Source organism: Panthera onca, chromosome B1 (assembly GCF_046562875.1).
Source record: "Panthera onca isolate mPanOnc1 chromosome B1, mPanOnc1 haplotype 2, whole genome shotgun sequence".
Taxonomy (NCBI): domain Eukaryota; kingdom Metazoa; phylum Chordata; class Mammalia; order Carnivora; family Felidae; genus Panthera; species Panthera onca.
The window spans coordinates 32228848-32517205 of NC_138342.1; the positions used below are offsets into that span (position 1 = coordinate 32228848).

Below are 288358 nucleotides of genomic sequence, written 5' to 3' on the forward strand. Positions count from 1 at the left end.
TCAGCATCCCAGGAACAACAAATAGTTTCTGATGGGGATTTAGAGTTCTCGTTTAAAGGAAAATGGAATAACCTCTTTACTCTCCCCCTCCCCTTAAATGTAATTGAAACTAAGATACTGGCTTATTGATCTCTCAGCAGCTACCTTGAGCCTGGACTTTATCTTAGCATAACATGAGATGATGTCTGGCTGGCATTTACTACACGACACCACAGCTTGGAGAGGGGAAGGCTGAACCCAAACTTTGGGGCACTCTATCAGGTTTCTCCAGGAAACTTCAGTGCTTTTACACTGAGATAGTTGACTGCAAACTCAAAAAGTGTAACATATGACCATTACATCCCAATGGAACACTGGCTTGTATTAGTCCAGGTGATTGACTATAATCCTCCCACCATATTTCATGTATGAATGACATGGCATTTGTTGAGTTCAAAAGCAGACCCGTCCTTCTAAGGAGATACCATGTGAAAGTTGGATTCTGCCTGGGTGAGTGATCAGAATGGTGACAAATGCAAAGAAACCAAATTCTTTGAGGAATGCGTGAGCAAAGCATGTTCACACACACAAACACACACAAATGCATACTTATTGCCCAATATTTTAAATGCTGTCAGGTTGAAGAGATTAGGAGACTTATTGGGGGCAGGTATCAATTCTAGGGTTCCTACGAGGAAAGAAGTGACTGTTCAGGGAAGGACAAATTGAGGTGATAGTAAAAACACCTACATAGAGATGTAAAAGTTAAACTGTTAGAGACAAGAGTGACCTGTGTGTATGCACAAAACAATGGATTGTCCTTCAAGGGTCCATTCATTTTAGGATGTATAAACAGCCTGTTACCTGGTCCTATACATGACCCAATCATAATCATAGTCATTGGTAATGGTTCTGTATACATAGTAACTCCTAAATTAGAGTGGTGGATGCTATAAATTAGAATTCTTTTTAAATTTACTACTTTGGCAAGTGGCAGTTCTCATTAAATCTAGACAGGTTTATTGCTGTGAGTGCTGGTTTTGCATTCCCTATTGGTATCCTGAGTGGTCCGGGTTAAAGATAGAAGACAGAAGCTGGATCTTCAGGTTCCTAGACCATATCTCTCACACTTCTTAAGACTCAGTGACTCAATCAGGGTTCCCCAGAGAAAGAGAACATGAAGAGATGTATTGAGGAAATAGCTCACATGATTATGAAGGCTAGGAAGTCCCAAGCCAGAGACATGGAAAAACCAATAGTGTGATTAATTCTAATCCAAAGTTTCCAAAACCAGGGGAGCCAATGGTGTAAATCCCAGTCCAAGGGCAGAAGAAGACCAATGTCCCAGCTTGAGCACACAGGGAAGAAGCAAAAGGGCAAATTCCTTCTTTCTCCACCTTTTTGTTCCATTCAGGCCCTCAGTGGATTGAATGATACCTATCCACATGGGGAAGACAGTCTACTTGACTGAGTCCATAGGTTCAAAAATGTTAATCTGGGTGGCTAGTCAAGCATCCAACTCTCGATTTCAGCTCAGGTCATGATCTCATGGTTCTTGGGATCAAGACCCACGTTGGGATCTATGCTGACAGCGCAGAGCATGCCTGGGATTCTCTCTCTCTCTCTCTCTCTCTCAAAATAAATAAACATTTTTTTTTAATGTTAATCTCATCCAGAAACACCCTCACTGACACACCCAGAAATTATATTTAATCTGGGCACTCTGTAGCCCAGTCAAGTTGACATAAAATTAACCATTATGCTCAGGAACTCCAGCAGGCTAAGAACTCAGCCTCTAGAGAATTTAGAGGGAGGCCTTTGAGTACCTTCAAGGCTTGCCAATCTGCTCCATATCTCCTCCTGCAAAGTCCAACTGCTTCCCTACCAGCTACATGCCTCTATGGCTTTGCTCATGTAATCCCTCCAAACAGCCAAACCAGCTTCTTCCACATCATCCTCAAGCCTCTCCTTCATGCTATACAACTTGACCCTGCCTTCCCTGAAATCACTCATTACACTCTGATTATTTGTCTAAGACTCCCTTCCCCACCAGAATGAAAACCCCATGAGCTGGGGTGGGATTTGTTCACCTCATGCCCTCCACAGCACACACAGAGACAACATCAGAAGTGCTTGACAGATTAGGTGAATCTGAGTTCTGGTCCAAGCTCTGGCACTAACATCTTTTCTCACCCCTTCACATCCAGTTAGCCACCTCTGAAACCTCTCCTGAATGTCCATTGCTGGTCCCTTGCCCTAGCCCAGGCCTCTGGGACTATCAGTGGAGTCCCTCACTCACCATCTCACTCCGACCATCCTCTCCACACCAGCCACCAGGACTATCCTTACAAAACAAAAATCTGATCATGTGATTCTGGTTTCTTAATTCAGCCCTACTCCCCTTAAAGCCTCACCTATAATTATTAAACTTTTCTTTTCCTTGTTCTTTTTTCCCAAAGCACCCTCAAACACTCTCCGGATTCTGACTTGATAGGTGCACAAGCTATTTAGGAAGATACTCACCAAACTCTTACTTACCTTTCCAAATGACACTCAAAAGTTACCTTCCCTTTGGGCTTTCCTTGGGTGAATCCTCCCCACCTCTGAAGATATTCTCTCCCTAGTTCCTTTTGTGTCCCCATAATCTTTGTGTTTTCCTCAATTATTAGCATTCAATACTCTGCATTGTCAGTTTGCCTGTCTGCCACCTTCCCTCACTAGATCTCAGATCATCCAAAGATGAGTCTAGTTAAGGTGTGCAATGTTTAGTCTCAGGGCAGGACACAAAATGGTACTTAGGGAAGGTGTTTTGAAGGAGGAAGTGGGTAATAGTAACTAACATTAACTGAGCATTTATTGTATGCTCAGCACTGTTCTGAGCACTTTGTGAGTATTAATTATTTATCTGCCTCTTAACACTGTAAGGCATGTAACTATCATCATTCTCTGTAAAGATGGAGTTTGAGGCACAGACAGATCAAGTAACTTGCCCAAGGTCACAAAGATAGGCAATGGAAGGCAATGGAAGAGATAGGCAATGGAAGAGCCTGGGTGACCTCCAGGCCATTTTGGCACCTTCTCTTAAACTGTCACCCACACATGCTTGTGTTTGCTTATATGGAGCCGTCTTCTTGGATTCTCCCCTACCATCCCAGGCCCCTGAACTGGAAAAACACTACTAATTCCGTAATTGCACAGCCAGAACTATCCAAGTTGTAAAGGTGGAGGACATTCTTCTGATTTCCAAAAATGGGGCTTGATAATATTTTTTTTAAGTGGCCAAGTATATTTGAGGTATAATTTACAGAAAGTAAAATTATTATTTTTAGTGTACATTCCGATGAGTTTTGACAAACACATACAGTCATGCAGTCACCACAATTGAGACGTTGAACATAAATACAGAGAACAAACTGGTAGTTGCCAGAGGGGAAGAGGAAGAGGGGGATGGACAAAATGGGTGAAGGGGAGTGGGAGATACAGGCTTCCAGTTATGGAATGAATCAATCACGGGGATGAAAGGTGCAGCATAGGGAATATAGTCAATGGTATCATAATAGTGTTGTATGGCGATAGAGGGTAGTTACACTTGCAGTGAGCATGGCATAACACATAGAGTTATCAAATCGCTATGTTGTCCACCTGAAACTAGTGTAACTCTGCATGCCGACTATACTTAAATTGTTATTATTTTTTTTAACATAGAACAATTCCACCCTCCCTAATAGTCTCTCATGCCCCTTTGCTGTCAGTCCTCACCTCCAGGTCTATTTTGTATCCCTGTGCTTTTGCCTTCAGAATGGATTGTAGCCTCTTGGGTTTGGCTTCTATAGCTTGGCAGTATGTGAGATTCATCCATGTGGTTACATGCGTCAGTAGTTGGTTCCTTTTAATTATTTAATATGGAGGTATCACAATATGCTTATACATTCTCCAGTTGAAGGATGTTTGGATTATTTCCAGTTTGAGGCAATTATAAATAAAGTTGCTACAAATGTTTACATAAAGATTTTTGAGTTAATGTAAATCGTCACCTCTCTTGGACAAATGATTAAGAGTAGGACTGCTAAGTTGTGTGGTAGGTAATGTTGAGCTCTACAACCAGCCAGTCAGCTCTTTTCCAGAGTCACTGTACCATGTTGCATTTCAACCAGCAAGGCATACTCTACAATCTCACCAGCACTTGGTAAGGTCAAGGGTTTTGTTTTGTTTTATCCATCCTAATGGGTAGAACGGTATCTCATTGTGCTTTTAAGTTTTATTTCCCTCATGGCTTATGATAAACATATTTTCATGTGCTTATTTGACATCGATATATCTTCATTGATGGAGAGTCTAAGTTGTTTGCTCATTTGGGGGTTGGCGGTTGTTTGTTTTCTTATAATTGAATTGCAGGAAGTCTCTACGTCAGTGCTATTTTGCTAATATTTTCTTCCAGTCTGTGATTTGTCTTTTCATTCTCTCCACAGTACCTTTGAAAAGCAGATGTTTTTAATTTTGATGAAGTTCAATTTATCAGGTTTTTTTTTCCCTTATGGATCACACTTTTTGCATTCTAAGAAAATTTTGCCTAACCCAAGGTCTCAAAAATGTTCTCCTATTTTTTCTTGTAGAGGTTTTGTAGTTTGGGGTTTTACATTTGACTCATTGGGGGTTAATTTTTGTATATAATGTATGAGTCAAGGTCCATTTGTAAAAATATGAATGTCCAATTGTTCTGGCACCACTTTTGAAAAGACCAGTCTTTCTCTCTTAAATCGTCTTTGCACCTTTGTCAAAAAAATCATCTAACCATATACATATGGATCAATTTCTGGACTTTGGGTTTCCCTATTCTGTGTGTCCATCCTTTCACGAACACCACATGATTTTAATTACAGTAGCTGAAACTGAGACTTCCTGTATAAATCCCTGGATATGAGCAAACACAAAATACTTTTGGAAGGACATACCCGTAACCCATGACCCAGAGAAAGCCCTACGTTGATTTACAAAGCCAAACTAACAAAACACACGAGGAAATATGCACTAGATGCACGAGTCAGTTGTCCCTGCAAAATGGCACAACACAAGAAATTCATGTGGTGAAACTGTCCAAAACAAACTCTAAAATAAGTACCTTGAAAGATGTAATAGAATTAATTGAAGCTGTAAGAAAAGGGTCTCTGGTTCTAGTCAAGGTATGAATACATGCATTCCACTCTATTTCTCCAGCTAATTACAACAGAAAACTCTAAAATAAGGCATAGAAAGCAACTCTCAGTAGACTCTGAAGGGTGAAGAGAAGATGGTGGACTAGCTACAGAATTTAGGACTCGAGGGAAAGCACCGCAGCAAATTCCTTGGGGTTGTTTTCTGTTTGTTTTCCTGCCATAGAGCCTGGTCTGGAAACTAGAACAGCCCACAACCTGGAACCACTACCAGGTAGAGACAGAAAGAGAGAGAAAAAAAAAAAGAAGACCCAAGGAAAACCCACTCCCTTTCAACAAAGAACCAAGAAGAGGACAGATCTACAGGATGGAGCCTTTATGACCATAACTGTCCAAGTGCAGGCAAGTACCATAAGAGACGCAATGCTCCTCCATTGCCCACCATGCTGCAGAGTCTATAGGATGGAGTCCAATCCCCATCTTTTACTTTGCACGAAGTGGATGTCAGCATAGAAGTGGCTCCCTTTGCAGTGGTGCAGTGGCAGTGGAGACCATGTGGATGAGCCCTGTTGACAATGCCCACCCCACCCTATGCAGCAAAGAGGCAGCATCCTCTCCCTTTTCCAACTAGAGAGTTGGGAGAGGATTATGGAGAGAAGGGAGCAGGAAAAAGAGAGCTTTGAATCTAAGTATGAAGTCCCAGGCTCATCACTGAGTGAGCCCAGCATTACATTGACCATAATCAACAAAGCAGAAGCTTTGAGAATTGACTATCATGTGGAATACCACCCAGGCTACCGACTGGCCCCTCAGCAGCGTGCGGTGGGGCAGAACAGAGTGGCACCGCAAAGGTTCAAAAGTTAAGTGAACATATAAACCACAGCCCACAAAAGTGGGCCAGGATGTGTGTCCTAAATCTACATGTGTTGACTGCCTGCTAAAATAAAAGATTTAAAGAGGAACCAGAGTGTCATAACATAATACACAGAATTTCTAAGATACAATCCAAAATTACTTGGTATAGCAAGAATCAGGAAGATCTCATCTTGCATGAGAACTTAAAAAAAAAAAATCAACAGATACTTATGCCCAAAAAATGTTGGAATTATCTGACAAAGATTCTAAAGGAACGATCATAAAAAATCTCCAAAAACAAATATGAATACTCTTGAAACAAATGAAAACTAGAAATTCTCAGCCAAGAAATAGAGGATATCTTTTTTTAAAAAAGCATCAAATACAAATTTAAAAATGAAAAATACAATATCCAAAATAAAAATACTCACTGGATGAGCTCAATAGCAGAGATCACGGAAGGGTCAGTTGACTTCAAGATAGATCGATAATAGATTATCTGAACAACATAGAGAAAATAGATTGAAAAAAATGAACACAACCTTGGAGGACCTGAAGGAGAATAACAAAAGATCTAACATTCATATCACTGGAGTGCCAAAGGAGAGAAGAAAATGCAGGGCTGAAGAAATATTTGAAAAAAATAATGTCTGAACCCCACCCCCCGCCGCCCCAGTTTGTTGAAAGACAAAAAACACAAACAGTAACCACCACAGCAAAACCCCATCAGATTCAAGTGGCTGACTCAATTCCCAAAAAATGTCTTGAGATAAACCCAAAGAAATGTGCGTCCTCCACCCCCCACTCCTGGACCCATCATCATTAAACCACCGAAAAATGAAAGACAAAGAAAAACAGTGTAAGGTTTAACATGCATGAAGCGTGATATTAAATTTTTACATTGGCAACTAGGTGGATATTAAATACTAGAATTGTAATGGTTTTGTTTTATTAAAAATTTAATAAAATTTCATGAGCTTTTCCAAAAATGAAATAAAATAAAATTTCTCGGCTCCTCCCTCTGCCCAAATCCTGTTTCCCTCACTCTCATGCAAGTCTCATTCTATATCATAGGCATCATTCCCCATTAAGTCATCTGCATGCAGATCTCTGGGAGTATATTTCCACGGATCCTGACCTGGCCATGTGCCATTTAGCCTAGTGACAGAAAGAAATGTTGGCCTTCTGATAGTGCTGTAGTGAGACAAGCAAATAGTGATAGACAGATTGCTGATAGATATTGTTAAATGTACTCCCATTTTATTTTTATTTTTTAATGTTTCTTTTTATTTTGAGAGAGAGAGAGAGAGAGAGAGCCAGGGAGGGGTCAGGGAGAGAGGGAGACACAGATTCCGAAGCAGGCTCCAGGCTCTGAGCTGTCAGCACAGAGACCAACGCGGGGCTTGAACCCATGAAACATGAGATCATGACCTGAGCTGAAATTGGATGTTCAACCGACTGAGTCACCCAGGCGCCCCAAATATACTCCCATTTTATAGCTTAATTTAAATAGCTTTGATTTTAAAATTTTTGATATTTAAATCTGTGATGTGGTTTTCATTTGTATTCTCAAATGTTTGGAGTGGACCTGCTCATCTCTCTTTATTTCTGTTATACTAGAAAGGAGCACTATTGGTTTTATGAGGTGATCTTGTATCTGGCAAACAGGCTGAACTATCTTATTAGTTCTATTACTTTGCTTGCTGATGCTATCAAGTTTTCTTTAATGGGGATAACTATAATGCCTGCAATAATAACTATTTACTCTCCCCCTTCAATCCTCATACCTCGCATGCTTTCCTCCTGTTTTATGGTGTTGGCCGAATTCCGCAATATTGTGTTAAGCATTAGTGGCTTCCTTGTCTTATTGTGATCTTTATGGAAATGTGTCCAAAATGTCTCCACTAAGCATGATTTCTGTTACAGGATTTTTTATCTGGGCAAAAAGTTTAACAAATGTTCTTCACCTGTTTACACTCTTGTGGTTTTTTTCCTTTAGATCATTAATATGGGACGTTACAGTGATAGATTTTTTTCACGTGAAACTGGTCTTGTATTTCTCTTATAAAGCCTGCCTGTAAATGGGATATATAAATATGCATGTTTTAATAAAATGTAAAATTTGTGTAGCTTATGTTTTATTTAGGATTTTACATCTACCGCAATACAAAACGAACTTACAGTTGCCTGATCAGTTTCACTAGCTTCCTAAACCACGTGGGAATAAATGAAGACCAACCAGATGAGAACAAGCAAGGGCTATTATTCAGAGCTTAGTACAGCAAGAGAGTTAGCCACCATCACTTAGGTTTTGGCAGAGACTCAAAAGCAGGTAGAAAAGAGGGAAAGCTTTATGGTGGCTTAAAAAAATGGCCTCAGCTATGCCTTGATTAGAGGCTATTGACATGGGGAAGGCATAGGACGGCTAAGTACAAGCAGGGTATTCTGATTGGTTAGGGTGATATATTTGGTTTTTTCCAGTTGGTCCTAAGTTGGAAGTAGGGACAAAAATCAGGGACAATAATCAGGAATTATTAATCAACTCTTGGCTATTTGGGAATAATCATTATAGGAGCTATTGTTTGACTTCCTGGACTATTTACTAGAGATAGTACTTCCTACATGTAGTACTTCACTAGAAATGGAGACTTTCTACGAATCTGACTTGCAGATAGTACATTGGCTTCCTGGGCTCGTTACTGTAATAATGGATTCGTTTCCTGGGCTGATTATTGCATATTGTGGGCCAGACTTCCATTTTTACCAATGATCTGGACATTATCTGTTTGTATATTCAGACTTTCGGTGGAGTTGGACAGTTTTCCTTCCTTTTCAATTTTCTGGAATATCTTATAAGAGATAGAAATTCTTGAAAGTTTGGTAAAATTCCTATGAATAACTGCCTGAGCCAAATCCTGGACAGTGGAGGTCTTTGTTTTTAATAACTATTAAATAATCAGGTATTTAAATAATCATTACTCTATTTAACTGTTCTCTTTCTTTCTTCCACCAATTTTTCACTTTCACATTTTTCAGAAATGTATCTGGTTCTTGAAAGTCAATATTGTTTGAAAACAGTTAGTCATAATAGTATATTCTAATTCTTTTAATTTCCATGTCTATAGCTATTTTCCTTTTTATTATATATTTTATGTATTTCTGTTTTCTTTTTCCTTTTCTTGATCAGTCTTGAGAGAAGTCTATCATCCCAATTTTTTCAAACAGCTAAATATGTTTTGTTAATTAATCTTCTGGAGTGCTTTGTGTTAGTTTTGTTAGTATCTGAATTCCATTAATTTCTTTATCTTTATTATTTCCTTCCTTCTGGTTGGGTTTGCATTGTTGCTATTTTTTAACTGCTTGAGAAAATTGTCTAACTCATTTGTTTTCAATCTCCCTGTTTCCTTGTTTTTAGAATGTATTCAAAGTTATAAATTTCTTTCCAAGTTCTGCTTTAATTTGGTTCCATAAATTTTGGCACACAGGCAGAGTAGCCCCATAGTGTAATACATTCTGCTCAGCGACCATCAGGCCTGGAAGGGGTGACTGGAGGTTCTTAGGAAAGGAAGGAATGTTGTTTCTTTGCATAAAGGAACCTTTAACTGACTTCTCATAGCCCCTCACAGTTGAGATCACCCAAAACAGGTGCCTCTTTCTGATTCAAACAGAGATGCCATATAGAGGGGGGGGGCATCTGAGATGGGGCTATTGCTTGCTCAGCTCCAAGTATTTTGTTATTTGTCTTCTTTATTTTTTTTCCAAATGTCACATTTTTATTCACTAATAAATTATTTATGGGGAAGAGTTGAAAAAGGCAAGAATTTTAAATTACTTATGGGAAAAGTGCAGGATCTCAAAAATGCTTCCGAAAGAATTAATTTAAATTCACTAGAGATCAGGGGTGCCTGGGTGGCTCAGCCAGTTAAGCGTCCAACTTTGGCTCAGGTCATGATCTCATGGTTCATGGGTTCGAGCCCCACATCAGGCTCTGTGCTGACAGCTCAGAGCCTGGAGCCTGCTTCGGATTCTGTGTCTCCCTCTCTCTCTGCTCCTCCTTTGCTCACACCGTGTCTCTCTGTCTCTCAAATGAATGAACATTTTAACAAAATTTTTAAATAAATTCACTAGTGATCTTTCTGGGAAGGGCTCAATGGATAATATCATATGAATGAACTAAGCAAGAACTAAATATATGGGAATATAAATAAGTCCCTAAAAACTTAAATCCTGGTTTTTCTCTTTCTTTCTTCCCACACATTCCAAAGTCCGACTTTTTTTCTACATTCTGCCACTTAGTGTTTTTAATTTTTAAAAGTGGGAGAAGTGTTACTGATGATTATACCTTCTTTTGAAAACTGTAGAAAATATGGAAGTACACCTGGGGACTAGTGGGTATAAACACAAAGAACCGGGAGATCTGTGCTTAACTAGTGCAGGCTTACGTTTTCCCTGGTGGAAAGTCTCCTTTAAAGAGAAGAAAACCAAATGCTGCTGAAGGATTCCTGGAGTCATCTTGTAATGAAGGCTGCTTTTGGTTCCCATGAGAGTTGGGCCCATGCACCTGCATGCCCTGGGAGTTCATATAATTTTTATTTTTTTTAACCCAAGAGTTACTTAGTGGTGTTTTTTTCAGTTTCCAGATATCTGTGATTCAATTTAGTAATACACTAGAGAAGGAAGGGGAAAACAGACCAATGAAACTGAACAGATAAGTCAGAAATACATCCTTGCACATATGGATACTTGCTATGTAAGAACAGCAGTACCACGCATGAATGGATGAAAAACCACTTAGGAAATGACTTGAAAAGAACTGAATAACTATTTGGAGAAAAAATAAGCTGGATATTCTACCTTATATCATATACAAAGACAGATATCTGGTATAAAGAAAAAAACTAAAAGCTAACTAAAGGAAGAAATGTAGGAGACCATCACTGTGAACTCCAGGTAGGGAGAGATTTCTTCAAGACTGAACATATATAAACCTCATGGCAAGGTTTTGATGGATTTGATTGCACCAGAAAAATTTTTTTCAATGAAGTTAACAGTAGTTAACAGAATGGAAGAAGATATTTCCAACATCTTTACAAGAACAATACAGAGAACACACGTAAATCAATATTGATAGATCTCAAAAACAGGATGGTGTGAGACAAGTAGTAAACAACATTAATATCACACACCATTCATATAAATTAGGTACACATATATACACAAAACAAAACTACATGTTTTATAAGAATACATGCAGGGACTCCTAGGTAGCTCAGTTGGTTGAGCGTCCGACTTCGGCTCAGGTCATGATCTTGGAGTTCACAAGTTCAAGCCCGGCGTCGGGCTCTGTGCTGACAGCTCAGAGCCTAGGCTTGCTTTGAATTCTGTGTCTCCCTCTCTCTCTGCCCTTCCCCCACTCATGCTCTCTCTCTCTCTCTCTCAAAAATAAATAAACTTTAAAAAAAAGAGATTACATGCATATTGGGGTACCTGGGTGGCTCAGTTGGTTGAGCATCCGACTTCGGCTCGGGTCATGATCTCACAGTTCATGTGTTCCAGCCCCACATTGGGGTCTCTGCTGTCAATGCAGAGCCTACTTCAGATCTTCTGTCCACTTCTGTCTCTGTGCCTCCCCTGTGCTCTCTCTCTCAAAAATAAACATATATATATATATATATATATATATATATATATATATATACATATTTAAGGCCACAAGTTAAATTGTGTTTCAGTGGAGTTAGGAAAGGAAGGAAGGAAGGAAGGAAGGAAGGAAGGAAGGAAGGAAGGGAAAGGGAAGGAAGACTTCAGCTCAGAGCCTAAGGTCATCTTTAGTGTATGCGTGAGTAACTCAACCGTACACAGAAAAACGTAGACTAGTCTAGTACCTTGTATACTAGCTGTATAGTTGTTAGCTGCCTTCCTCCACCACTACCTTAAAAAATCATGTAAGACTGCAACCCAGCCTAGGTTTGTTGTACATATATTTTCTTTAAATAAACAGAAGCTTTCAACCTTACTAATCGGAATTTTCTTTTTACTAAAACTAAAATGTGAGAAAACGGCTGAACTGAATGTTTGAAATGAAAAGAAGCATCTGGCTAATTTCCTTTAAAGGCCTCTCTTCCCCCATAAAGGACGGAGTGAAACAATTGGTTTCATTTGAGCTTTTAATTAGACTAAATGTAATATGCCTACAAGTATTTTGCCTGCCAGGCATTGCAAAAATCTCTGCTGCTGATTTTACAAGAATTTAATACATGGGCAGACAAGTTGGCTGGGATTAAATAGAAGATTATCTTGGTAAGTGAGAATGACAAAAAATCAAGGGGAAATCCAACCTTCTTGGAAGGAGTGGCAGGACAAAGAGGGATGGGCTGGCAGAGATGGGCAGGCAGCCATGCGGGAAGTGAGTCTCAGAAATGCAGTGTAATTTAGTCGGGGGTAGATCTAGGTTTTGTGAGACCTGAAGTTTCCCTATTCAGGAAGGGAAGGGATTCTTAAAAAAAGAATATGAAAATACAAACACAGGCTGCCTGGGTGGCCCAGTCAGTTAAGCACCTGACTTTTGATATGGGCTCAGGTTATGATCTCACAGTTAGTGGGATCAAGCCCGTGTTGGGCTCTGTGTTGACAATGTGGAAAACTGCTTGGGATTCTCTCTCTCTCCCTCTGCTCCTCCGCCCCCCCCCCTTCTCAAAATAAATAAACTTTTAAAAAACACACAAACACAAAATCAGCTATGATTGTGAATATTTATTTCAAATGAGAAAAGAAATCTGAATCCAAATAAACTATAAAATTTAAAATCCAATAGATACATTAAACATTATAAAATCTATGAAAATATCATAGTAACTCTTAGCAAACTTCCTGACCATCTCTACAATTCTTACATTCTGCATTTTTTAGATGCATAGTCTTTCTTTTTTTTGAATCACTTTTTTTTATTTTATTTTTTATTTTTTAAAATTTACATCCAAATTAGTTAGCATATAGTGCAACAATGATTTCAGGAGTAGATTCCTTAGTGCCCCTTACCCATTTAGACCATCCCCCCTCCCACAACACCTCCAGTAACCCTCAGTTTGTTCTCCATATCTATGAGTCTCTTCTGTTTTGTCCCCTTCCCTGTTTTTATATTATTTTTGTTTCCCTTCCCTTATGTTCATCTGTTTTGTCTCTTAAAGTCCTCATATGAATGAAGTCATATGATTTTTGTCTTTCTCTGACTGACTAATTTCACTTAGCCTAATACCCTCCAGTTCCATCCACGTAGTTGCAAATGGCAAGATTTCATTCTTTTTGATTGCTGAGTAATACTCCATTGTGTATATATACCACATTTTCTTTATCCATTCATCCATCGAGGAACATTTTCCATACTTTGGCTCTTTCCATACTTTGGCTATTGTGGATAGTGTTGCTATAAACATGGGGTGCACGTGTCCCTTGGAAACAGCACACCTGTTAGATGCATAGTCTTTAACAGCCTCTTTCTATGACAACAATTTCATATTTTTTTTTTTTTAGAGAGAGAATAGAAAGACAAGCAAGTCTTTAGTGTGGTTGATTACAATTGGTATTTACTTTTAATAACTGGATGCATAAAACATGTGACTTTGCACACCAGTGTATTCACTTTCATAAAACTGCTACAGCTTGGTGCCTTATAAATACAGAAATTCTGAAAAAAAATCTATTTCATGTGATTCCTTCAAAAAGGGAAGAGATATAGATATAGATATAGATATACACGCACAGACACACACACATATGCTTCATTTATAATTTGTTGCATTATTGAGTAGATTCCTTTAAAAAATTTTTTTTAACATTTATTTATTTTTGAGAGACAGCGCATGAGCAGGGGAGAGGCAGAGAGAGATGGAGACACAGAATCTGAAGCAGCCTCCAGGCTCTGAGCCGAACAAGCAGCTTGAACCCGTGAACAGCGAGATCATGACCTGAGCCAAAGTCAGATGCTTAACTGACTGAGCCGCCCAGACGCCCCTAGATTCGTTTTTTTTATTGAAATCTAATTAACATACAGTACTATATCAGTTTCAGGTGTACAATATAATGACCCAACAATTCTATACATTACTCGTTGCTCATCATGGTAAGTGTACTCTTAATCCCTTTTCACTATTTCACCCACTGCCCCACCTGCCTCCTCTCCGGCAACCACCAGTTCTCTGTATTCAACAGTGTGGTTTTGTGTAGACCATATGAGTTCACTTATATGTGGAATTTAAGTAACAAAACAAGTGAACAAACAAAGAAAAAAAGAGTAGATTCTTGATAGGAAAGAACGGTTTGGATCAGGTATTGATGAGAACTGAGTCCCCTGCTTATGATTTTACGTGCCCTGATGACTGGAAGAATTTTCTATGGATTGGCTTCTGACCCTGTCCATTTCAAACCTCATTCTTCCACTGGCGTATCTGGGCCAGATGCCACAGGACACAATCTTATTGCGATACGACCTCTGACCCTGCAGCAAGTTTCCATGCAGGCTGAGTTAGCCCACTGGGTGATAAAAGTATTCCTGGATATTATTCCCATACCAGGATGAGCTGACAATAACTCAGCCTAGAAGTGGTGTGAAAACATGAATGCATCCTACTAACCCCAAACAAAATGAAATTCCTTAGATAACATCCCTTTAGGTGAATCCCTAAAGAGCCTGCCTGCAGCAATTTCAGTCCCATTGACATGAGCAGAAGTCAGCGAGCAACTTGGACCGATCGCAGTTAAAATATTGCACTATTGCACATTTCGCAAAAACAAATGGCAAGGGCGCATGCCACTGGTGCCTTCCCATAACTTAGAAGGACTCATGCAAGTGAATCCCTTGAAGCTTCATCGTAAATCCACGTCGGACCCTATCGGGCTGCAAACCTGGCTGATGAGAACTCATCTGCAGACCCTGTTAGAGAACGCACATTCTAAGCTCTCACCTCTGGAGACTCCGACTCAGTAGTGGAAGTGGTGCTTTGAAGCCCAGTGGGGTGGGGCAAGGTGCACGTGGAGGTGGGGGGGAGGAGAGGACAGAGGGAACCTACCGAGTCCTCATTAGCTAATCTTCAATAAATGAAGAAACCATGATCCCCAAGGCTCATCCTGGCAACCTACGACCTGCTTGTCAGCTTTTAAAGTCTCCTGGTATTCCAAGAAACGACGGCCAGGGTCAGCTTCTCCATATGGCTAGCACTGCCCTTTCGCCACAAACATACACATTCTACTTCTCGCTGGGCACTCGGATTCGGAGCTTTTGTAAATGAGGCAAGGGCACGCAGGCATGTGCGCATGCGCCCTCTACATCTTCCTCCAAGCTACCCCCACAGACAAACGTGAAGTCAACGGCCCAGTCTATCCATTGGAATCTTGGACTGGCTACTTGCAAACTGGAAGGTCTGTTTTCCGTGTTCTAACAATGGAGGCAATAGTACTTCCATTCCTCTCCCATACAGACAGTTCAGGTGAGCAATTAAATCAACAGGATCCCCTTAGAATTCATAGAAAGCTGCTTAAATCCTAAGGATGATTTTCCTTCTAACAAATAAGCCTTCATTTCTGCACCGCTGGAGGTAGTCACAACTCTGACCTTGAGAGACTATTTGAAATAATCAAATACTATTATTAAAACAGTAAGAACCCTTGCCATTAAGTCTCTTCCTTTTTGACACTTCTGCACACTGGCTTCATTCAAGAGGGGATTGCCCTGGGGTGCCTGGCTGGCTCAGTGGGTTAAGCTTCCGGCTTCGGCTCAGGTCACGATTTCATGGCTCTGGGTTCGAGTCCCACGTCAGGCTCTGTGCTGACAGCTCACAGCCTGGACCCTGCTTTGTATTCAAAACCATTAAAAAATAAAAGAAAGAGGGGATTGCTCTTGTTCACATTCCTGCAGTATCCCTTGCCATTCTGAACTCCCGGCAAGCATTTTAACCTCCCAAACCTCACTTGCCTCCTCTGTAAAATAGGGGCAGTTCATATTATGTGACAGGGTTGAATGGAAAGGAATGAAATCGGGTTTGTAAAGCGTTTAGTGCAATGTAGAGTTTTGTTCCATAAAACCATAGTTACTGCACTCATTCCATTACTATTTGTGCTTTCAGAATGAATAGGAAGCCATGCCAATGAAAAGAGGAAAGAGACCCCAGAGCTGTTAAGGTGAGAGGAAAAAGACATTCTTGACCCCTGTTAATGAGAGGATTGATAAAGATTTTTTTTTTTTTTGGAAGTAATTTGAAAGTGTTCATCAACATTTAGTAATTTCTAGGAATGTGTTGCAAACTGATCTAAACTAATTGGATTAAGTCACATCTGTCAGGTGCTCTTGGTAAAAATCAGTTGACTCCAGTGAGTACAGGTAGATAATAGAACGTTAACATAGAACCACATACCTGAACTGTGGGCATCTGATTAGGGTGCTTCCAAGACTAAGGAGCTTCCCCAGTGTAGACACAAGATACACTATCACAAACACTTCTCTCACTCATGAAGAATAGGGTGAACTAGCCCTCCACATTCATGCTACCTTTTCCTAACATGCCTTCTTGGACTAGAGTCTGGAAAACTAAAAATTACATTTCCTGCACTGTCTTGCAGCTAAGATTTGGGATGGAAATTCGATCCCACCAAAGGCATATCACATGTGGTTCAAAATACTCCCTTTTTTACGGAAAAAGGCTAAGGTGGAGGGCATGCTTTGTGTGAGGTCCAGATGGCCTATCAATTGAAGACCAGGACTGGGCTAACATACCTGCCTTGTATATGACTGATGGTGGCTTTCCCGCTGCGGAGAAGGGGTGGTGGGATTGGGTAACACTCCGGGCAGAGAAGTTGCCTTTCTTACAGACAGCTCACTCCCAGGAGGAAGAAAGGCAAAACTCGAGCTGAGCACATTCAGTACTCGTCCCAAACTCACCAGCTAAGTGCAGCCACCTCCTTCCTCCCCTGAACACACCAGAAAGTGAGAGAAAGAGAAGACACGAGTGTCACAGCTTCCCATGGAAGAGAGACATCAAAGAGGGTAAGAAGAGTTCATCCTTATTTGTTACCTATTGGCAGAAAGTCTTGGAAAGGTGCAAAGAGAACTGTCACAATTTACTCTATTGCTGTACTGCTAATTATTTCAAATTAATTTGTAGAAGGATATTGTATTTGTGTACAACTTGTGTAGTTAGAAAAAGAAAGAACTGTGTGAAAGTAAGGGCTGTGAATTCCTCCTCTATGTGGGCTAAAGTAGCCCAAAGCTACTGCCAGGAAAAAAAAAAAAAAAAAAAAAAAAAACAACTGGAAAATCTAGATACAGCAGGAAACAAAATCTTTCAAAAGCATCAGTCTAGATGAAGCAAGAAGGATTAGGCAGTGCTGATTCTGGAGAAGGTGAGAACTGCAGGGAGGAGAGAAGCCCTGCAAACTGAAGAGGAAAAGTCACTTCCTTAGAGAACCCTTTCTCTGTAAAGCAGCTCATCTCCACTATTCTCTGTCCCCTCTGTCTCCTGGCAAGCACTGCAACTTATAATTCAATACTGATTTCATTGTGTTTTTATCTGTGTCTACCTTTAGACTATACACTTTGTGCAAGCAGGAGAAGAGTGTGTCTATCTTGTGCATTGTTGTATTCCCAGCTTCTGGAGCACAGTACATATTTAGCTGAATTCATTGAATTCAGTTGAGTTGAGTTGAGTTGAGTTGAGTTGAATGGAAACAGTAAATGCTTTATGGTTTTTCAGATTTCCTGGCCTCCAGAGGCACCCTCTTCCCCAGGAAGCCCTATTCCCATGAAACTTTGTCAGTAAGATCTAACCCAAGCCCTTTCTGAATAACTGCATCCTTGGGTCCTGCTCCAAAACCTCTAGGGCTTGGAAGTGGATGGGGTCAGAAGCCTTACCATCCACTCACCTCCTGAACTGGCACACTCCCGACAGCACCCAGGCCACACCCCTGGGGCCCTGGGCCCTTCTTTTCCTAACCACAGAAAGTCCTGAGGCGCTAACAGAAAAACTCTAAGAACTTCCACTCTCAGAGGCTATCAAGTATCCAGTTTCGGTTTAACTCAACCCATTTCGCAACCTCTCCCAAACTCTGGGGGTTCTGCAAGTCTACCTGCTCTCAAACGCTTACCTCTAGATTCTGAAACCGGACTTGCCCAACTTCAGCCCCATTGCCAGGCCCGTGGCCCGACTTTACCCACTCTCGTTAGCCCCTGGCATCCACCCGATCCACCCCAGGGCTGTCCCAAAGTTCCCACGCTGAAGGAGCCCCTGCCCCATGGGTGGAGACGTTTGATAGAAAACCAGATCCACAGTACCCATTTAACTCCTCAATTGTGAGATACTTCTTTTTTTTTTTAAGTTTACTTATTTATATTGAGAGAGAGAGAAGCAGGGAAGAACGAGTGGGGGAGGAGCAGATGGGGGCGGGCGGTGGAGGATCCGTAGTGGGCTCTGTGCTGACAGCGTGGAGCCCGATGTGGCGGTGCAACTAATGAACCACAAGATCATGAGCTGAGCTGAAACCAAGAGTCAGTTGCTCAACCAACTGAGCCACCCAGATGCCCCAGAGGTACTTCTCATAAGTGTTGTTTGTAAGTGTGGCTTGATGTCCTCAGAACCTCATTCCTGTATTAAGTCTTCCTTTCTTTTACTTTCCAAGTATAAAGTTTCATGACAGAAGCCAAAAACCCTGGGTTCTAGTCCTGATTCTCGCACCGTAAGATCTTGTATGTCTCCTGTCGGAACTCTGATTCATTTGCTCTTGGGTTTGATCCTTTCCTGTTCCCAGCAGGGAATTAGATTTTCTTCTGTGCACCCTGAGGCTACCAGGGTAAGGGAAACTGATTCTTGAGGCCCACATTTATTTGAGACTAGAGCACAAGCCCAATCCATATAATCAGATTGCAGTGAGAGGCATGCCTGCAGTGCATCCTCCCCACCCACGATCAAGTGACCAAGGAACCCAAACCTCCCATGAGAAGACTTTTTGTTGCTGTGGAAGAATTGCTCATGCCGTTCATTCTAGCCCCGGTGCCAGATTGTCATTCTCTGCCATCTATCTGGCTGTATGATACAGTCACCTTGAATAAATCATTCCATCTCTCAAGGCCTCAAGTTTTGGAGTTTTGAGGGGCACCGAACATGTACTCCATAGGTTAATTGTGAGGATTAAATGAACCATCAGGTATCAAGTGCCTAGAATAGCCCTGGGCACAGAGGAAGCCTCTGTAAGTACCAACGTGACCCCGTATGGAGAGCCCAGGAAAGCTTTCTCTGGCCGAGGCAACTAGCTCACATCTTTCCTGATTGGAACTTGGGCCCTCCCAGGGGCTGGATAAACACTAAGGGAGTGGCCTCAAATGCTCTCTTTCTGGGACTCTATGCTGGCCACACACTTTTATTGCCACATCAAGGCTTTAAACACTCAGATTAATTCAATTGGTTGGGTTACACCTTTCTTTTTACATTTAGTCCCAGATTATACTGGCACCTGGGGTCAGGGACTGGGGTTGGTTTTATCTGAAATCTCCACGGTTTTGCATAGTGCTTGTTGAGTATTCTGTCAAGGTCTGTTTCATAAATGCACGGGTTTGGTTTTGGTGTTTCAAGTCTCGCTGGGCAGCTACCTACAGCACATCTTGGGGGTGGGTTATACCTGAGGGTAGCACGTCTCATCTACTACTTTCTCCCTAGCTTCTCAATGAGTAACGCTTGCCCAACCTCTCTTCCAGAATCTGGATGCAACTTTCCAAATCCACTACTTAGAGAAGGCCTGAGCCCAGAGGGATGTGTACCCCACAGGGGTCTTTCCTTTTCTCAAACCCTTACCAAATCTTTCTAGTCTTTCAAGGATTAACTGATAACTGACAAAGGATGGTCAGTTTCCCCCAGTTTACTCCTTTTTTCATCTTATTAAACAGTCTAAACCTCAATCTAGATGTGGGAATTTCAAGCAAAACGGGGTAGATGTTTTTAGCTAAGGCCCTCAAAAGAGGTAAGGAAGTTCAAGAAACTGTCCAAATGGAATTGCAAGCACAGAGAATCCTTAGACTTCTAAAGGTGTTCGATCACCACACAGGGGCTTTTCTGTTTGCAGATTGGCCGGGGAGCTCCTCGTGGGCAAGACTGACATCTCAGTCATGGAGGTAGATCCAGGACCCAGCTCAGTGCCCACTCAGAAGAGCTCTGTAAGTGCTTATGAACTCAGCAAATTGGAATCTTTCAACCGATTAAATAAGGTCACAACAGCTTGGCTCATAGTAAGATGCTCAGGCAAGATTTCTTTGGCTGAAGTTGGCAAATGAAAGGCAATAAGACACATCGATTTTGGATCCGGATTTGAGATTCAGAATCAGATAATCCTGGGAGCAGATCCCAGTTTGCTTGCTTCTTTCAGTGTGCCCTAAGCCTTTCCTCAGTAGAGGACTTATTTCAGGTTTGTTATGAGTACGGCATGAAGTCATGCATGTGAAATTTACATTAGCAACTGCTAATACTTACTCAACATTACCTTGGGCCAGAAACTATTCTAGGACTTTCTCACTTAATCCTCCAACAACCCAAGGAAGAAGGTAATTTTTCTGCTCATCCCCCTCCCCTCCCTCCTCCTCCCCTTCCTCCTGCTTCTTCTTATAATTTACACATAATTTATTTGTTTGATTGAAAGCCTTCCTATAGGACATAACATGTTTTCCATAGTTGACCTCAGCCTTGTTCCTGCTGACTTCAGTGAGTTCTATTTTGGTTTTCAATGCTCAAGACTCTGCTCAATTACTACTGGTGTCAGGTGGTTTATTGTCTCTCAGGATCAAGGTGGATATTTTCATATAAAATCTTATTTTTAATTCCTTCTCTGGAGATTCTTTCCTGGATTTTAACTTCGCATACTTATACCTACATGGACCCAGCATCCTAAAGTCACGAAGATAAATTCCCCTACCCCAACATCGCATGGTCTAATTCTACCTTCCGCTTCCTGGACTCCAGCATGGTGGCTGTGGGGTCAAGCCCTGCCCTCGAGAAAGGTGCTTTTAACCACCTCACTTCCTACAGATGAGGATGTGGAGGAATAGAGAAGCTAAGTAAAGTCCCCAAAGTCACACAGCTAGTGAGTGGTGGTTCCAGGACTCACACATAGCCCATGATCCTAACGATTAGGGAGCACTTGGAGTGCCATATATGGTTAACAAGAACCCAGGAAAGGCATGCTGTTAGTGTTGCTGTTGTTGTGTTTGAGGAGCAGAGAATCCGAGTCCCCACAGCTGTTCCACAACAGAGCAGGACCCACAGGTGGCCTCAGCATTTCAACCCGGGCCACCGTGACTGGTGGCTCAGCTCCTTTCTCCAAGGCCTGTCCTGGACAGCCACACCCAGTGTTCTCACCACACCCTGGTGCTCTTGCCACCCCAGAAGTTCTGGCCACACCCTGCCCGCTCCCGGAAGGTAAACAGGGCCACCAGAGAAGGGACGCATTGTTGTGCCTGCAGTCTTGGCCCTGGAGGCCGTGCACTTTGGCTTAAAAATGCCACAAATCAATAACAGTAAAAGTCAGAATTGAGGCCCTCTTGAACTTCAACTGACCTCAATCCCAAGCCAGTTAGTCACGAGGATAAATGCCCAGGGACCGAATTCCAGGAGAGAAAACTTCCGCCTGGCATCTAGTCAACGACCTTGAAGGAGGGAGTTTGCAGTTTGGAGGACGTGAAGGGGGCGTTATGTTCTGGGGGGAAGACAGGAAGCTTGCCCAGAACAGAAAACACTGCCCTGGTAGCAACAAGGGTCACAGTGGTGACAGAGTGCAAGATTCCTTTTCCAAGGAGTGCTGGTTTGCACGAATAGGTTTGACCACAACAGCTAAGGTTTATTGAGTGCTTCCTACATGTCAAACGCTGCGTTTAATCTTTACATGCCTTAATTCACTAGACTCAACGACCCTATGAGATGGATTTTATTCTCTTCCTTTTGCGCGTGAGAAAGCCAGGTACAGAAAGGGTAAATAAACTTCCTGGGGGCTGCCCAGCCCCTATGAAGCATAACTAGAATCTGAGCCCAGGAGATCTCTAGCCCCTCCCTGGAGGGAGGCTGGCACTGGGTTATTTCTCTTCCTGTTTTACCTCTCATTTAATTTGAATCAGATTTCGGGGCGCCTGGGTGGCTCAGTTGGTTAAGCGACCGACTTTGGCTCAGGTCATGATCTCATGGCTTGTGAGTTCGAGCCCCGCTTTGGGCTGTGTGCTGACACCTCAGAGCCTGGAGCCTGCTTCGGATTCTGTGTCCCTCTCTTACTCTGCCCCTGCCCCTCCCCCGCTCATGTTATGTCTTTTTCTCTCTCTCTCAAGAATAAACATTAAAAAATTTAAAAAAATTTTTTGAATCAGATTTCTTGTACCAAAGTATATTCAGAAAAGGGATCACTTGGCTGGGGAGCGTCCCCGGCTGCTAGAAAATATGTAGGGTGGGAGAAGCTGGCATTCTCAGAGCAATCAAGTCTGTTCCTGCTCCTAGTCTGAGAGCCACCTTGAAAGTGAGGCCCCTCTCGCAGTCTTTATCGCAGAGTATTACAAGAGTGGAGGCAGAGCCTGAGAGAGGGTATGGACCCCTGGCAGAACCATTCTCCTCTCACCACTACGAAAGGTACAAATCCTGTCAAACCCGGTCTCCTATCTATCATGACCAGGTTGAAGTTTGGCCTTCTCGGTTGCTCCTCTGAGCTAGCTCCTACGAGGCCTGTAACAAAGGTCGTTAGAGAGAAAACACCTCAACCTAAGTTCCAAAGGGCAGTATAGTGCGTACATCACAAGCTCCATGACCTTACAAACCAGGTGGGAGGACGGGGCGTGCTCGAGGCCACTCCAAGAGCTGCGGCTTGTTCGAATCACATGCTTTCTGAGTGTGGTGAGAAAAATCCCTACCTCTAATGTCTCTGTGGTTTATCTAGAGCCAGGAAGTGCTGCATAAGCTTGGGTCCTATGCAGGTTTATTGGGCTTGTGGTTATCAATGGCCACTGAAGGTCCTCCAAGAAATGCCCTGTATTCATTCCTTGAGTATTTCCACACTTTGGATCATTCCTTTGATTAGTACACTATAAATACTTCAAGAATGATAGACCAAGTTTTAAGATAAGGGCTTTTTCTGATAAGGGTCAGGAGTTCTGGTTCTCAACAGCTGAGGAGGCTGTCACTAAGAGGGCACACAGAAAACGTGGACTATAGGCGCCCCCTGCTGGAGGGGGTGGACCCAGACGTTGGGGGTCGAGTTCAGAGCCAGCGATCTTCTCAGGGTTTTCCTGAGTACCTCCTGCTTCCCTCTGATACCTGGCTCTCCTTCTCCCCCTTGTAGGACTGAAGTGCACATGAGGAGTGAAAAAGCAACATGGCTTAGGGATGAGGAAGGTGGACCCAGAACTAGACTGCCTGAGTTCCAATCCTATCTCTGCCGTTGCTGTGTGACTTTGGGCAGATCATTAAGCCTCTCTATGCCTTACCTTCCTCATCTGTAAATCAGGAGGATAATACTAGAATCTACCTCAAAGAGCAGTTATGAGACATAAATGAAGTAATATGCGAAACACTGAGAGATAAATGAGGTAATATGTGTAAAAGAGCATAGCTCTTAATTATATATGTATTGATAATTGCTATTATAATTGCTATCATCATTATTCTCACTATTATTATTAATAAAACCTACGAGGAAGCTTCCTTCCTCTCTCTCAACCCTAAATGTCACTCTCATAGCCATCAGAACTTCTAACAATCTAACAACTAGAACTTCTAACAACTCCTAACAATCTAGAACATCTAGAGCTTCTAACAACTTCTAACAATCTCCCTAACGGAGACAGCTCAGAGAGGGAATATGGTAGAGATAATGATACATATAAAATACATCTCCCCCTCCACCCCTCAATAAATATGCAATTACTGGCAGCCGTTAGTCACCCAAACCTTGGCGTGCATGATAGCACACATTATTCTAGACACCAAAGGAAGGGAAGAAATCATTAACACTATTCCAACAATAAAGCTTTCTCGAAGGAGAAAGGTAAAATAACATGTATCAGCCGGGCACTTCCAGCCGGCCAGCCAAGTCTGTTGGGTTTGTTGGCTGTTTTCTGATAGCAAAATAACTTGTGAGCCGCCTTTTACTATTGCTGTTGGAGAAATTTAATAAAGTTTGGTGTCTGAGGTAGCAACAGGAACCCCAACTGAACAATTAGTGTTCTTGGAAATTTGGTGAATATACATAGGTATATTGGTGCACACACACACACACGCATTGTGCGTATATGTATGAAAACATGTATACTTATAGTTTACATCTTAAGGCATTTGCATATGTATGATGAACACTTTAAAGACTATACATGTGTACATACACATCCATACAGAATGCCTTACTGATAGCCATGCCTCTTTGAGTGGAATGTTGGCAGTTGTGGGGAAGAAGTGAGGCATAGAAGAATTTTTTGCTAGCTACAGGACTACACCGGCCACTGTATTCTTAAAAAGTTTGGAAGTTGGGCAGGGCAGGGCTTGGAAAGGGAGGTGGCGGTGATTGGTGGTGACGGTATATCTAAGTGATGCTGCTGGCAAGCAGAAGACCCAGTAGCTTGATTTCGGGGGTAGCTGGCTAGCAGTCATGGTAGAAAGAGCTTTGCCATCCTTTTGCTTGGAAAAGCTTTGTGCTAAGCATTGCTACTTGTGGGACACCTTTGCTGACCCCAATGCCGGGACCACGTGCCTCCTCTGAGCCTCCGAAGCATCCTGTACCAGCCACGGCACTCACCACTCTCTTCTCGGACTTTTCATTAGAATGAGAGCTTCATGGGGAGGAAGCCATGTCTTTCTTTTCCACTCCTGAATCTCCAGCACAGAGCTGGCATGCACTAAATATTTGTTCCAGGTCTGAATGAATAAGCAGACGGATGGACACAGACGGGAATGGACAAATGAATGAATGAGTAAATGAATCAGAGAAGCAAAGGGCGTGAGCCTAGAACAGAGAAGTATTCCTACCTGAGGCATTCCAGAGAGGCAGCACAAGGGCCTGGGACTTACTATCTGCTGGAGTTTGCCTCCTGGTAGAAAGAGGATTAGTGGCGACAGCAGTTTACCACAGCCCAAGGACATAATTTAGTGTTCTAAGTCATGAAGGCTTTTTTTCTGAGACTGAGGAATCTTCTTACTGACAAGATAGTTCCCAGTGCATCCAGAGCCTGGTGGGAAGTCATTTGGGATGAAGTCACCCTGTGGCAGTTAAAAAAAAAAAAAAAAAAAAAAAAAAAAAAAAAAAATATATATATATATATATATATATATATATATATATAGGCGCCTGGGTGGCTCAGTTAGTTGAGCGTCCGACTCTTGATCTTGGCTCAGGTCATGATCCTAGAGTCATGGGATCAAGCCCCATGTCAGACTCTGCACTGAGCCTGGAGCCTGCTTAAGATTCTGTCTCTCTGTCTCTCTGTCTCTCTCTGTCTCTCTCTCTCCCTCTCTCCCTCTGCCCCTCCCCTGCTTATGCACTGGCATGCACACCCCCTCTCTGTCTCTCACATTAAAAAAATTTTTTTAATATACTAGCAACACCTAGAATCAACAACTATTTTCATATATTCTGTGTAGCTCAATCTGCACTCCAGCCTTGTGAAGTTGGCACAGTTATTCTACGGATCAGAAAACCACACCTCAGAGAAGATGGGTGACCTGCCTGAAGTCACAGCACTGGAAAGCAGCAGAGTCTGGATCCCAACGTAGCTCTGTTGGTTCCAGGATTCCTCTACCGCTGTTTGGGGAGCCAGGGATAATGACACCAATGGTGAAGAGAGGGAAGAATGTCTTGGTAGGGCAGCATTCGCGGCTGTGAAAAGCTCTGAAATGTGTAATTGTTCCAATAATGGAAGTTCGCTTCTCCCTCAGATAGGTCTGAAATCGGGTTCCCAGTGAGCTGGCGGCTCTCCTCCAAGCAGGGATTCAGGAGCCTATGCTCCTTCCATGTTGTGGTTCCACCGTCTTCAACGTGTGACTTCAACGTGAGATCCCAAGACAGAGCAAAAGCATAGGTCAGACCTTCACTGGAGACATGAGTCCCCAGGGAAGCTTGTAGGAAGCCAAACTTCTAGCTGCACCTCAAGCTGAAAACGTGCCCAGAGCCCTTCTGTGATGAGGACCTTGACTGTTTTGTCCTCTTCTCTGGGCAACTACACCTTCGAATTTCAACTTGCCAGTCCTAGTAGCCCAGACCCATGACTGGAGATGGGCACATATTTCAGGTGGACCCAATCATATTTCCTCATCCCCTCAGAGTCAGGGGTTGGTTTAAAGAAGAGCATGTGATTCAAGGAGAGCCTGTTGGCACCCTTCTTTTACCAACTAAGAAACTTTTTTTTTTTAATTTTTTTTTTTTAACATTTATTTATTTTTGAGACAGAGAGAGACAGAGCATGAACAGGGGAGGGGCAGAGAGAGAGGGAGACACAGAATCGGAAGCAGGCTCCAGGCTCTGAGCCATTGGCCCAGAGCCCAACGCGGGGCTTGAACTCACGGACTGTGAGATCGTGACCTGAGCTGAAGTCGGACACTTAACCGACTGAGCCACCCCGGCGCCCCACTAAGAAACTTTTTAATTCTCTGGTTACAAGGCAGTATGGATGGAAGTGTGGAGTGGTCTAGCATCATGCCCACAGCCTCATGGAAACAGCCAGAAGAATGAAAGCAGCATGTAGGAAAAAGAGCAGAGGATGAGAAAGAGATTTGATGGCCTTCAAGTCCTTTAATTCTTAAGGCCATTCATCTTCTGCCATTTCTGTAGTTTGATTACATAAGCCAACACTTTCTCCCTTTGCTTATCTACTTCAAGTTGAGTCTCTGTCACTTGTAACCCAAAGAGTCACGACCTGACATATCCAACGTAACAGAGGCCAGGAGACATGTAGCCAGTAAGTCTACAGTCCCCAACAACAATCCTTCCCTCTTCCAATTTTCTTTCATCCAGTGCTAGCCTTGCTTACATGGTTTCTCTTACACACACACACACACACGCACACACACACGCATGCACACACACATGCACACTTGTACACACTGTTATTGGTTGAAGTGTAACCCTCCCCCAAAAGATACATTGGAGTCCTAACTTCTAGTACCTCAGAATGTGACCTGATTTGGAAATTGGGTCTTTAACAGAGGTAACCAAGTTAAAATGAAGTCATTATGGTGGGCCCTAATTCCAATATGACCAGTGTCCTTATAAAAGGGGGAAGTTTAGACACGAAGATGTACGTGCGCAGAGAGAAGACAGTGTGAAAAGACAGAGACACAGGGAGAGCACCATGTGAAGAAGAAGGCAGAGATCAGGGTGATATTTCTGAGGCCAAAGAATACCAAAGATTGACAGCAAACCACCAGAAGCTGGGAGAGAGACGCAGAATAGATTCTCTCAGAATAGACGAGAATAGATTCTCACAGCCAATGGAAGGAAGCTTGTAGACTATGAAACGATAAATGTCTGTTGTTTGAGTTACCTGGTCTGTGTTCCTTTGTTACAGAAGCCATAGGAAACTAATACAGACTCAGTTTATTGGCAGATAACTTGGTGACTTTGCCTGAGTCATCTATTTCCAGGAAGAAAAGCAGTAGGTATTTTTCTTGGTTGTTGTAAGCTCTCTAAAAAGGCCTTAAAGACTCCATTTCTCCTTTCATATTATATGTTTATATGCTATGAGTGATCAAATGAATAAGGAAGAAGGTTAAGGCAATTTGTAGTATACAGATTCTTTGTGTGTGTGAGTGTGTGAGTGTGTATTTTGGACATGAGGGAGGAGGTGCCCATAATAATGGTAACAATAGGGGTGCTTGGGTGTCTCAGTTGGTTGAACAAGACTCTTCATTTCAGCTCAGGTCATGATCTTGCAGTTCATGAGATCAAGCCCCATTGCGCTGACAGCACAGAGCCTGCTTGGGATTCTCTGTCTTTCTCTCACTATGCATCTCCCTCCCCTCCCCTCCTCTGAAATAAATAAACATTTGAAAACAATGGTAACAATAATTGCCATTTATTAATCATCTACTTTGTGTAAGATATTGTTCTTGGTCATTTTAAAAATATCATCTCATTTAGTTCTAGGAAAAAAGAGTAGTGTCTCTTGATGTGAAGTCAGTTCAAACCTGAGTTTGAATCCAGTTCTGCTGCTTTTTGGTTATTTGGTTTTGGTCATGTGTACTTAACTTTCACAAGCCCTTTTCCTCAGTGGAATAGCAATTTGTACTTCATGGAATTTCTGTAAGGTTAATCCAATAATATATATGAATTGATTGGTCTATGGTAAGCCCTCTCACAAGTGGTAACTATTTTTTTAAGAGTATTTATTTATTTTTGAGAGAGAGAGAGAGAGAGAGTGAGCAGGAGAGGGTCAGAGAGAGAGACAGAGAGAGAGAAAATTCCAAGCAGGCCCCTCACTGTCAGCATGGAGCCCAAAGTGTGGCTCGAACTCAAGAACTGTGAGATCATAACCTGAGCCGAGACCAAGAGTCAGATGCTTAACTGACTGAGCCACTAAGAATGCTTAATAGGTAGTAAATATTAATATTCAAATCCAGAATCACCCTATATAACACGCATTTATAATTCCCATTTTATACATAAGGAAACTGAGTCCCACACAGCTAATATATGAAAGAAAACTACATTAGACCTCAATCTGTCTGGTGGTTTCAAAGCCAAGGTTTTTCTGCTAAACCCTCCTTGAAAAGAAAAAGACCTTCCCAAACAACAACTTGTCAGTACCATAATTACATTTTAAGCGAATTGGAGTTACATGTAATTGTGTCATACAAAACACTCACAAGGTTTTATTTGGTGCTCAAAATGAGAAACCATGCAAATTTCCCAAATTAAAAAAGAAACGAAGAATTGCTCAATTTTGAACCTGCTCAGACAAGTGAATCTCAAACTGTAACACTTTGGTTCTAACACAGAACTCCTCTCTTCCTGTTATTAGTATCTCATAAACTATGCTGCTATTCACATGGCTTAGAACTTCATCAAGTGATTTTGGTGACGATTGTGCGGTTATTATAATTTGAAATGTTTTTTTCGTATCCTACAACCATGTCATCAGAGCATTTATGATGTGGTGGTGCAGAAAAGCACCAAGAGCAATGCATTTATTACAGACTTTAGATATCATAAAAAGGCTCTGAAGAAGACCTAACAGCCATGATGATATGATATGCTTAGAACCTAGCAGATTCGCTTCTACAAAATATGAGAGGTCATGCTGAAGAAATGAAAGACATCATTAAAATGAAGTTATACACCAATGGGTGTAGATTTATGTGCTCTGGGACATAAAGTACTCTTTAAATTTATTAATACGGGAATGTTTGCTTTGAATTACGTGAGTTTTGAACAATGCAAAGTCTTCAGGAATTCATCCATTTCATAAAAATGGACTCATACAAAAGATATCATCACTGACTCTCAGGAACTCAAATAACCAATGTACTCGGTAGCTATGTTTCCCATTATGATTTATAAATTGAAAGTTGGATTTATACATCAGTCTCTAATGAGCTTCATTATCATGAGTCATCTCTGGAAATACTAAGGAAGAACAATTTCCTGGTTGGTAAGCTGAGGGCCACTTCACTGTGACGATCCAGTCCCCGACGCGTGGTCACATCCAACATACCTAGGTGGACCCCGATTCTTACCACAACGTGGACTGAGAGCCAGGGCTTTCTGAAAGGCAGAAAGATATGTAGTGGCATATAGTATACCGCTTATAATACTAACTTACATTTATTAGTTGCTTTTTCTATGTCAGGTACAATATTAAGTACTTTACATGCGTTATTTCCTTTGGTTGACCCAACAATTCATGTGTGCAGACAAAGAAGAAAAATGAGGCATGGAGATATTGAATGCCTTGCCCAGGAGGTGGCAGAGATGGCTGTTTCAATGTCTATAACTTACTTTTTTTAATGTTTATTTATTTATTCATTATTTTTGAGAGAGACAGAGACAGAGACAGTGTACGAGCAGGGAGGGGGCAGAGAGAGAGGGAGACACAGAATCCGAAGCAGGCTCCAGGCTTCGAGCTGTCAGCACAGAGCCCGATGAGGGGCTTGAACTCATGAACTATGAGATCATGACCTGAGCCGGAGTCCAACGCTTAACCCACTGAGCCACCCAGACACCCTTATAACTTGCTTTTAAATACTTCCATATATGCAATGTGATATATGTATTACTTGGGTTAAGCAACAACTCACGTGGTCTGTAATGCATAGCAACCAGCGCACATTCTAATCAGGAAGGCTGTGCTCCGGAGGCAGCTACGACACGTGCCTCAGTCCACATCTACTGCTTTGCCAACTGCCATAGAGAATGTCAGAAATGGGTTTTCATTTGTGATCATAGTGGCTGGCGAAATAGCCCGATGGGTTTTAGAAACGAGTTTTGTGTGGAGAAATTAAAGGTATTGAAAACATGTGGCCTAACTAAACTCTTCTAGAGGCACGGCCCACAACTACACAAATAAAATACACGGACCCTTGACTCCTGTGGCTTTCACCCTTCAGTGTAAAGCTCCAGGCCAAGTCCCTAACAGTCATGGATTCCGAGGATATTGGCTCGCTCTCAAGCCAAACACCAGCTCTCAAGCGAAGAGAACCCTGTCTCTGGGGGTTTGGTGAGTCTGTTTTGAAAGACCTTATCACACCAGGCGGTAGATGAGGCACAGAAAGCTGAGCCTTCCTTCAGACTAAAGAACAGTTTACACAAACGGTTCAGTACCTGCTTGTTAATAGATGTTCGCTTAATAAATATCTATGTGGCAGAATTATAACCTGATAGTGAGGTGGTGAAGAAGGGAGTCACTCATCCTTGCTTTTCTACTTGAACCCTGCTGTCACAACAGAAGACACCAAGGGTTGTGTCTGATTACATTGATTCAGTTTCATCCTTAATACTGAACCCAGAGCTGTCTCCAGAAGCAGTGCTCTTAACCACTGGGATAGAGTAAGACCTCTTTTTAAAAAAAAAAGAAAAAGAAAAACAATGAGTAGGTAAAACAATCAAACAAAAAAAGAATAACCCAAGATTCTAAGAAGTAGCAATGGAGAGCTGACTTCAAATAGAGTCATACTGCAAAGAGGTCGATCCCTCACGACTGACCCGTGTGACCGAGCGGAGAAAAGACTGGCATTTCTGAATGCTTTTCTGCAAGCCCCAACCTCACTCTCCTCTGGGTCAGTGTGTCAGAGATGACCATCACCTTCAACCCTGGGAAAAATGGAACCTGGAACATCCGACTGTGATGTTATCAAAAGGAAGTTGGACCGGGTACTTATTATTAAACACTGAATACTTCTTGGGTTGTACTGATATATTTTGAAAATCAGAAGGTAGATTCTCTTCCAGAAAGCTTTGTATGTATCAGAAGGGAGGGGAATTTGTTACCTACTGAGGACCTTACTTTCCAGATGCTGTGGTCTCTCCCCCTGCCCTCCTCGGCTTCCTCATTGTCCAGATCTAGACCCAGAACTTCATACTTTCTGGCTTGCCTTGCTCTTTGCTCCCATCCCAATGAACAGGCCCTAGCTAGATTTTGGACAGATTTTCTTACCTTCTGCCTTGATGAGTGCATTGTAGAGAAAAATAGCAAGGTATTCAAAGTTCTGCTTGCAAGGAGAGCATATGGAACAGTCACCTCAACACAAATGTGGCTTTTCTTCTGCTGGGTGATAAACTGTATTGATATTTGGGAGGAAATCAACCTTGGGTTTCTGGTATAAGCCCCTTAATAAATAAATGTGTTCATGATGTTTTACATTTTTCATACATGGCTACATCCAGCTTTTTAATATTTTATTCTGGATGTTTTTCATGTATGTGTAGAATTGGCCTGTAATTTTCTTTTCTTATAATGTCCTTGTCAGATTTGGGTGCCAAGGGTATGCTGGCCTCTTAAAACAGCTTGCAAATTGTTCCACTTTTTCTGTTCTCTGGCAGAGATTGTAAAAAATTGGTCTAATTTCTTAAAGCTTTAGTCAAATTCTCTGGTGAAGCCATTTTAGCCTGGAGGAGTTTTGTTTTGTTTTGTTTTGTTTTGTTTTGTGGTTTGTTTGTTTTTTTTTCTTTTTTTTTTGGTGGGAAGGATTACATTACAGATTCAGTTTTTAAAAATATTTAAAGGGCTATTCAGATTCCTAATGTCTATTTTGGCAGGTTATTTTTTCTAAGAATTTGTCCAGCTTATATAAAATTTTTGAAAACATAATTGTTCATAATATGATATATTGGACTTTAAGGTGAAGACTCCCCGCCCCCCCCATTTCTGATATTGGTAATTTAGGTCTTCTCTTTTTTGCTCATGATCAGTCTCACTAGGGTTTACTTTACTTTGCTGAATTTCTGTGTTGTACATTGTTTCCCAGTTCATTTTGACTTTATCTTTGCAATTGCCTTCCATCTGCTTCCTTGGGTATAATTTGCTATTCTTTTTCTAATGCTTGAGATGATTTATTGATTTCCAGTGCTTCTTTTTTTTTTCCTGATCTAAACATGCAACATAAATAGGACACCTATGGAAATATAAAACCCTATGAAAACAGCCAGATTTACCAACCCCTTTTAAAAGTCAACACTGAATCCAATAGGAATTAAATTAATGCAGCTCCATTTAGATTTTACCATTACATTGTTTGAATTCTATCACTCAAAACTCCTGCTAAAGATGGCAAGTTGAGGGGCGCCTGGGTTGCTCAGTTGGTAAGCGTCCGACTTTGACCCAGGTCATGATCTCTCAGTTCGTGAGTTCAAGCCCCCCATCAGGATCTGTGCTGACAGCTCAGAGCCTGGAGCCTGCTTCAGATTCTGTGTCTCCTTCTCTCTGCCCCTCCCCCGCTCACACTCTGTCTCTCTCTCTCACAAATAAACATTAAAAAAACTTAAAAAATGGCAAGTTGAAAATATTATTTACAGTTTTATGTCTCCCCTACCCCACCCACCACCAGTCCCACCAAAATGACAGTGAATGGTTATATGTGTGTGTGTGTGTGTGTGTGTGTGTGTGTGTGTGTATACATATATGCCCACAGGAAATAAAGTGGGCATATGACCACATATGCCCACATAAAGAGAAAATAAAGCGAAAAAGGAAAGAAATATTTTGGAGGCTGGAAGGCTTATGAACAAGTACTTCCTGACTTAGCCAACTAAAGGAAGCTGAACCAATGCCAACAATGGGCAGCCTGGAGCAGGCTGATTGGAGTCACTGGACCTTGGAAAAGGCTCTGGAGGTGGTGGCTCTGTGGTGAAAGTGAGGCTGAGAACAGAAGGTTACGAGTTGGTACAAGAAGCACACAGACACTCACACTGAGATCTGCCAACTGTTTACCCCCACCCCAGAAATCCGGAGGCTGGCTCTCTAAAGAAGGTACGCCAGAGCATCATACAGAAAATTGAGGATGAAGTAGAATTTTACTTCCTAAACTGTGGACTCTTATCCCCTTTCCTCCACTCCAGTCTCAGATTGCTGACAGCCCGGCAAGATCACCCTCCAGAAAATTCCTGCCACTGGCAAGTTCCCTATAGCCTGCAACACCACATGTGTACACACACACACACACAAACATACACACACACACACACACATCCCACACAGCTTCCCATGATTTTTTTAGTGTCTCATTCTTAAGTGTTTTTTAATGTTTATTTATTTTTAAGAGAGAGAGAGAGAGAGAGAGAGACAGAGACAGAGCATGAATAGGGGATGGGCAGAGAGGGAGACACAGAATCTAAAGCAGGCTCCAGGCTCCAAGCTGTCAGCACAGAGCCTGACTTGGGGCTCGAACCCATGAACTGTGAGATCATGACCTGAGCCAATGTCGGATGCTTAACCAACTGAGCCACACAGGTCCCCCATTTAGTGTCTCATTCTTATATGTGAGATGGGAGCTAAGGATGATCAAACATCTGAGAAAACTTTCTAATTGGAAAACAGATCAAAACAAATAATAAGTTTTTAAAGAGCTCAGTATAGATAGAAACAATGCAAGGAGCAGAAGAAAACTTCAGAAATCTATCATTAATATGCTCAGAGGAAAAGAAGAGAAGGAAATTAGGACATTATGTAAAAGTTCATTGTAAGACCAACTGTTGAGCTCTTAGAAATTAAAACTATGACAACCGACATGCAAAATATAACAGAAAGATTGAAAGATAAATTTTGAGAAATGTGCCAGAAAGCAGAAAAATATCAGACATGGAAATATAGCACAAAAAATTTTTGGAGACAGACCAAAAATTACAATGTTTGAAGAAAATAGAAGTTCCAGAAAGAGAAAACAGAGAAAATAGAGGTATTGAAATATTCAAAAACTAATTTTTAAAAAATCCTCAGAACTAAAGGACATGAGTTTTCATATTGAGAGGACTCATTGAGTTTCCTGCATAATAGATTTTAAAAGTCCCACACCAAAACACGTAATTATACATTTTTGGAATTCCAAGGACAAAGAGAAGATTCTAAACACATGCAGAGATGAAGTAACAAGCCTCATTCAAAAGAAAAAATATCAGACTTCTCAAGAACTGCACTGAGAGCTAAAAAAAACAAACAAACAATACTTTCACACTTCTAAGGGAAAAATATTTTCAACTTAGAATTCTATACCCAACCCAGCTGTCAATCATGTGTGAACGTGAGGTAATTTTTTAAGCATTTGTAACCAAGAAGGTACTGAAGGATGTGCTCACTCAAAACGAAACGGTAAAGCAAGAAAGATTTCATGGAAAGGAAAAAAAAAAGAGGATCTAATATACAGGAGAACAGAAAGGGATTTTGAATTGATAGTTAAAGACAACCCCAGGGTGACAGCTGTGCAGCAGACTTAGAGACAGCCAGTCACTGTAGGGAAGGAGGAAAGTGAGCACTGGGAAGTATATCTTCCCCTCAACATACTGAGAAGAGATTTACATTTCTGGTGGACAGTTTGGGAATGACTTAAGTAGGGTACACAGAAAGTGAAGTCTGACATTATGATTTATAATAAATCTATATTTGGTCTTTGTCCCTGTTCCTGGCACAGAGCTCCTAAAACCCCTGGAATCTCCTAAGTGGTACGAGTGATAGTGTCTTTTGTGATGCTGATGAGATGACTTTTAGACAGTCCTTATGTAATATGTAATATGGATGGGGGCTGGTTGCCAGAGAACCAACCACATGATTGCAGGGTTAAAACTTTCTGTCCCACCCCCCTGACCTCCAGGGAGGGGAGAGGGGCTGGAAGTTGAATCAGTCACCAAAGGCCAATGATCTAATCAATCATGTCTAGGTAATAAAGCCTCCATCATTACCCAAAAGGAGTGGGTTTGAAAAGCTTCTTGGTTGATGAACACATGGATATTCAGGAAGAATGGTAGGCTTGGAGAGGGCATGGAAGTTCTACACCCTTTCTCCACACCTTGCCCTATGCAGCTGTCCCACCTGGCTGTTCCTGAGTTATATCCTTTTCTGAAGAAAAGATAATCTAATAAGTAAAATGTTTCTCTGAGTTCTGTGAGCTACTCTAGCAAATTAATCTAATCCAAGGAAGGGGTAGTGGGAACCTCTGATTTATACCCAGGGGTCAGAAGCACAGGTGACAACCTGGACTTGGAATTGGCATCTGAAGTGCGGAAGGGGGCAGTATTGTGGGACTGAGCCCTTAACTGGTGGGATCTGGCACTATCTCCAGGTACCTAGTATCAGAATTGAATTGAATTGTAGGACATTCAACTGGTATCAGAGAATTTTTTGCTGGTGTGAAAAAAACACAGACATTGGAATTGGTGTCAGTTCCAATTGTACAATTAATTGTACTAAGCAAACAAACAAGTAAAGAAAAAAAGATAATTATTAACTCCAGTAAGAAAGAAAATGTAGTCATAATATTCTATGTGGTTCAACCATATATATTCAAGATTATAATTATGCAAACACTAAATATAGAGCTTAAAAACGTATGATAAAAAAATACTGGCCAGGAGAGGAAACTGTGTGTGTAAAGGGGGTGTTGTAACACAGCTAAACATAATGTTTTTATAGTAAGAAGATAATAGGGAATAACTAAAACCAAAAAGTTAATATAACAACAGTTCCAGGCACTGTTAAAAGTGATTTTATAAATTGATTCCTTTTTTTATTATTTTATTTTTTTAAGTAAGCTGTACACCCAACATGGGGCTTGAACCCACAACCACAAGATTAAGAGTCACATTCTCTACAGACTGTGCCAGTCCCTGAATTAATTCCTTTTAAAGCCCACACCAAACTTCTGAGGTTTTTAAACCCATTTTACAGGTAAGGGTATGAAAAATAGTAGTATGAGCACATAATTTAGAAATCTGAAGACAGTTTCCAGAAGAAACAGCTTTAAGACACAGAAGTGATCAGGTAGCTCAGTCAGTTAAGTGACTGACTCTTGGTTTCTCCACAGGTCTTGATCTCACATTTCGTGAGATCAAGCTGCATGATGGGTGCTGTACTGATGGTGCAGAACCTGCTTGGGGTTCTCTCTCTCCCTCTCTTTCTCTCCCTCCCCTGCTCATACGTGCTCACTCTCTCTCTGTCCCTCTCTCAAAATATATAAACTTAAAAAAAACCTAGAAGTGATCATCTCTATGGAGAGGAAAGCAGGAAGGGAAAGGGATAGTAGAGAATGGCTGGTTTTCAAGCGAAGCCTTATAAAACCATTTGATGTGTTAACTTTTATATGTGTTGAACATTGGCAAAACTAAAAAACCATTTAACAAATGCACATTCTTAAAATATTTTTAACTAATAAAAAGACTACCTGTTGTAATCATCTGTACATGAAAAACTCAGAGAAAGAAGCTCTCAGACCTCCCTCTTGTCAGCCCTGTCCTGTGGAGTCCTAGGGCGCTGAAACTGCCATCAAATCTCTGCTCCGTGGAGGGGGAGGGGCCAAGATGGTGGAACAGCATGGAAGGTTTTTTTGCGTCTCTTGTCCCTGAAATACAGCCAGATCAACATTAAACCATCCTGCACACCTAGAAAACTGATTTGAGGGTTAACACAGCCATCTGCACAACCTGAACCAGAGAACTCAGCAGGTGCATGGTGTGGAGAGGTGAACTGGGAGAAAGCCACGGAGGGCAGGGAGCTGTTTTTGCTTGCAGAGAGAAGATGGAGATGGTGAGGGCAGGGAGAGTACAGAAAGCATCCCCCCCACCCAAAAGCAGCTGGATAGAAAAGAAAGAGTATGCAAGGGACTGAACAACAAAGGGAGAAAGGAGAGAGGGTTTAAATTCCATTAAGACTCTATAAACGTGGGGAGCACAAGAGTCTGAAACTCTGCAGCTCGATTCCTGGCAGTACTGTGGTGGGAAGGGAAAATCCCCAGGAGCAGAGAGTGAGGTCCTTGGGGTCCTTCTACCACATGGAGAGAGGTGGTTCCCCTGCTGGGAGGACATTTGGTAGAAGCGGTGCGGCCTCCCCACAGGCAAAGATCCCAGCAGACCCTGAAAAATAACCACATTCGCTGGTGCTGGAACAAGGACGTTAAGGGTTAAGCCTGGTGCCAGATATGTGTTGTGATTTTTCATAATCCCTGAAATGCGGCGGCTATAAGACTGCATTAACTTTTTCTGGGCCAGGCTGGCACCTAGTCACAGTCTCTGGGCATTGGCATCAGCATGGTCTCCCAAACGTTCCCGGGGGCAGGCCGGCACCTGGCCATTGCTCAATGAGACCTTCCCCCAGAAGGTCTGAGTGAGTCAACCTGCAGTCCCTCAGAAGTGAGGGTTGGGAAACACAGCCGCATCTGAGATAAAACTCAGGATGGAGGTGCTACCTGGCAACCTGACGGCTGGGTCACGGACAGTGTAAAAGCAGGGAGTGGATGGAAGCTGGAGACAAAGGAGGGGTGCGCCACTGCTGGTCGGGGAGAGTGCAGAGTTCTGATACTAGAGACTGGGCAGCTGGGTGATGCCATTTTCACTCCTCCTGCACATGTGCATACACACCTATGAGTGCCACAACAATCCACCCCAGTAAGCTAAGCAGTGCCATTTAGTGGAGAATGAAGCCATTACACTGAGCTCTGCCCAATTGGGCCAACCTCGCTCTTCAGGAACGACACAAGTCTCTCCACTTGTTTAGTTTACAGATTATAAAGTGCTTCATAGTTCGACTTCCAGGGGAAACCGATGTAATTTCAATTGTACTACAGTCTTTTTGCTTGTCCATCTACCCAATTTTTCTTTTCTTTTCCTTTCTTTTCTTTTCTTCTCTTTTCTTATTCTTGAATACAAAAAGAGAAAAAATTTATTTTTATTTTCCAACAAAGACTAGAAAGGACCAGAGAACAACACTAGAAACTCCAACTCTACAGGGAACATAATGTCAATAAATTCATATCTTTCAGCACTCACTCTAAACGTCAATGGACCGAATGCTCCAATCAAAAGACACAGGGTAACAGAATGGATAAGAAAACAATATCCATCTATATGCTGTTTACAAGAGACCCATTTTAGACCTAAAGACACCTTCAGATTGAAAGTAAGGGGATAGAGAACCATCTATCATGCTAACAGTCACCAAAAGAAAGCCAGAGTAGCCATACTTATATAAGACAATCTAGACTTTAAAATAAAGACTGTAACAAGAGATGAAGAAGGCCTTATATCATAATTAAGGAGTCTATCAACTAAGAAGATCGAACAATTGTAAACATTTATGCTCCAAATGTGAAAGCACCCAAATATACAAATCAATTAATCATAAACATAAAGAAACTCATAGATAACAATACCATAATAGTAGGGTATGTAAACGCCCCACTTACAACAATGGACAGATCATCTAAACAGAAAATCAACAAGGAAACAATGGCCTTGAATGACACACTGGATTGGATGGACTTAACAGATATATTCAGAACGTTTCATCCTAAAGCAGTGGCATACACATTCTTCTCCAGTGCTCATGGAATGTTCTCAAGGATAGATCACATACTGGGACACAAATCAGTCCTCAACAAGTACAAAACGATCGAGATAATGTGCATATTTTCAGACCACAATGCTATGAAACTCGAAATCAACCACAAGAAAACATGTGGAAAGACAATAAATACTTGGAGACTAAAGATCATCCTACTAAAGACTGAATGGGCTAACCAAGAAGCTAAAGAGGAAATCAGAAAGTACATAGAAGCCAATGAAAATGATAACACCACAACCCAAAACCTCTGGGACACAGCAAAGGCGGTCAGAAGAGGGAAGTATGTAGCAATCCAAGCCTTCCTAAAGAAGGAAGAACGGTCAGAGATATACATCCTAACCTTACACCTTAAAGAGCAGGAAAAAGAACAGCAAATAAAACCCCAAAACAGCAGAAGACAGGAAATAATAAAGATTAGAGCAGAAATAAATGCTATCAAAACAACAACAACAAAAAAACAGTAGAACAGATCAATGAAACCAGAAGCTTGTTCTTTGAAAGAATTAACAAAATTGATAAACCACTAGCCACTTTGATTAAAAAGAGAAAGGAAAGGACCCAAATAAATAAAATCAAGATTGAAAGAGGAGAGATCACAACCAACACAGCAGAAATACAAACTATAATAAGAGAATATTAGGAACAATTGTACTCCAATAAAATGGGCAATCTGGAAGAAATGGAAAAATTCCTAGAAACAGGTAAACTACCAAAACTGAAACAGGAAGAGATAGAAATCTGAACAGACCCATAACCAGTAAATAAATTGAATTAGTAATCAAAAATCTCCCCAAAAACAAGAGATGAGGGCCAGGTGGCTTTCCAGGGGAATTTTACCAAACATTTAAAGAAGAGTTAACACCTATTCTCTTGAAGCTGTTCCAAAAAATAGAAATGGAAGGAAAACTTGCAAACTCTTTTTATGAAGCTAGCATTACCTTGATTCCCAAACCAGACAAAGACCCCACCAAAAAGGAGAACTATAGACCAATTTCCCTGATGAACATGGATGCAAAAATTTTCAACAAAATACTAGCCAATAAGATCCAACAATACATTAAAAAAATTATTCACCACGACCAAGTGGGATTTATACCTGGGATGCAGAACTGGTTCAATATCTGCAAAAACAATCAATGTGATACATCGCATCAATAAAAGAAAGGACAAGCAAGAACCACATGATCCTCTCAGTAGATGCAGAGAAAGCATTTGACAAAATACAGCATTCTTTCTTGATAAAAACCCTCAAGAAAGTAGGAATAGAAGGATCATACCTCAAGATCATAAAAGCCATATACGAAAGACCCACCGCTAATATCATCTTCAATGGGTAAAAACTGAGAGTTTTTCCTCTAAGGTCAGGAACCAGACAGGCATGTCCACCCTTGCCACTGTTATTAAACATAGTATTGGAAGTCTTAGCCTCAACAATCAGACAACACAAACAAATAAAAGGCATCCAAATCAGCCAGGAGGAGGTAAAACTTTCACTCTTCGCAGATGACATGATACTCTATATGGAGAACCCAAAAGATTCCACCAAAAAACTGCTAGAACTGATCCACGAATTCAGCAAAGTTGCAGGATATAAAATCAATGCACAGAAATTGGTTGCATTCCTATACACCAACAATGAAGCAACAGAAAGAGAAATCAAGGAATCGATCCCATTCACAATTGCACCAAAAAGCATAGAATACCTAGGAATAAGTCTAACCAAAGAGGTGAAAAACCTATACACTGAAAACTATAGAAAGCTTATGAAAGATATTGAAGAAGGCACAAAAAATGGAAAAATATTCCATGCTCCTGGATAGGAAGAAAAAATATTGTTAAACTGTCAATACTACCCAAAGCAATCTACATATTCAATGCAATATATATCAAAATAACACCAGCATTCTTCAAAGAGCTAGAACAAACAACCCTAGAATTTGTATGGAACCAGAAAAGACTACGAATAGCCAAAGCAACCTTGAAAAAGAAAACCAAAGCTGGAGGCATCACCATGTTTTACAAAGCTGTAATCATCAAGGCAGTATGGTACTGGCACAAGAACAGACACTCAGATCAATGGAACAGAATAGAGAACCCAGAAATGAGCCCGGAAACGTACGGCCAACTAACTTTTGACAACGCGGGAAAGAATATCCAATGGAATAAAGACAGTCTCTTCCGCAAATGGTGCTGGGAAAACTGGACAGCAACATGCAGAAAAATGAACCTGGACCACTTTCTTACACAATACACAAAAATAAACTCAAAATGGATGGAAGACCTAAACATAAGACAGGAAACCACCAAAATCCTAGAGGAGAAAGCAGGCAAAAACCTCTTTGACCTCGGCCACAGCAACTTCTTACTCAACACATCTCTGGAGGCAAGGGAAGCAAAAGCAAAAACAAACTGTTGGGACCTCATCAAAATAAAAAGTTCTGCACAGTGAAGGAAACAATCAGCAAAACTAAAAGGCAACTGACAGAATGGGAGAAGATATTTGAAAGCGACATATCAGATAAAGGGTTAGTATCCAATATCTACAAAGAACTTATCAAACTCAACACCCAAAAAACAAATAATCCAATGAAGAAATGGGCAAAAGACATGAGTAGGCATTCTCCAAAGAAGACATCCAGATGGCCAACTGACACATGAAAAAATGCTAAACATCACTCATCATCAGGGAAATACAAATCAAAACCACAATGAGATACCACCTCACACCTGTCAGAATGGCTAACATTAACAACTCAGGCAAGATGTTGGTGAGTATGTGGAGAAAGAGGATCTCTTTTGCACTGCTGGTGGGAATGCAAACTGGTGCAGCCACTCTGGAAAACAGTATGGAGTTTCCTCAAAAAATTAAAAATAGGGGCGCCTGGGTGGCGCAGTCGGTTAAGCGTCCGACTTCAGCCAGGTCACGATCTTGCGGTCTGTGAGTTCGAGCCCCGCGTCAGGCTCTGGGCTGATGGCTCGGAGCCTGGAGCCTGTTTCCGATTCTGTGTCTCCCTCTCTCTCTGCCCCTCCCCTGTTCATGCTCTGTCTCTCTCTGTCCCAAAAATAAATAAAAAACGTTGAAAAAAAATTAAAAAAAAAAAAAAATAGAACTCTGCTACAACCCAGCAATTGCACTACTAGGTATTTATCCAGGGGATACAAGTATGCTGTTTCAAAGGGACACATGCACCCCAATGTTTATAGCAGCACTATCAACAATAGCCAAAGTATGGAAAGAGTCCAAATGTCCATCGATGGATGAATGGATAAAGAAGATGTGGTATACACACACACACACACACACACACACACACACACACACACACATACACACACACAAAATGGAGTATTACTCGGCAATCAAAAAGAATGAAATGTTGCTATTGACAACTATGTGGATGGAACTGGAGGGTATTATGCTAAGCGAAATTAGTCAGTCAGAGAAAGACAAATATCATATGACTTCACTCATATGAGGACTTTAAGATACAAAACAGATGAACATAAGGGAAGGGAAGCAAAAATAATATAAAAACAAGGAGGGGAACAAAACGTAAGAGACTCTTAAATATATAGAACAAATAAGGGTTGCTGGAGGGGTTGTGGGAGGGGGGATGGTCTAAATGGGTAAGGGGTATTAAGGAATCTACTCCTGAAATCATTGTTGCACCATCTGCTAACTTGTATGTAAATTATAAAAAATAAATAATAGAAAAAATAACCTCTGCTCCTTGGAGGGTGGAAGGTTCTGTGGCACAGAGAGAAAACCACTCTTCTTCTAAGACGTGTAGCAAGTGTGTGCACATACACAGGTACACATACATTAACCTTCCATGCAGATAATCTGGAAACTACATGGTCGCCTGCTGTATTTTCTGAGGAGATGTCTATTAAACAAATAGACATAACAGTAAGAGCCAATTATGCCATCTAATGAATTACAACACAAAATTAAACATCATGTTTATGTTGGTCAGTTTTAAGAATGATGATTCTGCTGATACTTTTATGGAAAACAGTTACTAATTAATAAATGTTGGAGAAACAAGAATAATGAAGACTTTATTTGTTACTCAAACTGCCCTAGGATCCTTGTTTAATCTCTTCCTAAGCCATTTATGTAGTTCTGTGCCTTTTAGGGCTCACGTTTTTTTCCCTGTCACTCAAGGTAGAAACAGAGGACTCCTTAAATTATGTTAGAAACACACTTAGATAACACAAAGTCCACCAAAGAGAGGAAGGAAGGGAAAGACTAAGTCCCGAGGTACCCCTGATGTACATGGTTGGACTTTACCCTCAAGCTCCAATGCAGTGAAGCAAACATTAAAAATCCACAGCTTGTTTATTTGTGAGAAGGTTGGGGAGAGGGAAGAAGGAATCCCTAGGCTCTTAAATAAGACCATATTTAAATGACCCCTTTAAAAAAATAGCCTTTTTTTCATTTTTATTTATTTTTTTAAAGTAATCTCTACACCCAACATGGGGCTCAAACTCACAAACCTGAGATCAAGAGTTGCATGCTCTACTCACTGAGCCAGCCGGGTGTCCTTCGCCTTTATTTTTTAGAGCAGTTTTAAGTTTACAGAAAAATTGAGTGGAAAGAAAACATAACTGAATAGAAACCACAGAGATTTCCTATATACCTCCTGTCCCCACACCAACACAGTTGACCCCACCATCAGCATCAGAGTAGTACATGTGTTAGAATCTAGAAACCAACACTGACATATCACTCAAGGCCTCTCATTTGCATCAACGTTCATGCTCCACACTGTGCATTCTATGGGACAGATGTACAATAACACATATCCACCATGATAGTATCATAGAGAATACTCTCAGTACCCTAAAAATCCTGTGTCCCTTGCCTATTCATCCCCTCCCCCCAACCTTCTGCAACCACTGATATTTTTTACTGCTTCCATAGTTACACCTTTTTCAGAATGTCACATTAGTTGGAATCATACAATCTATAGGCTCTTCAGATTGGCCTCTTTAACTTAGTAAAATGCATGTAAGTTTCCTCCATCTCATGGATTGATAGGACCCCTATATCCTGATTTTTAAAAGAATTTTTTCTATTATAGTATAGTAGGTATTTACGGATATTTATGCCTTAAAACTTTAGAGAAACACAATGCATTCCCACTTATTTCCTGGAATAGCTGTATCTCTTTTCTACCTCCTGGGAGGGTCCAGGGATCTCATGGAACACTGTCTGGCCATTCACTAATGTGTTTAGTGTCTATCACTGACCACTGTTCCAAATACTAGGGCTGAGTAGCAAATAACCCCAACACTTAGTGGTGCACTTCAAACATTTATTATGCTCACAGATTTTGGGGGTCAAGAATTTGGACGTGACAAACCAGAGACACCTTGTCTTGCCCTACAATGTCTGATGCCTCAACTGCAACACTTGAAGGCTACAGGATGCTATCATCTGAAGGCCCCTTCATTCATCCGCCTGGCAGTTGAAGCTGGCTATCAGCTGGGGGCATCATTTGCTCCCCACAACCTGGTGGCTGGTTTCAAGGGTGAACACCCCAAGGGAGACAGCATCAGGCAGAAGCCTTATTTCTTTTTACAATCTAGCCTTGGAAGTCAAGCATTCTGCAGGATTCTATTTATTGAGGCAGTCATGGAGCCCGCCCTCTCTCTACCCTGGGTCTCAGCAGAGGAGAAATAGATTCTGCCTTGTGATGGGGAGTGGAAAGTTTGTAGAAGAACACGTGAAACCGGAAATATTGCTGTTGCTATTTGCAGAAAATACAATCGCCTTTGTAGGGCAAAGACTTTGCTAGGCCCTGGGGATTCCTAGTGAAAAGCTATGGTTTCTAACCAGAGAAAGGGTACAGGAAGAGTGGGTAAACAGGCAATACCCCTAACAACTTTAAGTTCTAGGGTAGCAAGTAGCCAGGGTGCGTTGGAAAACATAGGACAACATCATAACCTGACTTTGGAGTTCAAGAAAGGTTTCACAGGGAAATTGTTGCAGAATCTCATGCAAAGTCTCACCTGCATTTGTGAAAACACCGATGTAGATCTGTGGGAGTCCACTTCAACACAGGCCACAGGGCTACGTCCGCTAGCACAGAACCTGCAAGTACTTACCACCCCCCAGGCCTATGAAAAGGTTTCCCTGAGAAAGGCCTGATGCTGGCTGGAACCTTCCACACCTTCCACAGGGTGGCAATATGGGCCAAACCAGTATGAGAGGCAGTGCCTCTGACCTTCGCGGTCACCCAGAATTGTTGACACAACATTACCATGTCACAGAAACAGGCTTGTTAGAATTAACTGCTCAACTAGGTGGTGTTGAAAATGGTCTGAGGTCAAAAATGACAGAAGCGCAATGGGCTGAATTGCTTAATGAATATTTCCATTTCCCTTCCCTCTACCTGTTCCAGGTTTCGGAGAGGGCTCAGGAGAGCACTATTTGGACAAAATAGATTAGTTTGCACCTATATTTTACAGAGAGGGAACTGAGAGTCAGAGAGATTCAAGTGACTCACTCAAGATGACCAAACCTAAGGTTGGTCTGGTGGGGTTTTTTTCACACTATGCAAAGGCCTAGAAAGCATTCCTTTGAAATGTGTGAACAAATGTCCAATTTGTAGTGGGGTTTTGGAAGATTATCCATCAATTCCCTAATTCATGAATTAGCATTTGGGATGCCACAGAGAGAAACAGGTGGGTGTCCTGGCTGCTTGTGGATTGCCACCCCACATGGGAGGACAAGCAGTCCTCCCTGCTCCCCCTCCTCTCCGTTCCTTTCCTCCCCACTCCCTCTTCTTCTCCTCCGCCCTGCTCTCCCTCCTCCCCAACTCCCCCTCCTTCTCCTCCTTGCTCTCCCTCCTCCCCACTCTGCCTCCACTGCCCTGAGGTAGATTCAGTTCCCTTAGCGCTGAGAGAAGCCATTGAGGCTGCATGAATGATATAGCCTTTTAATTTGCTTTTAATTACTGTGGCCTGGTAACCCTTCCAAATACCCTTCACAGAGAGTAGTTTTATTTTTCCACTTATTAACCTCATTCACTAGACTGGAAAAAGAATTCCTCCTCCCTCAAGACCTCCCCTTTCATTCTTCTAGTTCCTTTTTTTTTTTTTTTTTTTTTTTTTTTTTTTTTTTTTTTTTTCCAGCACCAGAAACTAATGCGTGTAAAAACCGGAGCCAAGTATATTGTGGTTTCAAACACAAGCCTGTTTGGAGCAGAAGCCCATGGGATTGTTGCATTTCAGCCTCGAGGGACAGCCCCCTTGGCCTTGGTCTGTGAAAGGGAGGGGCCTGAATGGCCCTTTGATTCAGCCCAAATCTGGGGTTGGAGGTGGGGGGAGGAGAAGGCCTGTCATTTGACACTGTCTGTTGCACTTGGCCCTGGGCCTCTTTCCCCATTCAGGCCTCCCTGAGGATGCCCTGACTTGGCTGGTGCCTCAGTACCCGAGATGCCTGGCTCCTCCGTGAAGTCCACCAGCAATCCCAAAGGTGTGGGGAATTCGATTCTCTCTGAGAACGCTGCTTTTAATAAAGTTCTTCCTCCCAACACACACACACACGCACACACACACACACACACACACGTGCACCCCTTGCACAACTTCAGTAGGGTGTTAACCATATATCTGCTAGTTGATTTCTAAAGTATTTATTGCTCTAGGGGGGCTCAGTCAGCTAAGCATCTGACTCTTGACATGGGCTGAGGTCATGATCGCACGGTTTGTGAGTTCGAGCCCTGAGTTGGGCTGCAAGCTAACAGCACAGGACTCTGCGTGGGGTTCTCTCTCTCCCCCTCTCTCTCTCTCTGCCCCTCCTCTGCTAGTGCTCTCTCTCTCTCAAAATAAATAAACGTTTTTTTCCAAAAAGTGCTTATTGTTTTTGTTGTTTGCATGTCAAGCCTAAGAGCATAGACAAGCAAATCATTCAAATTAATGCAAGAGCTTAACAAGGTTAAGAGGCAAATACAGTGTTGTGGTTATAGCCCTGGATGTTGAACAATGAGTTTGAATCCTGGCTTTACCATTTATGATCTTGGAAAATTTATTTAATATCTCTGCACTTCTCTGGACATCAATTCCCTCATATATAGTTATAATAAAAATACCTCTTTCATAGTGTCATTGTGAGATTGATGAATTCCACACATATAAAATGCTTAGGACAGTGCTTGTCACATGGTAAGGGTTACATAAATGTTGCTATTATGATAAAATTTTCTGGCTTGCATAGATAGGCAGCAAATAGTTAAAAGATGTAACTTTTAAAAGATCACATTTAAATCCCAACATAAAAATAAAATTTCTAGGAATAAATCTAACAAATGGTGTGCATGTTATAAGAAGAAAATTATAAAATTTTGTGGAATGTAATTAGAGACCCAAATAAATGAAGAAATATTCCATGTTCGTGCGGAGGAGGATTTACTATCTTGAAAATCCTCTTTCTCCTCATATTAATCTTTACTTCAAAGAAATTCCAAACAAAATTTTGATCAGTATTTTTAGTGTGTATAGTGGAACTTGACAAGCTGATTCTAAATGAAGATTAAAGATGGGATAATTGAGAAGTGCAATATCAGCACAAGGGTTGATGAACAGAACAATGAAATAAGAGAGAATCCAGGAAGACACTTCTGCATTTAGGGAAATTTGGCATTTGGCAAAGGAGGCATTATGGATCAGTGGGAATAGGATGAAATAAGTAATGCTGGGACAATCCATCAGCCATTAGCAAAGATGTAAAGTTGGGTTCCTGCCTCAGCTGTCCTGTGGACTAAAGACTTATGTGTGAAAAACAAAATAAAGAGGACTATCCTTATGACCTGCCTGGGTCTAAGAACCAGACATTTCTTTTTTTTCTTTTTTAAAAATTTTTGTTAATGTTTATTTATTTTGAGGGAGAGAGAGACAGAGTGGGAGCAGGGGAGGGGCAGAGACAGAGAGGGAGACACAGATTCTGAAGCAGGCTCCAGGCTCTGAGCTGTCAGCACAGAGCCCTATGCGGGGCTTGAACTCATGAACCACAAGATCAAGTCCTGAGCTGAAGTCAGACGCTTAACCAACTGAGCCACCCAGGCGCCCAGAGAACCAGAAATTTCTTTTTTTTTTTTAATTTTTAAAAAAATGTTTGTTTATTTTTGAGAGAGAGACAGAGTGCGAGCAGGAGAGGGGCAGAGAGAGAGGGAAACACAGAACCTGAAGCAGACTCCAGGCTCTGAGCTGTCAGCACAGAGCCCGATGTGGGACTTGAACTCACAAACTGAGAGATCATGACCTGAGCCAAAGTCAGACACTCAACTGACTGAGCCACCCAGGTGCCCCGAGAACCAGAAATTTCTTAAACAAGAGTCAGAAAGCACAAGCCATTAAGGCAAAGATTGATAAGATTAACTATGTTAAAATTAATCTGTCAACATTTTATTATTTTATGGCTAACCAAGGTAGGTTAATGGTCCTAACCTTGCACCCTCTCCTTGTAACAGAACACAATTACATCGATCCCCTTTCAATGGTGACCTTGCAGTACCCACCTGTAGAGTAAGCAGAATACACGTCTCCACACAATTGCGTTTAAGTCTGACCGTGTGACTTGCTTTGGACAACAAAGTGTAGCATAACATATATGATGCTTAACAGAGCATGTAAATGTGCTTGTGTGGGCTACCTTGTCCTCCTCCATCTACCATGAGAAGACCATGCCCTGAGTCACTGCTTCAAATGAGAGGTACCTGGAACAGACCTAACCAGAACTGAAGCCCGACACAACCACCCTGGCCGACCAACAGAACTGTGAGTTTAGAAAATAAATTCTGGTTGGTACAAACAACTGAGATTTTGAGGGTTGTTTTCAATACAACACGTGCTAGCAATAGTTGACTAGCATATTGACTTAATCAAAAGATTGTTTTCTTTTTTGAAGGATGTTGGACGCTTACAGAATCAATGAGGTGGAAGCTGGGAAACAGGCAGGAACTAGGATATTCCTGGAGGATAGGATTGAAAACCACCAGGGGGTCTAAACAAAGGCTCCGGAAGACCAGGGCACCACTGTGGGCATGGAATCGAATTCTTTTCTATTTCTTTGATCCTCTGGTCAAGATTGAAATACCAGGAAGAGAGCACGCAATTGTCTACTGTTCTAAGAGTCTGGGCCACCTCTCTACCAACTAACCAGCAAGTGCCCGAATCTTGGTCACTGTCTCCCAGACTATATCTGGGAAAAAGGATGCCTCAAAAGGAAATAATGTGGGGCGCCTGGGTGGCTCAGTCGGTTGAGTGTCCGACTTCAGCTCAGGTCATGATCTCATAGTCTGTGAGTTCGAGCCCCGCGTCGGGCTCTGTGCTGACAGCTCAGAGCCTGGAGCCCATTTCAGATTCTGTGTCTCCCTCTCTCTCTGCCCCTCCCCTGTTCGTGCTCTGTCTCTCTCTGTCTCAAAAATAACTAAACATTAAAAAAAAAAAAAAAAAGGAAATAATGTACTTTTAGGAAGGGGGAGTTGATACTGGGCAACCAGAAACAAGAGATGGCTAAGACTCATGCTGACCAAGTTTCCTTCTGATTATGCTATTTATTCCAATAAGGGCCGGTAGAACAGAATACCCACCAGTATATGCACTTACCTGGTCAAATCAGTAATTGTATTTTTTACAGTAAACTTGTGTTTACTCTCGAGAGAAGGCCATATAACTTTTCCTGTGTCTATGAAGGATCTATCTGCATTCCAAGTGACTTAACCAAAGCAGTGCTTCCCATGGAGAGTCACCTTAGCCAACGCTGGCCTCCTAGGGATCTCTTCTGAGACCCTCATTCTCCACTGACAACACAGAGGACAAGAGGAATAGTCTAGACAGAGCATGGGAGACATGAAAGGAATAGCAACAAACAGGTTAGTTGGTACACGATTTTGCTTTGAGAACCAAGGCAATCAGAATGGGCTTTATCTCACATAACCAGCTGGGCATAATTGGGGGTTATTTTGAGTTGGAGAATAACTCAAACATAACGGTGTTTCAGGAAAATTATTCTTCCTAGGGTATACAGGTTGGAGAACAGAAGAAAGAGATTGGCCACGACTCTGTCCCTATGCTGTAGCTTTTCAAGCTAGAAGTGTAGCCATAGGCAACTTCCCTGAAGTCAGTTTCATCATCTGCTACTCCCCAAAATCTGCCATCCAAGGCCAAGGCAGGTATGTTCCTGCTAGGCATCAGAGACCAGGTAAAATCAGGTGTGTTCAGGATCGTACGGCATGGCATCGACAAAGCATTTGGGGCATGCTTCTGCATTGGGGATTCCCAGCCTGTGAGCTATGAATCCTTCGGAGAGCCTTGGAGCTGTTACAAGGGGACCCAAGTCCGTGTCCAACCCCAGTCCGAGGCTGGGTAAATAACATATCTTATACATCTGCACTACTCTTCCCAAAATATATATAGAAGCCATTGGGTTTAATTCAATGCAAATGCATTTTCTAGAGTTACTGGATTCATCCTAACAGTTTCTTATTAGGATAGATTTTTCTCAATCGACAACTACTCCTGACAAAATTATCAGACAAGGATCTACAAGAGAGAGGTGATATGTATCACCTGCTTCACTGACCTGTGAAGTTTAAATGACTGAATGCATGCAGGTGCTTAGACCAGTGCTTGAAGCAAAGTAAAAGTGCAGTAAAGCAACTATTATTACATGGTGATCGTCATCCATGAAGGGTAAGGACCACTCATCTGGATGATCTCTAAAACCATCTCGTGTCGCTGAGTTTTTATGGCTTTGTGAATTCTGTGACAAATCTGGTGGGTAAAGAAAGGCTTTGAGATCTGTTGTCCCGCTGTTTCAAACGCAGAAAATGGCCATCGTAAGCTTCAGTAGAAAGCATCCTCGGAAGAGGGCCCATATCTCTTCATCTGACAGAGTGGTGGAGAGAGGCGCAACACAGAGGCCTCTGGGCACTGACTGGTACCACACAGTCACCTGTTGCTCCGGTGATGCGTGAACTAACTGCTGTCAGACACAGCTTACCCACCAGAAAGCGCAACAGCAACTACCAAAGCAACCACAAGGTGTCGCTGTGACCCCAAAATTTCACACGAGGGCACGCCCCTGGGGGCAAGACTCCAGTTCATTTTTAAAGTTTTCTTTCCCAGCCTTCTCAAACTTTATTGTACACAGGTATCAGCGGGGGGCCTTGCTAAAATGCAGATTCTAATTCAGTAGGTCTGGGATGGATCCTGAAAGACTGCATTTCTAACAAGCTTTCAGGTGAGGCCGCTAACAAGCTCTCAGGTGATGCTGATGGTGCAGCGAAGTTCTGGCTTTCAGCGATTTCCCCTGGTTCCCAACCGTTTTCCCCTGATTTGGGACAGGAATAAGAATGAAGTAGAGCCGAAAAGTGGCTTCATTCTATGGCTTTCCGAGGCGGTGGAGGAGGGAAAAAAAAAAAAAATGAGAAACAACAAAAGAAAAATCAGGGCAGCTTTCTTGTGACATCCCATGTCCTGAGTCCCTCGCAGCTACGCCCCCGGCGTCTGAAGAATGACTGATGTGACAGGTGCCCCGGTTCGAGGTGAGCTCCGGAGAAGGTCAGAATGGTTTTTCCCTTCTTTCTCTGGCACAAGGGCTCGTTTAGGAATGTATTGCAGAATTTACAGAACACCAAGTGGTCCAATGCTGCAGCGAACACTGGGAAGCTTCCCACCCAAGCCAAGGCAGGGTTTCCACGGCGCCAGCTGAGAGTTGAAGTGCACTGACAGGAAGAGAGGCTTTGCTGATGGCATTACTCTTGCGTGCACAATGGGATCTATTTTAATGTCGTGAACTTCTGCTTTCCACACCCGCAGGGGAGGGGGAAAAGAGCCACTGATGAAGTGAAACTCTTAGTAAACCCGGTTGGGGGGGGGGGGGGGCGGAGGGGCGTTTGACTTCCTGGCCTGAAGCTTAGCCGCACACTGCTAAAGGAGAAGTTGCATTATTGCTGGCGCCTGCCGTGTTTGTTTCTTCTTCTCTTGAACCTTTCCTCTTTTTGCTTTTTTTGTTCGGTTTGGGTTTTCCTTTTTAATGACCGTCGTATATCCTTTTTGTCCTTTTTCGTTTGGCACCTGAGGCCAAGTTTTAAAAATTAAAAACGAAATTCTCTCTATTCGGGTTTTAGCTATTATATCAAATCAGTTTCAAGCTTATTGAGCTTCCCGCTTGTGAAGACTGAGGAAGATGTCGGGTCGAAGTTTTTTCTAAGGTTCTGACAGTGGAAAATATATTCCTTTCCCCCCTCCATCCTCTCCTGGGCCTCCTTATGGGGCAAACCTCCCCATCCAATTTGATTTATAAAATATGTAGCAGTGTGTTGTAACTGAATCTAAACTAAGACTGAAAATTGGGCTATTTGGATGATGTTCATTCCTCCCAGTTAATATGCATATATTGATAGGCATAGGTAGGAGGAGGAAAGAGTACGTGGTTGAGGGGGGGTTGCAAATGAGAGGTGGGAAGGAATAATGAAAATGGGAGGAATGTGGTGCTCATCATACTCCTTGCCCCCGGACGGGTTTGGGGCTCCTACAAAGGTTAACAGCAAGGGCGGAACAAACAGACTTCATGTAAGACTATGGATCCCAGCACTGAGGCTTTGGGTGCTGACATGTGCATTGTTAATTTTTTTAAGTTTTGTTTATTTTATTTTTGAGAGAGAGAGAACCCCAAGCAGGCTCCACACTGTCAGCACAAAGCCCCTCCAGGGGCTGGAACTCACAAAACCTTGAGATGATGCCCTGAGCTGAAACAGAGTCCACCCCTTAACCGACTGAGCCACCCAGGCGCCCCCTTGCACACCTGGTTTTGAAGATATACATATATACATGTGTGTGTGTATATATATATATATATATTCTTTTTTTAATCTTGCATAACACATGTAATTTAACTAATTTGTTTTGATTATATAAGCCACATTCTTGGCTTGGGGGAGCTGATTTTCTGAACTTTCTAAAGAATAAAATGGTTTTAAATTTTAATTCAACTTTGCCATATAAATTGTAAAGGCCAAGAGATATGACATGATTTTGTGGTCTTTGCACAATTGTGCACCCTGGAACAGTACTGTACAAAAGCTGAAAGGGAAGCAGCAAAGGACCAAATTTATTTTTGCCCAACTGGCTGATTATTCACAATTTCACACTCATAAATTTATTATTAAGCATCAAAAGACTTAGTGATTTTTTCAATTCTATTTTTCAGAAAAATATTATAGAAAAGAGCCCAAATAAATAGTTGGCAATGCTTTAAAAATGAATAGAAATGTAAATTTTCATGTTATAATAGTTACAGAAATTTTTCACCAGTTCATTAGGTTGATTACACATACACGTGGTACTATTTTCTTAAGAGAGGTGGAGGGGCAGAGAGAGAGGAAGAGAATCTTAAGTAGATCCCACACCCAGCATAGAGTCGGATGGGGAGCTTGATCCCACAACTGACTGTGAGATCATGACCCAAGCCGAAATCAAGAGTGGGATGCTTAACCGACTGAGCCACCCAGGTGCCCAGGTACTATTTTTATTGTAATGAATATGCAGTGTTTTTCCTCTTTCTTTAGTTCCTCTTTAATGATGGAGGTTTCTGAGATTGTGTATATAAGCCATTTTTTACTTTTTAAGCAGTTATGTTATCTTATAGATTTGGTGGTTTATAGTGAATATTTGTGTGCGATTATTTACCTATTTTCTAACAGGGTCATTTAATATGACATTAGATTTCAAATTATTAGTTATTTTTAAATGAACTCTATGCACTAGTATGATTGTCTTATTTTTCTCTCCAGTTTTTTAAAGACATAATTGAAATATATTACATTGGTTTCAAGCATAAAACATGATTTGAAATTTGTATATATTATGAAATGGTTGCCACAACATCCATCATCATACCTAGTAACAAAACCTTTTTTTCTTGTGATGAGAACTTTTAACATCTACCCTCTTAGCAACTTTCAAATATGCAATAAATTATTAGTAACTATAGTCATCATGCTGTACATTATATCCCCAGAACTTATTTATTTTGTAACTGGCAGTTTGTAACTTTTTACCCCTTTCATCCATTTCACTCACCCCCCACCAGCCTTTGGCTACCACCCACCTGTTCTCTGTATCCACGAGTTTGGTATTTGTTTGGTTTTTGTTTTGTGTTTTAGATTCCATACATAAGTGAGATCATTTAGCATTTGTCTCTCTCTGTGTGACTTATTTCACTTAGCTTAATGTCTTCAAGGTCTATTCATATTGTCAAAAATGACAGGATTTCCTTCTTTTTAATAGCTGAATAATATTCCAGTGTGTGTGTGTGTGTGTGTGTGTGTGTGTGTGTGTGTGTGTGTGTCTGTGTGTGTACATATACATATATACCACATTTTCTTTATCCACTCATCCATTACTGGACACTTCAGTTGTTTCCATGTCTTGGCTATTGTGAATAATGCTGCAGTGAACATGGGGGTGCACATATCTTTTCTAGTTAATGTTTTCACTTTCTTTGGAATTGCGGGATCATAGGGTAGTTCTATTTTTAATTTTTTGAGGAACCTCCATATTGTTTTCCAGAGTGGCTGCACCAATCTACATTCCCACCAACAAGGAATTCCCTTTTCAAGGGAACAAAGGTTCCCTGTTCTTCACATCCTCGCCAACACTTGTTATTTATTGTTTTTTTTTTTGATAATGGACATTCTAACAGGTGTGAGTGATATCTCATTGTGGTTTTGATTTGCATTTCCCTGATGATTAGTGATGCTGAGCATATTGACTTGGTGAGATTCTGGATTCCAGCATCGCAGCTTTGGAATGCTGGGATGTTGATACCTACCCTGTTTTAGGAAGAGAGATTTTGAACCTCCTACTACTGCATGGAACTCAGCATGGCTCCTCACCTCAAGGATAAATGAATTTGGGTTTATTGAGAGAAAACACCTCAGCACAGACATTAGCATCATCTAGGAGGCACCTTCATTCAGCAATGTCAATAGTGCAAGGCTCTCTCAAGGGCTTTGAAGGGCCCCAGGTCTAGCCACCTGAGTTAGCTACAGTGGGCAGGCCATGGTGGTGGCAAATGGGGAGTGTAGCTGTCAGTGTGGTGTGCGAGCAGAACTGAGGCTCCTTGAGATCTCCTAGAATTACTCATGGGACCTTTGCAGGAGGCCAGAAGCCCTGCATAAGCCGGTGGGCCAAGAACAAAAACTAGGGGTCACTGATGTTGATGTGCCTTATTTTAGCCATAGGCCAGTAAGGACTGGCAGCATTTGAGTTATATACTAAATGATGAGACTTACTTTAAAGCAACAAGACCCCTCCATTCAAAAATATGGTCTAGCATGAACAAGTATTTTCATGGTGAATGTAAATATGAGTGAAACCAATAGTTAACAGGCTCTTTGGAGTCGGCATAGCATAGTACACAGGAAAGCAGACACTATAATTAGACTACCTTGGATTTCTGTCATTTATTAGCCATGAAACCTTAACTTTTGGGTACCTTCTGTACTTAATCTGTTACATAAGAATAATGATAAAATTTAATTCATAGATCTATAACAATTAGCAAGTATAACTCACAACATCCTTAGAACAGTGGCTGGCACATATAAACCTCAAGAAGGGTTAGAATTTGTATTGTTACACACAGGGCCACGATACTAAAAAACAGTATCATGGAGACTGACTCAACTCTTTTCCAGAAATCAAAGAACCAGGAGAAGGTTGAGAGGTAATGAGTCTCTGGATCTCCCCAGGACTAATGAGACCAGGAATCAAAAGAAGACATTGGGCCTAATGGACAATTAGAGCTAACTGGTATATATAGCTTCTTCTTCTGCCCTATTTTTTCCCCCAGGGCAAAAGGTGCTGCTGCCAGGAAGTTAAATACTTCAGGTCACTAGGTTTAGAAAGTTCCCAGACACAACTAAAAATCTAACTTCCTCCACAGAGAAAACAGAACCTAATAATGTAGAGCTTTCACCCATCCTGATATAAAATAAGAAATGCATCCCTTCCTTCAATTTTTTTGTCAAAACTGTAGGAGAAACTTCCAATAACCTTAATATTGTGTTACTAGAATTTGCCTTTGCCAATCTGTCAGATCCATTAGTCTTACCACTGAATTTCACCACATGAGCCATAGCACTTGAGACAAAACTCTCCTGTGCTCAATGACTTCTGCTAAAACCAAAACAAGTTTGAGTAGCCAAGAAATAAGAAGCAATATAAGTTCTGGCCACATGAGCCAGGATATTTTCCTTCTCAGAGCTGCCTCCAGGGTGTGCAGGGCTATATATATATATATATTCGTGTCTATATATATATAGACTCGTGTCTGTGTAAATAATTTGATTTAAAAATGTTTCAAAATGTACGGACCCATGGGAGGCTTGGTGTCTTATTAATGAAGATGGATAGAGAAGAGTTACTTATGTATCATTTATTTTCTAAGTGGTTCATTGAAAGAGTCTTTGTGAGATCCAAGCACCATGTCTTCTTGTTTCAAATCCAAGAACCATCTCTTCAGGCATTTTATTATCCAATGCACCCTCCATGGTTAATTTTATATGTACCACCAGGAGAAAATGGTAGTAGTGCTATAATTAATCACAAGGACATGGGTCTTCAGAGCCTACTTACATTAAACAGTATAGCTCTTTGTGCCTCTTCAGTTCCCTAATAGTATGTCTATAACACTGGTCACATTAATAGCTGTGACACTGCATCATCTGTCCACACTGCCTTCCAATGACTCTTTCTCAATGGTTGGTACTGTGCTTCATTGATGCAAGCCTCCCCCAAAATATGCAGGTCAATGTGAACCAATATTCCTTTTCTGATCTTATTAAGTTTACCATTCAGAATTTTATGGTATAAACATAGAACAAGGCATTTTCCAGTCTTGTCTTCCCATGGACTATTGAGGTAGTAATCATTGCATTCCCAGAATGGGAGCTCTTTTGATGCTGAATGGACCCTTGCCTTCCATACACTAACACCAGTGGGGGAGGGTCGGTGAGGGGTTCATGTGTGAAGAGAGAAGCACAGTCCCACTCTTCCAGGATAAGTACTTCCCTCTTCAACATGGCTTAGGACAGGGAGAGCACAATGTCACTACATCAGTGGAAGGTAAAAGAGGACATTGATTATAAGGCCCATTTTTGTTCAATATTGAAAGCCATCCTTGAAAGACTGCCTAACACATGACATAGAACCTACAGCAATGGCAGTTATCACCCTGGATGCCAGATGCTGGGGGAAGAGGAGGAGTGCAGGGTGAAAGACACCTGCTGCCATGCTTGCTGTCCTATGGTGCTATAGACAAGAGGCGGCACTATAGTCAAAACACAGATAGACACAAGCCCACACTGGTGGCTCAAGTCTAAGGGCTGGTGGTAGACTATTGATAGCCCTGACCCCTGAAGTCATCTTGTGTTCAGTGTGAGAATCATCTCCAATCAGCATGTTAGCACCATTCTGTTGGCCCAATCTTGGGTAGTCCCACACTGCTTCAGCCAGCAGCAGTGATCTGCTTGCCAGATTGTCCAACTCAAATTGGGGTCCAACAACCAAACTCTGAGAGGGCCCCCTAGGCATGAGTTCTAGAGCTCCTCAGGATATCTGATTGACTTCATGTGTAAGGCAGTGGGTCAGACAGCATCTTGAGGGGGACAAATGAAGACCAGGATCCATATGGGTCTGGATCTGGGCCAGGGATATCTCACTTGAAGAACACTGCCAGTCTCGGTAGTACCAGACCCTAAGAAGGACTTAGAAATTCAACAAAGGCCCTTCAAAAGAGTTGGTAGCCAGGATGGAGGAAGGGGTCCAAGGCAGTGGGGAGACACTGCAGAGTCCAGCCACAAATAATTATGGACAGTCTAAGCGGGATATGCAAGGGGCCCAATCCAAGGCTCTGTTGTTGAGAATGGAAATGAAAGGATCAAAATGATGAAATCAAATACAAAAAGTAAGAGGCATCTTGTCCTGGATTGGAAAGAAAAGTCTCATCAGTGTAGGAGTTAAAAGATCAATGTTTGACCTCGGGCTTAGGTGAGTCATTTAAAATTCCAAAGATGCAATTTCCCACTTGAAAGTGAGAGTTATATCTGATAGGTTCTAAACTCTCACTCATAGACTTACATTCCTAATCTATGCTTTTCTTGAATGGTTCATCATAATACACGAAGGAGTTGCACCTCAGAGAAAATTTGCCATAAATTAGATTTAAAACTCATCTCCCTCCAAACCATTTGGAATTTGAGGATTATAATCCCATTTTATCATAGACCTCTTTGCCACTTTTATAGAATATAGAACATTATCCACACTGGACTGTTGACACCCAGAAAATAGTGTCATTTATCTGCAGAGATGCACAGTGGTTGGGAAGGCATCCTGAAGAATCCGCAGAAGACTTGAACAATATTGATACAGAGCTCAATCTCCTTGAGAAAAAATGGAAGAAGCTCCAGGTTGGCAAATGGCAAGGGAATGGGAAGGAAATTGCAACTTCATAAGACCTGGAATCATTTTCAAAACATGATCAGACTCATTACACTGGGTTCTGTTACAGCATGCAGTCTGTGTATGCTTACTTCCTCATCAATGTCATGCTTGAGGAGAGTGGGACCCTCAATGAAATCTAAAACTTCTTGGGTAAAAGTATATCCTCAGTTCTGCATGAGGCTAGGTGCTACTTCAATCTCATGTCCCAATATTAAACCTATGTATGATTCATTTTCTATTATATACCACAAGAGTCAATATTATATACCTAATAAGACTCAAAACCAAGCAAATTAGGAAGTTCTAATTTTCTGGAAAATCTTAAGTTTCTGGAACAGTACAATGGTCTGATAGGTAAGATTTCATGGTAGTCTAGCTGCTGAAACAAGAAGTTGCCTAGAGGTATACCTAATGTATTATTTTTTAATTGTGACAACATACATCTATTTTTAAAACCACATTATTAAATTGAGGATTCTACCATGGAATAACTCAACCCTATTGACTTCAGGACTAATGTTACCTACTTTACATGTTCTCAATTAACTGATCTTTAAAGATAAATGTCTCACACTGAGTAATTTACTCAAGATTTAAAAATACTCATACAGTGTCTGTCTGACTCCTCAAGAAGCCATGAATCACACTAATAGCAATGGCCCAGATGCAAAAAGCCTGGTTGGAAAAGCATTCTCCCCATTCTCTGATCTTGCTGCACTGTGGTTTCTTTGGGTTTCCCCTTTTACCAAACAGACCATGAGCTCATAAGGGAGGAAGAAGAGACACTCAGCCTCAAGGCTGCTGAGCTCTAGCTCCTCCAAGTAGACTGGTCATTGGCCAAATGGTAGCACAACCTGGCTTGGAGATTGACACCCAACCTTGTCTCTATACTCTCAAGTTGACCATCTTGAATACAATTTCTCAAATGACTGCTAGCATGAGAAATTCATAAGACCACAACTATAAGGAAATAAGGTAGATGCAGAGCCTAATTTTACCCTACTTAGGATATTAGTTTTATTAGATTGAATGAGATGAAGTAGGCGTTGTAGGTCAAGAGCAACCACATATTGGCAATTTCACATAATTCAAGCTATACTCAGAAATACTTCAATTCTGGATTCTCTGCCTTTTCCCCCTGACTTTCTATCCTGAAGCTGGTTGAGTCCCTGCTAAGTTCCTCTAGCTTACCTGGCATCCATTCCATAAACACTTATTGACACCTTCTCTGAACCAGGGACTGAGTAAACACCTGTTGATATAAGGGCAGAGGGAAGTCTGTCTTTGCCTTTGAGGAGCTCATACTCTAATGAGAATGGAAAACTTTAAAAATATATATGATCAGTTTGTGATATAAATATATTTGAAGTGTTATGGAGAATCAAGGGGCATCATACTTAGAAGTGAGGAAGTTTTCAAAAAAAGAGTTGACATTTGGATTGTACAGTCAGTCGTGCAATATTTTAGGGTCTGGGGGCAGAGAAAGAGACTGAATGTTCTGGAAAAGGGCCAATAACTTGATACGGCTCAATGATAGGAGGCAGGAAGGTAACAGGAGATTGGTGTCAGATCTTAAACAAGCATGGCCATTTTCTTTATCAGGTGGGTAAGTCACAGAAATTTTTCTAATGAAGGAGGTAACATTTTTTGAAATATAATTTTGCAAAATTTAGAAAAGCTTGTTTTCTTTCTATGACTGGGGAGACTAGAAAGGAAGAATCAAGCAAAATGAGTAGGATGCATAGGCTTTAAACATTATCTTTTTTGTTTTTTCTACCTAATAAATATAGATTCACTTAAGTAACTCCAACATTATGGAAATATACAACATAGAAACCAAAAGTTTTCTGTAATATAACCTCCCAGGCCTAAAACACTGTTACTATACCAAAGTGAAATCGCCAAAGTATACCAAAGTATGCCAAAGTACTGAATATAGATTCATTTAGACTTTTATTTCAATATATAAACCACCATATTAATATAATTTTCTCCATACCAGTAAATATAGAACTACCTCATTCTTTTTAATGGCTGTGTAACATTTTATCGCATTAATGAACTATAATTTATTGAATTCGTTTTTATTCTGTGGAAACATGAGCTGTTTTCAATTTTTCAGTATTACAAATAATTCTGGGATGAACACCGTTTTATAGAAGCCTTTGCAAACTTGTATTTCTGTAGGATACATTCTTAGAAATCCTTCGAGGAAGTGACATAAAAGTAGTCATTTTTCATTTAAATGATATTGCCAAATAACCATCATAAAGGCTGTATCAATTTCTATCCCCACGGTGTATGCAAGGCCCATTTCCCTACGGGAAGGGAGGATTTTTATAGGCAGTCTGTTCTTATCAGAGAGATTACAGAACCTTGAGACTCTTCATTCAACTCCACAAATGTCTGTAGTTCACACATCTCTCTGGTTTCTAATAAATTAACATTAATAGAAGCTCTAAGTTTTGCCCAAAAAAGTCCACATTTACGCCTATCTTTGGGCCATTCCAAGTATGCTTTCTTTTCCATAAGAGCTTTCAGCCTAGGATATCTGGTAGGAATACAGTAGAGTGGAATGGGTTCTAGCAAGATAAAAATTATGTAATCGGAATTTTCATGGAAGAGATTTTGGTGGGCAAAGTAAAGTTCATAATGGCACCACTCACTCTGGACAAAGTTGGGAGACAAAACAAAGATGGACTTACAGCTTTTCTCAATGCAGTTCATGATATTTTCAGTAATGCTCTTACCAGGATCAAAGTTTCCTTCATGAAGGCAAATCAAGTTCTCTTCTTTCTCTAGATTGGGAATTAATTCATGCTTCACCCAGGTAGAATCATGTTTATTATATGAAATAAACACACAGAACTGGACATTTCTCTTGAGTTGTTCTTGGGTTGTCTTCCTAATCCTCTGCAATGTCTGTGTCCACTGACCCAGCATCCTGAGATACCAGGGCAGATCAAAGTAGAGGCAGCAGAAGGCCATAGCCGTCCCCAGAACTAGCATGATAACCACAATGGTGACAATCAACAGAGCTGTGTTGCAAGATAATTCAGGAAGATGAACATCCTTTAACCGAGTCCCCTTTAGATTCAAAGGGTATTCACAGATATATGAATCTGACCATCCAATCATCATGCCCTGTGAATATTTTTCCAGATGAATGAAATCTCTTAATTCACAGGTACACCGGAATGGATTTCTTCCTGCATTCAGAGTCTTAACTTCCTGACAGCTCTGGAAAAAATCCAGAGATGGGCTGAGAATTAAGTTCATTTCAATGTTCAGAATTGAGAGTTTTCTGAAATGACTGCACCCAGGAAGATCAGTTAGAAAGTTAAATGCGAGATTTAGTTCTCTCAAAGACTTCAGATGAATAATCTCTTTAGGGACAGTTTGAATTTTGTTATTATTCAGGTCGAGTATTTGAATACTTCTGGGCAAGCACCTGAAAACAGAATCAGCAAATTTGTTGGATGACAGGTTCATAGTGATCAAGGTTTCTGGCCAAAAGCAATTTTCATCATTTTCATATTGTAACAGATTCTGGCTGAGATCTAAGTGCTTCAAGGATGTGTTGTTGGCAAAGAAACTCACTAAAGAAAGTGTCTCCAATTTATTGCCCTTCAAAATTAAAGTTTTCAAATGAGGCAATTGGATAGGTTGCTTAAACAGGTCATCTGTTAAGATATTATCAGCAAAATTTAAATGTTTGAATCTTGTAGGATAATTAGGAAACCGCATGTGTGGCATTTGTGCATCTGATATAGTCAGGTTTTCTATATCCATTTTGGTAAAAAGCAAGTAGACCCTTTCCTGTGGAATATAAAAAATTCTGAACTGTATGTGCTCCAATTTTATCGTTCTCATTGCAGTATTTGAGTAATCAAATGAATTATGGTCAAGATAAACCTTGCCTCCAAAAGTCACATGTTGGACTTGGAAGCATTCTACTGATGTATGCCAAACAAACTGGAAGATGAGGAGAAGGTCGTCCCAGAGTAAATCAACTTTATTAAGCAATAGAATAGATGTCTTGGAATTCGCTAAAGTAAGATTTTGTTGAGTTTCATAACTTGAAAATTGGCTTTTGCCATCTATGTTTGTCATTTCTAGTATTTTTGAAGTCTTGATTCCGTCACGCAAAAGAACCCAGAAATTTGTGTTCATTGGTAAAACAATATGAAGTTTTGTTGTGTTTAAGATGGGCAGGCTACCTTCTTCATAATAAGAAAGACTTCTTAATCCTAAGAAGACTGTATTTAGATGCAAATGAGCAATTTTCTGGAAATCTGATTTTCGTATTTTTGCCCCACTCAAACCCAGGATTTCCAAATGTGACATGTTGCCAGCCTCCTCATGGATAGGCACACTGTCAAAGTCATTGAAAGAAAGATCTAAATGTCTGAGACCTGCCAGTGAATACCAAGTTACAATCTTCAATCTGTTGTAAGACAAATCTAAATATCTTAACTCTCTGTTGAATTCAAAGGTCTTGATATCCAGCTCTTGGATTCTGTTATGGCATAGAATCAAAACTTTCAGTTTAGAGACAGAACGAAAATCTGAACTCTGAAGTTGAGAAAGGAGGTTGTAGGATAAATCCAGTGTGGTTGTGGTTGGGGTCAAGTCTGCAGGAACCTTTCTTAGGGACATGTTGGAGCAGTTGGTTGTCAATTCCCTGTCTTCTGGCGGCTTTGACACGTAGCCCAGCACTGACATAACAATACTACAAAATACATAAATGCTTCTGATAAGTGTCATTGTAATTCCAAGGATTCAATCACTTGGTTCCTTCATATGAATGATGAAGATGAGTTCAAAATCCTAGAAAGATATATAATGTTAAATGCTTATGTCATTTTTTAAATCCTACAGGATTATTTTTGATGCCCAAAATTCACTATATTCACCAAGAGTTTGGAACGGAGTTCTAACCTGTATATTGAGTCTTTGACATGATCTGAGATCATGACATGATCTGAGAGTTTGGCTTACAGATTTCCAAGCCAGTTGCTGTGCATATCCCCATCACTGAGGCAAGTCAGAATTCCCAGAAGGGATATATATAATAGTTGGCAGAAGTGCCTTTCTCCCAGTTCAACTTCGGAATTTCATTGCCAGGCCATATTCAACACTCCCTTGCATCCCATTTGGATAGCCTGAAGGCTTTAAGAAAATTGAAAGTAAAAAATTTTAAGATTTTATTCTTTTAGAGAAGTTTAAGGCTCACAGAAAGATTGAGGAGAAAGTACAGAAATTTTTCCATATCCCCCCAACCCCACACCTGCATGGCCTCCCCAGTTAGCAACATCCTCCATCAGTATGGCACACTTGTTACAATCGATGGACCTACATTGACACAGTATAATCACTCAAAGTCCACAATTGACATTATTGTTCACTCTTGGTGTTGGACATTCTATGAGTTTGGACAAACGTATAGTGGCATGCTTTCATCATTATGCATACATTCATTGCCCTAAAAATCCTCTATGCTCTGCCTATTCATCTTCCTTGTACTCCACAACCCTTTAGAACCATTGATATTTTTATTGTCTCCATAGTTTTGTCCTTTTCAGACTGTCATTTGGCTGGAAACGTACAGTATATAGCTTTTTCAGATTGGCTTATTTTACTTACTAGTATGCATTTAAAGTTCCTCCATTCTTTGCATAGTTTGATAGTTTGTTTCCTTCTAGCACAGGATAGTATTCCATTATCCGGATGTACCATAGTTTGTTTATCCATTCACCTACTGAAGGACATGTTGGTTTCTTCCAAGTTTTGGCAATTATGAATACAGCAGCTATAAACATCTATGTGCAGTTTTTGTGCAAGATTTAAACTCTCAATGAAAGTACTTTTTTATTACCAAATACTATGGGCTCCTGAATTAACGTCAAGGAATTGTTCCTCAACTTTTACATTTGTGGACATAGAGAGTCCTTTGAGCTAATATCTGATTTTCAACAATGCTTACCCATACACATGGAAGGTCTAAAACAGAAATAAACAGAATGGTTCCTGTCCTTATGGTTCCATATGTCTTCAGGTTGGTGGCAACAGCAATCTGGATCACTGACAAATAAGAGAAATAATGATAAAAACAGTTTCCATTTCTTGGGGGCTTTCTACAGTGCCAAAATATATACACCATGTCTGCACAGGTACATGGGCACACACACACATAGCTTCTCAGAACAATGGGATAGCATGAACAGCAGAGAGATCTCACTACACCATATCTTCCCATGGAGTATTATATCTTTTGTTCCTCCTGCTGTTCTGTGGGAGTGACCAGCCTGAGGAAAGTGAGGGTTGGTGTGTATTGGGCACATGTATTAAGCAGGAAATACACGCATGTATTAAGCAGGAAAACTCTAACCAAGCTACTTACCTCGCCTTGGTGTTTTCCTAGTGCATGGTGTAGGAAGAAATAAAGTTTAAGAGTTTACAAATTTAATATTAGAATCTAACCACTTCTTGATAGAGACCCAGGAGGTCTTTCCTATCAACCTTGTGCCTCTTCAGTCATTTCCACCCAACAAACAGAGGAATCTTTAAAATGTACATCAGAGTCTGCCCCTCTTCTAGTCCAAATCCTCCACTATTTTCTTATTTCAACTGGAGGAAAATCCTGAGTCCTTGCAACAGCTGACATCTTCAATCCATTTCTCCTACTCTAGTCTGGTCATTCCTTACACTTTCCAAGCATGCTCCCACATCAGATTTTTGAACTTGGATTTGCTGTTCTTTTTCCAAAATACACTTTCCCTAGATGACAAGTGGCATGCTCCCTCACTCCCTTCACATCTCTGCATGAAGACCACCACATCAGAGAGACTTTTTTGACCACCCACTACAAAATATCACTTCCCACTCTCTATTCTCCTTATCTTAAACTTATGTTTCTTTTCTTTTTTTAAAAACATTTTATGTTCATTATTTTTGAGAGACAGAGAGAGACAGAGCATGAGCAGGGGAGGGGCAGAGAGAGAGAGAGAGGGAGACACACAATTCAAAGCAGGCTCCAAGCTCAGAGCTATCAGCAGAGCCTGATGCGGGGCTTGAAGTCGTGAACTGCAAGATCATGACCTGAGCTGAAGTCAGATGCTTAACTGACTGAGCCACCCAGTGCCCCAAAAAGTTATTTTTCTTTCTAGCCCTTCTCACCACCTAACATGCGCTTTTATTATTTTTTTATAGACTCTCTTTTCTTACCCCTTATTAGAATGTAAGCTATGTAGGAACAGAAGTTCTATCTGTTTTATTCACTGCTATAGCCCCAGTGCCCAGAAAAGTTCCCAGCAGAGTGGGTACTTAATAAATATATTGAATAATGAATATTATGAAAATCTTAGCTCTTTAATTGCCTCTGTTCTGTGTCTAAACAACTTGAAGTCTGACTCTTCTCTCAAAGTCCTCAGAATTCTGCACCCATGTTTCCTCATCTGTAAAATGCAGAAAATAGTACTCCCCTCCCAGAGTTTCAAGATAAATAAATGCGATAATATGTATGAAGGCACGGTGGGGGGACAAAACAGGCAGAACTCATACAAGAGGACGCCTGGAATATTACCTCATGCTCATCTAGATTTTTCTTTCTCTAGAACCTGCCTAAGTTTGTCGTTGTTGTTTAGAAATTCTAGAAAATGTGGACATTTCCCAAAATAACTTAAAAATGCAATACTTTATAAAACTATTTTGTAGAATATAGAAAAATGGATACAGAATTGTTTGACCATCTTGTGACATGACTGTGAAGAGAAAACTTTGATTTTGATATTCCTTGTCCATCGTGTGCTCAGGGGAAGAAAGCACAAAAGACACTGGGTGGGGAATGGGGTTGAGAAGATGGTAACCTGGAACTGGCCTGGGGTTTTCACCTTTCCACTGAGAATATTCTTCCAATTTATCCCAGGTAGGCTTTTCTTGGTCACTCCTTTTTATATGACACTTAATATAGCATCCAATGATCAATATAAGAACAAACCACGAACGTAAAAAAAAAAGCCCCTATAATACAACTTTATGTTCATGATAATTTTCCAGATTTTAAAAATATGGGAAAATAAATTTGTTACCAGTACCATAACATTAATCCATTACCCACCTTTAGGATGACCTTAGTAACTTGTCCTGGGTGATGAATCCATATATTTATATCTATTCAAGGCAGATAGCATCTCCACTCCATACTGACTCTGTCATGCAAATGAGGCAGTGGCCACTTGATGTCTTTTTAGTAACAACCACTAACATTCATTGAGCTATGTAATACTAATTGTATATAGCTTGATCCTTACAACAACAGCCTTACAGGGTCAGTGCTACCGCAGTTCACCTTTCACAGATATGGGAGGTGGTGCTTAGAGAGGTCATATGACTGCCTCAGAGTCACAAAGTTGATAGATGGTGAGTCCAGTGCCTGGTGTCTTAGCCCCTCAGCTACCTTGTCTCTCTAGGGTGAGTCAAGGCAAATTTGTTTTCAAAATATCTTGTAATAACCTAATAATAAAATTGTATCTCACTAAGTCATACTGATTCTTTAAACTTTCCCATCATAGAGTCCAAGGAACCTAATGAGTAAGTCTGCAAATGCCACACAGTTTAGGTTTTCTATCAATTACTTATAAGGACTGACAGGGACTGAACCATTTTGTTGAGCCCTATCTTGTTTAAGCCACTATATTTTGTTACAGCAGCCAACCTATGTCCTAACTACATACTGTTACATTTAGAATAAAACCCAAACACCTGAAATTGGTTTATAACACCCTCCATGAGCTGCTCTTGCTTCTTTCTAGGATCTCTCTTCATACCACCCTTCTCCTGGCCCTCTACACTCCAGTCATACTGTCCTTCTTTTTGCTCCCTGGCCACAACTATACTCGCTCTGACCTTAGGACTTTGCGCTGGATTTCCCGCCCCCCTCTCCCTTGGGTTACTCTTTCCCAACCCTTCCTTGGCTGGATCTCTCTTCTCATTTAGATCTTGGATTAAAAAGTTTATATCCTAAGGGCGCCTGGGTGGCTTAGTTGGTTGAGCGTCCGACTTTGGCTCAGGTCATGATCTCACGGTCTGTGGGTTTGAGCCCCGCGTCAGGCTCCGTGCTGACAGCTCAGAGCCTGGAGCCTGCTTCGAATTCTGTGTCTCCCTCTCTCTCTGCCCCTCTGCTGCTCACACTCTGTCTCTCTCTCATCAATAAAAAAATTTTTGAAAAAAAAAGTTTATCTTCTCTAAGAGTCCTGACTTGACTACCTACCTAATCTAAAGTGGCCAGACTTGCTATTAGTTCATATCACCTTATTTTATTTCTCTTCAAAACAGAGCACTTGTTTATTGACTGTCTCTTCCACGTCTTATACCCATGAGAGAAGAAAGGAGCTGATGAGCTTTTTCACTTCTGTATCCCCACCTAATAGAATAGTGCACAAAGCACATGCTCAGTAAATACTTTTTAAATCTATCTATGAATGAGGGGTGCCTAGCTGGCTCAGTTGTTGAAGTGTGTGACTCTTGATCTCAGGGTTGTGAGTTCGAGCTCCATGTTGGGTGTAGAGATTACTTTGAAAAATAAAGTCTTTTAAAATAAATAAATAAATTCAATTCTGTATCTCTTAGCACATGATGGCACATAATATGTTCTCAAAAATGTGTGTTGAATGAATGAATTGTGTTGTGAATTCCTGATATGGTGTAGTACATGATGGTCAGATCATGAGTTTGGTGTTGGGGACTGATAGATTTGTGTTCAAGTCCTATCTTGGTCATTTACTGCCTGTGTTAACTTAGACTATTTATTTAACTGCTGAAAGGTTCAATTTTTCATCTATAAAATAAATTTTGTGCAGAGGCACAAAAGAGATCATGTATATAAATCACTGTTACCATGTGTGGCTTATTCAAATGGTAGCAGTTATCTAGGCCAAGGGTAGGGTGATTTCAGACACAAATTTTAAGGAGTGTCAAGAAATTCAAGAATCAAGATAAACAATGTTTTAATGGAATATTTTAAAATTAATTTTAACATAAAAATTCACAATGAACAAAATATCAAAATTTTTCGTGAAGACAGGATCAGTATTACTGAATTTTGCTTTTGTCTCAGGATCCAATGTGGCTTGGCAAGACACTGACAGTTATAGTCATTAAACTCAAAAAAGTGTTTTTAACTCATCATCTCACAGAGTAATTAAATTGGTAGCAACTAACTTAAAGCCCCTGGGTTCGGAGGCTATGGCCCTTGAAAAATGTGACAATATCTAACCTAGTTGCTACTTCTAGAATCCCCTGAAAGGAGGTGTCATGATCTCTATACATTACTCACTTCTTCTCCCTACCCAATACCACAACCTCATTTGTAATTTATTCTAAAGAAGGGAGAGGAACTAACTCTTTTGAACTTTCCTTAATGTAAGAAAATAAAAAGGTCCTATCTCTCAGTCAATGCATGTGCACTATGGCATTTCATTACAACATTTTAAAAAGTATAACATAAATTTTTTATGAAAGATGCATTCAATATGTATTGCATATTTTTATCATACTCCTCCTACTATTACTACTCTGCTGAAAATAGGTAAAAAAGAGAATGACTTTTTAATAGCTTATGATTTAAAAATCCAAATCAAAAGACACTATGAAATGACTGTTAGTGATTTATCAAAGAATACTTAACCATCTAACTTTTCTTTTCCCAGTGATGCAAAAAAGTAGAGAAAGGGTTAAAACCTATAGCATGTTGTACAATCTTTGCAACATAAGAAAGAGCAAGAATGACATTTTTTGGGTGTCACCTATGTGCCTGGCATAGAACTAAATGTTTTCCATACACTATCTTGTTCGATCCCTTCAATAACTTAACAAAATGGTGGCCTTTTTTAAAAAGGTTTTTTTTAATGTTTGTTTATTTTTGAGAGACAGCACGTGCGCGTACATGAGCAGGCGAGGGGCAGACAAAGAGAGAGAGAGAGAGAGAGAGAGAGAGAGAGAGAGAGACACAGAATCTGAAGCAGGCTGCAGGTTCTGAACTGTCAGCACAGAGCCTGACACGGGGCTCGAACTCACGGACCACAGGATCATGACCTGAGCCGAAGTTGGACGCTTTCCCGACTGAGCCACCCAGGCACCCCAAATGGTGGCCATTTTTATCCCTATTTCACAAATGGAGAAGCCAAAACTCAGAGGTTAAGTAACTTACCCAAAGTGACTCAGTGAATAAGTCACAGAGTATGGATGTGAACCCAGACCTATCTAGTCCCTTCCGGCACACAAACTGAAGGCTTTTCAAACTGTGAAATGAAGTTTTTTAGGATGTGATTACCAATGTTGATTCCATTCTCAGCGGTAGCTGTTATGGTGGCTTCTTTCTCCCTTCCCACCCCGTGCGCCTTTCTCTGAAGTGGCATGCAGCTACTAGGGGTCACTCTGCTAGGTATCACAAAGCTCAAGAGACTTTGTCTACATCCATTCCTAAATTATGAACTCATGAGAACTGAAATAAAACTTAGACCGTACACAGAACTTCAATTCATCACTCAGTATAGGTGGTCTGTGGTAAAGCTCTTCTAGGAATCAGGTGCTTAGGTGCTATTAATCATCCTGTACTCTATAGTGGCCACATGGCCATCTTCAGCCACCGTGGACTTTTGCAGGAAACTGAACAAGATATCTACATTGTACAAAATCTGTTAGATAGGCTCCTACTTTTTGACATAAAACACAAATGCAGAACTTTAGTAAAGGAGCAACAAATATGCTTTAAATAGCCAAAGCAGATGATATTAACGTGTACTACAGGAAAATAAAAGCTGGAGAAACCTCACCACAAGGATGGGATCATCCATTCTGAGTAGAAGAACTGACCAGGTTTAATCAGCGACCAGTGAAAGAAAATCCAAACCCTCAAGCACCTACAAGACAGTTCAAGTCCTTAGATCAGTAGCCCCAACATCACTCATTAATTGTTAATCTTTAGATGAATATAGGCAAAATAATAAATACTAAAAATCTGAGTAAGGCTACTTTCCTCCCATGTACATGTGTTCGAATGATCTCTTCTTTAGAAAAGACCCATCCCACCCTTATTTCTTTCTCATGAGTGTTAGAGCAAACAAGGCTAATAGTTCTTACCCCCTGGCTTGCAGTGACTCTAGCAAAGCTGCAGGTGTGGATGATTTGTTGGCTGGACCAGAACTGGCTGCAGGAGTGCTCGAATCAAGCTTTTCAGTGAAGCTTAAGCTCCTTTGCCCCCTACTGCATGCTAGTGGCATTACACGTTGCATGAATTTATTACAATCTTCAAGCACTTTTTTAAAAAATGGCAGTAAAATACACATACATAACATCTACTATTTTAACCATTTTAAAAGTTTCTTTATTTGGAGAGAGAGAGAGAGCAAGCACAAGTGGGAGAGAAACAGAGAGAGAGGGAGAGAAAGAGTCCCACGTAGGTTCTGCACTGTCAGAGCAGAGCGCAATGCAGAGCTCAAACTCTCGAACTGTGAGATCACCACCTGAGCCAAAATCAAGAGTCAGATGCCCAACCGACTGAGTCACCCTGACTCTCCTAACCATTAAAAAATTTTTTTTCTTAAGATTTATTTATTTTTGAGACACAGAGAGACAGATCATGAGCAGGGGAGGGGCAGAGAGAGAGAGGGAGACACAGAATCTGAAATAGGCTCCAGGCCATCAGCACAGAGCCCCACTCAGGGCTCGAACTCACAAATCGTGAGATCGTGACCTGAGCCAAAGTCAGACGCTTAACTGACTGAGCCACCCAGGTGCCCCCACCCCTAACCATTTTTAAGTGTGGTGCCATCAACTACATCCATATGGTTGTGCAACCATCACACTGTCTATCTGTAGATCTTCTCATCTTCCCAACCAGAAGCTCTAGACCCATTAAACAATAACTCCACATTCCCCTTCCTCTCCACCCGTGGGGTCCACTATTACATTCTCTGTAGGAGTTTGACTACCCTAAGCACCTCATATGAGTGGAATCATGCAATGTTTGTGCTTTTGTGATTGGCTTATTTAGTATGTAATGTTTTCGAGGTTCTTCCATGTTGTAATGTGTCTCAGAATTTCCTTCTCTCTCTCTCTCTCTCTCTCTCTCTCTCTCTCTCTCTCTGTCTGTCTTCTAATAACTGAGCCACCTCAAAACTCACTGGTAATGCTAGAAGCATTGTACACTCATCATCTCAGCCCTCCTGCCTCAAATCTGGCCACAGTTGCGTGACTACCTGGTGTAACTGTCACAGTCTTTAAAGGGTGATTGCCCAATTAAACTTATTGTTGACTCCTTATCTAACCTTTTAAGAGGGCACATCTCTACAGCTTCCTGAGACTTCATTCTCTGGTTGGGGTGGCAGGGTGGAAATTATTCCAGTCTGTTCTCTGAAATCTCACCTCCCTTGATGAGAGTTCTTTGGGGCCCAGTTACCCTTTCTGGTCTAGTAATAACTAAAACAAACAAAAAACCCAAAAAGGTTTCTAATACTTTCGTTGAAAACAGTGAGGTCCACACATATCTCATTTCACCTTTCATATTGGACTAGTCTGGCCTCCATGATCAAAACCTGTTCTTCAAGAAATCCTTCTCGCTACATAGCAGTGGTGGTAAGGCTCAGTGATGTACCCTCCATTGTCATTCTGGTTCCTTTATGTATCTTTCTTTCTCTAACTGCTCTCACTCTGACTTCAAGATCGAAAGTTTTGTTAAAGAAAAAATTATTCCTAACTCTTGTTAAAGAATGGTAAGGCAGGACTCTGTTCTTCCCTGTTGTAGTATATATTAGAATTGTTTTCTTTAAAGCTGAGTAATATTTTATTTTGTGTATATACCATATTTCTTCATCCGCTCATCCATCAATGGATATTTGGGTTGTTTCACCTTTTGGCTATTGTGAATAATATTCCTATGAACATGGGGGTTCAAGTCCCTGCTTCCAATTCTATTGGGTTTATACCTAGAAGTGGAATTGCTGGATCATATGGCAATTTTTGGTTTAATTTTTTCCAGAACTGCCATATTGTTTCCCAAAGCATTTTAGAGCACTTTGAAGGTTCCTTCCTGCAAAGTTCAGATCAGGGCACCTGGGTGGCTCAGTCGGTTAAGTATCTGACTCTTGATTTCGGCTCAGGTCATGATCTCCTGGTTGTGAGATCAAGCCCCTCCTCGGACTCCACACTGACATTGTAGAGCCTGCTTGGGATTCTCCCTCTCTCTCTCTCTCTCTCTCTCTCTGCCCCTCCCCCATTTGCATGTGCTCTCTCTCTCTCTCTCAAAATAAATAAATAAACTTCAAAAAAAACTCTTGTTCTAAGAATGTACTCCCTTCCCAATTTCATATATACATAAACCTATTATAATCATTCATTTTTTAATTGGCCATTCCTCTTGTGGACAATCCATTTGGAAGTTTTTATCTTCACTAGTGATATCCAGCAGTGTCACCTAAATATTTAGTGTAAATAAAATCTTAAAAATGAGATTTTTTTTTAAACAATAATATTGGTGGGGGATGCTTGGGTGGCTCAGTTGGTTAAGCATCCAACTACTCTTGATTTTGGCTTAGGTCATGATCTCATGGTCATGGGATCAAGCCCTGCATCAGGCTCTGCTCTGGGCATGGAGCCTGCTTAAGAGTCTCTCTCTCTCCCTCTGCCCCTGTCCCCGACTTGTGCTCTCTCTCTCTAAAAAAAAAATAAAAACAAAAGCCAAATAATAACATTGGGGTTTTTCATAAAAAAATGTAATGCATGTATTTCTGCACATACTTTAGGAGGAAACCATACAATAAATAACAGCATAGAGAAAAACAACAACAGAAAATGAACAGTCTACTGCACACTAAACATATGCAAACATGTCTATAAAAATAGGTAACTGGAGGCACACCCATTAGGAGTGTGGGGAGGGAATTCCTAGTTTGTTGGATGAACTAAGCTCTAAAATCTCTTTCATTTCAGAAGTTCTCAAAACACTATCATCAGGACACTCACATTCTATTGTGGTCCTCTTATGGAAAAAATTACTTATATATTTTTTTGCTGTCCAAAGACATATTCTTCCTTTTTCAGAGCTCAAAATGTTTAAACACTTTGCCCTGCCGGTGAATGGAATTTCTTTTACTTATTTTTTAAAGTTTGTTTATTTTGAGAGGGGGGAGGGGTAAAGAGAGAATCCCACAGAGACTCCACGCTGTGAGTGCAGAGCCTGATATCAGGTTCTATCTCACTAACCATGAGATCATGACCTGAGCTGAAATCAAGAGTCAGACACTTAACTGACTGAGCCACCTGGTGCCCCTTCTTTACTTATTTTTTAATTTACTTATCAAAAACAAGTGGAGCCCAGTTAAACAGTAGTATTCTGGGGTCACCTGGGTGGCTCAGTCGGTTAAGCATCCAATTCTTGATCTCAGCTCAGGTCATGATCACATAGTTGGTAAGATCGAGCCCCACATCAGGCTCTGTGCTGATAGCACGGAATCTGCTTGAGATTTTCTCTCTCCCTGTCTCTTTGCCCCTCTTCTGCTTGTACTCTGTCTCTCTCAAAATAAATAAATATTTTTTTAAAGCAGTATTCTGTGTCATTATCGCCATCATCATCATCATGATAGCTTGATTTACTTTTCTAAGGTAAATACAGGAAGTATTATAGGAAGTATTACATACAAGATATTGGCTAATCCTCACCAGAAACTCCATAAAACTTGTGTATAATTCCCATTTGACAGATGATGAAACTAGTCCAGAGAGAATAAGAAACTTGCCCTAGGTAATCATCCAGTAAGAAATGGAGTCAAGATTCAAAACTGAGCCTGTCTGAGTCAAAGGCCACAGTGTTTTCACTATTCCGGGTGCCCAAAAGTTTATGTACTACTCTCTCTGCCTTCATCTGGAATTTCTAAATATTTAAATCCTTATTTACACTTAGCAGTAGTAACAGTAAGCTCAAAACCATATTCACTGATAATTTGGGGGTATAATTTTTTTTATTCTCTTCAAAAATCTTTCCCCTTTATCTGTCCCTTTTTTCCCCTCTTCTCTTACTCTGAACTTCAGAGATATCTGCCATGGTAACACCTCCGCACACACATACAAACACATACACTCTCTCTTTCACATAATTTTCCCCTCTTAAGATATCCTTCATATATAAGTTTCAGTGAACAGAGAACCCTTTGTTACCTTAGGTGGTTGGAGGTTTATTTTAAAGATACTCCAGAAGTAAGGAAGGCTACCAGATCTCACAGAGAACTTAAAAAAAAAAAAAAAAATGGCTACCACAGTAGCCCTGGTTGGACCATCTTACTGTATCCTCCAAAGTGGGCAAAGGCTGTTCTCTACTCTAGTAATGAGTCAACTTCTCTTTGACTCTTCCTCTTTCTTAATCTGCTCCTCTTTCTATTGCCAGCTTCTCTTTATTGCTGCCTTTGCTTCTATTTCTTACTACAGCCTGTTCTTAGTGTTATAGCTTATGGGCAGGACAGAGGCTCATAATGAGGGTACTTCCCAAAGGTAAGAAATCTTATTGAATCTTTGTATCCAAGGAGCTCCAAAATGGAGTATCTCTATTTGGCAGAGGACCCATATCTGATAGTATACTGGCCTATTTTACATCTTGCCTTTGATAAGGCCTAGGTCCCTGATCTGGGCAGGTAGGAAAGTCCTGTATTTCAAGGCTTCCAGCTGGTGGAAAGAAGAGACTGGGGTTGCTTAAAGTCACCGCAGGCTAGCTCATAGTCTAGTACTGAGTATGTGTTGAGTAAAGTTCCTCTAGTTTAGTTATAAATATCAGTAAGAGAAAATAGTGACACAGTGTATTTTTTCTGAATTAATATTTCTCAAAAATAAAAGATAACAAAATTCTCACATGGTTAGGAAATTCTCACATGGTTAGTATAAGGAAGGGAAAAAATTTTTGTTTGAACAAATAAATTGAATGGTCCTAAATATGTAATGGAAACCTAAAGAAAGACTTTGCAGAGATTTGGTAAATACTTCATGATCAACGAGTAGAGCAGCACTGTCCAATAGAATATAGATGATGAAAGCCACACAAGTAACTTTAAGTTACCTAGTAACTATATTTATTTTATTTTATTTTATTTTATTTTATTTTATTTTATTTTATTTTGCTTAATGTTTATTTATTTTTGAGAGAGAGAGACACAGTGTGTGCAGGGGAGGGGCAGAGAGAGAGGGAGACCACAGAATCCAAAGCAGCCTCCAGGCTTCATGCTGTCAGCCCAGAGCCGGATATGGGGCTCCAACCTACAAACTATGAGATCATGACCTGAGCTGAAGACTGATGCTTACCTGACTAAGCCACCCAGGTGCTCTTCTAGTAACTACATTTAAAGAGACAAAAAGAAACAGGTTAAGTTAGTTTCAATATATACTGAATCAATTGATATATTGTATCAAAATATTAACATATAGTCAATATAAAAACTATTAAGATATTTCTTTTTTTTTTTTTTTCATACAGCATGTTAGAAGTCTGCTACGTGTTTTACATTTCTACCACAATTCAACTCAGACTTGTCACATTTCAAGCACTTGACAGCCAAATATGGCTAGTGGTTACCATATTGAACAAATAGGGCTAGAGCCTTAAGCTAATTAATGACCATCCTATAATTAGCCAACAAACTGGAACTCCTGTTCACCCACAGAATTTTCCCCACTAATGCAAAATATTGATATTTCTCATTTCCTCACCTCTTCTAATTCCAACTCCTGCTCCCTTTCTCAAATAATCCTATTCACTCTTCAAATGACCCTATTGTAGAAACATCTATCTGGACCTGTGTCCTCAGAAATTACCCCAAAGGCATTAGGGATAAGCCTATGTATACATATACATATACATATTAGAGGTAGAATGGGGGAAAGAAGAGGGAAGATAAGCAAATAAGAAAGATTAAAGAAGGAAAGAGAGGGGCATCTGGGAGGCTTAGTTGGTTAAGCATCCAACTTTGGCTCAGGTCATGAGCTCACGGTTCATGGTTTCAGGCCCCATGTCAAGCTCTGTGCTGACAGCGTGGAACCTGGAGCCTGATTCAGATTCTGTGTCTCCCTCTCTTTCTGCTCCTCCCCCACTCATACTACTGTCCCTCACTCTCTCTCTCTCTCTCTCTCTCTCTCAAAAATAAATAAGCTTTTAAAAAAATTTTAAAAAGGAAAGAGAGAAAATGGAAGGCTTTTAAAAGCAGAAAAGGTAGCAAATCTAAAGGAGAAAACAAAAACATAGGGGAAAGAACAGGGGACAACAAAATGGAGAAAATCAGGATGAAGACAAGGGACAGGATAGGAATGGAGATCAAAAATAAGTGGTGGGGGGAATAAAATTTATAGGCTAAAGAAGGGAACGGCAAAGGGAAAAAAAGTAGAGAAGGAAAGGAGGGAAGTCTGGATTTCTCATCCAGGTGCCCATTATTATTATAGCTTTATTAATAGGTTGCTTAATGTTTGTTGTATTTTTTTTATGTTTCTGTATTTATTCTGAGAGAGAGAAAGCATGAGTAAGCGAGGGATAGAGAGAGAGGGAGAGAGAGAGACTCCCAAGCAGGCTTCTCGCTCAGCACACAGCTGGACACAGGGCTTGATCTCATGACCATGAGATCATGACCTGAGCGAAAATCAAGAGTCAGACACTTAAGCGCCTGAGCCACCCAGGCGCCCCACTTAATGTTTGTTTTAGACCAAGTTATAGAGAAACACAATAATGTAACAAACATCCTGTAAGACACATCAACAGGAGAAATCTCCCTAGATTTCTTTGTTTTCAACCAAATTCTTACAATGTTTTGATTGAATATGAAAAAATTACACACTGAATCAGATATCTTCCAATATATCCAGTGGTGTGCTAGAGCTGGGTTATACCAGCTCATAAGAGCAAAGTTTTAATTTTTAAGAATTTTGTGAAACAGTTGCCCAAAACAACTATTATTAAAAATTAAATTGTATATGCTTGCAATTAAATAAACTACATTAAAAACAAAATAATAGATACTCAAAACTCATCACTTCATAATTATTTTTTAGATATTTACTATTTATTATGTTCTTAAAGTTATTTATGTGTTTTATATCTGTATAGCAGAAACACCATAGAGAATTAATAACATTGTCTTTCTTGGTTTTTACCTGCTATAGTGGAACACATACTCCAGTAATTTCCTAAGAAAAAGTGTTTTGAGGGTTAATTTAGAGCAGGAACTTAATGTCCTCCTTCATATTTGATCGATTGTTTGGCTGTATCTAAATTCCTAAGTTCCAAATAATTTTCCCCACACAATTTTATTTTCTAGCTTCTGGTATTGAGAAGTGTAATTCCATCTTTATTTCTGACTCCTTGTATATGCATTTCTCCTTCTCTCTGGAAAATTTTTGGATCATTGTCTAATGTTATTCTAAAATTATCCTAAAATTTCAAGAGGTGGTGCCATGTACCATTAATTTTGCTGGGTATAGTTAAGAGTTTCATGTCTTTCAATGGAATATCTTTCCTTTATTACTCTGACAATGTCTCCTCCTCCATTTTCTCTGTCTAGAATACTTATTAGATGTAGGTGGACTTCCCAGATTTAGGCTCTTATTAATTTTTCTCTTACATTGGCAATTAATCCTTTTGTTCTTTTTTTAAATGTCTATTTATCTTAAGTGGGGGAGGGGCAGAGAGAGAGAGAGGGAACAGAGTATCTGAAGCAGGCTCTGTGCTGACAGCAGAGAGCTCAATGTGGGACACCAACTCACAAACCATGAGACCGTGACCTGAGCCAAAATCAGACGCTTAACCGACTGAGCCACCCAGGTGCCCCAATCCTTTCGTTCTTACTCCTTAAAACTTCCCTTAGCATATTTTCCAAGTCTTCAATTTCTTTGGGGGACAGGGCTATCTTATTTAAGTTCTAAGAAGTATCTTCAAGTTGTCTTGGAAGAAAGGTCAGCATCCTTGTAGGCTTGCCTGTTAACCACATCATCAACATGCAGCATTCCTTCCCCTGACTCTCAAATACATAGCGCCTGGGACCTTGTTGATTAACTTTGATAATGGATCTTTATTAAGGGTGGCCATCCACTTGTATGGGTGTTAATTTGTGGAATTCAAGAAGTGACTGTGTCCTAGTATGAGAATGAAGTCCATCAGAGAGCTTTGGAACAGTGAAGGAAAGCAGGGATGAGCAGGTCCAAAGTGCTGGGGAGCCACAGAAAGTTCAAAAAGAGGTAGCCAGGAAATTCAGCACACTCCTGAAATCCTCAGGAGGGACTGCTTTCCTGTAACTACACAGGTTGGGGACTTGAATGGTTTTACTTGAAAATAAAAGGAAAAACTAGAAACTATAGTGATATTTGGGTTGCATTAGTAAGGTCAGAGTTTTTCATTGGTTTGTTTTCCAACCGAATCTTCTTTTGTTTTTTTTTTTTTTTTCTTTTTTTTTTTTTTTTTTTTTTTTTTTAAATTTTTTTTTCAACGTTTTTAATTTATTTTTGGGACAGAGAGAGACAGAGCATGAACGGGGGAGGGGCAGAGAGAGGGAAACACAGAACCGGAAACAGGCTCCAGGCTCCGAGCCATCAGCCCAGAGCCTGACGCGGGGCTCGAACTCACGGACCGCGAGATCGTGACCTGGCTGAAGTCGGACGCTTAACCGACTGCGCCACCCAGGCGCCCCAACCGAATCTTCTTTTGAACTGTCCATCTTATTGCCAATATAACAACTGGGATTTAGTGCTTTTCTATTTTATTCTACTAGTTCTTTATGTAAAAGAACTAGCTCTGAAAAATACTGGTGGTATTTTGATAGGGATTGCATTAAGTGTGTAGATTGCTGGGGCACCTGGGTAGCACAGCTAGTTGAATATCTGACTCTTGATTTTGGCTTAGGTCATGATCTCATGGTTCATGGGATCGAGGCCCATGTTGGGTTCCGCACTGACAGCATGGAGCCTGCTTGGGATTCTCTCTGTCCCTCTTTCTCTGCCCCTCCCCCTGCTTGTGTCCTTTCTCCTCTCTCAAAATAAATAAATACACATTAAAAAAATAAATGTGTAGATTGCTCTGGGACATTTTAACAATATTTGCTCTTCCAACCCATGAGCATGGAATTTCTTTCCATTTCTCTGTGTCATCTTCAATTTCCTTCATCAGTGTTTTATACTTTTCAGAGTACAGATATTATACTTCTTTGGTTGGTTTATTCCTAGGTATCTTACCTTTTTTGGGTACAATTGTAACTGGAATTGATTCCTTAATTTCTCTTTCTGTTGCTTCATTATTGGAGTATGGAAATGCAACAGATTTCTGTACATTGATTTTGTATCCTGCAACTTTATGAATTTGTTTACCAGTTCTAGCAATTTTTTTGGTGGAGTCTTTCAGGTTTTCTATATAGATTATCATGTCATCTGCAAATAGTGGACATTTTAATTCTTCCTTACTGATTTGGATGCTTTTTATTTCCTTTTGTATTCTGAATACTATGGCTAGAATTTCCAGTACTATGTTAAATAACAGTGGGAAGAGTAGATCTCCTTGTTTTGTTCCTGACTGTAGAGGAAAAGCTCTCAGATTTTCCCCATTCAGAATGGTATTAGCTGTGGGTTTTTTCATATGTGGCCTCTATTATATTGAGATATGTTCCCTCTAAACCTACTTTGTTGAGGTTTCTTTTTTTTTTTTATCATGAATGGATATTGTACTTTGTCAAATGTTTTATCTATGCATCTATTGAAATAATTATATCGTTCTCATCCTTCCTTTTATTAATGTGATGTATCATATTGATTGATTTGTGAATATTGAGCCACGCTTGCAACCCAGGAATAAATCCCACTTGATTATGGTGAATGACTTTTTTTTTAATGCATTGTTGGAATCAGTTTGCTAGTATTTTATTGAGAATTTTTGCATCCATCTTAACCAGGGATATTGGCCTATAGTTCTATTTCTAGTGGAGTCTTTATCTCATTTTGGTATCAGGGTAATGCGGTCCTCATAGAATGAGTTTGAAAATTTTGCTCCCTTTTCTATTTTTTGGAACAGTTTGAGAAGTATTTATTCTTCCTGTGAAGCCATCCGGCCCTGGACTTTTGTTTGTCGGGGTTTTTATTATTCTTACTATTATTACTAATTAAATTTTTGTAATGTTTATTTATTTTAGAAACAGAGTGCAAGCAGGCAAGCAGGGGATGGGGCAGAGAGAGGGAGACACAGAAGCCAAAGCAGGCTTCAGGCTCTGAGCTGTCAGCACAGAGCCTGATGTGGGGCTCAAGCTGGTAAATGGCAAGATCATGACCTGAGCCGAAGTCAGCTGCTCAACCGATTGAGCCATCCAGACACCCCCAGTTTTGGTAGTTTATATGTTTCTAGGAATTTGTCCATTTGTTCCAGGTTGTCCAAAATGTAGGCATATAGTTTTTCATAATATTCTCTTATAATTGTATTTGTGTGGTGTTGGTTGTTATTTCTCCTCTCAGTTGTGATTTCATTTATCTAGGTCCTTTTTCTTTTCTTTTTGATAAGTCTGGCTAGAGGTTTATAAATTTTATTGATTTTGATTCAAAGAACCAGCTCCAAGGTTTCATCGTTATGTTCTATTGCATTTTTTTAGTTTCTATATCATTTATTTCTGCTCTATTCTTTATTATTCCCTTCCTTCTTCTGGCTTTAAGCTTAATTTGTTGTTCTTTTTCTAGCTTCTTTTGGTGTAAGGTTAGGTTGTTTACTTGAGATTTTTCTTGCTTCCTGATATAGGCCTGTATTGCTATATACTTTCCTCTTGGGACCACTTTTGTTACATCCCAAAGATTTTGAACTGTTGTGTTTTAATTTCTATTTGTTTCCATGTATTTTTAAAATTTCTTCTTTGGTTTCCTGGTTGACCCATTCATTGTTTACTAGCATGTTATTTAACCTCCATGTATTTGTGGTCTTCCTAGATTTTTTCTTGTGGTTGACTTCTAGTTTTATAGTGTTGTGGTCCAAAAAGATGCATGGTATGATTTCAATATTTTTGTGTTTGTTGAGGCCTGTTTTGTGACCTAATATGTGATCTATTCTGGAGAATGGTCTATATGTATATGAAAAGAATGTGTATTCTGCTGTTTTAGGATGGAATGTTCTGAATATATGTTATGTCCATCTGGTCCAGTGTGTCATTCAATGCCATTGTTTCCTTGTTGATTTTCTATATGGATGATCTGTCCATTCATGTAAGTGGGGTGTTAAAGTCCTCTATTATTATTGTGTTATTATCAATTAGTTCCTTTGTTAATGTTTTATATATATAGGTGCTTCATGTTGGGTGCATAAATATCTACAATTGTTTTATCTTCTTGTTGGATTGTCCCCTTTATGATTATGTAATGCCCTTCTTTGTCTCCTGTTACAGTCTTTGCTTTTTTTTTAAATTTTTTTTTAATGTTTATTTTTGAGACAGAGAGAGACAGAGCATGAATGGGGGAGGGTCAGAGAGAGAGGGAGACACAGAATCCGAAGAAGGCTCCAGGCTCTGAGCTATCAGCAAAGAGCCTGACGCGGGGCTCGAACTCACAGACAGTGAGATTATGACCTGAGCCGAAGTCGAAGCTCAACTGACTGAGTCACCCAGGTGCCCCCAGTCTTTGTTTTAAACTCTAGTTTGTCCAAATATAAGTATTGCTACTCTGGATTTCTTTTGACAACCAATTGAGTGTTAAATGTTTCTTCTCCCTCTCACCTTCTTTTTTGTTTTAATATTTTTTTAAGATTTATTTATTTTTGAGAGAGAGAGAGACAGATAGTGAGCTGGGGAGGGACAGAGAGAGAGGGAGACACAGAATCCAAAGCAGACTCCAGGCTCTGAACTGTCAGCACACAGCCTGATGCGGGGCTCGAACTCACGAACTGTATGATTGTAACCTGAGCCGAAGTCAGACGTTTAACCACCTGAGCCACCCAGGCGCCCCACCCCCTCACTTTCAATCTGTACATGTCTTCAGGTCTAAAATGAGTTTCTTGTAGGCAGCATATAGATAGGTCATTTTTTTATCCTTTCTGACACCCTATGTCTTTTGATTGGAGCATTTAGTCCATTTACATTCCAAGTAATTATTGATAGATATGTGTTTATTCCATTTTATTACTTGTCCAGGTAATTATTGATAGATATGTATTTATTCCATTTTATTACTTGTTTTGTTGTTGTTTCTGGAGATTTTTCCTGATCCTTTCTTGTCTTTGTCACTTTTGGTCTCTTCTTCATGCTCAGAGTCCCCTTTAATATTTCTTGCAGAGCTGGTTTAGTGGTCACAAACTCCTTTGGTTTTTGTTTTTCTGGGAAACTTTATCTCTCCTTCTGTTCTGTATGATAGCCTTGCTGCATAGAGCATTCTTGGCTGCAGACTTTTCCCATTCAGCACTTTGAAGATATCATGCCACTCCCTTCTTGCTTGCGAGTTTCTGTTGAGAAATATCCAGCTTGACTTATAGATTTTCCCTTATAAATTATGGACTTCCTTTGTCTTGCTGCTTTTAAAATTGTTTCTGTATCACTATATTTTGCAAATTTAATTACAATATGTCTTCTTTTTGGCCTGCTTATATTGATTTTAATAGGCATTCTTTGTGTCTCCTGGATCTGAATCTCCATTTCCTTCCCCAAATTAGGGAAGTTTTCAGCTATTATTTTCTCAAGCAAATTTTCTTCCCCCCCTTTTCTCTCTTTTTCTTTTGGATACTCCTGTAATATCAATGTCACTGAGTTTCCTATATCTATTCTGATGTTCCATAATTCTTCATTCTCTCTTTTGTTCAGCTTCATTATTTTCCATTATTTTGTCTTCTTTGTCACTAATTCATTCCTTTGCTTCCTCCAGTCTGCTGTTCATTGCAGTAACCTATTTCCAATCTTATTTATTGCATTCTTCATCTCTGATTGATTCTTTCTTAACTCTTTTATCTCTGTGGTAAATGTCTCACTGATGTCTTATATTCTTTTCTCAGGCCCAGTGAGTATCTTCATCATTACTGCTTTAAATTCTCCATCAGACATGTTACTTATATATGTTTCACTTAGAGCTCTGGCTGTGGCCTTATTTTGTTCTTTTATTTGGGATAAATTCCTCCATCTTGGCATTTTGAATAAATCTCTGTCTTCTTCTCTGTATTAGAAAAACTAGTTCTGTCTCCTGCTCATGAAAGTAATGGCCTTGTGAAGGAGAGGTCATATAGTGCCCATGGCCTAGTGCTTTAAGAAGTGTCTCTGGTGTGTGCTGTGTGTGCTCTGCTATTGTGTGTTGGCTGCTCCATCCTTCAGGCCAGTCACCTGCAAAGGCTCTCCTTGCTTGCTATGGGCACTGTTTGGTCCTTGGCCTGAATGTGGCAAGTATTAACTAAATGTGCTCTGGTCTGCTTGTGAAATGAGACCTGACACCAACTCCACCAGAATTGAGGCCCTGCAGAACTCTCTGGTCAGGAGATATGGTATGGGCAGAGGTTTGTGCTGGTCCTCTGGGGAAGGGGCCCACTCTACTGGGACTGAGGCAAGCCTAACTGAGAACAGTCCTGCAACAGCACAGAGGGGTGGGCCTTGGTGTAAGCAAGTTAGACAGTCAGTGTCCTCTCTGAGCTGCTTCCCTCAGGTGGCTCTGTGTTTATGCTGAGGGACGGGGTAGGGAAATGGAAAGTCATCTCCTTTGTTCCTGGAGAGGCTCTGTGAATGCTGCCTCTCAGAGGAGCATTTCTAGAATAGGGAATAACTCCCCTCTGCCCTGGACAATTTTCAGATTGTTGTTTCCACACTGTCTTTCCCCAGATTGTTTTCTTGCCTTCTATCTGGGAGCTGATTAAGACTTAGTTTTGATATAATTTCCTTTTGTTGGTTATAAATTTTCAAGTACAGAAAAGTATAAAAGCAAAAATAAGCACCAAACACAGGTAAGCAATGATAATGTTTTGTATATTTTCATCTAGACCTCTTTCTCTACATATTTTTAACATATGAAACCTTGATATACATATATTTTGTATCCTGTGTTTTTCATTTATATTGTAATATAAGCATTCTCTATTAATAAAAAAACTTCCTATACATTATTTTTTCAAATTGTGGTAAAAACCACATAACACAAAATTTATCATCTTAACCCTATACACTATTTTTAATGATTATAAAATATGTTACTAAACACAGTATATTCCTCCATTGTTAGAAATTTAGAATGTTTCAAATTTTTCGCTGTTAACAATGACTCTGCAATTAACATACTTTGTCCACATTTCAACTTACTTCCTTAGACTAGATTTTTGGAAGTATAATTACAGGTCAAAGAGCATGATTATTTTAAAGCCCTTAATATATATTCCCAAAAAACTTTGCCCTCCTATTATCACTATATAAAATGCCCATTTGACTGCAATCTCATTAGTATAACAGGCTGATAAAAATGGTACTATTTTAATCTCAATTTGGTTAAGGCTTCTGGAGTGAAGTGTGAGATTAGATAACTGGTTTTGTAACCCTTTGCTGACTTATAGCCAATAAGTGGGGTTGGAGAGTCTGAGAGGAGTTAAAGATTAGAAGAGGATTTTTGGAGAGTTTGGGGTGTATTATGAGTTCTATTTATCCTGAAGAAGAGATCAGATGTGCTCCCTCTTACCTCAATCCTAGGAAAAAGGCTTCAATAGAACCATTTGGAAACCTTGCCCAGGTGAACTGTGCAGTTGGGGCACATATTGTAACCAGTCTTTAATTCATACCAAAATCTAAAGGTCTTGGCTAGGTACTCTAAGGGCATATTTTACAAATAATGAAATTTAGGCCTAGAAAGTTTAAGTAAATTGTTCAAGGTCTTTGCAAGTAAGCAGTGGAAGTAATGAGCTAGAACTGAAACCCAAATGTTCTGAATCAGTGCTTGAATATTTACCCATTCTGCAATATTTTTTCTCATTTACCTGTGAAATCTTTATTATTTTCATTACTATATATTTGTTCATACTTTGACCTGACCTGAATTCTTCATCTTCCAACTTGGAATTCTTTGGATTCCACCAATACAATTTCAACTTCTAGCAGCCCCCTTAAAAATATTTATGAGATTAGATATTTATATTCAGGACTGACATAACTGCTATTCTTAAAATGTTGAATTTGTTAGATAAACTTTAACTGACTCTATTTCTCTCTTTAAGGATTTTTTATACTTGCAAGATGCAATGGGTTGAATTTTGCTCCCCAAAATTCATTTGTTGAAGGCTTAAACCCCTGTACCTCAGAACGTGACCTTATTTGGATATAAGGTTGTTGTAGATGTTATCAGTTAAGATGAGGTCATTATAATGGTCTCTAATACAATATTGTTGGCATCCTTATTTAAAAGAAGGGAAATTTGGAGCATCTGGCTGGCCCAGTCAGTAGAGTATATGATCTCAGGATTGTACGTTAAGCCTCACATTGGGTGTAGAGATTATTTAAAAATAAAATCTTTTTTTTAAAGGTGTGGGGGAGTTTGGAAACAGACAGACATAGAGGGAAGACAAAGACAGAAATATGGTCATCTATAAGCCAAGGAGAAGAGGCCTGAAACAGATCCTTCCCTCCCACCCCTCGAAAGGAACCAACACTGCCAAGACCTTGATATTGGACATCAAGCCTTCAGAACTGTGAGCCAGTACCTTTCTATTGGTTAGGCCACTCAGATTGTAGCACTGTTTTACACCAGCCCTAGCAAACTAATACACCACTAGTGCTAAGTATTGAAGCTTGGTTATGAAATCTTGAAGTTCAATACAGGAAGTGCAATCATCCTAGAGAAAACAGAAAAATTCAGTCCTAACAACTGTTGCAATTTCCATTAGAGAACAAAAGCTTTTATACATTTTTAAGCATATATTTCATGGTTTTAGTTTCCTTTCTGCTATAATACCTCATAGGAATTTAAATGATGACTTTTCTATATCCCTAAGTTCTAACTCCATAGCTTAACTTTTCAGGATCTTTGACATGATCTTAGTCTAACTTTTCATGCTTATATCTCACTGTTGTTTTTCATAAATTACATGACCAAGTCAAATTGGGACACTAGTCCCAAAATAGGCCTGGGTATTCTAATCTTTGTTCTCTTCATCTCTCTATTTAGAATGGCCTTTCCATTCTTCATCATCATACTTTGAAAAATCCAAAGTTAAAGTCTTCCTTCAGTGCCCAGTGAAAAAACCTTCACTTCTAAGAATCTAAATGGTTCTGAAATACCATTTTATATTTTTGCTTCATTGATTTTTATTTTACTTCTCTGGCTTTATGTAATATGCTCTTATCGACTTTAAGTAAATTAGGGCAAGAAGCAACTAGTACAGGTAAGTGTTATTTTGGTTTATTCTTCCAAAAGTGGAGACTGAGATAAGAGCTTTGGGTGCAGGTCATTTGTTTGGAGAAGTAGTCTCAGGGCTCAAGAGTAAGGAGACTGAGAAGAATGAAACAAAGAAGAAAGAAAAGCAAATCTCAGAGTGAGTAAGCCTCAGTCCCACCAGGAACTCATCGAGGAATGGTGTAGAACATAATTATGTTTACCCAAGAATAAAAGACAGCAATATTTATCTAATAGGTCCCATCCCTTAAGTGGTCAAAAAATCTCCTCAAGGTATATCTCTGGCACTTCCAGGTTTATGCATCTATCAGAATGGTTTAACAGGCTTCTACAAATATCATGTGCAGTGCTATTAATGAAGCCACAGGGCATAAACTGAGAGATACATGGTGCAGCTATGACAAGATGCTCTCTGACTACACCTGCCCAGAGCTAGCAGTTAGACTAAAAGGATAGACAGGGAGAATTATTCATGAATATTAAAAAAAAATCTGATAAAATTGTGCTAGAAAACATATCTAACATGGCCCATTCCTTGCAATGTTCTAATCTGTTCATGCCCTAGTTTAATAGTTCCTAAAGACAAGAATACTATGTATAGAAACAGTACATGTGGACTGTATTCCTCCTTCTGATCAAAGGAGTAAAGTCACCCGTGCATGCTAGGTTAGGCAGCTAGAATCTCAGCAAGATATCCAGACACACACACACAAAAAAAAACAGACTCAGAATTTCCATTTGACCTGAGATGTAACTCAGTCTTAGTTTGGGTTCCTCCAAATGCAGACCCTGAGACAATTATTCAACTACAAGTAGTTTATTTCAGAGGTGATCTCAGGAAACACCCTTGAAGAAATGAGGATATGAGATAAGCATAGAAAGGAAGCCAATAAAAAATACATTTATTAAGCTGTTTCTACCATGGAGAATTAGAATTCCATTCTACTGGGGAACTCAGGGATAGTATAAAGCACACCCCAGATTTATCCCCAAAATGGGTGAGAAATTTGGGGTATTTATCTGCCAGTTCTCCTGACATTGGTTGAGAGCTCCCTCCAAGAAAAATATCCAGCATTTCTAAATTGCCCTTTGTGTGAGCAAAGTGCCACCATGGCCAAGAGAAAATCCTTCAGGCAAAGAGCCTACAGCATTAGCAATAAGTAGCTTTCAACACGCAGGGGCAAACTTGAGTAGAAATGAGAAGGGCATCAACAGCTATAGATATCTGCTATAGAAACTAAAGTTGTATAAACAGCTACTTCTCTTGATTACATGACAAATTCAATGAATTCAGGGCTAGAGGAAGGAAGGAAGGAAGGAAGGAAGGAAGGAAGGAAGGAAGGAAGGGAGGGAGAAGAAAAGAAAAAATGAATTCTTCATGTGTTAGACATTAACTGTTTACAATTAGTTCATTAATTTTCATTGCCATATGTAAATGGTGAACTGGAGCCTGAAAGTACATGTGTTTATCTGCATCACACATTCAAAATTGCATTTAGATTTGTGTTGATGAAAATAAAGTCATTGTTGGAACTTCCAAAAGCAGCAACATTTTTCCAAAAGCAGCACACATATATTTTTTGATCTATATGTGATCTATTTATTTTGCTTGCTCCATCAACTTAATATTAATAGCTGCTCTTAGGTTAGCCCAAAAAAGTCCATGTTTGCTCTTCTCCTTGGGCCATTCCAAATAAGTCCTTCGTGCCATGAGATTTTTGAGCTTGTGATAGCTGCTGGGAATGGAATACTGTGGAATAGGCTCCAGCAAGATCAAAATTAAGTTATCAAAAGCTTCATGAAATAGATTGTGGTGGGCAAAGTAGAGTTCATAATGACACCACTCACTCTGAACAAAGTTGGGAGACAAAACAAAAATGGACTTGTAACTTTTCTCAATGCAGTTGATGATATTCTCCACAATGCTCTTGCCAGGAACAAAGTTTCTCTCATGGAGACAAATCCTTAGGTCTTCTTTTTCTAGGTTTGGTAGTAATTCACTCTTCACCCACACAGAATCATGCCCACTATATGAAATAAAAGCATGGAACTGAAGGGTTCTTTGGAGTTCTTCTAAGGGTAGGTTCCTTGCCCTGTGCCGGGTCTGGGTCCACTGACACACCATCCTGAGATACCAGGGCAGATCAAAGTACATACAGAGGGCAGTCACAGTAACAGTCAACACCAACAGAGTGACCCCAATGGTGACAAGCAGCAGAGCTGTGTTGCAGGATAACTGAGACACACGAAAGTCCTTTAGTGGGGTTCCTTTATAGCTTTCTGGATAGTCACACTTATAAGAATCAGGCCAACCCTCTACCACTTCACTTGATACTTGGCCTATACTCTGGATAAATTCTCTTAGCTCACAGGTGCATTGGAATGGATTGTTTCCTGCTCTTATGGACCTAATCTTCTGGCAGCTGTGGAAGAAATCAGCTGATGGGTTGGAAATTGAATTATGGTCAATGATCAGTACAGAAAGGCTGCTAAAAGCTCCACAGTCAGGAAGGTGGGCTAAGGAATTGGAGGCAACATTGAGTTCTTGCAAAGCTTCTAGTTTCATGATTGGTTTAGGAATGCTTCTTATTTGGTTATTGTGAAGATCAAGTACCTTGATCTTAGGAGGTAAACATCTGAAAACAGAGTCAGTAAGTATATTTGAAGACATATTTAAACTTAATAAACTTGTAGTCCAAGAGCAATCTCCTTCATTTTTATCATACCTTAGAGAATTCTGACTAACATCCAATTGTTGTAGAGACTTCATCTCTTTGGTCATATAAACTATACTTGCAAGTTCTTTTAATTGATTCATTTGTAAACTAAGTGTCTCTAAGTTAGCCAAATTTCCACAATTTTTGAAAACCACGTCTGTTAAGAGATTATTAGAAAAATCCAAATATAAAAATGTGCTAATTTGGGATGGACAAACCATGTGGACCATATGTGTACCAGACACTGTGAAATTTTGGACGTTCATATTTGAAAAGATTTCATAGATATAACTTTGTGGAAAACTGAACACATCAGTGACCACTTGGTGTATAGAGAAGGCCTTCAGTGAAGTGTTCGAATAATCAAAATCTCTGAAGTCAAGGTGACCTTGTAGTTTTACATTTGAAATTGAGAAATACTTTATGCTTGTATGCCAAACCAACTGGATGATCATAATGAAAAAATTCCAAGTTGTTTCAATGTTGTTTAAAGTAAGATTTGATAACCTTGAGTTGTTCTGAAGTTTTAACAGAACATTTTGGAAATAAGAACACCCGTTATCATCTAGCACACATTTGATATTGGAAAGTTCCAGACTTACTGCTGTGCTGACTGATACATCCAAAATAAAACTGAATTCTTTTCTTGTGGGGAAAATAATGTGTAGACTTTCTATATTAAAGTTTTGAAGGCTCTCAGGGTCTTCTTTTTCCCCATAAGTGTCTCCTAAGACCAGTAAAACCTTACTTATATGCAAAGAAGCAATTGGTAGCACACTAGATTTTTGTAATTGTGTGGCACTCAACCCCAGAAATTCTAGTTGAGACATATTGCCAAACTCTTTGCATATGGGTAGGCCAACAAATGCATTAAATGAGAGGTCTAAATGCTTGAGATTCACAGTAGGATGGCAAGAAATCTTCCACAATTCATTGTGGGACAAATCCAAATATTCCAATTCCTGGTTGAATTTGAAAACACTAATATCAAGATATTGAATTCTGTTATGAGAAACTATCAAAATCCTTAGCTTTGATAGTGATACGATGTCAGAAGTCCGAAGCTCAGATATATAGTTTTGTGATATATTTAAGATTGTTGTTTTCAGGGATAGGTTTTTGGGAACATGAAAGAGACTTGATTCTGATCTGTCAACCAAAAATTCACTTTCATCAGTCAGTTGGATTTTGGTCTCAAGTATTAACATGAAGATGATGGCAAAATGGAAGATGCTAGAATTAGTTTTCATCATTTTGTAATATTAGACATTCCTAAGAATAGTTGTTATCCTTTAGAGCATCTTGATACAGGTACAAATCCTAAAAAGAAAAAAAAAAATCCACTTTAAATAATTGTATTAAACTAGGCATGACTGGCATGAAACATTTTTTCCTAGGGACTCATAAAATGAAGTCTACATTCTTTGAAGTCACACAATCTGAAACCAGGGAAATACACATATTGATAAACAATTATACTACCTCTAATCAAATAACTTTTAATATGCATGGTGTAATGGGTTGAATGGTGATGTCACCCAAAAGATATACACCTTGTAACTCTGTCCTAATCACCAGAAACTGTGAATATTACCTAATTTGGAAAAAGGATCTTTGTAGAGATGACTAAGTTAAGGATCTTTAGATGAGGGGATCATCCTGGATTATCCAGGTGGTCTCTAAATCCAGTGACAAGCGTTCTTATAAGAGAAAAGCAGAGGGATATTTGATGGAGATAATAGAGACACAGAGAAGGCCATCTGAAGACGGAGGCAGAAATTGGAGCAGATACAGCCACAAACCAAGGAATGCCGACAGCTACCAGAAGCTGAAAGAGGCTTTAGAGAGAGCTTAGTGCTACCAACACCTTGATTTTAGACTTCTGGTCTCCAGAACCATGAGAGAATAAATTTCTGTTGTTTTTAGCCACCAAGTGTATGGTAATTTGTTATAGCAGCCACAGGAAACTAATACAGGTAGTTTTACATATTTATGGAAAGTCCACTGACCACAACCTTCCCAAGATCATATAGAATTCAAGCTAGGATTCACAGCTGGTATGTTTTCTACTTTTGACATGCACCACCTCATGGCTTTCTTAAGAGTTCCTTTCACATGGGGTTGAATTCAGGCTTTCTTGCATTACTTTCTACTATTTACACATGGCTTCATGCCTAACTTTGGTATTATTCAAAAGGTAATTAGATAACTAAAGGTCTCTCAAAATCCATTTATGCATCCATTTGTTTATTCATCCAGTATTTATTGATAATCAACTGGCCATGTTTTAGGAACTAGAGATAAAGCCATGAGAAAAATAAAGCCCTAATTCTCAAGGGGTTTATTCTCTGGTGGGTAGACAGAAAACAAATGACTAAATGTAATTTCACGTAGTAGTAAATGACATGGAAAACTTAAGCAGAGTAAATGAATCAAGAATAATGGTAGGAAGGGAGGATATAAGATGGTGGAGCAGCATGAAGACCTTCAGCTTGTCTCATCTCTGCAATGAAGCTAGATCAGCACCAAACCATTTTGTACACCTAGAAAATTGATCTGAGGATTAACACAATAATCTGCATAACCTGAGCCACAGAACTCAGCAGGTACACGGTGTGGAGAGGTGAACTGGGGGAGAGAAAAGCCACAGAGGGTAAGGAGCTCTTTTTGCAGACAGAAGATAGAGAAAGGAGGAGACTGCAGTGCATCAGGAGAGTGAAGGAAAAATACTTGCCCGAAAGTAGTAAGAGAGAGAGAGAAAGAGTGAAAATACAGAGGACTGAACAAGAAATGTGTTGCCCAAAACCACTGATGGGGAGAAAGGAGAGTTTCAATAACACCAAGATTCTATAAACAATGGAGCACAAAGTCTGAAGTTCTGGAGTTCAGTGCCTGGTGATGCTCCGGTAAGGAAGTAGGGCGAATCCCCAGATGCAGGCAGCAGCTTCTGAGGAGTCCCTGTGCAATGGAGAGAAATGGTTCCCCTGCTTGGAAACCATTTGGTAGAGGCCATAAAGCCTCCCCAAAGGCAAAGTTCCCAGCGGACCCTGGAGAGCAGCCATGTTTGCTGGGATTGGGAAAATGACTCCAGAGTGGGATGAAACCTGGCACTAGTTGTGTGTTGTGATATACCATAATCTCTGAACTTCTGCCACTGTGTGATCTCATGAATGTTTTCTGGGGCAAGTCGGTACCTGGCCATTGTTCAGCAAGACCCTCCCCCAGAGAGTCAGTGTGGATCCAAGCTGCATAGATCTCTGAAGTGTGGGGTTTTGAAACACAACCCCATCTAAGATAAAACTCTGGAAGGAGGTGCCACCTGGGAGGTGGATAGCTTGGACACCGACAGGTTAGAGGCAGGGAATGGACAGAGGCCTGAGACAAAGAAGGGGTGCTTGATCATGGATCAGTGAGAGCGTGAAGTTCCTGTGCCAGAGAATAGGGAGCTGAGTGAAGCCATTTCCACCTCTCCCATGCATGCACATGGGCATGAGCATGCCCGCCATGCTGATCCACGCCAGTAAGCTAAGCAGCACCACCGAGTGGAGAAGGCAGATGTTACACCAAGCCCCGCCCAACTGTGCTCTCCAAGAACAACCTCTAGAAGATGAGCATAAGTCACTCCATCTGCAAAGTGTCCAGTTCTAGGACATAGTTCATAGTTTCAGTTCTAGGGGAAACTGAATTTAACTTCATTCAAGTTTCACTGTGTTTGCTGGTTCATTTATTCATTTTTTTTTTGCTTAAATTGTTTTTTTTTCTTTTTCTTTGTCTTGTATAAAGAGAAAATTTTATTTTTATTTTATTTTTTTAATTAAAATGTTTAATTATTTTCATTATTTTTTATTATTTTTAAACTTTTATTCTATTTCATTTTCTTGATTTCATTTTATTCTATTTTACTACATAATTTTTTGAATTTAAAATTTTCTTAACGTTTTTTCCTTTTCTTTCTTTTCTTTCCAATTTTTCTGTATTCTGTCAAGCTTCTTTCAACAAGCAGACCAAAACACAGCTAGGATCTAGTTGCCTTTATTTGATTTGTTTTGCTTTTAATTTTTTAATTTTTACTTTATTTTATTAGTTTTTTTTCTTCCTCCAGAATGAGAAAACAAAGAAATTCACCCCAAAAGAAAGAGCAGAAGAAATGACAGTCAGGGGCTTAATCAACGCAGATGTAAGCAAAATGTATGAACTAGAATATAGAACCGTGGCAAAAAGAATACTAGCTGGGGTTGAGAAAAGCATAGAATCACTTTCTGTGGAGATAAAAGAAGTAAAATCTGGTCAGGATGAAATTAAAAAGGCTGTAACCAAGATGCAGTCTCAAATCCATGCCACAATGGCAAAAATGGATGAAGCAGAAAAAAAGGGAAACAGAGGCAAAAGTGCATGATATAAGACTTAGAGAACTCAGTGACTTATTAAAAAGGAATAACATCTGAATCATAGGAGTCCCATAAGATGAAGAGAGAAAAAAGGGGGCAGAAGGTTTGTGTGAGCAAATTACAGTGGAAAATTTTCCTAATCTGGTCAAGGACACCAACACCAAAATCCAAGAAGCACAGAGAACTCCCATTAGATTCAACAAAAATTGACCATCAACAAGGCATATCAGAGTCAAATACACAAAATACACAGACAAAGAAAGAATTATGAAAGCAGCAAGGGGAAAAAAGTACTTAACCTATAAGAGAAGACATATCTGGTTCACAGTAGACCTATACACAGAAACTTAGCAGGCCAGAAAGGAGTGGCAGGATCTATTCAATGTACTGAAGAGGAAAAATATGCAGCCAAGAATTCTTTATCCCGCAAGACAGTCATTCAAAATACAAAGAGAGGGGCGCCTGGGTGGCTTGGTCAGTTGAGCGTCCGACTTCAGCTCAGGTCATGATCTCACGGTCCGTGAGTTCGAGCCCCGCATCAGGCTCTGCGCTGACAGCTCAGAACCTGGAGCCTGTTTCAGATTCTGTGTCTCCCTCTCTCTCTGCTCCTCCCCTGTTCATGCTCTCTCTCTGTCTCAAAAATAAATAAACGTTAAAAAAAAATTTTTTTTAAAAAAGCAAACAAAATACAAAGAGAGATAGTTTCCCAGACAAACAAAAACTACAGAAGTTCATGACCACTAAACCAACCCTGCAAAAATTTTTAAGGGGGACTCCTTGAATAGAGAAAAGATGAAACAAAACAAAAAAAAAAAACAAAAGCAACAAAGACTAGAAAGGACCAGAGAACATCACCAGAAACACCAATTCTACAGGCAACACACTGGCACTAAATTCATATCTTAAGTACTCACTCTAAATGTCAATAAACTAAATGCTCCAATCAAAAGACATAGGGTATCAGAATGGATAAGAAAACAAGACCCATCTATATGCTGCTTATAAGAGACCCATTTTAGACCTAGAGACACCTGCAGATTGAAAGGAAGGGGATGGAGAACAGTCTTATCATGCTAATGGTCATTAAAAGAAAGCTGGAGCAGCCATACTTATATCAGACGATCTAGATTTTAAAATAGAGACCGTAACAAGAGATGAATAAGGGTATTATATCATAATTAAGGGGTCTATCCACCAAGATCTAACAATTGTAACAATTTATGTCCCCAACATGAAGCACCCAAATATAAAAATCAATTAATCACAAACATAAAGACACTCATTGATAACAATACCATAATAGCAGGGAATTCAACACCCCACATACAGCAATGGACAGATCATCTAAGCAGAAAATCAAGAAGGAAAGAAGGGCTTTGAATGATACACTTGACTGGATAGACTTAACAGATACAGTCAGAACATTTTATCCTACAGCAGCAGAATACACATTCTTCTCAAATGCAAATGGAATATTCTCCAGAATAGATCACATACTAGGACACAGATCAGCCCTCAACAAGTAAAAAAGATCGAGATCATACCTTGCATATTTTCAGGCCACAATGCTATGAAACTTGAAACAAATCACAAGAAAAAATGGAAAGACCATGAATACTTGGAGATTGAAGAACAACCTACTAAAGAATGAATGGGTTAACCAAGAAATTAAAGAGGAAATTAAAAAGTATGTGAAAGCCAATAAAAATGAAAACACAACAGCCCCAATCGTTTAGGATGCAACAAAGGCAGTCATATGAGGGAAGTATACAGCAATCCAGGACTTCCTAAAGAAGGAAGAAAGTCTCAAATACATAACCTAATCTTGTACCTTAAAGAGCCAGAAAAAGAACAGCAAATAATACCCAAAACCAGAAGAAGAAGGGAAATGATAAAGATTAGAGGAGAAATCAACGATATCAAAATTTTTAAAAAAGCAGTAGAACAGGTCAACAAATCCAGGATCTGGTTCTTTGAAAGAATTAACAAAACAGGTAAATGCCTAGCCTGACTGATCAAAAAGAAAAAGGAAAGGGCCCCAATAAATAAAATCACAAATGAAAGAGGAGAGATCACAACCAACATCTCAGAAATACAAAAAATAATAAGAGAATATTATGAACAATTATAGGCCAACAAATTGGGCAATCTGGAAGAAATGGACAAATTCCTAGAAACATGTAAACTACCAAAACTGAAACAAGAAGATGTAGAAAATTTGAACAGACCCCATAATGAGTAAAGAAATTCAATCAGTAATCAAAAATTTCCAGAGTCCAGTGCCAGATGGCGTTCCAGGGGAATTCCACCAAACATATAAAGAAGAGTAAACACCTATTCTCTTGAAGCTGTTCCAAAAAATAGAAATGGAAGGAAAACATCCAAACTCATTCTTTGAGGCCAGCACTACCTCGATTCCAAAACCAAAGACTCCACTAAAGGAGAATTATAGACCAATTTCTCTGATGAACATAGATGCAAAATTTCTCAACAAGATACTAGCAAACTGGATCCAACAATTCATTAAAAGAAATATTCACCACGATCAAGTGGGATTTATTCCTGGGCTGCAGGTCTTGTTCAATATCTGCAAATCAGTCAATGTGATATATCACATTAATAAAAGAGAGGATAAGAATCACATGATCCTCTCAAGAGATGCAGAGAAAGCATTTGACAAAATACAGCATCCTTTCTTAATAAAAACCCTCAAGAAAGTAGGGATAGAGAGATCATACGTCAAGATCATAAAAGCCATATACAAAAGACACACCCCTAATATCATCCTCAATGGGGAAAAACTGAGAGCTTTCCCCCTAAGGTCAGGAACACGACAAGGATGTCCACTCTCACTACTGTTAGTCAACATAGTACCAGAAGTCCTAGCCTCAGAAATTGGACAATGCAAAGAAATAAAAGGCATCTAAATTGGCAAGAAGGAATTCAAAGTTTCACTCTTCGCAGATGACATGATACCCTATGTGGAAAACCCAGAAGACTCTTATCAAGTCCTGCTAGAACTAATATGTAACTCAGGAAAGTTGCAGGATATAAAATCAATTACAGAAATCGGTTGCACTTTTTTAGTGTGGTTTTATAAAAAAATGTTTAAATGTTTTATTTATTTTTAAGAGAGCTAGAGAGACAGAGCATGAGCAGGGGAGGGGCAGAGAGAGAGGGAGACACAGAATCCAAAGGAGACTCCAGGCTCTGAGCTGTCAGTACAGAGCCCAACACGGAGCTTGAACACACAAACTGCGAGATCATGACCTGAACTGAAATCAGATGCTTAATTGACTGAGCCACCCAGGTGCCCCTCAGTTGCATTTCTGTACACCAATAAGGAAGCAGCAGAAAGAGAAATCAAGGAATCGATCCCATTTACAATTGCACCAAAAAACATAAAATACCTAGGAATAAGCCTAACCAAAGAGGTGAAAAATCTATACACTGAAAACTATAGAAAGCTGATGAAAGATATTAAAGAAGACACAAAAAATGGAAAAACATTCCACGCTCGTGGATTGGAAGAATAAATATTGTTAAAATGTCTATACTACCCAAAACAGTGTACACATTTAATGCAATACCTATCAAAATACCAATAGCATTTTTCACAGAGCTCAAACAAACAATACTAGAATTTGTATGGATCCATAATAGACCCCAAATAGCCAAATCAATCCTGAAAAAGATAACCAAAGTTGGAGGCATCACAATTCCAGACTTCAAGCTGTATTTCAAAGCTGTAATCATCAAGACAGTCTGGTACTGGCACAAAAACAGACACATAGATCAAGAACCCAGAATAGTTTTCCAGAATCCAGAAATAGACCCACAAACCTATGACCAACTAATCTTTGACAAAGCAGGAAAAAATATCCAATAGAAAAGAAAAGTCTCTTCAGCAAATAGTGTTGGGAAAACTGGACCACTTTCTTACACCATACACAAAAATAAACTCAAAATGGATGAAATACCTAAACGTAAGACAGGAAGCCATCCAAATCCTAGAGGAGAAAACAGGCAACAACCTCTTTGACCTCAGTCCCATAACTTCTTACTTGATGTGTCTCTGGAAGTATGGGAAACAAAAGCAAAATGAACCATTGGGACCTCATCAAGATAAAAAGCTTCTGCACAGCGAAGGAAACAATCAGCAAAACTAAAAGGGAACCGACAGAATGGGAGAAGATATTTGCAAATGACATATTAGGTAAAGGGTTAGTATCCAAAATCTATAAAAAACTTATCAAAATCAACACCCCCCCCCCCAAATAAACCCAAATAATCCAGTGAAGAAATGGGCAAAAGATTTTCTTTCCTTCTCTTCTTCCAAAGAAGACCTCCAGGTGGCTAAAAGACACATGAAAAATGCTCAACATCACTTATTATCAGGGAAATGAAAATCAAAACCACAATAAGATACCACCTCACACCTGTCAGAATGGCTAAAATTAACAACTCAGGCAACAACAGATGTTGGTGAGGATGCAGAGAAAGATGAACCCTTTTGCACTGCTGGTGGGAATTCAAACTGGTGCAGCCACTCTAGAAAACAGTATGGAGGTTCCTCAAAAAAAAATAGAACTACTCTATGACCCAACAATTGCACTAATAGGTATTCATTCAAAGGATACAAAAATGCTGATTTGAAGGGGCACCTGCACCCCCATGTTTATAGCAGCACTATCGAAAATAGCCAAATTATGGAAAGAGGCCAAATGTCCATCAGCTGATGAATGGATAAAGAAGGTGTGGCATATATATTCAATGGAATGTTACCTGGCAATGAAAAATAATGAAGTCTTGCCATTTGCAACAGCATGGATGGAACTAGATTGTATTATGGCAAGTGAAATAAGTCAGAGAAAGACAAATATACGATTTCACTTATATGTGGAATTTAAGATACAAAACAGATGAACATAAGGGAAAGGAAGCAAGAATAATATAAAAACAGGGAGGGGAAAGCTGGAGACAAAGGAAGGGTGTGCAACTGCTGGTCGGAAAGAGTACAGAGACAAACTATAAGTACAGAGTTCTGATACTAGAGACTGGGCAGCTGGGTGATGCCATCTTCACCCCTCCTGCGCATGTGCATACACACCTACAAGTGCCACAACAATCCATCCCAGTAAGCTACGCAGTGCCTTCTAGCAGAAAATGGAGCCATTACACTGAGCTCTGCCCAACTTGGCCAACCTCACTCTTCAAGAACGACACAAGTCTCTCCACCTGCTTAGTTTACAGATTATAAAGTGCTTCATAGTTCGACTTCCAGGGGAAATCGATGTAATTTCAATCATACTTCAGTCTTTTTGCTGGTCCATCTATCCAATTTTTTTTTCTTATTCTTGAATACAAAAAGAGAAAAAAATTATTTTTAGTTTCCATTCCATTAAAAATATTTTTCTTTAATTTTTCTCTACTATATCTTTTTACTTTTTTGTAAAATTTTCAAATTTTATTTTTTACTTCCATTATTTCATTTTACTCAATTTAATTGTATTCATTTTTTTTCAAATTTGCAAGCATTTTCCTCTTTTCTTTTCTTTTCTTTTCTTTTCTTTTCTTTCCCTTTTTTTTCTCTAACCTATCAAGCTCCTTTCAACAACCAAATCAGGACACACCTAAGATTTAGCATCCTTTATTTGATTTTTTTGTGTTGTTCTTAATTTTTTAATTTTAATCTTTTTTACCTTATTAATTCCTTTTCTTCCTTCAAAATTACAAAATGAAGGGATTCACCCCAAAAGAAAGAACAGGAAGAAAGGACAGCCAGGGACTTAATCAACACAGATACAAGCAAGATGTCTGAACCAGAATTTAGAATCACGATAATAAGAATACCAGCTGGGATTGAAAACAGATTAGAATCCCTTTCTGCGGAGATAAAAGCTAGTCAGAATGAAATAAAAAATGCTATAACCGGGCTGCCATCTTGATGGATGCCACAGCAGCAAGGATGGATGAGGCAGAGCAGAGAATCAGCAATAGAGAGGAAAAACTTATGGAGAACAATGAAGCAGAAAAAAGAGGGAGACTAAGGCAAAAGAGCACAATTTAAGAATTAGAGAAATCAGTGACTCATTAAAAAGGAACTACATCAGAATCAGAGGGGTCCCAGAAGATGAAGAGAGAGAAAAAGGGGTAGAACGGTTATGTGAGCAAATCATAGTGGAAACCTTTCCTAACCTGGGGAAAGACACAGATATTAAAATCCAGAAAGCACAGAGGACTCCCATTAGGTTCAACAAAAACTGTCCATCAACAAGGGATATCATAGCCAAATTCAAAAAAGACTCAGGCCAAGAAAGAATCATGAAAGCAGAAAGGGAAAAAGAGTCCTTAACCTACAAGGGAAGACAGATCAGGTTCACAGCAGACCTATCCACAGAAACTTGGCAAGCCAGAAAGGAGTGGCAGGATATATTCAAAGTGCAGAATTGGTAAAATATACAGCCAAGAATTCTTTATCCAGCAAGACTGTCATTCAAAATAGAAGGAGAGATAAAAAGTTTCCCAGACAAACAAAAATTAAAGTGGTTCGTGACCACTTTACCACTTACCAGCCCTGTAAGAAATTTTAAGGGGGACTCTCTAAGGGAAGAAAAGATTTAAAAAAAAAAAAGACCAAAGCAACAAAGACTAGAAAGGACCAGAGAACACCACTAGAAACTCCAACTCTACAGGGTACATAATGGCAATAAATTCATATCTTTCAGCACTCACTCTAAACGTCAATGGACCGAATGCTCCAATCAAAAGACACAGGGTAACAGAATAGATAAGAAAACAAGATCCATCTACATGCTGTTTACAAGAGACCCATTTTAGACCAAAGAAACCTTCAGATTGAAAGTAAGGGGATGGAGAACCATCTATCATGCTAATGGTCACCAAAAGAAAGCCGGAGTAGCCACACTTATATCAGACAATCCAGACATTAAAATAAAGACTGTAACAAGAGATGAAGAAGGCCTTATATCATAATTAAGGAGTCTATCAACTAAGAAGATCTAACAATTGTAAACATTTATGCTCCAAACGTGAAAGCACCCAAATATACAAATCAATTAATCACAAACATAAAGAAACTGATAGATAACAATGCCATAATAGTAGGGGACTTCAATACCCCACTTACAACAATGGACAGATCATCTAAACAGAAAATCAACAAGGAAACAATGGCCTTGAATGACACACTGGACTGGATGGACTTATCAGATATATTCAGAACGTTTCATCCTAAAGCAGCAGAATACACATTCATGGAATGTTCTCCAGATCAGATCACATACCGGGACACAAATCAGCCCTCAACAAGTACAAAAAGACGGAGATAATATTGTGCATATTTTCAGACCACAATGCTCTGAAACTCGAAATCAACCACAAGAAAAAATGTGGAAAGACAACAAATACTTGGAGACTAAAGACCATCCTACTAAAGACTGAATGGGCTAACCAAGAAGCTAAAGAGGAAATTAGAAAGTACATGGAAGCCAATGAAAATGATAACACCACAGCCCAAAACCTCTGGGACACAGCAAAGGTGGTCAGAAGAGGGAAGTATGTAGCAATCCAGGCCTTCTAAAGAAGGAAGAACGGTCAGAGATACACATCTTAACCTTACACCTTAAAGAGCAGGAAAAAGAACAGCAAATAAAACCCCAAACCAGCAGGAGACAGGAAATAATAAAGATTAGAGCAGAAATAAATACTATCAAAACAACAATAACAAAACACAGTAGAATATATCAGTGAAACCAGAAGCTGGTTCTTTGAAAGAATTAACAAAATTGATAAACCACTAGCTACTTTGATTAAAAAGAAAAAGGAAAGGACCCAAATAAATAAAATCAAGATTGAAAGAGGAGAGATCACAAACCAACACAACAGAAATACAAACAATAATAAGTGAATATTAGGAACAATTATATGCCAATAAAATGGGCAATCTGGAAGAAACGTACAAATTCCTAGAAACATGTAAACTACCAAAATTGAAACAGGAAGAGATAGAAATCTGAACAGACCCATAACCAGTAAAGAAATCGAATTAGTAATCAAAATTCTCCCAACAAACCACAGTTCAGCACCAGATGGCTTTCCAGGGGAATTCTGCCAAACATTTAAAGAAGAGTTAGCACCTACTCTTTTGAAACTGTTCCAAAAAATAGAAATGGAAGAAAATTTTCCAAACTCATTCTACAAGGCCAGCATTACCTTGATTCTAAAACCAGACAAAGACCCCACTAAAAAGGAGAACTATAGACCAATTTCCCTGATGAACATGGATGCAAAAATTCTCAACAAGATACTAGCCAATAAGATCCAACAATACATTAAAAAAATTATTCACCACGACCAAGTGGGATTTATACCTGGGATGCAGAACTGGTTCAATATCTGCAAAACAATCAATGTGATACATCACATCAATAAAAGTAAGGACAAGCAAGAACCTCCTCTCGGTAGATGCAGAGAAAGCATTTGACAAAATACAGCATCTTTTCTTGATGAAAACCCTCAAGAAAATAGGGATAGAAGGAGCATACCTCAAGATCATAAAAGCCATATATGGAAGACACACCCCTAATCTCATCCTCAAAGGGGAAAAACAGAGCTTTCCCCCTAAGGAACAAGGATGTTCACTCTCACCGCTGTGGTTTAACATAGTACTAGGAGTCCTAGCCTCAGCAATCAAAAAACAAAAAGAAATAAAAGGCATTCAAATCAGCAAGAAAGAAGTCAAAGTTTCACTCTTCGCAGATGACATGATACTCTATGTGGAAAACCCAAAGACTCCACCACAAAACTGCTAGAACTGATACGTGAAGTTCAGGAAAGTCACAGGGTATAAAAATCAATATGCAGAAATCTGCGGCATTTCTATACACCAATAAAAACAAACATTAAAACATTTTTTAGTGTTGATTTACTTTTGAGAGACACAGACAGAGCACGAGCAGGAAGGGGCGGAGATAAAGTGAGACACAGAATCCGAAACAGGCTTCAGGTTCTGAGCTGTCAGCAGAGTCCAAGATGGGGTTTGAACCCATGAACCATGAGATCATGACCTGAGCCGAAGTCAGAGGCTTAACTGACTGAGTCACCCAAGTATTCCATAAAAATAAACATTTTAAAAAAGATAGATTTAGCCTCACTTTATATGAGACAATGCATCAATACATTTGAATTATCTTTAGAGACTTTGGGGAAATTGAATGGATAAAATCCATACAATCAATCTGGCACTATTAAGTTCGGCACCACAAATAGTATTTACAAATCTTCTCTACACAAGGCCAACTAGCTATTAAGTTGAAAAGATCAGAACCAGTTCAAGAGTTTTTTGGCTTTGTTTCCTAAGTGGTTTTGCAAACTTTTCCTTTTTATTGTAAAGATGAACTTCCTTTTTTTTTGTTTTTTTTAAGTTTACTTATTTTGAGAGAGAGAGAGAGAGAATCTGCACTGACAGCCTGAAGCCCAACACAGAGCTCCATCTGACCAACTAGGAGATCGTGACCTGAGCTGAAATCAATAGTTAAAAGCTTAACGGACTGAGCCACCCAGAAGTCCCAAGATGCAGTTACTTTCGACTCTTTTGATCAAAGAGGGTGTAGCTGGGAAACATTTTCAAGATCTACAATTCCGTCTGACTAGTAGCACCCAGAATGGTTTCGGTGGCTTGAGAAAACAGAAAAGAAGATCTTGTGGAACAGCCCAGAGAAATAAAATAAACCTGCCCATAAAACAGAGGGGTTATAGGACAGCACCACCTCCAGGACTAATTTACCTACACCCCCCTTTTCCGCAGCATTCTCATTGTAAAGGGAGAAACGGGGAAGGACGGGAAGAAGAACCATGCCATCTGAAACCAACAGAGAGAAGCTCTGTAAGAAAACCCTGAGGTGTTTGCGACTGGAATATTCATCCTCCAACTCACATACGTCTCCTGAGAGCCAGCCATGCATGCGATGAGGTGTCATCCAAAGAAAAACAAAGACACTCCAAAAAAACCCTTTCTCTGACTTAGGATGAGCAGCTGATAATTAAACGCTAGTGCAAACCACAGTAAGTACGCATCAGAAATAACCCACTTAGAAAAACACCCCAAACCCACAGTGTCTCTTAATCACGGAGACTTTTGAGATTTTTGTGTCTGATCACTAGTTAAACCATTATTTTCTTTCTATAGGATATTAAAAAAATATATATTGCTGCTTACCAACAAACCTGCCAGCCGGTCGCATTGGCAATCTGTAGGAAATTTAAGTACTTCCTGGAACATTTATTTCACTAGCAACTACATTTAAATGTTGGGGGTGGGAAGAAAAGCTCTTTTATGCCATCTACTGAATCCCACTGAAATTACACAGGAAGTGTAAACCAATTTTCTCCTATTCATATGTAGAATAGGGGCTGGTGGGTTAATTGATAGGCCTGTATTAAAATAGAATTTCTGTGGCTCCTTCATTCTAGACAGCTGACTGCTGTTTCTGTGCGAAGTGAAAAACATGCTGTTGATAAACCACAGATGATTATTGGCTGAATTCAAAATGCATATTGTGGCGGCTGGGCTGAGAAAGGAAGAGCAAACCTGGCTGTGTCTCAGATGCTTTGCTTCTATTCTTGCGTTTTGATCAGTCCCCCATTAAAGAGGGACGGGTCAAGATCCGCACTCTGCTAAAACTCCTAGAGAGAGAAGATCATTCATGTGCTAATAGAGAATGGATGCTAACTAGTCCCTTGTTTTTAACAAACTTGTTTTCCGAGACAGTCTGGTGCTTGAATTTTTTGCCATTGATATTTTCAAACTTAATCAAAAAGTGATTTTTTTAGGGGCACCTGGGCGGCTCGGTCAGTTAAGCGTCTGACTCTTGATTTCACCTCAGGTTATGATCTCCCGGTTCCAGGGGATGGAGCCCCGAGTCAAGTTCTCTCTCTCTCTCTCTCTCTCTCTCTCTCTCTCTCTAATGAATAAATAAACTTAAGTTATTTTTTAAAACTCCATGTGAGAAACATACTATCTAACAGTAAAGTCGAATACATCTTCTGGTTAGTTGTCTGCACACTCTAGGAATTCATTCTGATAGTGCCATTCTTTTAACATAACAAAAGCAACAACTGATGTGGGAAACAAAGGCAGAAAGAAATGGCAGAAAAAATTAAATTTCCTTATAACCTGCAGCCCAGACAAATACTTGAGGCTTTTTTTCCAGGGACTCCCTATTGTCTTAATGCTAATGCTTCGCTAGAGGGAAAACAACCTTAGTTTGCCAATAGCTAGGCCTCCAGTATCCTGGGATCTTTAGCATGTGAAAATCTCACCGGAAACTTCCCCTGGACTTTACCTCCCCCAACTCCCTAACATATAACCAGTCTCTCCTCATGGTCCCTGGGCAGCTCTTACTGCCCATGGGTCCTGTCCCCATGCTTTAATAAAATCATCTTTTTTGCACCAAAGACGTCTTCAAGAATGTTCTTGGTTGTCAGCTCCGGACCCCCCACCATCACCCCGAAACCTCATCAGCAACCACCACAAATGGGCAAATAAGGTTAAGAAATGCCAGCTGTCTGCCTCAGAACTTGTCCCCAGCCTAGTATTGTATGACGGGCAGTCATAGACTGGATACAATTTTTTGCTGTGATCAGCTTCTTTTTCCCCAGTGAGCAAGGCCAACTTCCCTTAACTCAGAACTTGGGGTTCTTCTAATATTCTGTGTATCTCTCTGTTTCCTCCTACCACGCCCCTACACTTTGTTTAATAGGGGAAATGTATCTATAAATATATTTCTGAAACTGCAAGAATGAACCTCCCCCTCCTCCACTCTTACCATTTCTTCCCTCAGACCCTTCACTGGAGACGAAGGTGGTTTCTGAGTAAGAATTCAGCTCCCAGACGTATTTGACTTTGAACCAGGTCTGGAGAGGAAAGCCCACAGGGCAGAAAGCAAAGCCTGTGAGCACTCTGAAGTCCTGTGATTCCCTTCAGATTTCCTCCCACCACTCTGATTGCCCACCCACCTCCTTCTTTCCTCCCTATTGCCATTGGACGAACACACACTTGTAATCATGTATACCCATGCATTGATCCATGTGTCCTAAAGAAAACTTTAATTCTCAGGAATATAATTTCTTTGTAAAAAATTTTTTTAAATGTTTATTATTTATGTATTTATTTATTTATTTATTTTTGAGAGAGAGAGAGAGAGAGAGAGAGAGAGAGAGAGAGGCACAGAGCATGAGCAGGGGAAAGGCAGAAAGAGAGAGAGACAGACAGACAGAATCCCAAGCAGGCTCCAGGCTCTGAGCTGTCAGCACAGAGCCTGATGTGGGGCTTGAACCATGAGATCGTGACCTGATCCAAAGTCTGATGCTTAACCGATTGAGCCACCCAGGCACCCCTCTTTGTAAAATGTTTAACATTTTACTTTAATAGCTACAAAATATTATTTCCACAGGTAATCAATATCAAACATTATTAATGAGATATTTTATATGTGCTTTATTCTAAGTCTTCAGAATCCAGTGTGTGTTTTATACCTACAGCACATCCTATTTGGACTACCTGCACTTCAGGTGCTCAGTGGGCTGGAGATATTGGAAAGCCCAGGTCTAGATGGAGTGTCATCACAGCCATGCAAATAAGCACAAACCTAAGCCCAGTTAATAGCAGCCCAGAGAACTAACTTCAAATAGAGCTCCCATATCTTACACTCCAGGCCACTCCTCACCTTCTCTCAATAGCAGTTTCTGGGGCGCCTGGGTGGCGCAGTCGGTTGGGCGTCCGACTTCAGCCAGGTCACGATCTCGCGGTCCGTGAGTTCGAGCCCCGCGTCAGGCTCTGGGCTGATGGCCCGGAGCCTGGAGCCTGTTTCCGATTCTGTGTCTCCCTCTCTCTCTGCCCCTCCCCCGTTCATGCTGTGTCTCTCTCTGTCCCAAAAATAAAATAAAAAACGTTGAAAAAAAAAATTAAAAAAAAAAAAAAAAAAAAAAAAAAAAAGCAGTTTCTGCCCATCCCTGATTCCATACCCAGGCATTCTCTTTGGATCTAGGGCATTGTAAATATCCTGCCTCTAAGATATGACCTATAGTTGTTTTTTTCTTCTTTTTTAAACAAAAGCTTTATTGAGATAGAACTCACATACCATAAAAAAGTTTACCCACTTAAAGTACACAATTCGATGGCTTTAAATATATTCACAGAATTACGCAACTGTTACCACAATCCATTTAGAATATTTCATCACCCTAAAGAGAAACACCATACGCCTTAGCTGTCACCGGCCACACCTGCATGTGCTCCAACTTTAGAAAGCCACTACACATTGTACTAATCCCTATAGATTTGCCCATTCTGGACATTTCATGTAAATGGAATCTACAATATGGGCTTCTTTGTAATCGGTCTCTTCACTTAGCTTGGTGTTTTCAAGATTTATCCATATTAGGCTGCTATCAGTGTTTCATGTTTTATTGCTAAATAATTTTCCATTGTATGGATATACCACATTTTATTTATCTACTTGACAAGATGATGGACAATTGAGTTGCTTACACTTAACAGCTTTTATGAATAATGCTGCTGTGAACATTTGGGTACAGGTTTTTCTATGGACACATTTTCTCTTGGGTATGTACTTAGGTGTGGAATTGATGCATCATTTGGTAGCTATGTTTAGCCTTTTGAAAAGTTCTAGGCTGTTTCCAAAGCAGCTGCACCATTCTACATTACCACCAGCAGTGTGAAAGTCTTCCAATTTCTCCACATCCTTGCTAACACTAGTGATTGTCTGACTTTTACTATAGCCTTCTTAGTGGGAATGAAGTGGTATTTCGTTATGGTTTTAATTTGCAATTCCCCAATGCCTAATGATGTTGAGCATCTTTTCATGTGTAGATTGGCCGTTTGTATATCTTCTCTGCAACCTTGCTACACTTGTTTATTAGTTTTAATTAGTTTTTTAGGGGCGCCTGGGTGGCTCTGTCGGTTAAGCGGCCGACTTCGGCTCGGGTCATGATCTCGCGGTCCGTGAGTTCAAGCCCCGCGTCGGGCTCTGTGCTGACCGATCAGAGCCTGGAGCCTGTTTCAGAATCTGTGTCTCCCTCTCTCTGACCCTCCCCTGTTCATGCTCTGTCTCTCCCTGTCTCAAAAATAAATAAAACGTTAAAAAAATTTTTTTAAATTAGTTTTTTAGTGGACTCCTAAATATTTTCTACAAACAAGATCGTGTCATCTGCAAAATGTCATCTTCTTTCTTTCCAATATGCATGCTTTTTTATAACACGTGCTTGCCTTATTGTCATGGCTAGCATTTCCAGGACAACGTCGAATAGAGGTGATGAGACCAGACCTCCTCATCTTGTTCCTTATGTTAGGGGGCAAAGCGTGGAGTATTGCACCATTAAGTATGACGCTAGCTGGGAATGTTTCACTGATGCTTTTCACCAGGCTGAGAAAGTTCCCATCTAATCCTTGTTTGTTGAGTGCTTTTATCAGGAAGGGGTATAGAGTATGGTTTCTTAATCAATAAGGACAAGAACAATGCTATGACCACAGTGCCTTAGTTTGGGCGGGGGGGGGGGGGGGGGGGCGGGGTGTGCCTCTGCTTCCTTCCCTCCCTCCCTACTCTCCCCCACACCACCATTCCTCCTACCCACCTGATCCTAGAGCTCAAATTGTGTCCTATCAAGCTGGCTAGGAATAAAAAATGGCATCACCTGGACATCTTCCTTTTCATTAATTCTCCCTTAATTACTGTAAGTTTTCCAGCCAAATTTTTGAAACTGCTACCTGAGTAAATGGTAGGCCAAGGCCATCCTTGTCTCTAACTATTTACCTGGTAGGAGGTTCCCTCTTTCAGTTTCATAAAATGTCAACAAGCACTTTGTACACAATCTTGGTTGGAGTTTTCTACTGTTGTCTAGGATATATTTTTGAAAGGAATTAACAGGTTAAAGGGCATGGACAAGTTTACGTTCTTGACACATAACTGCCAAGTGCTCTCCATTAAGTTTGTGCCAATCTGCCTGCTCCCAAGGGGGTCAGAATACTCACTCTCCACATTCTCCACAAAAGTAGCATTTTGGAGACAATTTCATACATGAAGAGTGATATCTATGTTTCATTTTTATTTTCTTTTATTATAAATGTCTCAGATAGTTATTCACGTTTATTGGCAATTTGTATCTTTTAGTGAATTACCTGTTCATGTCATTTGCCTATTTCTCTAGCAGGGTTATGTTTTTAGTATTTAACTGTGCATTCTATTTTATGTCACTGACACTGTCTGTCAGACTTTCATGATCTTTTGAACCAATAAATGCACATATTTTTATATAAGCAAGAAAACTGACTTTCTCTTTGCTATCACTGTCATTCAGTTGTGTGCTGGTAAACCAGGTTGCTCACCACCACCACCACTCCCCCAAAAAGCCTGATTTGTAGCATTTGCCAATACCTGCAGTATAAATATTTCCACTATGGTTGATTTCTAGCTGCCAACTGACACGATTGCAAAATTCCTGAATGTTTAACAGGAAGCTCTCACAATCTATACAGACAAGTTCCAGCAGACTACTGTTACATTGCTTTTAGGTTTAGAAAGTTCTTCTCTACGACAAGGTCAAGCAAATATATGTGTATGTGTTCTCAAGAAAAGTTTCTTAGTTATTTTACTTTTTTTATTACCCAAGGAATATATGTTAACTGAATAGAATCAAAAAATATAAATCAATAAAAAGGAAAAAAATAAATCAATGGTAATCTCACTGTATACAGATAAACCAATATCATTTTTGTAGTAACCATGCAAACTTTTTTAATGTAAATGAACATGATTTAGTCTCTTGATGCCTGCTGCCAAATTGCTGTTCAGAAAATTTGTACACACACACACACACACACACACAGAAAATTTGTACACACACACACACACACAGAAAATTTGTACACACACACACACACAGAAAATTTGTACACACACACACACACACACACACACACACTGATAGCATTAGACTGTATGCTGTTTTGTTATCTGCCCTTCTTAATTTATAACACATTATAAATATCTTTTCGTGTCAGTAAATATCTATCTATCATGTATTGTGGGCCAGGAGTAAATGGTCAAGAAAGAATTCTTGAGACGCTTTTGCTGCAAAAGGTGTTTTTATCAAAGCACAGGGACAGGACCTGTAGACAGAAAGAGCTGCACTGTGATTGTGAGGAAAGATTGATTATATAGTTTAAAGTGGGGGGGATAAAGACAAAGAAATTTCCAAAAGGATTTTCATATGTTAAAGAAGATTTACAGGATCCTGGAGATCAGGCTATTGTCAAGCTAAGGTGTTTGGCTTCTAGCAAAGCATTAAAGTTAGAGCAGTTGTGAATTCCTTGAGTGTCATGTTCTGCCTGTCTCAATATTTGTCAACGGACTGCAAGTTGTGAGGAAATTTAATTTTATCCACATTTCTTTTGCCTCTGTTCTCCTCATCATCTACAATTTTAGTATTGGCTAAATAACATTCCATTTTATTTACAATGCATATTTTAATTAACAATGTATTTAACCAATCTTCTGATGTTAGGTATTTAAGTTGTTTTCAATTTTTGCTATTATAAACAATTCTGCCATAAGCAGCATCTTCATGCATTTCCTTAGGATGTGTCTGAACAATTATTTCTTTAGGATATATCCATTAAGTAGACTTTCTTAATCAATGGACATAAATTCATGCTATTATTCTCTGCTTGTTCTTCTACTACTATGAGTGATATGTCTTTTTTATGATTATTTAATCCAAATTTAGGATAGAATTTTAAGTTGCTCATCTTCTATATAATTCAGTAGCCCACCAACAATTTCAATTTCCCTTCCCATCTATTGGTTCTACTGATTACATAACAGGGTATTGACTGGAACTTTCCCTACGATTTGGATCCAAAACCAAAGACAAGAAAGTGTTATATACCCCTTGTTCTTAAGAGAGCTGCCAAAGGCCAAGGACTTCCATCAGGGCATTCTAAAAAGCAGCTGAACCAGACAATGGCCCTCCCCACCACTGCCTCACTCTCATACTTCCCAGACACCTGAGAGTGCTGGGGACGGCAGCAAGTCAGCAGCACTGGGATACCAGGGTTTATGATCTTAGGCTGCACCCTCTTCTCCTCAGGGGAGAAGTAACATCCTCTCTCCTTTTCAAGCCAGGTAAAGGGGCTATGCCAGTAGAATCACTTATGGAGACTGGACAGAGAGACTAAGCATTTGTTTCCTTAGGGGAATGCTGGCTTTGATACACAAATGTGCAGGACACCCCTCCCCTCACCCAAGGGTTGTCCCTCTCTGAGGAAACTCCCAGGGAGTTTAGGAGTGTAACTAAACAGAGGACCCGGTATCTACTCTCATGGAGGTTTCTGTTGGAGTAACCCTTGCCAACAGGTAATTAGAGACCTGTGATCATGTACCTGGGAGAAGGGGTACATCTCCATTCACCTTCCTTGGTCCACATACTCAGAGAAAGCACAAGAGGACTTCATTCATCCCGGTGACTCCATGTAAAAAGAATGGAGGCAAGAGCTATGGAAAACAGAGCCAACTGGCCAGTCTGAGCTCTTGAATGACTTTGTGGAGTAGACACAGCTACCTATCCTAGACCTCCTGACTATATTTGTCCTACATTTAAGAAAGAAAGAAACTTCTATCTTATTTAAGCCCTTGAGTTTGAGGTCTCCTTGTTCTGTACCTTAACCAACACAATTATAGAAAAGGACATCTGCCTTCCAACCCCTCATTCCTGGTCTCTACATCAGGTCCAGAAGAGACAGCACATGAGCAGGGGAGGAACAGAGAAAGAGGGAGACACAGGATCCAAAGAAGGCTCCAGGCTCTGAACTGTCATCACAGAGCCCAACGTGGGGCTTGAACCCATAAACTGTGAGATCATGACACGAGCTGAAGTGGGACGCTTAACCGACAGAGCCTTCTTGTTGCCCCTAGATTGCACTTTTAATACCTTGAAGGGCTAGAGAGATATGAAATCTGCTTGAGATATTACTAAGGGATGAGAAGAGGAGAACTTTAGAATTCAGTTAACTGAGTGGGGAAAAATAAAAACTACTTCATATTTACGCTTGGCTCTGTTGAGATTCCTTATAAACTTACCATAACTAAAAACCTCTAGAAAGTCCCTATGGCCTTAGAAATCCCTCCAGGTCTCTTTGTGATTTATTCTCATTCTTTTCTAATCAAATCACTCTCAAGAAATCTAGACAGAAACTGACTTCCTCCTTTCTCAGCATTGTTTTTTGTGTTTTCACTCTCATTAAAACCCAGACTCTAGCCCATGTATATCCCAGTCACCTACCATCTCTTTCCCATTCTCCCCCACCCATCCATTGCAATCTCTTTACCACTACCTCTCGTTTGCACCTCGGGACTTCCCAAGCTGCTTCTTTCATATTTTTCCCTCTCTCCAAGATAGCATTTATTTATTCTACTGCCACACCCAGTTGAGTCTCCAAGCCACCAGAGATAGTTGTGTCTTCCCCAGGGTGGTGGGTTGAATAATGCCCCCTTCCAAAAAAAATTCCTGTGCACTTGGAACCTCAGAATGTGGCCTTGTTTTGAAACAGGGTCTTTGCAGATACAGTGAGAAGTTAAGACAAGATCATACTAGATTAAGAAGGGCTCTAAATCCAATGAGAGTGTCCCTATAAGAGACGGAAAAGAAGACAGGAGAAGGCCATGCGAAGATAGAGGCAGGGACTCGGGTGATACATCCACAAGCCAAGCAATGGCCAGGATTGCCAGCAACCACCAGACACTGGGAGAAAGGCACGGGACATTTCTCCCTCAGAGCCTCCAGAAGGAAGTAAGCCTGCTGACACCTTGATTTTGGACTTCTGGCTTCCGAAATTGTGAGAGATCAACTTCTGGTGTTCTAAGCTTTGTGGTAATTGGTTATGGCAGCCGTGGAAACCTAACACATCCAGTAAGGCTGCCAGTTGGATGCTTTCTTTGCTCACGGCTCCCTTTCAATTCCAACTTTGTGCCCACTGTGCCTTCCCTTTGAAGGGCCATCCCCGCCACAGGCTGAGGGCCTTTATGCTGAACAAGGCTTGCCCAAAACCTCTGAAGCCAGAAGCACTCCCTAATCATCTTTGCCATGTCCCATTCCTTTGAACCTGTCACCTTATTGACATGCTTAGTTTTTATTCTCATCACGACATTAATAACTAAAAATATATTAAGGCAAACTTCCCAACTTGTGGCAGTAGATTTGGAGCATGGAAAGGCATCACACAAATATGAAGGAAGGGGACATTCTATTTGCATGGAGTTTTAAGATAAAAATGAGGATTTCAAAGGCATTTTATGCTTGTGGCCATTCAGAGCTATTCATAAATGTGTGACATAGTTTGTTTGCTGTTTTGTTTTGTTTTGTTGGCTTAGAAAACAGTCCAACAGAGGCAAAGGAAAATTTACAACTTGAGAGAGGTCCTGTGAAGGAGAATTAAGTGCTCTCTTGAAAGGCAGAGGAGGGCTAATGCCAATAAAAGATGACTCTAATAAAATTCCCTTAATGCTTATTTCTTTACAACTATTAATTATGAAACTGGTTTATTATTAAATAAACTCAGTTATTGAATGAGCTAACTCCAGAAGGAAAGGACTTTATTTTTTTCTCTAACCACTGCCTTACAACCAGGTTTTGTGGAATCTTTCTCTATTAGGATCTATTCAGAATCTACCCTGAATCTTGGGCAGATGCCATAGATTTTATTGACAAGTCATATTATAATAATTGCACCTCTATTTCAGGCATTAAAATGTCCGGGACAGTCCAAGTAATATCACTCTCACACCTAATTTAAAATTTTGCTTGGCTCCATCTCAGGTCTTTCTTGCAGTGAATCAGGGAATAAGGGTGGTCAGTTTCTTTTTTCTTCCACCATCTTCTCTGCTTTCTTTATATTCTGGATGTGCCCAGACCACTTCAAGGGAAGAGTATTTTAGACAAAGAGGAGCAAATATCCCTGCATTTAACTATTGGGTAAGGCAGACAAGCCATCATGTCGGCTCTTATTATGGCAGAGTCCAACTGTTGTCTCTTTCACAGGATGTATCTGTTGGTTATTCAGAGGTCTCAGGTGGATACCCCATTGCACAGTTCCTTGATGCAGGGGGCATATTCTCTGGCTGATCGCTTGCAGCAATTCCCCCCATACATCTCTTCCACCTAACCCCATGGCTTCTATTACTATAGTCCCTTTGCAAACAGGTTGCCCTGGTAGCTGAAGTCCCATCATGACAACTCAAGCCCACCTACCCTTCCCATAGTCAACATGGTCTACAAGAAATTCACAGACTTTGCCATGACAAAAAATGGAAGTCAGGTTGCAATCACTGCTTCTCTTCTCTCCTCATATTCCCATTTTGGGCTATCCACATCAACCTCTCACCTACTGAATTCTCTAGGTGGGTAGCACTCATCCATTCATTTCAACAAAATTTATCAAGCACGTATATTTTCAAAACATGATTTACCAATCTTTATGTGCACAATCCCCACCCCTGCCACAAAACTCCCAGGGACACTCATCAGGCCCTTCCAAGAGCTCTCACATCATGCACTGAATTTGTGTACTCTTGTTCTTCTACAAGCTGCAGGCTGAGAGTGGGATGCCAGGATACTTTTATATTATGCTTAGAGACCCTCTCATTCACCTTTGGAAGAAATCCAAAGCAATCTCCCCATAGGTCTAGAACCTCTACTTAATGATATCTAACCACCCTTTTGAATCTATTCTGGAGATAGGTGATATGTGTTGGTAGTTACAAGGCTCTTTCTGCTATTCTTTAATACATCCAGCCTGGCTATGTCTAGTATCTCCACTTAAAATGTGGTGGCATTTATTACCTTTTGTCAGCTTTTTTTTTTTTTTTTTTTTTTTTTTTAAATTTTTTTTTTTAACGTTTATTTATTTTTGAGACAGAGAGAGACAGAGCATGAATGGGGGAGGGGCAGAGAGAGAGGGAGACACAGAATGGGAAGCAGGCTCCAGGCTCTGAGCCATCAGCCCAGAGCCCGACGCGGGGCTCGAACTCACGGACCGTGAGATCGTGACCTGAGCTGAAGTCGGATGCTTAACCAACTGAGCCACCCAGGCGCCCCACCTTTTGTCAGCTTTGAGGCATTTGCCAAAACTAAGACAACCAGAAAACTCCTATTCAATAACCAGTTACAAATAAAGTTGGCTCGGAGTTTCCTTTGCAAACAAATAAATCCATGTCTTTGTCCTTAACAGCCTGTAACTAAAGGCTATACAGTTGACCCTTGAACAACATGGGGGTTAGGGGTGCTGACCCCCTGTGTAGTCACAAATCTGTGTATAACTTTTAACAACCCCAAAACTTAATTACCTCAATAACCTCAACTTACCTTAATAACTTCAAAATGGCCTCCTGTTGACCAGAAGCCTTACCGATAACATAAATAATTAACAAACATTTTGTATGTTACATGTATTATAAATACTGTATTCTCACAATAAAATATACTATAAAAAAGAAAACATTAAGAAAGTCACAAGGAAGAGAAAATATAATTATAGTACTGTACTGTAAAAAGCCCATTAAAAAAAAAAAAAGAACTACAAGCAGATCCATGTAGTTCAAACCCATGTTGTTCAAGGGGCAACTGTATTTTCCTTTATATATATAAATTATTATGTCATGAGTCCCCACTGGTTAATTGCATATTTGTGTGACAGCGTCAGAAATTTAATAATTTCCTCAGATGTGAACAAAAATTCTTTATTTTCCATAACTGGTCTAATTTTTTCCCAAGCTCCAAAGTTGAACAGGATGACAAAGCTCACCCAGAGTTCAATGAGGCTCCATAGGACACTCCAAGGGCCATTGGGTACACTTCTGAGTTTGACTTTCCTTGCTGCCATAAAGTCCCACAAACTCCTGCTCACACAGACTCTCTTTGGGAAAGGAGAAGGGAGAGGAAAGGTCCTTGAATGACCATTTACTTGTGTGTTTCCACTCAAAACTGAATGGTTGAACCAGAAGAGACTGAGCTACCTGTAATAGGCAAGTTTGAGCACCACCTCAGCCTCCAGCCTTGGTCCTCAGCTTCGTTAAAACCTAGTTTTCATTTAGTCTTCCAGAATGTGTAGATATAATAGAGGTATCATCTAGACAGAAACTTAAAACCATCATGTTCATCAGAATCCAAGTTAATGATGGTTTCTTAAATTGAATTTCCTGATTTTTTTAAAGTTTCTGCATTATTGTTTTCAGCAATTAATGTCAACTTCATGTTAAAAGCAGCTCTAATATTAGCCCAAAAAAGTCCATGTTTGCTCTTCTCCTTGGGCCATTCCAAGTAAGTCCGCTGTGTCATGAGAGCCTTCAGCTTGTGATACTTGCTGGGAATGCAGTTCTGTGGAATGGGTTCCAGCAAGATCAGGATTAAATTATTAGATCCTTCATGAAAGAGATTGTGATGAGCAAAGTAGAGTTCATAATGACACCACTCACTCTGAACAAAGTTGGGAGACAAAACAAAGATGGACTTGTAACTTTTCTCAATGCAGTTGATGATATTCTCCACAATGCTCTTGCCAGGAACAAAGTTTCTCTCATGGAGACAAATCCTTAGGTCTTCTTTTTCTAGGTAAGGTACCAGTTCATTCTTCACCCAGGCAGAATCGTGTTCACTGTATGAAATAAAAGCATGGAACTGAAGGGTTCTTTGGAGTTCTTCTAAGGGTAGGTTCCTTGCCCTGTGCCGGGTCTGGGTCCACTGACACACCATCCTGAGATACCAGGGCAGATCAAAGTACATACAGAGGGCAGTCACAGTAACAGTCAACACCAGCACAGTGACCCCAATGGTGACAAGCAGCAGAGCTGTGTTGCAGGATAACTGAGACACATGAAAGTCCTTTAGTGGGGTTCCCTTATAACTTTCTGGATAGTCACACTTATAAGAATCAGGCCAACCCTCTACCACTTCACTTGATACTTGGCCTATATTCTGGATAAATTCTCTTAGCTCACAGGTGCATTGGAATGGATTGTTTCCTGCTCTTATGGACCTAATCTTCTGGCAGCTGTGGAAGAAATCAGCTGATGGGTTGGAAATTGAATTATGGTCAATGATCAGTACAGAAAGGCTGCTAAAAGCTCCACAGTCAGGAAGGTGGGCTAAGGAATTGGAGGCAACATTGAGTTCTTGCAAAGCTTCTAGTTTCATGATTAGTTTAGGAATGCTCCTTATTCGGTTATCATAAAGATCAAGTACCTTGACCTTAGGAGGTAAACATCTGAAAACAGAGTCAGTAAGTATATTTGAAGACAAATTTAACACCGCTATACTCCCACCCCAGGTGCAATTTCCATCATGTCTATCATATTCCAAAGAATTCCAACTAACATCCAATATTTTCAAAGATGTCATATGCTTAGTCATGAGACCTATATTGTAAAGGCCTTTTAATTTATTCTTTTGTAAGATAAGGGTTTCCAATCTAACTAGTTTGGAACAGTTTTGAAATACACTGTCTGTGAAAACATTCTGGGTAAAGTTCAAAAATTTAAATGTGCTTGATGTCTGAGGACAAAGCATGTGTATAAAAGGTGTATCTGATAGGGTTAACATCATAATGTTCATCTCAGAAAAAAATGTATATAACACCGTCTGTGAATAAATAAAAACTCTGTTTGTAACATGCTCTATTTTCAATGCTTTCAGTGCTGTTTTAGAATAAGTAAAATCTTCTTCATCAATGCTTTCAACTATTATTAAATTGTAAATATTGAGATATTCTACAGGTTTGGGCCAAAGAAATTGAAAAACTCTAACCAGGCATTTCCAAGTTGTTTCCACATGTTTGAGAGTAAAATTCAGTAAAGTTGGGCCTCTAATGAGTTCTGATAAAAATTTAATTAGAATTTGACAGTTGTCGTTATTCAATTTAATATTAGTCAGTTGTAAGCACCTTAAACTGTTAACTGATATGTTCACTTGGACAGAGAATAACTGATTTGGGTGAAAAACAAGGTGGAGTGTTTTTGTATTCAGAATTTGAAGACTTTCTGTTTCACTTTCTTTTGCATAATAACCTTCTAAATCCAGAAGGATGTGACTTAGATGCAAATGAGCAATTGGTAGCAGATCTAATTGTCGTAACCTTGTACCACTTAATCCTAAGAAATTCAGTTGCGTCAAGTTGCCAAATTCCTTACAGATGGGCAGGACATCAAAGTCATTGAATGAGAGGTCTAAATGCTTGAGACTCCTGATAAGGTGGCAAGAGGTCTTCTGCAACTGATTGTGAGATAAATCCAAATATTCCAAATCCTGGTTGAACTTGAAAATGCTAAAATCGAGGCACTGGAGTCTATTATAGGAAAGTGTCAAAACTTCCAGCCGTAAGAGATAGCTAATGTCAGAGATGTGAAGCTTAGATATGTAGTTTTGAGATATATCTAAGACTTTGGTTTTTGGTGACAGGTCTTTTGGAACATGCGTAAGTTTCATTTTCGACATGTCTACTGCAAATTCACTTTCATCAGAGAACTGGATTATGGTTCCAACTATTAAGGTCAAAATGTACACAAAGCAAAAGCTTCTGGTGATAGATTCTTTGTCTTTGGTCATGATGTTTAAAAGGCTATTCCCCAAAGGGTTGTGCTGTTCTTCAGGGCATCTTGATATGTGTCCAAATTCTAGAAATACAATATACATTAAGACATATAAATATTGGATGATTGCTCTCAGACCTCCACTTCCTAACACAAAATCCCAATGATCTTTTCATTCACTATCAGAGTCATTTCTGTTTGCATATGATATATTCTCCAGTTATGCAGCTTGCTGGTACCAGGGGAGGCAATACAGACCTTATCATCAAAAAATTGTGCTTCTGTGTTTTAACCTGTCTAGGCATTCTCTGAGGGATGCACTCAGGGGCTTGGCTTTGTTTCACTCTTTTCAGAACTTTCTCAGGGCTGGAGAAACCTCCTGGGTAATGTTTACTGAAAATCTTTATAGGCAAATATACTAGCCACAGGCACTGGAACAAGGAATAGCAAATGTGACAAACAGCACACACATCAAAAAGCCAGGGAAGGAAGAAGCTCACAAAAGAGATACGTGGTAGATAAGAGTCTTTGGAAATCTCCATGTGAACCAGGAAATCTAGAAAGCCACCCATGTCTAGGGCTGGATGCATGTTCAGAAAAGAGCTAAGAAAATCCTAAACTTTCACCTTTGGTTGACCTTTGGCTCTGTGAAAGCCGAAAGTGAAAGCTAGGGCAGAGTTGTAAACAGCCTGGATAAACATCCAGGAAATGTTTCCACACAGAACCAATCTACAAAAATCCAAAGTTTTGTTTCATTTTATCTCTAGATATTTAAGAAAATCTCTATCAAACACTAGCTGGCCACTAAGTGAATTAAGCACAGAATACAATGGCCACACATAACAAAGAATATAGTCTTTACAAAATAGTTTAGAGCAGTCACTAAACAAACAGCCAACAGTACTCCCATGACAATCAGCAACAGCAAACCCTGGGAGACAGGAGAACCTGAGTTACCACATTATAATATTCAAAATGCCTACTTTAAACAACAGAGGCATGCAAATAAATTATAAACTATTACCCATTTATAGGAGAAAAAGGAAAAGAACAAAGTTAGAGAACTGACACTACCTGGGGCATCTGGATGGCTCAATCGGTTAAGCATCCAACCTCAGCTCAGGTCATGACCTCACAGTTCGAGTTCGAGCCCCGTGTTGGGCTCTGTGCTGACAGCTCAGAGCCTGGAACCTGCTTTGGATTCTGTGCCTCTCTCTCTCTCTCACTCTGTCCTTCCCTGGCTCATGCTCTGTCTCTCTCAAATATAAAATAAACATTAAAAAAAAAAAGAAACTGAGAAGTGACGTTACCCAACTTCAAGACTTCCTATAAAGCTACAGTAATCAAGACAGTATAATACTGGTGAAAGAATGAACAGATCAATGGACCAAAATGAATAACTCAGAAATAGGCCTACACAAATATAGCCAACTGGTCTTTGACAAAGAAGCAAAGGCAATTCAGTAAAGAAAAGATAGTCTTTTCAACAAATGGTGCTAGAACTACTAGACATCCATATGCAAAAAAACAAAAAACAAACAAACAAAAAAAAGAGAGGATCTAGACACAGGTATTACACTTTTGACCAAAATTAGCCATAAATGGATCATAAACCTAAATGTAAAACATAAAACTAGAAAACTTCTAGGGGATAATATAGGTGAAAATTTAGGTCACCTTGGGTTTGGAGATGACCTTTTAGACACAACATCAAAAGCACAATCCATCAAAGAAAACATTGTTAAATTGGACTTCATTAAAATTAAATTTTTCTACTTTGCAAAAGACACAATTCAGGCAATGAAAAAACAAGCCACTGGCTGGGAGAAAATATTTACACAACACATATCTGATAAAGGACTTGTGTCCAAAATATACAATGAACTCTTGAATTCAGCGATAAGAAAATAACACAATTTAAAAATGGGGAAAAGATCTGAACAGAGACCTCATCAAATAGCAAATAAGCATATGAAAAGATACTCAATGTCAGATGTCACCAGAGAATTGCAAATTAAAACAATGAGATACCATTACACACCCATTAAAATGGCCAAAATCCTGAAACAACACCAAATATTGGTAAGGGTATGGAGCAACAGTGATTCTCATTCATTTTTGGTGGGAATTCAAAATGGTACAGACATTTTGGAAGACAGTCTGACAGTTTCTTAAGTGCACTCTTACCATATTATCTGGCAATTACAATCCTAGGTATTTACCCAAATGAATTGAAAATCTAGTCCACAAAAAAAGCTTGCATGTAGATGTTTGTAGCAGCTTTATTCATAACTCCCCAAAACTGAAAGCAACAAGATGTCCTTCAGTGGGTTGAAAGGTAAACAAACTGTGGTATATCCAAACAATGGGATGTTATTCAGTCCTGAAAAGAAATAAGTGATCAAACCACAAAGAGTCATAGAAGAACCAGAAGGCATATTTCTAAGTAAAAGAAACAAATCTGAAAAGGCTACATGCTGTATAATTCCAACTCTATGACATTCTTAAAAAGGCAAAACTAAAGATAAAAAGATCAGTGGTTTTTAGGGTTTTGGAGAGGAAGGGATGAATAACCAGGGCACAGAGGATTTTTAGTACAGTAAAACTGTTCCTTCCATATGATATTATAATTGTGGATATATGACCTTATGCATTTTTCAAAGCCCACATAACTATATAACACAAAGGCTGAATCCAAATGTAAATTATGGACTTTAGTTAATACTAATATATCTATTATATAATATACCACACTAATGCAAAATGTTGTAATAGGAAAAACTGTCTAGTACCCGAGAAGGGGTACATGAGAACTTTCTGAACTATTTACTCAATTTTTCTGTAAAACTAAAACTGCTCTAAAAAAATAGAGTCCATTAATTTAAACAGAGAAGTATATAGAAATGCATCAAAATTTCTGTATATTAATTTTGTATCCTGTGACTTTACTGAATTCATTTATCAATTCTAGTAATTTTTGGTTGGACTCTTTAGGGTTTTCTATATATAGTACCATGTCATGACAAATAGTGAAAATTGTACTTCTTCCTTGCCAATTTGGATTCCTTTTATTTCCTTTTCTTGTCTGATTGCTGTGGCTAGGACTTCCAGTACCATGTTGAATAAAAGTGGTGAGAGTGGACATCCTTGACTTGTTCCTGATCTTAGAGGAAAAGGTCTCAGTTTTTCACCATTGAGTATGATGTTAGCTGTGGGTTTTTTATATAAGGTCTTTATTAGGCTGAGGTATTTTCTCTGTAAACCCACTGTGATGACAGTTTTCATCATGAATTGATGTTATACTTTGTCAAATGCTTTTTCTGCGTCTATTAAGATGATCCTATGGTTTTATCCTTTCTCTCGTTGATGTGATGTATCACACTGATTGATTTGCAAATACTGAACCACACTTAATCCCTGGAATAAATCCCATTTGATAGTGGTCAATGATTTTTTTTCAGTGTATTATTGGATTCAGTTTGCTAATATTCTGTTGAGGACTTTTGCATCTGTGTTCATCAGAGATACTGGGTTGTAGTTCTCTCTTTTTTTAGTGTCTTTATCTGGTTTTGATAACAGGGTAACATTGGTCTCATAGAATGAATTTTGAAACTTTTCTTCCTCTTCTATTTTTGGAATAGTTTGAGAAGACTAGATATTAACTCTTCTTTAAAGTTTGCTAGAATTCATCTGTGAAGCCATCTGGTCCTGAACTTTTGTTTGTTGGGAGTTTTTTGATTACTGATCCAATTTTATTGCTAGCAGTCTATTCACATTTTCTTCTTCCTGATTCTGTTTCAGTAGGTTATTACAAATGGATTTTATCCATTTCTTCTATGCTGTACAATTGGAAATTAAGAATAACAATACCATTTATAATTGTACCAAAAATAATAAAATACCTAGGAATAACCTTAATCAAGAAGGTGAAAGGTCTGCACTCTAAAAACTATAAAACATTGATGAAAGAAAGTGAAGATGACACAAAAAAATTAAAAGATATTCAATGCTTATGGATTGGAAGAATCAATACTGTTAAAATGTCCATACTACCCAAGGCAATCTACAGATTTAGTGCAATATGCCAACATCATTTTTCATAGAACTAGAACAAATAATATGAAAATTTGTATGGAACAACAAAAGACCCTGAATAGCCAAAGAAATCTTGAGAAAGAAGAACAAAGCAGAGGTATCACAGTGTTAGATTTCAAAATACACTGCAAAGCTTTAGTAGAAGAAAGAAAGAAAGAAAGAAAGAAAGAAAGAAAGAAAGAAAGAAAACAAAAAAACCCAAAACGATACGGGCACAAAAATAGACACATAGATCAATAGAGCAGAATAGAGAGCCCAGAAATAAACCCACATTTACATGGCCCATTCATTTACAATAAAGGAGGCAGGAATATACAATGAGGAGAAGACAGTCTATTCAGCAAATGGTGTTGGGAAAACTGGACCACTTCTTACACCGAATACAAAAATAAAATCACAAAGGACTTTAAAAATTGGATAAAAAAGGAGAAGAAGTTAACATAAATGGTTTCTGAAGAAACATGGGCATTGACTTACTAGACAAAGGCTTAAATCAACTGTCTTAGAAGTTAACTATGTGACTATGGTCTCTTTTCTTTGGACTCAGAGAATACTTTATTCTCTTTTAAAGGGCAGTCCTTTTATCCCTCCAAAATATTATATCACTCCTTTTGAGAATCTAAAATTGTACAAAAGGGCAATCAAAGAGCTATTGCCAGAAACTACAAGACATTCTCAAGAGTCTACACCAGTATTCAATTTGGCCATAACTCTGCCATCTGCTACAACCCGTGACTTCTCATGGGCGAAAGGTTAACAAACCCATTTATCTCTTTCTCTAGTGACTAATCTTACATAGGATTAACTTTCTAGCTCTTTTCTGAAAATATGACACATGTAAAATGTCCACTGTGTTACCAAAAACATTACTTTTGGGTAAAATGACTCTTGAATGGTAAACAGCATCCATGTTAAAAGGACCGTGTATGAACTAGAAGTACAAAAGTAGGAAGCCTGTGTTGTATTTCCTCTCCTATATCTTTCTGAGAAAAATGGACCAAGTGTAGCCTATTGGGGCTGTGAGTCTGAATGACTAGGTGAGCCTGAGAAAAACTCATCGTGGTCATTGTGAAGCCATGCCCACCACTGGCCAGACTTTCAGATCCTCAACCCAGTTTGGCCAGGGCAACATGAGATAAAAGGAACAGAGAGGAAGGTGGGTGACAGGTTGGAAAGCCAATCTACCTGTGGCTTGATGGCTAAATCTCTGTGGCACATGACAGGATAAGTCCTTTTGTGAGGGTGAAGATTGGAATAAGACCAAGTTTGTGTCACAAGGAAGAACCACCTACTCCCTCCACCTCCATGACTTGCACCTCACCAAAACCAGTTGTGGCTGGGCTGGCACAGGTGATACCACTGTTTATGGAGCCATTTGAAAAGATATGATTAATATAGTCCAAACTGGGCATTCATGACTGGTGAAGGGGTGGAAGCAGGCACACCAGCCCACAGATCCCATGCTTGTGACTGAGACAAAGGGGTGGGGATATAATTGTGCAAAAGGGCAAGCAAGAAGCTAGTCTCAGAAACTAAGAAATACACTCATGAGTCTATACCATTCCAGCTCTGATCTGCGTGGAAAATAATTTATGAGCTCCTGCAGGGAACACAAGCTAGCAGGACAGATGGGGCTCCACAGCTGCCTAACTCTAACTGCAGTATCCTAAAAGCAGCAATGGCAGCTGGGATGGCCCCTGGGCAGCATCCTGCACATACACTGGAGCGCCCACAACCACACCTGCCTGGGAACCACCTACAGGTAGACGTTAGAAGTATTCTTACAAACCGGGAAAAGGTAGACAAGATAACATATACTCTACTCTTTGTGGACACAGGAATTTTTTTTTTTAGTCATAGGATCTCATTCATTGACACAATTCCCATAAAAATGGATATGTGTTTTTTCCAACTCATATCAGACTGAAAGCAACAAATTGAGAGAGACATGATAATCTGAATACATCAAGTTCCTACAGCTGACACACTGAAAAAACAGGAAAAGCTAGAGAGATATTAAAAAGGACAATGAAGAAGTCAGAAAGCATGTAAATTTGGAGCTGCTGTATATAAGAGATAACAGCTTTTCCAGAGCCCAGAAAGTTTCACTGTACTATGACAAATTACAGACAATGATATTCATGACACTGATGCTAAGTGAATGAGGAAAGATTACTGTCTGACAGGTGGAGGCTGGTGCATGAACCCACAGACCCCATACTTGGAACTGGTACAAACGGTTGGAATGTGAGGTTCACTCTACCCCATTCAGGAGGTGATCTGCACAAGTAAACATCTAGAAGCTCCCAGGAGACAAGAGCAGACAACAACATTTCTTAAGTAGGACCTCGTGTAGCAGGAATAATTGAAAGCAGATTTTTGACTACTTGTTGCTCAGTTTTATTAACAAAAGGACCCACTGTTCATCATCTAAGGGTATATTGGAAATAGTAAAATAGTTGAGATAAGTAGTGTTTCAATTAACCAGTCTTTGAAAAAAGTAAAACTCTTCTGGGTTGGAGAATTTCATTACAAAATGGCATATGGTTAAAAGTCCCTCACTTCTTCTCTTGTAGAACCTCTCCCAATTGCCAGCAAAACAGCCATGAAAACACAGAAACTTTTAAAACTCACCTTGCCACCAAAAACAAAGAAGGGTAGAAAATTAATGGAGGGATCCAAAAGCATCTACACTCATGAGAGGTATCAGGAATATATTAAGGAAAACATGGTATACTCTACCTTTGTCTCAGGAAAATAGACTTCCTGACAAAGGGTGGGAAAGAATTTTATTCCTCTTTCTGTTCACATATCTCTGTTTGCAGATGTATGATCTTTCATGTAGAGAGTCTGAAAGACTTCATAAAAAAAAAAAACTCCAAGAACTATTAAATTCAGTAAAGTTGCAGGATACAAAACCAACTTACAAACGGTTGCATATCTATTCATGAACAAACTATTTGAAAAAGAAAGAAATAAAACAATCCCATTTACAAATGCATCAAAAAGAATAAAATACCTAGGAATAATTTTAACCAAGGAGGTGAAAGACCCGTATACTGAAAATTATAAGACTTTGATGAAAGAAGTTGAAGAAGACACAAATAAATAAAAAGATACCCATATTCATGGATCAGAATTGGTAAATTCTTCAAATTGTTAAATTGTTAAAATGTCCACATTACCCAAAGTCATCTACAGACTCAGTGCAATCTCTTAAATTTCCAATGGCATTTTTAACAAAATCAGAAAAAAGAATTCTAAAATTCATATGAAATTACAAAAGACTCCAACCATCCAGAGCAGCCCTAAGACAGAATAAAGCTAGAGGCATTACACTTCCTGATTTCAAACTATACTACAAAGCTGTACTAATCAAAACAGTATGGTATTGTATGTTATTAGCATAAAAACAGACAAATAGTATGGAACAGAATCAAGAGTCTAGAAATAAACCCATGCATACACAGTCAACTAATATTTGGCAAGAGAGTTAAAAATACTTGATAAGGAAAGTATAGTCTCTTCAGTGAATAGTGTTGGGAAAACTGGATATATGCACATATTAAAGAAGTGGACTCCTATCTTACCCCCCTTACAAAAAAAAGTACTCCAAATGGATTAAAAACTTAACTATAAGACCTGAAATCATAAAACTGCTAAAAGAAAACATGGAGGGAAATCTTCCTTACATTGGTCTTGGCAATAATTTTTTGGATCTGAGACCATCTGCCTATGTTTTATAGGAAACAAAAACAAAAATAAACAAATATATGAAAAGGGATTAATATCCAAAATATATAAGTCACTCATACAGCTCAATAGCTAATAATAATAATAATAGTGATAGTAATAATAAAAATTTTTAAATAATTTTATTAAAAAATGGACAGAAGACCTGAATAGAAATTTTTTTTTTTTAATTTTTTTTCAACGTTTTTTATTTATTTTTGGGACAGAGAGAGACAGAGCATGAACGGGGGAGGGGCAGAGAGAGAGGGAGACACAGAATCGGAAACAGGCTCCAGGCTCCGAGCCATCAGCCCAGAACCTGACACGGGGCTCGAACTCACGGACCGCGAGATCGTGACCTGGCTGAAGTCGGACGCTTAACCGACTGCACCACCCAGGCGCCCCTAGAAATTTTTCTAAAGAAGACATACAAATAGCCAACTGGTATATCAGAAGATGCTCATTGTCACTATCAGCAGGAAAATGAAAATCAAAACCACAATGAACTATCACCTCACACTTGTTTGAATGGACATTATCAAAAAGACAAAAGGTAACCTGTATTGACAAAGATGTTGAGAAAGGGGAACCCTTGTGCACCGTGGTGGGAATGTAAATTGGTATAGCTATTGTGGAAAACAGTAAGGAGTTTCCATTTTAATGTTTAATTTTTTCCTCAAAACATTAAAAATAGAATTGCCATCTGATCCAGCAATCCCATTTCTGGGCATATATCTGAAAGCAATGAAATCACTGTCTTGAAAACCATGCATCCCCATACTCATTGCAGCATCGTTCACAATAGCCAAGGCACGCAAACAACATAGGCATCCACTGACAGATAAATAGGTAAAGAAAATGTGAGATATTTAGAGAAAGATAGAAATAGATATAATGGAATATTATTTAGTCATTAAAAGAAAGATATTCTGCCATTTTTGACAACATGGGTGGACCTTAAGGGCATTAGGCCAAGGGAAATAAAGTCAGACAGAGAAAATAAACACTGTATGATCTCACTCATATGTAGAATCTAAAAGCCTAACAGATAGTAGAAAGGGAAGGGGTTGCCAAGGTCTGGGGGACAGGGGAAATGAGGAGATGTTGGTCAAAGGTTAAAAACTTCCAGATATAAGGATGAATGAGTTCTGGGGATCTAATGTGCAGCCTGGTGATTATAGTTAACAGCAGTGTATTATATACTTGAGAGTTGCTAATAGAGTAGATTCTTACAACCAAAAATAAGAGATCATTATGTGAGGTGATGGATGTGTTAACTAACGTTACTGTGGTGACCATTTTGCAGTGGTCATATATACACAATTATGTTGCAGATCTTAAATTTATAGTGTTGTATGTTAATTATCTCAATAAAACTGGGGGGGAAAGAAGTAGGGAGGGACTTGAGGGTACATATTACATTCTGAGATGTGCAAGCCATACGATACTTGTAAAGGGGTTAAAGATAAGAACACTAGGGAGCCGTATCATCGGAAATTACAGTTTGTGTATATAATACTCCATTAGGTCAAAGTATCAGAGAATTGGGCAATGAGAATAAAAGAGGCTACTACTTCAGGCTGGTAAAAATAAATAGCCCACCATGAAAATATAACAGATAAGAACACTTACACAGTGAATAACTGCATCAAAATTTACAAAGTAAAAATGCTAAAAACACAAGGAGATATTGATAGTGAAAACATTTAGTGCATTTCTTTGGGTTACAATTAGATCAAACAGCATAAGACAATCATAGGAGGATTTGGATGAAATAATTAATAAAGGATTTAATAGAGACTTAGACTCTATAAAAAAAAGTATATTATATATCTAAGTCCCCAGGTTTCATGGAGCATTTTACTAATATTGATTCTTAAGTCAAATTTTTTAATAAATACCCCAAAGCAGAAATTGTCAAAGTCATATTTTTGGGTAAAAAATAAAATTTTTTAAAAAGTTTATTTATTTATTTTTGAGAGAGAAGCAGTGAGAGTGAGTGGGGGAGGGGCAGAGAGAGAGGGAGAGAGAGAATCTCAAGTATGCTCCACACACTGTCAGCACAAAGCCCAATGTGGGGCTAGAACTCACAAACGATGAGATCATGACCTGAACCAAAACCAAAAATCAGACACTTAACTGACTGAGCCACCCAGGCACCCCACAATAAACTTTTTAAACCATTTTTTTTAAATGTCCTAAACATTTTCTGCATCAAAAACATTGCGTTTTCAATTGCAAACATTAGAAAGTATGAGAGTCAACAGGGTGATATGCACATACTTTAATCTTCTCCTCTTGCTCTAAATCCCCAGAATGATTGTGGAAAAAATACGCACACACAGGAAGAAAAGAAAGAAAAGTCTTTAGGGAAACTGAAACCAAGAAAAGTCTCTGAGATCCACAAGCAGATTGGACTATGATAGAGTACTAACTTCCAAAGGATGTCCAACTCTTCATCCCAGAACTTGTGAATATTCTATTACATGGAAAAAGGGAATTTGAGTTGAAAATGGAATTAAATTCATTAATCTGCTGACCTTAAAATAAGAGGGTTATCCTGGATTATTCAAGTGGAACCAATGTAATCACAAGGGTCCTTAAAAACTAAAGAGGGAGGCAGAAGAAGAGGTCAGAGTGATGTGATGTAAGAAGGACTTGAGCTGCCATGAGGAAGGGGCCACGACCCAAGAAATGCAGGTAGCATTCAGAAGCTCAAAAAGGCAAGTAAATGCATTTTCCTCTAGAGCCTCCGGAAGAAATGTAATCTTGTCAACACCTTTATATACGCCCAAAAAGACTTATGTTGGAGTACTAACTTACAGAGCTGTAAGATAATAAATGTGGTTTTTTAAGCCACTAAGTTTGCAGTAATTTGCTATAGCAGCAATATAAAATTAATACAGACTACTTTGGTCCACCCTCCTGATAAATAGGCTGTGAAAACAGATCAAGAAGCAGTTTGATATGGAGCCTCAACCACATTTTGGGTTGCACAATCAAAAAGCATGGCACTTACAAAACAAACACCATAATAGAAAGTAACCAGACTCAAGATACAAGAGAAGTTAACACCCAAGGAAACTATCAATGTTATCCTCAGATACTGAGGATTGATTGATAATGATATCCTAAGAGAGAGAGAATTCTAAAAAAGAATGGAGTAGGAATCATAGAAATTAAAAACTTAATCATTGAAATAGAAAACTCATTAAATGAGTTGAATTGTAGAGTAGCAATGCTGATGTGAGAATTAGTGAGAAGACCAAGAAGAGGAATTTCCCCAAAACATAGTACAAGAAGCATAAGAGACGGAATATATGAAAGAAATACTAAAAGACATGCAAGACAGATCCACCATCTGAATTACCAGAGGATAGACTATCCTCTGAAAAATAAGCTGATAACTTTATCACCCCAGCCCCAAAAAAGCCATAACAGGGATGCTAGAATGAATATTTTGCAAAGAAAGTAGGAAAGTTTATTGCTAAATTCCAATCAGTATTGATGACAAAAATTTTAATAATGATCTGGAACTAAAATTGCCAATAATTACAAGGGAATTAGTAGACAGTGGGGGAGAGGGAAAGAGTGAACTGCAAGTATGTTGTGATCCTTGCCTGATTGACGAGAATCTATAGATAGAGACAAGTTAATTCAAAGTGCTAATTCAAGAAAAATACAAGTTTAAGTATGTATATTATAAAATTAAGAGTAATTATTAGAAAATACAACAAAAGAGGGGCGCCTGGGTGGCTCAGTTGGTTAAGCGTCCGACTTTGGCTCAGGTCATGATCTCGCAGGACGTGATTTCGAGCCCCACGTCGGGCTCTGTGCTGACCGCTCAGAGCCTGGAGCCTATTTTGGATTCTGTGTCTCCCTCTCTCTCTGACCCTCCCCTGCTCATGCTCTGTCTCAAAAATAAATAAACGTTAAAAAAAATTTTTTAATAAAAAAAAAAAGAAAATACAACAAAAGAGACAAACTCCAATCATTTGAGGGTGGGGAAAAGCTTAGAATGAAGAAACCCTAATCCATCTAGCACTGTACTGAAGGAATAGCACATAATGATTAATTAATATGTTTCTAATATTTTAAGAATGGCTTATTATTAGCAAATCTATGACAATAACACATCAATAGATAAAAGGAAAAGAACAGATGAGCATCTCCATGGATGTTAAAAATTTACTTGTTAAATTTAGCATTCATCTTTGACCAAATATACAACTTTAATTAAAGTAGATATTGAAAAGATACGTTGAGGGGCACCTGGGTGGCTCAGTGGGTTAAGCATCTGACTTCAGCTCCGATCATGATCTTGGGGTTTGTGAGTTCAAACTCTGCCTCAGGCTGTGCTGACAGCTCAGAACCTGGAGCCTGCTTTCGATTCTGTGTCTCCCTCTCTCTCTGTCCCTCCCCTGCTCACGCTAGGTCTCTGTCTCTAAAAAATAAACATTTAAAAATTTTTAAAAGAAAAAAATGGGGGCACCTGGGTGCCTCAGTCAGTTGAGCATCCAGCTTTGGCTCATGTCATGATCTTGGGGTTTGTGAATTTGAGCCCACATAGGGCTCTGTGCTGACAGCTAAGAGCCTGGAACCTGCTTGGGATTCTGTGTCTCCCTTGCTCTCTGCCCCACCCCCACTCACACTCTGTCTCTGTCTCTCTCTCTCTCTCTGTCTCTCTCTCTCTTTCAAAAATAACATTAAAAAAAGAAAGAAGAGATACTTTGAAAACCTGATGAAAAATATATTAAGTATCTAACTTAAAGGCATTTCTGTTACATTCAATGTCAAAGATGCCCACTGTTATTTAACACTGTTCTAGAAGTTCTAGCCATTGCAATTAAGGTGAAAGGGAAATGAGAGACAGAAATACAGGAATGCAGAAAATAAAAATATCACTCTTTTTAGATTATATGATTGTTAGTGTGTAAAATCCAAGAGAAGTAATGGAAAAACTGTTAGAACCAGTAAAAGAGTATGATAAAGCAGTCAGTACAAAATAAATTATTTTTTGAAAAAGAAATCTGTCTAAAAATAGTGGGTTGTCAAATAAATCATTACTATCTCCATTTAACTAAATATGACTACATGGCCTTTAAAAATAATAAAAATCTAATTCCATGGGAAATTGCTACTATCTTTATGTAAGTGACATAAAGTTTATTTTTTAAACAGGTAGCAATAAATACGTGTAGATATATGTGGAAAAATTAAGATACATATCAAGATATTAATAGTAATCATCTCTACATGGTAGGATTATAAGGGAATTTTATTTTCCTTTTAGCTGTTACCTGTATTTTTTTAATTTTCAACAATCAAAATTAAGAAGAACACATTATTTGCTCAGAACATTTACCAAAAAATTCAAAATCAATAGTTAATAATATGAATTATGCCCAATCTCACAAAAAATAAAAATGCACTCTATGTTTATTGCAGCATTATTTATAAAAGCCAAGATATGAAAGCAACTCACGTGTCCAACCATAGATGAATGGATAAAGAAGATGTGGTATATTTATACAATGGAATTGTGACTCAACCATAATTATTACTTGACATTTGCGACAACATGAATGGATCTATAATGCTAAGTGAAGTAAGTCAGACAGAGAAAGACACATATCATATGATTTCACTTATATGTGGACTCTAAAAAACAAAACAAATGAATAAACAAACAAAAAGTAGAAAACAGACCCATAAATACAGAGAACAAACTGGTGGCTGCCGGAGGGGAGAGGGTGGAGAGATGGGCAAATGGGTGAAGTGGAGTGGGAGGTATTGTCTTCCAGTTACGGAATGAATAAGTCAAGGTGATAACAGGTACAGCTTAGGAAATATAGTCAATGTTACTATAATAGGGTTTTATGGTGACAGATGGTAACTACACTTATAGTGAGTATAGCATAACATTTAGACTTGTTGAATCACTATGTTGTATGCCTAAAACTAATGTAACATTGTATATCAACTATACTTCAATTTTTAAAAATGCACATTAAAACAAAATAGGACATAACATCTAGATGAATCATGATCAGTTTAGACAGACCCAGCAAAGAAGGCACCTGAGTAACAAGGGGAGAAAGGATTTTAAGATGAACCCCGTATTAGATTCTATTAAAAAATAATAAATGTTAATTTTTTATAATGTTCTTTGGTCATGTAGGAAAATGTCCTTCTTTTAGAGATATAAAATGAAGCACTTACAGATGGAATGTTAGGATGTCTATAATTTAAGATTTTTAACTGTAAAAAGATAAAGTGAATCAAATGGGATTTTTTATTTCTTAAAGATTAAAAAAAGAGGTATTATTGTTACCTGCCAAATTTGAAATATTCAAAAATATAACAGCCAGCGTTGGCAAGTGGGACTAAAATAAGAACTCTTGTTTACTACTGGAAGAAATGAAAAATTAGTACAACCTTTCTGAAGGACAATTCGGTCACATATATAAGTTCCTTAAAAACATGCCTACCCTTAATTTAGCAATCCCACTTTTCAGAATTTTCTTCTAAGGGAATTATCGGAAATACACCTAAAAACATTGCTATGAAAATGCTCTTGGCGTGATGAGAAATTGAAAAAAATGATAATGTCTACTGTAGAAAATAGTTTCATCAGTTATTAAACCTATAACATGGGATAGCATGCAGCCTCAAATATTGCACTTTTGAAGCAATATGTTATATAAATATAATTTCTATTTCTATTTATTTTAAATATAAATTATAAATAAATATAATGTTAAGTGAATAAGAGAATATAAAATTGTACATGTAGGAGGATCTAATTTTGTAAAATGTGATAAAATCTGACAAAATACACAAAGCCTAGGGAAAAAGAATGGGAAGAAATATATCAGATGTTAACAGTCATTATCTCTGCATCTCTGAATCATAGATACATTTAATTTTCTTTCTTATACTTTTGTGTATATTTGAAAAATTTTTAATTTTGATCTGTTTTTAACTCAAAAGATTTAGCTCTGGGGCGCCTGGGTGGCGCAGTCGGTTAAGCGTCCGACTTCAGCCAGGTCACGATCTCGCGGTCCGTGAGTTCGAGCCCCGCGTCAGGCTCTGGGCTGATGGCTCGGAGCCTGGAGCCTGTTTCCGATTCTGTGTCTCCCTCTCTCTCTGCCCCTCCCCCGTTCATGCTCTGTCTCTCTCTGTCCCAAAAATAAATAAAAAACGTTGAAAAAAAAAAAAAAGATTTAGCTCAAAATATAGCTAATGTAAAAATATTTTATATTTAAAGAAGCATGCTGTATTATTTGGGATATCGACATATACAGAAAACGTCTTCCACACGATGCTAGATAGTTGACGCTGTGGATGGGAACCCACCCAGAGGTCCCTCCACGGTGTCTGTTCAGGGGACTGAAACTTAGCCACCTGGTCGGAAAGCTGACCAGCTGCCCTGTGAGCATCCTGCCCCCCAAACACAAATATTCCTCCAAGGGCATTTATATCCTCAAGCGATTCCTCGTGTATACACTTAACAAGCCAGTCAGGAGCTTTTCTATTTAAGAAAAATAAAGGAGAGGGGAAAAAAGGGAGCAGAAGTTCAGAGAGTTCATCATTTGTTTTAAAAGGAAGTAAAGAGAGATAAAAGGTAAACGTTTTTTTTTTTTCTTTAATGCATCAAATAAAAAGAGGGAGAAAAAAGACAGATGGAAGAAGCCCTGTTTCAAGGGGGAAGAAACTGTGGTGGATAGGATCCATGAAAATTCAGTCTATGAAAAAGACAAGATGAAAAAATATTAAGTGAGGTTAAGTGTGAGTCCGTAGTCAAGTTAGCAAATACGCAAGAAAGACACTGCTTTATTTGTCAACGTTTAGATAAGAGACCTGGAAGAAATCAGGGCTAGACCCGTCCCTGCCACTTCCTCCATTTAATAAATGTTTATTCAGAGGGCACTACGTGCCAGCACTGTGCCAGGCGGCAGGAGCCAGGGATAGAACTGTGAACAGCACTGCTTTCAAAATACTCCTACATTAGTGACAGAGACCAAGGAACACATACAGTGCCGTGTGCGGGGAAGATCAAATGCCCGTGCCTACTATAAAAATACATAAGTTGTGGAGCGGCAGAAACTGCTGCGCATGTCGCTGAAAGAGAGCAACTGGAGAGAGGTGATGAGAAATGTAGACGAAAACAGAACCAACATCCTGTTTTTCCCTGAACTATGGCTGCAGTGCTAGTGATTTTTATACCTTTTCAAGACAGTCATAAAAAGACCCCCTACTTTTTATCCGCCTTGTGAATTCCAAGGACGTTCACAACATGTTTAAAAAGACACCTAAAATCATCTTGCAAATATTTCAAAGAAACATTTTTTAGTAACTGTTTCCTATGTAATTGTTGATATTTTCCTGCATATATGAAGTAATTATTCCACAATTTGAAAAAGCCATAAAAGCCTTTTTACTTACCAACGTGTTTCCTTCTCAGAAGAAGAGAAAGTAACTTCTATGTGATCAGGAAGATAAAAGTGCTTGACAAACTGCGTGTCCTTCGTGGAAGTAGAGCAGGACCATAGAAACTGTTTTCTGCCATCTGTTGGACCTTCCTGGAATTACTCCTAGACAGGAATTTCCCTTTCAACAGTCACGTGACAAGCATGTGGGCCAGCAGATTTTCCTGGGCTACAGACTAAAACAGTAATCCAATTTTTAAATTCGTATGAGCACACGACTTAGGACAATTTCAGTGTGAAGAAAAAAATGCTTTTTCTAAGGTAATGTTTATCTGCAAAGTATGCAGCCAGAACGTTAAATTGTCACCCAGAGGAGAAAGTTATTGAATACTGCCTGTTTTCCATGATCAGGATATTTAATATTTCCAAAAATCATTGCAACCCACCATTATCAAGCAATTTTGGAGCATTATTTTAGCTGGACGAGATACTCTAAAGCAGAATTAGCTTAGGTCCAAGATTTGTTTTTTAAAAAATCAACTTTCAAGGAAAGTTTAGTGGTTGATACATAATATAGCCACAACTAGGGGAAGTTGTGAACCTGTTTCTCCACATTCTGACCACATTGGGTATTATTATCTTTTTAAGTTTATTTACTTTGAGAGAAAGAGAGAGAGAATGGGGGAGGGGCAGAGAGAGAGAGAGAGAGAGAGAGAGCTAGAATCCCAAGCAGACTCCACCCTGTCAGCAAGGAGCCTGACATGGGACTCAAACTCATGAACTGTGAGATCATGACCTGAGCTGAAGTCAAGAGTCTGATGCTTAACAGACTGAGCCACCCAGGCACCCCCAACATTTTGTATTATTAAATGCATGAATTCTTAATTCTAGAATAATAACACAGATGCTGCAGGACTAAAAATCAATTTTCTAAAGGCCATTTAGAATAATTTTAGAACAATCAACAAAGGTTAATACAAAAAGAAGGTGTCTGGTTAACCAGATACTTTAGGCAGCCAGGATATCCAATTCCCCAGACTTTCCACTTAATCAAGACTAATATGTAAAGAAATGAACATATGAGTTAAATAACCATTCTATAATCACTGTCTGGCATTACCTCATCTATACAAAAAACAAGTTAAGACCCTACAGTCTGACCCATAACGAAGTGAGACATTTGGATAAGAATCACTTCTGCTTTCAGGAGGAAGGGAAGGCCAGCTTCTTACTATTCATTCTTAGTCATCAAACATAACAGGAAGTCTTCTTAGGTGGGGAGGGTCAGCAAGGAGCCGATGGGTCTCTGATGGACCAACCAAAGGAAACAGCTAGGGAGTAGTGGGTATCTGTGACACTGGGAAACCAGCTTTGTGCAACAGGCAGAGGAGAAAAGGGCCAGCTGGGGTTTTAAGGGAGTTTTAAGCAACACTGGACTAAAGCCTTGAAGAAAACACACACACGTATTTACACACACAACATGTGCGCACACACAGACACATCACTGCAGATTTGGTCACATTGCACAATGACTTAACAAACCCTCACTAGGACATTTCATAATGCTGCTATTCGGAGCTGTTATAATTCTGAGAAACATCTTTAAGGACATGACAAAACCCACAGAAGTCAGGTAACATGGAAGACAGGACGGCAGAGGAACAGATCATACTGGGCTGAACTCACAATGCCAAATACTAGCTGTGTGGTCTTGGGCAAATTACTTAATCTCACAAAGATTCCATTTATTTATCTAAAATGGGAGTACTTATGATTTTTAGGGAAGATAATGAATATAAAGTGGGTGGGACAGGGAACACAAGAGAAGTTACAATACTAAGGAGCTTTGGAATTCTATATAAGCCTTACGTTTTTCCTTGTTGAGATGAAAAGACTTCAGGATACACTAATAAGTGAAGAAAAGCAAGGTGCAGAGGTGTATGGAGAGCGTGCTATCATTTTCATAAAATCTGGTCTATTTACTTAGGTTATCTCCTTGCCAGGCATTGTTCTGAGTGCTTTACAAATATTACCTCACTTAACCCTCATAAAGATGCTGTTAAGTACTATCATTAGCCTCACTTAAACTGGGGGAGGAGCAATCAGGTAACTGTCCAATCAATGTTGTGCGTGCTGGTCACCGGTGGGGCTGGGGTTTGAATCCACATGCAGTCTAGCACCAGCATCTGTGTGCTTCAGCACTACCCCAGGCTGCCGTCCACCTATCCTTAGGAGACACACAGAGGAGGGAAGGAGAGAGGAGCAGGCTAGAAAATGGGCAGAGATTGGAGTTTTGCATCAGAAACCAGTAGCCCTGTCAACACCTTGATTTTGGACTTCTGGCCTCCAGAACTGTGAGAGAATGAATGTCTGTTTTAAGCCACCCAATTTTATGGGAAATTGTTATGATAGCTACAGGAAACTGATACAAGAATCTACATACCTATGCTGATATATGCATAAAAATATTTTTTTTTCTGAGAGGATAATTAAGAAAGTGTTACCTTTGAGCAGAAGAACCAACAGAGAGAGAGCTTTATATTCACCATTTTATGCTCTTTTGTCCCTTTTGAATTTTTTATTACTATTTGCATGCATTCGTTTTATTTTTTAAAAACAAAAGTGTCATAGTGGGATAGGTAAAATAACAGTCTAAAAATGGCAAATATACTATCCCAATAGAGAAGCAAAACATTATTTTGATGATTTTTACTTTTTAAAACACTGGCCTTCCTTTCCCTGGAAAAATCAATCAACAATTACTTTTGTTTACCAACAGCTTTACATTTTTTTTTAATGCTTATTTTTGAGAGAGAGAGAGCACGCACATGCGCGCGGGTGCACGCACACATGAGCTGGGGAGGGGCACACAGAGAGGGGGACAGATGATCCAAAGTGGGCTCTGTGCTGACAGCAGATAGCCCGATGCAGGGCTTGAACTCACGAACCATGAGATCATGACCTGAGCTAAGTCAGACGCTTAACCGACTGAGCCACCCAGGCACCCCATCAACAGCTTTAAAAACAGGTTATATTAAAATTATATCATAAAATATACAAACCATTAAAAATAAAATTGATAACTTAAAATTTGTATTAAAATCCAAATATGCTGGGGCACCCGGGTGGCTCAGTCGGTTAAGCGTCAACTTCAGCTCAGGTCACGATCTAGCGGTCCGTGAGTTCGAGCTCCGTGTCGGGCTCTGGGCTGATGGCTCAGAGCCTGGAGCCTGCTTCCGATTCTGTGTCGCCCCCTCTCTCTGCCCCTCCCCTGTTCATGCTCTGTCTCTCTCTCAAAAATAAATAAACTTTAAAAAAAATCCAAATATGCTGAATTAAAAAAAAAAAGACAAGTCACAGTCTAGGAAAATTATTTGCAACACATGTAACCACAAAAGTATTAATATCCAAAATATATTAGGAATTCTTACAAGCCAATAGGAAAATGAGTAATAAGCCCAATGGTGGGAAATTAGCAAAGATATAAACAGATGGATAACAGAAAAGTAAAAAGAAATAGATTCAACATATAGTAAGGAATGAATCCTTATTAGAATATGGGAAAATACAAAACAAGACAACCAGGAGACACCATTGTACACACCTGGGATGGACAAAAATTAAAACATCTAATACCAAATGCTGGTCAGATCATGAGGAAACAGGAACTCTCATACATGTTCAGAGATTCTGACTTAAGTGGTCCAGGATGGCACCAGGCATCAGTATTATTTTAAAAGCTCTCCAGGTGATCCAGTTCAGAAGGATCAGGGCACTTAGATGTAAATGTCATTCTAAACACATCGCCCTCTAGTGGCCCGTTTTCCTCAGCTGCACCCTTCACACCTCACGGCCTGGAAATGATGTAGGTGTCCTTGACTCTCACTGCTACCTCCAGATCAGTCTTTGAAACCTACCCCTCCTGGTTGCAATCACCCAGAGTCCCATCACTCCTTCATTCACTGAGTATTTCAGCAATGCTCACCGTCCAAGTACAATACCACCCCTGCCATAATTCTAGTAATTCCAATAACTATGTAGAGATACTTTCATTCCACACTCCCCGCTTCTTAGTTCTTTGATATTCTCTCTGCTAATGATCTTATACTGCAACCCACCTCAGCCATCCATTCCCTCATTATACCCGAAATATTATTATTGCCAATGGCTGCACCCTCTCCATAATCTCACTTGCCAGCATCCCGCTCTCCAGCTACGACCTCTAATTCTCTCCCTCTGCTGCCAACAAGTCCTCAGCCCCGCTGCATTGGACTGAAAGCTCATGATCCATCCTTTTAATCATCCCTCTACGTTTACGCTCAGCTACCTTATTCCACTCTCCTCTACCCAGGTTAAATCCAACTCACCACTGGACTACACAGAGCCTGAGCAGCTCAATGAAGCTGGAGAAAATACCCACGCTGACTGTTTTACTCGAAATTCATGGCTGGATCCCAACCTCAAGAGGGAGCAGCAATCCTACTACCTTATCTACCCACCCCCCTTTCCTAAGCCTGTTCACTCTCCCCTTATACCTCCTTTCCTCTCTTATGCTGCCAACACCCCCTTCCTTCCTCTCTCTCAGCTGATGATGCTTCATTTTTCATGCAGAAAAGCAAAGCAACCAGAAGAGCATTTCCACATCCTCCCCCAAGACTCTACTAGCCTACTTGTATGTGTCTACCTGTTGTACGTGTCTTCCTTTGTTCACCTGAATGAACTCAGTCAAGAGCTTCCTCCCCATTGAGCATTGACTTCCATCCCTGCTTGTCCACTCAAGGAAATCACTCTCTCACTCTTGCAATGATCTTTTCTCTACTACATCATCATTTTTTTTTTGCTCTAATATATGGTTCTAATTAGCATATAATGCTACAACTTCTCTCATATTTGAACCCTCAGTCTCTTCATCTTTGCTCCCCTTTACACCAGAACTCCGTCTCTTCATCTTTGCTCCCCTTTACACCAGAACTCCTTGAAAGAGTTGTTGTACTCACTGTCTCTAAAGTCTCCTTCCATTCTCTCAAACCTACTCCAATCAGGTTTCTTCCTCTATCACTCCAGAGAAATCATTCTTGTTAAGGTCACCAATGACGTCCACATTGCCAAATCCAATTTTCTTTTTTCTTTTTTTCAACATTTTTTATTTATTTTTGGGACAGAGAGAGACAGAGCATGAACGGGGGAGGGGCAGAGAGAGAGGGAGACACAGAATCGGAAACAGGCTCCAGGCTCCGAGCCATCAGCCCAGAGCCTGACGCGGGGCTCGAACTCACGGACCGCGAGATCGTGACCTGGCTGAAGTCGGACGCTTAACCGACTGCGCCACCCAGGCGCCCCGCCAAATCCAATTTTCAATTGGACTGACCAATTCTCAGTTTTCATCAGATCTATTGGCAGTACTTAACACAGTTAAAAGATCTTGAAAAGTTTTCTTACTTAGCTTCTGGGACCCCATACTCCCCTCCTCCATTGCCATTCGCATACACCTCCCTCCCAACTTCTTGCTAAATCACTGCATTCCTTCCCAGTCTCCTTCTGGGTTCTCCTTATCTCTCCTACTTGGCACAACTAAGACTCAGTCCTGGGCCTCTTCTCTTCTGCAACTCTGTGCATTCTCATCCTGGTTCATAGCTTCAAAACTATTGATTTACTGATGACTCCCCAGTTACTATCTCCAGCCCAGACTTCCCCTGAACTCCAGACTCTTACACCCAACTGCCTGCTAAACATTTGCTAAACTTTTCTTGTTGCAAATCAAGTGCTTGAATCTTCACTACCTCAAACCTCAAACCTGTCCCTTTTGCATCCTTCCTGATCTCAGTAAGTGATACTTCTGTTCTTGAGTCATTCAGGTCAAAACCCTTGGACTAATGTTTGACTTCTTTCTTTTCCTCCATGTCTGCATCCAATCCTTGAGCAAATTTGGCTGGGCTTTTCTTTGAAACGTCTCCATAAGCAAAACACCCCTTGTGCCCTCCACCGTTCCAAAGTGGCCAAAACCATAGTCATCTCTCACACAGATAACTGTAATGACTTCCTAACTGGTCTGTCTGCTTCTGCCCTTCCTGCTACCCACCAACCTTCACCCTATCCCAACCCAATTACAATCAGACACTAGAATCACGGCACACTCCTACTCAAAATCTGTAAGGGTTCTCATTTCACTCAAAGTATAAGCCAAAATCCCTATTATGGTTTGCAAGGCACTACCTTATCTGCCTCATCTTTTAGACTTCACTATCTCGATGGCCTCATTCCTGCCACTCTGCCCCATCCTCCCTCTGCTCCAGCCACACTGGCCACATTACCATTCTCTGAGTGCACCAACCATGCCCCCACACTGCTCTTGCAGTCCTCTCTGCCTGAAACTGTCCCCACATATCACCATTGTTCACTCCTTTACTTCCTTAAAATCTACACTGAAATGTCACTTTATTGTCAAGACCTTCCCTGACCACGGTTACTCCCACCCATGATATTCTAGACCTATGGACACTATACATTGCTTTATGCCACCATCTGATATGTTATCTAGTTAGAGTCTATCTCCTTTTCAACAGAATGCAAGTTCTAGAGCAGCTAGAGCAGATCTAGGCACATACTCAAAAAAAGTTGGGTTTAATGAATGGTTGTGATGTAGGCAGGCTGGGGCCATGGATCCAGAGGGGGTCCCACAGGACCAGCCAAGAGGGTCCTTGGCTACACACTGGATAGAAATAGCCAGGATGGAGTGAGAGCAGAGTTTGTTGATGATACAGAGACAGTGCACATACAGACAGAGCATCTGGAAGACGCAGAAAGGAAAAGGAGAGAGAGTCTCTTCTTTGTTCCCGGTCTGAAGTTTTTATTGAGGACTGTGGTCTGGTGTATGTGTCCTCTCAGGCGTCCAAGAACTGGTTACAAGAAAGACGAGGGTCCAGGTATCCTCCATAACTCACTTATTCCTTGGAGCCAAAGGGTCTTGGCATTGAGATGTCTAGCACCAATGGTCTGGAATAGGCACGTGATGGGTTTATCCGATCATTCTCTCCCAGTCCTTTCTTAGATGTTATCTATTGTGTTGGAAGACTAAAGAAATCATTAACTCCTTGTCCCTTACAAGGAGGGCATGCATTATTTGTACTATGAGGAACACGTATGAGTGCAGGTACTAGCAAGAATAGAAGCAAGAAAAAAAGCAAGAAGGAGATTTTTATGGAGTCCTTCAGCTTCCCTCAGTTGAACCAATTTGGAGGACAATTTCAAGTATCTAAAAAAAGGTGACCTGTCTATTCCATTTCTAGCGTGCAATATAAGACAATATACACAAAGGAGGCCATTGCAGCACTATGTGTAATAGTGAAACATGAAATACACTAAATGTCCATCAATTGGGGAATTGATAAGTTGTGGATAATCGTACAATGGAATCCTATAAGGACTTTAAAATGAATGTACTAGATCTACAATCTATGAACATAAATGATTCTCAAAAATATAATGGCACATAGGATATTTATACAATTTTAAAACACTGAGGGGTGCCTGGGTGGCTCAGTTGGTTGAGCATCTGACTTCAGCTCAGGTCATGATCTCGTGGTCGGTGAGTTCCAGCCCCACATGGGGCTCTGTGCTGACAGCTCAGAGCCTGGAGCCTGCTTCGGATTCTGTGTCTCCCTCTCTCTGCCCTTCCCCTGTTCGTGCTTTGTCTCTCTCTCAAAAATAAAATAAAAACATTTAAAATTTTTGAAAAATATAGTATTTGTGGATAAAGAGATGTGCAGTATAGAAATATGGGTGGGGAGGATACACAACAGCTGCAGGATAGTGGTGACCTCCAGGGAAGGTGAAGAATGGAAGGGAGTAGATTTCAAACATATCTGAACATTTTTTTTTTCTTTTAAAAGAATGCTCTAGGGGTACCTGGGTGGCTCAGGCCGTTAAGGGTCCAACTCTTGGTTTTGGCTCAGGTCATGATCTCACAGTTGGTGAGTTTGAGTCCTGCATTAGGGTCTGTGCTGATATCGTAGAACCTGCTTGGGATTCTCCCTCTCCCTATCACTGCCTCTCTCTCTAAAGAAATAAATAAATACACTTAAAAAAATAAATAAATAAAAGAAGGTTCTAAAACAAATATGACAAAAAAGAAAAGTTATTCAATCTTCATATTGTCATAATATTATCTACTTTTTTCTTATACAAACATTTGTCATATTATTCTCTGCTTTCCTATATGTCTTAAAGAATATTTTATTCTTTAATACTCCCAAATATTTTTAATGAATAAAAAAATTTTAAGTTGCAAAAAATAACAACTTTTGAAATAAATCCTGGTGGGCTTAGAAGCAGCAGCATTTCAGTAAAAGGGCATAATTTGCAGTCAGCAACAAAACCTGTTGCTGGAGTTGCTTGCCCCGTATTCTGTTATCGGAAAGGTGTGGTTTGGGTCAAAGGCGAAAAGGAAACCAGCCGTGAAGAGGGAATGTTTGATCGGGCGGCTACCGTTCAGCGCAGCAGGGAGGGCAGGTGTGGCAAAGGTGCTTGCTGTCCTTAGGCGCAGAAGTCACAAGCATAGTGTTTGCGTCCATGGTTCACCGAAACACGCCTGTCACACCTTTCAAACAAAATCTGCTAACACTCACAATTGCAGAACTCAGAACGAATCACCGTTTTTAAAACTGCATTGTCCCTAACTTATATAAAATATATGTACACGTATATATATTTACAAGAAAAGGTTTATACCATACATGACACTTTTGTAAACTTCCCCTGCCCTACACTTAATATTCGGCTATGGCCTGCCTTCTTTGCTGTCAACAAATCGGATGTAGAGTTATAATTTTTAATGGCTACAACATATCTGATTGTTTGAAGATGCTATGGTTTACTTCACCAATCCTTTATTGTGGGACAGATTATGACCGGGTTTTCTCGGGCACAAACAACCGCAATAAACATCCTTGCACATACATACTGGCACATTGGCTTAAGACAAATTCGCAGATGTGGAACTCCTGGGCCAAAGCTACTGCTTTTGAATTCTGATCCCCATTTCCAAACTGGCCTTCTAGAAAGTGTTTTTTGTTTAGTTGGCCGATTTTAAATCAAATGACACTCCCACAAACAAGGTAAGGGAAAGCTGTTTAACGCACAATCGAGGCATCAAAAACTCTGGCCGAACGTGAGCGATCCCTTCCCGGGGAAACTGCCCGCAGGGTTTTCCGGCACTTTTAAAGGTAGGAAATGGATGCGGAGAACCCCAAGACCCGCCCAGGGTGGGGGTGGGCGTCCGTCCGGCTCTTCCTGCGGGCACAGGGCTGGAAAAGCCTAGTTATCCCGCGAGGATCCGGGCCCGGAGGAAGAAGGTGCCCGGGCGCCTCGGCTGCGCTCGGGCGCTGGGGCGGGGCGCCCGCGGGGGCGGGGCTCCGCTTGGGCCGACCGCGGGGCGGGGCAGCTCGGCCGGCCGCCCCCTTGTCCCCCCTCCGGGCCCGCCCTCCGGCCGCGTCCCCGCCGGCCCTGCCGACGTGGCGGGGCGGGACCCGCCCGGCGCTCCCGCGCGCACTCGGCCGCCGGAGCGGTAAGAGCCCCGGGCACCCTCTCCCCTTCCCCTTCCCCGGGAGGGCGGGGGAGTGCGAGGACAGCCGCATCTGGGTGGTGGGCAGACCCTGCCGTCTCTCCTTGTCCTGGTCCCCAAATTCTGCCCTCCGCTTTAGTGGGAAGCCATCGACAGGGACTTGGCACCGCGCGCGGGACCCGGGAGGACCGGACTTGGGGGGTGAAGGTCTGGGGAGGCGCGGGAGGCGCGGCCGAGGGCCCTGTGTGGGTGCGGGCGTGTGAGTGTGTGTGTGTGAGTGTGTGTCGCTCCGGGTCCACGCTCATGCACACACCCACACGCCCGCACTCGGGGTCTGCCCCCTCGGCCGGCCTGAACCTCCGCGGAGACTGCCTTGTGTTCTCAAAGTATCCGGTCGCGGCACCAAGCAAGTCTGAAAAAGTTTCTCCAGTGCCCCAGGTCCGAGTCAGAGGAGGCTGCAGGATCCCTGCCGCCAGGGGCACAGAGGGAGCAGCTCCCCATAAGGCAAAGTCCTCCATCCTGGGGTTCGCCTGTCCTTGGCCCCGGAAAACCGAGCTCTGGCCTTGACCTCCCAGCCAACTTCAGCATCTCTCTTCCTTCAGCTTCACACGCTCTTCCACCCCAGCCAACACCCTAAACTAGTGCTACCTGGATTCACATCCCCCAGGCGGAGCCTACCCCCCGCCCCTCCCCAGCCCCCCACGCACTCACTCACTGATCTTCCACCATGGATTCTGGTGAGTATTTCCAGCCATCTCAGATCTGGCACCTGAACTTCACCGTCCTTTCCTAGAGTAGGAAGACATCTCTGTCTGGGCTAAAAGCAGTATCTGTGCCCCATTCATCCCATCAATTCCCATCCTGAGAATTAGAGTTACAAGCAGGTGGCTTCTAAAATCAGTCTCTCTTGAACTCCAATTTGAGATAACTAAGGAGACAGCCTGTCTGTTCAGAGGCCTCTTTTCTGTCCTCTTTTCCTCTTAGTGCCCCTTTCTGACCTCACCCATATTCATTCCCAGTTCTCTCTGTCCTTTCCTCCCTCAGAACCTGAGCTCAGGAAAGAATCTGCTAACTGCTTACTTACATTGTAAGCTTTGAGCGAAGGAATGAAACTTCCAGGGTGGTATTTGAAGCACAAGCCAGTGCAGAAGGAATTTGAGGGTGAATGGGGGCCTTCTAGAAAATCAGAGATTCAGTTCATATAGGTAGCCCTTTATTTAGAAGTCCAGCATATATCAAATATTCTTCCTTAATCAATATCAAACAATATATTTCAATTCCGTAAACATCTGAGGGTTAGAAACCAAGCTAAGTGCTTGCTGGTCACAGTCCTGAAGGAGAAAATGACACAGAAACAAATACTCCTTATAAATGCCATAGAGGTTAGTGCAAAGTATCACTGTCTCTCACACACACACACACATACAGCATGGAAGAGGGACCAATTAGTTTTTTGGAAAGAGTGGGGCAAATTAAGGAAAATTTCAGAGTAAGAAATACACTAGACATGGAGAGACAAATAGGAGTTTGCAAAGCAGTTGAAGGTAGGGCAGCCCAGGCAGAGGAACCAGATAGGCAAAGGCAAGGATGTGGGAATGTTTACAGGCTTGTTGGTAATGATGGGAAGTCTGGTGAGGCGAGTGTAGGGTGTATTAAGAGTTACAAGAGGTGGAGAGATGGGAGCTGAATTATGAAGGCTCACAGATGTCATGCAAAGGTGTTTCAACCTAATGGTTTTTAAACGAGAGCAAATAGGTCCCATCTGTGTTTCAGAAAAATACGTAGGAGACAGGTGGAGGCTAGACCAGAGGAAAAAGAGGCTGGGGCTCGGGCCCACCACTTGTTAAGCTCCATAGGTGGAGAACTCTTATAAGCTGATTAACCTCTCATGCAGAGGTTTTTTGTTCCTGCTCCTTCACTGACCAGCCCCTTTTATTTATTTATTTATTTATTTTTTTTAACGTTTATTTTATTTTTGAGACAGAGAGAGACAGAGCATGAACGGGGGAGGGGCAGAGAGAGAGGGAGACACAGAATCAGAAGCAGGCTCCAGGCTCTGAGCCATCAGCCCAGAGCCCGACGCGGGGCTCGAACTCACGGAAAGTGAGATCCTGACCTGAGCTGAAGTCGGACGCTCAACCGACTGAGCCACCCAGGCGCCCCTGACCAGCCCCTTTAAAAAATTTTTTTTAACTTTTTTTTTTTAATTTTTTGAGAGAGAAAGACAGAGTGTGAGCAGGGGAAGGGCAGAGAGAGAGGGAGACACAGAATCCAAAGCAAGCTCCAGGCTCTGAACTGTCAGCACAGAGCCCAATGCGGGGCTCGAAATCACGAACTGTGAGATCATGACCTGAGCCAAAGTCGGATGCTTAAGTGACTGAGCCACCCAGGCACCCCAGCCCCTTTATAAAATTGGGGGCAGTGATTTTACAGTCTATCCTGTTACCAAACTCATATCTTGCCAAATGAGACCATTTAAAAAAATCTATCCCCTGCACTACTATTTCATAAAATGAAAGACATTTTAATACCAAGGAAAGCACGCAGGCTAAACTTGCAAGATGAAGGCAGTCCTTTAATTTAATAAATTTAGATTGACAAAAAAACTTGCTATCTTGTCCTCATTTTTCTCTATCATCAGGAACTGGTCCCAGTCCTGCCGTTTTTGGTGTTCTGGAACCAAGTATCCAGGTCATTTTGTCCAGTTTGTCTAAGAGCAGGAAGTGAGGAAGCCCACCGAGAGTGCGTTGTGTACCCACAAAGAGAGGGTGGGGCCAGGGCATGCTCTTTCCACCTCAGAATACTGTCTCTCTCTCCCCCCACTATTCCTCCATGCTGCCTCCTAGCCCAGCCACACATTCATCCTGATTATCTAGAATTCCTTCCTGAGACTGGGCATTTGCACATACTCTGATCCTATCATGCCTGAGTAACCATAGCAAAACCATTTTCAAGGTTCTCCCTTGCACAAGGTCAGTCTAATTCGGGCACATCGTTCCCTTATTGGATGTGCCGTTTTTTGTCATCATTTACCCATTTCATGTTAGCTGAAGTTGTTTCCTGGACCTTCATTGACCAGGAATAAAATGAAAACAGATTATTCATTTTCTGAAGGATAGTAGTCATGGCTTCCGCTTTAAACTTATTTTTGGAGCCTATGATGTTGCTGCTCCAATACCTAGCATAGTTCTGGGAGCATTTTAGGTGATGAATGAATTTACTCATGAAAAACTAACTTATTCCCAGCCTACAAAGGCTCCTTTATATGCCACTCTTCCTCTCCTTGAAGTGTTCTAAAGAAGCCTCCTTGTTTCTCTGGGTTCAGTTTTGCTAGCATCAAAGCCACAAGACATGGCTGCAGTGATCAATGTTCCAAACCGTAAATCAGGAGAGATTTATAAGTCTGATTGCTTCTGGGGCCCCCAGGCCGACATGGGGACTGTCCTAGGAAACACAGTGCGTATCACAGCTGTGGTCCTGGTGCACTCTGACAGTCACTGTGCAGACACAGCTTTCTATTTAAGACACAACAGTTTCTAATGGCCTCAGATAAGAGGGCACAGTGTTAAAACTGATTTCATCTCTCCTATCATAACACCCAGAGTAGACAAAGGTCTATCAGAACAAACAAATGAAAATAATTTTTGGTTTTGGTTCTGGTTTAGAGAAAATACAGACCTGTAACAGGCAGAAGTCAATATAGATTAAAAATACATACAATTAGAAGTTAAAGGGCGCCTGGGTGGCTCAGTCAGTTAAGCATCTGACTCTTGATTTCAGCTTGGATCATGATCTCTCGGTTCATAAGTTTGAGCCCTGCATTGGCTCTGCGCTCAGAGTGGGGAGCCTGCTCGGGATTCTCTTTCTTCCTCTCTGCCCCTCCCCTGCTTACACATGCTCGCTCTCTCTCTCTCTCTCTCTCTCAAAATAAATAAACATTAAAAAAAGAAGTTAAAGTAGGGTAAATATTATGGTGACCATTTTGACTCTCTAAACAGATGTAAAAATACAGTCTTTTTGAAACGTGTAAGTTGTCCATAAATATTTTAAACAGTATGGGTTCAATACCTTATAGCTAATTTGGGGCATTTCTGAAGGAATGGCTTCCTGTAGCTGGTGGAATGCAGAGCAGCTCCAGGGAAGAGAGGTTTCTGTCTCTGCAGTTTTTCTACAATTGACCTAAGGCAATTTGGCCATCAGCTTGTTCTGAGAAGCTTGATGAAGTCCAAGCTCTCTGACCTTTAAGGCCTCTGGCATGGACTGCTCTACAGGCAGGACTCAGCTAACCCAGTCAGGTTTTGGGGTTCTCCCGAAAAGCATAACTAGAAGATCTCTCTCTCAAAGACCACTAAACTGCTGAACCCAATAGAATCTTATGCCCTGGTAATAGAAGGGCGGATTGCACCTGTATGTTATTAGTTGCCAATCCACATATCTCAGGCATCTTCTGTTTCACTGGTGAAAAATGGCTTCTAATATCCCTTGTGCTAATTAGCACATCCTGGGGTTCTGATTAAAGGGGATGATGGTTAAACCGTCTCTAGAAGTGGACACCCAATTACAGATTTTGAATGCTAACTCAAGTCTTCTGGAGAGGACATTCCTGATTAGGGCACTTCGGTGTTAACCAGCCACCCCTAGGCTGTAAATTGCAGCAAACCTGCATGCATGTCACACGATATATGCAGAGGTATTTTAGAGTACATTACGAACAGCACTGCAACACATTTAGGGCAAAGCAGAATCAACAACAACAACAAAAAAACACTTTTTATTTGCCCATGAACATTTATTATAGCCAGGTTTATCCTTACGTCCCTGTTTATAGAAAAGTGAAATAGTTTGGAGTGCCTTAATAATCCAGATCAATAATAAGGATTTTCAAATTACCTTACAAAGAAATGAAAATATCAGACAGTGTCTATGGCCAGCTATTGATGAATAAAAAATGGGAACAAAAGTGATGTTGAAGCATCATTTATTCACAGGGCCATTCTCCTAATGCCCCTAGGACCCAGGCAAGGATAGGACAAATTAAAACAAAAATTTCTAGATCATGGAAACCAAGCAATGTTCTAGACCATGGGTCAGCAAACATTTTTGTAAAAGGCCAGATAGTAAATATTTTAGGCTTTGCGACTTTATGGGCCATATGGTCTCAGCTACTCAACTCAGCTGTTGTAGTGCTAGAGAAGCCACAGACAGTACGTAAACAAATGAACGTATCTGTGTCCCCATAAAATTTGATTTACCAGAACAGGCGGAGGGCACAATCTGGCCAGCAGGCTATAGTTTGCCAACCCCCAGCCCTAACCCAGTCCTGACTCTGAGATTTTCAAGAAGATTTTATTTGTTTACAAAAGGACAGCAGCTTTTCAAGTACCATCACTCAGTTCTGCCTTCCTCCCACGAGCCACAGCAACTGCCTTTTCTGGGCAGTGGCCTTGTTTCATTTTTTACTATTTCAACTAGGCATTGGCTAGTCATTGACACACCATCTCCAACCTTAAATATCCTAAACTTTATATACCAGCTAAAGGGAAGTATGCATTTTTTTTTTTTTTTTTTTTGCTATTCCCACCTATAGACTTGTTTATAGGAGTGTTATTACTGAACCCAAGGATTTTTATTTAAAAGGAGACCTTCTAGGGGCACCTGGGTGGCTCAGTCGGTTAAGTGTCTGATTCTTGATTTTGGCTCAGATCATGATCTCGTGGTTCGTGGGTTCCAGCCCGGTGGTCAAGTTCCATGTTGGTGGTGCAGAGCCTGCTTGGGATTCTCTCTCTTTCTTTGCCCCTCACTTGCTTGCACTATTTCTAAAAATAAATAAATAAACTTTAGAAAAATAAAAGAAAACGTTCTAACTTAGTTAACCTGGAGGTTAAGGAACAAAAGAAAGACGATATGGATCATTTGGAACCATTAGCTGTAAGATAGCTCTTGAGTAGTAAATGGGGTAAAGGCATTTTCTGTTTGCTTTCATTTCAAATTACATTTAAAAAAACTTTAGGGGCGTGTGGGTGGCTCAGCCGGTTGAGCGTCCTACTTCAGCTCAGGTCATGATCTCACGGGTGAGTTCGAGCCCCGCATCAGGCTCTGTGTGGAGCCTAGAGCCTGGAGCCTGCTTTGGATTCTGTGTCTCCCTCTCTCTCTGCCATTAATCCATTCTCACTCTGTCTCTGTCTCTCTCAAAAATAAATAAACATTAAATTTTTTTTAAATAGTAATAAAAAATATAAATAAATAAAAAATTTTAATTCCAATATTGTTAACATCCAGAGTTATATTAGTTTCAGGTTTACAATATAGTGATTCAACAATTCCATACATCACTGGTGCTCATCATGGCCAGTGCCCTCCTTAATCCCTATCACCTTTTTAACCCGTCCCCCATCCACCTCCCTTCTGGTATCATCAGTTCTCTAGAGTCTGTTTCTTGGTTTGTCTCTCTCACTCTCTTTTTTTCTTTGCTTGTTTGGTTTGTTTCCTAAATTCCACATGTGAGTGAAATCATACAGTATTTGTCTTTATCTGACTGACTTATTTCGCTTAGCATCATACTCTGTAGCTCTATCCAGGTAGTTGTTGCAAGTGACAAGATTTCATTCTTTTTGGGGGGTTGAGTTATGTAAGTATATATATGCCACATCTTCTTTATCCATAAATCTACTGATGGACACTTGGACTGCTTTCTTGGTTTGGCTATTGTAAATAATGCTGCTATAAACATAGGGGTACACCTTCAATCTAGTTATCGTACTACTGGGTATTTGCCCCCAAAATACAAAAACACAAATCCAAATTACATTTTAATCTCAAGTCTCTGAAAATATTCATCAAACAACACTCATATTTGTTGAGCTTCCCACTAGGTTCAAACAACCATGTTAAGTGCTGCATAAAATCTGAAAACAAAACACGGGAGCTCCTTGTGTTCATAGAATTTACAATATACTGTGATAGGAAAACACTCAAGTGACTCTAAACCAAAGGCAAGTATAACTGTCCAAGGTGAGGTAGATGCAAAGCACTCTGGCAGTTCAGAGGAAGAAAAATTCTATCCAGTTGGGAAGAACAAAGAATGGAGGCAGTACTTATCTTAACTGGGTCTTGAATGTGTTAAGACAACGTATTGAACCAACAGCCACATAAGGGTCTTTTGTGAATGTCAGGCATTGCATGGATACTTACATTGTCTTGGTTTTGGAAGGGAATGGTGGGAGATACACACAGTGGGAACAGTACAGAGATGCTTGGATGCCAGCTGAAGCTTCTCACCTCCTCCCAATAGTAAGTGGGAAACCCCTAAGGATGTATGAACAGGAGGGTGAGGGATGGGGAAGCGAAAGGGAGAGCAACAGTAGAGATCTGAGTCCAATGTTGAAGTCATCAACATGAACCATAATGAGACCCTGATCTAGAGTGGTGGCAGTGAATAGAAGTAAAAAGAAAAGAAAAGGCGTAAATTCTGAATAAAGAGCCTCTAGGATTTGGGCACTGGGAGAGAAGAGGCTGGTGGCACTGCAGTTGGGCTCTGGCATGGTTCAAATCTCAAATATGTCACTGAAAGTGTGACTTCTGAGCCTCAGTTGCCTCGTCTGTAAAATAGAGCTCATAATATCTAACTCACAGGAGAGAATACATGTAAGGAGCCTAGACTTAATAGGTGCTCAATAATGATAGGTATCGATACTACATATTCTTGAGAGAGTGAAGGTTTAGTTAATGACAGTGCTGAGGTTTTAAGCCTAGGTTATCGGGAAAATCTAGGCACGATTAAAAGGAACACAAAAGTCAACAGGAAGAACTAGTATTAACAGTAAGACCACAGGTTTCCTTTTGGATGGGAACAGTTGTCCAGCTGCCCATTAGAACTACTTATCCAGGGGCGCCTGGGTGGCGCAGTCGGTTAAGCGTCCGACTTCAGCCAGGTCACGATCTCGCGGTCCGTGAGTTCGAGCCCCGCGTCAGGCTCTGGGCTGATGGCTCGGAGCCTGGAGCCTGTTTCCGATTCTGTGTCTCCCTCTCTCTCTGCCCCTCCCCCGTTCATGCTCTGTCTCTCTCTGTCCCAAAAATAAATAAATAAACGTTGAAAAAAAAACTTTTAAAAAAAAAGAACTACTTATCCAAAAGTAGAATTTTTTTTTTATGAATATAATTTGTTGTCAGATTGGCTTCCATACAACACCCAGTGCTCATCCCAACAAGTGCCTTCCTCAGTGTCCATTACCCACTTTCCCCTCTCCCCTACCCCCCCATCAACCCTCAGTTTGTTCTGTGTATTTAAGAGTCTCTTTTTGTTTGCCTCTCTCCCTCTCTGTTTGTAACTATTTTTCCCCCTTTCTTTCCCCCATGTCTTTCTGTTAAGTTTCTCAAGATCCCCATGAGTGAAAACATATGCTATCTGTCCTTCTCTGACTGACTTATTTCACTCAGCATAATACCTTCCAGTTCCAGCCATGTTGCTGCAAATGGCAGGATTTCATTCTTTCTCATTGCTAAGTAGTGTTCCATTGTATATATGAACCACATCTTCTTAAAAATATGGAAGCTTCATGAATTTGCGTGTCACCCTTGCGCAGGGGCCGTCCTAATCTTCTCCGTATTGTTCCAATTTTAGTACATGTGCTGCCGAAGCGAGCGCTAGAATTTTTTTTTAATTAACAGCGTTATTAACATGTAACACAATAGGTTATATGTATTATATATATCCTTAATATATTGAGATATAATTCACCTACCACAAAATTCACTCAAAGGAATTTGAAAGTTCAGTGGTCTTCATATATTCACACAGTTGTACGGCCATTACCACGATCTAATTTTAGAACATTTTCCTTGTGGACAAAAGAAATCCATACCCATTAGCAGTCATTCCCTCCTCATTCCCCTTCCCTTCTGTCCCTGGAAGCCACTAAATTACTTTCCATCTCGATGGAATGAGGTAGATATTTGAAACTCACGACATAAGAGTGGTGTGTGAAACTGTGAGAAAGGAATGTGATTCACCAAGGGAGAGAATGTAGTACAAGGAAAGGTAACAGCCAGACAACCTTGGGGAATGGCTATGTGAGGGGACAAGAGGGCTACATGTGCACATGATCCTAAGCCCGTACCTCCATTTGGCCAGTATGTTAAGTGGTTTCTTACATACTGTGGCTTTCGTGACAACTTGAGGTTTGACCAATTGGTAAACACCGAGGTCGACAAAAATACTCACTGATTTGACTGAGACTTGACTTCTGGTGTAGTGAGAACTCTGTGTTTTCATTTTAGCCTAAGAAAATTATCATCTTGGGGCAACTGGGTGGCTCAGTTGGTTGAGTGGCTCTTTTTTTTTTTCCACCGTTATTTTATTTTCTTATTTTTTTAATTTACATCCAAATTAGTTAGCATATAGTGCAACAATGATTTCAGGAGTAGATTCCTTAGTGCCCCTTACCCATTTAGCTCATCCCCCCTCCCACGAGCGTCTGACTCTTGATTTCAGCTTAGGTCATGATCCCAGGCTTGTGGGATTGAGCCCCATGTCAGGCCCCATGCTGAGCATGGAGCCTGCTTGAGATTCTATCTCTCCCTCTACCCCTCTCCCCTGTCCTCTCTCTCTCTCTCTCTCTCTCTCTCTCAAATAAAAATTTGTTAATTTTTTTAAAAAATGAAAATTATCATCTTGAGCTAGCCTTTTAGATCTGTACTGTCCAGTAAGGTAGCCACTAGCCACACATGCCTATGTAAAATATAAAATTAAATCATTTAAGAGTTCTGTTGAACGGTGCTGTTCTACATGACACACTAGCTTGCAAACTTGGTAAAGAGTTTTCTGCTTTGTAGGTAATTTCATAATAGTGACATTCCTCATTTGACTTAATACCTTACTTCTTTCCCTTCCAATTCATCCTGCGTTTCCCTGTGTCAACTATTGTCCAGCAGAACCCAGGCCTTCACCAGCTGGTGTCCAACAAAGGACACTTATGTGTATATGTTGCTTTCTCAATGTGAATCTCTGATGACATCACAAAAATGTCAAGTCATTTTTGATCAGCTCTCAGGTATTTTCTATGCTTATTCTCATTATTGCTGTGATTGTAATTAATACAGTGATATTAAGTAATTTCACAGACACAGATAATACTCATAGTTCCCATATACATATCCCTGCATACCAGGTACAAGATCCATGAAAGTTTAGAGATAGCATTGCACGGTTGCATTAGTTTCCTATTGCTGCTGTAACAAATTGCAACAAACTTAGTGGCTTATAACAACACAGATTTATTCTATTACAGTTCTGGAGGTCAGAAGTCCCAAACTGGTTTTCACTGGGCTAAAGTCAAGGTGTTGGTAAGCCTGGTTTCTTCTGGCATCTCTGAGGGGAGAAAGGTTTCCTTCACTTTTTCAGCTTCTGGTGACCGCCCATATTTGGCCTGGCTCACGGCCCCTCCTTCGTCTTGATCGCCCCAATCTCTGCTCCTGCTCTCTCCTCACCTTTTCCTCTCTGTAATCATATTTCCTTCTGCCTCTCTTGGAGGACACTTATGGTTTCATTTAGGACCCATCCAAATAACCCAGGATAATCTCCATCTCAAGATCCTTAATTTAACCATATATGTGAAATCCCTTTTGCTGTGTAGGGTAACATTCACAGGGTCCAAGGAACAGGACGTAGATAACCTGTGGGGGCCATTATACAGCCTACTCCAAGGTTATGTAAAGTTTCTTATTGGTAGAAGAAAGTTTACTCCTACCAGATTTAATTATTGGGGGCTTTGAATAAAGTTTAGCAATTCTGATTAAAGCAGAAAGTATTTGTAATCATGTTGACAGATATTAAAATGTCTGACGATGCCGGTGACACCTCAGCCACTGGAGACAAAGCAGAAATTACCAAGATGCCCAATAGCAAGTTTTTACCCAAAGAGACAGAAGCACACTGTGATTCAGCTACGATTCCAAATGAGCCAACACCAGCTGACGCCACAGGAGATGGGCATGAAAATGCAACCATTCAGTGTGCAGAGACTGCAAGCACTCAGCACCCTGAGCCCCAACACCCCAGTGCCACGCAGCATCCCCCCAATGGAGAAGTGACTGAGGATGCGCTTGCTGAATGCATTGACTCCGTCAGCCTCGAGGCAGAACCTGGATCTGAAATACCCCTGAAAGAGCAGAGTAATCCGGTAGGAGCGGTTCATTCGATTCGGTTCAACCTGAGTTCTTATCGACACCTACCGTGGGCACAGATTTGTGCCAAGCTCCGTGGGTGGGGGTTGGGGATTCAGAATATACTATGGCATCACCTCTGTCATCAAAAGTGTGTTGGGTGGTGAGAAAAGGCATACATGAGAATAATTGGTCATTATGTTATTTGCATTTTGATGATTATAGTAATACTAATAACAGCCACCAATGACTGGACACATCATTATGCCAGGAACCCAACTAGCCACTTTCGGGTCAGGTAATTCACTCCATACGACAGTTCTTTGAGGTTTTGAGATGGATATTATTAACCTTAATTTATAGATGAGGCAATCAGGAGGCAGCTTAGTGAGATATTAAGCTACTTGGTAATAAATGGAAGATATTGAAATATTGGACATAAAGAGTCCAAGTTATTAACAAGCCTGATTCCACCCTAAAGAAGTCAGTGTTTCTTTAATACCACTTAAATTTTAACACATATTTACAGATCTACTGTGGGATCTTAAACATTCAGATCACTATTTGATCATCAGCTATACCACCTTCCAAAGGACCAGAGGCAGAGCATGTTCATTGCCCCTTCCCTTCAGTGTTCACATCTGTCTTTTGAGGGATTAAGATAGACCAGTGTCTCCAAATTGGTACCTTGTACAATGTCAGTATGACCAACGAACTGGATTTTCTTGGCATTTTTACCTTCATCCACGTGGGGACTGGTGGGGATGGAGAGGCTCCCAGCATGAAAGAGGGAGGCAGGCCACTCCCCTCCAGTCCTGTGCTTTCCACAGTGATGGTACAGGATGGGGGGGCGGGAGGAATAACGGTTTTCCTCAACCAGGCCCCAGCCCTGCTCATCTGAAGTATGCCACCAGAGACCACCTCCGTGTCTGTCCTTGAAGGGACACTACTACATGCAATGAAGGGGAGAAACTAAACAGAGAACCAGTGCTGGGCATTCCCTCTTGAACCTATCATTAACACTATTAACTTGAGCAAGATACCTAATTTCTCTGTGCCTCAGTTTTTCCCTCTATAAAATGAAGAAGTTGCACATGAAGAGCACTAGGTATACTTCTGACTAATATTTTGTGATTCTTTTATTCAATATCAGGCTTCTTGTGCCTCTGCTTCTTCAAAGGGTTTGACTTTTAGAACTGTTCTAAAATGAGATGGACTTCCTCAGGGAGGAGGGGGTTTCCCACGTCTGGAGATGTTTACACAAAAGCAAACAGTGGTTTTGTAGGGATGTCATGGAAGGGATCTGAGGACCAGCTGAGAGTTTTTATGAGATATGGTACACATACAAGGAAAATTGTGTTTGTGAGTTCCAAGAGTTCACAGACTTCAGAGCCACCATGGACCCCCTAAGGGATTAAGCACTCCTAGACCAGAGGCTCTCAACTCTAGTTGAACATTTCAACCACTGGGAAATGTTTTATTTATTTATTTATTTATTTTTAATTTTTTTTCACGTTTATTTATTTTTGAGACAGAGAGAGACAGAGCATGAACGGGGGAGGGTCAGAGAAAGGGAGACACAGAATCTGAAACAGGCTCCAGGCTCTGAGCTGTCAGCACAGAGCCCGACGTGGGGCTCGAACTCACGGACCGTGAGATCATGACCTGAGCCAAAGTCGGATGCTTAACCAACTGAGCCACCCAGGCGCCCCTACCACTGGGAAATGTTTTAAAAAAATGCTTGGGGCACCTAGGTGGCTCAGTAGGTTAAGCATCCAACTTCAGTTCAGGTCATGATGTCACAGTTTCTGAGTTGGAGCCTCGCGTTAGGCTCTGTGCTAACAGCTTGGAGTGTGGACCCTGCTTCAGATTCTGTGTCTCCCTCTCTCTCTGCCCCTCCCCCACTCGCACTTTGCCTCTCTCTCAAAAATAAATAAACATTTAAAAATGCTGATGCCAGGGTCCGTATTAGTCTGGGTTCTCCAGAGGAATAGAGCCAATTGGATATATATTTTAAAATCCTATACCTATATATACCCATATGCCTGACTCTGGAGACTGTTTTCCCTGCATGCTTTCTATTGTGGGAAACATTGGTTCTCAATTTTTATTATAAAAAACAACTGTTAATAAGTATCTTTGTACATTAAGAAAACCATATTTTCTGCACCATTATGACCTGACCTGACCTAAAGAAACTATACTAGCTCCACTAATTCAAAGTATATATGTTCCTAATGGATAGATTATACATTCCAATTTCAGACTTCTAATAATGATAACAAGACTGCTAATAAAACTAGAGCAAAAAAAAGTCAGCATGCTCCTACCTATCCCCCTTCTTAATTTTTTGAGCACACTGCTTTTGAAAGCACTTTGTAAACCTCCTTCATGCCACAGGGTTAGAGCCAATTAGTAGACAGGTATTGCCCTCCTTTCCCTACACGACACTGATAGTTTTCAAGGACTTGGAAAGGAGAGCATTTCTTCATAATGAAGCATCACAAAAGTATCTGGATGGAAGTGCAAATATTGGCCGGCCAGGTTGGGCCTGTGGCTCTGGGTGTATGTGTTTGGCATTGCACCGGAAGCTCAGTGAAACCAAGATGTGGGAGGAATGCCCATCAGTATGTTTGTTCTAAGAAGGTAGAAAGCCGATATGGCTGGTGGGAGGGCCTTGAGGAAAGAGGGTATTTCTTCCACCAAGGTCATATATAAACCCCAGGTCATATATAAACCCTTCTAAGTAGGTGCAAATTTAGTCTCTTTCTAAGGATTACCCAGAGAGGGGGTGGGTGGTTCAACTATCTCTCTTGGTAACCTATACTTTTAAATTAAAATTGGAAGTCACTTTTGTGTCTTGTCTTCAAGCATTGTTCATTTGCTATTTTATTGCCCTTGTTGGATACTTATTAAAAGAAATCCTTAGCAATGATGAAAACAACTATTTTTCTGTTGATCCAGAAGAGAATTAATTTTGCAGAAAATCTTGAATCGAAAGTTCATTTACAAGTTGGCTGTTTGGATCTTGAACACAGGTCCCTTGAGGAATGGCGGGTCCAGCAGGAAAACACCCAAGAAAAAAGCTGACTTGATCCCAGGCATATCTGAGCCTAAAAGAATCTCATTATCCCTTTAAACAGCTTCTATGGGAAAATAACACTTTTAACAGAAGAAAAAAAAAAAAGAAAACCTGGCAGAATAGCCTTTGAGAATGTATAAACCAGTATCTTCTAGGACACACTGGATTTTGCAAAAATATGCTCAGATGTGTATATATTTTTCTTTAAGTGACTTGTATCTGCATAGTTATTTTGGGTCTGAGTCCCCTTAAAGTCCCCATTATTAGCTTCACCTTTGCCTGAGTCAGTCCAGTGGTTGTAACCCGGCAGGTAGGGTGGTGTGACCAGGAGGGACAAAGAGAAGAGGAAGAAGCCAGTGGTTCTGCCAGCTGCTTAGCTGGCACCTCTGCTTTGAAGGACCACACCACTGAGTTTATGTACTCAGAAAAGACATCTCTGTCTTTGATTGTACTTCTTTTTCTCATCCATTCTGATGTACAGACTAGAGGTCACTGAGTTGAGACTTCCTGCGGGATCCACTCTACAACATCCATGAGTGATGATTCTCAGACTTACTTGAACATTGGAGATTAGACTAGACTCTCTAAGGCCTCTACCAGCCCCATGACACCACATGTTGTGCCTAGGAATCTGAGTGGTGCAACTATCTTCAGGATGCCTACAGTCTAGTTGGAGAAAGGAGTGTTGTATAAAAGTAATTATGGCATGTCTTATGGTACTAGATAGGACAGACACAAGGGAAGCCTTAGATGGGGCACTTAAATCGGTCTTCAGGAGGTGGGGATGTCTTCAGCCTCAATTTAGAGATGTTTTTCTTAAGTGCTAGAAAGGAGTGACATTTATTTCCAGAGATTTTCTGGGAAGTTATTAGATACTGGCCCATCAGCTCCTGTAAGATCCAATCTAGACCAAATTTCCCTAAGTTCTTGACACCAAGAAATGTTACCCAGAGTGGGGAAAAAAGTCATCTCTACTGTTCAACGCCAATACATAAGTCCAATTATGAAAGTAAAGAATTCTAATGTTACCACTAAAGGTACTCGCAAAGGAAAACATAGACAACCACTGGTTAGTTCTCTCCCTAGGAAAGGAAAAACAGAATAGATTTTGAGCCATAAAATTGCTGTCAAGGGAAACAAAGAAGAGAGAACATAGACCAAGACTCACAGATGGCAGATTTTTGCCACTTAAATAAGTAGAGTTTGCTTCTGTTTTTGTTGTTGTTGTCATTGTTGTTTTCTTGGTTGTTTTTTTTTTTTGAGTATTTCCTCCTTGAAGACCACTCTACCTGATGGCACTCAGTTTTTGGCTTTGGTGGATGCTGGTGCCATTTGGCCATAGAGGGCAGTACCTCCTAAATCTGGTGGTATATTGGAATAACCTGGGGAGCTTGTTAAAAATTCCGATTCCCTGGCTCTGCACTGAGATTCTTATTCAAAAGATCACAGTGGAAGCTAAGACTGTATTTTAGAAATGTTTTTTATTTGTTTGAGAAAGAAAAGGAGGAGCAGAGAGAGAATCCCAAGCAGGCTCTGCACTGTCAGCGCAGAGCCCCACACGGGGCTCAATTCCATGACTCTGGGATTATGACCTGAGCTGAAACCAAGAATCAGATGCTTAACTGAGCCACCCAGGCTCCCCAGGACTCTGTATTTTTAATAAGTTCCTCCAAATGATACTCTTGCAGTCTGTAGACCAGTGTTTGGGAACCACTAATACTAGGACATGGAAACAGCTAGTTGAAGAATCGGGTGAGATTGAGAAGATGGTGAGTTCAGTAGTGAACATGCCATGGGACATCCAAGTGAAGGTATTGTGTGGGCAGTTGATTATAACAGCCTGGAGCCCGGGAGAGAAATTTAGAAGCCATTAATATTTGGATGGTATTTAAGAAATGGGAGTGGGTGAGATTATCTAAGTGGTATATGTAAATAAAGAAACACAGAGGCCAAGGACTTGGCCCTGGAAGTTTCCTGCCCCTAAGCCAACTTGGCTCTTAGATTCTTTTTGATATGTTGTGGTAGCCAGTAAAGTAGTTGAGACAGCGAGAGTTACCTCTTGTCTTCATGATCTTACCATCACATTCTATAAGGGAAATCAATCACAGATCTCATTGTACCACACCGACATTTTAAAATTGAACATTAATTAATAAGAAAATTAAAAACAGATCATGAGAACTGTTTTCATGTAGACTTGAGAATGTCCCATCGTTCTGTCCTTTCAGGTGCTTTGGCCACCACCCTGAATGAGTTTCACTTAAGACAAATGCCTAGAACTCTAGAGGCAGGGTTTTCTTCCCTTAGAGCTGGCATCAAAAACTAGAATTCCCTGATGTTCAGAGCTGGCTAAAACACCATTTAGCACAGGGCAAAAACCTTTCTTATGTGCTATTAATAAAAAGAGAGGCTCTAAAATAAATGTAACCATTTGTAAACCTTGAATACCTTTAATATCACCATGTAGAACCCCTTTCAGATATTCAGAATGCTATTTAATAAATAGTTCATCAGTTAAAACCCACTTCTGCAATTCAGTATGCTAATTAGCAAAGCATCAGCTGTTAATAAAGACACAGATAATGGAAATGCTCATTATATATGTCTCTGGAGTATGGCTTTCATGATTAGGATGCCAGCTGACCACCCTGAACTCCAGCATATTTTATTAGGATGCGGGAAGCACTTGGATTGTAACTTAATTAAGGCATTCCCCCTAATATCACAATATGCATTTGGCGACTTTCTAACATAAACTGAAATCATAAAAGATGGACCAAAAAAAGTAAGAGTCAGAAGATAGGGCATGGAAGCCATGAGTATAGAGCATTTTAAGAAGGTCAAAGTAGTTAAGCTTCAGACGCTAGTGAAAGGTCAAGAAATAAAATGACTGCAATGACTCCATGACTTTGGCCACAAGAAAGCCATTGTGGCATTGATGAGAATGGTTTCATGAAGCATGGTGGCTGTGAGAGAATCCTGTGGCAGGTGGAGTAATGGAGGGGGTAGATACAGCAGGTAGGCACTTTTTGTAAGAAGTGAAGAAGCGAGATGTGGGGCAGAAACCAGATAAGTTTGAGAGAAACTTTCTGTCCTTGTGATTTTCATTTGTAGGTTTGGAGACGGAGGAAGCACGTACATGGTTAAATATGGGAAGTAGCGGTAGAGAAAGGTTGAAAAGCCAGGAGAGAAGGGAAGACCAACCTATCCAGGCCCAGCGGTGTTCATATGGAGGTGATAATTTTAACTGAGAAGACATCGCTTCCATAATGCTAGACGGGAAGGAAGTAATTGTGAGTGGGGGGTGCAGTTAGGTCAAATTTGTATTTAGATGGGTATTTGGTGTAGGCTGGTGTGTATTTTGTACATAAAAAGGACTACTCAGGCTTTTAATTTAGTTTTAAACAATTAGTGTTCAATGTATTAAGGTTATAAATTCAAAAATGCAATTCTTCCTAGACTTTATGTTCGTCTCACGAATCTTTTTCTATTTGGAAGTCTAGCAATATTGAACACTTTCAAGGGACTTTTGATGAATGGTTAGTCCTTTTTACCAACTTAAATATGTTCAAATATTTTTAAATTGTGTCTATATGAATTTAATGTATTCTGTTTTCTGTTTAAGTACCTCATTTATCTACTCAGAACCTTGCTGAGTGCATAGGAAGTGCTATAAATCTATTAAATAATGGGTTGGACCTAAAGACCTGTTAGATGCCAAGACTATGCATCAACTTAGGAAGATTTCAATTAAAATCATAAGTCTAATCATTCAATTATTCATTTTAAATTGTCTTTTTAAAGTTCCACTCTAATTTTTTAAACAATTGTGCAGAAAAGACCAAATATGCATAGAAATATTAATAGCATGACTTTGATGCTTTAAACCTTTCTATATTTAATTTTAAACATTCTCAGAGTTGAATTATGCATACTCACCAAGGAAAAAAATTACCTGGAAATAACTGAGGCCATTTTTAAGCAAATATTTTGACAGAACTTCAGGCATCCAGAGCAATTTACATCTTCCCTGAATGTCACACTGAGCCCCTTTTTAGAGCAGCTATGTCATGAGTAACAAAACTTAAAAAGGGTTTGGTCTCACAGTTGCAAGCTGTGTGTAGTACCTAATTCTTGATTTACTTAAGACATAGGATAACCAGGTTGATCTTTGATCTTTACAACAGGTACCTATGTTACTATATAATTGTTAAAGTCCTTTGAATTCAATGGAATTCTAATATTTGTACATTTTTTTCTGTCTAATGATACATGTAAATTTGATAGCGTAAAATAAATTAATGTATTTTTTATTTAATGATAAGGACCTTTAAATGGAACACCAGATATGTAAATATCTTTTCTACTTAAAGAACTTTGAACGTGATGGAATCCTGCATTCTTTGTATTCTTAGGACCACACAACAGCTGTGGATGTTTAAATGATCTCCAGTTGAGGGGTGCCTGGGTGGCTCAGTCGGTTGAGCGTCTGACTTCAGCTCAGGTCACGGTCTCATGGTTCATGGGTTCGAGCCCTGCATCGGGCTCTGTGCTGACAGCTCAGAGCCTGGAGCCTGCTTTGGATTCTGTGTCTCCCCTCTCTCTGTGCCCCTCCCCTGCTCATGCTCTGTCTCTCTCTGTCTCTCAAAAGTGAATAAAAATTAAAAAAAATTTTTTTTAATGATCTCCAGTTGAGTTTTGGGTATCCCTCTTGATCAAGCCAAGTCTGATTTTGCTCTTGAAATGAAGTCATTCTTCTGAGAGTTTATGAGCAGGAACAGGAAGTTAAGAGAGTTTCCATCTGGTGGCTTCTGTGTTCTCTGTGAATTAGGATGTGAAGCTGTTTGTTTGCTTTAAGTTTATTTATTTATTTTGAGAGAGCGAAAGAGAGAGAGAGAGAGAGAGAACAAGTGTGGGAGAGGGGCAGAGAGAGAGAGAGGGAAAAAGAAATCCCAAGCAAGCTTCATACTGTCAGCGTGGAGCCTGACACGGAGCTCTACCTTGAGATCATGACTTGAACTGAAACCAAGAGTTGGACTTAACCAACTGAGCAACCAGGCACCCCAAAGCTGTCTGTTAAAGGAGGTGAGGGTTACATGGGGTGAAGGTGAGAAAAAAGTTTTAAAATAACCATATTTGTTTAATGAAAGGTCTGAGTAGATCCATGCCCCCTACTTTATAGACTCATAAGCCATTTAAAGCAGAGACAATACTCAAGATGAGAATTCATGTTGAACATTTAGTTTATATGGTTTTTATATCAAATGTGCACATTTAGTCATTTGAGTATTTGCCATTGATAACAGATTTTCTTTGCAGCTGATCACGAGGTCACAGCTCAATGTCAAAGGAGCTTTATTAATAAAGCAATTGAAGCATTTATACTGCAAAATATTCTAGACTCATTTAACATTTATTTTCATTTGCTAGTCAATTACCAGCTGTCAGAGCATATTAAGTATTATAAATCTGAGTCAAAAGCTGTCATCCCTAAGTGTATTAACTCTCCCTAATCACATAGGTAGTGATTTGTCCTGTAAAAGAATGATATTAATCACCAACTTACATCTGTCTTCATGATGGTATAAAATTGCCACTGGCTTCCATTGCAAAAGTGAAGTAAATCAATGTAGACACCAAACATGAAAGCAGACAGTCATGAATCATGAGTATTTCCATTCATGTTAACAAGCTCCTTATTGTTTCCAGGCAGAAATAAATGTCAGCCAACTTTCAAAGCTTTTTTGCTTCTTAGTGTTAAAAATGTAGATGATGATGATCACTAGTTAACATTGATGGAGTTTTTATTATGTGCCAGGCATTATGCTCAAAGTTTTATATGAATTATTTCTTTTAACATTCACAATAATCCTGTGAGCTTATTGGCTCTTATATTTATGGTTCTTACACTACCATACCTTTCATTTCATAATGAATAAATGATAGCTTGAAAGACTTGAATAACTTGCCCAAAATGGGAGAGCCTGGAGTCAAACCCAAGCAATTTAATTCCATAACCTCTCCTCTTGACCAGTATTCTACAGTGATGGATGGTGTTTGATATTGAAGAAAATGGGTGAATTTCAGTCATTTATTCAACAAATAAATGTATTAAGTACTCATTGTATGCCATGTACTCTTCCAGGCCCTGGGGATATACCAGTGAACAAAACATTTAAAAAAGAAACAGACGGACAGACTTACTGACTATGCAGGAATCTCATGGAACCCAAAGATAGCAATGCAGTAGGGCCTTGAAGAGGGACAGGAACCAGGGGCTGAGAAGCTGTCAGGAATTCAACAGCTTCTCTCCGCATATCTCCTTCATCTGCTCACTCTGATTTCTCTTCATCTGTAGTCACCATGATGGATAGAATATGGTCCCCTATAAGGCCTGACTTTTCATCTTCTATTCAAGCAGCCAGCTCAAGCTGAACCAGGGTCCCTCAATCTCAATCCAAATACTTAGGCAGAAGAAGTTAAATCCACAGAGCCCGGGGACAGTGAGAGATATAGTTACAGTGGTCACTGTGAGTGGAGTGGACACCTTGAACGGCATCTACCTCAAAAGGCTACCTGTTGCTGCTGCCCATCCCCCAGCTTACTGGTGCTCTTCTAGACACTTTGCCCGTCATCCCTCAGAACTCCCTCCTGTCACCCCAGAGGTTAGTTGCCTCTAACCTGGAAGAGGACATTTGCTTACCTATGTTAAAGTTGCCCAAGTTTTAAACTTTTTCAAATCACTTTGCACCCTAATATAGTAAATGTTTTCCCCCTCACAAGCCTCATCCCTATCTTCCAGATAATGGGATATTTGGGTCTTTGTTAACATCAAACTTACTTCAAGCAGAGCCCTCAGAAGCCAACACCACTACTAATCAATTTTATTCCAAAGGATGCATTGAAATGTGGGTCGGTGTATTCTGTTATGGCCCTTATAAATGCGAAGCCAGGGAGATATGGTTATTTTTTTTAACTTTCTTTTTGTTTCAAACCAATGGGTGTTTTTTCACTCATGCGTGTACTGAATTGCTAACCTTGGGGCTAATTTGTTTTTCTACAGGCTGTGGATTCCCCATCACATGGAGGGGGATGGGCAGGCTGGGGCTCCTGGGGCAAATCTCTGCTCTCATCAGCATCTGCCACAGTAGGTAAGAATTATATGTTGCATTTGAATGGATAAAGTTCAGAAGCCTAATAATAGCATTTGACATTTTGATCATACCATGTACTGATAGAGTTTAACATTAGCCCATGAGATAATAAGAGCAAATCATTTTTAGTGCTTGCAGCTCTAAGTACTTCATGTATATTGATACATTTTTTCCTCAGAATAACCCTACAAAAGAGGTATTTTGGGGGGGCATCTGGGTGGCTTAGTCGGTTATGTGTCCAACTTCGGCTCAGGTCATGATCTCACGGTTCGTTTGTTCCACCCCAATGTCGGGCTCTGTGCTGTCTGCTTCGGATTCTATGTCTCCCTCTCTCTGCCCCTTCCCCACTTGCACTCTGTCTCTGTCTCTGTCTCTATCTCTCTCAAAAATAAATAACCACTTAAAAAATAAAATAAAATATTAAAAAAAAAAACAAAGTCAAAAGTAGCTGCGCTGAGATTTGAACCTAGTAGTATAGATTTAACCACTATATTATATTGCCCCTTAAAATGTAAGATTTGGGCTCTTATAATATATTCTTAAAGTTTTGTCCTTATCATCCCACCAGAATGTTTTAAACAACTAACCTACTCTGTGAAAAGATTTGAGGTATTTCAATAAAATATGCAGGTATGAAGGATAGAGTAAATATCCCAAGGCTGATAGAGTTAACTGTAATTGAACATTGACCTTGACTCTGAGCTTCTTGGCTGCCAGTAGATTATCAATTTTTCATTGAATGATAAACCAAAACTTAGTTTATCTAGATAAATTTTTTTTCCTGGTGTTAAATTTTTGAAGACATTTCTTGTATCAGCTCTGTGTGTACAAAGAGAAAATATAATGGACAGTGTCTTCATCAACATAGGTTTGGCAAGTATTCTTCGTTGACCAATGCTTTTTTTTTAATTTTTTCTTTTACATTTATTTATTTTTGAGAAACAGAGTGAGACAAAGGGTGAGCAGGGGAGGGGCAGAGAGAGAAGGAGACACAGAATCTGAAGCAGGCTCCAGGCTCTGAGCAAGCGGTCAGCACAGAGCCTGATTTGGGGCTCGAACCCACGAACTGTGAGATCATGACCTGAGCTGAAGTCGGACGCTCAACCGACTGGGCCACCCACGTGCCCCTCGTGTGACCACTTCTTATGTGCATCTTTCATGAAAACTGAAGGAATAACAGCAACATGTCTAAGATAATTTAGCAAAGGCATTTCATCTTGAAGGTGGAGCAAATGAGGAGCAGGACAGGGAAGCAGCAGGTAATGTGACTTTCAGATCATCTAAGTCAAGTGTTCTCAAGGTGTACTCCATGGCTGTAAGGATCTTGTAATGGGCCATAAATTGGTCCAATTCACTGGATAGGAGGGATAGAAAGGTCGAAGGTCTTTTGCCCCAGTATGATGGACCATGGTCCCAGTTAAAGGGCCAGCTGTCCAATTTGATAGAATTTAGACTGTCTGGAAGAATTAGATAGACTTCATTCCTCTCTTTCCGTGTCTGGAATATCAGGGAACTCTGGCAAGAAGGAGATGGTGGTCAAATAAATGTTGGCCTTTGGGGAGGGCCCGGAGAGCAGATTTTTTTCTGTTGCTGATTTAAGGGGCCAGGTATGTTGTGGATTCTACATACACAGATGGAAAAATCAACCGAGTTGAAGTAGAGGAACGTGTTTGGTTTTCCAAACAGGAAAGAGTCTCTTCAAGAGAGTGAAGACAGGTACCTGCAGCCATCTTGCTTCCTAGGGAAAACATTTGAGCTTTTAGTGGCTCTCAGATGGATCTTGCCACTGACAATATGTAGGAATGACATGCTTTCTGACCCCAAAACTAAAAATGTGAAGTCCAGAAGTTGACATTTGTTAAATCGTGGAACAGTAAATAATATGGTTTCCAAATTACACAGCTCTTCTCATGGTTTATGTCATAAAACATTACAGTCTCCTGGATGCTTCCAATAGTGGTAATGGTGTCCACATCTGCCCTGGCTTATAATGAATTTGGTGCTTTGAGAAGTTCTATTATAGACAAAGGATTTGCTTTCTTGTTAAAAATTTAAATATAAGTTCCTTCCACAGTAAACACTGAAATCAACTGCCCTGTGGGGAGCAGTTCAGGTGTTTTTTGTACACTTACAAGTGCACCTACCTGAATCTGCTCTGCCCCCAGTTCAGTCTGTCATTGTTTCTCACCAATCAGTGGCTACACCTGATCATTTGACTTTGTGCTTCACTGGATCCATATGAAGTTTTCTATCCACCAACCGCCAGCCTGTTAAACTTACTACTCCGTTATCTTCTTAGGTGTCCTGTCGTAATCTGACCTTTGCACATATATAGCCTAGTGCAGCTGTGGTCCAGTGGACTATGTTCCAAGGCCTCTGGGATTTGTTGCCCAGTTCATATGTAACCAGTAGACAATGCTGGCTTTACTGCTTAAAAAGCAGGATGTGATTCTTGTGGCAGGTCCCACCCCATACTGGTAGGCACTCATCTTTTAATTTGACCTGAAGTCAGTGTGTTAATCTATAACCTATGCTTGTATTTGGTGTTACTCTTGAAGTTTCCCTGTGTCTAAGGCACCATGAAGATGATAGATGTTGGATCTTGTTAATGTTACAACCACTTTAAATTTCTGGTAGTTCTCACCTGGCTTTGTACACTGATTTAAAAAAGCCTAGAGGCACCTGGGTGGCTCAGTAGGTTAAGCATCTGACTTCGGCTCAGGTCATGATCTCACGGTCTGTAAATTCAAGCCCCGCATCGGGCTCCATGCTGACAGCTCAGAGCCTGGAGCCTGCTTCGGATTCTGTGTCTCTTCTCTCTCTGCCCCTCCCCCGCACTTGCTCTGTCTCCGTGTCTCTCTCTCTCTCTCTCTCTCTCTCTCTCTCTCTGTCTCAGAAATAAACATTAAAAAATTTAAAAAAAGAAAAGAAAGCCTAGAGATATAACTGCTGTGGACCAGCAGGATCGCTGTGCCTGTCACTGTGGCCACTTTCTCTTTTATGGTTAGTGGAGATATGGTTCATCTGAGATTGGCATTTGCACATTGCCCCATAAAATAGCGGAATGAAGTTCAGTATAACCTCTTGTATTCGTTTCTATTGCTGTATGCCAAATTACCACAAATTTAGAGGCTTAAAACAATGTATCTTAATTATCTCGGTTTCCGTGGGTCAGGAGTTCAGGTCGGGGACTCCTGGGTTCTCTGCTCATTGACTTTACCAGGCTGAAATCAGCTGTGCCAGCTAACTGCATTCTCATTTGATAGTCAGGGTCGTCTTGCAAGGTGGTTCAAGTTGTGGGCAAAATTCAATTCCTTGAGGTTGTAGGGCTGACACCCCCATTTTCTTGCTGGGGATTGGCCAGGGTCACTCTCAGCTCCTCCAGGCTGCCTTCAGGGCCTTCTTCAAAGCCAACAGGATAATCTCACCCACACTTCAAATCTCTCCCGTTAGGAAGGGCCTAGTCCCTTTTAAAGGCTCACCTGATAAAATTCAGGCCCACCCAGGATGATCTCCTTTGATACACTCAAATTCAACGGATTAAGGACCTTAATTATAACTGAAAAATCCCTTCACCTTTGCCATACAACTGTCACCTAACCATGGGAGTGAAATCCCAACATTTTCACGATGACCCTGCTGTGCTCAGAGGGGAGGGGATTACCCAGGGTGTGTACACCAGGGAGCAGAATCTCGCCCTTCCTACCCTACCCTACCACATTTCCCTTTTCTGTTTGAAATCCTCATCATTTACACCACTAAGTCCAGAAACTTCGTATTTTTTGTGCCTCTAGCTACATGCTGGAATTGTTAGAAGCATTTAAATCTTGGCATTCTTCTCATTTGCAACCAGCAATGGCCCAAAGGCACATGAGAGAGCTCAAGCAAATTTTGAAATGTTGATGCTTCTCCTTAGAATCCTATTAGATAAATTGGAACTATTTTTAGAAGCGTAGAGCCTAAACTGGCCCATCACCACTGGTCATCGCACCCCGAATAAATGCAATAGCAATAACACTGAATAATACCATCCCTAAGTTACTCCTAAGGCATATTTTGGAGATTTCTGGCCAAGATATGCTGTGACTCTGTGTAGTAATAGTACCTAAAGTAATAGCAATACATACTTTAAAACTGGGTAAGTATCTCCATGGATGTGATAGAGAACTAAAACTTGTAGCATAAGGGGGTGGGGGTGGGGGGCTGAAGTTACGGGTTCCAAGGCTGGAGACAGGCAATGGTGGTAGTTGGGAGATTGACTCCCAAAAGATAATATGGATCACAAGCATCCCACAAATGGAGAAGTGCCATAGCCTGGCTCACAGGCTGAAACACAGGGTTGGAGTAGAGTTTAAAAAGTCCTGGGTGCCATCCTGGATTGTCGTCTATATTAAGCTGCTACCTAGAGAATGAGAGAAGCAAGTCAGGGACACCTTCTGTTATGTACGGCATAATATCCACCCAAGACTTTGTAGCACTAATAGTTTATTATCACAGGGAAAAGAGACATTGGAAAACAGAGCACTCCCAGCAGTAGATGAGCTCTTGAAGGTTTATAAATTGCCTGTGGAAAGTAAAGAAAGAAAATTGACTCCCGCTCAGAAAGCTCATGTTACCCCCAGGGTAATTCTGGTTGCAGACACAGAAGTGCAAAACACGTAGTTGGTAACAAAACACAGAGCTGTCAATTGAGCACTAGAAATAGAAGCCAATACTTCTTACACTTGTTGAAAAACTGCAGTCACAGTAGTTGGAACTGTTCAGAGTTTGCAGGAGAGTACTTGGAGAATTGAAACATTGGAAGGTGGTTCTATCTTAGAAAGGGCGCTGGACCAGGAATCATAAAGATCTGAGACCTGGTCCTGACTGTTACTAACTTGTAATCTCAGAGGACAGTCACTAACTACAACACCATGCACCTTATTTGGATTAGATTCCTTATTTGGAAAAGTATGGGTGGGGGGACTTAAGAAATTCTAAGATTCCTTCCACCTTCCAGAATATGATGATTTGTTAGTCTATGACTATATATAGAAGGAGAAAGATATTTATAACCCCTATGCTAAATGGGAAAATGCAAAAAATGATTCACTTTTTGCTACTTTGTATTTTCGTATTTTGTCTTTTGCCTCACTACTTTGACCCCAAGGTTAAGGGAAAATGAGAAAAAATGGCCTCCCAATACTTGATAGAAAATCAAACAGTTCTCAGCCAACAATTATTTTTGGAGAGACTATAACTCTTACATTAGCTCCATCCACAGCTACACTGTCGTCATGTTCTAAGAAGACTTGATCACATGCCACCCGTGTCTTTGGACAAGTTCATAAAATGAAATTAAAATTGTTATCATTTGAGATCCAGGCCGAAGCCGGAATGAAAAAGGAAAATATAAAAAATAATGATTTTGATGATCATTTCAAAGCGATGCTGTGAGAACCAGATGTGATTTCCCACCAGCATCTGAGAGGCCTGACTTTTTCCTGCACAATAGACTGGTAATCAAAATGAAAGTCAACAATGCTGAAACATAGACAGATAGAGCGAGGTACAAATTGTATAGTAGAATACAGCAACTTGTTTCTAGATATTACAAAAGTCCTAAATGGCTTTTTTTTTAAATCTAGTTTTGACAGTTTTATAAGTCTAAACACCCTTTGCAGGATACCTGAGGAGAGAGAGGTGTATCTGATGTGTATATTTTTACCTTTTCAAAATTACCATTGTTCCCCTTTCCCATCCTCTTCCAAGTTATACAGTTTTCCCCTTTTGCACGTTTTAATGAAACCCTTCCACCAGCACTGTCAGAAATAATGACAGCGTTTATTCCAGAGAATGGCAAACTTGTCAAAATGATACTACAGTGAGAACCCTTAACTGGGTAAATCACTATCGATATCACATGGATTCATTTCTGAAGGTGACATCACTGATCGTGTGAAAATTCTCCAGGATCATTAATACAGACAATTATAGGATGATAGGGCAGTGCATAGAGTTTGTTCACAATCTATGAATAAGACTGAGGGGTTAATGAATGTCTGTTTAACTGCCAGGCACATGCTATCAGTTCAGAGACATTTCTTGTCAATTTTGAACCTAAAAAGAAGTGAGTATCTGACTACGGAGTGGACACCAAGCCTTAGAAGGAAGGCTTTCCCAGAAGGAAGGTGGAATGGATCCTCCTTTTGCTGCATTGATGTTTGCTTTAGTTGAGCACAGCCAACATCATCTGTGTTTTTCTGAACAACTACAACTCACGACTTTTTATACTATCTTGAATTCCTTGATAGAAGTTGGAGATGCAGCCAATATTTTTAAACTGTTGTATTTCTCAGGGCACCTGGGTGGCTCAGTCGGTTAAGCATCCGACTTTAGCTTAAGTCACTCACCTTTGGTGAGTTCGAGCCCCGTGTCAGGCTCTGTGCTGACAGCACAGAGCCTGGACCTTCTTCAGATTCTGTGTCTCCTTCTCTCTGCCCTCTCTCATTTATATTCTGTCTTTCTCTGTGTCTCAAAAATAAATAAATGAACAAACATTGAAAAAAAAAGTTTTAACTGCTGTATTTCTCAAAAACTCACCCAGAGTTTAAACTGATGCAACTTTCAGAAGAGCAATTAGCATTATCCGTAAAATTTTAAATGCACATACCTTCTAGCCCAGTAGTTCTACTGCTGATCCTATGAAAAAATTCATTAATATATAAAAAGATGTTCAATACAGAATTCACTCAGCAAATGCTTACTGTTCCAGACACTATTCTAAGCACTGGAGATAAGGCAGTGAGCACATGACACAAAGACCCTTGCCCTAGCAGGGCTTACATATGACTGGAAGGAGACAGACAATAGACAATATACATAATAAATAGGAAATTGTATAGAGGGCTAGAAAGTGTAAGTCTCTGAGAAACACAAAGTGGAGTAGGGAGCACAGGTTAAGGTTTTAAAATGGTGGTGAGGGACAGGTCTCAGGGAGGTGATAACGGAGCAAAGACCTGAAGGAGGTGAGGGAGTTGGACGGGCATATATGAAAAACTTAAAACGCCTCAAGTATCCATCCACAGAGCATGTTAGCTATTTGGATGTAGTGCAATGTAGATGTTCGGAAGAATAATCTATGCAACCATTAAGCTTTTTTTTAAGGCTTATTTATTTTTCTAGAGAGAGAGACAGAGCACAAGAGAGGGAGGAACAGAGAGAGAGGGAGACACAGAATCTGAAGCAGGCTCCAGGCTCGCAGCTGTCAGCACAGAGCCTGACATGGGGTTTGAATTCACGAACCGTGAGATCTTACCTGAGCCAAAATCAAGAGTCAGACGCTTAACTGACCGAGCCACCTAGGCGCCCCTCTATGCAACCATTTAAAAGAATGAGGTAGGGGCACCTGGGTGGCTCAGTCGGTTAAGCGTCCAAGTCTTAATTTTGGGTCAGGTCGTGATCTCACGGTTCGTGAGTTCGAGCCCAGCGTCGGGCTCTGCACTGACAGCACAGAGCCTGCTTGGGATTCTCTCTCTCCCTGTCTCTCTCTGTTATTCCTCTGCTCGTGTGCTGTCTCTCTCAAAATAAATAAATAAACACCGAAAAAAACAAACAAAAAAGAATGAGGCAGATGAGTGTTGTAGGTCAGATGCCTGGGGGAGACACAGGCAGAAGTTAGACTGTGGGAGTTCCACTGTGAAGTGCTCTCAGGATCAAGCCTTGCAGGAGAGTGAAGGATTGGGAAGCAGAACTGGGCCATCAGAGAAGCTGAACTGCAATGCAGGTTTTTCAGAGGCCTCAGTTTGTCCCCTAGGGAGCGGCGGAGGAGGTGGGGGGTAGGGTCAGGATGACTCTCCAGAGATGTCCCCCATAATGCACAGGGCACCACACTCGGCCCCTACCACCACCTGCACGTGCCGTATATTCTGAAGTAGAAGCCTGGTCCGGAACACTTCTACATAGGTATATGCTTTTTAAAAATGTTTCATGAAAAAAAATCACAAGAAACAAATAAGGGTTGTTATCTTTAGAAGGAAATGGGGGACCAGGGGCACAGAGAAGAAGGTAGGGTCACTTAAAGTCTTTCAAGGGCTCCAAGCACTTTTCCTTTTTGAAGTTCCTCTTGTATCACAGCAAATGTAATGAAACACAGCCATATGCCTCATTAAATATATAATTTACAGGGGCGCCTGGGTGGCTCAGTCAGGTTAGTATCTGACTCTTGATTTCAGCTCAGGTCGAGATCTCACGGTTTGTGGGATCGAGCTCCACGTCAGGCCTGTGCTGACAGTGTGGAGCCTGCTTGGGATTCTCTCTCTCAACCTCTCCTTCTGCCCCTCCTCCTCTTGTGCTCAAGCACTCGCTCTCTCGCTCTCTCTCAAAAATAAAATAAACATTAAAAACTTCTAAAGTAAATAAATACATAATTTACATATGACTATGTAAGAGTTGAATTCATTTGAACTGTAGCTGACCCATTGACCTAATATCACATTTTGAATACATTTAAGTAAGTATTGATTAATTTCTATTTCCAATTTGCATATTTTCCTTTCTGTCTTTTAGAAGCAACATTTTTTTTCAGGTCTTAAACATTTCCATAGACTTTTATAAGCTCATAGACTCTACTGTCTATTATGTTAGTAAGTCACCAGAAGTAGTCTAGGGAGAAAGAGGCTGGCCCACCTTCTGTTGTCTGTGATTCTAAACTCTTTGAATTTGGTCATATAAATGTTTTTGTTTTAAAAATCAACGAGATATATCAGGAAAGTGAAATTATGAGTTTTTTTTTAAGTTTCTTTTATATATATCCATTTCTTAAAAACAAAGAAATGGAAAAGAAGGAAACATTGTATTAAAAATTAAAATAGGGGGAGTCCTCTGAATGAGTTAGCTGGTCCCCTGCGTGCATGGGCTTTACCATATGGGACCAGTAGAAAGTACTCATGGAGGGGCACCTGGGTGGCTCAGTTGGTTAAGTGTCTGACTTTGGCTCAGGTCATAATCTCAAGGTTCATGAGTTCAAGCCCCACATCGGGCTCTTTGCTGTCTGTGCAGAGTCCACTTCGGATCCTATGTCTCCCTCTTTCTCTACCCCTCCTGGCTCACACTCGGTCTCTCAAAAATAAATAAACATTAAAAAAAAAAAAAAAAGAAGAAGAAAGAAAATACTTGTAGAGTTAGCCAGTCATCCAGGGTGCTGCAGAGAACTACTCTTGCTTCCCTAAGTTACCTCTTGGCAACAAATTAGTTTCTTCCTCCACAAAGAGGGGAGACCTCGCTTTAATGGGTTTTAATCTTGGTGGAACTCACAAAATAATGGCTTGATGATATCATGTGCTTTTTGAGGGGAAAAAAAATTAAACTGCATGTATAAGATAACACCACACAGCATCTAGGATCTGTGCCTGCACAGCATGGGGATGATTCTAAAAACATCACACCTGCCAACCCCTGACTGAAAGGGGCAGAATTAGAAGAAGATTTCACTCCAGAAGTGGCCTTTGCCTTGCTGTCTAGTCAAAGTAAGGGAAGTCCAGTAATTTTAGCATAAGCTAGTTTTTTAAAAATAAAAAATCAAGGATCTGATTTCCAAGAAGTTATAGAAATGGGACTAAAATGACATCTAATCCACTGTAAATGGCATATAAAACCTTCGTAATATAGCATAGTGGTTAAGTGTGTAAATTCTAGAGTTAGGGCTGGGTTCAAAACCTGCCTCTGCAAGTTTGGGACCATGGGCAAATTATTTCATGTCACCAATATCTCAGTTTTCTCCATTGTGAAACAGGCATAATAGTATCCCTTATCTCATAGTGAGAAGATTAAATGAGATAATTTACTTTACTAGAAATAACTAGTCCAGTGCCTGGGACATAGTAAGTGTTCAAAAAATGTTGGCCGATACCAAGGGTATCATGTATTTCTCCTTGGTGATTTTATAGAACCCTGGGAGATAGATGTTACAATCCCCCTTTCAAAGAAGACACAACAGTAGAGACTCAGAGGTTAAGTAACTCATGTAGATCACACAACTAATAAATGATGGAACCAAAATTCCTCCACAAGACTCCAGACTCCTAAGTTTAAGATGTTTACCACTAGGGTATAGGTGAGAAATTAAACACCAGCCAATCATTTAACATTTGCTTTAAAATGATACCATATCACAGCATATGTACAACGTTATTTTATTTTTCATTTATTTATTTATTTTTTATTAGAGAGAGAGAGAGAGAGCAGGGGAGAGGGGCAGAAGGAGAGAGAGAAAATATTAAGCAGTCTCCATGCTCAGCTCCAGAGCCAGTCACGGGACTTGATCCTACAACCCTGGAACCATTCCCTGAGCCAAAATCAAGGTGGGGTGCTCCACTGGCTGAGCCACCCAGGTGCCTCATTGTATAACATTCTTATCTTCTTTGCAATATTCACCTATTTTTGCTGCAATAAGTCCAGGGGTAAAGGATATTCCATCTTTAGACCCATGGAATTTGAAGGAATTTTATTTCTTTGAGGATACTTAGGGTTCACAAGGAAGTGTGAGGAATCCATGATTATACACTATAGTATTAGTCGTATTTGTTGTTGTTGTTGTTTTTCCGCTATTGGTAGAACCTAATCAGTATCTCTGAGAATGAATCACTCACAGTCAAAAGGCAAAAATGATTCCATATATTACTTCCTTGTTCTGGGCACTAGATGTCACACTAAGTAAAGTTTTAGAAGTTATTCTTCAAAGTAGGGTGTGGCATCATTAAACCTTATCTGTGAAGAACCATAGCTTTCTAATTTTAGTAGAATGCACTAATGATGTACTTTCACTAACAAAAGAATTCAGAAAGAATTGTTTATCAGAAAATATAATTGGGGCAAACTTAAATATGTGCAATTCTTTGTATATCAATTATACAAAGGAAAGCTGTGGGCAGTATTGGGTGGGGGGGGTATGGATGGGTGTATGTGTGTGTGTAAGTGAGTGTGTGCATAGGTGTGGGTGTGTGGGTGTTTAGGTATGTGGGTGTGTGAGTGAGTGTGGGTGTATAGGTGTGTGTGTGTGTAGGTGTGTGTGTGTACGTGAGTGTGGGTGTATAGGTGTGTGTGTGTGTGTGTGTATGAGTAGCTGGAGTAGCAACGTAGTGTCATGTGTATTAAACAGACACATCCCATTTATCTGAACACAAAAATGGTATTTCCTTCCAGAAACAAAGTAACTTTTCTAGAGGCAATTTATGCGGACATACCCCTAATCATGTATGTTCTGAGACGGTGAGAAGCTGTTCTTCCCTAGGAAAAGAATCAGAGATGGTCCTCACGTGAAAGGGGTATAAAAGGTGAAATAGGAGATAATGACAGTGTGGTCCATTAAATCCTGCATGTTCTCGAGGAAGGATGTGGAATCATCTTTCTTATATGGCTTTCTCAAAGAAAATGTAGCAGACTCCTCCCTGTCTTCTCCAACTCAGTTATGCCTTTATGTTAGCCCTCAGAAGTCTCAATGAGAATCCTATTTGAGATTTGTATGTATATTCTTTCCTTTTGGAAAATATGTGTGTTTTTAAAATATGGCAAGTAATATGGACTCATATGTAAATAGGCTAGATGGTATCTTGTAACTTGAAGGTGTGACTGAAACTTCAATAAATTTCCATTGAAATGCTTGGAATTTACCAGAAGCTAAAGAGAATGAGTTCAAGCCTTAGTTTTAGCAGTTATAGGTCATGTTTGTTCCAAGTAACTTGATAATGAATTTGAACTGTATCTAATGAGCTGCGCATGAATATAGACATATGTTTCTTGTGAAATTAATGTTTTAAACATTGTAAATAATGTTATTTAAGTTTCCCTGTTTTCTAGATAGTGTATAATGACAGGTGGTTTCCACTGGATGTAATTAGTCCTCTGGTAAATATTAGTGCCCTGATTATGTTAAGATCACTCTGATAAATAAAGTTACAACTGATAAAATACTACTATTTGGGTTTGGGAGTCATCTGTGTCTTTCTCTTATTCAGGAGATGGACAGTGGGTCATTTTAATGGTGCTTTCTAAGACTAGGTGGTTCTCTTTGGCTCTCAAATCCTGCCATGACTTGGGATTTTTTTCCCCCCACATATTAATATTGCTGCTGCCTTTGGTTTTAGCAACCTGATGTTGCCTGGGTCCCTGGTGAAATCGTTTTCCCTTTCTTCCTGCGATGCTAAGGGGGAGGTGAGTGCTGGGACAGTGGCATCCCAGGCTGTTTCTCCAAAAGAACTCAAAAAGCCATTTTAGGACAGTCAGTAGACCATTAATTTTTGTGTTCAGTGGGAACTTGAGAAAAGCTGTGGTTCATCATGGGGGCCTCTAAGGAGAAAAATTAATTGCTCCAGAATAAAATGTAGCCAAGACTATTTCTCTGTCAGGCCAGGGGTTGTTTGTGTGTGTGGCACACAGTGCTTGGATGAAGAGGTCAGCTCTGTGTTTACCAAATAGTTATTGAACACCCACTGTGCTGGGCTCTGGAGACTATAGGCATCTTGGCCCTGCTCAGATGGCGTAAAGCCAGTGTCCTTCAGCCTGGCCGACGACTGTAGGAGCTTGCATGCGGACCGTTACTGCTTAGGACAATGGGCAGAGCCACTGGGTGCTCTTCCTGGTTTGCTCACTGATTGGACTTTTGATTTTGACATGTCAGCTCCAGACCTTGCACTCTCCGCACTGAAAGAATGACTAACACTTTGAAAGAGCATGCTGGGCCTCACCCGATTTCAGTTCGGTGACTATTAATTGAGTGTCTGTGACCGGGCTAGGCCTGCAAGGAATTCAAAACTGAATGATGCATGCCTGTTTTGAGGAGTTTAGAAAAGAGTAAAGAGGAAAAGACAGGGATCCTATTCACAGATATCTTGGATTTGGAATCCCAGGTTGCTAAGCAGACCGTCTGAGAAACAAATGAGAGGGATTGCAAAGTCCATGCTGTTAACCACTACATGCTCTTACAACCGGGGTATACGCCTACAGCTTACAACAGCTCTGGAACATGAGCTATCGAATTGCAGACCGTGGGTTTCTATTGTATTGGGAACGGTATTTTTATTTCCTGGCAGGTCATGGATTGACAGCAGTCAAGGAAAAAGCAGGAGCCACACTACGGATTCATGGTGTAAACTCCAGCTCTTCTGAAGGGGCCCAACCTGATACCGAAAGTGGAGTCCCTCAAAGTGAGCGATCTGTTTATCTGGGGGCTTCTTGGACTTCAGCCGTATCGCACTATGTGCGCAAATAGATTTCTAAATTCGGATCAGTAGACTGAACTCTAAGAGGATGTTTCTCTCCTTACTAGCAGATGTGGCCACAGATCAGAGTCCCACAGAAAGCCCACCCACTTCTCCCTCATCCGGGTCTCGGGGCATGCTGTCCGCCATCACCAATGTGGTTCAAAACACAGTAAGTCGTTAGCTGCTTCCTCTGATTTCCCTGGTCTCTCCCAGCGCCTTCTTTTGATATCTGTGTTTACCCGTGACCTAGATACATCAGAGAAAAGATGGTCTTGCTCATAACTTTGGACTATGGTTTTGTTATGCTTTCTCCTACAGAGTAGGCGTAACCTTGGCACCAAAATAATAAGAGCAAATGAAATACATTTTATGTTTAAAAGAAAGGACTGCTCAGAAGGAACGTTTTCAGTCTGCTGTAACAGTGTCCTTTCCAACAGCTGCAAGGACAGCCTCCGGCTGGGGAGGAGAGAGGGCTCTTTCTTAGAGCTGAGACAGCTGGTTTTCTTCGATGGTCTATGTTTCTTAATCTTCAATTTGAAGATTATAAAGCCATTCAGATACAAAAAAAAAAAAAAAACAAATGCTGGTAAGGAATTGGAAACAACATCCCGAGATGTTTCTGAAGTGTTTCCAGATAACTAAGACCAACATTCTTCCCCCATCTTAACCTCCCATTCCTACTCTCCCCATTCCTTAAATAACCCTAAGTTTATCCCCTGCCCCAGATCCCTGTCTGCCTCTTCAAGAAGCTTATTACTGGCAGCAAAACACTGATGAATAATGAAAAAGCGGGGAGGCACCCCAGATGAGATGATACAGCTAGCCGGTCTTCAGTGTCAGGAAGAAAAGGTTTCTTTTCTGCTGTGTAAAAACCAACCAACTACTTTTTCTAAAAGTATAGTTGATGTCCAATTTATTCATTCATTCATTTAAAAAACAAAAAGGTGGGGGCACCTGGGTGGCTCAGTCGGTTAAGCGTCTGACTTTGGCTCAGGTCATGATCTCACCGTTGGTGAGTTCGATCCCTGTGTCAGGCTCTGTGCTGACAGCTCAGAATCTGGAGCCTGCTTGGGATTCTCTCTCTCTATCTCTCTCTCCCTCTCTCTCTCTCTCTCTCTGCCCCTCCCTTGCTCACGCTCTGTCTCTCTCAAAAATAAACATTAAAAAAAACTTAAAAGAAAAAAAGGTAATCAGCCCTCACTATGTGCCAGGAACTATGCTAGATGCTGGGCATATGTGGACAAACAAGAGGGCACAACATCCTGGAAGACACAGCCAACTCAAAGGCGAGTACAGTGCAATGTGGGAAGAAGAGGAAGCCGTAGACACACATGTGAAGTCATCTTACCGGACTTTGGGGTCAGAGCATGCCAGAATTAGAAAATGCGTGCTCTCCTCCTTGCAACTCAAGGCCCTCTAGACTAAGTAGGCTGAATGAGAAGCAGCAAATGTGTTTTAGGAGTCAAACAGCAACACATGTCCAGTATGCCTACATGTGGAGGGGGTCGGGTTGGGGATGGGGCGGAGCTCTTTCATATCCCTGGTTATAGGAAATGAGTTCATCGTCTCCCTGAGTGACAGCGCAGGGCACTCTGAGTTTGTCTTCAGCACCCTCAATTCCTTTCTGTGTTCTCTCCTACCTTCTGGTACTTTCTTTTCCCAAGTTCCAGACACTCCCACCAGCTTTGCCTTTAATCAAAGTCTCCATGTCCTTCTTTCTCCCATTTTATTCTCTACTGAATAATCCCTCGTAGAATATTAAAAGACATAAATCAAATCATGCAAAAGTATGAATTGTGATATCCCATAGTCCTTCCACAATATACGTGTGTTAAAATCTGTTTTCTGATGTGCATACTGAATGGCCCCCAAATCTGAAAACAGCGTCTAAATGTCCAAGATGGAAATGCCTACTAAAGTATATTAACTCAGCGAAGCCTAATATTGCTAATGAAGCAATAATTATGAAGATTGGAAAATGTACACAGGCAATAATATCTTAATAAAATATAATGTGTATAGTTCATGTAAGGCAGAAAAAACACAGATGTGTGCATAGTATAATTGCAGTTGTGTAGTTGAACAGAAGCTGTAAAGAAATGTAAGCAGTTCTATTTATATGAACAGTTTATGTGAGTAAATCTTGGTTGTTTTAATCTTTCTTTTTTAAGGAAAACAATGGCTGACAAGAGGATTTGCAGGATCATTGTATGATGGAACAGTTTCTTTTTTTTTTCCAATATATGAAATTTATTGTCAAACTGGTTTCCATACAACACCCAGTGCTTATCCCAAAAGGTGCCCTCCTCAATACCCATCACCCACCCTTCCCTCCCTCCCACCCCCTGATGGAACAGTTTCTAAAGGCAGCCGTATATGGAAATCAACCTGTCTTATTTCATAGATATACTAATTATAGGCAGTTAATGCTAGTTTCTGAAAGTATGCAAGGGCCATCTGAAACAGCCTGAGGGTCCCATACTCCAAGGCCCTAGATTAAAGAATTTGCTAAATTGGCAAGAGTATTTGACATTTTAATAGACTGCTCCAAACAACTCTGTTACTCTGGTTAACATTCTTTCAAACAAAAACAGTAATGGGATCACCTATTAATTTCATGTCTTAGATACATATTCTATTCATACACATAGAGCCAGTAAAAATTAATCCCAAATATGCTTTGGTTTTTCCTAAGTGTCCTTTTTAAATAATATTGTATGCCCTACAAATTATATGCCATATGCCCTTCCAAGGAAAAGAAAACAGCATTAAAAGGATGTTAAATCCCTGATGAGAAAAAATTGTGACTTCATATTGATTTTAATATTTGCACATAGTGCCTTCTGCGAGTTTCTGACTGCTGTGAAATTGCAAAAGGCAAAAGCTAATCTCATGTGATTATCTCATCTGCAGGGTAAAAGCGTCTTAACTGGCGGTCTGGATGCTCTGGAATTCATCGGTAAGAAAACCATGAATGTCCTTGCGGAGAGTGACCCAGGCTTTAAGCGGACCAAGACACTCATGGAGAGAACCGTTTCCTTATCTCAGGTGGGATTATATACTTTTGCCATCCTTTCTTTCAGTCAGTAAAGTAAATACCTTTTTATTTATCTTTTTTAATAGGTATTTTAAAGCATGTGATTTAAATTCAAATGACCTAAGACAGTAGAGAATGAAAATTGAGTTTCTAATGCACCTGTTCCCCAGTCACTGGGTTCCTCATGGGAAGCAAACGCTGTTAACAGCTTCTTATGGATTCTGTCAGAATTATCATATAGCTATAGATATGGGTATAGACATAGACAGAGATACAGATACATATATACTTTTGCAGACAAATGGTAGCATGCTAACCATACCCATTTGTACCTTGCTTTAATCACTTAATAATTTCTTGAAGATTATTACATTTTTGCCATTTGTCTTAGTCCACACAGGCTGCTACAACAAAATATAAGACTAGGTTTCTTATAAGCTACAAACATTGATTTCTCATAGTTCAGGAGGCTGGGAAGCCCAAGATTAAGGTGCTGGCAGATTTCAGTGTCTGGTGATGGCCCATTCCTGGTTCATAGATAGCCATCTTCTCGTCTTCTCACTGTGTCTTCACATGGTAGAAGGGGCAAGAAGCCCTGTGGGGGCTCTTTTATAAGGACACTAATGCTATTCATGAGGGCTCCACCCTCATGACCTAATCCCCTCCCAAAGGCCCTACTTCCAAATACCATCACATTGGGGATTAGGTCTCAACCTATGAATTTGGGGAGCGGGGCACCGCGGTGGCTCAGCTGGTCGTGTCCAACTTCAGCTCAGGTCATGATCTTACAGCCCTGTGAGTTTGAGCCCCATGTCAGTCTCTGCCCTGACAGCTTGGAGCCTGGAGCCTTCTTCAGATTCTGTGTCTCCCTCTCTCTCTCTCTCTCTCTGCCCCTCCCCGACAGTGTGCTTTTGCACACACGCACGCTTTCTCTCTCTCTCTCAAAAATAAATAAATAAACTTAAAAACTGAATTTTGGGGGGACACAAGCATTCGGTTGAAAGCATCATTGTATGTATTCCAGCTCTGCTACTTTCTAGCCACATGACCTTGAGCAGGTTACTTAATTCTTCTGTGCCCTGGTTTACTCGCCTGTGCACTGGGTGCAACATCAATACCTACTGATAGCTTTGACGTAAAGATTCAATGAGTTGGAAGAGTACTGGACTCTTAGCAAACACTCAGGAACGGTAGTTATTGTTGTTGTATTACTCTGTGTCAATATAATAGGTGGAAATGGCATCTCCTTGGAGTTTTAATTTATAGTCCTCTTACTATGTGCAAGGATGGGCCTCTCTTCTCACACTTCAAGTTTTAAAGTTTTCCAACCCTCCTTGGGAAATACAATATGAAGAATTGAATCTGGCTTGTACAGTCGTTATGGCATGTGACTCTTGATCTTGAGGTCATGGGTTTAAGACCCATGTTGAATGTAGAGCTTACTTAAAAAAAAAAAAAAAGAATTTAATCTGTTTTGCTTACCTATAGTAAAGAAGTTAAAAGTAGTATTTATTTTCTTTTCCAAGTATGAAATCCTAATAGTGAACTTGCTTTTTCAGATGGCACATGCCCAGTTCATGCTCCGCAGTGCGGACATGCTCCTGGTCCCTTCCTCCGTGACAGGCAGATACGCCAGGTCTGTCTCTGCCTTCCTGAAATCAGGAGCAGCTGATACAGCCCCAGATTTCATAAATTTCATAGGCAGGACAAACATACTTTCTCCTGGCTCAACACTAGGAAGCCACTAAGGAGCCATCACTGACATCATGTTAGTGGCAGTTCCTGAAAAGCTTTTGTTTTAAGCTATTTCCTCTGGTCTCTTCCAGAGTAACCTTCATGTAACCACTCTGATATTATAGCTCAGGTCAGGACTTGGCAGGATCATCTAAACCACCAGCCTACCGATCCTGCAAAAGAAAATACATTTGTACTAATCAGATAATTAATACCAGATATTGCAAAATGAAAATGAGACTAAAACACCAACCCCCAAGGATCGATGTGGCTAAGAGCAAAAAAATCTAACTTTCGCTCCTGCAGCGTGAATGTCCCTGTTCAGGGACTCTCTAGATAGCTCTTTTCTGAGTCCATATCTTGTGGATCTGCCGTCCTAAAATCTTTACTTCCAGCCTCATAGAAGGGGAAGGAATATGGGAGGGCCAGGTAGGTAGGACACTTTAGGACTTCTCCCTGGAAGTGATATACGTCACTTTACCCTCATTCCTTTGGCCACAACTTCCACAGAGTCTACTTAATTCAACTCAAGGGGCTGAGAAATATAGTTCAGCTATGTGTCTAGGATAGAAAGGGTATTTGGTGAGCATGTAGGAATATTGTTGCCACAGGACTTATATATAAAATTTATATAGATACATATGTACATACTATATATTATATATACACATGTACCTACATATAAGCCTATATATGTGTCTATATATAAGTATATATGTATAGATATAAATTCCATTCTAGTTAAGAAGGTGATAATGTGGGGGAAATGTGACCGAGTCCAGAAACTGGCTAACTATGCTTCTTTGGCTGAAATTCACATACCTCTAAAATGGAGAATTTCAGGGCGCCTGGGTGGCTCAGTCGGTTGAGCGTCCAACTTCAGCTCAGGTCATGATCTCACAGTCCATGAGTTTGAGCCCCGCATCGGGCTCTGTGCTGACAACTCAGAGCCTGAAGCCCACTTCAGAATCTGTGGGCTCTCCCTCTGCCCCTCCTCCACTCATACTCTGTCTCTCTCTCTCTCTCTCAAAATAAATAAACATTAAAATTTTTTTTTAAATCCCCAGTGGTAATTTGATGAGATTGTTTTGAAAATTTAAAATTCAGAGCTTGTACATATTAATGTTAAAGACAGATAGAGGGGAGAATTCTGTCTGCAGCCCAGTGAGTTTTTGGCTAAGCGCCTCAAGAACCCAAAAGGAGAAATGGGGTCGATTGTTTTATTGATGCACATTAAAAACCACAGTCTGTTCTTCCATGATCTTTCCCTTGTGAATTTGTGGTGGCCACTGTGTTTATGGTGCTCTCCATAGATACTAAAGAACCCTATAAACGTAATGCCCAGTAAACTTAATGAGGAATCAAATAAAAGATGCTTAGAATCACAGAAAGCAAGTGCAGGAAATTGGCAGTGACTGGGGGACTCGGTGTTCACTTTGCTCTCTTTATTTAATCAACAAAAAAAATAACTGGAGAGAAATGATCAACATGGAGAGGAACTCCATTCACAGTCCTACTTCTCCAGCATCAATAAGCTAATATTCTTCTTTATACTTAGTATCTGATGAGAAATATGTTATGATTTTATATTTTATTAATATTGTTCATCAAAGATGGTTAATAGCCACCCACATAAAATTTTTTAAAATAACGCAACTCAGATCAAAGCAGACCAGCTTATGACTGCCTTGAGGTCTGCCTGGGTGCCGAAGTTGCAGTGAACCCTATCACAATAGATTAGACTTGCCTGGTGTGCATCGATTTGCTCGTTATAGATAATTTGGATATTTTAGAAAATAAGAAAATTAATCACACAAGGAAAACACTTCAGCGGAAACCACGGTTCAGCTTCTGATGTGCTTCTTTCCAATCCTGTTCCCAGGCATAGAATTTTTGCTTTGTCTTTTCATGTATATAATGAACATGGAAAACTCAAAGTGGAATATTATGTAAAAATTGTCAGTAGGATCAATCAAAGAATCATTGTGTTAGAAATTCCCAAGTAACTAAAACCTACTCTTCACAAATACAAAGCCAGCCCTTATCGCCCCTGATTCAGGAAATGAGGCTTCCCAGCATACACCCAGGGCACAAACACTGTGTATTTCTGCAGATGTTAAGAGAAGCCAAGGAGAAAGAGAAGCAGAGGTTGGCCCAGCAGCTCACGGCCGAGAGGACCGCACACTACGGGATGCTGTTTGATGAGTATCAAGGTTTGTCACACCTGGAAGCCCTGGAAATTCTGTCCAATGAAAGTGAAAGCAAGGTATGTCAGCCCTGCTCATGTATAATACCATGTTCACTGGGGCACCTGGGTGGCTCAGTTTGTTGAACGTCTTACTCTTGATTTCAGCTCAGGTCATGATCTCAGGGTCATGAGATCGAGCCCCGTGTCAGGCTCTGTGCTGGGTGTGGAGCCTGCTTAAGATTCTATCACTTCTCCCTTTGCCCCTCCCCCTGCTCATGCTCTCTCTCTCTAAAAAAAAAAATAATAATAATAACAATAAATAAAATAAAATTCCATGTTCACTAATTTGTTTTCTTATACATGAGAGAAACTGGAAAATCTGCTGTTAAAATATCTCATGTTTAGGGCCTTGTTAGTAGTGTGCTAGGGTCACAGATATGATACAGTTTGATGACCCCTCATGCTCCATATTATTTCCTCCCTGTCCTATGCTAAGCTATTACCCCTCCCCGCTCCCAAGAAGGCCAGCAAAATAAGAGTCATCACTACCACACTTCATGGTGCCAAAGGTTGCTCAGAAACTTGCCTGTCAGGCTCCTGGCCCTGTGCTTCCTTTTGGTGATGTACCCAGACCAGCGATGCCCTACTAGGCCACATTGCCATATCCACCCAATGAAAACAAAGCAGCTGATGTTTCTTCCAGACTGCAGGGTTTTAATAGAGTTTTATGGGCTAAGTAGTGCTGTGTTCACCCATTCGTTAAAAAGCCTGGGCCACAAAAGGCAGGATTATCTTGCTGGGGGTTAAAGGTCTATTTGGGGGGCAGCTGGATGGCTCAGTTGGTTGAGCATCGGTCTTCAGCTCAGGTCATGATCTCACCATTCATGAGTTCAAACCCCATGCTGGACTCTGTGCTGACAGTTCAGAGCCCGGAGCCTGCTTCAGATTCTATGTCTCCCTCTCTCTCTAACTCTACCCTGCTCTCACTCTGTCTCTCTCTCTCAAAAATAAATAAACATTAAAAAAAAAAAAAAGTTCTATCTGGGAATGTTCCAGAATGGAAACCTGGGAATTACCTGATAGCCCTGTACATTCACATCCCCATCACTGTGATCTCAAGAAACAAAATAGAAACAGTAGAAATCAGCAGGGTTTGGGGATTTTTTTTAAAAGGATCTACATGGGGGGTGGGGGAGGGTAGTTATTGAGCAAATACTCATATGATACTTATATAGTCACTATTCTAAGTGCTTTAAAACTATTAATTCACTTAGTTATATATACAGCTCTTTTGCCTGGTGTCAGGCTGATTGTACTTTGGGGTGTTTTTCTGGCAGAGCCACAGGGTAGCACCCACTGAACGTCCTGGGAGGGGCCATAGCTCATCTCAGTGACGTTCACTGGGGACAAGCAGGCCCCTGATGGCAAGAGGAACTTGGAAGTGAGCCTTACAGTAGAGGAGTGATTCTTAACTCTCTCTCGACCATGTCCTCCATGTTTGCACTTGGAGGGGATACAGACATTCTTGATGCCCACCTAAGCCAGGAAACATGGCCTCTGCCCTATAAGAGGCAACCAAGAACCAAACAGGATGGAAATCCCCCTCCTTCCAGATGATTGAGTTATGTGTCACTTTTCTGTGTTTATTTCTTTTTTGTTGTTGTTATCCATGAGCCATCAGGAACAGTCTTGTGGTTAAACTGTTAAAGGGGGTAATTTTTTAAGAACCAAATCATGCCTCATATACAGTTACAAAATGAACGTGAATTAAAGAATTTATTTAGCCTCTTAATTAAATGAAAGAACCAAGCAGATATTATAATTGGTTCAGGGGAAAAGCCAACCCACATATTTATGTGGAGTAAAGCAATTTTGAAACCAGTGTGCAAATAGTCATAAACCACAGGAGGTGAGGCTGTTCCTCTGCTGGACAGAATCTATTCACACGTCTATAGACTAGAATTATTTTGCACTGCTCTCAGCTCGTGCAAGCCATAGAGTTGTGAAGTTGCTCCCATAGACTCAGAATCAGATAACCTGGTAACGTGTGCTCTAGAAAATGTAGTTTTCCACTGAATCACAAATCTTTCCCTATAAAAGCTGGGCTTCGAGTCAGACATTACGCCATCAAATGCCACTCAGTAGCTGTATGATTTTGGACCCATCTTACCTCAATCTCCTTATCTGTGAAATGGGATTAATAATAAAACCTACCTCATAGCAGCATTAAAGAATTAAATGAGATAATCCATGTGAAGCCAGTTGCAGCTTGCTGAATAGATAATAAGTACTCAATAAATGTTAGCTGCCTTTTTATACATGTTTATGTATATGCGTATATAAGGTTGATGACATTTTATTTTTACATGCATTCTTATATGTGTGTGTATGTGTGTTGTTTTAATTAAAAACATAACACGGATGTGTGGTCTCTTGTAGTTATCATAGTGGTAGAGAGATTCCATTCTGGAGAGTTCCATTGCAGCTTTCAGCTGTGAAAGAGTCCCAGGTCCTTAGAAAAGAGCCCCAAACGACTGACGTTGCTAGGAAGGAGGTTTGGTCCCTGGAGGGATGCATTTCCCTCTGTTTACACACTGTTCTACAAGCTCTGCTTTTGTTCCCCCAGCCTAGAGATTTTTATAGATGCATAGTAGGGAATGCAGAACTTTTTCTTGGATTAGTAATGCGTTACCGGGTGCTATAAAAAAAAATCCTAAAAATATATGGGTCAAATCAGTAGGCGTTATCCTCATTCTAGAACCGTCCAAGATGGGAGTGCCTGGTCATCAGGCAGCTTTCCTGAATTAGGGGTTCAGGAGCCACGCTCTGTCCATCTCATGGCTCCACTAGAGCCGTCCTGATGTTCACCTGCCTCAGGCAAGAATACAAATGGAGATCCTTACTGGGGTTGTCAGATTTAGCAAATAAAAATACAGGATGACAAGATAAGCTTTAACTTTTAATAAACAATGAATACTTCTTTTTAAAATGTTTTTAATGTTTATTTTTGAGAGAGAGAGAGACACACACACACACACACAGAGTATGAGCAGGGGAGGGATAGAGAGAGAGACACAGAAGCCAAAGAGGTCTCCAGGCTCTGAGCTGTCAGCACAGAGCCTGATGCAGAGCTCGAACTCACAAATGGTGAGATCATGACCTGAGCTGAAGTCAGACGCTTAACCGACTGAGCCACCCAGGCGCCCCAACAATGAATACTTTTTTAACGTAAATATGTCCTCTGCAATATTTGAGACACACACACTAAGAAAATATTCATCATTCAAATTTAACTAGACCTCCTCTACACACCAAATTCTTGGAAGTTAAAGGAGTTTTGAAACAAACTGTTAAAAAATATATATATTCTGTCATCCTACCCTAACAAATACACTTTTATAATGACTTTGAAGGCCTGGTTCCCATTCAGACTTCTCACACTCCTCACGTTTCCATACTACCCTCCTGCCTGCTCTCCTCTCTTTATTTCCAGCTATCTCTCACTTCAAGGGCTTTATATGTACATGTGAGGATACCCTAGTTCAAGTTCCATCCACGCCACTGCTAACAGCCACCTCTTAGACCTAGGGGTGCACCCTCCAGTGGATGGTCCTGCCATAAGGAGCACATCCTGAGTAGAGATCCATACAGGCTGAGGGAGGGAAACTTTAGCAACTTTAGTACCTAGAGAGTGGTTTGGAAGAAGGAGTGTGGGCTCGGGGTGGGCACATCCCTTTGGCCCTGTGGACTCCCCTGTGTCTGAGTCTAGAGCATTGGATTCTACCATCTTCTAGGCCCTCTTTGTTGTCTTTATCCCACCAGCATAAGGACAGAAAGGTGTAGAGGGTACACTCCCATTTTTTAAGAGCCTTGACCTGAAAATGATACACATCACCTCTGCTGACCTTGCTATTGGCTAAAACATAGACACATTATATGGAAATATAAGGAATTATTATCATTACTATTCTACTAGATTGACTAGGATGGCAACAGGCATGACAATGTGATATACTATAAACCTTATGAAAAAAACTAATCATTTTAATTGCTATTATACACAATGGCTCACAAGAACAGTAAGCAAGAATCTTCAAAATGGCACTCTATACTCCCTCTCAGGGAAAAGATTTACAAGGCAGACTGTCTACCCTTGTGTTCCCATCAACACTTAGCAGAATGCCAAGCATATAGTCAGCATTCTATGAATATTTATTGAGGAGCGCATGATTATTTATTATTGGATTGAAATAAAGATTCAATGCTCATCACCTTGGCATAATGGAATGAATTAGGACGAAGCAAAAGAGATACTGTAGTAGAAAGATGCTGACAATAGATTCCTTTGCTAAAAAGAATCCTTTCCAAAGGATGCCCAACGCATACAACCCCAGTGCATTCCCTCCCAGAGGATGGCTCCCCTCCAGAAGACATGAGGAAACCATAATGCCCCACATTTTCACTAAGTGTTGTGCTCAAGCACATTTATTCAATAATTACCTTTTTTATTTTACTCTTTGAAGACTGCTGTTTAAAAATATATCTGAATTGTAGGAATCTGATGTGGGCTTATCTAGGACCCTGAGACCTAATCATGAATATCTGAGCTGAAAAGAAGCTCTTAAAAGGTCAGAGCCAAAGGACGTGGGGGCAGCCATCATGCAGGGTGCGTTTGCCTCCACCTGCTGAACTCCATGACTGATGGGTTTGTGTGGATGCCTTCCTGCCACGCTTCCTTCCGGAGCTCCTTGCCATTGCATTCTGTCCTCCTGATATACATGACAACTTCTAGGAAAATGTTTTCCTGGCATCCCTGATGCCCTCTCTAACCCTCTCGCTTACCCTGATGTGTGAATCTACAACCATAATGAATACGAAAACATATTCCAGGGGGCATTGTGGCTCCTCTGCTGGTTCTGGCTCCAGAGCAAGTGTTTGACCTGCAGAATGAAAACTTTACTACTTTACAGTCTTATGTCATTTTTTGTATGGTTTTTCCATGCACTATGGCCATTTTGAAAGTTCAAATCAGTCTTCAGATTCACAGAGGATGGCTGGCCATGTGTGCAAATAATTTTTAAGTGTTTACCGCGGTCAGTTTCAAAAGAGGGGCTCTGAAGACAATGAACAGGGAAGTTGTCAGCTCAAGCATCATCCTCTGTGAAGTCTCCCTGCCCACCCTCTTGTCTCCCCAAGTGGGACTGAAGTTGCCTCCCTGGTGCCCCACTGCCCCTCCATTCACATCTGTCATGGCCGTTAGCGGTTAGCCTGGTCTTTCCTCCTCTAGACTGCAAGATCTCTGAGAAGAAAAATGTGTCTCATGTGTTTTTGTAGCCCTGGTGTATAACCCACATCAAGCAAGTAATAATGTATGTATATCTGTATATGTAAAACATTTCTTTATGTGTTTGTTTATATGTATATGTATTATATATACATATGTTAATATTCTTTTATGTTAACATACATGACATATATGTAATTTCTTGACTGTCACTGTAAGTACTTTTAAATACATTATCTTATTTAACCCTCAAAACAACCTTACAAGGGAGATGCTATTAGAACCCATTTTACAGATAAGGAAGGAAAGACATGGAAAGGTTAAATAAATTATCCCAGGTCACACAGCCCATAAGTGAGGGATTCATATTTGTTGTTTTTTTTTTTTTTAAGAGTGAGAGCAAGCAGGGAAGGGACAGAGGGAGAAAGAGAATCTTAAGCAGCCTCCATGCTCAGTGCAGAGCACAGAGCCCGATGTGGGGCTCAATCCCATGACCTTGAGATCATGACCTGAGCCGAGATCAGGAGTCAGTCGATTAACTGACTGAGCCACCCAGGCGCCCCACGGGGCTCATCTTTGAATTCAGAGTTGACAACATGTGTGTTTTTAACCACTTGGCTACAAGAGCTACCACCACAATTTACTTAGCGTCTGCCTTTTGCACCTGTGTCTCGTACTTCACGGTCACTATTTCATTTATGTCACAAAGGATCACAATGAAGTGTGGCTCTCCCTTTAAAGTTGTAAAAGCTGAGGCCCAGGGAGCTTATGTAACTCACCCAAAGTTGCAAGGTTCATAGGCAGTAAATCCAGTCTTCAACCTGGCATTGCCCCCCACTGCCCCCCCCACACACACACCACCAATCGCCTGAGTCCTGGGAGAACTGGGGACGGCCCTGTGTAAATGTGACTAATGAGAAGAAAAGATGACAGTTACGCTGACCTATTTCTGTTTTCAGGTTCAGTCATTTTTAACATCGCTTGATGGAGAGAAGCTGGAACTCTTAAAAAACGACCTAATTTCCATTAAAGACATCTTTGCAGCCAAAGAATTGGAGAATGAAGAGAATCAAGAAGAACAAGGTAAAGGAAAATAACCGGTTAAACAGCAAAACAAAGTGTTGGTATGATCCTTCAGAAATGGCTGTTAATAAACGCAGCCCTTTGAACAGGGAATGATTTAATGCAAGTGCCCCTCCTCCTCGTTTCCAGAACACTCTGTACATCTGCTCTTGTTACAGGAGCTGGTCACATTGATCTGTAGGGCGGGAACTCCTGACTGACGCATCTTCATTTCTCTGGTGGGCAGCACAGTTCCTGACAGATCACGGCGCACAGTAAACGCGAATGGTCACATGGACCAAGAACGCAGTGCCCTGAGCAGGGCCCTGATGACTGGAGTTTATGCTCTGATATCTAATTTCGTATCTGCATGCAGTGGGCAGGGCTTTTCATAGATTTCTTCTTGTATTTTTCTTTTCTTTCTTTCTTTTTTTTTTTTTTTTAAGAATTTATTTATTTTGGAGGGGCAGAGAGAGAGAGGGAGAGATGAGCGTAGAGCCCAACGTGGGGCTCAATCTCACAACCCTATCATTACTTGAGCTGAAATCAAGAGTCGGACACTTAACCAGCTGAGCCACCCAGGCACTGCCTGAGAGTAATTTCTTACTGAGGTCATCACCTAGCACTGCAACCACAGTTGTTCAGGTTATGCTAACAGGCAACCATGGCCACACAGGCTGACTTCTCCCGGGACTCTCTCAAGGTCTCATTTGAAACATTTCCGCCATTTACTGGCTGCATGGCCTTGAACAAGTTAGGTAACCTTTCTGAAACTCGTTATCTTCACCTGCTAAATGGAGACAATTATACAGATTCCCAAGGGCTGTTGTAAGGCTCAAGTTAGAGAATATATGTAAAAATATTTATTACAGAGCCTGGCACACAGAACTGCTCAAAAACATTAGCTGGTATTGTTATTTAAAGTGCTAAAACAATGCCGGGACAATAGTAAAGGTACAATCAATTGTAGCTTTTATTTATGATTGTATTTGTTATTACCCACACAGCATAGCGATCATGTGCCTTCATACCCATCAAAGAGCCGGAAGTGTTCTGTGCCCGGGTGTGTTACCTACCTTTAATCAAGGCTCAAGCATGAGAGCCAAGCGCTTCAGCCTCGTTGCTCAGGGCAAGATTATTCTAGGCATTTGCAAACCTAGTTAAATACCATCTCCCACTTTAGTCCTTCATAGAGACCTTACGTGCCTTCAGTTTAATGAGGTTTATGCTCATTGCATCAAAATAGAAGACTCAGTTATACAGAACAATAGAAAGAAGTCAATATCAAAGAGACTGTTGGAGAAGAATGTTTTTGAGATTTGTGTGTTTCTACAAAAGTCACAAAGAATGACAGCCTTGTCTTTGCTTTAATAATGAGAAACTAAGACACTAGCTGTCAAAGTTCACGCACATGGTATTATGGGCCCAAGATGAACCAATAGGGATGCCTGTTTTCCAGAGTAACAATCACCAGAAAGATCCACATTATTTCTCTTTGGTTTCATGATGCCTAAGGTAGACCTTGATCCTAATGAGGGAGTCATTGAGAATGACAAAAAGAAGATCCCAGATTTCCCCTAATGTCGGTACTGTTGCCAGTGCAACTTAAAGCAGCCCTGCATCCCCAACTAGGGTAATTTCTTAGAGAGGAACCTTGGTTCAATACTGTTAATACTGTTAATGCTACCATATATGATGTGTTTCAGTCAATACAGAGCTTTAGTAAATTGGGCTTTTTTCATATGACAAAAACAAAAAACAAAAATTGAAGTCCTGGACAGCATGCTTAAGAAATGGTAGACTTTCTCTCCTTAAGTGACAGAACCCTATTACCGCCCATAATATATCCATTTTCCCAAAGGGCATCTCCAGATTATCAAAACACTATTAATTTTAATTAATTTAATAGATAAATGTAAAACATGTAAAGAAAAACTGGGAGAAAAGAGTAGCGGGGTTGCCATTAAATCAATCCAGTTATGATGGAGCATGACAACTCCATAGAGGTGGACAGATTATCTAAAAGCTGTAAGGAGTTATCTCATCAGTGGGGGTGAGTGGACGAGCCAGGAGGAACACTCTGAGAGAAACCAGAGCATTTGCATCCATTTTTTTTTTTCTTGTAATCATTTACATTCCTAAAGGCCCCTTAACATGTAAATAATTTATTTGCAAGTCTTGGAAAATATAACAAATTGTCGTTTTCAGCTAAACTCAACATCAGGCTCCTCTGCCTTTGATAATATTAGCTAATGATTTGCAAGATTGTCTTTCCAGCAGTGTGTAATTTTATCACACTACTATAGGTCTCTAATTTGGTTTACCACTGTCGTGAAGAGGTTCTAAAAGGCCATTTTCTATTTTTACCGCTTCAGTGAAGATCTTGACCACATGCACGAACCAAGAGTTGTAGTAATAGATATTCTTTGTTGCAACAGTATTGATCATCTGTTTTTATCTACTTCTGTTTTTCTCTACTTCCATTTTTTCTCTGTGGCTTTTTTTCCCCTAAGATATCTGCTAAAAGTTATTGGTATCTTTTTCTGTTGTATAGAACAAATGCACATTTACAAGCTGGAGAGGGGTACCTGGGTGGCTCAGTCAGTTAAGCATTTGACTCTTGATCTCAGCTCAGGTCTTAATCTCAGTGTCGTGAGTTTAAGCCCCGCACTGGGCTCCATGCTAGGTGTGGAGCCTGCTTCTAAAAAAAAAAAAAAAATTGGAGCTACACAAAGTATTTGCATCCTAATTTAGCATTGATGACTCCCAAATATTTTTGATCTCCCTATGTTTTTTTTTAATGTTTATTTATTTATTTTGAGAGAGAGAGAGAGAGAGCAGGGAAGGGGCAGAGAGAGAGGGAGAAAGAGAATCCCAAGCAGGCACTGTGCTGTCTGCACAGAGCCCAATGCAGGGCTTGATCCCATGAACCATGGAATCATGACCTGAGCCAAAATCGAGGTTGGATATTCAACCGACTAAGCCACCCAAACACCCCAATCTCCCTATGTTTCTATCTTTGTAGCACGTAACAACATAGTTGATAAAATCTTAGTGTTTACAAATACTTTCACATTTGTTACATTATTTGATCTTTACAACAGTGCTGCAGCAGAGATGGACGGGTTTTTTTATCTAAATTTAGAGGAGGGTATGGAAGCCAAGAAGACCCATGACTAGCCCCAGGCCATATATTCTCTAAATGCAGGAGCTGGGGTAGAACCCATGCCTTCCACAACTAAGTCCAGGGCTCTAACTTCCCTGCATCATTGCCTCACACAGAACAAGAAGTGAGAAGAACCAGGCAGTTTGACAATGAGCCCTTGCTGATGCTGCACAGATGTGTGCCTGCCCCTCTTACTTTGCCTACGTAGGGAGGGTGAGACCAAGACCCCTGCCCAGCAGAGAGAATCTCAGCTTTGTCTCTGTCTCCCTAGCCCTTCATCTCTCCTTTCTTGCAAGTAGCTAATGAGAAGGCATTAGGTTGAAGACTAGGTTCAGGTAATCACCTCCTCCAGGAAGCCTTCTTAATACCCCTCTCAGGGCAAGATTTGGTGCTGTAAAAGCCTTCTCAATCAGTGCGCTTACCTCTTCGGGTTAGAACGATGCTTGTGTCAGCTTCATCCTGAACAAAGACAGCCATCTCTCTCTCTCTCTCTCTCTCTCTCTCTCTCTCTCTCTCTCTCTCTCTCCCGCCAAGGTACACACCTCCCTGCCCCTGCTGCAGCCACCCTGGCCTCCTTGCTGTCCCTGTGCAAGCCGGGCACACTCCTTCTTGGACTTTGTGTTGGTGGTGTCTCTGCCTGGAGATCTCTTCCCGTGCCCCATCTGGTGTTGCTCACCATCTCCTCCTCTGTCATTACTCAAATGGCACCTTCTCAGCTGCCCTCTCACTTCCCGACTGCCAGCCACCCCCATTCCTCTTCCTTGGTTTATACTTCATAAAACTTTCCACCTGACACATATGTTTTACCTCTCTATTTTGTTCATGAATCTGTCTCTCCCCTGAGAATATATGAACTCGGGTGATGATAAACTGATCAAGCCAAATGTTTTAAACAAAGACATACAAGTTACTCCGGCTGTCTTCACGAGCTGCTAATTAGCCATTTTGTCTATAAAACAGCAAAGGGCACATGCACACAAGTATTAGATACAGTTTTTCTCACATGGCTTAGTTCTCCCTGAAGGTAATGCCTTTCCCCACTGACACAAACCAGAGGATTTTCTACTCAGAGGGTTTTGAGATCATGTAATCAGGCCAGATTAATGATGTTTTTATTCTCCCCCAAACTGGTGGTAAACCCATTGTAGAATCAATTCTTTAGCACTTAGAAAATTTAAATATGGTTTCAATTCATACATATAAATGAGAAAAAGAAGTAAGATTATAACTTGTAAAAAATCGTTTTTATTGGGGCACCTGGGTGGCTCAGTGGGTTAAGCATCTGACTTCAGCTCAGGTCATGACCTTGTGGTTCATAAGCTTGAGCCCCGTGTCGGGCTCTATGCTGGCAGCTCAGAGCCTGGAGCCTGCTTCGGATTCTGTGTTTCCCTCTCTCTCTGCCCCACCCCTGCTCACAATCTGTCTCTGTCTCTCTCAAAAATAAACATTAAAAAAATTTTTTTTAATCTTTTTTATTGGCCCTCAATGACATTAATTTATTTTTATTTGATGGTATATTATACATAACATGATATATGTGATCCATATATTATTCTATATGGTATAGTTTACCACCAAACTGTTTTTTTAATAATACTCAGTTTAGTACCTATTATGTTCCTGGCCACTGTGTTGGATGCTCTGGATTCAGGAATGAGTAAAAACATATACCATGTCTGTCCTTAGGTAGCTCCCATTCTGGAGGGAAGATATACCATTAAGAAGTAGTATAGGACCAACAGGTGTCCTCTGAAACCTTGGGAAATTTCCCGAGAGATACAGTGTAGTTACATCAAGTAGTGTATGACCCACGAGATTAGTTCTGCTTGTTCAGCACTATGACTCTGCGGACAGAAAAGGGTGCCCTGGGTATTATTAGAGTTGCAGTGCTAAGCATAACAATACTCCAGGTCATAAATACAGTGTTGTCCCAGGTCTCTTCCACCATTCGTTTGTTCATTCAGTCATTCTTTCAACAAATAGCTACCGATCACCTATAGCTGTCAACAAGACAGATAGGTCCCTTCCTGCCCTCACGCTGCCTTCAGGTCAGCCTGGGGGCACCCCAGCTACAGCTTTGAGCAACGAGGCTGGGGCAGCCCTCACATGGTGGCAGCCGGCTGCCCGAGCATCGTGGTGCTTGGGAGCGGGCAGCTCATAAGCTGCCCTCTGGCAGCGGGGGAGCAGGCTGCTGCAGCCCTCACTTTCACTTTGACTGCGGGCTGTAAGGTTCAGGGAGCTGCCACATTCTGAAGGAGGAAAAATAAATCACGTTTCTTACTTCTGTCATTTTCTATTTCCAGCCTTAGAAGAAAAGGGAGAAGAATTTGCTAGCATGCTTACAGAGCTTCTCTTTGAATTACATGTTGCAGCCACGCCTGACAAACTCAATAAGGTCAGCACTGTCTAAGTCTCAGTTTTTATTGTTGTTGTTGTTTTTAAAGTTATCGGTTGTAAATTCAAGAGATCCACCTGAAATGGAAAAACCCCAAACCCCAAATGGCACATGGTGATGGGGGGAGGAGAGTATGAGGTCACTAATTAAGATTCCAGGAGGCAACATAATGAAATGCGATGGGAGAGAACATGCTAGACTGTGTCAGGAGACCTGCCTTTTAGTTGCAACTTCACCAGTAATGACCCTGTGACCTTGGACAAGTCACTTCTCCTCAAAATAGAATTGTTTATCAGAGCAGTGGGTATCTTCAGCATAGGGGAGGGAAAAGGGGTACAGAATCACCAAGGGGTTTTTCAAACTCTGTCTCCCCTCCCACGCTGCAGTGATGTGCCAGAATCATGCAGACAGAATCCCCTCAGCCGGGTCAGCCACACGCCCCCTCCCGCACAGAATGCTGGTGCCACGTGGAGTCTAAGAACCATCCAGCTTTTTCAGTCTGGGTTCTTCTAATTGTACCACAGCATGTTTTGCAACTTAGTGTAAGGACTTGCCGTGGAGTTTGTTAATGAAGACACTGCGTATTAAGTACTTAAAACTGTGTTATTTTTCCCATTCTCTTTTTTTCCCTTCTCTTTAGCAAGCAGTAGTTGATGTAGGCCCTCACTTAATCAAGGTGGGTGAGGAAAGGGCAGGATGAGGCAGTGAGGGGGAGACATGAGTAATTTCTTTATCTCAGATAGAGGTCACCGATTCTGGCAGGTCAGTGACTTGAACACAGTGGGAAATTGCCTCATTTATCTCTGTGCAGCACCTGCCACTGCTGTGTGTGTGTGTGTGTGTGTGTGTGTGTGTGTGTGGTGTCTCCAAGGTCCCACTGGCTTGTGGACATAGTCAGCTAAGCTTTAAGATGAGAAGTAAGTTTAACATAAGCTCAGATACAACTTTCACTTAAGCAAACAGCTTTAAACCGTAATGTAAAAACTCGGTGAGTCTGCCCTTTCTAAATTCAGGGAATGACAGATGGGGAAGGGGGGTTGTTCTGCTTGTTCAATTTAGCCATAATTTTTTGGGCTTACAGGTTTCTCAGACTGCACTCATGTGAGATTAAACTAGTCATGGAGCAGCTCCAGGTCTTTCCAACAGCTCCTCTCCTCCCCCCTTGAGGTCTAATGTCTCCATGACGAGGGAAGAGAGAACAGATCCATCCTTCACCTTCACTGCATGATACATTACTAGGTTCATGAAACATTAAGGGTTTCATGAGCCCTATCAAATGAGGAAATTTGCTTTAGCAATGACCCTGGCTAAGTCTCTAACCTACATATAAAAAAGTACTGTTATTCTTTTATAGTTGGTCATGAAAAGTGAAAAATATACTATCGGTCTTTCAAGGTGACTGTCCTTTGTATTCTTACCCGTGTATCCTTTCACAGTGTGTTTTAAAAAGGTCCTGCAGTGTTCTCGCCATACTTTCTATTCTGCCCCCTTTTCTTACTTTATATTCACCAGAAAGCACCAACAAGGTGCTTTTAAGGGGACTAAGGAATTGCCTCATCACTTTTTGAATGTACAGAGAATCACCCTTGAAGGTTTAGGGCAACTTTACTGTAGTCTGGGGATTGGAATTTCTTCATCTCCCAATTTGCATAATAAACGAATTGCTTTGGTTGGGGGGCCTTTGCAGGCCATGAAGAAGGCTCATGACTGGGTGGGAAAAGATCAAGCTACCATATCAGTAGATATGGCAGAAGAGGCAGAGGAGAGCACCAAAAAGGAAGAAAAGGAAGAGAAACCAGAAAATCCCGAAGAAGACAAAAAGGAAGAGAGAAGAACTAAGACAGTTGAGGTAAATTTATTTGAGATTACCTAAAGAGCAGTAATATTACCTTTATTTCACTAGTAGCCGAATTTCAAGTGAGGAGAAAGCACTTCGTTTTCATTTGTACCCTGTTTCACATTATAGAAATGTGAGTATTAATGGGATAAACACTAAAATTTCTCGATGCCAAGACAATTCGTGACTTAGCATAGATATTGTAGTTTTTCTCCAGAGATTTACAATGATAATTTATTTTTTTTTTAATTTTTTTTTAAATTTTTTTTTTTTTCAACGTTTTTTATTTATTTTTGGGACAGAGAGAGACAGAGCATGAACGGGGGAGGGGCAGAGAGAGAGGGAGACACAGAATCGGAAACAGGCTCCAGGCTCCGAGCCATCAGCCCAGAGCCTGACGCGGGGCTCGAACTCACGGACCGCGAGATCGTGACCTGGCTGAAGTCGACGCTTAACCGACTGCGCCACCCAGGCGCCCCTACAATGATAATTTAAAGGAAAGAAGATCTTTAAGAACATAGTTGATTTATCATTAGGATAAAACTCCATCTTATATGCAAATTTGTAACTATAAAAGGTCTTTATGCCCCATAAACTAATGAGGTAATTGAAGCTTTTTCCAGAAAAAAACTTCATGGCCATGGTTTCTATTCTATAGTTTAATAAATTTATGTGAGCATAATTTATAACCTGTGTTCAAAAATGAGTTTGCAATAACTTCACTTTTACATTGAATTTTCATTTTAGAGGAAGTAGATTTTAAATTCGATCACTATAAAGAAAAATGTCCAGTGAGGTTGACTTATTCAGCCATTCTTCCACAAGCATTTTTGAGCAGCTGCCTGTTGTGTGCCCAGAACTGCTCTAAGAACTAGGGACACAGATGTAAGTGTTGCCGTGTCGCTGGGGACCCAGCAACACCTCCACGTTATGGCAGCCTTTCTACTTAGAAAAGTCTCCAATACACCCATTCAACTTTGGGTAAACTTGTCAGGCCATTTTTTCCCCAAGAAACATATATATATATTTTTTACAAGTTTATATATGTGTGTGTGTGTGTGTATATATATGTATATACATATATATATACATATACATATGTATATTATATATACATATATATAATACATTATATATTATACATTATATATATATATATATAAACTTGTCAGGCCATTTTTCCCCAATACAATACATTATATATTATACATTATATATATATATATAAACTTGTCAGGCCATTTTCCCCAAGAGTTTTATATATATATTATATATATATTATATTATATATTATATATATTATATATTATATATATTATATATTAATATATAATATATAATATTTTATATATAATATTATATATTATTATATAATGTAATATATATTATTATATATAATATATATTATATATAATATATATTATATATATTATATATATGGAAAAAATTTTATATATATATTATATATATAATTTTTTTTTTCATTATAGGGTTGTTGTTGTTTTAATTAAACTCTACCCCCCATTGTGGGGCTTGAACTCATGACTCAGAGGTCAAGAATCGCATGCTCTACCAACTGAGCCAGCCGGGCCCCCCACATTATAGGATTTTCAACAAAGCTTCTGCTCCATGAATAATTTTCTTACTTGCGTTTATCTGTTTCAGGAAGTATACATGCTGTCCATCGAAAGTCTGGCAGAAGTAACAGCACGTTGCATTGAGCAGCTGCATAAAGTAGCAGAGTTAGTTCTTCATGGGCAGGAAGAGGAAAAACCAGCTCAGGACCAAGCAAGAGTTCTGATAAAGTAAATGTTACTTTTAATTCTTATTTTTCCAATTTTACATGTGTGTGCCATTCAGATACACACCCATAGAGGCATACACACACCCTAGGCTACTAAAGATTTAAATTATAAGGCAACTAATTCTATTGTTCCGTGGTCATCTTTCAAAATAGACTCTCTTAAGAATCACAAGATTCTTTGCTGAATCATGTTAACAAGCATAAGAACAATTAAGTAGACATTCTAGGGATTATTTATGAAGAGATTTAAGGAAAGAAACACTAAATCATTCAAGAATAAGTGTTTATTTTAATAGATCAAAGTCTTAAAAGTACAGACCTTTGAGGATAATTGCATTTTTAACGTACCATAAGAATAGAGAAAGGACACCTTGATGCAGCTTCTCAGCTAGCTTCCCAAAGATATTCAAATGCACCCCCATGGTTCCTAGCGACTTATACCAGCTCTGCATATTCTGAATTCTGGCAGTGATGGTTGTTGATGCAAGCCAGTTTCCTGTGGATTGCATGTGTGTGCATATGTGCTATCATATGTTACAGTCTTCCAACAAATAGTAGCTATTATTATTAGTTTATCTAGTGGAATAAAATGTAACCGTATGCACATGAAAATCGTTGGTATGGAGCTGAAAAACAAGCCATCAGCTTTTACCTGCATGTCTATATGCCGTAGTGTGGAAAATTAGCACAGATCCAACACCTTCTCATTACTACACAGACACAGGAGCCGAAATTAGAGCCTCCTAAAAATACACAGGTACACAACACACACATCTCAATACACTCATTCACTTTGCTAGCTAACTAGTCTTTGCTTATTACTGTATTTGGCATTGTAGGTGGGGAGCAAATGTTTAGTCAGAGAACTTTCCAAAAAGTCGACATTAGCATCTTTGTACTACTAGTAGCATTTTTCCTCACTTGTAAGGAGGTGTCATCTAGTCTAGATTTTCCTATCTAAACATGTGAAAATGAAAGGTGATCTAAGAACCACACAATCCTGCACGTAATAGGCTTAGGAAGAATATGTAGTTACCTCAGTCTATAGAAGGAAGAGGAAAGGGAAAAATAGGAAATGTTTAAAATATTGAGGAAGACATCGAAGTGGTATTTTATATTTGTGGTGTTTGTTTGTAAAGGGAGAGTGTTCACAAGTCCCTAAGTATGTATAGCAGGACCTTATTCTTAGCATCTCTGATTTCCAGTCCAGATTATCCCGACCTTACCAAGCTGTACCAAGCGAAAGGTCGTAAGGCCTCACATGTGTCTGTATAAGTGCCTTTCCACCCACCTGCCCAAGGCCATAGACAAAATGGCTCTGGGCTATCCCCGGACCTTTCTTCTGACCCTTTCTGCAGATAAGTTTTGCATGGATGGATGGAATGGTAGGCAGATAGATATAGCTCAACAAACATAAATACATAGCTTAGAACCCCTATTTATCAAAACCAAGCTCACTGCTCCTGACTTCACTAGATCTTAACATGTAAGAGTCTTAACTTGGAGTTAGTATTTTTCTAATAGCATTTTAACCACTATTCATAAGAGTCGTATATACTAGTTATAGAAGGCAATAGATAATATTCACATTGTTAGGTTAATTGGATTGTTTTTGGTTTTTGTCATCATCTGTGATGTTATGACAAATGTTGCTTTGTTAAATATTTGTGCCCGTCTAGCATTATTTTCCTGAGGTAAAGTCCTAGTAGTCAAATGGCTAGAATAAACTTGGGGTTTTGATAGAAGTCTTTAAAAACAGATTTTATAGGGACGCCTGGGTGGCTCAGTCAGTTAAGCGTCTGACTACGGCTCAAGTCATGATCTCACAGCTTGTGAGTTTGAGCCCCACGTCGGGCTCTGTGCTGACAGCTCAGAGCCTGGAGCCTGCTTCGGATTCTGTGTCTCCCTCTCTCTCTGCCCCTCCCTGCTCATGTACTGTCTCTCTCTCTCTCTCTCAAAAATAAATAAAAACATAAAAAATTTTTAATAAATAAAAACAGATTTTATAGGATCTTTATTATGAGGTACGTAATAAAAACTTAATCAAGAAATTAAGAGACATCTGAATTTGAATTCCAGCTCTATCACTTATTACTGCATGTCCTAAGCAAGTTACTTAATCTCCTTGGGGCACCTGGCTGGCTCAGTCAGTAGAGCATGCAACTGTTGATCTCCAGGTCATGAGTTCAAGACCCAAGTTGCGTGTGGAGCCTACTTCAAAAAAAAAGTTACTTAACCTTCTTAAGCACCAGTTTCACCATCTATAAAATGGGGATATTAATGTAATCTTTAAGATCACTATGAGGATTAAATATGATTATGCATATAAAAACACTTAATGAATGCTCATTATTATTTCAAAATGACCAAAAAGCTAGAGAAAAGCCACTTGGCAAGAAGCTTATACCCCTAAACCTATGGAGCTCAAGCCTCAAATTCTCCTGCATATGCTTTTGATTCTAAAATGAGGTAGGGTGAGGGTGCCTGAGTGGCTCAGTTGGTTAAGTATCCAACTCTTGATTTCAGCTCAGGTCATGAGCTCAGGGCTGTGAGTTAAAGCTTTGAACTGGGCTCTGCACTGAGCTGTGAAGTCTACTGGGAAGAAGGGAGGGAGGAAGAAGGAAAAGGAGAGACAGAGGAAGGGAGGGAGGAAGAAAGAGATAGGGTGATTATTCATTAATTATGCATGCAGAGAAAAACCAGGATTAGATTAAACTATGATTGTGAACCATGAAAGATTATTGAGGGAAACATTTCTGCAGAGCATCTTCAAACTTGTGTGTGTTCTTTTCAATGAATATGGTATCAGTATCAGTAATTTTCTTGATTTTTAAATTATTTTATCTTATGGAAAATCCCCCCAAACCTCCTATTTTCTTGCAGATTAACTACTGCAATGTGTAAAGAAGTGGCCTCCTTATCAAAGAAGTTTACAAATTCTTTAACCACTGTTGGGGTAAGTTTATGATAGTGATTTTTTTTTTCACCTGTTTTGGGAGATGAGCCTATGAGGAGCTGTGAGAAGTGCAGTGCCTTCTTTGTTGGCTCCGTAAAACAGAAGCAGCGCCATGATGTTTACTAAAACCAGGCCAGGAGCACCTTCTGTTAGAACAGGTAACTTAGGGCTCTCATCTGACTGGGTTCTATCCTGATGCTGCCATCTCTGACTTACAAGGTATTAAGTGGGTCTTGAAACATCTCTGGGCCTCATTTCCTCTATTTGTTTAAAAAGAAGTCAAATAGGGGCGCCTGGGTGGCTCGGTTGGTTAAGCGTCCGACTTCGGCTCAGGTCATGATCTCACAGTCCGTGAGTTCGAGCCCCGCGTCAGGCTCTGTGCTGACTGCTCAGAGCCTGGAGCCTGTTTCAGATTCTGTGTCTCCCTCTCTCTCTGCCCCTCCCCTGTTCATGCTCTGCCTCTCTCTGTCTCAAAAATAAATAAACGTTAAAAAAAAAAATTAAAAAAAAAAAGTCAAATAAAGGTTCCTTTCATTGCTTAATACTTGTGATATATAATTCTTTCTTTCTATCTATCTATCTATCTATCTATCTATCCTATGAAAATAATTTTGAATACTCACATTCACTATTACCCTCAGAACCTGTTGTTTATGCCACCCACTGTGAGAGGTTTCCTTATTATTACTCTTCAACTTTAACCAAAAGAAAAAAATTCTACCTGTTGGCATAAGTGTTTCTATTCTCAAGGTAACAAGTTTGAAAGGTTTGGCGTTTGGAGGTGTGGCTTCTGGTTATTTTCTTCAGAAGCCAGTCACATTATATAACCCTACCTTAGTGGGATTGGGAAGACAAGTGGGAAATATTCCTTTTTAACCTTTCTCTTTTTTAAAACATGTTTCTCCTTTTAAAAAAAAAAACGTTTTTTAATGTTTATTTATTTTTGAGAGGGAGAGAAACAGAACTGAGCAGGGGAGGGGCAGAGAGAGAGGTAGACAGAATCTGAAGCAGACTCCAGGCGCTGAGCTGTCAGCACAGAGCTTGATGCAGACAGAGCTCCAACTCAGGAACTCATGAACTGTGAGATCATGACCTGAGCTGACATTGGATGCTTAACCTCTGAGCCACCCAGGCATTCCCCTCCTCCACTTTAATCTTTCTACTTTTTCTTTTAAGGCCCTGGATTCAAGGGCAGATGATTCTTGCCATGAGAAACAGCAAATTTTATTTCCTTTTTTTTGTTAGGGTGTTTTTTGGTTGCAAATGTGTTAGTTTTCCAGGGTTGCCATAATGGGTACCATGCAAAGGGGGGGCTTAAACAAGAGAAATTTATTGTCTCACAGTTCTGGAGACCGGAAGTCTAAAACCAAGGTGTCAGCAGGGACATGCCCTCTCAAGAAGCCTCTAGAGGAGAATCCTTCCTTGCCTTTTCCAGCCGCTATAGCCCCAGGCATTCTTTGGCTCATGGCAGTGTAACTATAATCTCTTTCTCTGCCTTCACATCATCCTCTCTCTGTGTATTTCTGTGTCCAGATTTCTCTCTCCTTATAAGGACACCATTCATATTCGATTAGGGTATGACCGGTGGGACCTCATCTTAACTTATTACATCTGCAATGACCCTATCTCCAAGTAAGGTCACATTCTGATGTCTTGGAGGTTGGGATTTCAATATATCTTTCAGGGAGTACATAATTCAATCTATAACAGGAAGTGGCAGAAACAAGCTGTACGTAATCTAGACAGAAAAGGGACTTTATTAAAGGCAGTAGAGGAATGTGAGCAGCTGTGGGGATCCAGCACCAGAATATGTATTCCCTCTCTCTCCAAAGCATTGCCATTAATGTGACTCAATTGTAGAATTTCCCAGACCCCATGTCTCTCCATTCAGATTCTGAGTTCCTGGGTGAGACTACTGAAAGGCTCATCAGTGGGTCACATGTCCACTTGGTATCACCCGTAGTGACTGGGGACAGGATCATATCATGCAGACCTACCTGGCTGCTGGGGTGCACTTTCCCCCACCCTGCTACCCACCGAGGCCAAGGTCAGTTCTCAAAAGAAGTGGAAATGATTGCGGACCTGTCAGGAAATGTGTGTTTCCCACACTTCTGTAAGCGACTCGATTAATCAGGGATGAACTACATACCACCTATCCATTCTGTTGTCGAGGAATCTGGTTTGTTTCTCCTATTTTGTAAAACATCAACGCTTACACTTGTATAATTTGGGGGCTTCCACAATAAGAGCTTCTGTATGTAGACAGAGTGAAGAGGGAGACAGAAGTTCATTGATATGATAGGCTTGATGAAATGCACGTGTGTGCTCGGTGTTGTCTGAGTGACAGACACCCAGGGACTTTGGTGTAACTGCCAGATTCACAGAGAGGTGTGAGGTCCTAATCAGGATGACATGGCCTCGGCGACTCAGCTTCCCAAAGCTTCTGACTCTTTCCCCAGTTCACTAGGTGGGAAACTGAGGCCCAAAGGGGTGAGACAGATGGCCAACTGTTTCTCTATGGCTGCCTACTGATGAGGATATATGTGTCTGTACGTGTGTGTGTGTGTGTGTGTGTGTGTGTGTAGTATATTGTATATGATTCACATTAAACATTCACTTGTTTACATTAGTGGGTAATATTCACAGCACTGCTTCCCATTTCTCTTGACATGCCATCTTCTAGTACAGTGCTTCTCAAATCTTAATGGGAAGGCAGATCACCTAGAGAACTTTTCAAAATGCAGGTTCTGAGTCAGTAGACCGGGGATGAGGACTGAGTTTCTGCATATCTAATAAACTCTCAAATGAGAACAATGTTCCTGATTCACAGTGTACATTTTGAGCAGCAAGGCTCTAGCTATTGGGCATGTACTTGAACGTATACATATGTACACACTTACATATATGCACATGTGTACAAATGTTTGCATGCGCAAAATCAAGAAGACACACGTTACCACTTTGGAGAAGGAAAAAGCTAAAGCTGAGTTTACTGAAATGCCGTCCCATCCCAACACTACCCCTGATCTTGTGCTAAGATGAATCATTTATATCAAGTTTCTGTTTTCTAAAACAGCCGTTATTCATAACTTGAAGTTAATGAGTGCGTATTGCTCTCCAGACTCCATTTAAATTGCTTGCATATCTCATTGATTCTGAAAGCCAATGTCATTTTATTGCCCTCGTTTTGATTATATTTTAGAGGTTTATTGATAATCAAATAAACATGAAAGCAAATACCATAATGGATTTTCTGGTTAGTTACTAAAACAACTGGGGTTTTAAGGAGTTTTTCCCCAAGACTCCATTATGGTCTCCCCAGTAAGACATTACTTTGCCCTCAGTAAAGTAGTGTCAATGACAGTGGGCTGCTCTGGAAAGATCTATCTCATTTATATATTTTTGTTTACCATAAAGTCATCTGGATACAGTAAGGAAAACCAGCCTATTAAGATTGCCCTCTGTCTTTCCAGTCCCTTTAGTTATTCATTGTCTAAGAGTAAAGTGAACAGTTAGATAGAGAAGCCTGTTGATTGATAGACCAATAGTGGAAATAATGATGCTAACTAATACTAGCTCTCATTTTTTGAACACCTACTTATTATCAGGCTCTGTATTGTGTGTGCTTTACATATATTCATATTTTGCAAAATGGAATCTCCAGATCTGTCTGTAAGTTATACTTAAGAATGTGTTAATTTTCTACTAATCTGGAAGACGCACTCTGTAACCAAAGACCCGTGTTTGCACTTAAAAGAAAGAAAATAAGTCTAGACCAGGGTCGGCTCTAGGGTAGACTAGTAAGGTGCTTAACTCACCCACAAATGTGAGAGCTTACCTTGCCCCCATGCCTCCCCAAAAAGACAAGGAAACAACTTCAGTCATCTAGATACATATTTTCATGTAAAAATTAAAAAAGCGGGGCACCTGGGTGGCTCAGTCGGTTAAGCATCCGACTTCGGCTCGGGTCATGATCTTGCAGTTTGTGAGTTTGAGCCCTGCATCGGGCTCTGTGCTGACTGCTCAGCCTGGAGCCTGCTTTGGATTCTGTGTTTTTCTCTCTCTCTCTGACCCTCCCATGCTCATGCTGTCTCTCTATCTCTCTCTCTCAAAAATAAATAAATATAAAAAATTTTTAATCAAAATGAATGCAAAAAGATCATGATGAACCAAATATCAACATTTTAAGTAGAGACAAGATCCAGCCCTATACTTGGGCAACTCAGCCTCACTCACCTCCCCATAATCCCAGACGTGCTACAAACTTTCAATAGTTAAAAAATGTCTGAGCTTAAATTTCTAGCTATGTGACCTTAAACAAGTTACTCAACTTTCCTGATTCCTATTTTCTCATCCTTACTTTAGGTTATCATGGTACCTACCTACCTACCTACCAGGATTTCTGTCAAAATTAAATGAGATTAGATAGAAGCAGCACCTAATGTGAAGTCTGGTCTATAATAAACATTCCACTTCTCCTCTTCCTCTTTAAGAGATCCCTCTACAAAGCCATCATATGACATTTTATGTGGCAAGCTTTATACTATGAGCACCTAATCTGTCAATTTCATCCTTTTGATTCCACAGAGCAACAAGAAGGCTGAGGTTCTTAACCCCATGATCAATAGTGTATTGCTAGAGGTAAGTGGCCCCCAGAGAGAAAGTGCTTCTGAATCAAAGCAAATGTTAGAGCTACTTGTTTTGTTTGTCTTTTTCCCAGGCAGCAAGTGTTATTCCAGTTCTAAATCTTATCATCAACAGTCGCTTTTGAGCACATTTGTGTAGCTCAACCAGCTGTAAACCCTTGGGTGAAGCAACAATACCTAATTTTCAAGAATTCCTGATTATAAAGAGAAACGCTAAGCTTGCACGTTATTTCTGTTGCTGTTTCCTCCAGCAGAAGCACATTTCTGCTGCCAAGTTTGACACCAGATTTAACACTGTGATTATTGGCTGCAATGAGGGATTCTTGCTCAATGGTGATTTTTGTAAAAATGAGCCCTTGTCTCCATTCACGATCACCTTTGGTTTAGCCGGGTCTAAGCTTCAGACTAACAATATTGACAAGTTGACTGTTTAGCCTCTGTCTGTTCAGTGACCAGAGGCACTGTCCTCAGAGATCACTCACTCCCTGGCCTGTCGGCTCACCAGGACTTTGTAACACTGATACGAAGCTGTCCCGATACTGCTGTGGTTTTACCAGAAGCCAGTGACGGAAGAGAGAAGAGGCCCCGGAGGCCACATTCCCGAGTCGTAGTCACAGTGTCCTACCTGTGGCTGGTGGAGGAAAACCTTCCATCAGGGGCCCAGCTATAAGGACCTGGCACATCTATAGCCCCAGGGCACCCAGCTGAAGCCACGGGTGTTAACCAGTTTGAACACGGGCGAATGCATATACAGTAGTTTTTTGTTGTCTGAAGTAGCTGTCAATTGCAGCTTTTGGAAATTACCAAATTCAAGTCAGGGAAGGCTACCTATATATTTATAATGTTTGTAGAAATTGTGCCTTACTGTTAGGGAAAACTACCAAGGTACAAAAGTAACAAAGTGGTGACATCAAGTGTTACCATTTAGGACACAGCCATGCAGTGGGATGAAGTCAACCAGAAGGGACAAGGAGCTATAGGGGCAGGTTCTGGAGGACACAGCTAAGAGGAAAGCCAGGCAGTCAGATGCAGAATATGGAACAAGAAAATGTCTCCCCTGGCCACCCAGAAGGCATCGGCAGATTAATTTACTATGTCAGTCATGAAGAATATGAAGTCAAGTGTTTATTTATTTCCCCGGTGGGAGTTTTCTTATGTTTTAGTGACCTGAAACATTACATAGCCTCTCGACCGACCGCGGTATGCAAGAATACCACAGAGCATTGCTTCACTATATGCTAACTAATTTGGATGTAAATTTTAAAAAATAAAAAATAAAGTTAAAAAAAATTCTTAAAAAAAAAACAATACCACAGAACATGAATGGCAACATCAAATATCCAAACCAAGTAGAAGGTACCCATATGCATTCAAGGATTTGCCATGAATGATTACACAGTACTATCTCCAGTTCGTTTTATGTAGCCCATTCCTGTTTATTCATCTCTAGGTTAGGGCAAACTAGAGCTTCCTTCACACTGTGCTTTTGTGTTATTTCAGGACAGTGGGGTTGGTCTGGGAGAGGAATAGGGAAGACTGGATATATTTGGTCATGAATATACACATATCGATGTAGCCTCAAAGTCCATGGAAATGACTTGCCTCATGTGAAGTGAATTCTTCTATTAGTATAGATAATTAAGAGCTGAACGCATTTCATCCAAAGGACTGTGTTTACAATTGCCTTAAGCACCAACATTAAAGGAAAAATATTTTACAATATTGTGAGGTTTGCAAGGAGGGACCATTATCAAACTGGAAGGATTGTCAAGGTTGAACTCTGCAAACAACCCTTGAGCCACATTTCTCCCTTCTCCCAGGGCTGCAATAGCACGACATACATCCAGGATGCCTTCCAGCTGCTGCTGCCTGTGCTGCAGGTCTCACACATCCAGACCAGTTGTTCAAAAGCACAGCCGTGACCTGGCCAGACTCCCATCTAGTGAAAGAAAAGGCAGGCCACATTGCTCTGTTATATATCAGTGAAGGGGATGTTCTCTGCACATCTGGCCACAGATGCCCCTTTGAGGACTCTACAAGCAATTTTGCACGGACAGTATGGAGAACGCAAGTTGAGAGAGAATATCATTTCTCTTAATGTATATGGTTGTTTTTACAAATAAGTGTATTTCCTTTATGTTAATTTAAGTTTACAAGGCTTTATATTGATAATTTCCTTTAATTTGAAGTTCATTCACCAATATTCATTTCCATTTTCCTGGTCAAGCATGCTATATTTAGAAATTCATGGGTAGATCCTATACTTTTTATTTAATCCTTTAAATTCCCACCTTTAAATGTCCCATTCTTATGGTATTACTTTAAATCAAATCTTATACTGAACTTAGTTTTGTCACATAAATATGGCAAAGATAACACTACTTACAGATATTACCTATTATAGTAAAAGAGAAACCTAAGTATCTCTTTATAGTAATTCATTCTGAAAACAAGCTTTCATTGAACTCCTACTGCGTGCTCACAATAGAAGAACATGATCTGAACCCAGGAAAAGAGTAGTTAGGTACTCTAAGTAATCTTTATGCCCAATGCGGGACTCAGACTCACAACCCCGAGATCAAGTTGCAAGCTCCATCAACTGAGCCAGCCAGGTGCCCCTAGACAGATGCTCTAAAAGAGGATTAATAATAATTCTTAAAATGCTTAAAAATACTAATGAATTTTCCAAACCTTAAGAGGTTTGATGAGCAAGGTAAAACTAGTGTTTTTGTTCTTTTTAATGTTCTGCTCTTCGATGTATTCTTGTATTTTTCCATACTCCTTGGACTTTTTGATCCCAAACTTTATATATGGCGTGAAAATATATATGAAAGGGGGGTACTAAAAGAGTATTCAGTTTAAACTAGACTTTTTGTGACCATAAGTACATGATAGCATAATTACAAAGCCTGGAAATATCCGAATAGAAAATTAAAGGGATTTGAACACAACACACCCCCAGACTGCATCTTTAACTCCGAGTCAAGCTATTGTATAAATACACACATCACACTCCCCAGTGGTAAATACCATCATCGCTTCTAAAGGGCAGAAAATACGGATGTGTGGCTTGACTAAGTGGTAGATTGATCCATGACAGATTTCACTGAAGACCCTGTGGCCAGGAGAGGCATTGTCTGTGAACACTTCTCCTGAGCTCCATACACTCATTCTGGTGGGGGTTCATCCGAGCTCCATCAGCATCCCGACGGGCATTGTCACAAGATGTCTTGCTCCCTGGTTCTCTCTAAGGCAAATGAACCTTGTAGTTTTATAGGGGTGAAAATCCTTTGTTCACATATGCTTTCCCTCCCCTGATAGAGTAGACTGCCTATGTTCCATACAGGCAAAGTAGGAATATTTTAATATTATCCTATGTCTTATTAGCATTTTACTTGTGTCCTACATTTCATTTTGTGTATCTCCTGAAACAACCAAATAGAAAACATAAGAATAATTATTTACAATCTGGAAAAGAACTCTCTGAGGAATCAATTAAAGATGCTTTTTTTTCTATTGTTTTTTGATTGCCTGAAATGTTTCTGATATTAAGTCTAGAGAAAAATTAACTGCCAAAAATGCAATTACCTCTTCATAAATTTTGTAGGTATTGTGTACAGAGCAGAGGAAAGGACTTAGATTTACGATTTCTCCACAACAGATTTTTTAGCATCAGATGGATTTATAGATGTTAACTGGAAATGTAATAGAAACAAGTAGTTTCAAAGGAACCAGATTCCCAGAAACAGGCTTTAAGCCCAACTTCACCCATATAGTTTATAGAAAAATTTTTAATCACAAAATGAAATAGAAATCTGTAAAAGAATAAAAGAAACAATTGTTCTTTAAAAAGTGGTTGACGTTATTTACATTGCATTTGCATATCTTTTAATGATAAAATATCAAAGGTTGCCAGGTAGAAACATAGGCTGACAGATGATTCCTGGGGCCTAGCTCAATGGTCTGTGAATTACATTATTTAACAGAGAATAATCACTTAAAATATATCCACCCTCCAGGATTGCTCTCTTTCAATACTGTTTTTCATCATCACTTTTAAATAATTGCTTCTTCGCTTTGCTTTAAAACCTAGCAAAGCACAGGATCCAAATCTGGGCAAATGTCAATCAGTTACTGAATGAATGATTTAGCAGGCTTACTTTAGAAGTTTTGTATTCCTTCAATAATCCTTTACATAAATTGGGTTCGTTTCACTCTTTGCAATTACCCTGAACAAGTGTGCCAGTTTTTTTTCTTACATCAAGTGCAAACTAAGTTCCAGTCTAAATAATGAATGTAGTCCTATGCCTGTGCCTTATTAAATAAAAAACATCAAAAGTGTATTTCCAATTCAAAGCAAAATGCATCCAAGAAAAATTGCTTTGGGGTATTGATACATACAGCTCTAAAGGGTAAAAATTGAGCCCCAAATCTTAAAGCAGAGGCGTAAGCTTGAATATTCTATCCCACTGAGGACAGAATTCTGTCTTTTCTCTGGGTCTCACACTGGGCTGCACGTCACACTCATGATTAAATGCGTAGTGTGACAAGCTGAGGCGGTGGCAGGAGTCAGCTGGGGTATGCAGCAGCCTCAGCGACACCAACTAAGGAACCATGGACCTCAGCAGCAGAGCTCAGAGGGGATGAAGAAGCACCAGCCTGGGGTGGGTTAAAGGAAGCTGCTAAATGTAGAAGTCTGAACCCAGAAATGAGAGCATTTCCTGTGCTTTGTAGAAGTCAGCTGACCCACCAGGAGCTCTCCTATCTGGAAAGTCACCTTCTGCACAGGCCAGCCATGCTGCACTTTTTAGAAACAAGAGCAGGCAGATTTCAATCAAAGCCATCGCAGAGGTCTAGGAATAACATCTTAGGGAAGTAATTTAGCAAAAATGCAAAAAAAAAACAAAAACAAAAAAACAAAAAACCTATTTCTCTTCTTTCGTAAAAAAAATAGGGAGAGATGATAGATAGATAGATAGATAGATAGATAGATAGATAGATAGATATAGGTAGGTAGGTAGGTAGGTAGGTAGGCAGATAGAGTGTATGCTGAACAGATGGGGTGGATCATAATACATGATTTCAATCCATGTTTAATTTTGTAAGTGAAATTATTCTTCAGCATCAAGGTAATTTTTGTAATGTAAAATTTGCCCTTTGATCTTCCTCTTAAGGATGCTCTCCATTCTGGGGGCACCTGGGGGGCTCAGTCAGGTGAGTATCTGACCTCCGCTCAGGTCATGATCTCCCCATTCCTGAGTTCGATCCCTGCATCAGGCTCTGTGCTGACGGCTCATAGCCCAGAGCCTGCTTTAGGTTCTGTGTCTCCCTCTCTCTCTGCTCCTCCCCCACTCATGCGCGCGCTCTCTCTCTCTCTCTCTCTCTCTCTCTCTCTCCTTCAAAAATAAACATCAAAAAAAACTTTTTTAATGAAAGATTTTTTTTTAATTTAAAAAGGATGTCCTGAATTATGATACTCAGATCCAGGCTCAACTTGGTTTCTTAAATGATTGTGTTTGTGAAGGCACATCAGAAGAGATCACACTGAAAACCCATCTTAAAACTGCAATTTTGCCTTCACAGCCACCCTTCACATAAAAGAAAAAATCATGCGGTTCACCATGTGTTTTGTTTTTCTAGATATCTCATAATTTATTCAGGTTTATGTTCATTTTCTGTATGTTCACCCATAATAGATATTCCTCTACAATATCCACTATTAAACAAATCTGAGGAGAGGCATCATTCTTTTCATCTTTTTTTTTGCTTAGATCTGAAAATATCTGAGTTATCCTGTCCTTTGAGCATCTTACCTTTAGTAACTATTAAATTATTACAATCCAATGGTAAGAGATGGTGTATTTGCTATTTCTGGCATCTAGGGTCCTCATCGACTGGGAATAGAAGATGAATATAGTTAGAATTTTGTGTTGGGATTTAAGCTACATTTGCCTTTGTATGGATCAGAGAATATTTTCCTCTGCATGAGTTGTCAGCCAAAAAGCAATGGGATTATGTCTGCCTTTGGTCACTGCTGACTCACTTGACAGGCCTGTCTCTTCTATTAGTCTCAAAGGAATTCTATACTGCAGAAGAATAATATGTACAATTTTTATATGCCTGCAATGAGTACAGAATTTAGGGTGATTCAGAGATGATCCATCTCCCTGCCCTGGGTTTCACCGCTGGGCTTCTAGAACTGCCATTTGGAGGAAAAAGCCAGCATAGAAGCCAAGGCCAGATGGATGGAACCTTGGCAAAAAGCAAAGCTAAGCCTCTGCCTTTGAGTCCCTGCCATCTTTCTCCTTTTTCTCTCTCAGGATTTTTTTTTGACAGTTAGTAAATGCCTCTCTTCCAGGATCAGCTTTTACAGTCCTGACTATCTCTTCTATATCTCTTCTTCCCTTTCCCTTTCTCTATGTTTATGCTATCCTTTTCCCAATTACCTCATCAGAAAACAATCCATCCAAAAGATTGCAATAATAATAAATAATATGTATTTACTATCTGCAGGACACTGTGCCGACTGTTTTATAAGCATTATCCCATTTAATCTCCATAATTCCAGTATTGGGTAGATATTATTACAATCTCCACTGCCCAAATGAGAAGAACACTGAACCACAGAGACATTATATAATTCATCCAACGTTACACAACTAGTAAAACAGAGTCAGGATTCAAACCCAGGGCAGTTTGACCTGACTAGCTAGCACCTGAAAGTATTATGCACAGCCTCCAAACAAAAGAAACATAATCTGTTATTTTTAGAGACATCTGAACACTTACATGTTTAGCTCTCTTTACACCATGAGGTGGATTTGTAGCTGAAAGGTTTGGTTGTCAGCTTTGGTTGTTTCCATGCAACTGAGGACAAACTGAGACTAAAGAGACACAGAATGAAGCCACACAAGGTCACCCCTGGATTATTCTCACCCCAGGCTAGCCACATCACTGGCTTCACAGACATTTACAACAAGCAGCTTCCTGGCCATCAACACAGCATCCTGTCTCACAGGTGCCTTTGATATGCCTAAAATGGCTCCATTTCCTCCTCCCCTCCCCCCTTCCCTGGTGCCAGGGAAACGTGTAAATCACCACCCTTCCCTTCCTGAAAATCCTTAACCCTTTACTACCTGCCTGGAGCATTGGGACTTTTTTTGTTTTCCTTGCCTTGAAGATTATCGACTCATCTAGGCAGCTGTTTAGCTATTCTTTAGTACCAGGTGCTGTGAGATACTAATAAATGTTTTAAAGATATACTAAATAACGCCTTCTTTTCTCTAAACTTGGTGTTGTTCTCTACAAAGCCCAAGAAATGATGGTGGTGATGGCAGTAGTGGTGGCATTCTTATTTACTGAGTGCTTACTATGTTCCAGACACTTTACCTCTGTGATCTCATTTAATCCCCAATGTCAGTCTTATGAGATAGCTACTATTATCGTACCCATTTTGCAGATGAAAAAGAAAGCTCAAAGGGATTAAATAATTTCTACGTTATCCAACTCGTAATTGGAAGAGCCAAGGTTTATGTCCGGGCACTATATAAAATGCTAGACAGAGCCCATGGACAAGCAGATATCTGGTCATAAAAAGGACTCTCCCTTGGGTTGAGTTCTCTTCAGCCAACATCTGGGCTCTTTTCTTCCCATCCTGTGGCTCCAGGCAGAGATAAATTGTTCCACAAATCTCCCAGTCAGAGGCCTAACCACATTTTTTTCCTGCCAGTGCCTCTGATTCCAAGAGAAGGTGGGCAACCTATATACATCCCATTCTCTCTCATGTGATAAACCTCATATTGAGTGATCCATTTCTCACTGAAACCAATGATTGCCTTTTTTGACACTTGTGTAGAAAAGCTCTGGTTTGCTATCTCTGCAGAAAAAAAAAAAAAGAATCCATAACTAGGAAATGTGATAAAGGACAAGAAACCAAATGATGAACAACAGGGCAGAAAGACTGGCCAAGCCATTTATGTCAGAAAGAATTATTTGGTCCTAGAGGGCATCTTCTGTCAGGGATGTATAGGATACTTTCATTCCAGAAAGCCTCACAGCTCCCTCCCTCACTTGTTCCACATCTTTATTTAAAATCCACCTTCTCAGCAAGATCTCTTCAGGTTGAATTTCAGCCTTCCTAATATTTTATATTCCCTTTCCCTCCTTTGTTTTTTTCTCCATAGGATGTATCATTAGCTAACATCCTTTGTATCTTACTTGTCTATTATATGTCTCTTGCACTAGGATGTAAATTCCATAAGACAGAGATATTTTTTTTTTGTTACCATATTCCCAACACCCAAAGCTGGTGCTTGGCACATAGTAGGTGCTCAGCAATTATTTATTGAATGAACAAATACATCAAAGTCTGTAAAAACTGAATGAGAGGATGGAAACAACCATATTATAGGGCAATTAATGAGAGAATGTCTGGTTGAGTTACATTATAAACTGTTAACTATTGAAGTAATTGTGTCCATTTTAATGGTATTTGACGTTTTAGGAAAAATGGATATGATTTGGAGGCTTAGAAATATATGAACATTTTTTCCATTAAAGTGAATGAAATTTACATTTTTTACTTAGAAGAATTCACTCTATGAGAGATTTTTCAAGACTCTTTGTCAGGCATGGATAGACTATGATGAAAAATTAAGGCCACTTAAGGGCCCCTGGTGGCTTAGTCAATTAAGCATTGGATTCTTGCTTTGGCTCAGGTCATGATCTCATGGTTCATGGGATCAAGACCTATGTCAGGCTGTGCCAACAGTGTGGAGCCTGCTTGGGATACTCTCTCCCATGCTCTCTACCCCACCCCCACTTGCATGATCTCTCTCTCTCTCTCTCTCTCTCTCTGTCTATCTCTCTCTCTCAAAAATAAACATTTAAAAAGAATTAAAACCCAGACACCTGGGTGGCTCAGTCAGTTGAACATCCAACTCTTGATTTCAGCTCAGGTCATGATCTCACAGTTCAAGCCATGCATCTGGCTCTGTACTTACAGCCTGGAGTCTGCTTGGGATTCTCTCTCTCTCCTCTCTCTCTCTCTGCTCCTCCCCCACTCCCATGCTCACTTGTGTGCTCTCTCTCTCACTCTCTCTCTCTCAAAGTAAATAAATAAACTTAAAAAAATTAAAACCACCTAAATAAGTAACTATGGTATACTGATGCTGTGGAATAATATGCAACAGTTAAAAAGAATAAAAAGAATATGCCTTAGTCATTTTGGACTAGTATAACAAACACAGCATAGACTGCCTAGCTTAAAGAACAAACATTTATTTCTCCAGTTCTGGAGGTTGGGCAGTCCAAGATCATGGTGCCAGCAGATCCAGTGTCATGGGAGAGCCCACTTCCTGGTTTGCAGATGGCTGTCTTTTCATTGTATCCTCACATGGCAGAGAGCAGAGAGAGAGCCAGGAAACAAGCTCTCTGCATCTCTTCTTATAAGGGCTTTGGTCCCATTCATGAGGGTTCCCCTCTTACCACCCAAATACCTCCCAAAGGCCCCATTTCCAAAACACTAGGGATTAGTCTTGAACATATGAATTTTGGGGGACACAAACATTCAGTCCATAGCACAATGGAATAGACCTCTGTACTAACAGATCTCCAAGATGTATTATGCAGCGCAAAAAGAAAGTCACAGTATGGCACTTGTAGAAAGTCTATCTAAAATAACACATGCACCCACATCCCTAAAGAAGATCTAGAAAGATACACGTATAACTACAACAATTTTGTGACCAGGGATGGAAAGGGTTGTGATAAGGTGGAGGAGAACCTCAGAATTTTGTATAGTGATTAAAGGGGACTCCAGTGTTATTTGTAATAATTAAATATTTTTATAATGAAAATGTATTAATGGATGACTTATGTAACAACATTTTTAAAAATCAAAACAAGAAGCAAAAGAAAATTGCTTCTGATCAGGGAGATAGGGGATAGGACCCTGCCAATGACTTCAAGTATAGAACACACAAATTATTTTTCAATAGAAGAGCCAGAAATGTGAGTGAAGGCATCTACATGCTTTGGATTTCTTCATCATCAATATTCCTATAAGGTTCTAAGACAAATTTGATGACCATGCAAATTTCTTTTTCCTTTCCTCAGAGAAGCCCAACCCAAATGCATAGTTTGTAAAGGCTGTGATGATGTAAACAGAAAAATTTGTCATTTCCATCCCATTGGAGAAGGACTCCAAAAACTTTCTCAGCCAGATAGTCTCTGTAATCTTCCTACTAAACCCAAACAGCTCTGAGATACATAATGGCCAAAGAAGCAATTTCAAAAACTTCTGGAGGGAAACACCACACAAATGAACGAGTCTGTCGTTCAGAGTTATTAGCTTGATGCCCAAATGCATATCATATTTGCAAGAGGCAGTTTACAATCTGCTCTTCTTGACAAGTGTAGCACAAGGGGATTTAAATCCCTGCATTTGCAATTTCTGTCTCTCTCCAAATTTATGGCAAAATTGTAGACACAAATAATGTGTCAGGGTTGAATGAATTGAGGTCTCTGCTCTCCTCCTACAGCTCCATTTCATTCAAAGGAGAGTAATAAATGGAAAGTAAAGCAAAGTCTCAGTAGATAACGAATCCGAATCCTAATGACCTTCTTGAACTACAAAATGGATTTGTAACTTATTTGGCATTGCCCAGACTATTTGGTGCCTGTAGTGAGGTGTGAAAACATTTGGGCCATTTTGGGCCACAACTCTGCATTTTAGGCATTTCCTCAATGATTCATGAAGGGTCAGAACTACCTTTCCCTGGCAAGGTAAAAATCTATCAATGGTAATGAAAGACTCATTTCCATCCTGCCCTGTACACTACCTTGATGAGGTTGTGATTGATTATTAAGGAGTCTTGATCTGTTCTGCAGCCCCTGGGACCATAGCATGACCATTTATATAAGATATGGGTGTTATAAGTTAATGCCTGCTATGCCATACCTCTCTTTCTTTTAAAACCACTTGGTCTTTGGCAAGGATTATAAAGACTCACATTTACTCTAGCGAGGTCATGTGCAGAATAACATGTTTGCTTGCTGAACAGTACCCAGTCTGTCACTTGGCTGGTCATCTCTATCTGGATTTGCTGCAAACACAGCAGTTGGTCAGTCATTGCTAGGTCATTGATACCTAATGAGAATAATATATGTCAAATGGTCTGAAATTAGTTGGCTGAAAAAATGAAAGACTTGTTGATTTTTAAAAGCAGGAATAAAGTCCTCCATGTTTTGCATCCGAATATTGCCTTTTTGTCTCTTTGAGGTAATCGTGTTTTTTTCTTTCCAGGGCTAAAATGGAAACAAGTCATGAGGTAAAGAGAACATCTATTGATTTTTATGAACCTATACTGTTCGTTCATTCAGTCATCAGCCATTCATATATCTGTACTAGGTCCGCAACATCTATTGTGTGTGTTCAATTTGAAATTCACTTTGCCCTTGTCTCATCCAAAATAATGTAAATCAGTTTGAGCAAAGAAATCCAGTAGGTATATTCATGGTTTCTGCAAACACCCTACTCTATGCTAATGACACCCAAATTTCTACCTTGAACCCTGACATCACTCCTAAATTCCAACCAGAGTCAACTTCCTACCAGACATCTGTACATCAGTACTTGGTATCCCACTAAACTTAATCTGAATATGTCCAAATTAAATTCATAATCTTTCCTTCTCCTCCTGCATTCTCTGTTGGATGCACAGTGTTACTTCTGCCAGAAGCCTAGCTGTCACCCTAGGCTACTGCTTCTCTTTACTGTCAACACCTAGTTGCCAAGTGCTATTGCTTACTTTTTTGTGTATCTTCCTCCATCCCATTGCCCCTGTCTTTTTTTCTTTTTTTTTTTAGAGAGAGAGAGCACGCACACTAGTGGGGAAGAGAAGCAGAGGGACATAGAAAATCTTAAGCAGGCTCCACACTCAGTGTGGAGCTCAGCATAGGGCTTAATCCCATAGTCCTGGGAATATGACCTGAGCAGAAATCAAGAGTCAGATGTTTGGCGGGCGCGTGCACCATCTGCTAGGGTGGTCGTTTTCCACACTCTAATTTTTTGAGTAACGGCGCCATCTTATCCTGGGCATTTGTTCATTGAAAATCTGTGGCTCAGAACAGATTTATTGGTCGGCTCTGTCTGTTGTTCGTCTTTTGGTTACCTGTTGGCCATCATTTGAACTACACCTGGATGTGCATATCTCAAATTCATGCCATTTACCACGGGGATCTCTGGTTTTGAGCTACTGATGCAGCCTTTCGTTCAGAGAATTGGGTTGAATTGAGCTAATTATCGTTCAGACCCTCAAAATAAAAAAATACTTGACCTTAAAAAAAAAAGTCAGATATTCAACCAACCGAGCCACCCAAGCACCCCTCCATTGCCCCAGTCTTGTTTCACTTTTTTCTTATCTGTTCTATGAACTAGTGTAATAGATATTGAAGGGTAGCAGAATATGCCACCCAGTATATGACTGTAGGAGATCAGGATGTGCTACTCCAAAATATGCTGCTTTGGTATGTTGATTACTTTGAGCTGTAGGCACTTGAAAAACAGCAAATGCAGGAAGAAGTTTTTCTGAACTCCCCTTATCTTCCTAAAGACAGATCCCCAAAAAGAAACTCAGTTGTCATAAATCCCTTCCCCTGGAGTTTCAACAATCAGAGAAGATTGACTCTTATTACAGGACACAAGACTAGAAGTAACACCACATCCAAATGGACTTTGGAACAACCTGTCATACCTCATCTGTTCTTCTCAGTGCCCACTTATCTTTCCTAAAAATCATTTACTTTTCCCTGAGAGGCCTACATCTCCATCCCCTTTCCCTATTAAGATGGTATATAAGCCTGAATTCTAAGCCACTTCTCTGAGTTACTCATTTTCCCCTGGGTATCTCTAATGTTACGTGAGGTTAAAAGTTAGTAAACATCTGTTTGTTTTTCTCTTGTTAATGTGATTTTTACTATAAGGGTCTCAGTGAAGAACTCAGAAGGGTAGAGGGGAAAATGATTTCTCCTCTTCCACAACACCAGCCTGATGTCAGGACAGGCCCCAGGCCCCCTCCATTAAGATGGTGTCAGCACAGACTCTCTGAGAGTGCAAATCTGGTTACTCCCCTGATCCAAACCTTCACTGGCTGGCCTCAGCATTCCTTTACAGTCTGGTCCTACATTTTCCAGCACCTTCATCAGTTCCTCATCAACTCAAGGATCAAACTCACAGAGATTCTTGCTGGCTGCCCCCAGCACCATGCTCCCTCTCAACCTCTATGTAGTAGCAATTGAACATATGCAGCTACCACCATGCATTGACTAGATAGAGCCCATGAAGGACCTTCATGGATTGAAGTATTGAACAATATTGATGACATCATAGAACAACACATTCCAAAATCAATACAGTATCATTAGCACAAATGAAAATGTGCTTTAGGGGCACCTGAGTGGCTCTGTCGGTTAAGCATCTGACTTCAGCTTAGGTCATGATCTCGTGGTTCATGGGTTAGAGCCCTGGGTTAGGCTCTCTGCTGTCAGGGCAGAGCCTACTTCAGATCCTCTGTCCCCCTCTCTCTCTGCCCCTCCCCCATGCTCACTCTCTCTCTCAAAACTAAACATTTTTAAAAATGTGCTGTAATGGAATTTATTTATGTTGAAATGTTTATTTATTTATTTTGAGAGAGAGAGAAAGAGAGAGAGAGAGAGAGAGAGAGAGAGAGAGAAAATTTCAAACAGGCTCTGCACTGTCAGCACAGAGACCGACATGGGGCTCACACTCACAAACCACGACATCATGACCTGAGCCAAAAATCAAGAGTCCGCCTCTTAACCAATTGAGCCACCCAAGCATCCCTGGAATTTATTATCTTTGACTGGACTTTTCTTTCCTCTCATTTTTTTTTTAAATTTAAATTTTAGTTAACATACAGTGCAATATTAGTTTCAGGAGTAGAATTCAGTGATTCATCACATACAACACCCAGTGCTCATCCCAACAAGTGCCCTTCTTAATACCCATCACCCATCTGGCCCATCTCCCACCCATCAACCCATAGTTTGCTGTCTGTCATTAAGAGTCTCTTGTTTCTGTTTCCCTCTCTTCTCTTCCCCCACCTTCCCATATGTTCATCTGTTTTGTTTCTTAAATTTGACTGGATTGTTTTTTTAAATTTGGCTATAGTATAACTGCAAAAGTGGGATGAAATTCCATAAAATCTTCCAGTGTCTCAATCTTCTCTTACTGCAATGATTCAAAACCTGGTATTTAGGGATAATCAGAAATTTTAAAAAAGGGTTTTCCTGAGAAGTGTGTTTAACCATTAATAAGCCTTCCCCACCTCCCCCTTTTATAAACCGTAGGGACTTCCCAAACCTTTTAGCTAGTTATTACGGACTGGAATGCTCCAAAAGGTGGATTTAAAGTGCAGTCTTTCTCCAGGTTGAACAGGGAAACCTGGTTTTAGAGTACCAGTTAACAGCAACCTGCAGTCATGCTCCTCTGATTGCAATCTGCCTTCCCTCTATTCCAATATCCTTTGCTGTAATAAATCATTCTTTCAGTTGTGCAGTAGCATGTAAGGGCTGCCCGCTTAATCTTTAATTGGTTAAGCAGTTACAAGCTCAAATTATATAGTGTGAAAAATATCACAATAGATCACAGTATTGTCAATTTCCCCCGAAGAACTCTGGCATTCTCAAGCTTAACAAAGCCCATCTCTGTCACACATTAATTATTGCAATGTCCTTGAAACCGAGAGTAGCATAGTTATTGCTATTTGCAAAGAGAGCATATTTCTGTGTCCTGCATGTCAGCCTGCGTGTGTGTGTGCGTGTGTGTGTGCATGTGTGTGTGTTTGAAGGACACATAGATCTTGAATTAAGGCCTCCCTTTCTGTACATCATTGCTCAAGTGCCTTTATATGGGTTCCTTCCACCCTGGCCAACTTACCTTTTAAGACTCAGATTACATCCCCTCCCCCAGGAAGTCTTCCCTCACTTCTGTCTTCCTCCTTCATTTAGGTGCTCCTTGTCTGGGCTCCCATAACACTCGTTCCAGGAGTCCCCAAACACTTATCAGGTAATTTCCATATCAGGCATCTAGCTTGGTACTGGGAATTCAAAGATGGATAAAACCAATTTCTCAAGGAGTAAGCCCCAGCCCAGGCCTTTCCAAACTGTCTGGGTCACCTGTCTCTGCTGTGGGACTATGCCTGGTATAAGGTAACTGTTATATTAATAAATGGATGAATAATTAAAAGACCTCCACTTCAGCAATATGTTAATAATCAAAAGCCTTAATGTGTAATGTACTCCAATTAAATTTTACCGTAAACTGGTAATAAAAATCAAGTCTTGGTGCTGAGATGGTGGGGGAGGTTCTACACTGCTCAAGTATTGTGGTGGTATTAATTAAACAGGAAGGAAAGATGGATTCTCAAACACTGGCTTGTTTCAGGCATAGGTAAGTCAACCTGGGTCCCAGAGCTTATACAATTGGTCCTCAAGAGAGGCAGGACAATGTCCTCTCGCCTCCTTCTCTGACCTCCCTTTTGCTCCTCCATCACCATCCATCCCATCGAAATGAGCACAGTCTCTAGAATATGGCCTATGTGATTTCTGTCTCTGATGAAATTTCTTGCACTAAAACATGCCATTGAAAAATATCATTTTGCTCATGTTAATCTAATTGTTCTGTAAAAAAGCAACGATTACTGAATAATGGAGAACTTTTCTTCTAGTATTAGTCTGTTATTTAGATAGCTAGAATAAAATAGACAAGTTTTTAAAATACTTTTTTTCCTGCTGAATTTTTCACTCTGAATAAAGCATAAAATAAAGAAAATCTCGCTATGATGTAATTATTAAGCACTGTTGGTTTGTTTTGATATCATGGAACTTTGTTATGATAAATTGTTTAAAAAATAAAACCTATATCATCCGTTTGCCAAAATAGGCGGGGGAATAGAGATGATATCCTGTCTCTGTGTAGCAAATTTCAAGTAGGAAAATGTGTTTGAACCCAGTAAGCAGAAAGAAACTTTCCAGGGACTCGATTCACAGCCTTTCTTCATCCATGTGTAGGTGTTTGTGCATTGTAATTACTATCTTTCACCACAGGGGATCTTGAGATGAGTTAAAAGATTTTAACTCCGATAAGTAATCTATTAAACAATTATTTGTTGAGCCTTTTTTTCTGTTTTTTTCTTTGTTCATTTGTTTTGTTCATTAAATTCCACATGAGTGAAATCATATGGTATTTCTCTTAGCATTACACTCTCTAGATTGATCCGTGTTGTTAGAAATGGCAAGATCTCATGCTTTTTTTTTTCAAAAAAATTTTTAACGTTTATTTATTATTGAGAGACACAGAGATGAGCAGGGGAGGGGTAGAGAGAGGGGAGACACAGAATCTGAAGTAGGCTCCAGGCTCTGAGCTGTCAGCACAGAACCCAACGCGGGGCTCAAACTTACGAACTGTGAGATCATGACCTGAGCCAAAGTCAGTCGCCCAACCAACTGAGCCACCCACGTGCCCCTGTTGAGCCTATTTTATGAGCATCTAGAACCCAAAGCTTCAATCTGTGCAAGTCTTCTCACAACCACCAAATAATCCAGTTCTGCAAAGGTACTTTGATACATGGGTAGACACAAGAGAAGCATTGCTGCATAGCAATACTTGTGGTAGAGTATTGTTTGTAGCCTCCAAGCATTGTTGGAACACAGAGATTCATGATATAAAACCCCCATTAGAAGTGCTTATGAAAGGCATTTGTATTGGATAATTTTTTTCCCAAGAAAAAGAAACTTCCCTTCCCTACACAGAGAGTCCAAGATTAAGATGCAACAGAGGGTTAAGAGCATGGAGTTTGAAACCTAGACCACCTGGGTTCAAATCTCAACTCCGCCACTTAATAGCTATGTGACCTTGAGTAAGTTACTTAACCTCTCTGCCTTAATTTTTACACCTGTAAATTGGGGTGATTGATAATAGTCCTTACCTACTGATTCAAAACTGGTATTTAGGGATAATTGGGAAGGAAAAAAAAAAGGATTTTCCTGGAAACTGTGTTTAACCATTAATAAATCTTTTTTTTTTACATTTTTAAAAAAATTATAGGGACATCACAAACATTTTAGTTTGTGATTGTGCATTGAAATGCTCCAAAAGGGGGGATATAAGGTGCAGCTGTGAGTGGTATGATATTAAAACCAATTAACTAATAAGTACCAAGTGTTTAAAATAGTGGCTGGCACATAATTAGTGCTACAGTCACTCCCACTTATCCGGGTTTCACTCTCCTCGGTCTCAGTTACCGGTGGTCTGGAAGGCAGATGATCCTCCTGATGAATCGCCAGAAGGTCAGAAGTAGCCTAAAACTGCATCACAAGGCCTAATTCATTCATCTCCCTTCATCTCATCAAGGAAGCATTTTATCATCTCACATCACCACAAGAAGAAAGGTGAGTACAGTAAGCTATTTCAAGAGAGGGACCACGTTCTTAGAACTTTTCTTATAGTATATTGTTATAATTGTTCTCTCAGGATTATTGTTAACCTCCTACTGTGCCTAGTTTATTAATTAAACTATGTGTAGAAAGAACGTAGTGTACATAGAGTTCGGTACTATCCGTGGTTTCAGGCATTCACTGAGGGTCTCGGAACATGTCCCCCACAGACAAGGGGAGACTACTGAACCATTGTTAATACCCTCCCCAACTCCTATCCCAACATTTGGCCCTTTTGGCAGTGATCGTATGAGCTATGACTGCCCTAAAGCAACTGAAAAAATAGAGCAGATACATATATATATATATATATATATATATATATATATATATATATATATATCTCTTTTAGTGTGAGTAAAGGAAGTCTCTCCCCAAATGCACATGGCTAGAAGTTAGACTTGGAAGTGGAAAATAATCACTTTGAGAACCCCACCCCATACGCTTCCTTAGAGCAAACCACTTCCTGTCCCAACATTTTCATGTAAGGGGAAAATAAACATTTAAAGACAGCTAGAAAGAATCAAGGCTCCATATAAGGATACAAACTGATGCCTGTCATTACCAGATGCCAAATCCCAGAAAGGACTATCTCTGAAACAAGTGTTTAAACTAAACAGAGCAAATTGTCAGTTGGGGGAGGGGAGGAGTGAAGGTTTTTTTTAAGTCACTATTTTCTATTAAGCATTTCAGAGAGAGAGGGGAGAGACAGAGAAGGAGGCTCTGGTTTGTACTAAAAAGGAATTAAAATAAAAAGCAGACTCCAGTTCCCTGGGCAAACGAGCCCTTGTCTTAATCTCAGTTCTGTCACTGACAAGCTCTGTGATGTGAACTTGGGTGAAACCCTCAGCCTCCAGGGCTTCGGTTTTCCTCAGCTGTAAAATGGAGGAGTTAGCCAGATGATCTATAAGATTTCCTACAGCTCAGACATCCTATGACTTTACTAAATAAAATAGATGTTAGATGTTATATTCAGCAGGCAACAGAAGCCAAGTCTGGAAACTTAAGCAGGAAAAGGATATTTTACAAAGATATTATTGGTAGCTCACAGAATCAAAGGGAAGGCTAGAGAACCAGACTCAGAACCAAGGCAGTTTGATGGGAGTTCGGGGTGTGTTGGGGAGTTTAAAAGCAGGAATGACTCAACTCTGCTGCTGGAATGAATAAGCTCCAGTCATTTTTTTCTTGCCCGTACATCATTGCACCTATAAACCAAAGTCCTGATAAAGAAGGTCAAATTGGTCTAGCTCTGGCCACATGTCATCCGTTGGCTGATTAGCAAGAAACTTTGATTAACAGTCCTATCAAGACATTGTTCCATGGGTCAAAGGCAATTCCCTAAAAGGAAATTGGCATACGGTTATGAAAGAAATATAATGCCTACTGTGTGGCTCTTCATTACAGATGTGCCTGCTTTTGTAATATCACACACTGATACCACTCTTCTGTGTGAAAATAGATGTGCTATTTTTACAGTCCATCTGAAAATAGACATAATTTTGGAGAGAGATAATGATGCCGTGACAACTTTGTGAAGACCCATCATGAAAGTTTTGGCACTGAGACATGCTTAAAAGAATAGCCTTAGCACGCCTCAAGAGATTGTTCTGGGGGAAAAACCAAGCCTGTGTTTTATTTTTAAACACATCTCCCTGCACATCTCCTTGGAATTGAGGAGAAACATTCACAGAGGCACCTGACAGTTTTCTTCTTCTTCCTCTTCCATGCTTACAGAGCCGTGTTTGGATTCTGATGGTCAATTCCTCCCCCCTCCTTAAGAACCACTCAAATCATGATCCTGCTATACTAGCCACAAAAGTGGCTAGGTACAAAAGCATATTTTATATACTTCAGTCTAGGACTGAATCCACATATTGTTCCTGAGATCACAGGCAAATTGGTGAGCTTCTCAGGCCTCAGTTCCTTAGGGACAATGACACCTGTCTCCAGGAATCATTGTAAGGAAGAAGTGAGACTATCTGTGGCATGTGCCTGACATACAGAGGGGCTCAGTAAATTGTTCTTTATCCAAAAAATATGTATTAAGAACTTTCTGTAAGCCAAGTATCATGCCAGCTTCCAGGAATATTATGGTGAGCAGAATCAGTCTAGAAAGGGAGATAGACATTAATTGATAACCATGAAAATAATTGTAAAAAGCAGATATTGAAAGGGTTATGAGGGCTGAGAAAGTATATACTTGGGAAATTCCACCTCTCCAGAAAGATCATAAAAAAACTATCTTCAATGTTGCTTAAAGCCACCTTCTTGAAAAGCCTACCCTGCTTACCCCCAGCTGGAAATGATTCTACTGGCCTGTGAATTCTCAGCAGGAAGCGTGGAGCCTGTAGATGACATTTATCTTACCCTATCTTACCCTTGTGTCTAGCATTATAACTAGGAGTAGTGTATCCTGTCTCCTCTACTAGAGTATAGATTCTTTGCAGGCAGACACCAGGCCATCCACATGTTTGAATGCTTCACAATATCTATTAAAGTCTATTATTTCAATAAATAAGTGAAATTAGCTTTCAGGAAGCTGCCACAATTTAACAGAATTTGAAGCTTAATTTATGCCTTTTGTAAGCCAAGTTCCCATTGATTTCCAAGTCATTTGTCTGAACATAATAGGCAATGTTCAAGGAAACAATAATTTGGCCTATTATAAATCATATAATATCTATCCCTCAAGGAGTGTGATATCCCTCAACTCCTGCTGAATAGTCCCAGACCTGAACTTGACCTATTAATCAAGTTTACAGGGACAATAAAAAGTGAGACTAGTAGAATTCCATTTTCCAAATCTTCAAAACCTAAATGCTATGATTAGAATCTCAGTTTGTGATCTAGAAAAAGAAAGGAGAGGAGAGGAGGAGAGAGGTGGGGAGGGGAGAAGAGGGGATGGGAGAGAGGGAGAGGATACCAAAAAACCCTCTGTATGCTGAATCATTCATTCCTGTTAGTTTGCTTAATATTAAACCTGACCCTGCCATTAAAATCTAGAAATCTTCTCAGAAAAGCAATTTTAACCATATAATGACGCCAGGAGATTAAATTCCACCTGAATTCTGGAAAGGTGTTTTTATATTTTTCAATGTTAAAAATCGTCTATATGTGCTCTTATTATAATTAATAACTACTCTTGACATCAGTGATAGCTATAAATGATATGAACGCTGAAAGAATCAGAAGAAACATTTTGCTATTATGTTTCAATATTCAAGTTTCACTTAGTATTTCACTTAAAGTCATTTGATTTTGGTATCTTTGAATTTTTTAAAGCATCCTCAGTGCCAAAAGGAGACAAAATTTATAAATCCAAACAAATACATTAACAAACAACCCAGGCCCTCTTAAGTAATTTGCCAAATAGAAACAATCCCTCTGTATAGGAAACCCATCAAATCAGAATCTGCAATGTGGGCTAATGAGAGAAAGGATTTTCATCCTTGACCTTGGTTTTTGGTTCCTTTCAATATCAAAATCTTGAGGCCACTGTAGTTGTATAATGATAGATAAACAAGGAGAGGAAGCATTCCATTACTGTTTTTATGGGTGTCATCAGCTTGTTTTCCATGAATCATGATGGCTTCCTGAAAAAACTCTGGTTTCTTTGATCTCGTGGGCCAAATGAATGCTCTTGAGCCAGTTTTCATCAGCCAGTGACCATTCCTACTGTTCCCATTGTGCATTCTCAGCTGGACCCATATATTTACTAGTTAACTCATTCCTGAAATAAAATTATGAGTATTCTTCAAAAGGGTTTGGTCCAAATGGTCCGGAGGAATTCAGAGGGATATTCTGAAGATAAAGAGAAAAAAAGACAAATATTATTCATGCAAGAATGTTATTATCTGAAAAGAATTAGTGGAGAATAATTTTTAAACCATTTATTAAAACTGTGTCTTATAAGGACACCAAAAATCTTCTCAATATCACTGATTAAGAGCTCTTTCTAATCCTGTGGTAGACAATGGAGCCTCCGTTATAAACCTAGGAAGACAGTGTGGCTAGTGGTAACAAACGTCTCAGCCTAGGACCCAGGAAACTAGGGTCTCCTTAAGCCTCTGTCACCACAGTATGTTTGGGTTATTGTCCTCTTCTATAAAATAAAGTGTAAGTGTTCACGCCAAGTTTCTTTTAAAGAAACACAGAAGTTGGGACTTAATATTCATTCAACAAATACTTATTGAACATGTATTATGTACTAGGCAGCATTTCCATTGAATGAGCTGTCTCTCCATTATGCTCCCTGAGTCCCCTATGAATGAATACCTGTATCATGTTATTGGCACTCAATCTGATTTCTCCACTGACTGCATGTTACTTTGACAATGAGCAGCAGAATTCTTGGCATACAGTAGGTGCTCAAAAAGTATTTGGTGAATGAAAGGGGATCTCTTCATATGAAAGGTTGAACATCCCAGAACGAGGACCAGGATGAGAGATATCAAGCATAATATTTCATTAAAGCAATCACATGATTACATTAAAGTCTACCTAGCAATTTCTAAGCCAACAGCAGACTCTGATTCCACTAAGACCCAAACACTAAGACCTGCTTCTCTCTAGTCCTGAACACAAATATATACTTGGCATTCAGTTTCCAGTTTGACATTTTGAGCCATTTACAGTCTATCCCTTCGGTTGCCTCTCTAGATCTGCACTCCACTTCTTTCCCACCCTCCAGTTACCCTTGAGGCCAGTCTATATGAACTACCTCAATCAAGCTCCATTGTCCTCTAGCTCTGATTGGGTTTGACCAATGGTAAGTACTAGCACATCGGGGAAAGAGAGAACAGCCAAACTGAGATATTTATTCTCTCTTCAGGGCAATTGCAGGCTGTTGTGTCACTTGGCCAAAAGTCACAGTCCTTATCAGGCAGCCCTCCCCATATATTGTGTGTGTGTGTGTGTGTGTGTGTGTGTGTATGTGTATGTCTGCGCCTGTGCCTATCTTTCTGGGTTCCTTGCCCCTTTAGTCTTAGGGATAGTAGCAGTGCCCTACTGTTAACTAGTTTTAGGGTGTTACACTCTCTTTTTGGGTTTTCCCACATCTCGGCTTAATAGACCCTTTATTAAACTCACCTCAAATGATTCAGTTTGAGTATACTATTGGTTTCCTGCTAGAATCTTGACTAATTACCCAAGTGTCATAAAGAATAAATGATCTAGTAATGCACGCGCACACACACACACACACACACACACACATTGGACTATTACTCAACTATAAGGAGAATGAAATCTTGCCATTTGCAATGACATGGATGGACCTAGAGAGTAATAATTTGCTTATTATATTAAGCAAAGTAAGTCAGTAGAGAAAGACAAATACCCTATGATTTCACTCATATGTGAAATTTAAGGAACAAAGCAAACAAACACAGGGGAAAAAGAAAAGAGAGGAAAACCGAGAAACAGACTCTTAACTATAGGGAACAAACATGGTTACCAAAGGGGAGGGGGAGGTGGGTTGGGGATGGTGAAATAAGTGATGGGGATTAAGGAGTGCATGTGTTATAATGAGCACAGGTGTTGTATGGAGGTGTTGAATCACTAAATTCTACACCTGAAACAAACAAACAAAGTCTAGATCATTTATTCTTATCACCACCAAGGACAATTAAAGGATACTAATAAATGCTAGGGTCTTTCCTCTTCCCTGTTATAATTTTTATATCCCCTACCACAGCTATCAATAGTGCCTTAACATAACAGCTACTTAGTAAATATTTGTTGAATAAATGAAAAATAATTCTAAGAGGGGTGCCTGGGTGGCTCAGTCAGTTTAGCGTCAGACTCTTGATCTCAGCTCAGGTCTTGATCTCAGGGTCGTGAGTTCAAGTCCGCATTGGATTCCATGCTGGATGTGGAGCCTACTTAAAAAATATACAGTGAAACCTTGGTTTGCGAGCATAATTCATTCCGGAAACATGTTTATAATGCAAAGCACTTGTATATCAAAGCAAATTTCAAGAACCATTGGCTCAGTAATCACGTGATGTTTGTTCAGCATCATTACTACTTGTATTACAAGACATCGCTCATTTTTCAAGCGTTTATCAAGTTAAAATTTATTAGAAATGTTTGCTTGTCTTGAGGAACACTCATAGACAAGTTATTTACAATCCAAGGTTTTACTGTATATACATTTGGAAGGCACTTCTGACCATAGTTTGGGATTCAAGCACATGAAAATCAATGTACATTAGATTTATTATCAGATCCTATATTGAGGGAAGTTTTTAATTTCAGTAATTGAGGATCAGTGGGTAGTCTGGCTTTATAAATTTACATTCTCTCTTTTCTCATGTTCTGACTAAAGAACGATTAGCCTCCTGGAATTATGTATGATCCAACCTTAGGAAACAGCCAAGGGATGAGCTGACATCTCAGGGGCACATGTTGTTTAATAGACTAAGAGATTAGTTTATTGGTCCTTCCTAGACCTTGGAGAAAATAGTGATTTTATTTCATGCCATCTAATTCATATGAAGTACTTTTGCAAGTTCATCACCTTCTGTCTCCTACACCCAGATAGAAATGAAGTTTGAGGTAAACTGCATCTCCTTGGATCTTTCATGTTTATAACGAATAAAGACAAATCATCAGTAAAGCCCAGTCTTCACTCACCGTGTATACTGATCTTGCAGATGCATCGTGGAAGTAACTTCTAGTTCTGGTATTGGAGGAAGCGCTTTCTTGACCGGAGTCAAGGGCAGTCTCTGCTTGGTCCCTATTTTTTAAGAAGGAAAGCTGTTCTGGTCTGTATGCAGTCAATAGCAATGCAAAAACAGATACAACATTTTCCAATGTACTAAGAGAACCATGCCCTCCATCTAGCAAGGATATTGGTAGTTTCCATCACTTGCTAGATTTCCTGTCTACAATTGTGACACCTTTAACCCATTTCTCTCAACTCTGTTTCTTTCATTTCTCCTCCCCACCCCCACTTCCTGAGCACAAGACCTGCAGCATAGTTAAAGGGGGAGCAAAGTAGAGAAAAACATTCTTAGCGTTCAATGCCAAGTAGAAAGAAAAAAACTTTAGTTGGAAACTGACTACAAACATTTCCTTCTTTGCATTTTGTTAAAACAGGTCCCTAAGAAGAATATCAAGGACATCTCTGATTTCAGGGACAATTTTAGCAAGAAGCCAAGTTACAAATCAGATGAATTCTAATCTGTCCTCCTTTTCTAGGACTATGTGACATCAAGTCCTTCTAATATTATCTTCAGCTGACTTCAAGGTAGGAGGTGAAATTTCAGACCCATGGCATATGGTCTTTCTTTCATTCCACTGGGATCTGGGGTCTTGCTTTTCTGGTTTTTATATTGAAACTTGAGTTTTACATAATACATGTAGTTTTTGCTTCACAGATGTCTCTTCTTTTTATACAAAGCCCTGGACATGAATGGAAATGAGGTGACCTATAATTTAAAGAGAAGTTTGAGCAGCTGCTTCTTAAGAAGACAAATCAAAAAGGAAGATTTAAGTGTAATCAAGAATATGATGCTTATCAAAGGAAATTTTTTTTAATTTTTTAAAATTTCCATATGCATCAAAAAAAAAAAAAAGAATATGATGCTTCTTATCCATGAAGATGATTAAACACTGGTATAGGTTACCGAAATAGAAATACTGTGAAACCATCTGTCAGAATTATACTCTTTTAATTAGAAAAAAATTTAATAAGACTTATTTTTGTATTTAATTTTCTGAATAAAAAATACAGTCACATGATTAAAATTTTATAAACTAGGGAGGGATATTAGGGATATTATTCCCCTTTACCCCATTTCCTACAGACAGCCACTTTCTACCACATCACATACATAATTCTTTCCCTTCTTTCCTTCCTCTGCCACAGGCAACCAAGGATTTTAGTTTTTTTGTAGATAGATAGATGATATAGATACATAGATACATAGATTTATATGTTTATATGTATGTATATGTTATTTTTATCTTTATGTAAATGATAGCATACTATACACATGTGTGTAGATTTAATGATCTATCTCAGAGATCTTTCCCCAAAAATTCTTCCACATTCTTTTTTACAACTTTCTGGTATTCCATAGTGTGGATGTATCATCAAAGCACCTTCCTGTCAGATTGTGTCTAATCTGGTATTGTAAACACACTAGCGATAAACATTGTATATATGTCATTTCTCTCCTATATTAGTAATCCATAGGAGAAATCCCTAGAAATAGAATTGCTGGCTCAAAGGGCTTGTACATTTGTAACTTTGATAGTTATTGCCAAATTACATATCACAGCAGTTGTAGCACATTAGCCTCTTGGTTTACCTTAGTAAAGTATAAGAGTGCAGGGCACCTACTGCCTCTGTCCACAGAGGGTGATGTCAAACTTCTGGATTTTTACCAATCTGGTAGATTAAAATGGCATTTCAGTGTAGCTTTAATTTTCATTTCCACCTGAATGTAAGCTCAACAGAGATCTTTGTTTGGTTCACTGCTGTGTCTCCTATACCCAGAAGGCCAACATTATTGGCACATAGTAGACATCAAAATAAAAAAATTTAAAAAAAAAGTCTTTTGAAAGAATTTATTCTGAATGAGGCCAAACAACTTTTCATACATTTAAGAGCCATTTGTAGTTCCTTTTCTATAAACAGTCCATTTTTATCCTTTACTCATTTGCCTACTGGTTTATGGTCTTTTCTCCATTAATTATTAGAACTTCCTTATTTACCAGGAAAAATTGCTTATCGTATGTGATGAACTGCAAATAACTTTTCCCTAACGGTTTTTGCTGTGTTCATTCTTGTAGTCAAATTTATCAGTCTTTTAACTGAATTTTTTGCCATGGATCGAAAGCACTACTTTGTGGTTATAAATGGATTCTACTGTTGTTTCTCCTATTACTTTTATGGTTTCATGTTTACATTAAAATTATTGATGCTTTTGAAATTTACCCTAGCAGTAGTGTGAACTCTGGATTAAGCACATTTTTTTTTCTCTAGATGATTATTCAGTTGTCACAACACCCTTCATTCAGTAGCCCTTCTCTTTCCTACTGATTAGATGTGCCCCTTTTATCATTTACTCAAGTCCTAAACTTTCTAATTTGTCATTAGATATTTTTCTCTACTTATGTACCAGTACCGTGGTGAAACAGATACTTCTCTTCTTTCTTATTCCATGTCAATTTTTTCTTGGCTGTTACTGACAGCCTATTTTTCATCAGGATATTAAAATGACCTTGTTTATGATTTAGGAAAAATTGGCATCTTTATATATTCATCTTCCAATTCAAGAATATAATAGACCATTTGTTGTTGTTCAAGTCATTTTTATGTCTCTCAGGAGCATTTTTCTGAGGTTTACTTTAGAAAGATCTTATATGTTTCTTTATATTAATTTTATTCCTATTTTATCTTTTTATGGTTGTTTTAAATGCGTAACTGGTTGTATTTACATATATGAATGCCATAGATTTTTTTGTATTTTGTATCCTATCCCTATTGAATTTTATTTTTAAAGAATGTTTTTAAGAGAAATCTGTTAAATTTTCCAGGTACACAAAGTGATCATTTTACCTTTCCAATTTGTTAACCAGGTATTTCTGTCTCTTACCTAATTGTGTTGGCCAGTACTTTGAGGATGGTGGTAGATAAAGTGAAAATATTGGACATTCTTGAAAATTTCTGACTTTAGCTAGGCATGCTTTTAGTGTTCTCCTAGTAAATATGATTCTGGGTTTTTGAGACAGATATATTTTATCATGTTAAGGAAGTACTTATTTATTTTATTTTGGGGAGTTTTATGAAGGATGGGCATTATTGTGTGTCAAATGCATTTTTTAGGATGTATGGAGATAACCAAACAAATTTTATGAGTGACATTAATAGATATCTCCTAATGGCGAACTGTTCCTGTATTCTTGGAATAAGCTCCTCTTTATCACAGTAGAAGTGTTTATGTATGTATATATACATATATTTTTTTAAAACTGAGCTACTCGATTATTTTGCTAATATTTGTTTAGAATTTTTGCACAGAAATGAGAAAGGATGAAATATGGCCTTTTGTAGCAACGTGGATGGAACTGGAGAGTGTTATGTAAGTGAAATAAGTCAGACAGAGAAAGACAGATACCATATGTTTTCATTCTTATGTGGATCCTGAGCAACTCAACAGAAAACCATGGGGGAGGGGAAGGGGGAAAAAAAAGAGAGGGAGGGAGGCAAATCATAAGAGACTCTTAAAAACTGATAATAAACTGGGGGTGGATGGGGGTGGGAGGGAGGGGAGGGTGGGTGATGGGCATTGAGGAGGGCACCTGTTGGGATGAGCACTGGGTGTTGTATGGAAACCAATTTGACAATAAATTTCATATTAAAAAAAAAAAGAATTTTTGCACAGAAATACATAAGATTGCCCACTGATTTCATTTTAGACACAATCTTTCTTAGTTTTAAATATTACTAATGTTGGGATGCCTTAATGGCTCAGTTGGTTAAGCGTCCCACTCTTGATTTCGGCTCAGGTCATGATCTCACGGTTCATGAGTTCAAGCCCCGTGGCAAGCCCCGCAGTGCAGAGCCTGCTTGGGATTCTCTCTCTTTCATTCTCTCTCTGCCCCTCCCATGTGTACTCTCTCCCTCTTTCTCAAAAGAAATAAACTTAAAAAAATAAAAAACATTTTAAAATAATAATAATGATAATAATAATAAATCTTACTATGTTTATTTCAAAATAGAATTAAGAAGCATCCTTCTTTTCTATGGTCAATAACAGTTTAAATACCATTGGAAATATCTATTTTTTAGAGATCAGTAAAATTCCCCTGTGAACTGCTCCTTCTGTTACTTTTTCAGGGATAACTGACAAATTTTCTATTTATTCTATGATAATTGTTTTGTTTAGATTTTCTATTTCTTCTGGTACCAGGTTTTGTAAATTTTTCTAGAAAATTATTGATCTTAATTAGAGACATTAAAAAGTAGTAACTACTCTTTAAGGGACAGGAGTAGATGCCTTTTTTAAACCATTTCAACAGATATTAACAACCCTTCCATTCCTGTGGCAATGCTAAAATAACTGCCAAAGTTAGAATTCCTCCTTTAAAAAAAAAAAAATATATATATATATACATATATATATGTATATATATATATATATATACACATATATATGTGTGTGTGTATATATATATGTATACATATATACATATATACATATACACATATATATGTGTGTGTGTATATATATATGTATACATATATACATATATATATATACATATATACATATATACATATATATATATGTATATATATATATTATTTGAGAGATAGAGGGCATGTGAGCAGGGGAGAGGGGCAGAGGGAGAGAGAGATAGAATCTTAAGCAGGCTCCACACTCAGTGCAGAGCCCAACGAGGGGCTCAATCCCATGACCCTGGGTTCATACCTGAAATCAAGAGGTGAATGTTCAACCAACTGAGCCACCCAGGTGTCCCTAGAATTCCTTCTTATAGAGTATTTAACCTTCTAAAAGGTAAGTGACAAGGCTTTCCTGACTGGTTAGGACAAAGGTGAGAAAATGAGACCAGTCTTTACCTAGACAGACACAAAACTCTCATTTCCTTGCTCTCTTCCTCAAAGGGCCATTGCACTTGACCCTGTTAGCATCCTTTATTTTTACCTTATTATCAATAAGAACAACCACATCTATGGGGCTAGTTCTATCATCCCCATTTGTCTCACACTGAATCTGTGATTTTTGTCTTTCTAAATATGTGCTTCTCAGAGGTGGGTGTGGTAGGCAGAACTCTAAGATAGTCCCTGAGATTCCCACCCCCTGGGGTAATGCTCCATTTAATCCCCTGCCCTTGAGTGTGGGCGGGACCATGAATGGGATGTAGGTTACATTATATGGCAAAGATGAAATTTCTGCAGGTGTATTTAACATTCCAAATCAGTTGATTTTGAGTTATTCAAAAGGGAGACTATTCTGGGTGAGGCTGACCTAATGAAGTAAAAGCCCTTACAAAAGAGATGGGGCCTTCCCTGAGGTCAGAGAGGATCTCTTGTGAGGCTTAAAGAAGAAAACCACCATGCTGAACTATGGAAAGGGTCAGGTAGCAGAAGACTGCAGGTGGCCTCTAGGTCCTGAAGCAGCTTCTGGTAAACAGCCAGTAAGAAGCCAGAGCCATTAGTAAACAACCTCAAAGCAAAGCAAAACAAAACAAAACAAAACAAAAAACATCAAAAAAATGACTTCTGCCAACAACCTAAATGAGCTTAGAAGTAGAGACTCCAGATGACAATACAGGCTCCTCTCATCTTGATTTTAGCCTTGTGAGACCCTGAGATCCAGCAAAGCTGTGCCCACATCTCTGACCCACAGAAAATGAAATAATGTGTTCTTTTAAGCCACTAAATTTGTGGTCATTTGTCACACAACAAGAGAAAATTAGTAAAATGATCAACAGAACCTTGGCCTGAAAATCACCAGAACCTGGATTTAAAATGAAGGTTCTAGGGGCACCTGGGTGGCTCAGTTGGTTGAGCATCTGACTCTTGGTTTCGGCTCAGGTCAGGTCATGAGTTTGAGCCGCACATCAAAATAAATAAATAAACTTAAAAAAAAGTTTTTTAAAAAATAAAATGCAGTTAATAGAACTCTGTCCCAAATCTACTGAATTACAATCTCCCTTCAAAATGGTCCAGGAGCCTGAAATTTTACAGACATCCAAATTAATTCTGATGCACATTAAGACTTCAGAATGAACTTGCCATGCAGATAATTGCTTAGACAATCTTTGACAAAGCATCTGATACTATTCAGAAGTTGAGATTTGGAGACAGTTCTTTTTAAAGTTAAAATATCAAAAGAACCTATTCATGAAATTAACTAATTACCAAAGAAAATTAACAGAGCTCTTTTGGTTAGAAAGCCAAACTATTCATCATTTGCTGATTCATTTGGTTTGCTGATGTTGTATAATACGGTGTAACCGTAATTTACTACAGAATGCTATTATCTGTCAAAATGATAGCTAGTTGCAAATAACTCTCTAGTGGTACATTATATTCTGTTTCTCCTAGTACCCAAGGACATGTAACTTATATGCTAATAGGAAAACTTCTGAAAAATTGATAAAAAAGCAAAAAGGTAGAATATATGTCATTTTAATGCCTTCTTCAGAATAGCTAAGATGGGTGGGATATTTTTCTAGTTCTACACTGGGAAATAGAGTTTCTTTCAAACAAAATTAATTCACTAACACTAGTTAAGGCAGCAGAAGCAGTCAGGAATATCTTAAAACTTCACAGAAGTCTATTCATGAATTTGTCAAAGGTCTGAACCAAACATGTCTTTGACTTTTTTCAGGAACCTCAGAATGGGTTTTGGCCTTCCTGAATCTAGTGAACAAAATGGATTTCCAGTGGTAGAAACTTGGATTAAAAATAAAACTCCATGCCTTGTGTTCTTGAATAAACCCTTCTCACACTGGCCATGACAATGTCCACATTGTCTCTGATATTTTTCTTTTTCTCCTTCTTTTTTTTTTTTTTTTTTAGATTTCTATCACTTTTCAGAAGTGCTTTATATCTATGACATCTGGTTTGTAACTTCAATTCATCCTTCCAAAGTAATATTTGATTCCCACTGAGTAACAGAAACTTGCAAGGTGTTTTCTTCTCTTTGTTCCTGATGATTTTCATGTCAAAGACAAGGTACTTCTCCCACAGCACAGGTACCTCTAAAACTTCCTCATCCTAGCCACGATCTCTTCGCTGCTTAGAGGATTTGTCCCATCAATTTTTTATATTCATATTTCCAAAGCTACCGGTTCAGCTATCCTTGGTTATGAAATTGGAAAGACAAAATAGCTAAAACCAAAACAAAACGAGGAATAGTAAACAGGACTAGGTATCCGTACCATATATGATTCTGTGACCTCTATTTCCCCAATAGTGAATTTATCCAATTTTGTTGTAATTGCTTATTTGTCTGTCTCCTTGTGTGCAAAGACTGTATTTAATGCAGTTATATTCCCGAGAACCAACCTTGCAGTGTGACACATAATAGGTAAAAATATGTGTCGAATGACTGAAAGAATGTCATCTAACTTCTTTGTGCCTCATTTTTCTTAATAAAAGTGCATGGGTACGAGCTGTACAAGAAGTCAATTCTGGGGTGCCTCCTAGGAACTTGGAGATAAGGAAAATAAGATTGTCCTCTGAGAGTTAGCCTATAAAATCAACTCATAACCACAACAGAAGCATTATCTTCAGAAATCATTCCCAGGTCAAAGCCTATTAAATGTTAAAAGTGCTGAGCCATCAAGCTATCCCTAAAATGGGGAAGAAGGCCTTTCAAGCTGTGTTGGCAAAGGAATCTGCTTTAAGACCTACCAAGCAAGCCTTGGCCGTGATTTGACTCCCAGCATGGTTTTGTCTAAGGAGAGAGAGCACACGTGTTAGCTGTCGGAAGTGTTTGGGTCCGTATTTTCTCTCGGTTGTAATACTCATTGTGAATCAATACGTTGGCCTTCTTATAAACCTGTTTTGTGAGCTGGATTACGTAATGGATCTTTTTTGGTGAGCCACCACTGCAGGAGGCTGAGGCTTCAGGCCTGAAGAAAGGCTCTGGACCAGGTAAAGTCACCAACGTGAGGCACCTGGGTTGCCTTGCGGGTGGAGCAGGCATGCAGCCTCAGCTGGCAGTGGGTACTCACACCTGAACTTCCTCGTGACTTCATCAAAGCCAGTGTGGTTGCCTTGACGCTAAAAGGAAGAAACTCAAGGTAAGGGTAAAGGAGGTAATAACGGTGTATTCTGATGTACTTTGAAAAATAGAAAGCACTACCAAGTGCAAAGCAGAATATTTTTACAAGCCCACTTGAGAGGGCTTGGAATTTAATAGGACCACATTTTGCTCAGCAGGGGTGGGCTACGGATGGCTAACCCTGGAAATGGTGACCTCGGGGCGTCCTTCCCCTCCTTGTACTTTGGGAGATTCGGCCATGACTCCGTGGAGACAATGGCAATAATGTCTAAACTGTTATCCACAAAGTACTTGCTTTCCTTATAGGAGCTTCTCCAGAAATGAAGGAATGCAAGTTAATCTTCACAGATCACTGTAGTCAAGATGGATGCGGAAGTTCTCCGATGGTTTGGTGATTCTTATTCAGTTCTCTAATCTGGCTCTGAGAAAACCTTCCAGTCTTATTTCTTCTTATTGCCCTAGGAATGCAGAACTTCAGCACCGCTATGCACCCTTCTGACCTTTTCATCACATAAAAACATTGGCACTTTTGTGCAAGCCCAAGATAGCTAGTTGCTTTTTAGGGCTAATAGAACCAATTATGGTAGCTTAAAATAGATTTCCATTATTCAAGGAGCCAACTTTCTACTGTGTTCAAATCTCCATCTGTTATTGTTAACAGTGATCCTAAAACCACTCAGCTGTTCCAAATCTGGCCAGTGTGAAAATCAAATGAGGACGGGGAAAATACATGACTGCAAAATTACCTAGAATTAACAACTAAAGAGAACAGACAGCTGCCAGTACTCTGAGCCATTGTCTCACTTGCCAGTTTGTTCACACTCCAAGGAATGAAACTGATGAAGTGTTTAAAAGTTATAATTTAGGGGGAAAAAGGTTTTGAAAGGTCTTTGTAAGACAGCTGCAGCCATTCTTTCAACATAGCCAATGTAGAGTTGTATTTATTTAACAAATATGTATTGGGTACCTACAGTGTAAGCTGGGGATGCTGTGATGAATATTATCAGGTCGAGTCCCTGACCTCAGGGAGCTAACTGGCTCATGGGAGCCACATCACTCAAACAATAACACAAATATATAAAATAACGATAGTGATCATTGCCACAAAGCGAGATTTGTGGCTTTACGAGGATGTGTGATATAGGGAATTGCCCTGGTCTACAAGGTCCAATATGACTTCCTTGGGGAGGTGTTAGCTGGGCCAAGATGGGAAGGGCCAGTGGGAGGAGGTGAGGTCTGCAGGGAGTGGCTAGTTCAGGCAGGGAAAGTTTGTGCAAAGATGGAGATGTTTATCTACATGTGTTTTATCTTCAGTTCTTCCAGACCTAGCACAAAAGGCTATCACATAAAGGCATTCAATGGATGAACAGATAAATCATCCTATTCTGCCTATAGATTCCTCACACTTAAGAAATTCTTCCTGCATGTAGAGTCATCTTCTGCATTCTGATCTGTTCTGTGACCCACCAGATGGCTGCAACCTTTACTGTTTTATGAACCCAAACCCGTAGTTTAGGAGTCGTAAATGCTACAGTTAAGCAAGTAAAAATTAAATTTCCATGTCACTTTGCTTGGTTGTTGGACATCTGGCACGAGTAATTTATCTTCTTTTCTGCTGGAAATCGAAAGCTGCTTAGTCTTTATTATGCTGGCCATAAACATGTTGCAAATTGTAATTTTACATTGCCATTCGTTTTATTTGGGGGTAATACAAATTACTGGGTCATCCACTTACTTTTGGCATTTAGTAATTCTCTTTCACAGTAAAATTCCATTTTCTTTCCTTCATGGTCCCTAAGAACCCACTCACATTAACTGCAAAAAACATATCACTAACGCTGAAATGTTACTTTGAGGGAGACTCACACTGTCACACACAAGCTCCTACAACCTTATACAGGGTAGAGAAAATGTTTCATCTCGGTTTCCAGTGTTAAATATAAAAACGCAAGGAGAGTTGTGATCTGTGGCTTGACCCAGCAGGAGTCAACTCCTCAGTTCACCATAGTCAGTAAGTGGTGAGCCAAAAAGCCCGCTGGACAAAATTGAGTTTGAACCCTCACTCTGCTAGGAACTGCCTGTAAGTCAGTTACATAAACTCTCTTAATTTCAGTTTTTCTCATCAGGAAAAAAAGCGACATTGTTGTGAAATGAAATACAATGATGTCTGTGAAAGTTGCCTGATAAATGTTTATAGTTGAATCAGGTTTCCCTTCTCCTAAGGCACCGAGGGGTAGAATTTCCTTAACTGTGCTGTCAGCTCTGTGACAGCAGAGACTGCTGGTCTGTGCCCCTGTCCCATCAATGCTTAGCATAACACATGCCTCTTAGTCGGTATTCAGTAGATTTGGGTTGAATATTTGAAGGTGAAGAATTTCAAGTTTTAAAGATTCCTCCATATTCTTTTTTTTTTTTTTTTTTTTTTAATGTTTATTTATTTATTTGGCAGGGGGAGAGAATCCCAAGCAGGCTCTGTACTGTCAGCTCAGCATCAGACACGGGGCTCAATCCCATGAACCATGAGATCATGACCTGAGCTGGATTGGACCCTCAACTGACTGAGCCACCCAGGTACCCCAAGATTTCACCATTTCCAATGGTCACAGAGGGGGAGATGACATAGGCCACCTCACTGGCCTATGCAGCAGGAGTGAGTAGAAGCTCTAGTCCTAGAAACCTGGTGTCATAGATATTTAGTTATCGGCTATCCAACATGTGGACATCTCAGGGGTGCTCTCAAAGACGCAGGAGGCCAGAGGGCAGATATTGCTGCTTCCTGGCTCCAGGGTACCAATCTGTGGCTTGCGCTCATTCAACCAGATAACCCTCCTTGGGGCTTTGAATCCTGGACAGTGATACAAAACTGAAATGGTCAAAGGGTAGCTCTGGAAGCTCGGAGGGAGTGTTCAGTGGTAGTGATCCGATCAGAGACATGCTCACCAGGCCACTCCCACTGTGACTTTGGCTGTATTTTTGGCTGCCTGGCCTCCCTTAACTCTTGTCTATTTTGCAACCTCTGAGTGCCTAACACGTCTGTTGTTTCTAGGGGTTACCTACTGGTTTTCCAATATGTTTCCTTTCTGGCAACCCAGCCAAGTTGATTGCTATTGTTTGCCTCTGATGATTCAGGTCCTAGGCCACTGCTCCTGCCCCTGACTTTGGTCTCCCGACAGTGATCAACCCTTTAAACACTGTTTTAGGGATACATTTCAAAGTTGCTTTTGCATAGTTCTCAAATTTTCTTCTTCAAGAAGGTCAATGTATTTCATTATTCCTTGATATCCTTAGCAATGCTGCAGAATGAGTTATATGTTCTTTAATGAAGTAGAATTATGTGCCCTCTGATCACTCTCACTTTGTCTTCACCTTTCCCAAACCCCAAGATTCATTTCTTGCTCATCTGCTCTTTCTACTTCATACTCATTTCCCCTCAGGGTTTCTGTGATTTAATAAGCTTTTATTGTGCACAAACTACGTGCCAGATATTATGTCAGGGACAAGGATCCGAAGCTGAATAAGAGAGTCATCACCTGTGTGAAGATAACAATCCACTGAATAAAATGGAAAGTAGATTGATGTCAAGACAGGCAACCTAAGCCATCCCGTTTCTCAAAGCCAGGAAGAAAATATTAGAGACACATAAAAGCTTAGGATTTGATTCTGCGTGCCATCGCTTCCTACAGCAATGAGATATGCTTACTCTCCCAGTGTTTGCTCCAGAGCGGGTCGGGCACTGTGCAATGCCAGGGGCTGGGTACTCTCTCTGTTTCTCTCTCATCCTTTTGAGGGTGTGAGCCTATCTATCTCTGTGTGTACATGTGTAACAACGCTTACTTTGTACTACGTGAACAACTGGAGAGGCATTCACGACGGCAAGCCGCTCTGCCAAATGTGACTGTAGTCACTGCTCCCTTTGAATAATCTGCTTTTTTTTTTTTTTCTTTTTTTTTTTTACTCATGTTACTGCTTCTCCAGAGAACCATGCTGGCACATTTTTTCCTTGCATTCTCACTGCTGCCTATAATCCATCATTACAAAGAGAGGCCTTAAAAACGGCACTCAAGGGAGACATTATTTCCTTTCCATTTCTCTCTCAGAAAGAGCAACTTATAATAGGAGAGGAAAAATTGCATTTAGGCTAAAGGATTATAAATAACAAGAAAGAACCTGCTTCTCCTCCCCCCCTCCCCCAACAGCCCTTAAGATGCTAAGCCTCAAAAGGACTCTTGATTTTTTTTTTTTTTTTTAAAAAGGCCTTCACCCCCTGGCTCGCTCTAAACATTAATATTATATACCTGGTCATAAAGCTAGAGGATTTTTAATGAGAGCTATTAAAGGGAACGGATGCCTGAGACAGTTTCCTCTGGTGAATGAAAATCAAAGGCTCATAAATACAACTTGTGAGGTTAGTCTTGTGGTTAGCTAGTACTTTAAATTTGTGATTCCCCTGATTATATGAGTTGGCAGGGGGACTATTGACTTTTTCTCAGACAAAACTGCACGGCTCAAAATTATGACTTGAAAAGAGTGAGAACCAGGATTCCTAAGGCCCCTGACAAGCTCCGCAGAACTGGGTTAAAACATTCCTGGTATATGAATGTCAGGCCTGGGAACCGCCTAAGAGGAAGAACAGGGGAAATACCATTTCCTTCCTATAAAAATGAATTTTGGCATCTGAAACAACCTTATGATTTTAATTTCATTAATCCAACAAAATTGTCACTGACCACACAAACCACACTGACCCACATTTGGTTAGTATCAAATGATCACTAAGCTAACTGCTTATTATTAGCCATAGGTTAGTATTTTACTGCTCACACCGAGAAGAGAAAGTCTGCATTTTTTTTTTAATTGACTTCTTTAGGTGCATTCATTCCAAGTTTTCCTCAAGCTAGGGGTCCAAGTACATGCTAATCTAAGTAGATAAGAAAAGTCTCAGGAGCACAGTTCCCAGGAAATGCTGGGCACAGATCTGCATGTGGCTGCGATGCAGTTGCAGCGGGGGCCTGAGGCTTTGTTCAGTTTCCTTTCATTTTTGAAAACCGTTTATACACCAGACTTGAAGCTTCCCCTCATCTGACTTCTCACAAAGTATGAGGCAGCCGGCTCACTGGCTAATACGCCAGGAGCTGTAGAAATATCACTCATGATTCTGTGGTTTTCCAAGAGTCGAGGACAGGACGTCTCCCTGATGAAGGAGAGGACTTTGCTCATCTCACATTCTCCCTCTCTTTCTTTTTAATATGACTTGACAGCTTGAATTCAGAAGGAGGCTTCACAATTAGGAGATCGAACCACAGCGTCTGTGCTAACAGCTCCCTTAGCCGCTCTAATTAGGGTTCCCTTATTCCATTTCTGTTTCTCAGGAGAGGACAGGGGACTTTTTAATTGGGGCTATTAGAAGTTCTCTTTACACAATGACACCCTTTGCTAAGTGAAAGCCCTAGCAAAAGCCATGCCCACTCTGCAATTACTACTTGCAATTCTGAGGAATAATAGTATCTTGTCTCATTTAAAAATAAATCTGAAGCTGATTCCTTATTGCTTTCTCTCCTCTGCCTACTCACATGAATTTCTTCTTGCCAATTAGGCAAACTTTCCATTATTTAAGGAGCTGGTTTTGATCATGACTGTCCCCTGATAGTAAGACATATTAAACTAGATTTCATTTGCCCACAGCTCCTTTTTTCCAGATACAAGGCCAATCTAAATGAGCTCAGATCATTCGATCTTGGGTCTACAGTGGAATGGTGAAGCACTGGGATTTTCAAAGCCATGCTCTGTCTGCACATCACAGAACTCACCTGAAATGACCTGCACGTTCAGTGTTCGCAGTTTCTCAGAATCCTTTCCTTTTAAGACAACAAATGTACGTTCGTATTTATGACCTATTCCAAGAACAGAAATTAAATATTTAAGTGATAAACAACCACATTCTTAATATATATTCCCCATGTTGACTCAAAGGATTACCAAGGAAAATGGGCCATTCACAACAGGGTCGGGAGCCACGAGACGTTAAGAGCTTTCCTTATTAAGTTATTTTCCATGAGCAAATACAGGTTCTTTCTAAAGCAAGCGGTTTCTCCACTACCATAAATGCCATCACGCCGTCTCCTCTAAGCAAAAGCACCAGCTGTCATGTATAGGATGTTATTATTATTTACATTATTATATATACATAGATATGTACAGAATATTTAATGCATCTTGATTTTTTAATGTCTATTTATTTTGAGAGAGAGAGAGAGCACAGAGAGAGAAGGAAACAGAGGGAATCCCGAGCAGGCCCCATGTCATCAGTGCAGAGCCCGACGTGGGGCTTGAACTCAGGAACCATGAGATTATGACCTGTGCCAAAATCCAGAGCCAGACGTTGGACTGAGCCACCCAGGCACCCCTTTAATGCATATTTAATGTCCTAAATGGTGTGATATTTTTTTCATTACTTTACATGCTTGGTTTTGTAAGACAAGCCTTCAAAAGTCACTAAGCCTGTCATTTGGGTAGATGTTCACAAGATTTTCACTCCCTACTATTGGTTTCTTTCTAGACATTTTCTCTATCTAGCTACTACTATCTCTCTTTCCCGATATGCAATTATATGGAAAAGCAGATCAAGAAACTCAAAAACATGCACTATTTGCAAATAACATGTTCATTTAAAATAATATTTTTAAAACCAGAAAGACCTCTGAGGTGCCTGGTTGGCTCAGTTGGTTAAGCTTCTGACCCTCGATTTTGCCCCAGGTCGTGATCTCACAATCGTGAGATCAAGCCCCACATCAGGTTCCACGCTGGGCATGGAAGCCTGCTTAAGATTCTTTTTCTCCTTTTCCCTCTGCCCCTCTCCCACATGTGTGCATGCACTCTCTCTCTCAAAAAAGAAAAAAAAAACAATAACAACGAGGAAAACCCTAGGTATTAATTCTGATATTTTATTAGCTGTATAACTTTGGAAAAACCGTTTAATCTCTCTGAGGCTCAGGGTTTTCTTCATCTATAAATGAAAATAATAGTACATACCCTGTTTACATACTTTGAGAAGCTAGTAAAAAAAAAAAAAAAAGCTTGTGAAAATGCTCTGAAAATGGTTATTCTACAAATACACAATGTTGATGATATTATTATATATTAGCCTTATATACTACATTATCAATGGTAAGACTTGATATGAAACTGCTTTCAGAAATACCTGCGACAAATACGTAGCCTAAAGAGATAACGGTACCTTCACCCCAACCTAGGGGCAACCATTTGTTCTGCCTACTGAGTTGCCCAGCACAGCCTTGCCTGGCAAAGAATTTAAGAGTCTTGGGTGCCTGGGTGGCTCGTTTGGTTAAGCAGCCGACTGTTGGTTTCGGCTCAGATCATTATCTCACGGTTTGTGAGTTCAGGTGTTGGGCTCTGCACTGACAACGTGAAGGTGAAGCCTGCCTAGGATTCTTTCTCTCTCTCTCTCTCTCTCTCTCTCTCTCTCTTCCCTTCCTCCACTCATTCTCTCTCTCCCTCCCTCCCTCCCTCTCTCTCTCCCTCAAAATATATAAATAGACTTTAAAAGAATTAAAAAAAAGAGTCTTAGGAAATACTCCAACCATCCCAATACTTCTCTCCCTTATTGAGAACTACTGTGCACTAGACACTGTGATAAACTTCTTCTAGAACCTCTTTAACTCAATCCTTACCTGTGGGGTAATGGTGATTATTCTTGTTTTACAGAGGGGAAAAAGGGGACATTTAGATCTAGTAAATACCTTGCTCAAAGTCACATATCTGATGAGTGATAGTACTAACATTCTATTCTGTCTACCTATCTCCAAAGCCTCTTCTCATAATGATACATTTTAGACTGTCTTTAAGAGACCATCTACTCATATTGTAAACTATCGCTCAGGCGTGATATTCAGCCAGTAAAGGCATGGACATACCCCGGAAGTGTCAGTGTATGCACAGGTACACAGTAGAAGAGCCAGTGTACGCATGGGTACACACCCGAAGGGCTGATATATGTGTGAGTTCACGCCATTAGGGCTACCTGAGCAGTTTACAGTCAATGTCCATCCTGATAGACGGATGCCTGAGTCATACTAAATTTTTTTTTTTGAGAGAGAGAGAGAGAGAGAGAGAGAGAGAGAGTGTGTAAGCAGGTAGGGGAGGCGCCCTGGGTGAGGGGAAAGAATCCCAAGCAAGCTCCACACCCAGCACAGGGCCTGATGTGGGGCTTGAACTCACAACCATGACATTATGACCTGAGCCAAAACCAAGAATCAGCTACTTAACTGAATGAGCCACCCAGGCACCCCAAATTAAATATTTTTAATATCATCCCTATTGCCTGATTTCCAATCACACATTTTAGCTTTGCCCAGCCAAAAATCTACTGACACCCTTCTACTTATGAAAGAGTGACTCACACACTCATCACCTAGAGCCACTCTGCTCAAGATCTCCAACTCTGAAATTCTTTATCCTCACTCCCTACCCTTCTACCTCTCTTCTGCATTCACTTCCACTGAGCCTCTGCTCCACCTCCAGCCCTTTTGAACTCCTGCCTAGCTTCGCCTCCCCTCTATTCTCTTGTCTGAGTAGAAAAAGATACATGAAGCTTCTTGAATGCTGACACTGTGTCTCACTTATGCTTCTTTTCCTTGGGTAACCTAGAACTGCCACTGACATGCAGTGGGTGCTCAATAAATGGCAAACTGAACTTTAAAAGGAATGTACATCTAGGGGCACCTGCATGGCTCAGTTAGGAGTCTGACTTCAGCTCAGGTCATGATCTCGTGGTTCATGAGTTCGAGCCCCACGTCGGGCTCTGTGCTGCCAGCTCAGGGCCTGGAGCCTGCTTCGGATTCTGTGTCTGCCTCTCTCTCTGCCCCTCCCCCACTAGAACTCTGTCTCTCTCTCTCAAAAATAAACCTTAAAAAAATTTTTTTCAAGAACGTAAATCTATACATGAGACCCTAAATGAATTGTGCCAGACAACAGATTTACTCCTCGATACTTACTCTGCCACTTCCACACTCTTCTGTGGCTTTCAAGTATTTTGTGGATAGTGAGGATGAGCAAAAATATAAAAACGACTAGAACTAAAACATACCAAGTGATCTTCATGGAACAAGTGAAATCTGCAAAGAAAAAAAATGCCATAAAAATACAATAAAATGATACAACAGAGAGAGGCCATATGGCGGTGTGGTTGTATTCTAGTACATATTCTAGCCTTAACGGAAAAGCTAAATATCTAACCATCACTGTTACAGAGTCATTTGCTCTCCGACTTCTTCCTTGACATATTAAATGGGTGTATTAAATGAAGAAATTTGACCAGAGAGCTTCCATGGGTTCATTTAGCTCCAAAATTCTAGGTTCAATTTCACTTAGAGGTTATGCCGGCAGTAGTTGCCAGGTAGTTGCTATCACTAGGCTAAAACCACAAAAAGCAGAGTCCCAGTATCAGGGCCATTTGTAATTAACAGGTGTGACCCTGGGCCAAGCAGCCAAAAATTATGTCCTCAAATTGACCAAGATGCAGTGAGCGTAAGGAAGATGGAGAAGAAAGAGAAAGACAAAGAGAAAGGGTTGGAATGGGGCATATAAGAAGAGGCCAAAGCAGAGAAATAGTCAGACTCCCCTTTCTGCACAGACTTTCACTGCAATGATCAGATCAGGTGCACATATTAATTAGATAGTTACCCTAGCCTACAGAAAAAAGCTTGTTCATTTAAATGACAATGAGGCTCATGGGAAGGATAGTCCCCAGCCAGCAACAGTTTAGCACCATCTCCTTTGGTGCCATAAAGACACTGGCCAACCGACCTGGGAATCGGTGACATAGCAGAAGGTGACCTCATCATGTCCAAGACATAGCTGTCTACTGACTTCCCAAGCCACCCTGTGGACCCTCCTCTTTGCACACAAAACACAGTACTTACTCAAGTTAGCAGGATATATAACTTGTTTATACCCTTGGATGTTTGCCCTTGTGGGGTTCAGGTTCATGATATGGGTACCCCTTTCACAGGGGCCACCCCCATGGGCAGATGTACATTATATTGTCATCCAACATTTATTTAGAGAAGAGACTGAATGGAGAAAAGATAAAAGTTGACTGGAACAACAGCCCTCAGCAACTGCCCCCCCCCCCCAAATCACCCCAAGCCCTTCAGCTGCAAACTTGCAGTCCTTGCTCAGCAAAGTAAAAGTATGCAGGTAACCGGAATGGAAGACTTACAGTGCCAGCAAGAGCCACGTTGGGCCCAATGGCCAAGGTGTCACTAGGCACCAATCAAGCTATGAAAAAAGAACCACGCATTCACCAACTTTGTATAACAATAGCAGAATGTCCACAGTTGGGGCCAAGCCTGCCTGTACACCCACCAAAGCTCCACTGCAAATGCAGAAGAATGTGTCTCCCCACATCCCATGCTGCCCACCTACCCCCCATCCCTGCAGTCATCTTGGAAAGGATCAAGGGGGAACAGAGAGGAATCTGAAAAAAGTCTGAAGAGACAAATTTACCAGATTGGACTAAATTTAGTTTCACCCCCTGGTAGATAGGGCTTTTAAGGGAGATCAAATTAGTCTCTGCACAGCAGAGTAAAATATGAATGCATTTTAAATCTTCTACGCATGACAAACGGATATACTTTTTCCAGAATACAATACTACATACTTGTATACCGCTGTTATCTTGCTGAGTTATGGACACAAAAAAGTTGTCAACTATGATTTCACTTTGACACTTTGACTAGCATTTATCGATTTTTTTCATTAACACAAAAAATTGTCTTAAAATCATACTTATGGAAGTGCTTATTTTTCCTTTATGTTTTAGAAAACATAAAAAGCAATTAGATGGATACATTGAAAGAAATATAAGTGTTTAATATTTATAATGCAAACCTCTTTATCTTTCGGATTGCATCATTGTTATGCAGTCCTTCTAAAGCCTACCTTCCAATCTCACTCCTGAACCCAAGGGAACTGACCCCTCTGTTCAGATCTTCTCTCTTACCCTATACACACATCTTGAAATACCCACTAACTGCAGAGGCTGTAGGGCCCTGCAGACTAACTCACAAGAGAAATTCCTTTGAAGCCTCATATTTTACTTTAAAAATGCATATGTATTATATAGTTGTGTTTGCTTTAAGATATATATAATATTTTCTAAATAATTATATCTGAAAAATTAAAGCTTTTAAAGCATTCTAAGGCAATATGAAAGGCTTCCATATATCTGAAATATCAAAAAGCACAGCAACTTACTCTACCATAGCACCTGTCACACTGAATTTACTTGCTTGACCACTTTACATTCATCTATTTTTGTTTCCCAATGTTAGCACATTGCTTGGCAAACAGTAGGCACTTATTAAATGGTTATATCATAAAATGTTCTCAAAAGTAGATTTTATGGGTGAAGTGGGGCACACTGATTAGCAGAAAGGATAAATTCTGGCAATTCAGAATAGGGTACCTAGGAAGCTAATAAGCTTAAAAGGGAAGTAAGATATGTGTAAGTTTTATCTTTTGGACTCCTACCTTTCCCTCAGAGCCATCCAGTGACCCAGAGTACCTAACCTGCACCCTGCTTCTCTCCATGCTTTGCATGAAAAATCCGATTTTATCCAGTCCTCATTCTCAACTTGAGGAGAAAACATGTTAAGTCAATTCAAAATAAGGTTTTCACAGGCCATCACAATGTACATGAATGTTTACCTTTAAAAATAAATTTCACCCTTTAATACCTAGGTGTGGTGGTGTTACATCAAGCACAGCTAATAGGCATGTCCAAAGTTACTCTGAGGTCTTTCTAGTGCCCCTCAAATCACAACCCACAGATGCCTCCTCAGCCTCTGGGTACTGCTAGACCCCATGAAAAGTAAAAAATAAACAGATAAAAGGGCTAACATTCTTTCCAGTCATACTATTTCATCAACAAAATTCAACTATTTAACTTTTAGTGCAGTTAATGTGTTAGCCTTTATTTAAGTTTGTATCCAATTCTCTTTCCCTCTAACTTCCTTAAATACATACTTTTGACATCCTTTTCTAGGTGCAGAGAAATGTGTGTACAATTATTCAGGTATTCCATAATCCTACAAGTATGGTTCATAGACTTTTCCTCCTTTGGACCTTCTTCCGCAATTGCTGACGTTCTGGTGCGGGTTTTAAGATTACATGTAATGTTATGTTCTTCCAAGTGGTCAACTATAGGAGCTACAGTGAAGTTAAAATGTCGACAAGGTGAATGAAAGTCATTTGCCTTCATTTCCGTTGATCCTTTCATGGTAAGAACTAGGAAGAGATTAGGAAGATGTTATTTGCAACATAGTAATATGTAGTAAGAAAGCACACACTACTCAAAACTAAATCCCTTACTTCCTCTACAAACAAAGTAGAAATGAGAAGCTCCCTGCACTAAAAATAATGATTAAAGTGCTTACATATTTTAAGATTGTGAAAACCAAGTGACATTTGGGTTGAAATAGAATTGAGGCATCTCAAGGAAAATACAAACATTTCCCTGATGATTTGTGGGACAGATTATAATGCTCCAAGCGCGAAATGCCTAGTTATGCCCATTTTGAATCCCTGGTCAGCCAGAGAAGAAGGAGAAGAAGGAGGAGGAGAAGGAGGAGAAGAAGAAGAATGGGGGGGGGGGGGTGAAGAAAGAAAGGGAAAGGACAGAAATAATGCAAGGAAAGAAAGAAAGAAAAATAATAAATTGATTGCTGTTGTTCTAAACCACTGGGTTTTGAGGTAAAATGTTCCACAACCATAGCAACTGGAATAATTTATCAATGCACTGTTTGACATTTCAAGGAGGCAGAGAAGTAGCATCTATGAGTTACCAACCCTTAAAACACTTCTTAGTTCTCTATCACCATAAAGTTGGGTGTTTTCCCAACTTGCTTTCTGGTGAATTTGACCTAGAATCCTGCAATAGTAGCAGCACTACTTGAATAAGAACCCAGAAAAAGATACCTCTTTTATACTTCATCTAAAGTCAATACCAAGAAATCTCATTCCCATTCTGAAAGAATAGAAGAAATGCCAATATGGAGAGATACAGGCAGCAGTGTCACTGAATAGGTATAAATAATAAATCTGATGCTTGGGCCTGAGGCCACTAGTGTATTTTATGACTACAAGTGAATTATTTAATTTCTCAATGATACAAGTTGATTTGATTTAATTAAATAATATATATTCATTCTCAAAAGAGATGTGAGATTCAGTTAAACATTACACATAATACAGTTATTCTTTTATTTTTTCATCCTTTAAACAAATATTTATTAAGCATCTAGTGTTAGGCATTCTGCTAAGATCTAGAAATATAGTGAACAAAGACAAAGTCTCCAGCATCAGGAGGCTCACTGGATAGTTAGGCAAGTGAAAAGACAATTCATATTCAGTGGATAAATGTTAGGTAGGACTAGGTACAAATGTATCAAGGATTCAATGACTCCTTAAGGAATCAAAGTTTGATTCTACTGTGAGAACCTATAGGTTTACTTAGACTTTTTTTTAATTTTTAAAACTTCGATACCTTTGAAGAAAGCATGCTAAATAATCTTTTAACCATCAAATTACATAAATTATGGTGGCATTTTGATGTATTTTAAGAACAGATATTTTGGTTTGGTAAAGTAAACCAAGAACGAGTAATGTCCCAAAGTCCTGCAAGCCACTCATCAAGAGCCACACTGCTGATTGTTCCAATACCACTGGATTTAAAATGGAATGGTGTATTACTTTTTTAACAGAATAAGGTGGTTTATCCTTGACAAATTTTATTATCACTTTCTCTTTACTTTTACCTTTTGATGTTTGTTCCTGAGAAATAAAATCCATGAGCTTTGTGGACTCACAAGCCAAACATGAGGAGCACATTTTAAATTCATTCGTGATGCCTTGGCAAATTCTGGTGAAGTTTTGAAAGTTGGAGTGATTTAGAAAGATTCCCATAATAGTCTGAGTTTCTCTTATTGGTTTCAGAAAAGTCACAAAAGAAAAATTTAAAGAGGGGAGTGAATAGTTGAAATTAGGTTGTAAACACACTTCCAGACATGATAGCTCCAATATATTTCCTATAAAAGAAAAAAAAAATGTGTTTACTATGAAATCCTGAGTTTTTGTCATTCAAGTAAATACATAACAAGTGCCTGGTTTTTCTTAGGCAGACACAGTATATTTCAGCTTGTCAGTGACAAGAATGTTTTTACATGAATTAACAACATCTATTTCATTTAAATATTTCCTTTAAAAATTTGTCAACATTCCCTATTAATTTTCAGGGAAGAGAAATTGAGAAATTCTTGGAAACCTTAACATTTAACCGTCTCTCTTCTGGGAAAGTTTTAATGAACAAACCTTGGGTTCCTCCAAATCCATCTGTCCCAAAATAGAGGTTTAAGTCAATTGCACAGAATTGAACAGGGAATGAAAATCTTGAACAGTAAGTCTGTATTAGTTTCTAAGGGCTGCTGTAACAAATTACTACAACCTCGGTAGTTTAAAACAAGAGAAATTATTCTCTTGCAACTCTAGAAACCAGAAGTTCAAACATCCGTTTTATTGGTCTGAAATCTGGGTGTCTGCAGGACCACTGTCCCTTTGAAGGCTCTGAGGAAGAATCTGTTTCTGGCCACCCTCTTCCAATTTTTGGTGGCCATTGGCATTCCTTAGCTTGTGGCCACATCACTCCAGTCTCCGTGTTTCTGGTCATATTGCTTTCTCCTCTGTCCTGTCTTCTACTCTTCTGTCTGTGTCATCTCCCTCTGCCTCTCTTATAACATGTTATATTGGACAATTGTGATTGAATTTAGGTTCCACCTGGGTAATACAGGATAATCTCCCCATCTCAAGATCCTGAAATTAACCATATCTGTAGAGACCTTTTTTCCTTATGAGTTAACACAAGTTCCAGGCATTAGCACGTGATATCTTTGGGTAGCCATTATTCAACCTATCTGAACCTCCAAAGATGACATTTAACAGAGTGACATCCTAATTTTTATTTTTGCCTGAAGACAAACATTAGATATGGAAATGATGGTATAAAAGAAAGAACATTGTATTCAAAATAAGACAAGGACTCTAGAGCTATATCTGTCATTAGGCAAGATACTTGGACAATTTACTTAATCTCTGTAAGTCTTGTTTTGTTATCAGCAAAATAGAGATAAGACCTCTAGATCCTGCTAACCTCATCAGGTTATAGTAGCATCAAGTGGTATAGTACATATGAAAACACTTTTGAAATTTGTACAGATGTATATTATTTAAAATTCAAACCTATATTCCAAAGTGAAAATTAAAAATTCAACTTTCATTTAAGGTAGAATTATCTGTGAAATAATTCGCATAAGTAATTAAAACTCACTATATAAAAACTGAGAATCCCTATTTAGCAGTAATGATCATGTAAGGAATAGGTAACCTCTCTCTCTCAGGTATTCCTAGTGTGACAGTCATTTGCTAGTAGGAAAAAATAACTCAATTGTCCCTTGATGTGACTTTCCTTACCATTTCTCATATAATCACATAGGGCAAAATAAATGTTTTAATTTTTCAAATAATGTGGAGTATGATGAAAGAATTACTTCAATTCTTACAGTGATTACTACTAGTCATACATCTTGGCTCAATATTAAAAGAAAACCAGGCTATCGATTGGTATTAAAGAATTTTTTATTTGTGGAATTTGTATTTTAATAATAATTCCATACATGTCTCATTACTGATGATTATATTTTTATTATTTAATAAAATTAGAGGCTTGTTTTCAGTCCTCTACATTTGAAATTGTTTCTATAATGATTCACATGTGATTTCTAGCTATAAACACATTTCATACTTGCATTGCTATAAAGGGGTTTTTTTGGGGGGGGGAGATGATATTTTACTCAAATCCACAATTTTGTTAACATATTTGTTAATATATTTATAAACAATGTTATGATTGAATTGTAACTAATTTTTAAAACTATTTTCTTCAATAATAATGTCCCAGGAAGGAGAAAGAAATGTACTATCTGATGGAACACTATAACCTATAGTTTTTTTATACTATTAAAAGACACAAAAACATCTCTTGCCATCTTTCCATTTTACTTACTTGCATTTTTCATCTTATAAAATTTTCCATTTCTTGAATTTGTGTTCCTATGAACACAAATCTCAATCTAGATAGAGAAATTTTTGCTGTCAATATTACAATCATCTTATCCAATAAGTGACCAGCTAGGCTTTCTAGAATTAATGCTATATCCTTTATATATGACTATGAGGTAATTATGATGGTTTTTAAACCTTAGTTTTAAATAATTCAACTGGAAAGGAAATAAATAGAGGATATATCCTTCCCTGGTATAATTTTAAGAAATATTAAATTGTACTCAATCATTTTTGTTATCAGGTGGCCTATTTTCTCATCTCCGTAAACAAGGATATATGAATTTAACTACTGCCATTAATATCGCTGGCAGTCAGACATCTAAATTCTCACTCCCAGAGATAGAAATGCATTCCAGAATTACTCCAGTACTATGACTGCAATCTCGCAGCATAAGTATATAGAATATTAAGTAGAATTAGGAAAAAACATTACAGGGGCACCTGGGTGGCTCAGTTGGTTGAGCCTCTGGCTCTTGACTTCAGTTCAGGTCGTGATCTCACAGTTCATGGGTTCAAACCCTGCATCAGGCTCTGCGCTGTGTCAGCACAGAGTCTGCTTGGAATTCTCTCTCCCTCCCTCTCTGCCCCTACCCCACTCATGCTTGCTCTCTCTGTCTCTGTCTCCCCCCTCTCAAAATGAATACATAAACTTAAAAAAAAAAATACATTACACTATAGGACAAATGCCCAAGTCAAACTTTTTTTTTAAGAAAGCCAGAGAGTAAGGCTATAAAAACATCAACTACCTTTATTTTCTTTTTTAATTTTTATGATAAAGCTTTATCATATATAAGCATATGTAAAATGTGTCGTGTCAGTTGAAGAATGATAAAAATAAACAAACACCCATGTATCTATCATGCAGATTAAGGAAATTAATATTACCAATATCTTTGAAGCACCCTATCCCTTCTCATCCCTACATATTCCTTTCCAAGAGGTTAACCACAATCATGAATTTTGTGTTTATCACTCCTTTGCTTTATCTTAGAGTCTTTCCAAGATGTACATATTCCTAAATAACAGTGTTTCATTTAACATATTTTGGAAACGTGTTTGTGTGTGTGTGTGTGTGTGTGTGTGTGTGTGTGTGTGTGTATACACAAATATATATGGAATATACTATATGTATTCATCTATGACTTACCTTTTTTGTTTAATATGTTTTAGTCATGTCGCTGCATATAGCTATAGTTAATTTAATTGTCTGTAGTATTGTTTTGAATGACTATACCACAAGTTGTTTATTCTTCTGACAGTAAACATTTGGATTCTTTCTATTTTTATTGTTATGAGTAATGCTGCTATGAACTATAGCCCTCATACATTGCCAGTGGGAACATAAAATAGTGCAACCACTCTGGAAAACAGATTTCCATCTTTTATATGTTAAATATATACTTCGTATATGACCCAATAATTCTACTCCTAGAAATTTACACAAGAGAAATAAAAATACCTATACATGAATTTTCATGGCAGCTTTTTTATTTGTAATAGCCATGAACTGGAAACAATCCAAAAGCCCAACAACTAGTGAATATATAAGCAATTCCTGGCATACCTTTATAATGGACTATACTATTCAGCAACAAAAAGCAAGAAAATACTGATCCAAACAAAACCTGTACACAATGAAACTCAAATACATTATGCCAAGGGAAAGAAGCCTGATACAAATGATTACATAGTTTATTATTCCATTTATGTGAAATCTTAGGAAATGGAAAAATATATTGACAGTGGGAGAAGGGTTTCTCTACAGAGGAGAAAGAGGGACCTTTGTGGGGTTTTAGAAAGTGTTGTATCTTGATTGTGGTGGTAGTTACATTGGTGTGAACATTTGTGAAACCTCGAACTATACACTTACAATTAGAGCATTTTATTATATGTAAGTCTTATCTCAGTGAATTTTATGTTTGAATAATGCTATTATGAGCGTTAATGAACATATCTGCCAGTATAAAAATACAGAAGTTTCTCTAGTATACATACTGAGTAAAATTGCTGGGTTTTCAGTATGTGTATCTTTGATTTTCCTAGAAAATGCCAAATTGTTATATGAAGTGATTGTACCAATTTATATTCTTTTGTGTGATGTATAAAGGTTCCCACTGACAATACATATTGGCCAAGGCCTTTCAAGTTTTGCCAATTCAGTGAGTATTAACTAGAATCTCACTATGTTTCAAAGTGTATTTTCTTGTTTTTTCTATTTTGACATATTTTTTCTGTTAGGTTGTTTTTCTTTTTCTTATTACTGTTTGGGAGTTCTTTAAAATTTCTATATAAAATTTTAAGAAGGTCTTTAAATATTTTATCAAGATAACTTCTCACAGATTATGCCTTATCAATTCATTTTCTTTATGATCTTTTAGATAAAAGAAGCTCTAAATTTGAATGCAGCAAATCTATCGATCATTTCTTTATAATTTGTGCTTTGTGCCTTAAGAAATCCTTTTCCCTTAAAGTTAAATGAACTTCTAAAAGTTTTAAAGTTTTGCTTTTACATTTTTGTTCTTAATCTATCTGGAATTGGGTACAGTGTGAAGTAGGAAGCCACGTTAATTTTTTCCATATGTGATAATCAATTTCATTAGCATTTATTGGGTAGACTATCTTTTCCTCGCTACCCATAAAGACACCTCTGACATATATCAAGTACCCATGGATATATGAGTGTGTTTCTGGGATCTCAATTTTGTTCCATTAATCCATTTTTCTGTCTTGGCAAATTACACTGACTTAATTACTTTTGCTTCATAAAAAAGCTTTTATATCTGATAGGAAAAGTCCACTCACCTTGTTCATTTCTTTTAAAAGTGTCTTAGCTATTCTTGGCCCTTTGCTCTTTATAATAAATCTTAGAATCAGCTTGTTAAGATCAGTGAGGGACCTAGCTGTGATTCTGACTTGAACCCTGAAATCCATTGGAAAAGAGAGATAAGATATTGAGTTCCTCCTGTCGCTTTTTTCTTCCTTCCTTTCTCTATTTATCTGGGCTTTCTTTCATATCTTTCAATGATCTCTCTACATTATACCCCATATACCTTTTGTTAGATTTCCTCCTGGGTTCCTTACTTTTTGTTGTTAGGGCCAACAGTATCGTTTAAGGGTGTGTTTTAGGTTCGTTAGTGGCATATGGAAATACAATTGACTTTTGAACATCAATTTTATTTTTTGCCACTTATAAATTTCCTTATTAACTTTTATTTTGTATAAATCTTTTGGACTTTCTATGCAGATATGCTTACCAACTACAAATAAAAACAATCTTATTTATTGATTTCCAATCCTCATAACTTTTATTTCTCTTACTTATTGCACTACCAGGACCCCTAGTACCATGAAGAATAGACATGTTGAGAGAGGGCATCTTTGCTTGTTCTTGATCTTAAAGAATACTTACATTTCATCACTGAGAATAATATTTCATATAATCATTTTTGGAGATCAGTTTAAGGAAGCTCTCTTCTATTCCTAGTTTGCTAATGGTTTTTCGTTACAAGGGCTGTTGAATATAATTCAATGCTCATTCAAGAACTTTGAGATGATTGTGTGTTCTTTCTTCTTTAATCTGTTAATACAGTGAGTTACATTATTAGGTTTGCTAATGCTAACTCATCTTGTATTCCAGGTATAAATCTAATTGGATAATTTTACACACCTTTATTTTTTTTTTTTTTTTTTTTTTTTTTTTTTTTTTTTTTTTTTATTTTATTTTTTAATATATGAAATTTACTGTCAAATTGGTTTCCATACAACACCCAGTGCTCATCCCAAAAGGTGCCCTCCTCAATACCCATCACCCACCCTGCCCTCCCTCCCACCCCCCATCAACCCTCAGTTTGTTCTCAGTTTTTAACAGTTTCTAATGCTTTGGCTCTCTCCCACTCTAACCTCTTTTTTTTTTTTTTTTTTCCTTCCCCTCCCCCATGGGTTTCTGTTATGTTTCTCAGGATCCACATAAGAGTGAAACCATATGGTATCTGTCTTTCTCTGTATGGCTTATTTCACTTAGCATCACACTCTCCAGTTCCATCCATGTTGCTACAAAAGGCCATATTTCATTTTTTCTCATTGCCACGTAGTATTCCATTGTGTATATAAACCACAATTTCTTTATCCATTCATCAGTTGATGGACATTTAGGCTCTTTCCATAATTTGGCTATTGTTGAGAGTGCCGCTATAAACATTGGGGTACAGGTGCCCCTATGCATCAGTACTCCTGTATCCCTTGGATAAATTCCTAGCAGTGCTATTGCTGGGTCATAGGGTAGGTCTATTTTTAATTTTCTGAGGAACCTCCACACTGCTTTCCAGAGCGGCTGCACCAATTTGCATTCCCACCAACAGTGCAAGAGGGTTCCTGTTTCTCCACATCCTCTCCAGCATCTATAGTCTCCTGATTTCTTCATTTTGGCCACTCTGACTGGCGTGAGGTGGTATCTGAGTGTGGTTTTGATTTTTACACACCTTTAAACATGTTTGATCATTTTTATCCAATTAGATTCTTTTTTTAATTTTTTATTAATTTTTTTTACTTTTTTAATATGAAATTTATTGTCAAATTGGTTTCCATACAACACCCAGTGCTCATCCCTACAGGTGCCCTCCTCAATCCCCATCACCCACCCTCCCCTCCTTCCCACCCCCCATCAACCCTCAGTTTGTTCTCAGTTTTTAAGAGTCTCTTATGTTTTGACTCCCTCCCTCTCTAACCTTTTTTTTTCCCTTCCCCTCCCCCATGGTCTTCTGTTAAGTTTCTCAGGATCCACATAAGAGTGAAAACATATGGTATCTGTCTTTCTCTGTATGACTTATTTCACTTAACATAACACTCTCCAGTTCCATCCACATTGCTACAAAGGCCATATTTCATTCTTTCTCATTGCCAAGTAGTATTCCATTGTGTATATAAACCACAATTTCTTTATCCATTCATCAGTTGATAGACATTTAGGCTCTTTCCATAATTTGGCTATTGTTGAAAGTGCTGCTATAAACATTGGGGTACAATTGCCCCTATGCATCAGCACTCCTGTATCCCTTGGGTAAATTCCTAGCAGTTCTATTGCTGGGTCATAGGGTAGATCTATTTTTAATTTTTTGAGGAACCTCCACACCGTTTTCCAGAGTGGCTGCACCAGTTTGCATTCCCACCAACAGTGCAAGAGGCTTCCCGTTTCTCCACATCCTCACCAGCATCTATAGTCTCCTGATTTGTTCATTTCGGCCACTGACTGGCGTGAGGTGGTATCTGAGTGTGGTTTTGATTTGTATTTCCCAGATGAGGAGTGACGTTGAGCATCTTTTCATGTGCCTGTTGGCCATCCAGATGTCTTCTTTAGAGAAGTGTTTATTCATGTTTTCTGCCCATTTCTTCACTGGGTTATTTGTTTTTTGGGTATGGAGTTTGGCGAGCTCTTTATAGATTTTGGATACTAGCCCTTTGTCTGATATGTCATTTGCAAATATCTTTTCCCATTCTGTTGGTTGCCTTTTAGTTTTGTTGATTGGTTCCTTTGCAGTGCAGACGCTTTCTATCTTCATGAGGTCCCAATAGTTCCTTTTTGCTTTTAATTCCCTTGCCTGTGGGGATGTGTCAAGTAAGAAATTGCTGCGGCTGAAGTCAGAGAGGTTTTTTCCTGCTTTCTCCTCTAGGGTTTTGATGGTTTCTTGTCTCACATTCAGTTCCTTTATCCATTTTGAGTTTATTTTTGTGAATGGTGTAAGAAAGCGGTCTAGTTTCGTTCTTCTGCATGTTGTTGTCCAGTTCTCCCAGCACCATTTGTTAAAGAGACTGTATTTTTTCCATTGGATATTCTTTCCTGCTTTGTCAAAGATTAGTTGGCCATACTCTTGTGGGTCTAATTCCGGGGTTTCTATTCTATTCCATTGGTCTATGTGTCTGTTTTTATGCCAATACCATGCTGTCTTGATGATTACAGCTTTGTAGCAGAGGCTAAAGTCTGGGATTGTGATGCCTCCACTTTGGTCTTCTTCTTCAAAATTACTTTGGCTATTCGGGGCCTTTTGTGGTTCCATACAAATTTTAGGATTGTTTATTCTAGCTTCGAGAAGAATGCTGGTGCAATTTTGATGGGGATTGCATTGAATGTGTAGATAGCTTTGGGTAGTATTGACATTTTAACAATATTTATTCTTCCAATCCATGAGCATGGAATGTTTTTCCATTTCTTTTTATCTTCTTCAATTTCCTTCATAACTTTCTATAGTTTTCAGCATACAGATCTTTTACATCTTTGGTTAGGTTGATTCCTAGGTATTTTATCCTTCTTGGTGCAATTGTGAATGGGATCAGTTTCTTTATTTGTCTTTCTGTTGCTTCATTAGTGTAAAGGAATGCAACTGATTTCTGTACATTGATTTTGTATCCTGCAACTTTGCTGAATTCATGTATCAATTCTAGCAGACTTTTGGTGGAGTCTTTCGGGTTTTCCATGTATAATATCATGTCATCTGCAAAAAGTGAAAGCTTGACTTCATCTTTGCCAATTTTGATGCCTTTGATTTCCTTTTGTTGTCTGATTGCTGATGCTAGCACTTCCAACACTATGTTAAACAACAGCAGTGAGAGTGGACATCCCTGTCGTGTTCCTGATCTCAGGGGGAAAGCTCTCAGTTTTTCTCCATTGAGGATGATACTAGCTGTGGGCTTTTCATAAATGGCTTTTATGATGTTTAAGTATGTTCCTTCTATCCCGACTTTCTCGAGGGTTTTTATTAAGAAAGGATGCTGAATTTTGTCAAATGCTTTTTCCACATCGATTGACAGGATCATGTGGTTCTTACATTTTCTTTTATTAATGTGATGTATCACATTGATTGATTTGCGAATGTTGAACCAGCCCTGCATCCCAGGAATGAATCCGACTTGATCATGGTGAATACTTCTTTTTATATGCTGTTGAATTCGATTTGCTAGTATCTTATTGAGAATTTTTGCATCCATATTCATCAGGGATATTGGCCTGTAGTTCTGTTTTTTTGCTGGGTCTCTGTCTGGTTTAGGAATCAAAGTAATGCTGGCTTCATAGAATGAGTCTGGAAGTTTTCCTTCCCTTTCTATTTTTTGGAACAGCTTGAGAAGGATAGGTATTATCTCTGCTTTAAATGTCTGGTAGAATTCCCCAGGGAAGCCATCTGGTCCTGGACTCTTATTGTTGGGAGATTTTTGATAACTGATTCAATTTCTTTGCTGGTTATGGGTCTGTTCAAGTTTTCTATTTCTTCCTGTTTGAGTTTTTGAAGTGTGTGGGTGCGTAGGAATTTGTCCATTTCTTCTAGGTTGTCCAGTTTGTTGGCATATAATTTTTCATAGTATTCCCTGATAATTGCTTATATTTCTGAGGGATTGGTTGTAATAATTCCATTTTCATTCATGATTTTATCTATTTGGGTCATCTCCCTTTTCTTTTTGAGAAGCCTGGCTAGAGGTTTATCAATTTTGTTTATTTTTTCAAAAAACCAACTCTTGGTTTCATTGATCTGCTCTACAGGTTTTTTAGATTCTATATTGTTTTTTTCTGCTCTGATCTTTATTATTTCTCTTTATCTGCTGGGTTTGGGGTGTCTTTGCTGTTCTGCTTCTATTTCCTTTAGGTGTGCTATTAGATTTTGTATTTGGGATTTTTCTTGTTTTTTGAGATAGGCCTGGATTGCAATGTATTTTCCTCTCAGGACTGCCTTTGCTGCATCCCAAAGTGTTTGGATTGTTGTATTTTCATTTTCATTTGTTTCCATATATTTTTAAATTTCTTCTCTAATTGCCTGGTTGACCCATTCATTCTTTAGTAGGGTGTTCTTTAACCTCCATGCTTTTGGAGGTTTTCCAGACTTTTTCCTGTGGTTGATTTCAAGTTTAAAGCATTGTGGTCTGAAAGTGTGCATGGTATGATCTCAATTCTTTCATACTTATGAAGGGCTGTTTTGTGACCCAGTGTGTGATCTATCTTGGAGAATGTTCCATGTGCACTCGAGAAGAAAGCATATTCTGTTGTTTTGGGATGCAAAGTTCTAAATATATCTGTCAAGTCCATCTGATCCAATGTATCATTCAGGGCTCTTGTTTCTTTATTGATACTGTGTCTAGATGATCTTTCCATTGCTATAAGTGGAGTATTTAAGTCCCCTGAAATTACCACATTCTTATCAATAAGGTTGCTTATGTATTTGGGGGCTCCCATATTCGGTGCATAGACATTTATAATTGTTAGCTCTTCCTGATGGATAGACCCTGTAATTATTATATAATGCCCTTCTTCATCTCTTGTTACAGCCCTTAATTTAAAGTCTAGTTTTTCTGATATTAGTATGGCTACTCCAGCTTTCTTTTGACTTCCAGTAGCCTGATAGATAGTTCTCTACCTCCTCACTTTCAATCTGAAGGTGTCCTCAGGTCTCAAATGAGTCTCTTGTAGACAGCAAATAGATGGGTCTTGTTTATTTATCCATTCTGATACCCTATGTCTTTTGGTTGGAGCATTTAGTCCATTTACATTCAGTGTTATTATAGAAAGATATGGGTTTACAGTCATTGTGATGTCTGTAGGTTTCATGCTTGTAGTGATGTCTCTGGTACTTTGTGGTCCTTGCAACATTTCACTCACAGAATCCCCCTTAGGAGCGCTTGTAGGGCTGGTTTAATGGTGATTAATTCCTTCAGTTTTTGTTTGTTTGGGAAAACCTTTATCTCTCCTTCTATTCTGAATGACAGGCTTGCTGGATAAAGGATTCTTGGCTGCATATTTTTTTCTGTTCATCACATTTAAGATTTCCTGCCATTCCTTTCCGTCCTGCCAAGTTTCAGTAGATAGGTCTGCCACTAGTCTTATGGGTCTCCCTTTATAAGTAAGAGCGTGTTTATCCCTAGCTTCTTTTGGAATTTTCTCTTTATCCTTGTATTTTGCCAGTTTCAGAAGATATGTCGTGCAGAAGATTGATTCAAGTTACATCTGAAGGGAGTTCTCTGTGCTTCTTGGATTTCAATGCCTGTTTCCTTCCCCAGATCAGGGAAGTTCTCAGCTATGATTTGTTCAAGTACACCTTCAGCCCCTTTCTCTCTCTCTTCCTCTTCTGGACTTCCTATTATACAGATATTGTTCCATTTGATTGCATCACTTAGTTCTCTAATTCTCCCCTCATACTCCTGGATTTTTTATCTCTCTTTTTTTCAGCTTCCTCTTTTTCCATAATTTTATCTTCTAATTCACCTATCGTCTCCTATGCCTTTTCAATCCGAGCTGTGGTCACCTCCATTTTATTTTGCATCTCATTTATAGCACTTTTTAGCTCCTCATGACTATTTATTAGTCCCTTGATCTCTGTAGCAATAGATTCTCTGCTGTCCTCTATACTTTTTTTCAAGCCCAGTGGTTAATTTTATGAGTATTATTCTAAATTCTTGTTCTGTTATATTGCTTAAGTCGGTTTTGATCAATTCATTAGCTGTCGCTACTTCCTGGAGTTTCTTTTGAGGAGAGTTCTTCTGTTTCATCATTTTGGATAGTCCCTGGAGTGGGGCTGAACTGCAGGGCACTTCTCCTGTGCTGTCTGGAGTAACTTGTGTTGGTGGACGGGCCGCAGTCAGACCCAATGTCTGTCCCCAGCCCACTGCTGGGGCCACAGTCAGACTGGTGTGTACCTTATCTTCCCCTCTCCCAGGGGCAGGACTCACTGTGGAGTGGTGTGGCCCCTGTCCGGGCTACTTCCACACTGCCAGGCTTGTGGTGCTGCTTTGATGGGATCTGGCGTATTAACCGGGGTGGATCTGCAAGGTGCACAGGGGCAGGAGGGGTAGGCTCAGCTCGCTTTCAATTGGTGGTCCCCTGTGGGAGGAGCCCTGTGTCACCCGGAGGGAAGCAGACCCATCGGAGGGATGGATTCACAGAAGCACAGCGTTGGGTGTTTGCGTGGTGCAAGCAAGTTCAGTGAAAGGAACTGGTTCCCTTTGGGATTTAGGCTGGGGGACGGGAGAGGGAGATGGCACTTGAAAGCACCTTTGTCCCCCTGCCAAGCTGAGCTCTGTCTTCCCAGGCTCAACAACTCTCCCTCCTGGATTCCTCTCGCCCTCCCCGCTCTCCGAGAGCAGAGCTGTTGACTTTTAACATTCCAGATGTTAAGTCCCTCTGGCTGTCAGAACTCACGGACTCCAGCCCCTCCACTTTTGCAAGCCAGACTCGGGGGCTCTGCCTTGCCGGGCAGGCTGCCCCTCCACTGCCCCGGCTCCCTCCCACCAGTCCGTGTAGTATGCACTGCCTCTCTGCCGTTCCTACCCTCTTCCACGGGCCTCTTGTATACACTTGGCTCTGGAGAGTCCATTCTGCTAGTCTTCTGGTGGTTTTCTGGGTTATTTAGGCAGATGTGAGTGGAATCTAAGTGATCAGCAGGACGAGGTGAGCCCAGCACCCTTCTATGCGGCCATCTTCCCCTCTAGATTCTTTTTTTTAAGATTTAATTTGAGTAATCTCCCAATATGGGGCTTGAACTCACAACCCCAAGATCAAGAGTTGCATACTCTACTGACTGAGCCAGCTAGGTGCCCCTATCCAATTAGATTCTTAATGTTTTATTTAAAAATATTTTTTTTAGGACAGAGAGTGCAAATGGGGGACAGGGCAGAGGGAGAGAGACAGACAGACAGACAGAGAATCTTAAGCAGGCTCCATGCTCAGCACAGAGCCTGACTGAGTCTCAATCCCAGGACCCTGGGATCATGACCTGAGTCAAAATCAAAAGTCAGATGCTCAACCGACTAAGCCACTCAGGTACCCCCTAATCAATGTTTATAAATGAGATTGGCCTGTAAGTTTTTCTTTTTTGTTCCATCATTGTTAAGTTTGGGTACCAAGATATATACTAGCCTTAAAAAATAAATTGGAAAATACTCCCCTGTTTCTATCTTCTGGAAATGTTTATTATAAAATTTTTTTTATCTATTCAACCTATTTCTTGAAAGTTTGGCAGAACATGCATGTAAAATTACCCAAATCTAGTGTTTCTTTTAGCAAATATTAACCCATTGGTTCAATTTCTTTAATTGTGGTACCACTCTTCAGTTTTCCATTTCTTCCTAAGTAAGCTTGGTTAAGTTATATTTTTCTATAAATATGTCCTTAACATTTTAAATCTATTGACTTAAAGTTATTAATAGTAATCTCTTATTACATTTTAAATTTCTACTGTGTCCTTTTCCAATCCTAACATTACTGAATGTGTCTGCCTATCTTTTGTTATTCAGTTTTAATAGACAGAAACAATAACCTGCCAAAAATGTCCACATCTTAATTCCCAGAACCTGTGAATATGTTACATTACATGCCAAAGAGAAATTAAGGCAGAAGATGGAATGAAGATAGCTGGTGCACTTATCTTAAAAAAAAGGGGTTGGGGGGAATTATCCTAGATTATCCAAGGACCTAATATAATCAGAAATATGGAAGGGAGAGGCAAAAGAGTGTGTCCGAATAGCACAACGTGACAAAGACTCAACAGGCCATTGGTGGCTTTGAAGATGGAAGTTAAGACACAAACCAAGGCATGCAGAAACCTTCCAGAAGCTGGAAAAGAAAAGAAAATAGATTCTCTCCTACAGCCTCTGAAAGGGATGCTATTTTTGTACAGCATATTAGTTCTATCTTGTTTTTTCATTGACACACAAATCAGTGGTTATTTTTGTTGTATGCAGTTAACATTTTCAAGATTTATTTAGATAAACCCACATGGTTATAATTATTGAGGGTCTTTCCCCTGTCATTTCTTGCATGTTTGACCTCCCTTCTAGGATTATATCTTTTCTTCTATAGTTAATTCTCTATAAATTCCTTCTCTGAAGATCTGCTGTTTACAAACTCTGTTTTTGTTCATCTGAAAATCTACATCTCACCAGTTCCAGATTGACATTAATTTTACCTCAGTACTTTGCAGAGCTTATTCCACTGCCTCTGAGTTTCATGGTTGCTTTCAAGAAATGAGCTACCTAATTTTCCTTTGAAGAAAATCAGTCTTTATCTCTGGTTATTTTTTATTTTATTTTTTTCATGTTCTAGAGAATTTTGTATTTATTCTGGTAGGGACTTGTTAGGTTTCCTGAATCTGAGGATGTATGTCTTTCTTCACTTTTGTAAAATTCTCAGCCACATCTCTTCAAACATAGTCGTTTCCCCATTCTGTCTCTTCTCTCCTTTGATAGCTTCATTAGAGATTTCTCCCTTTGTTCTCTATGTCTCTTAATCTCTATTTCATATTTGCTCTTTCTCTGGCTCTCTGTGTTGTGTTCTCAGTAATTTCTTCAGATATATATTCCAATTCATTATTCAGTTGTGTCTGATCCATTTATTCCATTCCTTGTGTTTCTACTTCATCTTATTATAATTTCATAATTAGACTTTCAAGTTATTCTTTTTCCAATCTGCATGATATTTCAGTTTCAGGTATATAATATAGTGATTCATAAATCTGCCTGATTATTTTTAATAGTCTTGTTTTTTACTCATACTCATTTGATACCATTTTTTATTGAAACAAACTAAATATTTACTTTATATGATATATCTCATAACCCCAATATCTGAATTCTTTAAAGATCTGATTCTGCTATTTTTGTCTCTGTTGACTATTGTCTGTTCATGTGGGGTTTTTAAAATTTATTTATTTATTTTTAGTAATCTCTACACCCAACATGGGGCCTGAATTCATGACCCTGTGATCAAGAGTCACACGCTCCTCTGACTGAGCCAGCCAGGTGCCCATAAGCCTTCATGTGTTTTATGATTTTTGACAATAGCTCATGTTACTTAGAATTTTGTTTGGGAAATTATTTGAGATCTGATTTGAAGATGTTTTCCTCCAGAAAGGATTGCTGTTTACCTCTGCTTGGTATCTAATACCACATTATCTCAAAATCACTTTAAATTAAATTTCTTGGTGTGGTAAAAAAGGAATCCTTATATACTGCTAGAGTATAAATTAGTCTGTCCACTATGGAAAACAATATGGAGGATTCTCAAAAAATTAAAAATAGATCATATCATTCAGCAGTTCCTCTTCTGGGTAGATACCCAAAGGAAATGAAAACAGGAGTTCACAGAGATATCTGCATGCCCATACAGTATTATCACAGTATTATTCACAATAGCCAAGATATGGGAATAACTCAAGTGCCCATCAATGGGTGAATGAATAAAGAAAATGTGTTATATATACACAAATGTAGTATTGTTCACCTATGAGAAAGGAGAATATCCTGCCATCTGTGACAAAATTGATGGACTTGAGTACATTATCCTAAGTAAAATAAGATCAAGAAAGACAGTTACTATATGATATCATTTATAAGTGAAATCTAAAAAACGTCAAATGAGAGAGGGAAGATGGTGGCAGAGTTGGAGGACCAGGATCCTAGGCTCATCTTGTCCCGTGAACACAGCTAGATAACTATCAAATCATCCTAATACTCCAGAAATCAACCTGAAGACTGACAGAACAAACTCCACAACCAAAGGGAGAGAAGAGTCCACATTGAAGAAGGTAAAAAGTGTGGAGCTATGGTTTAGGGGAGAAATGGATCACAGATACTGCAGAGGGGAGGGAGCCATGGTAATGGAGAAGGGGGGGGGGAGAGAGAGAGAGAGAGAGAGAGAGAGAGAGAGAGAGAGAGAGAGAGGAGCACAGAGGGGAATACACAAGGAGAACATTTCACATAGCCATTGGCTTGGAAAATGAGAGGGGTTGTATTTTTTGAGATCTTACAACCAGTGGGGCTTGAAGTTTTGAGTTTTAAAGGTCAGTGGGCTAGGCCGGGATAGAGCCAAGAGGGGTCAGGGAGAGAAGGCAGGCAAACAGCCCAGGGGCAGACAGCATGGAAACGATAATCTGAAGAGAGCCTGGGGCACACAGCGGGGAGATTATTTGCTCTTCTCAGAGCATATGCCTGAGAGGCAGCTTCGTGGAAATGCCTCTCAGGTAACAAAGGAACTGGTTGTCACCATTTCCCTCCCCACCCCTCAGCATAAACACAGAGCCACTTGCAGGAGGCAGCATAACACTGACACTGGCTACCTAACTTGCTTACACCATGTCCCCTGAGTTCAGACTAGACTACTGTTCTCAGTCAAGCTTGCCTCAGTCCCAGCATGGAGGGTCCCCTCCCCTAGAAGACCAGCAGAAACCTCTGCCCACACCACATCTGACCAGAGATTTCTGCATGGTCTCAGTTCTGATGGAAGTGGTATCAGGTCTCATTTCACAAGCAGACCAGAGCACACCTAGTTAATACTTGCCACATTCAGACCAAGGACCAAACACTGCCCACAGCAGGCAAAGAAAGCCTCTGCAAATGACTTACCTGAAGGATAGAGCAACTAAAACAAAATAGCAGGGCACACATAGCATACACCAAAGACACTCCCTGAAGCTCCAGGCCCTTGACACTACATGACCTCCTCATAAAGCCACTACTTTTAGGAGAAGGAAACATAACTGCCTTTTCTAACACAGAGAAGAAGGCAGAGACTTAGACAAAATGCCAAGATGGAGGAATTCATGCCAAATAAAAGAACAAGGTAAGGCCACAGCCAGAGATCTAAGTGAAACAGATATAAGTAACATGCCTGATGGAGAATTTAAAGCAACAATCATAAGTATACTCATTGGACTTGAGAAAAGAATAGAAGACATTAGTGAGATCCTTACCACAGAGATAAAAGAGTGAAGAAAGAATCAATCAGAGATAAAGAATGTAGCAAAAGAGATTAGAAACAGGCTTGATGCAATGAAGAGCAGGCTGAAGGAAGCAGAGGAATGAATTAATGACCTAGAAGACAAAGTAATAGAAAATAATGAAGGTGAACAAAAGAGAGAAAGAATTATGGAACATGAGAATACACTTAGGGAATTCAGTGACTCAATCAGCCATAATAACATTCGTATTACAGGAGTCTCAAAAGAAGAAGAGAGAGAAAGGGGAGCAGAAAATTTATTTGAGAAAATAGCTGAAAACTTCCCTAATCTGGGGAAAGAAACAGACATCCAGATCCAGGAGGCACAGAGAACTCTCATCAAAATTAACAAAAGCAGGGCAACACCAAGACATAATTAAATTTGCAAAATATAGTGATAAAGAAAGACTCTTAAAAGCAGCCAGACAAAAGAAGTCCTTAACTTACAAGGGAAGACCCATAAGGCTAACTGGAAACTTCTCAGCAAAAACTTGGCAAGCCAGAAGGGAGTGACATGATATATTTCAAGTGCTGAATGGAAAAAAATCTGCAGCCATGAGTGCTCTCTCCAGCAAGGCTATTATTCAGAAAGAAGGAGAGAGAAAGATTTTCCCAGACAAACAAAAACCAAAAGAGTTCATGACCACTAAACCAGTCCTGCAAGAAATATTAAAAGGGACTCTTTGGGAGGAAAAGACCAAAAGTGACAAATACTAGAAAGGGACAGAGAAAATTTCCAGAAACAACAAAACAAGTAATAAAATGGCAATACGTACATATCTATTAATAATTACTTTGAATATAAATGACTAAATGCTCCAACAAAAAGACATAGGGTGTCAGGATGGATTAAAAAAGTAAGATCTATCTATATGTTGCCTCCAAGAGACACAGTTTAGACTTAAGATACCTGAAGATACCTGCAGATTGAAAGTAGAGGATGGAGAAACATTTATCATGCAAATGGATGTCAAAAAAAAAAAAAAAAGCCAAAGTAGCAATACTTACATCAGGCAAACTACACATTAAAACAAAGACTGGAGGGGTGCCTGGGTGGCTCAGCTGGTTAAGTGCCTGACTCTTGAGATAGGCTCAGGTCATGATCTCTCAGTTTGTGAGACTGAGTCCTGCATTGGGCTGTGTACTACTGATAGCCTGCTTGGAATTCTCTCTCTATCTGCCCCTCTCATGCTCGTGCTCTCTCTTTCTCTCTCTCTCTTTCTCTCTCTCTCTCTCAAAATACATACATAAACTTTAAAAAATAAAACGAAGACTGTAACAAAGATAAAGAAGGGGAGTATATCATAATAAAGGGGACAATCCACCAAGAAGATCTAACAGTTGTAAATATTTATGCACCCAACATGTAAGCATCCAAATATATAAAACAGATGATAACAAACATAAAGTAACTAATCAATAATAATACAATAATGCTAGGGGACTTTAATAGCCCACTTACATCAATGGACAGATCATTTAAACATAAAATCAACAAGGAAACAATGGCTTTGAATGACACATTGGACCAGATGGACTTAACAGATATATTTAGAACATTTCATCCTAAAGCAGCAGAATACACATTCTTTCCAAGTGCACATGGGACATTCTCCAGAATAGGTCACATACTGGGCCACAAAACAGGCCTCAACAAATACAAAAAGACTGAAATCATACCATGCATCTTTTCTGACCATAACACTTTGAAACTAGAGGTCAACCACAAGAAAAAATCTGGGAAGACCACAAATACATGGAGGTTAAATAACATGCTACTAAACAATGCATGGGTCAACCAGGAAATCAAAGAAGAAATTTTTAAATACATGGAAACAAATGAAAATGAAAACACAGCAATCCAAAACCTTTGGGATGCAGTAAAACCTGTTATAAGAGGAAAGTTTATACCAATACAGGCCTACTTCAAAAAGCAAAACAACAACAACAACAACAACAACAACAACAACACCCTCAAATAAACAACCTAACCCTACACCTAAAGGAGCTAGAAAAAGAACAACAAACAAAACCCAAAACCAGAAGAAGGAAGGAAGTAATAAAGATTAAGGCAGAAATAAATGGTGTAGAAACTAGAAAAACAGTAGAACAGATCAGTGAAACCAGGGGCTGATTCTTTGAAAAATTAATAAAATTGATAAACCTCAAGCCAGACTTATCAAAAAGAAAAGAGAAATGACCCAAATAAATAAAGTCATAAATGAAAGAGGAGAAATAACAACCAATACCACAGAAATACAATTATAAAGAATATTGTGAAAAACTATAAGCCAACCAATTGGACAACCTGGAAGAAATGGATAAATTCATACAAACATATAAACTACCAAAACTGAAATAGGAAGAAATAGAAAATGTGAATAGCCAAGAAATTGAATCAGTAATCAAAAAACTCCCAACAACAAAAAAAAAGTTGGACCAGGACAAGATGGCTTCACAAGCAAAGTCCACCAAATATTTAAAGAAGAGTTAATAAGGGTGCCTGGGTGGCTTAGTCAGTTAAGCATCCAATTTCAGCTCAGGTCATGATCTCGCAGTCTGTGGGTTCAAGCCCTGTGTCAGGCTCTGGGCTGACAGCTCAGAGGCTGGAGCCTGCTTCAGATTCTGTGTCTCCCTCTTTCTCTCTCTGTCCTCCTCTCTCTTTCTCTCTCTCTCTCTCTCTCTCTCTCTCATTCTCTCTCTCTCTCTCTCTTTCTCTCTCAAAAAAGTAAATAAACATTAAAAAAAATTTTTTAAAGGAGAGTTAATATCTATTCTTCTCAAAGTATTCCAAAAAATAGAAATGGAAGGAAAACATCCAAATTCATTCTGAATCCAGCATTACCATGATACCAAAACCAGATAGAGACAACACACACACACACACAAAAGTACTACAGGCCAATATCTCTGATGAACACAGATGTAAAAATCCTCAACAAAGTACTAGGGAACAATGTCACATGTCAAATTTATACAAGAAAAAAAAAAAAAACAAAGACAAGACCTAATTCTTGGATTTGGCCTTTCACACCTTAGAGGCAATGATCATTAATATCCAAGCTATGGCCAACTTGTGTTCACAAACTCTCAAGGGAAATTTTTTCCTTACTCTCTCCAGGGCCTAGGTAAAGGCAGACAAATTTCCTTATAGCCAGACAAGTTTTCCCTAGATTATTCCTTACTCCTTCACAGCACGTCACCTTTGGGGTCCCAGTCTTAAGCTCTGGCTTCTGTCTACCATGTATGACCCATGAAACAGACTCTAGGCCACTCAGGTGACCAATCTGTTTCCTCTTGCTTACCAGTCTGACTTCATAATTTATAATCATTTTCCACCTTTGAGGAGTTTTCTTATTTTGTTAGTAGTTCAACTATATATTTTGTTGTTGTTCTTAATGTTTTAGTTTTTAATGTTTTATCTCACATTTTTAGATATTTTGTGCCAAGAGTATTTTTCAAGGTTGAATGCAAGAATAGAAGTCTCAACTCTCTGTTGACCTTCAAAATTAAGTGAGAATGTACAGTAAAATCTTCATTGTTTGACAGACAAGAGCAGCTCCAGAAACTACTCTACGTCAAGTCATATTTTCCCAATACCTAGGCTATTTCTCTGTTAACGAGTTGTCAAGGAACTTTGGAAGAAGCATGGATTCTTTCAGATAATACATATTCTAAGTGTTATTGGTTCAGTATATGAAATACAAACTGAAGAAAATAAGCAATTTTTACCACCAGAAACATAGCTAGTACAACCACTTTGGAGATGCATTTGGCAGTTTCTTATCAAATTAAATATATTGAGCTATTTTACTACTAGTTAGCTGATAGAAATGAAAACATATTTTCATATGAAGAGTTGTACAAAAATGTTCATAGCAGCACATTTATAATGGCCAATAACTGGAAACAACCCAGTGGCATAAGGGACAAATGCGATATATTTGTATAATGGACTATTTAGCAATAAATAGAAAAGAGCTAGTGATGCACTTAATAACATGGGTGAATCTCAAAAACATTATGCTAAACTAAAGAAGCTAGATCAAAAATAGATACTGTGTGATGATTCCGTCTATATAAAGTATAAGAAGGGATAAAACTAAACTATGGTGACACAAGTCAGAAAGTTGCCTTGGGAATAGGAGAAAATTTGACAGAAATGAGCAAAAGGAATCCTTCTGGGAGTGATGAAAATCTGTATTTTGTATGGGGTTGTAGTTACATAGTCACATATGATTGTCAAAATTTGTAAAACCGAACACTTAAGATCTTTGTATTTTACTGTGTGTAAATTGTGCTTTTAAAAAAATAGCCAAACTAAACAAAACACCTCCAATTGTTTCTAAATAGTTTTAATCAGGGGCGCCTGGGTGGCTCAGGCGTCCGACTTCATCTCAGGTCATGATCGCTGTCGGGCTCTGTGCTGACAGCTCAGAGTCTGGAGCCTTCTTTGGATTCTGTGTTTCCGTCTCTCTCTGCCCTTCCCCCCACACACTCTATCTCTAAATAAATAAATAAATAAACAAACAAACAAACATTTAAAAAATTTTAAATAGCTTTAATCATTATTGGATATTCTGCATCATAATTCACCAGTTTAAAAATATTAGCTAGTGTGCCTGGGTGGTTCAGTTGGTTAAATGTCCCACTCTTGATTTAAGCTCATATCATAATCTCACAGTTCTGAGTTCAAGGCCAGACATCAGGCTCCTGCTGACAGTGCAGAGCCTGCTTGGGATTCTCTCTCTTCCTCTCTCTCTAAACTTCCCCCATTCACTGTCTCTCTCAAAATAAATAAATAAACTTAAAAAAAATTTTAGCTGCCAGGAGAGAAAAAAAGCTAATGGCTTAGCTGCCTAATTACAGAGATATTAGTTAACATACTTTTTTTTTCCTTTGGTTACAGGTCTGCCTCTTTAACAACTGGTATAGACTCAAAGAGTATCAATTTCAATAGCAAAAGTTCAAATAATTACATTTCCATCTTGGGTTCAGTAATTGAGGCTTCTCTAGTAATATTTGAGTTGGAAAGGGTAAAAATACATCATGTTGCAAATGAATGATACATTGATGGTGTTAACCAGGTAAGGAACAGGGGAGTCTAGACAGGATATGGATTTATTCATAGAACATTTGGGAAAGACAATTTAAAATATTTCTTGGGGAAAAGGGGCAAAGTTTGGGGTTACTTTTAATTTATGGTAACAGTATGTGGAACAGTGGGAGATAAGAAAGATTGCTGACTTTACTTGTCAAAATAGGGAAGTAAATGCACATTATGAAACTCTCCATGGGAAAAAAAAATGGTAGGAAAATAACCTAGGGTAAACAGACACATATCTTTTAAGTGAAAGATTCTGTGAAATAAATTTCATACATTGCACAACCTAAAAGTTCTAGGTGGGAAGTAAAATTTTGCTTCAAAAATACAAGAGGAGGATAATAGTGCCTGATCTGCCTAAATCAAAAGGTGGTTATGATGATCAGATAAGAAATGCTTCCTTCAAGAATGTTTCACTTTTATTTCCTTTACAGTATGAGTCAGAAAATTCACTCCATCAACAAATACTTGGTGAGTGCCTCTTAATGTGGCAGGTACTGTCCTAAGTGCTTAAAATATGATCTAAACAGACAAAAACCTCATTTTCATCAAGTTTATGCTCTATTTGGAGAAATCAGACAGCAAAAAGTACACACGATAAGTAAGTTATATAGGGTATGAGTGCTATGGAGAAAAGAAACAGCAGTATCAGGGTAAGATATATTACCGCATTATTATTTTAAAGAAAGTTGTTTTTCTATAAAAACAAAAAAGGTGTACAGAAAGGGCATCTACCAATGCAATGAGAACCTAATAGAAAGCATCCCAAGCAAGGGTTGCTGTATATAATCTAACAGAATAAAACCCGTTCTGCCAAAGCAGTGGAAAGCATTTTATTTAGCCGTGTCTATTTTTTTTTTTTTTTTGCCAGCATCTAATGTCTACAATATATTTGTAAACATATTGTGTCGATCAGTAGCCATTTGCATTCCATAAAGATTCAGAAAATTCCGTAAGAAATAAAATGTTACAACAAAGTAAATCTACCCATCTAGTTTTATTCCTTCTTTCTGAATATTTTCAGAATAGTCTCTCTTGAGAATGATGCTTTGCCACAAATGAGATGAAGTATTTAATGTGTCAGAATGAGTTATTACTTGTAAAAGTACTTGGTATAGTACCTGGTACATGTGTAAGTATTTATTACATTTAAAAAAAAATTTTTTAATAGTTGTTAGTCTATATCCCAGACCTTATTGGGGATTGTTGATTAACTTTTTAACGAGCCAGTTAATGAGAGAAAAATTAAGTGCCCATTTTTAAGAACTAAGAACACTTTCGGGCAAATTAGTTGCAGTTACTCTTGATAACACTGTTCTTTATAATACAGACATAAGTAATGTGTACATAGGCTTGAATACTTCAGGGTTTATCCTATACTTTGTATACTTTGTAAGTTAAGTTCCTTTGTCCACTGTTTTCTTGCAGTTCACGGTCCATTATACTACCATTTCCATCAGAAAGTGTGAAATGCCAGGGAAAATGAAAGCTGGTAAACATAGTTTATGTCAGTTTGGCTCTTACAAGTAAGCGAGGAAGTCAAATAGCTAAATAAAGTTAGGTTTGAGGTGTTGTTATCTCTGCTATTCCTGTCTTGCATTGCCATGAATTATCAGTAAGACATTTGTATGACTACAATTTCTGGCTTCAAGAACTTCTGAGATATTTATATGAGTACATTTTATTTGAAAATAATTGCTTCTCTTAGAGAGTGCTTGTGCAAGCAGGTAAGGAGAAATATTACCTGATCATTAGAGCTCTGACAGTTATCTCTTTGCAACAAAAATGGAAGGAACATCCTCCCCAGACCGGCCTGGAAGCACCTTTTATGTTTCCATTGTACCTTTTTACATTGCTATTTCAGTAATTACAGTATTGTATTTAATTATTTGCCAGTCAGGCCTCCCGCTAACTGAAAACTCCTTGAAAGAAGAGTTGCCTGTTGTTTTTGTAGCCCCGGGTTCCTGGTACAGGTAGACACTATTCATTCCAATTTCAGTATATGTGCTGCAGAAGCCAGCACAGGTAGGCACTGTTAATGACCGGAGGAATAAATAAATAAAAGATCACTGAGATTGATATGGGTTAAGAAGGTCTCTCTCTCTTAAACACTGTAAGTCCAATAAAAGTTGGTTGGTGAAGTCTCCTGTTTGAGGCAACCCAGGCTCTCTTAATTGCAAGCATCTCTGAATCAAAATATATCTATTCCTTTTCTATCTCCACTATCTACATGCAATGTAAGTGTAGCAAATCATTACATTAACTACTGTATCTTAGTATAAGCTGTCTTTCAAATAAACTGGAAGTATTAAAATAGTTTCTCTTGCCAGTGCATGCTCAATGCAAACTCATTAAAAGTCCAAAACACCATTGAAGAAGTTCCTCTTCTTCAATAAAGTTAGACTAGATAGCTTATACTGTGTAATTATGATAATTGAATATTCTGAGTAATGATTATTCAGAGACTCAGACACATTCTTGATGAAAAATGATCAAACACAGTTCTCTATTTTTAACTTAGGCCTTCAGAGGGTTTATTATTTTGAAATCAAATCTATTAAACCTCATGAATACATTATTCCTCATTAAGATTCCTTCTGAATTCATTTGATGTGTTAACGACGTGGTATCAGTGAATAATTTATAAGTAAAAATCATTTTATAATATTTATCTTAGAAATTAAAGTGAATAGGATGTAAGAAAAAAATGGGGGAAAAAACCCACAAGTAACTGATAAGAAGAGTAGGACTATACAGGAGAATCTCAAGGTTAATTTCAGCACTTCTTGAACATCTAAAAATTTTTACCAGGTATTTTATTTTATGAAATATGACATGTCAACTTATTTCATAAGGCAACTATAACTGTGATTTAAAAATTACTGAAAAAAAGTGAAATAATCATTTGCCTTTAGTTGGATCTGTATTAGACTAGATAAAATGAAGCTATATGACCTTGTTCCTGGTGATCCATAAACCATTATAAAATATAAAACGTGCACTATTGCATGTGTAAAATATTTTACTCAATCATCAACCTTTCATTTATGGTGGCTGTGTGCAAAATCCCTTCTACCACAAAATGACATCAGGATAAGATGACGGTTTTCAAACATTTTTGTTTGTTGGCCCCAAGGAAGTTCCCTTTGAAATAAAATTCCCAAATAAATCCATCCCCCTAAAGAGTCCAAGGAAATATCTATCTGTGCTGTTCTTGGACCAGGAAAAGCGAAGTGGCTATTTTAAGTTTGCAGAGGCAATATAGGTAGTAGTGAGAGCTGATTGTAATTAGTTGTGAAAGTAAAAACACAAAAATCATTAATGGTTGATTACTGTCAAGACATCTGCCCAAGAAAGAAAAGCTTTTCACATGCTCTGGCAATCACCAGTTCTCATAACACAGTAACCAACAGTTAGCAAATAGTTTATGAAATCTTTTTTGAGGCTGATTACTTGGTTTTCGTTAGATGAACCTGATTTTTTGGAGATGTGAGGTCCATCTTCATGGCCTACCTTAGATAACTATCAAATCAGCTTACTATTTAAAAGGCTTAAAAGTTGAAATAAGTTATCTCCATTCCAATTCTAACTATTCTCTATATTTTCACTAAGTGGAATCAAGAATTAAAAATATATGTTATGATTGTTTAGTCTGAGCAACACAATGCCAGAAAACCAAGAAAATTTTGAAAAATTCAATCATTCACAAAATTGCACATAGTGTTTATTTAGCAAAAATATTGTTATCTGGCCACTTAGTATCATGTACATGCAATAGTAATCATGGCAGAATGTCATCAAATATAAGCTTTTCCCTGATTTTAAGCAAATTCATATAACTTTAATGATAGAATATAGTGTTTTCTTTTTACTTTTTCTTATTATTAAATGCTAGGGAGCACAACTATTTTCCGAACACACATTTATATATATTTTAAATCTTTTACTGACATATAAAAATAGTTCAAATTTACATTTATTTATTTTCTTATCCTAGGTTCCAACAATCATATCACAAATCCCTGAAATATCCGCAGAGGACATTTTGTTCCATTTTTTCTCTAGTTACAAATATACATACGTACACACCTGCTGAAATTTGCACCCATCTTATTTCAAATTCTCTTATTTTTCAAAAAGCAACAGTGAGTTATTTGTGTGAAATAGCTGTGGTAGAGGGAAATCAAACACCTTTAACATAACAAATATAACTCACTTTGTGAAATAAGTCTAGAGTGTAAAAGCATACTTAAAACTGTTTTGAAGGAAACTACTTCAAAGAGCAAAATCATGTGAGATGAATGTAAACTCAATGTTTAAAATCTAGACTACACATTTTAAATATTTCTTTTCATTTTTTATTTCACTACGGTATGCCACAATAATTAAGTACTGCAAATAAGGTTACTGTGCTATATAACAGCCAACTAAAATTACAATCTCATTTTCTTAACTTTTCAGACATAGAACTTCAGCCCAGGCAGCGTGTATCCAAGAGAGGATCTTTCCTTGTAACCGTTACCTATCATAATTTTTTTTTAATTAGAAAAAGAAAAGATAAATTATAATTATGTACTCACCTTTTGGTGTCTTAAAATGTTCTGGCAAAATTAAAATGAATGTGATCACAATTGCCAAAAGTAATTTAAAGAAGGCTGTTTTTGTCATGTCTATTCACATGACACAGTGTGTTCCCCTCCAGTACATTGGTGGCATGTTTCTTCCTGCTTTGGGTTTCATCTCTGCAGTTCTTTAAGTTTATGCAAGCAACTTCATACTCACTTCCTTTTGTGTAAGACTAAAAAAAAAAAAAAAAAAAAAAAAAAAAGAGGGCTTGATTGCTTCTCAGGCTTTTGGCTAAGATCGATTGTAAAAAAAAGAGGCCTTGAACTGAGACTTTTTCATTTTGAGTCACTTTCCATTAAGAAGACTACTGTCTGATAGACACTTTCAAACTATCTTCTAAACAAGAAAGATAAAGAAATGATGTCAAGAAGGAAAGATCTTGTCCTCACCTAGATTTGAAGGTGTTTTCCCATTTTTGCCAATGTGTGTGCGTAAATATAAACCCACAATATACACACCAGAAATAAAATGATGAAGGTCCGTCATGCCCATTCATTCACTTACTTAAATGATTGTTGACCCCTTGTAAGTGCCAGGCACTGAACTGGATTCTAATGTTCAGAAAACAGTGTGTCTATCAGACAGTAAACAGTACAAATGTAAGGATAAATGTAAGGATAAACCAAAATTTCAGTTCTACTTTATACTACTTTGTATAAAGTGGTGGAATGTGACTCATTATCATCATGCCTGTAAACATGTGATAATAGTTACAGAATCCACATTGTCAGTTCCCATTTCAAAAATGATCTTTCATTATGATAATCCCAGTGAAATAAAATACTTTGTTTTAGAATATAAATGAAGAGTAGGGGAAAATCAAGTTGAATGAAGAATATGTGTGGGGCGCCTGGTGGCTCAGTCGGTTAGGCATCCACTTCAGGTCACGATTTCACGGTTTGCAAGTTCGAGCCCCGTGTCGGGCTCTGTGCTGACAGCTCAGAGCCTGGATCCTGCTTTGCATTCTCTGTCTCCTTCTCTCTCTGCCCCTACCCCGCTTGTGCTCTGTCTCTCTCTGTCCCTCAAAATTAAATAAATGTAAAAAAAAAAAAAAAAAAAAAAAGAATTCTAAATAAATAAATAAATAAATAAATAAATAAAAGGATATGTGCAAACACATACTTTTCCTCCATTGTTCTTGTTTTCTGGTTTGAAAAAATAGTAGGGATATCTCCAATCATTTTTTCCCTGTTCACTCCCTCTTGTACCCCCATCACCCCATCTGTTTCCACTCATCTTATGTGTTCTTACCCACACAACCTAGGATTTTATGGAACAATGGGTGAGTGGAAGAGTAGGAGGCAGGGAACAAAGTCATGCTCTGGATATATTGTGAGTATAAATTAACTGTCTCATCTTCTGATTGGGTGTGAAGATTTGATGGGCAGACGGGAATCATGGGTTAAGAGACCTTAGAGACTGAATCTAAGAACAGTCAAAATGGGTCTAAAACTTCAAACATTAGACTTATTTTTATGAATAGCATCAAGGATCATTCTAAGGAAGAAAGGAATTGATAAGAGTCATTGCCTGCACAGATTCCTGGACTGAGACATAATTGTGTTATATGTCCAGCAGTACCTTCAGTAAAGATGCTGATGGAAAGGGGTGAGTAACCCTGTCCCTTAATTCTTTCCCATCTTATGGGTGTCACTAAGTTATAGTGGACTTTCTATGCCTCATTTGACCCTGTTTTGGTTCCCTAATTTTTACTTATGAAAACAAACATTCCAACCATAATTTTACTAATGGAGAAGAAATTGATCAAGAAAACATTTACTTGATATTACACCACTAAGTTAGTTTAGTTTAATTCCTTTATCAATTTTCTTTAAAAGTGAAATTAAACCACACCACCAGTGTGTCATCTCTGATTTAGCAAAGTATGAGGACTATGATATAAACTCATATTTCGGGAATTTTTTATTGTCCATGATTCTACCATTATATTTGATTCTAAATTTTAGAAATACTTTTGAACATTTTGCCTACTGCTTAAAGTGTTAGCAGAACAATGGCTAATGACAAGTTCCAAATATCCCCTAGGTCAAATCCTCCAAGATTCAATGGCATGGGTTAAAATTAAAAAGTCAAAATATCTTGCTTTTTTTGACTGTCAAAATTTATTCACTAAAATGTTTTTATAACTGAAATTGCTACATAAGGTACCTCATTAAATATTTGCATTTTAAATACCAGAAATCACTAAAATTTAAGAATTAAGTGGCAGTTTCTTGTAGGTAATCCAATTTAAAATGATAGTTTCTTAGAAATAAATATAGGTTGCACTAACTTTTGATTATTTAACTTTCTCTTTTCTTTTCTTTAATGATTATTTATTCTTGAGGGAGACAGAAAGAGAGAGAAGGAGAGAGCATGCACAAGCGGGGTAGAGGCAGAGTGAGCGAGAGGAAGACACAGAATCCAAAGCAGGCTCCAGGCTCTGAGCTGTCAACGCAGAGCCTGACGCGGGGCTCAAACTCACAAACCATGAGATCGTGGCCTGAGCTGAAGTTGGATGCTTAACCAAGTGAGCCACCCAGGTGCCCCTAACTTTTTCTTTTCTTTCTTTCTTTCTTTTTTTTTTTTTTTTAATTTTTCTTAATTTATTTTTTTAATTTACATCCAAGTAAGCATATAGTTCAACAGTGAGCTCAGGAGTAGATTCCTTAATGCCCTTTACACATTTAGCTCATCCCCCCTCCCACAACCCCTCCAGTAACCCTCTGTTTGTTGTCCATATTTAAGAGACTCTTATCTTTTTTGTGCCCCTCCCTGTTTTTGTATTATTTTTGCTTCCCTTCCCTTACGTTAATCTGTTTTGTATCTTAAAGTCTTCATAGGAGTGAAGTCATATATTTGTCTTTCTCTGACTAATTTCACTTAGCAGAGTACCCTGTAGTTCCATTCACATAGTTGCAAATGGCAAGATTTCATTCTTTTTGATTGCCAAGTAATACTCCATTGTATATATATACCACTTCTTCTTTATCCATTCATCCATCGATGGACATTTGGGGTCTTTCCATACTTTGGCTATTATCAATAGTGATGCTATAAACATTGGGGAGCATGTGCCCCTTCGAAACAGCATACCTCTCTATCCCTTGGATAAATGCCTAGTAGGGCAATTGCTGGGTTATAGGGTAGTTCTATTTTTAATTTTTCGAGGAACCTCCTTACTGTTTTCCAGAGTGGCTGCACCAGTTTGCATTCCCACTAGCAGTGCAAAAGAGATCCTCTTTCTCCACATCCTCGCCAACATCTGTTGTTGCCTGAGTTGTTAATGTGAGCCATTCTGACAGGTGTGAGGTGGTATCTCATTGTGGCTTTGATTTTTATTTCCCTGATGATGGGTGATGTGGAACGTTTTTTCATGTGTCTGTCAGCCATCTAGATGTCTTCTTTGGAGAAGTGTCTATTCATGTCTTTTGCCCATTTCTTCACTGAATTATTTGGTTTTTGGGTTTTGAGTTTGATAAGTTCTTTATAGATTTTGGATACTAATTCTTTTTTTTTTTTTTTATTTTTTTTTTAACATTTTATTTATTTTTGAGACAGGGAGAGACAGAGCATGAACGGGGGAGGGTCAGAGAGAGAGGGAGACACAGAATCTGAAACAGGCTCCAGACTCTGAGCGGTCAGCACAGAGCCTGACGCGGGGCTCGAACTCACGGACTGCGAGATCATGACCTGAGCCGAAGTCGGCCGCTTAACCGACTGAGCCACCCAGGCGCCCCGTACTAATTCTTTATCTGGTATGTCGCTTGCATATATCTTCTCCCATTCTATTGGTTTCCTTTTAGTTTTGCTGGTTGTTTCCTTTGCTGTGCAGAAGCTTTTTATTTTGACGAGGTCCCTATAGTTCATTTTTTGCTTTGGTTTTCCTTGCCTCTGGAGACATGTTGAGTAAGAAGTTGCTGCGGCCAAGGTCAAAGAGGTTTTTGCCTGATTTCTCCTCGAGGATTTTGATGGCTTCCTGTCTTACATTGAGGTCTTTGTTCCATTTTGAGTTCATTTTGTGTATGGTGTAAGAAAGTGGTCCAGGTTTATTCTTCTGCATGTCACTGTCCAGTTTTCTCAAAACCACTTGCTGAAGAGACTGCCTTTTTTCCATTGGGTATTCTTTCCTGCTTTGTCAAAGATTAGTTGGCCATACGTTTGTGGGTCCATTTCTGGTTCTCTATTCTGTTCCATTGATCTGAGTGTCTGTTCTTGTGTCAGTACCATACTGTCTTGATGATTACAGCTTTGTAATATAGCTGAAAGTCCAGGATTGTGATGCCTCCAGTTTCAGTTTTCTTTTTCAAGATTCTTTGGCTATTTGGGGTCTTTTCTGGTTCCATACAAATTTTAGGATTATTTGTTCTAGCTCTGTGAAGAATGCTGTTGTTATTTTGATAGGGATTGCATTGAATATGTAGATTGCTTTGGGTAGTATTGACATTTTAACAATATTTTGTTCTTCCTATCCAGGAGCATGGAATATTTTTCCATTTTTTTGTGTCTTCTTCAATTTCTTTCATAAGCTTTCTATAGTCTTTAGTGTATAGATTTTTCACCTCTTTGGTTAGATTTATTCCTGATTATTCGTGATTTCTCTTTCTGTTGCTTCATTATTGGTGTATAGGAATGCAACCAATTTCTGTGCATTGACTTTATATCCTGCCAATTTGCTGAACTCATGGATCAGTTCTAGCAGTTTTTTGGTGGAATCTTTTGGGTTTTCCATATAGAGTATCATGTCATCTGTGAAGGGTGAAAGTTTGACCTCTGCCTGGATGATTTGGATGCATTTTATTCCTTTGTGTTGTCTGATTGCTGAGGCTAAGATTTCCCATACTATATGGTGAGAGTGGACATCCCTGGCTTGTTCCTGACCTTAGGGGGAAAGCTCTCAGTTTTTCCCCATTGAGGATGATATTAGCAGTGGGTCTTTCATATATGGCTTTTATGATCTTGAGGTGTGATCCTTCTATCCCTATTTTTGTAAGGGTTTTTATCCAGAAAGGATGCTGTATTTTGTCAAATGCTTTCTCTGCATCTATTAAGAGGATTATGTGGTTCTTGTCCTTTCTTTTATTTATGTGATGAATCACATTGATTATTTTGTGATATTGAACCAGCCCTGCATCCCAGGTAAAAATCCCACTTGGTCGTGGCGAATAATTTTTTTAATGTATTGTTAGATCTGGTTGGCTAATATCTTGCTGAGGATTTTTGCATCCATGTTCATCAGGGAAATTAGTCTATAGTTCTTCTTTTTAGTGGGATCTTTGTCTGGTTTTGGAATCAAGGTAATGCTGGCTTCATAGAAAGAGTTTGGAAGTTTTCCTTCCATTTCTATTTTTTGGAACAGCTTCAAGAGAATAGGTGTTAACTCTTTCTTAAACGTTTGGTAGAATTCCCCTGGAAAGCCATCTGGCCCTAGACTCTTGTTCCTTGGGAGATTCTTGATTACCAATTCAGTTTTGTTACTGGTTATGGGTCTGTTCAAATTTTCTTTTTCTTCCTGTTTCAGTTTTGGTAGTTTATGTATCTTGGAATTTGTTCATTTTTTCCATATTGCCCATTTTATTGGCATGTAATTGCTCATAATATTCTCTTATTATTGTTTGTATTTCTGCTGCATTGGTTGTGATCTCTCCTCTTTCATTCGTGATTTTATTTATTTGGGTCCTTTCCTTTTTCTTTTTGATCAAACTGGCTAGTGGTTTATCAGTTTTGTTAATTCTTTCAAAGAACCAACTTCTGGTTTCATTCATCTGTTCTACTGGTTTTGTTTGTTTGTTTGTTTGGGTTTTTTGTGTTTTTTTTTTTTTTGTTTTTTTGTGTGTGTGTTTTTGTTTTTTTGGTTTTTTTTTGGTTTTGATAGCATTGATTTCTGCTCTAATCTTTATTACTTCCTGTCTTCTGCTGGTTTTGGGTTTTATTTGCTGTTCTTTTTCTAGCTCTTTAAGGTGTAAGGTTAGGTTGGATGACCTTTCTTCCTTCTTTAGGAAGGCCTGGATTGCTATATACTTCCCTCTTATGACCACCTTTGCTGCATCCCAGAGGTTTTGGACTGTGGTGTTATCATTTTCATTGGCTTCTATGTACTTTTTAATTTCCTCTTTAACTTACTGGTTATCCCATTCATTCTTT

At 39.7% G+C, this 288358-nt stretch overlaps 5 protein-coding genes, 1 long non-coding RNA gene and 1 other non-coding gene across 29 annotated transcripts; 2 read left to right on the plus strand and 5 right to left on the minus strand.

The window, feature by feature from the left end:
- Positions 1–51157: 51157 nt before the first annotated feature.
- Positions 51158–88260, plus strand: LOC144616193 (uncharacterized). 2 transcript variants are annotated; one of them, XR_013555311.2, is made up of 2 exons: positions 51158–51582; positions 86044–88260. It is a non-coding gene; the product is annotated as an uncharacterized LOC144616193 (long non-coding RNA). The 2 variants fall into 2 exon arrangements; XR_013555312.2 differs by having other exon boundaries at positions 51158–51566.
- Positions 60455–75432, minus strand: TLR10 (toll like receptor 10). Of its 6 annotated transcripts, XM_060655235.3 has the most exons (6): positions 70675–75432; positions 70368–70454; positions 64520–64617; positions 64180–64294; positions 63475–63705; positions 60455–63363 (listed from the first exon to the last, which is right to left on the minus strand). In XM_060655235.3, exon 6 carries the CDS (start codon positions 63298–63300, stop codon positions 60871–60873), a length of 2430 nt encoding a protein of 809 aa, XP_060511218.3. In that variant the 5' UTR covers positions 63301–63363; positions 63475–63705; positions 64180–64294; positions 64520–64617; positions 70368–70454; positions 70675–75432; the 3' UTR covers positions 60455–60870. The 6 variants fall into 6 exon arrangements, with proteins under 6 accessions (XP_060511218.3, XP_060511217.3, XP_078302324.2 ...); XM_060655234.3 differs by lacking the exon at positions 64180–64294; XM_078446198.2 differs by having other exon boundaries at positions 64180–64617.
- Positions 87793–135081, minus strand: TLR1 (toll like receptor 1). Of its 7 annotated transcripts, XM_078446206.2 has the most exons (3): positions 99129–101910; positions 97999–98093; positions 87793–90950 (listed from the first exon to the last, which is right to left on the minus strand). In XM_078446206.2, the coding sequence occupies exon 3, from the start codon at positions 90881–90883 to the stop codon at positions 88514–88516; it is 2370 nt and encodes a 789-aa protein (XP_078302332.1). In that variant the 5' UTR covers positions 90884–90950; positions 97999–98093; positions 99129–101910; the 3' UTR covers positions 87793–88513. The 7 variants fall into 7 exon arrangements, with proteins under 7 accessions (XP_078302332.1, XP_078302333.1, XP_078302335.1 ...); XM_078446207.2 differs by lacking the exons at positions 97999–98093; positions 99129–101910 and adding an exon at positions 134971–135081; XM_078446209.2 differs by lacking the exons at positions 97999–98093; positions 99129–101910 and adding an exon at positions 115917–116008.
- FAM114A1 (family with sequence similarity 114 member A1) lies at positions 103482–220510 on the plus strand. 6 transcript variants are annotated; one of them, XM_060655244.3, is made up of 15 exons: positions 151701–151803; positions 154800–154854; positions 155338–155690; positions 165819–165906; positions 178977–179090; positions 179213–179316; positions 182061–182195; positions 186032–186184; positions 192350–192473; positions 197922–198013; positions 199701–199862; positions 201516–201655; positions 204538–204610; positions 209198–209251; positions 211077–220510. In XM_060655244.3, exons 3-15 carry the CDS (start codon positions 155346–155348, stop codon positions 211176–211178), a joined length of 1686 nt encoding a protein of 561 aa, XP_060511227.1. In that variant the 5' UTR covers positions 151701–151803; positions 154800–154854; positions 155338–155345; the 3' UTR covers positions 211179–220510. The 6 variants fall into 6 exon arrangements, with proteins under 6 accessions (XP_060511229.1, XP_060511226.1, XP_060511230.1 ...); XM_060655246.3 differs by lacking the exons at positions 151701–151803; positions 154800–154854 and adding an exon at positions 103482–104104; XM_060655243.3 differs by lacking the exons at positions 151701–151803; positions 154800–154854 and adding an exon at positions 144426–144516.
- TLR6 (toll like receptor 6) lies at positions 110904–135081 on the minus strand. 3 transcript variants are annotated; one of them, XM_081795507.1, is made up of 4 exons: positions 134971–135072; positions 120918–121078; positions 115213–118779; positions 110904–114955 (listed from the first exon to the last, which is right to left on the minus strand). In XM_081795507.1, exon 3 carries the CDS (start codon positions 118709–118711, stop codon positions 116297–116299), a length of 2415 nt encoding a protein of 804 aa, XP_081651633.1. In that variant the 5' UTR covers positions 118712–118779; positions 120918–121078; positions 134971–135072; the 3' UTR covers positions 110904–114955; positions 115213–116296. The 3 variants fall into 3 exon arrangements, with proteins under 3 accessions (XP_081651633.1, XP_081651632.1, XP_081651631.1); XM_081795506.1 differs by lacking the exon at positions 120918–121078 and having other exon boundaries at positions 134971–135081; XM_081795505.1 differs by lacking the exons at positions 120918–121078; positions 134971–135072 and having other exon boundaries at positions 115213–120267.
- On the minus strand, positions 153051–153157 carry LOC132693405 (U6 spliceosomal RNA). Its single transcript, XR_009616791.2, has one exon. It is a non-coding gene; the product is annotated as a U6 spliceosomal RNA (small nuclear RNA).
- A 5395-nt stretch (positions 220511–225905) lies between the features above and the next one.
- On the minus strand, positions 225906–282347 carry TMEM156 (transmembrane protein 156). Of its 4 annotated transcripts, none has more exons than XM_060655251.3 (8): positions 282169–282347; positions 255383–255652; positions 253593–253853; positions 250559–250678; positions 247355–247402; positions 241175–241217; positions 233410–233512; positions 225906–230574 (listed from the first exon to the last, which is right to left on the minus strand). In XM_060655251.3, the coding sequence occupies exons 1-8, from the start codon at positions 282254–282256 to the stop codon at positions 230515–230517; spliced, it is 993 nt and encodes a 330-aa protein (XP_060511234.1). In that variant the 5' UTR covers positions 282257–282347; the 3' UTR covers positions 225906–230514. The 4 variants fall into 4 exon arrangements, with proteins under 4 accessions (XP_060511234.1, XP_060511233.1, XP_060511236.1 ...); XM_060655250.3 differs by having other exon boundaries at positions 247355–247438; XM_060655253.3 differs by lacking the exon at positions 241175–241217.
- Positions 282348–288358: the final 6011 nt, after the last annotated feature.

Bases quoted from the DNA above. Each gene is read 5' to 3' on its own strand.
- TLR1 (XM_078446207.2), bottom strand. From the start codon at position 90,883: ATGATGAAAACTAATTCTAGCATCTTCCATTTTGCCATCATCTTCATG.
- TLR10 (XM_078446200.2), bottom strand. From the start codon at position 63,300: ATGACACTTATCAGAAGCATTTATGTATTTTGTAGTATTGTTATGTCA.
- FAM114A1 (XM_060655246.3), top strand. From the start codon at position 155,346: ATGTCTGACGATGCCGGTGACACCTCAGCCACTGGAGACAAAGCAGAA. The intron at 179,317-182,060 runs GTAAGTCGTTAG...TCTCATCTGCAG, and splicing joins CCAATGTGGTTCAAAACACA to GGTAAAAGCGTCTTAACTGG. The intron at 204,611-209,197 runs GTAAGTTTATGA...TTGATTCCACAG, and splicing joins ATTCTTTAACCACTGTTGGG to AGCAACAAGAAGGCTGAGGT.
- TLR6 (XM_081795505.1), bottom strand. From the start codon at position 118,798: ATGTATATTGTATTTCTAGAATTTGGACACATATCAAGATGCCCTGAA.
- TMEM156 (XM_060655250.3), bottom strand. From the start codon at position 282,256: ATGACAAAAACAGCCTTCTTTAAATTACTTTTGGCAATTGTGATCACA. The intron at 255,653-282,168 runs GTGAGTACATAA...TTTCTTTTATAG, and splicing joins ACATTTTAAGACACCAAAAG to GAAATATATTGGAGCTATCA. The intron at 233,513-241,174 runs GTAGGTCTTAAA...CTTAAAAAATAG, and splicing joins TCACGGCCAAGGCTTGCTTG to GGACCAAGCAGAGACTGCCC.